Below are 235,367 nucleotides of genomic sequence, written 5' to 3' on the forward strand. Positions count from 1 at the left end.
CCACGTTGGTAACGGTCTGAAACGCAAGTGAGAAGCTCCAAATGCAAGTAGCTTTGTGGGCGGTTCTATGGCAATGTTGCTTTTTTACCGGCGGATAAATGACTCTTGCGCCCGGCGCAAATCTAAAAAGTAGCCTAATTACCCGTAGGTGTGGTTTGGTCGTAACGTGCAATAAACCAATGAGAGTGCCAGCTCCCATCCCCTTTAAGAGCCATGAGCGCATTTGAATCTGACGAGTTGATATTTTGACAGCGCGTTTGCAGTCTCCGATGAGACAGATGCATGACCACATGAATTTCAAACTTCAAATGGCTCAGTTGATGGCCAAATAATATGGCCTAATTCACACATGGAATAGCGTTTTCTTCCACAACTTCAGAAATACTGAGTCCTCAAATTAATTTCGGCAAAGAAACCTTGACACAAATATGATGAGCGGTAACTGTGGTTCTATTTAATGATATACGCAATACATTATAAACATCGTTTCTTACCAGTATTGTATGCATTATCGTTATCGACTTGTGTTCCTAATATGCATATGTCCCCCCGTTAATATACAGTGCCATGGACTGTATTATGCGTTACGTGTTTAGTTTGCGTCTGTTTAGACAGATCGACGCGCACCCGCATTCATTCATTCTTTTTAACACTCACTCGCGGTAAAACAATGTCTTCTCACGATCAAATGCTCATCAATCCTAAAAGTTATGGGTTTGTACACAATGTCTGTCAAGAAAATATGTGTTTGCTGTACGTTGTTTTCAGATGCATTGATTTAAAAGTACAACTTATTACCGCTGTATCACCTGTTCTTTCCCAAATAATTAACGAAGAATGTGTGGCTAGGTAGATGAGAGAAGCAAAGTGTATGCGCGAGGTGCACAAGCAACATTATCAATGCGCCCTTAAAATAGCATCTGAACAACGCGCCACTGACTTTAAACCAGGTATTTCCTGGTTTGTGGCGCAAGTGGTTTCTGAAACTGCAAGATAGCACCAGGGAACGTTTTCACCAGAACACGCCTCCTCCTTTCACCGAACCGCCCCTTGGGGCGCGAGATCATTCCCTAATTTACCGACGCGTGGCGGTGGAGGGAAAAGAACGCTCTGCGCCAGATGCAAACTAGCAACGACACATGCGCCAGTGTAGAAAGTCAATTGCGTTGGATGCAAGATGGGGCCCCCCGTGTCACTCACCCCTTTGTGTCCCGCCCCGCGGCCCCTCCTCTCCCTCTCCTCTCTAACCCAGGGGGAGAAGGCCGCCTCCCGCATGAAGCAGCTGAAGCGGCAGCTGGAGGAGGCGGAGGAGGAGGCCACGCGGGCCAACGCCTCCCGCAGGAAGCTGCAGCGCGAGCTGGACGACGCCGGCGAGGCCAGCGAGGGGCTGACCCGCGAGCTCAACTCCCTGAAGAACCGCATCAGGTGAGCGGGGGGGGGGGGCTCTGTGGTAGACCGGCGCTCCGTCTACCGAACCTCACTCGTCAAGAAGACCCGCCGAGTGAAGGGACTACCACGAGCTGTGCCCTGGTTGGTAGAAGGGCCAGACCTCATAATGGGTGTTAGAGGGACCCCTCTGTGATGGCGGGTCTGTTAGACACTGGAGGAGCCCAGAGCCGTTTCCATGGGGACGGTTAACCGCCGTTCACATTCTGGTGCTAGTCTCTGGAGGAAGGGCACTTTGACAAAACATTTGATCTCAGTCTGCAGGTTAGAGGAACATCCCAAAACATCTCCCCTGCGCAACCCCTCTCAACCCCTCACCCCTCTCTATGTGTGTGTGTGTGTGTGTGTGTGCGTGTGTGTGCCAGGCGTGGGGGTCCGGTCAGCAGCTTCTCCTCGGGGCGGTCCGGCCGGCGTAACCTGAACCTGGACGGGGCGTCGGTGGACCTGTCGGACGACGACGCAGACAGCCGCACCAGCGACCTCAACGACACGCAGGCCTCCAACGTCGAGTAAGACACCTCCGCCCGCTCCAAGCCACGCCCCCCAATGTGTCACCTCTCCAGGAAGACCCCACTTCTACAAGGCCCCGCCCCCTCCCCTCCACCCCATCTACCCACGACCGGAGGAGCTCCGTGGCGAGAGACGCTCTGCTTTGCGTTACTTTGTGGACACAAGCAGCTTGATGTGTGTGTGGGCCGCGGTTCGAGCAGGCCTAGCGCCGGCCTACCGGGCAGCATGCCGTGACCACCACCCCCCCCCCCCCCCCTTCCTCCCCCAACAACCCGCGGTGGGAAACAGACAGCTCTGCCTTATTCTACTTTACTCTACTCTAACGTTCTCTGTGGTGTTTTACTCTAACCTCCTCCTGCTACTTGCTGTGGCTCAGAGGGCCCTGCTCACCTGCTTCTCCCCCCTAGAATAGCCTGCTCCTCACTTCAGCCCCCTTACACACTGAGTGGTGTGATCAGCACAACCACAACTTAGGTTTAGGTACAAAGTGCTTTTATATATGTTTGTGTGTGTGTGTGTTTGAGTGTGTGTGTGTGTGTGTGTGTGTGTGTGTGTGTGTGTGTGTGTGTGTGTGTGTGTGTGTGTGTGTGTGTGTGTGTGTGTGTGTGTGTGTGTGTGTGTGTGTGAGTGTGTGATGCAGGAGGAGGTTTGGGGTGTGGTGTAGGCGGAGGTTGTGATGGTCTGTGAAGGCATGCAGAAGGTACTTAACGTATTAGTATGTACTCTCGTCTGGAAACGCAGGATAACAAGAAAAGCACTTATCAGCTAGTATGAAAGGTATTTTCTCATTGGACCCGAACGCACAACCACTCCCCCCCCCCCCACCGCCGATTGGACCACCATGCCCACTGCCTGCGCAAGTCCACTTCCAATGTACAGACTTGGTCCTAGTTGTTCATCTCATCCATCTCAACACAGCTGGAACCTTAACATCTCTACACGCATACAAAAAAACTGGAAACAAACATGTCACCTTGAAAATAGAATGTGAATCATGTTTTTGTTTTGTCATTTTGTGTTGTTAGTTCATCTCACAACAATATTACTTTTCAGGGGAACAGTGTGCAGGTTTGTTGTAGGAATCAGACGTGACTCGTGGTTAACCAATGCTTTAGCAATAGACCTTGTTTTACAAATGGGGTCACCCTAAGAGGCACCCGCTCTGCAAGGAGAATTTATGGATGCGGAAAAAAAGCTAAAAGAACTGCACATTTTCTGGGCAACTGGAATCCAGTAGAATCATATGATCCTCAACACTGCGTCCAACGTCATTTCCCCAAACCAATACATGTCTTAAGACAGTTATGACTTTACTAAGTACTGTAACATAAGGGACTCAACTCGTCGTCATTCAAGTGCTCGTCATGTTTTGAGTGTCAACCACTAATTCCAACACTAATCCCATACCAAGCGTGTGGGTTCTCTGGTCACACAGAACACTCCTGTTGACCTGGCAAGAAGGACCTCCTTCAGGAACTAGCTTTGGGATAGCAAACTCTGAGAATACAAGTGACTACGCAGCTTTGAAGCCAGGCGTGTGTTCTGGAAGGACGTTGGCATAGGTGTTGCTACTGTGTTGGTCCCACAATGTGAAATGCGAACATGTGTGCACAACAGTATTATTTGATCGTGTTCTCCCTGGTGTCTATGAAGCATTGGCACTGCAGCAACACTGGGATGACGGTGGGTAGGTGGCCTCAGGAAGTGCCTTCAGACACTGAGCGAGGGCATCAGCGAGCAGGGGAAGGGACCTGTGGTCATCACGGCCCCCAACGGGATGTACCAACGAGCTAATGAAACCTTGTATACTACTACCCTTTGGTTGCTGTTTTTATTGCGTGTTAGTGGTCGGCCATATCATAGCCAGTGCTACCTATGCTGGGCAGGGTGAGCTCTCAGAAAACTCAGTATTATATCAATGCCATTGTGGGCCTGATGCGTTCATTATCTCTATGTTGGCACTTAACACCCCTCCCCGTTAACTCACTGAGGCAGGGGGAGATAATAATTGCGTTGGGGAAATGAGCCCTGCATGTGTTGGTTTCAAGCTTTAACATCTAGTAAGTAGTTAACTTGTTTTGATTTTATTATTTTCTTTAGATTTACAATTCACTACAAATACATTTGACAGCACCCCGTACCCTATATTATTTCTTGTATTCCTGTATTTCTAGATGGCGTTTTTTAAGGAAAATAAAGCATATTCATTGTAGCCAGTGTTTTTTCTTCATTTGGTCCTAGGAATCCTTAAGGATTTTATTGGCAAAATGGTTCCATGGTCTGATTCTTACTAATCTTCAAAACATACACGCTTTGTTGTGAAGTCTTTTACGTTCATCCGCCTTGGACTGAATCCGATTCCCTACTGGCTCAGGAGAAACCTGTAGGAAGAGCATACCCTAGTCTAGAACCAAATTCATGAATTTACTTCAACTGTTCATAACTTCTGTTTTATCAAAAGATCTCTTGCCGTAGACCGTATGAGAACCGGGCACCCACATATAAATACGGCTGGTGTAACGATTCACCGATACAAATCGGTAAGCGGTTGGATTAACAAAGATGCGACTACATCAATACTGGCCGAATTGGTTGAAAGAATATATATATTTCGAGCGATCTAATTGGTTGAAAACAAAAGGTTTTTTGACCAATCAGATCCCTTGAAAAAAATTGCATGGGCTAATGTATAAATATATATTTTTTAGTGAACCGATAAGTCAAATATATTTTGAGTCATCTGGTTGGTCGAAATACATATATTTTTAGAGCGATCCGATTTTTCGAAAATTATTCGTCCTATAAAGGAGAGATGCACACCCATAATAAATATATGCCCTCATTAGACCTACAGAACAGAGGGGATTGAGTAATCAACCTTAGGATGGTATTAATCTAACATTACCGAATGTTTCTTTGGTAACCTCTGTTCAGTTTGAAGTTTGGCTAATAAACTCGCCTAGACAAGAAATGACCAAAATATGCAAATATCACTGAAGTAAATTCTTTCCAATTAAAAAACACCCGTTTTTCTTTTAATTTAATAATTGACACACAAAAAATAATCTACAAAAATACCAAATTAAGTTACTGTGAAATCCCCCCCTCCCCCCAAAACAAAGGACGTCACCCGCTGCTCCAATAAAACCGCTCATGACAACCTGACCCGACCAGACAATAACACTCATTGGCTACATTTTGACAACGTTAAATTAAGTACACACACATACAGACATACACACAGCTGACCATGACACACCCTTCATTCAAACTAGCAAGGGAACAATCTTTGGCGCCATTCTTAGTAGTTAGTCAGTCAACCACACACTTTTAATGTGGAGTGGAAAAAAGTCCCGCAGTGGAACGGAGTCAACTACTTAGGGGAGCTTTCGGGTTCACAAAGTAAAAGTCCTCCCGGTGTTTACAGTCAACTATACAGACTTCCTTATTAGAACATTAGTACAACAAACACACAAACTGTCAAGGAGAACAGGCAAACAGACTGTTTTACTTTCTGACCTCGAAATTTCCAAATTTTCCTTGAAAGAATAAAAAGGTAATCCAAAAAAACGCAGGTGTGGTAAGAAATGGACGCAGGAAGAACAGGTTAGTTAACAGAGGTATTTAGCGGTGGCGTGAGGAGTCTCGTGGGAACAGACGACTCCCAGAAACACACTGACAGTTGAGTAGAGAGGTTGAAAGCCAGGCAACAACTTGCACTTTTGCATTGAGGAGCGTTTTACAGTCCTGCATAGTATTTGAACGGTTTACCATTTGAACAAACTAAGGCGTCGTGTTACATTGACATTTGAGAAGATTAACTTGATTAGCAGAGAACAAAAAGATCATACATTACGCACCCCAACCCAACCCCCCCCCAAAAAAAAGAAAATTCAAGTACACTAAAAATACCAGCCTAATACTCGAGCCCATCTGTCCAAATCAGGGTTCTACGTTTCTATTCAAGTCTTGGTTGTGTCCAGGAAGGGTCCAGTGTGACTAACAGCACCGGGGGCGCAAGGGAGCCAGGCCCAGGCCAGACTCGCCCATAGCGAGAGGGGATACACTTTCTCACCCACTCCCATAAAAAGAAAATACATAATATTGCCTATATGTACACAAACACACAAATCTATCTCTTGTGTACACACACACACACACACGCACACACACACTTTGATCTCACTCACACACACAAACGCGCTCACATAAACACACATATTATGTCCCTGTGTAAATTACAAATAATTTATCAATAATATTAATATATAAGATCATATAACAACTTAACAGTCATTTGTAGGAGCAGAAGTGACATCCAACAGTACATTTCTACAAACTTAAACAGTTTGCTCCACATCAGGGACATGAGGGGGAAAAAAAACAACCGTCTATTTTTTCTCCATTTCATTTTTTTGTCTTTTACTGCAAGAACATAAAGAATCCCGTAATTCCACAGAAGCTTAAATACAAGTAATATTACGTAGCGTACGACTAGTCTGCCGCCTAGCTCACAATCTTATGCCACAGTGATCAAGGTCGATTCATATGTAAACATGTCGACAAAAAAAAAAAAAAAAAAAAAAAGGCTGAACAAGACCTTTTTTTCTTTTCAAATTATTAGTTTCTTTCTTGCCGCTCTACTGGATAAACATAACAAAATAAAAAAAAGGCTTAAATTAGGTCTTGTCCATCATTGTCCTTGATAGTGAGATTATACCGATGCTTGCTCCTAGGTCCAAGATGAAGGGTCAGTGTACAACTAGATAAACCAGTCCATCCCAGCGGCTGGCCGGCTCCCATTGGTGGACACCTGTGATGTCACCCAGCGGCTGGCCGGCTCCCATTGGTGGACACCTGTGATGTCACCCAGCGGAGGGCCGGCTCCCATTGGTGGACACCTGTGATGTCTACCAGCAGGGGGCTGGATCCGGTGTGGACGAGTGGTCAGTGGGACTTCCTCTTCATGTCGCTCGCCTGGTTTTGGTTCGCATCTGTTGGCAGAAAATATAACAATAGTACATTTGTAGGTAGTGGCGGAACCCACGGCCCAGCGTCCCTCGTCTCCTTGGGGCTGTTCAACCACGTGGCACGCTTCGCTGGAGGGGAGGTGAACCCTTCTCATGATACAGAACAGACACAGTGTAGCAACTGAAGCTACATAGGCACATTAGAACACACTCAATCTGATGCATCCGTAAGACAGACAGAGTCAAGTAAAAGTGAAGTTACCTGAGAAAGCAAGTTGCAAGTGTGGAGGGAGAGCAGCCTGTGAGCCGGACTGGAGAGACTTATACAGTTCTGAGAATAGGGATGGAGGGAGAGAGAAATGAGATGTAGGTTTAAATGGAGAAACGGCTTAAAAAGGGGAATTGGGGGTATGAAATAACCTGACATTTAGTCCACTATTGAACCTATTCCAAACTCTCCCCCCTTCTGTTATTAGAGGGAGGTGAACGTCTCTGCATTTAAAACACGCATAAAAAAAATAGCCTAAATTAAATTGGTACTCTGTGAAATGACGCATCACATTCACCATTTTGTGTGAGGCAACATTGCCCCTTAGAGAACAATGAAGAAAAACTAGGATTTATATGCATTCCTTATCTTACATTGCCATCATGAACACCTATTTCTACAAAGATGCTAGGATCTCTTCATGGATATGGTAGCAGAACCTAACATATCTGGGTGACTTCAATTTAACAATACCAGAACCTACTACATTATTGATTCTACATTAGCGTTGAACCTGCCATGTGTTCTTTTCTTACTTCAGCAAATTACTCCACAAAAAAAAGAAATAATCAGACCTAGAACGTTCATCAAGGACAAAAACGCTCCAAGCCACGAGTTAATCCACCCAGGGAATTTCCCTCAGGTTAATTCCTGTCCACCTTCGGCCCCCTGTAGCTCCAACTCCGGCCACTAGAGGCCGCTAATGGGAACACTCATACGGCGCGTGCTTGAACGGCCACCTCAGACTGAACGCTATTTACCCAGCAGCTCGTTCTGTGTGAGGGAGAATCCTGAGTTGGGGGCCCCGCCCAGGCCCCCGGGCACGCCGGGTGGGGCACTGAAGTTGAGCAGAGAGGGGAACTGGAAGGGCAGCGACACTGGGACCAGTCCTCCCAGCATGCCGTACCCCAGGGGCAGCGTGGGGGGGCTGCCCACCAGGCCGCCACCAGCCACCGACGACACCTGGGGGAAGGGAGAGTGGGGGAGAGGGGGAGGAACAGAGAGGGTGACTTCAGATGGTTATGACTGCAGCAGGACTATTAATATTCGTAAAAAAACCTGAATAATAATAGAAATACTAAACATGCAGACCAATAACTACATGCATATGATAATATCTAAACGGTATCACAGTCGGTTTCCCTCTGGTCATCAGTCTGGCCTTTGCAGGGCAGAAATTTACTTTTAAATATGGACGGAGCCTTAGGTTGTTCAAAAATCTTCTGCCAATTGCTGATTCTGGTTTGAGGTAAAGCTCAAACATTGTAAGCCAAGAAAAGTCTTCCGTGCAGATTTCTAATATTGAGGATTGTTTTTTCCGTCTATTTGGGAATAAAACTGATTTGATTGCTACACTTTCTCTGGGCAACTCCCATGTTTTTGAAAAGGCAAAAGGCTTTCAAATGGGTATTTTCAAGACCGATCTTCTGAATAAATAGAATTTTAACTCGCAAGATCCGTAACGTGACAATATATTTAAAATCGTACTGATTTGAACAGTTTGTTCCCAAGGAAAAATATGAAATATTCATTCAACAAATGTGTTCATTGTGATTCAATCGGCTGGATAAAAAAAAAAAAAGAAAAAAAGAAAATACGACCAGTGTAAACTTAAATCCCAGGCAAATCTATTCCCAATATGAGAACGTCTCCACTCTGCGTTCTCACCTGGGCCAAGTGGGAGGGGCTGGGTGTTCCAGAAACGACCCGTCCATTTCCTGCCTTGGAGCCCTGGCCGGCCCCGCCCCCAGTCCTCTGCCGCTGTCCGTGATTGGCCGAAACCGAAGAAGACGACGACGACGACGACGGGGAGGGGCTGTTGCCGGGGCGGATGGAGCCGGCCGTCATAGCTACCATGCTGTTATTGTTGTTGATCTTGTTGCTGGGGCTAGCGGTGGTGATGCTACCGCCGCTAACGCTGATCGCCTGGGTCTTCTGGCCCCCGGCAAAGCTGTAGCTCGCCTGGCCCAGCTTCGCCTGGACCCCCGCTGGGAGGCAGTAGGGGGGGCGGAATCCCTGAGCTTTCTGGGAGAACTGGTGCTGCTGGGCGGAGAGGATCTGCGGCTGGGAGAGGGAGAGGGAGAGGGAGGAGGAGGAGGAGGAGGAGGAAGGGGGGGGGGCCGGGCTGGGCCCCGGCGGCCGGGGGGTGAGCTTGATGATGGAGGAGGAGGTGCTGCTGTGGGAGGACTTGGTGAGCGTGGCCTGCATGGGGGTGATGAAGTTGGACTGGTGGTGCTGGGGCTGGGGGTGGGGGTGGGGGTGGGGGTGGGGCTTGGCGAGGGCAGAGTGGGAGGAGAGTGAGGGGCTGGGGGGGTGGGCGGAGGAGGCCGAGGAGACCGCGGGGCAGTAGGACTGCAGGGTGGGCCGGGGGAGGGAGAGGGGGCTGGAGCGGGGCGGGGGGAGCATGCCGCCGCCGCCCATGGAGCCCCCGTTGCTACTGCTGCTGACAGCGGGGGGTTTGGCGCCGCTTTTGGCCATGCCCTGGGCCCCGCCGAGGGGTCCTGCGGGGCCCGAGTAGCCCTTCTGGTGCGGGGGCAGGAGGGGGGACGAGGTGGGCGGGGGCCGCTGTTTAGGAGGGGAGGGGGAGGGCTGGGGGTGGAGCTTGTTGACGCCGCCCATCATCACACTGGGCCTGCTGTGCGCCGCGGTCGCCACGGTGACGAGCCTCTGGTGCTGGCCCTGGCCGGGGGCCCCCGAGGGTAGCTTCATGGCGCCGTAGGAGCCGTCGCCGGGCTTGGGCGGCAGCGAGGCCCCGCCCCCCTGCAGCCGGCCCAGAGCCGAGGCCGAGGGGGAGGAGCCAGAGGAGGAGGTAGACGAGGAGGAGGAAGGGTTGTGGGCGGCGGCGGCGGAGGAGGAGGGGCCGCCGACCGGCGCGGCCGACTCCATCTTGACCAGGGAATGTTGCGGCGCGGCGGCGGCGGCGGCGGCGGCGGAGGAGGAGAAGGGGAGGTAGGAGGAGGCGGGGAGCTGCAGGGGCCCCAGCAGGCCCTTGGAGGCGCCGCCCAGCAGGGCCAGCGCGTGGGAGATGGAGTCCAGGGTGGGCGCCGACAGGTCCTCGTCCAGGGAGTCCGACAGGCAGATGGGCTCGGCCGAGGAGGGCATGGGCGGCCGGCGGCCGGCGGGGGGGGTCAGCGAGGTGGAGGCCCCCGGGGCGGAGGTCATGGGGAAGGCGGGGTTCTGGATCCAAAGGCCCTCCTGTAAACAGGACGGAGGCACGCGGCCGCGGGGTTAGAACCACCCTCCCTCTGGTCCCCGTCTTAAGAGAGACTACAGCTGCTATGTGTGGGTCTGGACAGAGGCTACTCTAAACGTGCGCTGCTCGATGCCCTGGTTCTTGCTGTAGAGTCAACGACCCGGGGTAGTGTAGTGTTGGCTGTGCTCAGAGCAGCAGAGAGAGAGAGCTCACCTTGGCTTTGGCCCTGGGCCCTGACAGCACTCTCCTCTTCACTCTGCAAGGACAAACAAACAGTCACATGACGGCCATTTAGACATTGCACACTAGCATCGATTGTCATGTCGTCAGGCACCTGAAGACTCATCATTTACAGCGTTCACTACCACAATGAGCATTACTAAACACTTACAGGTTTCCAGTGAGGTGACTGTGCACCGTACGGCTCTCCTTCAACAGAATCCTACAAAGGGACGAAAGGAGACCGATCACTCATCATATATATATATATATATATATAGGCCACATTTTAATTGAACTTTTAAAAGGCTGATGCATTTGTCTCAAGACTCATGTTTAGACTGCACTCCAGTCCAGTTCAGGCCACATTCCATTATCGATGACGGCCACAACAGCCCCTTTACACAGAGGCGTCCTTGTAGGACAGCAATGATGATGGCCTTGTTGCTCCTACTTAGCAGGGCACGGCTAGTCATCTAGACTAGTCTACTAGCCGTGCCCGGGTTCACCCCAGGAGCGGACCCTTAATGAGCATTATGAGCGACGCCTCTGTGCGGGTGCTATGACGGCACTTCTACTAATAAGCGTTCATTGCTTCCACACACATTGTTGGGCAGAGACGCACAGACAGACAGACAGACAATGAGGAGGACATCGACGACGGGACGGACCTGGCCTGCATCCAGCCCTTAGGCCACAGTGGTTTGACCTCGTTCTCCATGAAGGCCTTGAGGTAGTCCTCTACAGAGAGCTGGGAAGGCTTCTCCAGCTCGTAGCAGCTTAGCTTCACACGCACCAGGCTGCAAAGAAGGTTCCTGCACACGCACACACACACACGTTAGCTTACGTTTTGAGGTTGCGACCCCTTCAAAATGCAGTGTTTATTGCCAGGCTTGAGAGGGTTCATGCCCTCCAATGGGGGGCTGGTACCTGAGCTTGTCTTCCCAGATGAACTTCTTGCGGGGTCCCATCACCCTCTTGCCAGGCTTCTCCTCGTCCTCGTCCTCGGATCCGTTCCTCTCCACCTCCTCAGACTGCTGCCTGGAGGTCACACACGCACACTCGAACGATTAGACTCCCACGCAAAAGACACATTCTGAAATACATGACCTTAAAAAAAAAGCCAGAACCCTGTTGTATAAACCAGTCAAGGGACAAAGCCAAGGCGACTAACCAGGAAACTTTTTTTTGGTTTGTCTTTGTTAGTGAGTCTTACTTGGCAACCTTGGCCATGCAGTCCATGTTGTATCTGGCGATCTGCTCCGGCATCACGCTGCACACGGCCAGCTTCAGCTTGAGCAGTGGCGTCCGCAGGCGGTCGTCCTGAGAGGGGAGGAGACGACCAGCCCCGTCATTAATTAATTAGGACAACAGAACTATCATCAGAATGAACACCCCACACACACACACACACACACACACACACACACACACACACACACACACACACACACACACACACACACACACACACACACACACACACACACACACACACACACACACACACACACACACACACACACACACACACACACGTTTGTTCCCCTCACGGCGCCTATGGAGAGGAGCTTCACTACTGGAGGTTAGCCACCCACTGCCACAAACACATTAATCAGCAGCACCTCTGGGAGCGAGCTCCGGAGGAACAACAATACCACCAGCCTCTGCGAACTAGAAATAGCACTGTCGAACCCACTCAACTGCCACGACACACACATACACACACACCCTATGGCTTATCCCCGAGGTGCCAGTCCTAGCACTAGTTGACAGGTTGAGCTTCACCATTCACTACTTGCATTGGCTTTAGGAACATTTGTATTCCCATGGAAAACAACAAACCCCTCATGAATTTAGAGACAAAGAAATACATGGAGCGAGAACTAAAAAGAAAGGAGGGGCGAATGACATCAAGTACGGAAGAACAACACAAAGAGAGAAAGATCACGCGTTCCCTCATCTGAACCATCACTCTAGTCTCTGCTCTAAGGGCTTGTGACAACAACAATAACAACAACGACGACGACGACATCCTTATTAATAATTAGGTAGCAGTGGCCTTTTACAACCACTGACAGCCCTAATCTAGTATCGAGCAGTATCTTTTTTGTTCAGACCTCCCTGAAAATGCACAGTTTAGACGGTACACGACTGTGTTTATGTTAAAAAATACGATAAATGTTGATTCTGAGGTAATTATGGCCCGTCTGAGATTTTCCAGCCTTCAATGCTGAGTGTATAATGCACAGTTTGCCGACTTGTACTGAGACAAGTCTCGCTGGGTTTGAATACTTATGGCACAAATCAATATTTTGAAATAAGCACTTTTCTTCCACTTTTCAGTTGAATCTTTAGTCTTCACTCTTTCTAAAACTAGCGGGTACAATTCTAAACAGCTTAAACTTCTAAAATTTTTATGTGATATCAATTGTGGACATTGAACCTACCCCTAGCAGACACGCGTGACACTGGTGATCACACCTTTAGTTCCCCAATTCACAACGGTGTTATTAAGAGCGTGATAATCTGTTCAAAATCCAACATCGATCGAAATTGAAACACTTTCAAACTACATAAACTGCTCTTGAGATGCGTGACTAGTTTAATGTTGCCCCACGGTAGCGCTGTGCTTTACACTTTACTTTCAGATTCGACGTCTGGGCATTCCTCGTTCATTATTTTAAAATCATAACGCTGGTTAACTCTGCCTACCCGCCCGCCATTATGCATGGGTGAACAAACCTATTTCAGTCTCAACTTTAATGCAACAGAAAACACTTCATTTCGCACTATTCTATTATTATCCTGTTTCAAAACCAGCCCAAAACACCCAACATACACAACATGATAAAAACTAGATACATAAGATGTCCTTCAGTAGAAAGAAGAGCATCTGTATTTTCCATGGTATCAAAGCAGACCTTCATGATCCCCAGACACCCTGGTCTGCCGCCGTACCGCGACCCCCCGGCGCCGGCTCTAACCTACTGCGGGCTCGGGAGGCTGCCGCTCCCCGTGTGCACCCAGGTGTTGACCCACCTGTATGTTGAGCGTGAGCTTCTTCAGACGCTTCAGCAGGGCCTCCTTGTTGCAGGGAACAAAGGCCTCCATGTGGGAATAGATGGCGGAGCGCACCTCGGGAGGCTGCTCCTGCACCTGGAGCTCAATGCTGGAGGAGCAGAGGGGGGGGGGGGGGGGGGGGGGGAATGATCAGAACGTCATAGGGTGGAAGATGGGGGAAATAAAGTGGGGAAGGGGTGTTGAAAAAATAACCCTTCCCTTTCTACCCCCTTGCTATGCGTCTCTGCCACTGAGGGATGTTCGGGAACACACCTGGAATGGAGCTATGATAACCCTGTGTTGGCACATGTGATTGACAGGCCAGATGGGTTCCCTGCCCTGATGGATCAGGAAGGAGCCTGGGGCGGGCTCATCTAAATGGTCTCCTAAAGAGGCAGGCGCCGGCAACCACTACAGATATTTTCAATCACTAATAGCGAACTGGTTAAGACGCCATTATTTGTAACAAGATTACACTCAAAAAATACCTCTTAAATCTTACCTACGGCAGACAACAACCGTCTAAACGATAGAAAGTCATATGTGGAAAAGACGAGGGAGCCAATGCTAGCCAGCCAGCAGAGCTAACGCTAGCCAGCAACAGAGCAAATGCCAGAGAGAGTGTGAGCGACGAAGAGATGGAGAGAGGGAGAGGGGGGAGGCAGGAGGGCAGAGGTAGTGGGAGGATAGAAGAGGAGCTGGTTGAGGTGTTGTTGACTCACTCAAGCAGGATGTTGTTCATGTCCAGCGTGAAGAACTTCTTCCTGCCCTCCTGGTCGAACTGACGAGAAGCCTGGGAGGTGGAGCACACACACAGTCAGCATGCTTCTCCCACACACACACACACTGTCCTCACAGACCCTCCCCTCATGCACATACGCACCCTCTCCCTACTCCCACACACCCTCTTCTCTCACACACACACACACATAAAAAAAACATTCTTGTCTCACAGAAACTCTCCATTCTCTCACACACACAATTAGCCCACTCACCCCTCTGAGGTCCTCGATGCGTTTGATGAGCGGCGCAGGAAGTCCTTCAGGTAGCGGGGGCGGAGAGAACACGCCCCCCCCGCCGCTCAGCCCCCGCCCCGGGCCCGCCCCCAGGCCTCCTCCCCCGGCCCCCGGAGCCTTGGAGCCGCCGACTCCAATGAGGCCGTTCTCCCTGGCCCCGGCGTGCTGCGGAGCGGCGTCCAGGAGGCCGAAGTCCAGGTCTCCCAGGAGGTCCTGCAGCTCCTTCTCATTGGCCGAGCCCAGCAGGGACATCACGGCCGGGTCGGCGGTGAGGTCCGCCAGCGAGAGGTCGCCGGGGGCTGCGTTGCCGTGGAGATGGGCGGCGTTTGCCGAGGCGGCGGCGGCCGAGGCCAGCGAGTGGTTGGGCTTGGCGGCGAGGTGGGGGTGGGGGTGGGGGTGGGCGGAGGACGGGGTGTGATGAGCAGAGGGGTTCCTCTTCCTCATCTCGTCCTTCTCGCGGTTAAAGCGGCGGATCATGGCCGCCAGGCACAGGGAGTCCTTCATCAGCTTCTTCCTCTTCTTCTTCTCGGGCCGGTGGAGGCCCAGAGCCATCACCCTGTGCAACACAAACAGAACCACACTCGGGTCAGTTTAACGGGTAGCTGTGACCGGAGAACCCTGAGCTTCAAAATAAAAGCCCTCCTGTGTGTCTATACAAATGGCGCAGATCCGACAGGTCACTGACTGATAGGACACGTGAAGATGCACATGTCGACACCCCCGTCCCGGGAGGGCGGAGCTTAATCAAAAGCCCAGTGACATTGACCTCCGCTGATGGAAGTACACTGACATGACCCTGAATAACATTCAAACAGTGCTGTTTATGCGACACACACACACACACACACACACACACACACACACACACACACACACACACACACACACACACACACACACACACACACACACACACACACACACACACACACACACACACACACACACAGTTGAGAGCCAATGCTATTTCAGGGCACTTCTTTCAGGAGCTCTGCGTGTTCGCCGGCATAAAGCGAGCGATCAGCCAATCGGAGCGCGGCTAATGGGGTCTTTATGACTGCCCTGGATGACAGATATACAAGGCCTCTGCCACCAGGCCCGGACTCACCCGGGACCACCAGGTGGTGCATCTGTCAACGACGCCAACGAGAGAACCAAGAGGGTCCTGGTCTCGGACAGAGTGTCGGCTCTCACGGTGTGCAGCAGCACACGAAGCAGGCCCAAAATACTTGTTTTTCCCATAAAACCACCTTTCACATGAGATCACGCAGGCCCTAAAAGCGTTGGTTTTTTTCCCCCCCGTGTGAATCGGGCAGAATAGAAGAGCCGGGTTTTCAAACCAATGGCAGCAGCCACCTTTGGCACCCGTTTTGATACAGCAGACGGTGTGGTGCCTCCGACAGCCGCCAATCAAATTATGAATGATCAAAGCAGATGCCTCCTACGCTTTGTCCCAGCCTAATATCCTGCTAAACTCGGAGCGAATTATAAATGCCTTTTTAGATTATCTGGGGGAAAAGGCAATGCATTACTCGGAATTCCCATGGAAAAAGGGTTTCATTATTGTCGACCGAATGGAGAATAAAGATAAAAATATGCTGTTCATTGTCAAGCTCCATGTTGTTTAACCTTTATAAGAATCCTTTGCCCTTAGGTCGGCTCAAGTACACACACACACACACACACACACACACACACACACACACACACACACACACACACACACACACACACACACACACACACACACACACACTTTTCTTAACATTTAACAAAGCAGAGTGTGTTGGAGCAGTGGTGCCTTTGACAGAACAAACAGAATCATCCCGCCCGCAATCCCAGTCTTTGCTCACAACAATAACACACTGTGGACCGTAGGCAAATAGTAAGCAGGCGCCTTCCTCACCCCTGCTTCGGCACTCTGTTCTTCCTGGGTTTACTCTCCTCGGCCACGTCTCCCGCCGTCTTCTTCCGCCGCTGGATCTCCTGCTCGGTGCCGTCGTTCAGCTTCTGAAGCAGAACCAGCGTTAACGTCAAGAAACACCACAGCGACTTGGTGTCTGCTAAGAGACCGGCTGACGTTACAGAACAGGTGTGCAACGCAGGCAAACACTGAAACACACAATAATGGCGATTATGTGTGTGAATTCCTGTGTTGGATACCTGCCTGTATGTGTCAAGTGCCACACGTGATTTAGAGAACATAAAAGCACAAAAATATTAAAAAAAAACGATATATGCTTTTCCTGGAACTAGACAGCTGCGGTTGAGGTATACTTTAGGATCCTCCTCCTAACCTGCTTTGTGGAACAGGACAGGTCCCAGGCTAATACTAATGGGCCGATAGAGAACCACATAGTGTTGGTATCATGGCAGCCACTGGAGGCTGGCCAGCCCTTGCATACATTCTGGAGAAAAATAATAATCACAGCCCCTCCCTCCAGGCCGCCCTCCAAAGCCACCAAAAACAGACTAGCTCTCTGTGTTATGTTAATCATACTGTTAATGTTAGGTTAACGCTGGTGATGTAGTTTTATCTTACTTGGCCACAATACATTTATTAACACTTGCTATAGCCTTGCTTTGTCTGGGTGTTGGTAATCACTGCAGACGTACATCACAAGCATGGACCCAACATCGACAGCATGATTTGCATTGGGATCAGGTTAATCCTGTTTATCCCTACCGCTCCCTTCGCATCTTTGGCCCCCTGGGGCCAACCAGCCTGTTGTGGGCCCAGCCCTGCCTCCCTGTTGTGTTCGAGGCCCTCACCTTGTTCCCCTCCTCCCCTTCGGACTCCGAGGCGGCTCTGAACTGCAGGGTACCCGTGTTGATGTAGAACCCGCCCAGCTTGGTGGTCAGGGAAGCTGGCACCAGCTCGTCATACTGGAACCATGGAACACACAACCACAACACGGCTCAACACGCGTCGCTTGCTAGTTTATTCTGTTGCCGCAAAAAATAAAATCAACGTTAAACAGAAGAATGACATGGACACTTCAGCTCCAGAAACACGTCAGCCCCAAGCATTCGCTTGATACATACATTCCAACCTTTGGTGCTCGCAGTAGGACATGTTTACACGGTCAGAGAGACTCTCGGATCACGTGTGTCAGTGCTGTGAGAGCGGGCCTCCCGTTCCACGCAAGAACAAAATACGTTACTCTTTACTCGTACTAAAAGGCGAAACCACAACGTGTAGCCTTCTGTGAACCAAAGAGACCTTCGGACACATGTACCCTTGGACATAAGATGAATACAAACCCTAACAACAAGAGCATATGGACCTATAGTAGCCAGAGGGAGCGTTGATAGACATAACCATGCACTGCTGATGATACCACGGGAAAACAAAGATAATAGCCCTTATTACATGTTATATACACATAAACACACCTGTATGTGTGTTTACGGTAGTATGTGCGTGCCCCAGGTATACACCCTTATGTTGCCAAGGAGGCCCTAGCCTACACTCACAGCCTCCGAGTTGTCTATGAAGGGGTCAGTCTCGTCGTAGCCAAAGCCGATGTCGATCAGGTCCTGCATCCGATCCTTCCTCTTCTTCCCAGTGTTGCCCTGGAGATCAGCCAGGAGAGGTTCACATGAGCACTGAACACACAGCCTTCTGATGAGGGCGTCACACAATCAGGGCTCTCCACACTACTTGCCCCACTATTTGCCCTTCCACCTGGGCCATTGGACAATTCTTTATTTACACAATTGGCAAACTTACTTTTTTGCAGAACCAGAATTAAACAATAACATTAGGCCGATTGAATCATTTACCTTCACCTACCATGAGTTTTCCCCGAGTTCATTAAAATACAACAATGGGGAGCAATTGAAGTTATGAAGCAACCACATTTAAACGGCATTTCCAGAAAATACATACATATTTGTTTTCAAACTTTTTGGCCATTGACTCCATCTTCAGCCGGTCCGTCTCGTCGTCATTGAAGGGGTCATTGGGGTCGATCACAGGGGTGGGGGGCTCGATGGGGGGCTTGCTCTTAACCTAGGAAACATTATTTAAAATACAATTATTGGGTGCACAAATGCTGCCAGAAAAATGTCATAAAACCCCCCCCCCCCCACCCCCCCAATCAAATAATACACAAAAAACTAAAAATCCTGTTAAAAGTAGCCTATTTTAACATTTCAAACATTCTGCCCAGAAATAAATAAAAACTTGAGCAGATATTCTGTGTTTCTAAACTTGACTTGAAATGTAAATAAACAATTATAGATAATATCCGCATATTATATACATCACAACAAGTCCATAATCTGACATCATACAATACTATGGCTGTGACATTTGCCTCATTCCCATGTTACATCCTGGTATTTCCATCCAGCTCGCCAGTCTATCACCCGCAGCCAGAGGGCCAAACTGCATGTGGCATTTTCAAGTGCTGTAATGGCTGTGTGACTAGGCTGTTGCTGGGCAAGTCGGTGGATAAGACACAGGTACCAGCACAAGATAAGCTTTATCTTGTCGTTTGAGAGAGCGCTGGTCCCCAACTAACGAGCGAACAATCTTTGGGCTGAAGTTGCGATACTTAACAGTATGCAGAGTGTAGGACCGTACGAATGACTGAACCGTGGGTCTTTTGTTTAAAATGCCATGAATGGTCATTTGAACCACGCTAGTTCATGGAAGGACAAGGTGGACTTCCCCTTAGTAAGCGATGACATGTCCTTCGCAGTTAACAAGGCAATCAAATAAACTCGCACACACATTTCGCCCCGTCTTATCGACCAGTAGCCTTACCTGGAGATTTTTAATGAGTTCCCCGTAATTAAACTCTACCGACGACTGGTCATTGGGCTCCGACAGAGACAGATCCAATCGCACTGTAATCTTTTTCGCTTCTGTCGCGTCCCTGTTGCCAGTTTTGCCGAAACGACCACTGCCACCATCTGCCCCGGTCGCTGTCGCGTCGACCTCCCCGTCTCCATCAAAGTTGATGTCGGCCGCATCCTCCAAGCGGCGTTTCCTAGAATCCGTTGCTAATCCAGCTGCGAAGGTCGAGAGGGTGACAAATTGTACTTTTCTCGGTTCGGCCATTTGGATGAGCTGCCTGCCTAAACCTCTCTCCGGACAGACAGCGCGAGCTTTTCGCGAAACTACTCCAAATTGATGACTTGAAGAATGTTTCACGACGCTGCAGCGGCTGCTTAGAGTCTGTACATGCGTAAGGAGCTCACCCGCACCATGCAATTTGAGTTAAAGGAGGTGTGATGGCCTGGGAAAAGTTGTTTTTTAGTAGCTACTTGCATCCTCAAATTGCTATGGGACCGAGGCATTCAGAGGAGCCATCTTGGATTTCGGGAGTAAATAAAATATCAGAGGGAGGTCACTGGGCCTGCGCGTACGGCCCGAGCGGAAGCAGCGTGAGAAAGTGGGGTCAGCATGTCCAATCACAGCCTGCCCCATTCCTAAACCCGCCTCTGTCACAACAGGCGTTAATAAGACAATCATAAGATGGTACTATTATTATGACCTTTATTAAAGATATGGCTGGAGGAAGGACAATTATGAAGTGCAGCGTCTACAGGACGTTCACTTAGGAACATAGCTACAATTCCCTTTCGGTCGCAAAAAAGAAGCTACGCTTTTATGAAATGCCATTCTCCCACTTTCTATTGAGGAAAAATGCTGAATTGTGGGTTTTGCCACAATAGCAGAATCAAATCCCAAGCGGAAGCAGACAGTCATGATTGGCTCTTTCGGCTCCCCACCCAAAGCCTGCAGACTATAATTAAACTAACACATAGCCCACCTGTTGATTGCGTTTTGGTTTAAGAATTGCTTATAATTCATATATAATAATGGTTAGAGCATAATAAATCTACAACGTGTCAAAAAGTAATAGAAAAGAAAATATTTATTCAGTCTTGAGATTCACATTTTCAGTAAAAATAAACTTCCATTGCAATATAAAATTGACACTTGTAAAACTGTATAACCGATAACAGATAAATAGCTCCATGCTCCTTTATTCCTGCTGCATAAAAGGATATGGCATCATGACATATTATACACAAGAGCACAATAATAACAAAAACCTATACAAGAAAAATATATCCCGGTAAATCATTGGTAACTGCAGAAGGTTGCATAATGTAGCTGTGCTTGAATGACGCCAGACCATAATATTGTATTGTGTAACTATTGTTATGAGAGAGCCACTCGGTTTTCCTTGGCCCATTTCCTCAGGGTCCGGATGATGTATTCCACCTGGGGGTTTCCTGAGCTGCGGAGCAGGGGCAGCACGTCTTTCAGCATCTCCCTGTTGGACGGACAGTGAGACAGGCGGTCAAATGGGATGGTAACATGATGCAGAGCTCTCACTGAAGATGGTAAACTTTTACTTTTAAGAGTAGGGTAGTACTAGGAAGGAGTAGGAAGACGAAGTCATTGCATATCACAGGGGTTCTCTTCAAAGCACAATGAAGAATGAATAGTATTATCTTTTGTTTTATCATTCACACATATAATAACTTTATTCTGTATGGAAATTGTATGTTGTGAGAAATCTTTGAAGGACCATGAGGTACTGCACATGCACAGAAACCTTGCTGCCTTGCTTACTCGTGTGGCAGCAGTCAGCTATCTTAATAACGCTACTCACAAATGGTAAGGCTATCTTAATAACGCTAATCACAATTGGTATCAAAGGACAATCCACACCATGCAGTCTACCACTTGATCTTAATACCCTATTCAACTTAATTTAAAACCTGAAAAGCAATGCATCTTCACTTGAATAATTTGATTCTCATAGTATTCTCAAGTATTTCATCATGAAGCCGCTTCATGTGAGCCAGTACTCTTTCCAGCCTACCTGGACTCTCTCCCAGCCAGGATGAGCTGGAAGATGCCCACGCAGGCTCCCCTCTTGCCCTCCCAGTAGTTGGAGTCGGGGTCCAGTTTCTCCAGAGCGTCAAATGCCTTGGCCGCGTAGAAGAACTGGCCCATCTGAAACACCAAGAGAGCGGCTCGATGAGCTCAAGCGGCCTCGAGAGCCCTTCAGGAGTCGCCCACATTCACAGAACCTGATTTCAGATTATTTAAACTCAAGCAAAAAGCAACTGGTTCAGGTTCGGGGCATTTATCTGAAAAGCTCTTCGTGGGGACCCTCGTTGCATTTCTGTATTGAAGAAACTTTGTGCAGTGCCGATTTCATTTCATATTCATGAATTTTGCCCGCTCAGGAGGTAGAACAGGTTGTAATGAAAATGGGGGTAGGGTTGCGGATTTCATCCTAAGCTAATGCTTAGGGGTTTATTATAGGTGTGTGGTATAACCATGGAATACAAGCCATGTGTTTGGTATCTAAGCCCTCCCAAATAGGATTATGTTTATAGTCAACAAACTAGCCTCTGAGTGACCAAAAATAACAATAATACTTAATATACCATAAGCATCAAAAAGACCTGAATGCCTCGTTCCCAGGCTATGCATAACCTGTCTTTCACTAAGCGGTGGACAGCCTGAGGCGACTTTAACGATGAGGCGGGACCGATGGAAAGCGGCCATTAAAGGGCAGTCTTGAATGAGCATTTCTCCTCTGCTTGTTTACCCAGGCGGTTGGAGTGCATAGGGCTCCCCAGGTCTGTCAGATCCATTGGACATTGGAGACAGCTCTAGTGATAGAAGGGGGGGGGGGGGGCTGTATTGAATAAGCCAGAGAGTGACACTGGGCAGCAGGAGTGATTTGCAGCATTGAGAACATTCTGCCTAGTACGGCGTGTTTCAGAGTAGGGGGTGGGGGGGGGGTGGGGGGGGGGGTTGGTAAGTGTGGGAGTGATCCGATGGGTGACTCGGCAGAAGCCAAGGGGGATGACATCACCTTGTAGCAGTCGTTAGCGATGAGCTGCAGCAGAGCGAAGGCGTCCGAGGAGGTGCCCATGTTGAGGTACAGCTCCCAGGCCAACCGGCCCTTCTGGTTCATGATGTCTGGGGGGGAGACAAGATGGACGCCATTAAGCACAAACGTGAGCAAAATGTGAAAAATCCACCAGTATGAACTAAATGTCGACCCTAGACCATTTTTTCCTATACACAGGACCTGACGCAGGACACCATATCCAGTATATGCACTATATATTTTATGTTTTAAGTACTATTATTATTCATTATTGCCAACTCAGCATTCCTGGTTTTGTCTCATTGTATTCTCAACACCTTGGTCTTGAGGAAAGGAAACATTCATGAAAAGGGGTGGATTGGAGGAACGTACAGGAGCGTGCCAGCCAGCTCAGGTAAACGTAGTCGTTCTTGATCTTCTCACTCTGAATGAGCAGGAACACCTGGAAAGCAAGGTCAGAAACCAATGGCATGTCATACAACCCTGGCTGCGTGTCAAGGGATTACAAGACATTTCTAAAGCGTTCTCCAGGAGCAGCATACCTCCTCTGCGTCCCTGTAGTTTCCCAGGGCTGCTTTGGCCTGTGCATAGTTAAAGTTGAAGGTGTCATCGTTGTAGAAGTAGCTCTGCACGGGAAGAGAGACACAAGCACCAGCTTTAATGTTTAGAGAAGAGAGCCATGAATCACACAGCAAGGCTATTTAATTCTCACACACAATCAGGCGCACACACACACACACACACAATCAGGCGCGCACACACACACACACACACACACACACACACACACACACACACACACACACACACACACACACACACACACACACACACACACACACACACACACACACACACACACACACACACACTTCGGATCTGAAGTGGTTATTTTAAACCCGTGTGTGAATGCTCTTTTATTTAGCCCCGTCGTTACTAAGCAAACACAAAAGAAGCGCATTTCTCGCCTGGGTTATGCAACACAATGTGGGAGAGCTTTTCTTTCTGCAGCGGGCCTAACCTTGACAGAGTTGAGATAAATGAGGACGTCCTCAAACTGTCTGAGGAGGAAGAAACAGGAGGCCATGCACTGCCTTCCGGGGATGGTGTCTGAGAAACAGCAGAGAGGACTTTAGCACTCACACACAAAAGGCACAGATAGACAAAACACACCGTTCATGACATAAGCTCAATGCTATCTTGATGGCGCGACCTTGCATATAAAGATGATTTGTTCCTGAGTAAAAATCTTCCTGGACATCAAAGTCGGTAATATGTAAGACTTTTAGACACAATACACCAATATGCAAGCTAGATGTGAGATAGAGAGTCGAGGAAAAAAAAGGTTTTGTTCAATCATTCAAGTAGTACAATATGGTACACCCGATTTTTTACGGCATAAATTGTAGTCTTTACGAAACAAATTGACTAAAACGTACCACATTCACTGGCCGACCCCCCAACCAATTGGAAAAATTGTTGAGCAATCTTCAGGTGGTCCCTCTGAAACACAGAGAGAGAGAGACACACACACACACACACACACACACACACACACACACACACACACACACACACACACACACACACACACACACACACACACACACACACACACACACACACACACACACACACACACACACACAGTATAACACCAGCCAATGTCTCCAGCCCAGATGTCGTTTCTCACGGTTAATTGAATAGGACTTCTAAATTAAAATCATATATTTTCAGACCTACCGAACCAATTTCCTGTCCCAGGGCAGCGTTGACCACTCCTTTCAGGATATACTCCTCGACGGGAGAAGATGAAGGTGCGTTAGTCAGGCTTGGTCTCACGTTAAGTCTCTTAACGACGGTTTGGTTCCCTAAACCTAGGACCACTGAGGTTCTGGTCCCACATATCTCAGGCTCGTATAAAGCCCGTCCAATCAGGTCATTCGCTGAAGCTAGCGAGCTCGTCACATGCTTTGGGGGAGTGGCTTTGGAGGGGGGCCTTAGAGGGGAGGGATTTTTTTGGTTGGATACTTCCAAAAATAATCAAGCTAACATTGGGTTGCCTCTCCAAATAGCCTACCCAAGCTTTAAAGGCCTTCATTGACATATTCAAATGAAACACATGACATGACAGATCCGTCCACAAACGTCATCCTTTGCAGGCTCCATTGCGTTACTCATTCTACACCGAGTGCCTCAAGCACAACTTTGTTGTGGTAGACTGCAGGGTGTGGGTTGTCCTTTGATACCAATTGTGATTAGCGTTATTAAGATAGCCTTACCATTTGTGAGTAGCATTATTAAGCTAGCTGACTGCTGCCACACGAGTAAGCAAGGCAGCAAGGTTTCTGTGCATGTGCAGTACCTCATGGTCCTTCAAAGATTTCTCAGTCATTATCAATGTTCATCGGATTGCCCTCTTTGTAGTTGTTGGAGCAAAGTACAGCTGTGGGGTTGCATGATTACCTGTGGAGTGGTGGGCACCAGGTCCTTGATTAGGTTATACGCCTCTTGGATGTCATCTGGAGGGGACAGATAAATGGACAGTAAGTTAGCAAGTTTTAAAATGGAACATCAAATTGCCTGGCTGGTAGCATTCCAAAGTGGTTGCTTTTGGCATGCCATGATAATGACTTTGTTTTGGATTTGTTGACTTTTGTTGAGTTTTTGAGTGTGACTTATTCATAGATTCCGTTTTCTAGAGGCCATCATTTTCTAGCCCGCATCCAATAGGATGGGTACCCTACTATTTCTGAGTTCCCGTTTCCAAGAAAATAAGACGTGACTTGGCACCGACCCTTCAAAGGTTACCGGGTTGATAGTTGACCAAGGCGATGGGATCACGTCTATCAGATACTCTCCATCTTCACTATAGAGTGAAGATGCCTCCTATGCTTATGCTAATATGCCCAGGAGTGGTTGTTATGGGAGGGGCGGCGCCAACACCTTGTCTGAGGTAGTAGATGACCAGGTTGAGGCGGGCCTCTGGAATCACATCGATTAGAGGAGGAAGCACCTGTAAGGCCCCTTCTCCGGCACGGAACACAACCTGCAGAGCACACACACACACACACACACACACACACACACACACACACACACACACACACACACACACACACACACACACACACACACACACACACACACACACACACACACACACACACACACACACACACACTCTTATTGATGCAAAGGTCAAAATGCTTAATCATTCCCTCTGCCTCTTATATACATACAAACAGAAAATAGAAAATGCCTTTCAGTCACTCCTGTTGTATACTCTCCGTGTTTCTAACCAAATTGTACAGGCAGTGCCATTCTCCGTCTTGACCTATATAGGCCAATAACACTCACCAGCGCTGTGTAATTATGCTTGACAACATAGGTTGTTGGGTTGTTTTGGGGTTTGCTAGGATTAAGGTCACTTGTACATTGCACATCTAACCAGTACCCACACTCATTTTACATTTGCACCGGCATTGAACAATGACACCCCGGTCAGGAATTAGGTCAGTTAAGCGGTTAAATGAAACCTTGGTAATGTTCATTGTGATTCATGGGACACACACAAACAACAAATTAGGCATTGCAACACACAAAAGTAAAGGAATAATAGGACATGCAGCCAAGCACACACTCGTGTGCAAAGCCTCACATCCCTGTAAGGAGCTTACCAGGTTGTGTCGAATAAGCTCTTTAGCAAACTCAAAGGAGCAGGAAGAGATGTCCATTAAGTTCTTCAGCTCAGCCTGGGGGAGAGAGAGAGCAAATATTACCAACAGAACCGCATCACTATAAACCCCAAAAAAGTCATTGTTGCAATCAAGCATTGAAGGCTCAAAATAGAAAAAGGGTCAATATTGAATTAAGTCTTTACCATGGCCACAGATAAATAGTTTGTTTAAATAGTTAGGGCTGGGGCTGTAGTCGTTTCTGTATTTAAGGATGTTTGTTATGATGGAGTTATAATTGGATCAATTAGCTATCATCATTAGTGGCTCTGGTTCACCTCGGCTGCCTTGCCGTTGTACAGCCTGAAGTGGTTGCAGGCCTTCAGGTTCAGGGCGATGGTGGAGTCAGGGATGCTCTGCAGGTAGACCGCCAGTACTTCCTGTGACACATCGTAGTAGTCCAGCTTGTAGTAACACAGGGCCACATACACCTTCAGGGCCAGGAAGTCTCTACAGACAAACAGGAAGCCATCAGTATAGTGGTCCAGCATGTACTAACACAGGGCCACTAAAGGGTTTGCTAAAGAGGCTAATGTAGCTAACAATAACAATGATTAGCCAATGACTAGTGTAGCAGTCATCACGAAGACAAACGAGAATAAATGCTACAAGCCAGGAAATTCCATCACAAGAGCAACTTGTGCGGTCGGTGTACAATGCATCTCGACCACACCATTACACAAGGCCACATAAACCTTCATAGTCACTTTTGCATTAAGTGTGTGTGTGTGTGTGTGTGTGTGTGTGTGTGTGTGTGTGTGTGTGTGTGTGTGTGTGTGTGTGTGTGTGTGTGTGTGTGTGTGTGTGTGTGTGTGTGTGTGTGTGTGTGTGTGTGTGTGTGTGTGCACATGCGTTTGTAGCAGACCTGTTTTGCAGTAGGATGCGTTTGTAGATGTCGATGGCTTCCTGATAGTGGGAGCGCATGTAGTGAATGGAAGCCAGGCTGAGCTGGTCCTCCGTCACGTCCTCAAGGTTCTGGTGGAAGCCCATCAGTTTCTTCTCATCGTTGAACTAACGGCCACACAACAAGAGGAACAATCAGAAGGCATGGCTCATTGCCATGGCCTTAAAAGGACAGGTCATGCAGGAATTTGGATGACAATATATTGGACGACAATACATTAAGAACGTAATATAAGAAAATTAAAATGCAAGAAAAATAAAACTAAAACAGGCGTTTAAACCTTGTGAGCCAGGTGGAAGAGGAGTCGATTCTGTAGTGGGGATGTGGGAGCTGTGTGAGAGAATACAAAACGCTGTCAGTTGTCCTTGGTCGTAGGGGCCCGTATAGCTATAATTGGAGCCCTTAACGGGTCCTTCCAGGTCTCAAAGTGGGGTTCTCACCCTTGGATGCAGCCTCCTCAGCTTCCTTGTAAAGGCCCAGCAGAAACATGGTGCAGGCAAGATAGACCCACACCTCCACTGGACACTCTGCTTTCTCGCTCAGAGTCTTGTAAACCTGTCACAACAGGACAGAGACACACTCAGAGATTGACCAGGAAAACGTGACTTGGTTTAGAAAATTGAAGCATCTTAAACAACTAATGCAAAAAATAATTGTGGTCATTTTAGACTACAGACCATTTGTGTTTTCATTTTCCACACACACACACACACACACACACACACACACACACACACACACACACACACACACACACACACACACACACACACACACACACACACACACACACACACACCTCCATTGCTCTCTTGTGATCCCCGAGGTGAAACGCACAGTAGCCCATCCAAAGGTCTGCATGTTCCTCTCTCTCCCCCACATCTCTTTGGAACTGGAAGGGGAGAACACAGCAAAAGTTCTGCATCAGCAACACTTGATGCCATCACTCAGCTGCTTGACTGGCAGTGGTCCAATGTGCGGTAAACCATTGGTGTATGATTCTCTACAGGTGTGTCTACCTCTAAAAGTGTCAAGGCCCCAAGGTAGTCCCTCTGCTGTAGATATTCTTCTAGGTCGGGGATCTTCTTCGTCCTACTTTTGTTTTTCTTCTCATTTAAGCCGATGGGTGCATCTCCCCCCACAGCTGGTTTGGTACGAGACAGTATCTGTCAGATTGTAAAGGCACAAATACACGTTATGAGGACCAGCGGCCTTTGCAACGGAAAATGGTTTTCTTCCACACGTATTTTTATAACATGAGCATGGTGTTATACAACTCCCGATCGAGGCTGTTTTCTTTCATTGAACTCACCATCACGGAGTGCGTGTTTGCTCCTGCGATATGAGGGGGCGGCTTGTTGATCTCTAACCAAGGTAACGCTGTGGACACCGAGCCTGATTCTACCGATGCACGTTCGGATGCTTAGGCGAGCTTCACGTTTACATATTCAACTAGGCCAACCGTAGCCTTTTTTTTCACTACGCAAGTATTAAATCCACGCAAACTATCCAAAACAATATCAATCATGATTGGTTCACGTTTCTAAAAATGATAATATGATCAAAGCGACGTTATGGAGATCTTCCGGACCAGGCAACCCTTCCAAGCATATGCTTCCAAGCACCCATAATACATATTACTGCTTCCGGTCATATCTTTCACAATAAAATCAGGCAATCGTTAACTTGCTTTGAATCCTTCCTAAATGTAGCCAATTTGATTTTTTTTCGATGTTGAACTGCTTAGAGAAGTGTACGGCTGCTGAAAAAATGATGTTAACATAATAACATAACCAAAAATCGAACCCCTTAACAGTTTAATTTGTCAATGCTTTATAACTGTCCGGGAGGAAATAAGCTTATATAATCAGCTTCACAGGGCATATTTGGCGGATGCATCATCAGTTGCTTAGCAACACTGTAAAGATGTCAATAAACTTTTTGTAAGGAATGAACCATAGTCCTTTTTAGAAGTCTGATATATTTAAGAAGCAACTAGTAAACTAGTAAATTACAATGCTTTTATAGACGCACGATGACAAAGTTCTATTCAATGTCGGCAGAACTGTACAGCCCCAGTGGCCTAATGGATAAGGCACTGGCCTCCTAAGCCAGGGATTGTGGGTTCGAGTCCCGTCTGGGGTGATTGATTTTAAATCCCAAATCCATTTCATGGTATGCTAGAATAGGATCCCTTTGAATTATCAGTCAAAATGCAACTCATCGTAATTGACGGTATTCCTACCACTTAACCTAGGGTTTAATACATAAAAGTATTAAAGGGATGTATCAGAGATGTTCATCACTTGTTGGTATTTGAAGTGAGATCCCAAACAAAATGAGACAGCTCGCCCCTCCCATGTTTCGTGCATCCAATAAAACTCATGAACGCAGGGCAAAACCCCACAACACCCATCCCTTGTTGATGATTGGATAACTATTTATTACGATCTTGGAGCATAGGCCGACTACAGAGACGGGCAGGCAGCTAGCGGATCGTGGGCAAAGATCAGATTAATCTAATCATTTGTTTCGGCCAAGAATCACTGACACAAGCTTTAAGCAAAATACAGGTTTTAAATAAACCCACATCCCATGCAAACATTTGATGACTCGCTGTTTAAAAGGCCAAACTAATACATTATGCAGACTCATTACATGCAAAGTGAGATATTCCGAGCCTTTATTTGTTATAATTTTGAAGATTATTGCTTACAATTTATGAAAACCCCAAATTCAAAATCTCAGAAAATTAGAATATTGAGAAAATGTTCCATATTGTAGGCTCAAAGTGTAACATTCATTCCAATCAGCTAATTAATCCAAAACACCTGAAAAGAGTTCCTGAGCCTTTAAATGGTCTCTCAGCCTGGTTCAGTGGGATTCACAAGCATGGGGAAGACTGCTGACCTGACAGTGGTGCAGAAAACCATCATTGACACCCTCCACAAGGAGGGAAAGCCTCAGAAGGTAATTGCAAAATAAGTTGGATGTTCGCAAAGTGCTGTATCAAAGCACATTAATAGAAAGTTAAGTGGAAAGTGTGGAAGAAAAATGTGCACAAGCAGCAGGGATGACCGCAGCCTGGGGAGGAGTGTGCGCAAAAGCCCTCACGCAGACAAATCTGTGAAATGGGCTTTAAATGTCGTATTCCTCGTCAAGCCGCTCCTGAACAAAAAACGTCAGAAGCGACTTACCTGGGCTAAAGAAAAAAATAACTGGTCTGTTGCTCAATGGTCCAAAGTCCTCTTTTCGGATGAGAGCAAAATGTGCATCTTATTTGGAAACCAAGGTCCCAGAGTCTGGAGAAAGATTGGAGAGGCACAGAATGCATGATGCTTGAAGTCCAGTGTGAAGTTTCCAGTGTTGGTTTGGGGAGCCATGTCATCTGCTGGTGTTGGTCCACTGTGCTTTATTAAGACCAGAGTCAACGCAGCCGTCTACCAGGACATTTTAGAGCACTTCATGCTTTCTTCAGCGGACCATCTTTATGGGGATGCTGACTTCACCTGCCCACACTACCAAAACTATAAAAACCTGGTTCAATGACCATTACTGTCCTTGATTGGCCAGCGAACTCGCCGAACCTGAACCCCATAGAGAATCTATGGGGCATTCCCTAGAGAAAGATGAAAGACATGAGACCGAACAATGCCAAAAAGCTGTAGGCCGCTATTGATGCATCCTGGTCATCCATAACACCTCAGCAGTGCCACAGGCTTATAGCATCCATGCCACACCGCGTAATTCATGCAAAAGGGGCCAAAACCAAGTACTAAGTGCATGATTATTCTTTTATAGGGCCAACATTTCTTTATTTAAAATCCTTTTGATTTCATGTAATATTCCAATTCTGAATTTTCATAAGCTGCAAGCCATAATATCCAAAATTATAACAAATAAAGGCTTGGAATATCTCATTTTGCATGTAATGAGTCTACATGATGTATAAGTATGACCTTTTAAGTTGAATTACTGAAATAAATGAACTTTTGCACGATATTTTAATTGTCTGAGTATTACCTGTAATTACCCTGACCCCTGCAACAAATCTGTCCCTCTACTTACTGTAACAGAAGACCTTTATAGGCCCTTCCCCAGCATTGGAATACTACTCAAGCTTTCTATTATTAAAGCGGAGGGTCAGCATACTGATAAAAGACGAGAAGTGTCGGAGTCTAAAATGTTTATTGCACAGATTCCTTTACAGTGTAAGCACAAGCAAGCCTTTATTGAAGAGAGTTAAGACCACTCCGAGGCGGCGCCGCCCCAGTCGGAAGCCTGGGCAGTGGGAGCAGCAGACCAGTCCTCAGTGGGAGCCTGGTTGCTCCAGTCCTCTGTTGGAGAGACGAGTGGAGAATTAGGTCATGCCATAGGATAGACACTGATGTTCTGAACGCAAAATGGAGTCCTAGCTCAACCTCTACATTAATGACTCACCGGTAAAACCTTCTGCAGCGAGCTTCGCAGGGGCAGCTAGGGGATCAATAAAAAAATAATATGTAGTCAATTCACTGGACATATCCACCATGAAATTGAGAGTTTGGCAAACCGGGTCAAAGGACATGCACCGTCAGTGAGGCTCACCTTCCACCACCCCGGGGAACTGCTGGATGGGCACAGAAGGCACCTGGACCCCCTCGGACCAGTCCGCCGCTTCGGGCTGGACCTGGTCCACTGCTGGGGCGCTCCACTCGCCCTGGAACTCCTCCTTCCCCACGGCCTTCTCCGCAGCGGCCTGCTCCTCCTTCTCAATCTGTGGGGACAACGGCACGGCTCAGGAAACGCATGACCCAAGGGAAACCCCCCCCCCCAGAGCGGCTTTAAGCACTAGACATCTGGACGAAACTGCAACAGTATGACCCTAGCAAGCCTCACCTCCTCTGGGTCACGGTAGAAGTAGAGGTCCGGCATGACGTCCCAGGTGTGCTCCCTGGAGATGGTTCCCCTCATCCGGAGCACCTCCCGGGTCAGCATCCACCACATCAGACCCACCGAGTGGTGACCCTGTAACGATCATTAGGATCAACAGGGGTACAGCAACTCTATAGAACGAAACACAGGGCCCTCCTAGACCAAGATAGTCTTAAAGAACATTCATGGAGACTGCACTAGCCCAGACGCGTCATCATAAGATGGGATGGGTGAGGTGTGGCTCGGGTCACTATCAAACGACCATTCAGCGGGCGCAGCCCTCGTGGTTGTCAGCGAAACCCGGCCTGGTTTCTGTGGCACACTTCCGACACCCAGACACTGATGAAGCAGTGCAAGGCTTTAATTGTGTGCGGTGACCCTTCAATTTTAACAGCAGAGATTATAAATGGTCTGAAGCAGTCTGAACTCAAATACTACCAAGTATTTGAATTGAACCGTCTTTCAGGTCGCTTTGCATGCACGTGTAAACTGAAAATTAATTGGCCTGCTTTTATTCAGAATCGTCACTGGAGCCCAAAACCCACCTTGTTATTGCATGGTATAGCGATGTCCACATAGCGCAGTGGAGAGTCAGTATTGCACAGGGCAATGGTCGGGATGTTGACGTAGGAGGCCTCAGTTAGAGGCTGGTGGTCGGCCCGGGGATCCGTCACGATCAGGAGGCGGGGCTCTCTGAAGGCCGCCTGGATCTGATTGGTGAAGGTACCGGGGGTGAAGCGGCCGTGGAATGTCGTTGCACCGGTAGCTGAAGCAAACTTCAGCACAGCTCTCTGCAGGGAAAAGGTTAGGAGAATATAAGACCAGGGCAATAAACATTCTATCATATTCTTTCTGATATAGAAACAGCGCATCCCAGGAATTTTCTGCTGAGGCAATGAAGAGGTGTGGCTCGGGTCACTATCAAACGACCATTCAGCGGGCGCAGCCCTCGTGGTTGTCAGCGAAACCCGGCCTGGTTTCTGTGGCACACTTCCGACACCCAAACACTGATTGATCAGTGCCGGGCTTTAATTGTGTGCGGTGATAAATAATTGAAAAAATAAGACGGCAAGCAGGATCAAATTAAGGCTTGGTTTTAAGTCCGCCATGAACAGCGGACGGCTTGGCTGGAGCCCCTTTACAGAACATCGGATAAGCCCAATCGTGCAATGAACCTACACCTACAGGGCTTGTGAGAGGTTCTTCCATCAGCAGGTGTCCGGCTGTGGTCTCAGTTAGCCCACCTGCCCCGTGTTCCGGGAGGAGATGACGCAGATGTCAGCTGGGTTCTCAATGGCCACGATGGCCCGAGCGGCCAGCAGAAGTTTCTCCCAGGTACGCCTCAGGTTGATGATGTACACTCCTGTAGGTCAAAATAACATTAAAAAGGGTCCAGCATTCAAAGTTTGGTACTGATCAAGAGGTAAACATGTTCATTTATCCGTCAAACAAGATGCATAACTCGGGCCCAGCGATAAAGGGCTGATAACGCAGAGTAAGGACAACGCAGCCGCTTCGACGCAGTCATCAACCTGTTTTAGTTCTGCGTCGGGTTTTTGTGAGAGTACCAATCACAGCCCATGCTGCTGCGACTCCTCGACGGAAGTTAAGAATTTTTGGGAGGCGCACGTCAGGCCCTTGCGATGGACGCAAGGACGTAACGGGTCCGTAACCCCCTTGCGTTGCGTGAACGTGGGACCATAATCATCCCTTAAAGTCAGAGGCAAAAAATTATATACATTATATCCCAGGAATTTCCTCTTTAGGCAATGGAAGACGTGTGGCTCGGGTCACTATCAAACGACCATTCAGCGGGCGCTGCCCTCGTGGTTGTCAGCGAAACCCGGCCTGGTTTCTGTGGCACACTTCCGACACCCAAACACTGATGAAGCAGTGCAAGGCTTTAATTGTGTGCGGCTATAAATAATTGGAAAAATAGGCCAATTAGGACCATTGATAGTCGGTTATAAATAAATGGAAAAATAGGCCAATTAGGACCATTAGTCGTTCACCAGCTTCCACAAAATACTCAACTCACCTGTTCAGAGTTCATCTAGACTCTGCATAGCCAACCATTCCAAGCCTCCCTCTATTGTATGTTGTACGCCATGGCACTTAATGTACAAACTTAATGTACTGTATGTTATTCATAATACTTAATTGTGTAGCATCTGCAATATCACTGCTGTATAAGTGGAACGGGTTAATCTAGCGATTGTTAGTACTTGCACATGGTTCTATGAACACTTTCTGTACAACACCGATATATTGTTCCACTTATGATAACTGTACTTATTGTAAGTCACTTTTTTTTTTTTTTTTTTTTCTGCATTTATATAGCGCTTCTCTAAACATTGGCCACTCAAAGCGCTTTACAATGTTGCCTCACATTCACCATTCACGCACACATTCACACACCGACGGCGGAGTCAACAATGCAAGGCGACAGCCAGCTCGTCGGGAGCTAACAGTCAGGGTTAGGTGCCTTGCTCAAGGACACCTCGACACTCAACTAGGAGGAGCCACATGATTATTATCTAGGATGATTATTATCATTGTAACGATATACATATTATCTATCTAAATGTTCATTTAGAGAGTCCTGACGACAACCTTCAGGTTACCAGCCAACCCGCTCTACCTCCTGAGCTACTGCCGCACTTTGGATTAAAGCGTCTCCTAAATGCCCAAAATTAAAATGTAAAAATTATATGTAGCCTACTAACCATCGCTTTTTCTCTTGTACACATAGTGCTCCATCTGGAAGTCCATGTTCGTTCCTCCCAGATGTGTTCCTGCAGCCAGGAACTTGAGCACATCTTCCTCCTTCATTTGAAGGACATCCAGACCTCCGGACATCGTGACGGCTTTCCCTGCGTTACGAGTTTAACGGGAAAACTACAAGGAAAAATAGGAAAGACAAAAAGCTGATCAGAAAGATTTCTTGATGGTGCATCCGCTGCAATTTGTTTTTTTAAAAAGGACGCTATGAAATAAAAAGAACGTTGACAACCGAAAGCTTGCGATCGCCCTTCCAATGATTCGGGATAACAAAGTATAATTTGTACCAGGATACGTTATTATTAATGGGATGGTTGAGATGTGGCTCGGGTCACTATCAAACGACCATTCAGCGGGACGCAGCCCTCGTGGTTGTCAGCGAAACCCAGCCTGGTTTCTGTCGCACACTTCCGACACCCAAACACTGATGAAGCAGTGCAAGGCTTTAATTGTGTGCATTTACCCTTTACCATTTTAAGAGATTACCAATGGTATATCGGCTGTAATTTGTTGGTAAAAAATAAGCTATACCTGGCCATATGATTAAATTGTCAACCGAGAGGTTGTATTAGCCCGACGCCATAAGGATATTTACGCCGCATTGCCAAGCCTACGGCGTGTGCCTCGATATCAGAGTGACTCGCTTTAAGGCAAAGTGGACATTATTATCATTGTAACGATATACATATAATCTATCTAAATGTACATTTAGAGAGTCCTGACGGCAATTTTAAGTTAGAATTTCATAAATTTGGAGCTCACCACGAGACAACGCCGTATGGAGTTCTGTACCGCAAGGTAAAAAGAGACCGGATGCGGAAACCACGTCATTGATATTGATGAGGGTGGGGGGGGGGGGGGGCTCTGCCGGATACAGTGGAGGATCCCCAGAGCCATAGAGACAGTCGAGGAAAACAGTCCAGGTTCTTGAGCTGCCCAGTGACATCCAACTTGAAGTAATTTACTTGCAATTTTATTCACATTTGAAGAACAAATTGGCCTGGGTGGGCTTGGAAACATTTTATCAGCATCTCTTACCAGGGTACCCCAAATTGACAGCACTGGCTGCAAACGTTTTGTGCATGTTTGGGAGCACTTAAACCTGTGAACAAGCTTTTTCTCTAATGAGCATGAATAAAGACACAATAAAACAAGCAAGCACTTCAATGACATTCTAAAATTGGCAATTGCTCAGGATTTGACACCTAATATTGATGCACTTGTGAATGAATGAATGAATGAATGATCTTTATTTGAAAGAAAGTACAGGTACATACAGGTAGAGTGAAGTTTGGGAGAGCTCCCCCTTGGTGCTTAAAAAAGAGAGGACAAGGAACATAGTTTGATAAAAAACAAAAACAAATAGTTAAATACACATCTAATATAAATATAACTAAAACTGAGTTAAAGTGCAGTTGAATGACTTGTAAACATGATAACCCAATATTGCACAAGTGAGTCCTTAGAAAGTGAGTGAGGCAGGTAGATAGATGGTTCACAGTAGGGAATTGCACAGTTCCCTAGTAGCTGCCACGTTATGTGCGAGTGCGTTATAGTACGAGAGGTCAGGTGTTGGCAACGTTCAACGCCTGTATGGCCCCTGGGGTAGAAGCCAAATTTTAGTCTGTTTGTCCGTGCAGCCATAGTCCTGAAACGCTTCCCTGAGTGCAGCAGCACAAGGTGTTTGTTACCCGGGCGGATTGGATCCGTGGAGATCTTGCCTTCTTGAGGCAGCGCGTGTTGTACAGTTCCTCCAGAGAGGCGAGAGGGCAGCCGATGATCTTCTGGGCCGAATTAACGACCCGCTGTAGTGCCTTCTTCTCTGCAGCTGTGCAACTGGAGAACCACACGCAGATACAGTAGGTGATGATGCTCTCCACTGAACAGCGGTAGAAGGTCAAAAGCAACTCCTCCATAAGGTGGTAGTTCCTGAGGACTCTCAGGAAATAGTCGCTGCTGTGCCTTCTTGATGATGGCTGTGGTGTTGGTCCTTCTGGATATGCACCCCCAGGAAGCAGAAGGCTGTGACCCTCTCCACGCAGCCACCGCCGATGAGCAGGGGCTGGATCACAGTCTTCTACCTCCTGAAGACGATGACCTCTCGGGTTTTGAGCTGCTTCAGCAGCAGGTTATTAGCCTTGCACTTCTTGCTCAGCTGCTCCACCTCGTCCCGGTATGCGGTCTCGTTTCCCCCCCAAGATGCGGCCTGCCACGGTGGTCTCGTCCGCACACTTTGTGATGTCATTGCTGGGATGGACGGGGATGAAGTCGCGTGTATAGAGGGAGTAGGGCAGGGGTCTCAGCACGCAGCCTTGAGGGGACCCGGTGCTGAGTCTGAGGGCTGTGGAGGTGTGGGAGCCTACCCGCACCCTCTGGGGGCGGTCAAACAGGAAGTCCTTAATCCAGGTGCAGGTGTTGAGTGGTGGTCCCAGGTTGGTCCGTTTGAACACCAGTCTGTCCGGAAGTATAGTGTTGAACGCCGAGCTGGAATCCACAAGGCTAAGAGGTGCCAGGTTTCAGGAGCAGGGTAAACAGTGGGTAGCCTTCTTCATGTACAATCCTACTTCAGAGGCGTTTCCATCCTGACCAGAATACAATCCTCTAGGAAACCAATGAATACTTGTTGTGGTCATATTTAAATAAATTGAACAATGTGCAAAAATATTGCCAGCCAACAGCTTCAGTTTAAAATAATCTGTATAAGCTTTTACCTTTTATTCAGGCACTGCCAAAACGTTTGAATTGTAAATGGTTTGCAATCATGTTTGAATCATAAAGAAGTAAAAAGCTATATTGTTGTCTAGTTCCAAATAGATCCACTGTGAACTGTGCATTGTGATGACAGTGAGTACCGGCAGTTGACTGCCTGAAAGAGGTAAACAGACAGTTTAAATCAACTTACTTTTCTGAAGACATTTCAGCCTGTTTTGTTATGAATTGGTCATTAATTGTGAATGTTTTCGATTGGACTTGTACTTCTTTACAGTAAAATAAATGGAAAAAGGAAGTTGTTGTGCAATGGTTTTACTGGCTCTGCCCATTTTAGATTGGACTGTATGTGGCCCATGAGCTAAAATTAGAAAAGTATAAATGAAAACCAACACTTTGTCACTTCATTACAAAAGGTAGACTTTTATATACTTTGCAAATAAACAGGCACAGGATCCATCTGAACAGTCAAATACAGACCAAATGCCCACAGGTACAATGACCATACACATAATCTTCAAAACAGAACATCAACATGGAGAAGGCTCTAAGACTCACAGGACATAATTCTGAAATACTGGCAATGAGTTGGTTGCAATTTATTTTGGCACAGGTCAGATAACAGGAGTTACGTGTAAAGATGGGTAAACATCACAAATGTACAGAAAGACTACACATACTTTAACAATGCAAACCCCATCCAACTTATTTGGTTAGGAGTATGTTAAGGTTTTTGCTTGTACTTAATTAGAGTTGACCAATCAAATCAGTTTTGAGGGTCAGCTAAATGTACTGTAACCCTATACATTTGTTTTAACCCTTAGTTCATCAAGGGTCTTCTTGATGAACTATTCACTCCAAATGTTTTAATCCGATCAGAATTTCTATTCCAATAGACTCCCTGATAAATGTGCTGATGTCTTTACTAAGTATAGACTTCCATAAAGTAACATTATATAGCTCACATCATATAATTATTACTCTATTTACCTTAGTATTTTTTTTACAAATCTTGGAGAAACCATTCAGGAATCCAGGAATAAAACAGATGGGCTAATCATACTTAGTACCATCCTCACGTCAGTGCTTCGTTCAAACAGTGTTTCCAGTGTACCACACAATTCCTAGTCTGAATACTGGATTCCATAATTGTATACATTTTCCTTTTATAAGCAATCCGTTTTATTCTGCCACCACCTGTTCACATTAAACTGTGAAATCAAAGTGCTTTCATGAACGTCATTCAAACTCTATTCATGTGCCATTGCAAAACCCAAAGCAAACTCTACTTTTAAACAACCCTAACAGGTATTTAGTGTGACTATAATTTGGAGTGATAGGAAGCCTATAGAGGTTAGCATAGCATAGCATTAAGTTGAATTATGTTAACTAGTACAACCTTTCATTATAACACACAATGCACAGCAGTCCAGCTCTTTGGGCGATTGTCTGAGCACGAAAACATCAAACTCTCCACCAGTTAATAAATAAATATATGCAGTCAAGAAATGCATCAAGTAAAAGCACTTTATAAATATGGCGACAGCAAGGATTGTTCTCAATCCAAAAACGATAATCTAAAAATTAAAAACAAGGTCTTCTGGGTCATTTTTGGTACGAAGTACACCAGTTTGCGGAGGGTGAATTGGTCTCCAAAACGAGTGCACACCATTTCATGTTGTCACAGGGTTGGTTGGGTTATACATTACTTCAGGGGTCCTCGATGCTGCTCAGCATCTGGACAGGGAGTTTCACACGTAGACATCGTCAGACGTAAGACAACATCAGGTGTCGGATCACAAGCTCACAAGGTTGAGGCTTTCCTTTCCAAATATTGAGACGATACAATGAAACACGCACACAGCCCCGTGCCCCCTGCACTCTCTCCTCACGCCAATCCTTCGCGCCAGCCAGCTCACCGGCGACCAAGCGGAATGCCCCGCTTCAGGACTTGAGGCCCATCCTCGCCATCAGCTGCTCATAGACGGTCCAAGCCATGGCGGCCATAAGCGTGCGTCGCAGAGACCTGGGCACAGCCCCTCTGAAGAACCCCCGTAGGCCGTTCTCCTGAGGTGGGGAGGGAGGGAATGATGGTCACTTGGCATGATCGACACTACAACTACTCAGCTCCATACAAAATGGCCGACCGCAGAGTACAGGCATAAACGCTGTTCTCCCTACTTATGAAAAAAAAAAAAGGATTCTGGTGATATAAATTCAGTGACAAATGTTTTTCCTAAATGCGGACAAAAATACTTAAAATTGTCATTCTGAAATACTACATGGCTGTTCATTCTACCTTGAGGAACAAGTCGACGTAAATACATACAATATAAAAACAAGCAATGTCTAATCCAATAGATATGGAGATTTCATGATGTTTCTTATATACTAATGCTAAATAATGCTATTAGCAATTGCGGGTGATATGTGAGTAAAAGTGAGAACAGAAGAGGGACCTACGTTGTAGATGTAATGGATAGCCTGTGACGTGCTGTAGTGCGAGGCGCTGACTTGGATGTGGGTCTTCACCACGTCGGCAGGCTGGGTGACCAGGGAGGCCAGCACGCCGGCCACCACCCCACAGCCAAAGTGCACCAGCGGGACATACGCTGTGCCGTTCCCGTCTAGTTGGGGAAAAGACATCACTTAAAACGCTTAAAGGAGAGAGAGAGATCAGGAAACCCCAGAATGAAGTTTAAGACCTTTATCTAGAACTTTAAGAAGTAATACTAAAGCAGAGCAGGTCTGCAGAACTGCTTCTCTAGCTTAGGCACACACTCTTTATTGTCCCGCTCTGTGATTCCTCCCCATGAACTCCAAGCCAAGGTTGTTATCAAACAAAGCCCATACATGGGTTCAACATCAACCACCTTCATATCTTTTGTTATGTGCATGGTATTCAAGCATGACTTGGTTTGCCACGTATTGGTGGCAAACATTTCACCCAGTTTCCCTCATCCTTTCACCTTGTCTCCCTTATCCATTCCTTTCACAACATTTTAGGCTTACAATGGAGGAAAACATTAGGTTGTCTCGACCTACATTATATTGTACAATGAATAGTTTAAATATTATATTATAAAATATGTGGCCGACGTTTCTGCCAAGCGTTGACAGAGGATAACATGGAATTCACTTCCACCTACTTCTAGTTAAAAAGTCAGCAAACATATGAAGCTGATCCATGTCTGCATTCCTTACCGGTTTCTTAAAGTTCCAGGACTTGCGACACATCCTGTGTTCTCATATCCTGGCTATTACCAGCCCAAGCCAATTGTAGATTGCACGTTGGTCTGGGGAAGCTGCTGTCATTTACTTCAGCTCAAGAGGTGTGATCAACGGGCCTAGTTCAACTGACTCTGTACGCGATTGGCTGCTTGCCGTCGCTTCCCTGTCGTCATTGTGTTAAACCAGCAAATAGCGCGCCAAGGGGAAAAGCCAGCTCTGTGTTTGGCTCCCGCAAAAACGTATCGGAAGCAGAAAGAAATGTGTTGCTCTTCTCCAGACCCTTGTGGAGGGCGAACTCAATTCGCCGGAAGAAAGGGCGGGGCTACCCAGGCTAGTGTTCTCACAACTCGGCCAACGAGCAAGGGCTACTGAGAAACGTGCTCCATGTGTGGGTGTGGCCGACGTCGCCCCCCCACTGGTCTGCCGTGTGGGCGTAGCGTTGGGGTACTCACCGGGAGGCAGGGCTCTCTTGGCCTGGCTGTAGAACATGACGTAGATGCCGGAGAAGGGCGCGTCTCTGAGCAAGGTGGCAGTCAGCCCGGAGAACAGAGCCCTGAGGCCCTCGGTCTGGTACATGCTCCTCACAGCCCCGGCCATGCTCACGTAGTTGTATCGGCCACTCTGGAGCACAACACAAACAATGGGTTGGTCAGAAACAAGAAGCAAGATATGATATGAAACCTGCTTACCGTGTGACGTACTTTGTAATATGAGCCCCGTTAGGTTCAGGGATCCCGTCTAGCGGGTCAACCACAGGTGCGAGGACGCAAAACATGGCAGAGAAAGTATTGATGAGCTACGACGTACCCCGGTTCTGCCATCATTGTTGGAGAAATGAAGGAAATATGTGCAGTGTACGGACAGTAATGTGACAGTGATGTGTAGTCCTGTGGGCTGACCGCATGTGAACAGTAATGTGTACAGTAATGTGAACAGTAATGTGTACAGTAATGTGACAGTGATGTGTAGTCCTGTGGGCTGACCTCATGTGAACAGTAATGTTTAGACCTGTGTGCTGACCTCAGGTGAACAGAAATGTGTACAGTTATGGTCAAAAGTAATGTATAGTCCTGTGGGCTGACCTCATATGAACAGTAAGAGCTGTCAAGCGATTAAAATATTTAATCGTGATTAATCGCATTAATGTCATAGTTAACTCACGATTAATCGCAAATTATTTTTCTATGCTAAATATCCCTTGATTTTTTTGTCCCATAATTCTTCTCATTTTAATTCTCTTATCAACATGGTGAAGTGCATCGGCTTGCCTTGTGCAAATGATTTTTTATTGATAACAACATTGGCATATACTGATCAAAACAGGACGATACAAAAAAAGAGCCTATAGTGCAATTAAACGACTGCTTTGAACAAATGTCATTTGAACATAGCAGTCAGGCTACTGCTTCTTTGTTTTGAGCCAAAGAAAAAAAATTGGTTTGCGCCGTTAAAATTGGTTTGCGCCGTTAAAATTGGTTTGCGTTAACGCCGTTAATAACGCTTTTAACTGACAGCTCTATGTATAGTCCTGTGGGCTGACCTCATGTGAACAGTAATGTTTAGACCTGTGTGCTGACCTCAGGTGAACAGTAATGTGTACAGTAATGTAAAAAGTAATGTTTTGTCTTGTGGGCTAGGCTCATGTGAACAGTAATGTGAACTGTAATGTTTTGTTCTGTTGGCTGACCTCAAAGCGCGTCTTGATGACAGTGACGGGCAGCATGCTGACCCCGGCCACGGTGCGGGCCCCGGCCCCCAGCAGGACAGCCTGGCCCGCGTTGGGGGCCTGGTCCTGAAAGAAGTGCTGCTTCAGGGAGTAGAAGGTGCTGAAGTAGATGCCTACCCCGGGGACACAGCGGACAAAGGACTAGCCATATGGAAGGAGGAGGAGGAAGAAGAGGAGGACATAGAGGGAGGAGAAGAAAAAAACATAATTGAGCGTAACATTTATATTGAAGGAGTTACATATTCCTTATTATAGGTTCAGGGAATTGAACTTGCCTGTCAATCAGAGGTGCATGAATGCAAAGGTGCATTTTTCTGGTTGTTTACTTTTCAAAATATTGCTCTCTCTTTCTTTACAACCGTTATCGTGAAATCATACCTAGAGCAGCTTTAACTTGAGTTACCAAAAACACACATGGCCAGCTACTCACTGGTGAGACTCCTTTCCACAGGCCAAAGACGTTTTCTGTCCTGATGACGTGAAGAAACACGCTGAACATCCCCACCTTGGAAGTCCTGTTGGAGGAACATACAATACATTAGACAAGTGCAGAGACACATTCATGCACACAGCATGACCCCTACAAGCACATATGATCACATCACAGTATCTCAACCTTATATGTTGATCATCATTGTTTTCAGAAGATATTTTGTCATTCTACTAAAAGACACACACACACACACACACACACACACACACACACACACACACACACACACACACACACACACACACACACACACACACACACACACACACACACACACACACACACACACACACACACACACACACACACACAGAGGATGTGTGCTTCCTATTGCTGGTAACAATTCCCTTCTTGTGCTGGCGGGAATTGCAGCTTAGAAGCTAGCCAGCATAATTACACAGCGCCGATGAGTCTAATTGGCCTATATCGGCCAAGAAAGAGAATAGCACTGCCTGTACGATTTGGTTAGCAACACAGAGGGTATACAACAGGAGTGACTGAATTCAGGGAATTTTGTATTTACACAGCATGTGGTTGTATGTATATAAAAGAGTGTGTCGCAATATATGCATGCCAAAATGTGTATCAGCTGAATACAAAGCTAAATCGTCATCAGATGATAGCCGATGTGTTCCAAGAATTTCGCCCTCCACACAGATAGTTTACCTGCATGCAACTGATAACCGCTTAAACAAGATTGGTCAATTAAACTCTAACAACCAATGGAAAACAAAGTACCTCCGATACCAAACCGGTGCCTACATATTCTGCATTCATAGGCAGATATCTGTTTATCGAGATTTAGCGGTGTAAGCAGGAATGTGTCTTAGTCTCGTCCTTGGCCACATGAACCCACCCTGGCTTGACATTTCCCTGCAGCGTCTGCAGACGGGTCTTCACCAGATCCAGGGGCTGGAAGAGCAGTGTTGAGCAGGTGCCACTCAGAGAGCCACACATGAAGGCTTTCAGCGCCGGGTGAGCCTGAGAGACACAAAGAGAGAGAACATTTTAAATAAAAAATAATAGGTTGACAATGTATAACCAGATATTGATTATCAGCTGGATGAATAACCTTGATGTGGACGTTTTTCTGAGGAAGAGAATATATTCATTATAATAAACATTATTTTTGAATATAATGTCTACTGGTCACTAGACATAATATCAATACAGACATACAGAGGAGACTGACAGGGAGGTACGTTGCAGATAAACTAGTTAGCCAGCTGAGATTAGGGCTGAAAGAAACAAATCACGATGAGGATTTAGAATTATTCTTGCATCCGTATCATACATTAATCTAAACAGAACATGTCAAGTATATATTTTACCGGCAAACCCTTGATTATGCAACTGTTAAAGGGATTACATAATATCCTTTATCTTTCTGCTAAGTGGTAAAAACATGTTTCCTCTGTGGTCCTTTGTCCACCATAACATGGCAGGCGTTTACAGAACAGAGAGCAAACCCCCCACAGAACCAACTGGAGTTGATGCAGATGTGCGGAGACAATCTACACACACCCACACAGTTACGCAGACACATTGACTCATCCTTGGTTGCATGCCTCATGGAGAAAACAAAGCAAAAGGCCACCAGACACAGACATGGATGGAAGTCAGACAGACAAGACCACAAACATAGCTCCTCTTTAACATGTTTGGAAAGATAAATACAGCACATCACAAGAGAAATACATAATAGGTGAACAAATGAAGAGAAAAGCATTGAACAGAAGAAAATTACGAAGCAGTTTAAAGCTGCAGTCTTAACACATTTCTATTTACATCTAAAAATCTGCTCTTCCCTGGATATTGTGTGTGTAATATTAACACAGACAACATCACGGTTTCACTGTCACACATAATGACCACTTAGACACAGGTCGTCAGAAATATTTACAAGCACACACACACATATAATACCTTTGCCAGGCTGCCTGAGTCGCGGGTTGCAGAGTCCCGACTTTCTTGCATCTCTCCTTCTTGCCCCTCTAGCCCTCGCTCTCTCTGGTGCGGCTGCCGCTACTGTGTCAACATAAGACAGGGTGAACCTCCATCGCTCTGCTCCTGCCTTCTAGCTTCCCTCACCTCACGCAATCCCCCCCCTTTCTCTAACTAGTAATGCTTCGTCCCCAGCTCTCTGCTGTTTCTCTCTGAGCTGAGCTGAAGCGGCAGATGAATCCACTTCACGTACCTTTTCGAGGGGATTCTATTGATGTGATGTGTACACACACACATGCACTGCTGCACATTTTCTTTCTAATCCAGCACAGCTACATTTCTGCTATTGTGTAGTGGTGTGATTCATGAGTATAATGTGTGTGTGTGTGTGTGGGTGTAAATGTAGGTCATGCAGAACGTTTACGTTTCAGTCATATGGATTCTTCCTAAAGATAACTTCTAAATAATCTTAACAGCCTGCGTGTTGTATTTCTGTTGTTGTACGGCCTACATCGAGCTTCATCTTAGGGTGCTGATTATACCAAATATCTCAGCAGACTGCACCATTCAAATATAAACAAGGTAATTTGAGGTAATGATCTTTACTGGCATTGGTCAGGATTATATGAGCTATAACTAACCTTAGGCAAGCATTGACACAATTTTGGTTAAACATTGATTATACACTAGCCAGATACTTGTTGGTAGGCCACATTCCTCAAGAACTGAAACCAATATGTAAACCTTTCACCTTAATATTACTAAAATAAACCACAATCACGACAAAGGACAAAATATGCAATTATATACAACCACTCCACAATTACCATTGCCAACTCCATTTTTGTGGTGGATGGGGGCCCGGCGTCCTTTGGTTTTGAGGACGTCGGATAATGAACGTCTCTTCTGTCTAGCCGTGTAGATGCAGATTGGTGTCAGCCTTTAAACCAAACACATTTGGGTTAAAGGCACTTGCTTACGTAGCTTAAACCCCGTCCTTACATTAGGAGGAGGGGAACCTGTCCTTGTGTTGATACTGATGAACTTCACAAGGACAGCGTGAATATAGGCAAGATACAACACGGCAAGTTCATTATAGTAACGTTGAACACAGAAATACAAAAAGTGTCTGGTTTAAAGTGCTGTGTAGTAAAACACCCGAGCTTCATAGTTATTAACCTTATCTTTTTACATGAACTAGCCGCTGATAGCATACCAGGAACTTTAGCCACGATGCTATGCTTTAGTGTCAACTCAAATGACCCTCTTACCCGACAAACGCCCGTTATGTTGCCCCTCTCGCTTTGAAGGATAACATCTTGTGTCCCACAAACTCATGTGAATAAAAGCGGTCGCTGTAGTTAGCATTAGCCGCCGGTAGCTGCTGTCAGTAGCGGTGTGTAGTCCGGAGCGAGAGCTAGCTAGATCGGTTAGTTCCTCTAGGAACCTTTTACAGGTGAATTGGTTACGCTGCAAGTGTTATGATTAAATAGCTATATTACTTTCTAAACCTAACACGAAGCTGTCATTTTTCATAATCTATAGTCATCATAGAGAACGGAACCTGCGTACCAGCAACTTCACCACTGGCGGCTCATCACTGCCGCGCCACTGGTCCTCAATCATGAGCTGTGGTTGGGCACCTCGGCCTGACGATGGCGCCGTTGGAACAAAACGGAGTTGGACAGAGCTACTACAGCCTGAACTTGAAATGGTCGAGATTGGTATTTGTAAAACAGAATCTCAACAAATATATCGATGGCTTGAATATAGGTCCCAAAAGCGATACTTCACGAATATCAATAACGGAGTTTAATATGCTATATTAAGGGCAGAATTATTTGACAGAAGTGCAAATGAATGAATAATAATTGAGTATACTTTAAATCGATTTATTTCCCTTAGCATTGATCAAATTGGAAATTTGCATTAAATGGCATTGGAAATGAACAGTGGATCAGTGATCGTCCTGAACATGCAAACATGTGGTATTCAACAGCAGTGAACATCATTTTGTGCCATAAGGAAATCTTGACTGCAATGCTAAAAGTTCATACAGAAGCAAAGTAAGCCATAATACATAACCCACCACCAAAGATGAGCAATTGAAACATAATGATTGACAAGCTCATCAGCCCTAAACTACTAGATGTGTTTGAGTGAAACTACACCAATTGTGATCATGTCCTAGCATCTGTGCAACTCGTTAGGTTTGACTGATTTCAACAATGTTACTAAACGTGATCTAGTATCTTACTGTGTCGAAGCACCCAGATCATTATGTGCAAAACAAAACAGTGATTAACAGTGGCTTTAACAGCATTTGACCCATCTTTATAAACTCATATGGCTTGTTAAAATAGTAGCAGGATTACTAATATACCAATACAATTTCAATCTCTTTCCATCAAGTAGAAACAAAGCAATAAAGTGTATTTTATATAAGGTGAAGCGTTGTGGAAACAATATATCTTTCATTCGGACGGTGAAGGGAAGATATTTGGCAGAGAGCTACGCATTCATAACACAAGAAAAAAGAAGAAGATAATTCAAGGCTGTAGTATTTAAAGGGATACCAATGGCTAGATAATTTCATAAAAGCAATTTTGTTAAAAATGTTGAATATGAATCCCAACGCGTAGGTTGGTCCTCAGTGTAGACCCTCAGGGTAACTGGGGCTCAGATGATTCGCTCTGCACGTCTCCCTCCTCATCGCTTTCCCCGCCGGTGCGACCGATCAGGCGGTTTAGGTTGTAGGGCAGGTCCCCACGTCTAACAAAGACACACGGACACACAATGAGTGCAGAAATCGCAAGGACATCTTAAGAAGTGACATCAGCAGTGCTGATCTATTACAGAGTCAAGGAATAAAACCACAACGGGTATATGCTGTATGACGACAAGTAGATGATGAAGGTAAATGGGGAGAAAGACCGACCGAGGTGTAGACAATACATTCTGCATTACAGAGTATAGATTCTGCAGTACATAGTACACATTCTGGCAGTACAGTGGAAGTACAAATTCTGCATGACAGAGCAGTCATTCTGTGGACCTCAGTACACGTTCTGCAGCGTGTCCTGTTTGAAGGCCTCACCTGAGCTTGCCCCTCAGGGTGCTGACCTCCCGGGTCATGGAGTCGGCCGACTCGCTGACGTCGTCCAGGTCCCTCTGCAGCTTCCTGCGGTTGGCGTTGGCTCGGGTCACCTCCTCCTCAGCCTCCTCCAGCTGGCGCTTCAGCTGCCGCATGCGAGTGTTGAGCTTGTCGGCCTGGACGAGGAGACAGGGTTCAGGGTACGGTAGAGGCACCGGCAGACCCCAGGGTCAGCGAGGGAGGGACACACACACACACACACACACACACACACACACACACACACACACACACACACACACACACACACACACACACACACACACACACACACACACACACACACACACACACACACACACACACACACACACACACACACACAGCGCGGTTGAGGAAGGCTGACCTGGTCTTTGTACTGGTCTGTGTTGCGCTTCTCGTCCTCCACCTGAAGCAGCACTTCCTTCAGCTTCTTCTCCGTCCTGCGGACCTGTCTGGAGGCCTGCTGCCGCTCCCTGACACAGCAACAGCAACACACGGTGAGGAAGAGCAACCAAAACTACCCTTCTTCCTCCTTTCAATTATTTTACTTGTTTGGTTTTATTTATCATCATTGAGACAAATCTACCACCATAGATAATTATTCGTTTTCACCATCGTCTCCATGCACATTTTAACAAATTATTAACTATTTAGAGGCTTTGGCGCATCCTCATCCACCTCCTCATCATCATCATCATCATCAACCAGCCACGGTGCGAGAGTCTGGCCGGCCTCACTCACTTTGACTCCACGTCCAGCTGCTCCTCCACCTGCAAGATCTTGGCCTCCAGAGCCGCGATGGCGGCCTTGTACTTGCTCTTGACAGTCCCCTCCATCTCCCCGAGCTTCAGCTTCAGCTCCTTGTTCTGCCGCTCCAGCTGGATGCGGACCCCCTCCAGGCGTTGGGCCGCGCTGCGCTCCGTGGACACCTCGGTCGTCAGCTGGTCGTTCTGGGACAAGACACACGGCACAGAAGAGCGAGTCAGTGTGTGCGCGCGCGTGCGCATGTGTCTGTATTCCTCCGGTACGTCAGGTATACATTGCTGTACCTATTGTCTTTTAATGTTCACATACAAGTTTTTATTTGTGAAAAAAACGTGTGCCTATCGGTTGGCTCAGGGTTAAGGGGTGGGGTTTGATTTAAGCAATATAAAAATATTTTAAGAAGCCACTGCAGCGGTTCATATACTGAATGTTTTGTTAAAATAATTTACAGCCATGTTTGATCCCGATATCCAAACTGCCGTGTTCGTTTTACATCAAACCCTTGAACAGCACGAAATAAAGCCGTTACGGATTGGTAGCAATTAATTACATTGCAAGATCTTGTTGAACAGCTATTATTCATGAAATTATTGTTCTATTTTTCACATATTTCATGGGCTATTGTCTCTTTACGGACAGGGCAGTGAAGGGACATAGGAAAATGGAGTCAAGAGGAGAGGGAATGACATGTAGCACAGGTGGGAATCTAACCCACATGCCACGACATGTAGTACTACATGGCGTTCCCTCATTTCATTCCCTAATGTCATTGTAGCGCACTAGCGGGTCGAGCCACCAAGCCGTCCTCGTTATAGTTATGAAGGGGAAGCAACTTTATCCAAGCTTATGATTTTAATCTCATTGAAACCACTGATCTTAACGTATTACACTCAATAACAACCGCGACAACTGTAAGTTACGAGACACGCTGCAGCCTCCTTGGCTCACCTGCAGCCCGGTCCTCTTCAGCCGGTCGTTGACCATCTCCGTGTTGACCTGTTCCTCCTCCAGCTCCTCCTCCAGCTGGGCGATACGAGCGTCCTGCCTCCGCTTCTCATCCGCAGCCAGAGACCTGCGGAGAAGAAGCACAGCCATGGTTCAACTTCAGTTTGAAGTATTATGATCCATATAGTTAGAGACAGTACACACACACACATGCATATGAATGCATGCCGTTTTTAATGGATCAATGCATGCAGGATGTTTTGGACGGTGTGGTGTAGCTATTGAAGTGTGTGGTATCATACAGCTTGGTGTTTAAGAGGCTCATCTCCTCCTGAAGCTCATCTCGCTCCGTCTGGGCCTGTCTCTTCGTCCTCTCTGCAGACGCCACGTCCTGAGAGCACAAGACACGAGAACGAGAGCATGAGAAACCAAAGCGCTCCCCCACATGCAACCACATTGGACAGTGGTTGCATGTGCTTTTCTGTTTGACCCTTAACTATATCAATAAAGAAACTAGCATACTCTGGATGGTTTCTCCAAATGGCCTACCCTAACTTGTCTTGCACTTGACACTTCCTACAAGATCACATACATTAAATCATCATGACAAATAGTTTTCACAAGTACAATTTAAATACAATTAAACATACTTTAAGAGTCAGAAACCACTAATACCTCATGTCCAACACATTTTTCTGTCAAGGCACGTGATGGGATGGACAGCGGCTTGTGCTGCATGTAAACAACCAATAAGAGCCCCAGTGTGAGCGCGAAGTGACGTCGGTACCTCCTGGGACTGCATGGCGTCGGCCTCCATGGTCTTCATCTTCTTCTCGTTCTCCTTGGCCTCGTTCAGGGCCTCGTCCCGGGACACGCGCAGCTCATCCGTCTCGCGCATCTGCTCCTTCATCAGCGCCTGGGGGACAGACATGCAGAGAGCATCAGCCTCCGCTCCATGTCCACCCCCTGCGGCTAATGCTAAGCTATGGGCAAGGGCGGTTGGCTCTCTGGTTGGCAGCGTAATGGCAACTTGTAGCGCAGCTAAATCCACACTCATCTCAAAGGCTTCTAAAGTAGCCCTGTTCAGCTCCGTTCATCTTTTTGTTCCCTTGTTGATATCAAGTGAATTATGTTTTTGGGCATTAAACACATGGCTGTTCTACACATCAATCATACCCATATAAATACCCAATTATTAAAGGCTTCTTAACAAGCATTGAAGCCACTGGCTCATAATGGTTCATGCCTAATATGTGACCAGTCATTAAGAAAAATATCGAATAAATAGGCTTTGTGAGATTTGGGGTTTTGCCCAAAATTTGCTTCCCACATAATTAAAGCACAGACATGGTAATAAATTAATGAGTGATTGGGTGTTACCTGGAGCTTCTTCAGGTGCCTGAGGGCCTCATCGCGGGCCTTGTTGGCAGAGTCTATCTGAGCCGCCAGCTCGGCCAGGTCCAGCTCCAGCTTCTTGCGGCCCGACATGGCCTGGGAGCGCTGCCGCCGCTCCTCCTCCAGCTCCAACTCCATCTCACGCACCTGCCGGACCCCAGGCCCACCGTCAGGACCCCCTCGTCACACACACACACACGCACGCTTCACATTTCACTGACTCACTGCTTGTTATTTTTATACTTATTTCTATTCTCCATGTTTTAGTACGTTTCCATCCCGAGCCGAGCACCTGCTGACAGCTTTCTTTAAATAACGTTCCTCTATAGTTGGCATTATAGTATAGTTAGTTACATAGTACAGTACTGTGTAGTATAGCTATACCGTCCACTCTATCCAACGTGAGTGAGTCAGTGAGTACAGTACTGAATGTTAAAGCTATGCCACCCACTCTATCCAACGTAATCGAGTGGGTGAGCACAGTACTATACAGTGAAGCTATACCATCCACTCCATCCAATGTCATTTAGTGAATCTGTACAGTACTGTATAGTGAAGCTATACCACCCACTCGATCCAATACGTGTGAGTGAATGAGTCCTCCGTCTGCCTCACCTGCTTGACCAGGGCCCTCTTCTTCTCCTCCCCCTGCTCGTCGCGGGCCAGCAGGTCGCGGTCGAACTGGGCCTTCATGGCCTGCATGTTGACCTCCAGGCGCAGCTTAGCGTCCTCCGTGGCCTGCAGCTCGTCCTCCAGCTCCTCCAGCTGCACCCGCATCTCCTCCACCTGCTGGTCCATGCCGCGCTTCGCCCGCTCCAGCTCGTGGACCTGAGGTGGAGGAGGAGGAGAAATGTGAGGGGTTTGTACTCCCTTGGTTTAACAGAGGAGATCAGGTACCAGCTTCGGATGGACTATCGATAGCGCCGTCATTTCCTGGAAACTCCCAAGAATCAACCTTTATTTAATACTTTTTAAAACGTTCATTATATCATTGTTCAATGAGGCCCTGTGTCTAACCCTAACCATATCAGGGGAACTACGAAATGCATCTATCAATCAATGTAAAAATGGTTTAGAAAAATAAATAAACGCAACTATAAAGATGAAAATGAAAATATATATACCGTAATTGAAAGAGATAACAAGGACTAAACCCTACATACAAAATATATTTTAAACCAGAGGCGACTTAGCTATGATTCTGATGGCAGTTCCAACCAAAGAAAACAAAATGGCGTGCGTGCGGCTCCTACACTCTTGCCGACGTCGTCCTTGGAGGAGACCAGGTCATCCATCTCGGCCTTGAGCGTCTTGTTGGTGCGGTCTAGCTCGTCCTTCAGGCCCGCCATGGCCTCCAGCTCGCGGGTCAGGGCCAGGGCGCGGGTCTCCTTCTCCCGGGCCTCCGCCTCTGCCCGGTCCCGCTCCTCGGCGTACTTGGTGGAGGTGGTCTTCTCCTCCGCCAGCATCTGGGAGGAGGAGGAGGAGGAGGAGGAGGAGAACGTTGAGGCTTAGTAGGGAATAATCTCATTGAGAAGTATTCAGGCGAGGAAACCAAATTTAAGTCAATGGGAAAAAAATAAAAAATTGGATGCATAATTGTACATTACTTCATTTGTGATTGGAAAATTTATTCAGCAGGAATGCTGAATAAATGCATCACGTTTTCAAACTCGTATATTTAACAGTTTGTGTTCATTCCACCCACACACCTGGTCAAACTTCTTCTGCTTCTTCTCCAGGTTGGAGACGATCTGCCGGAGGTGGTCCTGGTCCACCATGAGGTCGTCCAGCTCCTGCTGCACTCGGGTCTTGGTCTTGTCCAGCTTGTCGTAGGCAGAGCTCCTCTCCTCGAGCTGCTGCACCACCGCCTCCAGCTCCCGCTGCACCCGCTTACGGCCCTCCTCTGAGCCATCCAGGGTCAGCGCCTCCTGCTCCATCTTCTTCTTCATGTCTGCCAGCTGAGAGGAGGAGGAGGAAGAGGAGGAGGGAGAGGGAGAATATAGATTGGGAATTATGTGACTATTTGGATGGCCGGGTCGTTTCATACATCACTGAATGAGCAATGTTTAGTCTTTATAACTACGGATAAGAAAAAAGTGTGTGTGTTTTGATGTAAATGTTTAAGCATTGGCGTAGAAGCTTAAGGTACAGCTCATGAACCTTCCCGTAAGTGGAAGAAATTGTGCCACTAGCAAGTACCGTACAGGTACACACCAAATGTGTTCTGTTTTAATTTGAGGTTAGCCCCTTGAGATGGATCCTGTCCTTTTCCAAGGGGATCCAATAGGAACCGTTTAGAAGCTACACACATAGATATGAACTGACTCATTGTTGTCATGAACCTCAGTACAGGCATTGATGGGTGGAAACACGGGCCTTTCAACAAGCAACCATAGCTCCCGTTCAACTCTTCAAATAACTAACGATAAGAGAAAGAACATTTTAACTTCTTCCACAGCGGAATATTTTTGAGAGGTCTAACGGTAACCTGATCGCAAGGCTCAACCGAGGGGTGAATCAAGAAATGCACACATTTAAAAATCGGTCGATCCTCGAGTTCAACCCGTAGTTCCCGATCAGTACAGTAGTTATATGCTCCTATAACGGCTAGCCGTTGGGAGTTGCTGGACCAGCCCAATTGTCGATCCAGCGATGAAATTCATTTAGTAGTAGATTTCGAGGAGAGGGTTACTGATCCCACCTGCCTCTATGACGTCCTCACAGGACGTGAGCTAACAGTCAGGGTTAGGTGCCTTGCTCAAGGACACCTCGACACTCTGCTAGGAGGAGCCGGGGATCGAACCAACAACCTTCAGGTTACCAGCCAACCCGCTCTACCTCCTGAGCTACTGCCGCCCCAGGCACTAGAGGGTTGGAGGCGGGCTGGTGCCAGTGTATGCACCTGGGGGTGAGGGGTGTGTCTTGGACTGACCTGGGTCTGGAGGGTGGCCACCTGCTTCTCCACGCTCCTCTTGCTCTCCTCCTCCTCCTCCAGCATCTCCCGCAGGTTGTGCTGCTCATCCTCCAGCTGGCGCAGCCGTGTGTTCACCGCCAGCTTCTGCCTGGTCTCCTCTTGAAGCAGCTCCTACACACGCAGACACAGGTGGGCTGAGCAACACAACATCTGGAAGTGTGTCTGTGTTAGGCAAGCTATGTGACTGATAGCTTTTAAATATGGAATATGGAAAGATAATATGGACACCCGTCTGTACCCATGCTAAATGAACAAGAGATGGAGGAGAAAGTTAAAGTAGCCTGAGTGAGTGAGTGAGTGAGTGAGTGAGTGAGTGAGTACCTGTGTATCCGCCAGTGTGGACTCCACAAAGGAGCAGTCTTTGCTGGCCTTGATGCCGTTGCTCTCCGCCGCACTCAGCAGACTGCTGGCGTTATCCAGCTCGGACTACACACAGAGTAACAAATACACGTTGGGATTCCCGATAATGAATGAGCATTACAATGAGAAACCTAGCCTGGGGTTCAACAGGAGGAAACGACTCCACGGTCAATTAGTTCCGACCAAGTAATTTGATTGGACAAGAGGCATTCCATGAGTGCTGATATAGAGTATAACAGCACTGGGACTTTAATGTAGCTTAGATTGCAACAAAGACTAACAAGTTCTGAGACATAACATTTGAGTTGAATTATGAATGGTCTTCAGAAGAGGACGAAGGGAACGTAACGTAACTTAACGTAACGTGTAGACCTATACAAAGTAGCAACCATAATCTGTTGTCGTTTACTACTATTAACTAAAAAAATTGCTTGTAGAACTGTTGCATAAAAGCAATAACACACTCAAGGTCGTGTTGTGGTGATGAATATCAGCACGGCTGTGACTCTCTTCGGCACTCGGCCAAAGGCCTCGTAACTACGACCGAATCACAGCCATGCTGATATTCAGTACAACAGCATTCCCTCTCTTGTGTGATATTGCTTAATCATCATCATCATCATCATCATCCCCCCCCCCCTTACCAGTAACCTTAACGTATCGTCCCTACAGCAGTGAAGTACTCCAGGGTCAAAAATAAAAAAGCTTGCAAGATCAGAAGAAAACTTTTTGGCCTTCCGTCACCCAACGTCTCCCCTCTACTAGCCCAACCCCCATCAGTGATCCCAGCTCCTCCAAGGGGACACTACGACCCTCGATGGGACGCTCACCTGCATCTTGGTCATCTTCTCGGCCAGCTCGGTCCTCTGCCGCTCGCTCTCCCCGTGCTTGACCAGCAGCTCCTGCAGCTGGGACTCGGCCTTCTTCCTGCGACTCTCAGAGTCGCCCTTGCTCTGGGTCAGCGTCTTCATCTCGATCTGCAGCTCGTTCCACTCACTCTCCAGTGCCTGCTTGGTCTTCTCCACTGATGCCTTGTTCTGTAGGGTAAAGCATAAGGACATTGGTTCAACTGAAAGATACATTTTCAATGCCTAGAGCATAGTCTTCTTTTTCGTATGAATAAGAGTCTATCAATTGAAATACAAAAAACACATCCAAAAAGAAGGCATAATGATTTTCACCCTCTTGGCCTGTTCCAGCTGTTCGTTGAGCTCATCAAAGGCCTGGTTGTGTTTTTGTCTCATCTCGCCCATTTGCTGCTCGTAGACCTTCGCCTCATCGTCCAGTGTCTTCTTCAGTTGAGAGACCTCAGTCTCACGCTTAGATCTGAACATGCATCAGAAGTAATGAATGGAAGGCACAGGACAATAGCAGTCCTTTGGTGCACTCTAGTGGTCAGAAATAAATTATTGCAGCTTTCAGTAAACAAGGTAGATAGCTTTCGAGGTCAAAGTTTACAATTACAAATAATCAAAAGACGTACCATAATCATTACTATAAACATTTTAAATATTTCCTATACCTGCTTGAACCACTTAGCGTCACTAGCAATCATTGCACGTTGTCCAGAAGCCACGCCCATCCCCGTACCTGAGCTCCTGCTGGGCGGCGGTGGAGTCCAGCGTGTCCTCGAGCTCCGTCTTCAGCGCCTCCAGCTCCTCTCCCAGGTCCCGGCGGTACTTCTCCGCCTTGGCGCGGGCCTGCCTCTCCAGCTCCAGGTCCTCCTGCAGCTCAGAGATCTGCGCCTCCAGCTCTCGGATATTCTTCTGGGCCAGGTTCTTGGCTGAGGCCTCTTGCTCGATCCTAGAAGGTGACGGCCGCAGAGAAGGAAGAACCATGGGTTAGTCGTTATATATTGTTTTTGTGTCTGAAATCAGTCTTTTTCATTAATCCTTATCTCAGTAGGGTATGGTGAGGCATCTAGGAGCAAACAATATTACAATCACGGGTTACCATTCAGTTCCCTAAATCAAGGTATTCCAAGTGTGACTGGATTACTGTCGTGTCATATGAAAAATAAGTTTCTCCACAGTATAACTGTAGATAACGCTCCAACACATACAGTTACACTGTGGAGAAACATTGGTATGGTTTGGACCGGGCTCCCTAGCTAACCTGGCGATGGCAGCCAGAAGCTCCTCCTCCTTCTTGGCCAGCTGGGCTTTGAGGTCGGCGATCTGAGCCTGGAGGTCTGCGATCTGGTCGTGGAGATCGGTGGAGTCCCCCTCCAGCTTCCGACGGCCCTTCTCCAGCTCCTGCCTCGTCTTCTCCTCCTTCCTCAGGCGGTCTGAGGGACAGAGAATTCAAAACTTGTTTCGCAATAAAAAAAAAATCCTGAGCCTCCTTGTTGCAACGACGGCCACACATGTTGAGGTGTACACAAACACACACACACACACACACAATCACTTACCCTCCAGGTCGGTGATCATGGCTTCATGTTTGTTCTTGAGCTTCTGCAAGCTCTTGGACTTCTCCTCCTCCTCCGCCAGGTTGGTGGTGAACTCTGAGATCCGCTCCTCCAGATGCTTCTTCTCCTGAACACGGGAGGAGAGCGGTCAGGGTGGGACACTCATGACCGAGTCTGAATCACTGAATCACAGTAATTTAGTGTCAAATGTGTCAATCACGCATGTGCCTCATGAATCAGTTTAAAAAGATGACACATAAATGAATTAATCAATTCATGAGTGTATCGCATTTCTTTGATCCAAAAATGTTAACAGTGTAAGCAATTTCATAGTAGCGTGGTACAGAGGCCTCGATAGTGTATTCAACTATAGTCGGCATTTAAACAATGTTGGACTTTTAGAACATGAAGCACAACGTTAAACCACACATAAAAACAAGAATGATAAATCGCATGTCATATCACAATTTTACAAGAATCGCAATACGTGTCGTATCGTCGCTCAATTACCTACTGATTATCCCCCCATATCAACCATTGGACCTGGTAATTACCGAGCAGTACACACGATAAACCAAACAACTTGCATCCCGAGTTCGCAAATTAATTGAAGGAGACCAGTGATGTCATTGTGGTAGAACCTCGCGATTATAAAAGAGCCCTGGACCGACCTTGTTGAGTTTGTTGTTTTGGTCCTCGATCATCATGACCTCCTCCTCGATCTTCTTTAGCTTGGCGTCCGTAGTCAACTTCTCCAGCTGGAGCTTCTGCCTGGCGCCCTCTTCCTCATCCAGCTGCTGCTCCAGCTCCTGCAGGGACAAATGAATCAAAGTTATGGCTCATATTGCAATGGTTGCCTTTTTCTTTTTAAAAAAGTACAAAAATGCTGTAATCCTTCTTTGAACATACACTTCAATAGACATTCTGGTGAAGATCTGAACTTAAAGGGACAAGCTGGATGGGTGGGTTGGAGGGGAAAGCAATTTTGCGCATTATTTGAACATTACCCATTTTTGGGTCAAAATACTGTGAAATATGAGTAATGTTTTATATACGATTGTCAAATGTTGGAAACCAAAAAAAGAAAAAGTTAAATTTCTTCATGTCCATTTTGGCATATTGTTAATAAAAATATATTAAACAAAATAAAAAAGTACAAAAATGTAAAAAACAATGTCATACTTGTAAAATATATGTATTCTATATTCAGTAATAAATCTGTATTAAATATGAGCACTTTAAATATGATATATGAATGACAAATAATTAATGGAATCGTTTTATATGAAGGGGATCAACAGCAGATCCAACATATCTTCCACCCGTTCCCAAACGGGGCCAGACGCCCCCCCCCCCCCCCCACTGACCGTGATGTTGGTCTGCATCTTTTTCCTCTCGCTGCTCATCTGCGTGACGCGCTCCTCCTCCTCCTCGAGGCGGGACTCCAGGTCGTGCAGGATGTCCTCCAGCTCCGTCTTGCGGGCGGCGAGGCGGGAGCGCATCTCCTCCGCCTCGGCACACAGCTCGATCTCCGCCTGCAGCTGCTCCTGAAGGGCCTGCTTCTCCGAGCTCATCTGGGGGAGCGGGGGACAAACACACGTGAGGGACTGGTCCCAGGGAGTGGTCTCATACGGCTCCATGTAGGCTTGTATAGCCATGGTCCTACTATAGCCATGGTCTACTGTAGGCTTCCCCAGTCCTACTATAGCCATGGTCTACTGTAGGCTCCCCCAGCCCTACTATAGCCATGGTCTACTGTAGGCTCCCCCAGTCGTACTATAGCCATGGTCTACTGTAGGCTCCCCCAGCCGTACTATAACTTGGGTTTCATCAAACTGGTTACAGGTGGCTTCATCGTTGCTATTAAAGTGTTTTGGTGTTCATATTCTACACCGAGTCCTGCTTATTAAGTCCATGTGTGTGTGTCTGTCTTTGTATGTCTGTGTGTGTCAGTGTCAGTGTCTTCCCCTCCTGGTCTGTAACCTGCTGCAGTAAGAGTGTGTGGTCCTGGTGCTCATGGCACATACCTGCTGCTGCTTGGACTCAAAGCTCTGGAGCAGCTGCTGGGCCTCCAGCTGCCTCTGCTTCACCTGCTCCAGCTCCTCGTCCTTCGCCAGCATCTCCTCCTCCTGCCGGCTCACCTGCAGCAGGGGCTTCACCTGGGGACGGAGGAGAGGAGGTGTTGGGTGGGCACGGAGGGGACTAATGCCATCCCAGGTGGGGAAAAAGGGTTAAGGTATATGGGAGGAAAGCAAAGAGGGAGTGGGGGTATAAACAGAATCGGACTACCCAAATTAGGAGTAGGTTTGGATCCACCGTGATAAAATTGATGAAGCCAGTGAACAAACACGGGACAGTCACTCAACACACACACACACACACACACACACACACACACACACACACACACACACACACACACACACACACACACACACACACACACACACACACACACACACACACACACACACACACACACACACACACACACACACACACGGTACCTTGGTGAAGAGCCTCCACCACTGCCAGTTCCTCAGCTTCAGGTAGGCCACACAGTTCCTCTGGATGACCTTCATGGCAGTCAGCTGCTGCTGCCGCTTGGTGAACGCTCTGGAGGGAGACAAAAAAGGGGGTGAGCGATGGAACGGGACCTCTTGTAAGACCCATGTCATACAAGCTTTTTGTTTATTGGAAATGGGAGCATGTTCATGGGAGGACACGCGTCCAGACTGTAGGAAGCCTCTTCAGCGAGACAACCAATGTTCAGGAATTTTAACGTCACAATGCAGGCACAAACAGTCGACAAAAAAGGGGATCTCACTGTCGAATTGCATTGACCAATGTTGGATAGTGTTGATACAAACGCAAAACGATACGAGGCCACCTCGTTGAAGAGAGGAAGGGGGCCGTCTCTAGGTGCAAATAATAGGCTTATCAAATGATCTAGGGATAAAGCGGATTGTCCGCGACGAGTACAGGGGGTAGTCTAATGAAGCACTGGAGGTGGGCTCTGAGCGTACTTGCGAGCCACGTAGCCACGGCACCAGGCCTGGAAGTTGATGATGACGTCGGTGACCTTGATGTCCCGCTCCTCCTCCAGGTGGGCCAACACTCCGGCCCGGAAGAACACCTTGCTCTGCCCGATCCGGTACAGGTTAGGGTCCAGCTCCAGGGCTTTGATCTGTCCGGGAGAGAGAAACGGTACTCACTATACGCTCCCCGTCTTCACTCGTGATTGAACGCAAATGATGGAGTAAAAAAATAACGCAAGATAATCTGCAGATAAAAACAATACGTCATACACACCATACGATAAAATGTGATGAATGTCATTTTAGTCTTTATGCACGTTTGACAAATCTCACCATGAGAACACACGCCTGCTTCCCATCCATGAAGCCTTTGGGGATGGAGTTGGGAGTGAGGATCTCATACCTGGAAGACAAAGGACATCAAATGAGAATAAATAAAATGACGCACTGCCCCACCCGCCCGTCTCTCCCTCAGAGTCCGTGCATCCACAAAGTTGGACAGAAAGAAACCGATGCATTGCTTAGGAACTGCTACCGTCATTAGACCTTCTACTTAAATAAAACATACATTTCCGATGAAATCATTTTGTTTGCGATTGTAGCTTCTAAACGTTGGACAACCCTGGGTCCGCCCCGGGTTACCTCTGCCTGAACTCCTGGAAGACGATGCGGTTGGGGAAGCCCTGTCTGCAGATGCGGATCCCCTCCAGAACCCCGTTACACCGGAGCTGGTCCAGGACCAGGTGGGGCTCCAGCTTACCAGCCTGTTGGGGGGGCACGGACACACAGACAAAGAGACAAACAGACCGAAAAACACATTAGAACGTACGCAGCGATACCAAGAAGCTACAATGAGCAACAGTCGGTCTAGACTTAAAACCGCCAACAGGAGTTGATGTGCACCTTCTTCTCGTGGTTGGGGATGATGCAGCGGACGAAGTTGGGGTTGGTGTTCCTCAGGGTGGTCATGAGGTTGGAGAGCTGCTCCTTGTACAGCTGGCCCACCGTGCGGAACATGCCCTTGCGGGTCTTGAAGGCTCCGTGCATGGAGTCCGACATGCCCGCCACCTTGTCCAGGCCCACGATGCGGTCCACTGGGAGCAGAAACACAGGAGGTGTGATGAAGACAGACCGAGGTACAGATGGGACCGTCACAGAGGACACCACTGTGGACATACCCCAGTTAATTCACAAAAAAATAAATAGATAAGCGTAGAAATTCGTCCATGAGGCCGTCATGCGTCGGCCAAACTCACCGTCCCTCCAGAGGTCGGCGATGAATTTGTCCGTTGACTGGTTGAGCAGCGAGGCCACACACTCATTCAGAGGGTCCATGTTCTTCATCAGCCACTCGTCCGCCTTGTAGTCCACCTACCACACAAACAACATGTTCATGTGTATTCATGTGTTCTTCTGTTGAATCGGTCTCTCCTAGGGGAACTCTCGACTAAGATCTGCCATGGTCGAATTGTTTTTTAATATAGGCGGCTAAATGATGCTGAATGATATTTTGTGTTGCCGCATGCTTCATTAGCCTGAAAATAAAACATTTCCATATCGGGGTCTCCCACAGCGTTCTAATGGCGAGGCCCAGCTCCTCTCCTAAACAACAGTCCGCCTCTACAATCGGATTCACTTTTAAACATCAGGAACACAATGATGGTCTCCATGTCTCCCTCTGCATTCAATTTGACAAAAATGATATGCAACTACCTGCTTACATAATATAGGCTTACATAATATACCGTTATTAACCTACTAAAAAAGCACAAGCAAAAGTAACGTAAATAAAAAAAACGCAAGTTAAATTTGCAGAAAATGGGCGTGGTCCATACCTTCCCGGCGTAGTGGATGATGCAGAAGTCCACGTTGTCCTTCAGCTTCTTGGGCTTCTGGAACTTGGGGCTTCCGCCCTGCTCCTGGACCACCTTCTCCACGAAGCTCTTGTCCGTGGCCTTGGGGAACCAGCACTCCTCGTCCAGCAGGGCCAGCACCCCCGGGGGCCCAGTCTGCACACACACACACACACACACACACGATGATGCAAAACTATGTGCAACCATGTGACTTAAGCATCGATGCAAGCAACAATTTGTGAAACTAATAAAATAGCCGTTCTCTCGAACTAAACACCTCAACCCTGTTGAGGTGTTTAGGCCCGTTATAAGTCATACAAACGGCTCTCCGAACCTTGCTCAGCAGAGCTAAGGAAAGTCTTTCGTGAAGCACCTGACAGTTGATCACTAGAGCAGCAGCAGGTTCCCACCGCAGGCAATCGCACTTCCTGATTCTAACCGAAACTGCTGTGGTAATGCCGATCACCGATTTAGACCGTTGTCATGGCGACCAGTGATGCAAACATTTGACAGTTGACGAATGACGATAGATCGACAAGAGGTTGCTGCAGGACAACTTGATTTTAACACTACATGTGCGTGTGACTACAGTGGCAGACTCATAAGGGAGAGGAGTCTTCTCGGATCCAGCGGTCCTGACATGCCATAGCAGAACTTCTGGGGGGGAGGCGGCCTAGCTCCTGGAACGGAAGGCAACGTTCCTGTTTCGTTAAAGAGATTTTCTACCAAACTAACTAAAACTTAACAAGTTGCAAGATGGAGCTTTCAGAAGAGGATTTAAATACATATATCCCTTAAGAGGACATTTTACACACGGTTCATATCAGACCACTAAAGACACTCCGTCTTAAATCGTGGGTTTCCCCGACAGTCTTCAGACTCTTGGAAAAGTTTAATATACCAGTATAGGTCGAATTTGTATTTCGTCCATTAATACGTCGTCCTTCGGGCGAATTACGTGCTTACAGATCCATGCCAACCCGAGCAAAATGATTGGTCGAAAAACAAAACAGAAGTGACCAAAAGTTAAACAACCTCGTTCCTCCAGATTCCTCAGTTCCTCAGTGCTGCTCTCAGACCCTCAGCACGGATTAGTCTCCAATAAAACAACTTTAGAGAGTGAAGGGGAGGAGCTATCTCACCGATCTCTCGATGAGGTCGATGCAGGGCTGCAGGTCCAGGCCGAAGTCGATGAAGCTCCACTCAATGCCCTCCCGCTGGTACTCCTCCTGCTCCAGGACGAACATGGTGTGGTTGAAGAGCTGCTGCAGCTTCTCGTTGGTGTAGTTGATGCACAGCTGCTCAAAAGAGTTCAGCTGGGGGAGGAGGAGAAGGGTTATGAAATACTCTTTAAATAATAATAATAAATAATGACATTGTTCAGTTTAAATTTAACAGGTGGAAGAAGGACCTGGAAATGAAAATTAATTCTAAAGGGTCCATGGTCTAAGAGAGCCTCCTTGACTATAGGGTTGTTAATCAAAGTTCATTTTGAAATTCGCTTCATCGTTTGAGTAATTAAACAATTACTGCTGCTTAATGATGATGATTCAAATTTTAGTTTGCTTTAGCTGACTGCTTGTCAGCTAAAGCAAACACATTAAAGACATCCGTTTAGACTCTGGAAACTTGCGAGGGAATTTGCCATAATTTTAAATATTATATATATATATATATTTGATTATTGGACTGCAAATAATCTTGCGTTTAAGCAATACTTAACTATGAAAAGCAAAAGGCTGAAGGCAGTCCAAAGGGCATTGTTCTTCTGCTCCTTCTTGTTTTATTGCTATGATATGATGTGACACATCACCACTCTACGGCAGTGCCTTCCAAGCAGACACATTGGCGTTTGCATGTAGGTGTTCCATGTCATGTCCTACAACTTCTTAGTGTTTGTGCGTGGAATGTACGCTTTGGTTAGCGGTGTGCCCTGGCCTAGAACCCTCCGGCCTACGTTACAAGCGACCTCGTTGCCGTCGTCCCGTACGGTCGCGGGCCCCCGAAAACCGTACCTCGAAGATCTCAAAGCCGGCGATGTCCAGGATGCCGATGAAGGAGGCGCCCTGCCTCTTGGTCTTGTCCAGGGCCTTGTTGATCCTCATCACCAGCCAGCGGAACATCCTCTCGTAGGACGCCTTGGCCAGCGCCTCCACCGCAAACTCTGCCTGCTCCTGGGTCTGAGCCTTCTGCACGTAGTCCCGTCCCACCTGCGGTGCGGAGAGCGACAGACGGGTCGTTCCTGAGTAACGCACACCGGCCTCGAGTCCAAGAGAACTACGTCTCAAGCAATCTGAGGGGAAATGCCCCGGAGTCCATGTGCCCATTGGGTTGAGTGTACTGGTCTTTCGGTGGAGTCCCTTAAAGTGCGGGTACCTACCTTGATTCTGGGGGACAGGATGGCCCGCGTGAAGTCAGTCACGTTCATCCCCAGCAGGTGGCAGACCTTCTGGGCCGCTGCAGGGCAGAAGAGGGCGGTTCAGTTGGGTATCATGCAAGCAGAGAGCGGTGCGAGTGCCTGTGGGTAGTGCTAAATAGGTGCTTCTGCATGTCCATGGATCAGTGTGGTGCGGGTACCGGTATCATCAGGCATGGAGGCCTGGTCAGAGTGACGTTCCTTCTTGAAGCTCATGTTCCCCAGCTGAAGCACAGCAGAGATCACCTTCATCAGGCCTGGCCGACAAGAACACAAGAACGTATCGTCAAGAGACACATGAGCTGAGCGTGGACACCTTATGATACAGAGGCAGACTGTTGTCAAGGGAAAAACGTACCTGTTCGCTCCTCCTCCGGGACGCTCATGATCTCGAAGGCCTCCATGGTCTCGTTGAACAGGTCCTGGTCCTGCTGGCCTGGGATGGTTGAGTTCCCGTTGGACAGGAAGCGGTACTTGCTGTAGTCCTCCAGACATAACTCGGCTTCAAAATAAAAGCACATTTTGTTATCCCGAGTATACTAATACCTACTGTATATACGGTTTCAATTCATCAAATGCATTTCAAAAACAAAATCGAAAAACTATTTTAAATAAAATTATCCAGTGCACAATCATAAGCATTGAGCCTTTGGGAGAACCCTGGTTTTCTCTGTGACCATCGGTAAGGGCTTACTGCGCAGCTTATCCCCGGCTCCGGTCAGCATATAGTAGAAGATGTGGAAGCTCCTCTCCTCTTTAGCCTGACGGATGGCCCGAGACTTCTCCAGCAGGTCTGGCATCACGCTGGTTAAGGACGTAATCAGGCCAGACGCCGATTCAGTCAGAATTATCATTAAAAAGCAGGCGCTTAGCAAGAAGAAATTACAGGGTTGACCCTATGGCACTTCAAGGATACAAGTCTCGATGTTGGCTCCAACGATGTATCCGTTGACGTCAAAGTTGATCCGGATGAATTTCCCCTATTCCGGAACAAAAACTGCTTTGAAACATTGGCGTTGTGATGTGTTGGAGATACTGACATGAAAACACCCAAAAGTTGCTAGAGATAAGCCTCTGTATGTGTCCATTATGAATTCAGAGCACTTATTTCATTCTGACCAAGGCATCTCTTTTCTGATTGGTTCGGGAAATCAATCTAATGCGACACTTCTTAAGGGTGGTAAAATTTAGGGAGGGAGGGAGCAGATCCTAGCTACAGGAGTTTAGTGGAAGGACTTTAAGGCCACACTTACAAATCTCGAGGAGTTATCATTCTTGACCGTCTTGGCGTTGCCGAAGGCCTCCAGGATTGGGTTGGCCCTCAGCAGCTGTTTCTCCAGCTCCCCCTGAGCACGGAGCGGGAGATCACAACACAACTCAGCAATCGCAGCGTCCATTTCATTGGACGTCAAGTTCACTCTAGCAGAACTAAGTAGTGGAAGTGAAGTCAGAATTTTCGGAACTGAAATTTTTTATTTGTCGTGCTTCATATTTTTGACCTTTTTGACCTAGGTTAGTATTTCTTGTCCCAGAACAGATGTATTTAGATCTTAATGAGTTAAAGAACAAGAATCTTGTTCACACATATTTTCTTCCACTAGAAATACCAAACTTCTTTCCAAGTTCATAAATCTGAAGTACAATAAAAATATTTTTTTAACATTCTGACTCCAATTACAATACTTCCGAGGGAAAATAGAGGCTTCAATTTCCGTCACCTTTGCGTCAACGTTAAATGACTGTGAGAGCAGTGGCGTTAATCATGCTTGCAAGCACACTACGCATCATGCATGTATTACGCACAACACGCACGCTCGCACACGCATTGCGCACACACACACACACACACACACACACACACACACACATGCACGCAAGCGCTTCGATAAAACGGGTAAGGACACGCGGTTCAACCACACAGACAGACACACAACCACCCCTATTCCCCAAACCAGGTCCATGCAGGCCCATAACAAAGAGAGCATTTGATCTGTTCGATGGCGTGACTTAATAATAATTCCTCTTGAAAACACAGACCGAAAAAGCCGTTTATGATTTGGCGCATATGCAAAAAGCTGTTTATCATGCAGCGTCAGAGATGGACTCACTTGTGACAGAACTGCGCTGCCCTAGAGGTAGAAGGAGAAGAAAGGGTGGATAATTTAACACTTTGTAACAAACTCTTCCCTCAGTTTGCATGAGTACACCACTACGAACTGCAGTCAGGCTCAGTGACATAGAATAACGCAGATAAGACTTCAGTAGATTGCATATATTGTGAACTTTAGAACAAGCCATACATGACGGGATAAGTCCAGTCAGACATTCATACACCCACACAGACATCCCCAGCCCCACACACGCATTGCTCCTCGCTGGAGTCCTGGTCACTGCAGGACAGGCAAGTATGGACCTGAAAGGGGAATGTTGGCTGAGCTGCTTCCCTTATCAGAACAGACCAGAGAGTTGAAAGTGTGGCAAAAAATGAAACTGCTACATGTAAAATAATAAAGAAAACCGAACTGAAAATGGAATACAGACAACATTTTACAGAGGACACTGAACAGAGATGCACATTTAAAAAACAACCAAATGTAAGAATGTAATTGGTACAGGCCATGGCCCTGTGCTTGTTTTCCTACTGATTACCCCCTGTGGATGTCCAGGTTCAATTCAATCTTTAGGACGACACCCAGTTGGGTATAAAAAAAAGTGCCTAAGGTTCCTCAATGCTTTTCAATAAAAGACGAGAAATAAACTAAACTTGAAAACAAACCTACATTTTCCTACAATAGATTTGCATTTCTGATGGAGAATACCTGATATATGTCTGACATCTATGATGCATACTATTTTATACAACCACACCTTTAGCATAAACCTAGAGATGGTTTGACACATCAGTTGTAGCCTTTGAGCCTTAATGCGTTTGTCGTCTCTCTGATGAAAACAAAGAAGAGAGTTAACTGACAACTTCCTCAATAGAAATATTTGTCAAAAAAAAAGACCACTTCCCTTTTTTATTAAAAAAACATTCATCATGACCTAAACATTATAGGGCACAGTGGTCCTATTTATCAAAAAAATAAATAACTGATGTAGATTTCACATGTAGGCATCAACATACCGTGTGTGGACATGCCGTCAAACTAAAACACACGGTTCTGTACCCACCTGGTCTCGCTTGGACTTGAAGGACGAGGCGACGTGGGCCAGATACTGGATCACTTTCTTTGTGTTCTCCGTCTTTCCCGCGCCAGACTCCCCTCTGAGCCGAACAAGGACAACGGTACATGTGTGAACGTCGAACGGTGTAAAATCAAAGCCGGTTAATCAACGGAGCCACTACGTATACAATGGCTGAGAAACGTGCGATTAAAATGAAAATGAGTTTGATTTAGTTTCTGAAAAAACCTAATTTGGCTAGAAAGGTTGTCACAAGAGAAATCACTTACGTGCAAAGGATGGACTGATCCTCCCGATCTAGGGAAGATATACAGATAGTATCACTCAGTAGGCCAGTTCATACATAATCCTGTTTGCCCAGTTTGTAAACAGCTGGCACAGCTGTGGCAAAGAATGTAAGACAAGCAACGCAGAAAAAGAATAAGGCAATAATACATTTCTAAACCAAGATTCCTGATAAGAAAAATAAAAAAATAAAAAAAGTAATAAATCTGCCAAATTAAATCATGCGTAAATATACCGTACACATCTTATCTACTTATCGCCAATAAACATTCACCTTATTCGACAGATAAGCACTGCACTATGTACTATGCACTATGTTAGTGGATTCTTATAATCAAATCTACACAGACTAGAAATATCCCATGATGATCTAGTCAACAACCTGGGCAGATGACTAGCTTGATCACATGCCTCACCAGGGAAGCCATTGTTTGTCTTGTAAACGATTAAACTCCCTGGGGATCCATCAGAGACTTATTGAATGGTAAGTACATCTTGGTGATCTTGTATCCTACTAAACACCCTAACAACCCATTGAAGAGACTTTTGGAATAGAAAGCCTTGTCGTGAGAGACTGAGTGAGTGAGTGAGTGAGTGCATGAGTGCATGAGTGCATGAGGCAGGTGTGCATGAGTGCATGAGTGCATGAGTGCATGAGTGCATGAGTGCATGAGTGCATGAGGCAGGTGTGCGTGTGTATAGCAGCCAAGAGACCTACCCTGCATCATGCTCCTGTAGGAGGTGTCAGTGATGGCATAGATGTGGGGGGGCATCTCGTGCCTCTTCTTGCCCTTGTACATGTCCACGATGTCCTCTGTGTAGATGGGAAGGTACTTGTAGGGGTTGATGACCACGCAGAACAGACCCGAGTACGTCTGGTGTGTGGAGGGGGGGGGGGGGGGGGTGGGGAATAAGACGCGTGCCCGTCAATGTTTGACCTCTTGTTGATGGGCCTTTTAGGATGGTATAGTCAGTGTGGTTGTCGTGAACTAACTAGGCAATGTCGTCCCAGGGTAACGGGCGTGAGTGTGTGCGTGAACTCACGTAGATGAGTCCAGAGTAGTATCGCTCCTTCAGGTTGTGGAGCACTGAGGCTTCGTTGAGGCAGGTGAGCTCCGCCATGTCCTCCACCTTGCTGAACTTGGGCGGATTCATCTTCTGGATGTCGTCCTTGTTGACTTTGATCTGAGAAGTGGGGGAGAATGGAAACGTTTTGGGACTGGTGCTTGGTATATCCTGGTCCCCCGAATGTAGATTAGAGAACGTATTCAACAAGCAATGGTTAACTTCGTAAGAGAACTCATGTGGCCGAGAGTTTTAACTGTGTGTTATTGAACAGGAATTAACTACGACTATGGCTAGAGACCGGGCCTGTAGGAAAAAAATAAAAAATAAATTAAATTTGAGAAACTTACTCAAATATTTTTTGCATACCTGGTTGAGCAGGGTGCTTGCTCCCAGTCACACCTCCCTAAACCAAGCTTCTCATTTTGCGACGCCTGACGTTTATGGTAACTGGTGATGCATTGATAGGGGTTTCTTGCACACAATAGCATGCAAGCTACACTTTTTTTTTTTTTTCTCAATGGTGCGTTTTATTATCCATCCGTCTTGGAGGTCCGAGGACGTTGCCTAGCGACACGCATGAACACGCCCCTTTTCCTCGGACGGCGAACTTGCTAGCTCGGATGAACTCAGGAGGCCGAGCAAAATTCCGAGACAGAATTCAAGATGGCTGCGCCCAGTGTGACTTTAAGCATGAACTGTTTTCATTGTGCTTTGAGCGCTTTGGTGGTTCAAATGGCAATTTCAATCACTCCTATTACTGCAATACCTTACTGCGTCTGTATCTCTGCCTATGGCTTATTTTGGAGCGCCTGGTACTCTGCCAATGCTAACAGCTTTCCAGGTGGCGTCCATGTTTTCCTCCGACGACCGAGCGAAACATAATAAAACGATTGAAGGGTGGGCGTGACGTCACATCCGAGGGCCCAGTCGGTTCACAGAGAATACAAAAACGCACCATAAGTGACCACGTGTAGACATGCATTCTGCACTAAACCTCAACCAAACCCTTCAAATACACAGCAGGCTGCGGACCACGCCCATTGACGAGACCCCACCGAAGCCCTGTCGGCTCACCTTCCTGCCCGAGTCGCACAGCTCCACCACACACTCATCCCCGCTCTCCTCCTTCAGCGAGCCCGCCTCGAAGCCGCTCTTCTCCGCTGGCACCCACACCAGCTTCTTGGTGGACCAGTCGGCCTGGGCCATGGGGTCGCTGTCCGCCCCGCGCTCCCCATACAGGAACTTGTTTGCATCCGTCATGGTGGCTTCAGGACAGAGAGGAAGAGGGAGAGTTACCGCAGGAAATTCAAATCACACAGAATTTAGGAGCCCAACGTTTTACACAGTTGCCGGGTTAAACAACCCTACGTAATGTCGATCAGAGTTTGAAGTGAGATTGTCCTTTAACCGAGTTTGCATGGCCTCGGGATTTCGTGGCATAATGGTTTTAGTTTTTAGTTGTTGTTTTTTAAGGTATAAGACTTGAAACAGTTAAAAAAATTATCCTGAATGAAAATACAGCAGGGAGAGCACACTCTTAAGTGTCCGACTCGTTCTTGGGGAGTGATGCTATGCAGGGTGCTGATGGCATAGCATCAACGGCTGGATGTGGTTCTACGAGCATGCAAAAGAGAACTGCCTCCTCAAAGGTTAGGCATGTGAGAGCTACCATGAGGAAATGCAAGAACAGGGAGCCTAACGACACCACACAGGAAACATGTGATATGCCCTGAAAAACAACACTAGCCACGTTATGTGGAATAGGTTGCCCTAATGCTTACAATTGTGACGTGAAACTAGGTCAAACTTATGTTGGATAATGAAGAGGAAGTTATATTAGAAAACATGTTGGGGATTCCGTTTTTTGCAATTTGGAACTGAAAAAAAGAAAACAGTCATGGTGCTTTTACACCATGACTGTAATTTGAGTCAGGTTCAAACCTGTTGTTAAAACCGTGCGCTTAAAAACACGTTCTTGCCAGCAGACGGTACTTTTCCAACATGAAATATCACTACCAGCAAGTTTTACATGCATTGCCTGTATTGTAGCCCTGCATTCAAGAAAATAACTACTGGCATTCATTAAACTACTAGTACTGGCATTGGTAAAAATACACGCAATTTCCCATCATTTCCTCCATAGGTCAATCATTCCTCCTTGATAGCAATAATTGCATCCTACTTGAAGATAACAGACCCTTGCCATCAGAACAACAGCTTCCATAAATGAGTGTATTCGGTATCGCCGACACCCTTGACACACAAGTCGTTTTATCAAAGTATTCATTTATTTTCTGGGGTGATTAAGTCATGTCTATATGCCGCCTTCGATCGAAAATGAAGGGATTGAACAGGGACCATTTCAAACCGTGTACAGCTCTCCATTGCACACATCCCTGACTTCCTGGTAGGAACAGTCCCTGCTGCTCACCCCCTCATTAGAGTTGGGATTAGACACAGTCTCTATACCGTCTCCAAACAGCGGTAACCCTTACCTTCCTGCTGTCCTGTGGTTATCCCAATGATACATCCCAACTGTTAGTCTGACAATTCATTACGGTCACAAATCCCTCTTTGATTAAGCCATAAGATCCTTTTTTCGATTTATCATTTCAAAATCGATAGATTGAGTCATTAACACTGACGAATCCCTTTTGCAAGTTAACAGAAGAGCAATTTTGTGGCCTAAATAAGCTTGCAAATGTGTTGGGGGGGGGGGGGGGTATAAATCAGACTTTCAAATTATAGTCAACTAGCAGCAAAAGGACAATCACAGAATAAATCAATGAGGTGTTCAAACACCAGGAAAGCACACCATGTGACCTATATCCCGATACGGCTGGAGATGAGACATCTGTCCTCATACCTCAACACCCATAGCATGACAATACATCTGGCCACAGGTTACAACACAGCTAGGTTGACTGGGCGGAGGGGCTGGGGACACTGGCAGACAGAGGGGGATACGGGGTAGGAAGCAGGAGGAAGGAATGTTTAGAGCAAGTTGGGGCAAGGAGGGAGAAACCTTCTCATCCAGTGCCACGCCCAGCAGAGAATTGCTCTGCTAAAATAACCTATTTTCTTTTGATCAATACAAGCCTGATTGGTTTCATAGTCTCTACTAATTTTGACCGCTGTAACAAACAAGTGAAGACAATGTATAGAACTGTACATTATAGTTACATCATATAGAACTTTATATTAGAACAGGCGGTTCGTAAACAATACTGCATAAAAACAAAAACACAAGAAAAGCCTCAGCAAATGAATGGCCAATCTCCCAACTATGCACGTGTGTGAATGAGTTTGAGCATGTCAGATTAGTTATTTCTATCCAATAAGAAGAGGATGATTGCTGTCTCAACCGGTCGAGACAAGAGTGAGTGTGCGTTTACACAGGGAGATAAACAGATAAGTGTAAGATGTCTTCTGTGTTTCTCTCTAAGCACCTTATGTGATCAGCCCGTGTAAAGTCGGGGAGGGAGGGAGGGAGAATGGGGGGGGGGGGGGGGGGGGGGCAGACTGTTGCTTAATATCATGTGCCCTCAGGGCCAGAGAGAGAGAGAGAGAACGAGAGTGAGAGACAGATAAAGAGAGTGAGTAAGAAGGGGAGAGAGATTTGTAGCCTGAAGAGGAGGCACGGCCACCATTAAATTCCACTGAACTATGACAGGCGAAATCCGTCAGAAACGACGAGAAGCCTATGAGATGACAGACGAGAAGAACACTGTGGTCGACGGGCGGGGACCTCAAGTTGTAACAGGACATGATGAAAAACTGCAGAGGACCAAGTTCCTCAGGAAGTTGCTACGGTTTGAGCATTCAACCACACAATGCGTGCGTCTGCAAGACTACAAGCACCGCGATGAAGAAACACGTATGCATTTCTCATCCAACGCAAGCCAAACGAACGGTGGAATCTGGCAACGCACATGCAATAGCAGTGGGCAGCAACAGGTCTCTGTTGCCTCACACAGGAGGTCATACAACCATCCTCCTCCAACTGCTTTCGCTCTGGCTGGAAGCAGTAATACCACGGGAGCCTTGCCATCCTTTCATTAGGAGGCCTGACCTTTGAACCCGTGGCCCAGTCTGTAGTCTTGGTTGATGCATTGGAATATAAAAGGGAGTGTATCAAATAAAATAAAAACTATGTTAGAGGGGAACAGCTTTGTATAAATGTAGAGATGGACAACTTTAAAAGGTGACTTAATGACCCTACATTTCTGGCCTCCCTCTCAGTCCGTTCTTTCTCTGCGGCCTCCTGTTCCTGGAGCAGGTCCAATCCCTGCTTTACATGTGACACATCAGCGACCAGGAGCCTGCCAACTGCAGGTTAGGATCCACCATGGTTCAGGAGCGATGCTAAGTGAGGTTTCTCTGACTGCTTCAGGACTACTGCCTTTTTGTTAGTGTGCGAGTACGTGTGCGTGTGTAGGGAGGCTTCGGGTGGTCAACTATAGTTTTGAGAATAAAATGCATTTTGAAAGAAATAACATAGGCCTTTACACACCCACGCATGTCTTTATCACATAGTCTTGTTATATAGACAATTATATATCCTCAGGGTAGACTGGGTGCATGCAGGTTCACTACTTGCCAAACTTGCTTGCAGATACACGTCCTTCAAATAAGTCACAAACACGAGATGCAGACGGAGGAATGTCTCGATCCACACACGGCAATGAATCACATTACAGAGAGCAGAAACCATACATGTAAAACATTAGCGCGCACCTGCAGTTCCTTATAGTTTGAACAGGAAACAAATGGCTGGGTGGTAGGCCTATTTGACGATCGAGGGGTACTTTACTCGTCTTCAACAGGTAGAAAGCACTTTGTGTTGAGGATTATAGTTAGTTGGGCTAGCGAAGTTTAGAAAAAAACAACAACGTATGCATTTAGTTACCTTGTGTTCAGCGTCAAGCACTGCGAGAGAAGTCGGCCGCTCGGTTTTGCGTCAGTGTTGTTAAGAAGCCCTGCACCACCACGCTTTGAATGTCACACAACACAAGCGACTCAACGCATGGATCTCTCCGACTCGTTCTCTGTCTATCTTAAAGATTCCTCCGAGCTGCCTGTGTGTGTCCGTGTTTGTTTCATGCGGTCGAGCTGTACAGGCGTTACACTCGGCGAGGATGGTAGGCTCGACGGGCGGATCCGCCCATTTCTATGCTTCTAAGGTAGGAACCGAGTGTCGAGGCACCGCCCCCCGCCCCACAGGTGAGTCGCTGTTAACCAAACACGGGCGCGGTCCAGCGGGTGTAGATTGGGATGATGGCTATCGCAGTTCTTTAGCCTCGCATCATTGTGTTAATTTAATGAGATCACTCATTCGTTGAATACGTTTTTATTGAATGGCGTGTAAAACCTTTTAGAGTTTGTTTTGAGGTACTGGGATAACTTGTTTGGTTCGATCTTTTGAGTGAGAGGCACTGTTATATTGTGACAGGAATGTGTGTAGGAGAAGTGAATGTGAAGGAATGTAAAGCTTCGTCTGTACCTGTGGGGGGCGGGATGGAGGGGGAGGAATGGTATGAGCAAAGAAATGAAGACATGGGTGCATCGTTGACATCCATACAACTAAAGTAAAAAAAAAATGAAAGACGTAAAGACGTTGTTTATTCCGTTTTCAATGTGTTGCCATATGCATCGAGGGCCAATAATTACTCACTGTTGATATCTAAATTGATTTAATCAATTTAGTTGTCTTATTCTAAAGATGTTTTTTTAAATTAAATAATGCCTTTAAAAACGATTAAACACATAATTGAACACATTCACTTTCTTTACACAGTCTATGATTAAAACACCTATCTAATGCTTTGTGTTCCAACAGCCAATGAGCTTTTCATAATGTCCAATACCATATATGGTTTGAGAGCGCTAAAGACGGCAAAATGACAGAGAGAGAAAGAGAGGGAGAGCGAGAGCGAGTTTGTGAGTGAGAGGTCTATTGTTGTGTTGTGTTTCTTCCTCTTTGGTGTAAGGTTACCTGGTTCTGAACCTGTCTTGGAGTCTGCCTCACCAGCAGAAGCATTGTCAAACGACGGGATTTGTGCTCTAAGATGATGACGGATCAATGAATAGGTCTCCTAATCATAAATGTGTTTATGTTGCTTTCAGATCAAAACGCTGCGTTGATTACAATTTAGTTTGCTGAAATTAGAAATTAGTTTGCTATTAATGTCAGAGCTGTTTGTACAGCTGTCATACAGTCGAAGGAGCCTATTTATCACTGCAACGTCTACTCTCTATTCAATACAAACCTGAAAATATCAGCGATTTCTGACTCAGTGTATATTTGAATGTATGCTACATGCGCGCGCGCGTGTGTGTGTGTGTGTTGCAATAAAATTAATTGTAGGCCTATAAGGAAACAACATGGAACTAAAGCGCCGATCTCTGTGGGACGCGCCGCTAGAGGGTAGAGAAGGGCTGATATATCATCGCCGGACATATTCATCTCTATTTCTAGAGCAGAGGATGCATTCTGCCTGTCAACGATCTCTCTAAAATGCATACTTTGATTATGTCATTTGTTGCATTGGGACGAACGACAATATTGGCATCGTTGACTGAAAGGAAACGTAATTTCTAAAAGGTGCTGTAGTGTAAAGGCTTGCCTTTATGTGGTAACGAGAAAAATATGTTTTCGGCTTATGGAAACGTTTTGGGGGTAAACACGAATAAATAATTTATAAATACATAGAAGTATGTGGCCCAAATAAATCCAAAATCATCCGATCCTGATTCCTACCAAATGGAATGCAGCATTAAACTTCCCATTTAGTATTTTCATTGCTCATTTCATTCTACATGAGTGGAAAGGGAAAGTTTAATGTTTTATGTTTAAAAGGATCCCCATTGGCTGTCACCAAAGTGGGATGAGCTAGTCCTCCTGGGGTCCACAGAGAGTTATTTACTAAACAATTTTGTATGTGAGCAGGCAAGACTTATACTTGTAAGTTTTGACTTTTATAGTTAACAAAGCCTAAATTATCTCAACTCCAACCGGTTCATCTTACAGAACAGATATGTATGCAGACTTGTTATGTACACTCAACAAAATATAATGCATGCATGTAATCATATACCAATCCATGTATCATACTAGTATATTTAAATGAAGAAAGAAAACAGCACTGGCTTTTGAACATTTTTTTTGTTTATTTGATTTTTAAGTGTTTTATTTATTTTTTTCTCCAAAAAAATCCTGAGGTATTCACAATATAATGGCATTTCTTTTGTTTAAGAAGAACCTTGGTGAGGGAGGGGGGAAAAAATAAAATACAGAAAACAGGAGGGAGCTGTAAAGCTGTAGAGTTCGATATGACTGGATACCGGGTTCATTGTGTCATAGAAACAAGAAAATAAAGTCTACCGACATCTGGAACCGCTGTGTTTAGGCCTATCACTGACCTGCTTACCAGACGCTCATGCAATTTAGATTGGGAGTTGTGTCTGAAGACTTTAAAAAGAAACACCATTAAAAACGTAGGGTGAGTAATTGGGAAAAATCACATGGCTAGCTCGCTAGCTTTAGCAATGGGTCTGCCTAGCCTTCTGGAAGACTCGGCTCATTTTCAAAGAGTGCATGAACAGAGTGAGCATAGGTCCCCGGATAGGCCGGTGGACTGACAGGATGCAATCATTTAAATAGGACCAAATGCAATTGGACAGGCTTATTACAGGCCTCCAAAAGCCAAATATAAAGGATATGTCTTTTTTTTTAAAGAGCGTTTGATTTCTTTCGGGACGTTCAAAGGTTTTCCACAAATATGACAAAATGCTTCTTAAATAAATTGCCTACCCTAGCTTTAAGCAATCGCTCATTGTCCAAAAAAACGTAACAGTTAACTTTCACTTCTTGCTTGTTAATAAGCCAACAAGGAGTATATGAAAACATTAGAATTTTTTTTGTGCATTTGGTGTTGAAGTTAACGTCTAAAAACCAAACTTAAAGAACAACGTACACGCGTGTGTGTGTGTGTGTGTGTGTGTGTGTGTGTGTGTGTGTGTGTGTGTGTGTGTGTGTGTGTGTGTGTGTGTGTGTGTGTGTGTGTGTGTGTGTGTGTGTGTGTGTGTGTGTGTGTGTGTGTGTGTGTGTGTGTGTCCCCTAGAGAACGGCGAATATTATTTTTGGCTGTTGATTAAAGGACATTAAAATGACAATGACGAACATGATATGAAGAATATATCACTGTCATATACAAACATACTAGCGAACAATAAATAACGGAAATACATTATTGAATCATAATCTGCCCCTTTAGTCGCAGGTTGATGATTGATTAAAAACAGACTGGAAAATAAAACAAAAAACTCTTATGCCAACCCAGCAATTCTCAGTTCTGCATTTAATCTCTCGAAACTTTTAAATCAAGCCAAACCAACCTAACAATAATAATCACAAGTGCAACATGTTTCATTAAAGTTCTGCCTTAAAACAAAAACCTTTGTTTACCACAGCATGAGAGAAGCCAGAATCACCACACCGAGCCTTTACAAGGGAGGAAGAACAGTAAACCGCTATCAACTGAATGAGAGCGGGAAATAAAAACAGCATAACCATCTGCAACTCCAGAACAGGATCGAAAACAGCAATTGGTGGCGTTGTACATTTCATTTGACCAGAGGCGGAAAAACATAATAGCTGTCGTTACACGTTTGGGGTAAAAGATTGGGGATCATCTTTTAAAAAAAGCCACCAGGGGGAGCGGTAGAGTTGTCCTCCCTGGCTTGAAAAAGACACACCTTTGGAAATGAGAAAGGGACCGAGCTGGCCACCTAAACCCGCTGTTTAGCGGGTCCAAACGGGACCAGGGATCTGCTGATTACTTTGTTCAATTTGGTGTCAAATAAATTTCCCTGAATATAAAAAAATGTATATCATTATTATTAATAATAATATAATAATAAATGAATAAACATTGACAACAATAGCAACAATATATAACAAAATAAGAGCAAAATAATATCATAACAATCATTTATAAAGACTTTTGGTAGACAGGAATAAAAACAAAAATCTGGCAAAAGAAAACATCCTCCCTCACATATGTGGTTGAACATACACGGGGAAAAGGAGAGAGAGACACAATTGGTTTGTGAGGGGGGGGGGGGGGGAAGAGACTAGATATCAAGACAGGTTCTGCTGAGGGACAGCTCTCCCCCAGCAACACTCTAACTCAACGAACCACGGGTGCTCCAACACTAAACAAACATCACCAAAATACAAAATAAAATAAAAAGGCAAAAGTGTGTCTTTTTCCAAGTACACAAACAATTGACAATTCCAAAAAACTAAAATACACACAAAACAGGTACGGTATATGCTTCCAAATAAATAAAAATACACTTTTTGTTTGCATCCCCAGCCCTTAACTTAAAACCAATGGCAGTTACAGCATTAACAATAACATGCAATTGATACTTGAAAGCGCTCCCCTGCTGTCCCCACGTCCAGAACCCCGCCCACCCGGGTCCAGTACCCCGCCCACCCGGGTCCATCCCCGCTCCATAATACATTCCTCACATTGCTCCGCTCCCTCAAAACCCTCTTGCTGCGTGTCCGTCTACTCGCTCTCGTTGGCCCTCTGCGCCGTCGCTCATCACACACGGACACGCGCAGACATGCAGGGAGGAGGGATCCCCCAAGGGAACTCTCATCCACCATCCTGTACAGCCCCTAGTATCTCCATACATGTAGCTTATTTACACGGGAGGCGGCGTCGCGACGTGCTTTGAATGACTGCATAGTGAAAATGTTTTTTGGTTTACTTTACAGATGGAGAGAGACACGCAAACAGGCAAACACATACACTGTTTCTTGCCGTCTTTTTTTTTTTTTTTGTACACCGCGGGCCCTGCAATGGACACACACACACACACACACACACACACACACACACACACACACACACACACACACACACACACACACACACACACACACACACACACACACACACACACACACACACACACACAGCCTCGCAGGGTCCTATGAGAAAGTAATAACTATATACATTTGGTGCATGCGTGTTGTTTTTCCGGTTAGTAAATCAGTCTTTTTTTTTTACATAAACTCACACACACCAACAGTACAGGGGATACCTTTGCAAGATTCCCAGATAGTAGCTTGTTAGTGTCTTAGAGTGTGTCTGCATGTGTGTGGGTTAGAGAGAGTGTATGTGTCGAGGGATACTTCAACGGAACAACATTGAATATAGACTGGGAGAGACTGGGTCCATGTGATGCTCTGACCTGGATGACTGACAGTATAGTACGGATAGGTCTCACTCTGTTAAAGTGGTGCAGGAAAATAAAACACAGAATTGCAGAGACAGCGCCCCCCTACAGTCAAACACTGGCTATTGCACCTGCTCACTCTGGGCAAGGGCGTTCAGGATCTCCAGGTTATGCTGCGTCACTTTCCATACACACTATGGCAACGACGTCATAACCTGGATCTGTGCAGCCTGTGGTTTGTTGGGGTGCGGCTCTTTTAGTTCAGGAGGGATACAGCTTTTAACGGGCTGGAAACGGAGGAACTTCTTCACCGTCTCTACAGGGGATGGAAGGCCGAGCACAACAGCCAGACCCTCCCAGTTAAACCTCTCATAGCGAGGATGTCTGAGACCCACGGGAAGCGTTGGAACGTAACCGAGGTTCGAATCTAGGTTCGATACACTTTGGATCGGTTGTGTTGGATGTTGAAGGGGGCCCCCAGTCTCTTGCTGTAGATGACACACATAGCTATAGAGATTTTACATAGATATATATATTATATGTAGTCATAGTGATCAAATATAACGTCAACAACAATGCTCATCATAACCATAAACCACAGCTCTTTCGTATCTTTTCTTTTTTTTTTTTCTAGCAGAGGACACCTTTGGTGTAGACACAGACCTTGTGATACAGTTCGCTGGGGCGGCCCCCGCAGACAGACAGACATGGGTGGACTGACGGACAGACAGGCGCAAGGATTGAGGACTGTACACTTGAGATAACCCATTACATGAACGAGAACCACCTCAGAGGAAACGGAACCCCAAAAAATAAAATGTGTCCGTTTGGGTTGGACATGACCTCTCTGTGATGCTAGTGGGGTGGATAAACATGGTCTTCTGTATCTATGGTGACGCACGCTTGTGTGCGTGTTCGCAGTGTGTTAGTGGCTCTGTGTCGACAAATATCGGGTTTCTCCCGATACACCTCCTTGCGTTTCCCTTTCTCTGAATTCATCGAAAACATTTAGTTAACCTCCTCTCCCCCCTCGGATGCTTCTCAGTATTTGGTAACATGTGTTTACATTGCATTAGGTTTGACATATTTGGCTTAAAAAAAAAAAAAAAGGTATTTGTCCTTTTGGGAAAAAGATGACAGCAGTCTAAAGCAATTCAAAGTAGCAGCAGTACACTAGCAACCCAAATAAATAATATCTTTCTCAAAAGAAAAGTAAACATGATCAAACATTTAAACAGACACTGATTCTCACTCCCTAAAGCCATACACTTCAGGTCGGTGTAACACCATGAAAGCTATTTTATTTATTTTTTTAAGTATCCTGCAACACAGAATCCATCACGTTTCCACTTCCTATCTCCGTTCCCCCACCACTTGCTGTCCAACATCCTGTCCCTGCCACTCCGTCCCAGACCCTTCACTGACGTTCTGTTACTTTCCTTAACTTCTCTAATTCCCTCCAGTCCACCGATGCACCAGTTGGGATAACGCTATGCTACAGCAGCCTGATAAACCAGAACCAGTCAGCCAAGGGGCAGAAGAAAATACCCCTCAACACAAAGAGCCCCATCAAACAGGTCAGGCTCTACGAAAAGGAAGCCTACCACCTAGAATAATATTAGAGGTATGTCCATCCGGTTACGGACCCAAAGCCAGTTCTAGTATAAAAAGGATCCCGTTGCTCCTGTGCATAAGCCTATTGACTGGTGCATCCTCTGCTCTGACATCACACTGCTCCTTCCCTTCTACAATGTTAGTTTCCTCAAAGCTAGACGCATCTCTACCACTGGTCAACATGCTATGCTCTCCCTCCCCCTGAATCCTCTTACTGGTTCTTTCCTGTTCCATGGGCTCTCCCGCCCTCTCTGTGTCGAGTGGTGATTTGGTTTCCGGTTCCCGAGTCCTCCCTGGTCAACTTTGGCAGTGACTGTGCCGGAGGTTAGTAGCTCCATGGACTCCATTGGTGTAACACCAGAGAGCTCAGAGAACCGACCAGGGGCTGAACCTCACTGTGGTCACGCTGTAGGATGGCCAGAGGTTCCACCCCAACAGTACACCCAAAACATGGGTGTAGCCATGTCCCATTGGTTATCCGAACACACTATAACCTCAGATGTTACCACTCTCGGTAGAGGAGCCTTAACGTCCTCTGAACACCACTGCCAATCACTGGGTCACGGGGATGAGGCTTCCAGCCAAGGTGACCTACACTTAACGTTTAATTCCTTCATATCAGCATTATGCCTGGTGTTAATCACGGGGGCTTTTATTTTGGAATGACCCACCACAGCTTAACTGCCACTGAGCTGTCAATACTGGACTGTGTGCTCCATAGATTTGGAGCTTATAGCTTAGCTTGGCACTAGCCCAACCGGACGGTGGGCTAGCTAAACATTATCCTCTCTTCTTCTTCTACACCACACCTCCAACGCTCCCACCTCTTTAAGTTCTGTGTCGCTTTAAATAATAATAATAATAATACTTATAAAATGACCCATAAGAAACCCATACACAACTGTACCTACTACAAAGCAATGCAATTTTTTTTGTATTTTCCATAATTTCTTAAATCGTGTAACAAATTAATGGATGTTAATATTTGTCAGAAATTCAGTTTAATTATTAAGTGCAAGGTTAATATTGGCTACAAAAAAGTAATTGGTTGATCTCGTGAGTTAGTTATAGTGAGTAAAATAAAAGATGGATAAAATACATAATCTGCCTTTGAATAACACACACACACACACGATAGGACTCATAGTAACACCTTATCCTGGTCGTGTGTGTCCTCCATCACAGTGGGGGGGAAAGGTTCCTCTCCACTCTACTCTACACTGAGGCTCCGTTCCAGTGTCTGCTGACTACGCTGTTGACCGATGCGATCCGATTCTTCAATGCAATGGATCAAAGGGTGTAGTACATACTAGGGATGGGCAACGATCGTCGAATAGTCTGAGTCACGTAGAATATCGAATAATGAATGTGACTTTGGTTATTTATTACACGGCTCTTCTCAATGCTGTCAAACGCTCCGTTCACTTGACTGGGCCTTCTCAACTTCCGGTGGTGAATATCTTTTTGATAATTCACTGTTGCTAAGCATATAATGACCGCAGTCAAGGAAAGTTGTATCGTATCACTCCAGAAGTAGTCTGGTAACTCATCAACCCCAGCGTCCTCGGTTGCTAAGTGACGTGAACGTCTTTGGCAGACTATTTCTCTGCTGATCAACACTACGAATGCTGGTAACAAATAAATTGTAAAAAGACACACCGTGTGAAGTAATTTTTTCGGCCATAGTTTCCATATGCTAAAGACGTGTCTAGTTCACCGTCATGCAGGCTGTGTTCAGTAAAATAAATAGCGATGTGTTTTCGGCGCATGTAGGCCTATCTGCCTAAGCCCACGTTGAAATAATTTTGATGAATGTTGAATGTTGATGGCGCAGTTGTTGAAATAAACAGATTGATTTCATACAAATCATAGAAGCCTCCCCCTGTGTCATTGTGTGTGCGTGTATACGAGTTGTGTGCGTGCGTGCGTGGGGGGTTCTTGATCGACCGATTTTCAAATGCTTCTCAGCGAATATCAAAATAGTATTTTTGCCAGAAATGCACATCCCTAGTACATAGACGAGTACGTGTCTGCACGCGGTAAGAGAACATTTACGTGTAGAAACAAAACAGTGCAGTGAGTTATACGGATTAGTGTGAGTGTGCTGTACATTTTCTGTTAGAAAGGTGTGATGACACACCAGTCTAATCTAGCTAAGGGACCCCTCCACCCCTACCAGTTCTGCCTGTCCATTTGAACCAATCAAAACCACCAATGAAACCCTAAAATACCCTTAAGGGATCTACTACTGCACCTGTCCGTCCGTCCACCCGATCCATCCGTCCATGTATTGATCCGGAGGCCTCAACTCTCCAGTCTCCATCAGTCTCTCCTCTTTCCTCAAACACAACCCGGACCGCACGGCTCCCCCCCCCGCCCCCCACCCCTCCCCAGGGTCCAAAAGATAGGCTAAGCCCATGATAGGCTTGGCTAACACCGGTCTAGGCTAGTGTAGGCCAAGACGAAGCCTAGACTGGGCTAGGCTAGCGCTAAACACTCAAAGCCAACGCAAGGCCTGCCTAAGCTGGCCTGGCCTTAGCTAGCCCTGCCGAAGCTAACCCGGGTAGCGTTGGGCTGAGGCCGATGTTGAGCTTGTCCAGGGCCAGGCCCGACCAGGCTACCTGCTGAAGACCGAGGTCAGCTGGTGCTGGTGGCTGTAACACTGGCTGCTGCGGGGGGACTCGGTGCAATCCATGACCGCCTGGAACCAGCCGGCCACATCCACCTCCAGGACCTCGTAGTGCCGGATGAAGTTATGCTCCTGGGGGGGGGGGGGGGGGGTGGCCGGGGAGACGCGTGTAAACAAACAATTCAGCGCCATCCAGAAACGGTCCTTCGGGGGCCATTTTCTACACATGATCTTGATGAGAGAAACGTTTCATGAGGCAAACAAACACGACTCACCAGCAGTTTGTTGTATTTGGGCCGTTTTCTGTGATCCTTTGTGAGGCTGTGGAAAGAAAACGCATGAAACAACACGGATTGACAGTCGGTGCGTGAACCGAGTGCGTCTAGTTTAGAATCCTGTCTGAGGCGAATTTTTGCGGATGTGTTTTGAGTCTGTGGTTGCGCGTGTCTCACCAGTCTTTGACGAAGGACTGGAAGTCGTTGGAGAAGTCCATGCCGTGAGGCAGCACTGGAGGGTCTTCCTGGAGCACTTTGGTGAGGACTTCAAAGTCCGTCTTGCAGTTCTTGTAAGGGAACTGTCCTGTGGCTAGCTCCACCTGCAGGCCAAGAGGACACACCATTTGGATTTAATAATGGCGCGTTTCCAACGGAGGGTGCGGGTCGGTTCAGTTCGCAAAGGTGCGGCACGGGTCGCGTTTCCACCGCCAAAAGTGGGAGTGACCCGGACTGAGCCGTATTGAGCCGTACTCGTCTCGCAGTTCTCCTCCGTTGGGGTACTGAGACGCCTGAATAGGGTGCCGGAAAGTTCAAGCTACACACGCCGACCGTTGATTGGTTGACAGAATCGCACTTCCGTGCGACAGGGGGATCATAATAAACAAACACATTATCCGCAAGGTGTTTCTAGACAACGGCGAAAGCTTCGTTAATTGAAGAAAATGTCACGCAAAAGTTTGCCGTTCCTCCTTGGATGACCTACATTGTTGATCTTTGTGCGCGTTCTGCTTTTTCCTTGGATTTATTAGCAGGCTACACTCTGTCAGGCTGCTATGAGGTCACAATGCTAACGTAGCTGCCGCGGCTATCGCCATCCGGCTTCAAGCCCCCCCCACCATAAGGGTACTGTCGGCGCTGGAAACGCGAGCTGCGCCGAACCGCACCTTCACTACTCCACCAAACCTCTCCGAACCGACCCGCACCCCGGAAGGAAATGCGCCATACCCACCCAATATTTATTGGAAGCCTTAATATTAATACTGCCAAGCTCCAACATGTTACGTGCCATGTAGTGACCACTACAGTAATGCTAGCATACACCCAGTGTAAGACCAAGAGAGGTCCACGTCTTACCAGAGAGATGCCCAAGCTCCACACATCGGCCCGGATGTCGTAGTCTGGCTTGCTGGGGTCTGGAGGGTCTATTCTCTCAGGCTGCAGACACACATTATTACAGGGGGATCTGTGAGTACATAAGGACTGCAGAACATCTCTACAACCTGGGACAGACAATTCCATGTTCAGAAACTAAAAAAAGGTCCTGCCATGCGTTTCCTTTCACCCAATGCAAGTGAGCCTTCAGCCGACTCCTGGATTACACCAGCTAGCCAATCCAGAGGGTTGACTCACATGCTGGGACCAAATTAAATGTTCTGAACTTGGAAGTTTCCATCTCTGTGTTTATGTATCCATCTGGGTACTCTGTGCATGCGCCTGCATACATGTGTGCGTGTGTGAGTAAGTGTATGTATGTGTGTGTGTGTGTGTGTGTGTGTATTTGTGTGCGTGCGCCTGCGCGTGCATGAGTTTGTGCATCTTGGTCTGGTTGTGTGCGCGCGCGCGCGTGCGTGCGTGTGTGGCCATCTGGGCCCGTGTGTTGACTCACTGCCATGTACGCAGCACAGCCGGCGCTACGTGTCTTGGCCTTGGAGTCGACCAGCCGCCCGCTGATGCCAAAGTCACACAGTTTGATCTGGCCCTTGTCGTCCAGCAGGATGTTGGAGGGCTTCACGTCCCGGTGGATCACGCCGTGCTTCTCCTTCAGGTACAGCAGCGCCTTCACGATCTGGGAGGACAAAATACACGCACGTTACCCAAACTCAAGTGGTAGACCTTGACCAGAAAACATACATGAAAACCACTTCAATTTGGACCAGAAAACACACACACACACACACACACAGCTTACCGCCACAGTCATTTTTCCCAGAATGCGCTCCGGCATCGGCCCCTGGATCCTCTTTTTCAGCTTCTCAGCACACGTCCCCATCAACTCCATGGCGATGAACACATCCGTCTGCACACACACACACACACACACACACACACACACACACACACACACACACACACACACACACACAATCAGTATTCCAATCCAATTAGGCATTGAGCTCCTCCTCTGAACATTAGGGTGCATGTGTGTGTTTGTGCTTACGTTGGTAACTATGGCGCCATAGCACTGAATGATGTACGGACAGTCGTGACTCTTCAGCACTACATCCAGGTCCATCAGGATCCTCTTGTTCTCATCCTTGTTTCCAGTGCGACGCATTTGCTGGTGACACCAAAAAAAAACATACCACATTGAGTTACCAGAGAACACTGTAAATAAGAACAAGTCTACGCAAAACAAATGAACTCCGCAAAAAGCAAGAGAAACACAAGAGACTTTAAAGGATCCAAGCAGTAGTGAGTCCATGTGTGAAGTACTTGTGCTTTGCATCGGAGAGCTTGCTAATTGTTCAACAGCACGCCGACTACAATTAAGCTATCTCCCGATATAAAAAGGAAGAATGTGTGTGCTGTAATTAGGGAATCAGTGTGGGCTGAACCAATCAGGCGAATGAGAGGGAGGGAGTGAGGAAATGCACCACAGGGACACACAAAGAAGGAGAGGATAGTACAAGAGAGAGTGCAAGAAAGAAAGAGAAAGTGGACATCTGCGCCCTATTGGTCATAAATGATCGGATGCTGCTTTACGTCAGAGATAGGGGCCAGCCCTACCTTGACTGCGATGACGTGGCCCGTTTTCTTGAATCTGATCTTAAAGACCTGACCACAAGTTCCACTGCCAATCTCGCCCTCGCTGATCAGGTCTGATACCTCAGCTGGATAGCGCTGTGGGGAAACATGCATAAATAAATAGATTACTAATGCTGGTATTACCTTCAGTCAGTTACCGTAGGGGTGCTAAAGGCCCTGTCAATGTTGAGGAATCTTGTAGCTCAAATACAAAACTAACCAACATGAGATTATTCATATGTTGTGTGTGTTCAGTTCATCTCACCTGACCGTCGATCTTTAGATAGCCCGTCTGTTTCATGATCTCCTGAAGCTTCTGGTCAATCTCCGCACTGCAGAACCAAGCACACATTCCATTTCAGGGATGCTATCTCCCTCTCTGTGTCTGTGTCTGTCTGTGTTGCGGTTGGGGGGTTTCACAAGAATGAAGCCAAAAGATTGGCTAGACGTTGCTCTGTTTCAGCCACCTTAGGTATTATGCAAATCTGGAGACAAAGATGTTTTGTTGATCCATTGGGTGTAATAACTTAGGGGCCACTCACACTAGGGCCGCAGCACCGTGCCCGAGCTCATATGCATACTAAAGTCTAGAACGTTTGGCTAGTGTGACCACGACATCCGCATTCCAGCACGGAACAGCCCCTTGGCCACGGCACACTTGGGAGAGGTGTGCCGTGGCCAAAGTACAGATGCTAATGAGATGACACGCACACACGCGTGGATACGCAACGTGAGCTGGATGACGTAGTCCTTGCGCGACCCTTCTTTCTTTATAGGTCCATGCCCTACTTCCCCACAAAAATCATTTTAAATAATGGCGGCAAGCGGTTCACGAGTGGGTTTACGTTGGTGCGATAGTGAAGTCGAGTGTTTACTTGAAATTTGGGCAGACGACAGCATTCAGTCGCAACTGGACACTGCGCTTGGTGATGACGTATTTATCGTATTACGACGTGATGACGTATGTATGAAGGAGCAATCGTGCCCAGGCCACGTCCTTTTGGAGCAGTGTGACCACGGGCCAGCGGGGGGAGTGGGGAGGGGGGGAATCGTGCTGAATCTTCCTGCAGCACGGAACAGGCAAACGGCCCAAGTGTGAATGGCCCCTTAACTTATCATGTAGGTCTTGTAAAGGCATGTAAGCTTGATGAACCTGCTCCATTGTCAATCTTTCTTCCCATAATGTTCGGATGTTGTTCCCCTTCTTTGTAAAATTTGGATCAGAATAAAAGCATTTAAGTGTGTGTGCGTGTGTGCGTGCGTGCATGTGCGTGCGTGGACCTACTTTTCCAGGCTCTTCTGCAGGACGTACTGGGGCGTGGGCAGGTTGAGCATGTTGCGGGGGCGACTGGGGTGGTGCTGGGGCGAGCTCTCCGAGGACGACGACCTGCTCCCCCCGTCGTTGGTCAGGGGCAGCTGGAGCGCTGGGGGAGGGGGGAGGGGGGGGGGGGGGGGGGGCACAGGGGGTTAGAGACAGGGCTGCAGAGAGCCATACAGACAGAGGATAGGCTCGGGCTTGCCTTTAACAAAGAGGGAGCCGCATGTAATGACAACCCTGGAGCTCTTTACCCCTTCTCCCCAAAGTATTCCGCACTGTTTGACTTTCTTGCCAAACTCTTGGCGCTACACACAAGAGGAAGGTTTACTTTGTGTCTCCACATAGTTTTGTTTCACGGCTTGAGCGAGTACGAGTACAGGTCGTGGGGAGGGACACAGGAGCGAAATACAACCCAGTCTGTGTCAAGCGAGTCCTTCTACTTCTATATTCGCCTTGCTTAATTCCAATTGCCATGGACTAGCCACTGACATACTGATTGATATGTTGGTTAACTGGTTATCGCCACAGATAGGTAGGCGATAAGCCGTGTGGCCGGTCATGTACTACGTTACTGTAAGGGTAGTTTTGTTTTGTTTATTTTTCTTTAATTAACCGGGATTAAACATTGAGTCATTGTACCTACCTTATCGTTAAGAAATGTTCCTTGGACAATTTAACCGTGTAACAAATGGGTGTATATTTTCCCCCTCATTTAATAGTTAGTGATTTATAATAAATTACATTCTGTAAAAAAAAGTAAAGTGTTATTGGATTTGTACCACAGCACCCAGCTCTTCACCCAGAGAGGCCTTACCCATCTCAAAACGCAGACTGAGGAAATATTATGCACCACTAAAAACATGGACGCCGCGCAAACAAGTCCTGGGCCCCATAAAAGCGAAACACTACGTTCAAAGCCAAGTGGTGAAATGCATGAGTGAACCTGTTTGACTCTGGAAACCCTTGTAAGCCCCCAGAGGAGTTCAAAAGAGGCAACAAACAAGGAGCCAGTGGGCGGTAGTAGGGTGTTAGCAAGGAGCTGTCATGCACAGCGGGCCCGTAGTACCACACCCAGCCCAGACCAGGGGCATGGCAGGGCGCAGTGGAGGCAGCAATACACCTAAACCAGGAGCGTAAATCTCATCCACATGCTTCTACATCCTGCCCACCACTTCACCCACACATCGCCATCTTCATTAGCGTAATAGCCAGAACAGAATCAATGGCCGCAAGCATTACAATGCGTAAGCATTGCGTGGCAAAGCAATCTCTTCCCCGGGGCCATAAACCTGACTCCCGTGGATGGCCTGTACCGCACCCACAAGCCATCTTGTCGTTATCGCTTGGGTTGCTTTGCTTGCATCACAGTTGTGGATTGTGGGCTTAACCCTTGCTATAAATCCCTTTTTGTCTCACTGTTGAATACCACTGCCCTCCGATGACCCTCATATCTAAACCCATCCACCCACAACTGTTCTGTTGGTGGCTTCAAAATCTGCACAGCAAGAATCAGTTTGCATATAGATAAAACATTTGTGGCAGTTAGGTCTCTGAGGAGGTGAGTTCTGGCCCACACCCATCCACTTGCCTGGACCGTCCCGTACCTGTAGGGAGGTAATGCTTTAGCCAAGAGGTGGGGTTAGAGACACTGAGAGACTCAACGAGTAGGTCCCCCGAGTCTTTTGGCAGTTCACAACACAGCTTGATTTGGCTCCGGAACGACAGACAACTTTACAGACTGAGCGAAGACAGAGAGAGAGCGAAAACAGAACTTGACACATGTGACAAGACGTGCGCACGAAAGACGCTGACGTGTCGCTCGCATGGAGCGATCAAAGGAGGAGAGAAGAGAGAGTGTCTGCGGTGCGGACGAACAAACGGCATCTGCTGAGTAGAAGGAGAAGAGGAGGAAGGAGCAGCCACAATTGTCAAAACAGAGACTGAGTGGGGCGTCCGACGAGAGACATTTAGGGAGTCATCAAGCGGTCAAACGAGTAGGAAAAAAGACCTTGCAAGAGAGAGAGAGAGAGAGAGAGAGAGAGAGAGAGAGAGAGAGAGAGAGAGAGAGAGAGAGAGAGAGAGAGAGAGAGAGAGAGAGAGAGAGAGAGAGAGAGAGAGAGAGAGAGAGAGAGAGAGAGAGAGAGAGAGAGAGAGAGAGAGAGAGAGAGAGAGAGAGAGAGAGAGAGAGAGAGAGAGCGCGCCCAGAGCAGTCACAGCAGTTCTGAGGCCAAGCCAGTGGGGATGCTGGATTAGAGATTGTGTCAAACGAAACATACCCGGTACACATCGTGCTGTGCAGAAAAAGCCACATGCAACGTGATTCTCTGCCTCCATCAAAACAAGGGTTAATTATCTTAACCAACGCATGTACACACAACACTGCCCTGCCACAGGCACACAGGAGCACACAAACACAGAGGGGGAAAAAGAGGGCATGGAAGAGAGGGGAAGAGATTTTAGTGTTAGAGGTCAGAGTTTAAAGGGGATGGGTGGGGGAGTATTGGAACCCATCCCTGAATCTGCAATAATTAAAGCAATGAACTCCACAGGACGTGGTTTTTACAGTCACCGCTTCTTTCCCTAATAGGTATGTGAGGTGTTTTCTATACGGCAACAGACTATGTGGAAAAGCTACATCTCCTCCCTGTTGCATTAATTACTGCGGATCATGATCTATTACTCTTTTTGGAGACCTTGTGGCACTACTATGGCACTGTGCTGATCTGCATAAATGAAAAAGATGCACAAATAATACTATAAAGATTTTTAAATAATACTTGAACGGAGATTAACATGTCGTTACATTACAACGGATAGACTACACTAGGATGAGGATAAATGTGCAACATGTATTATAATTTATAAATATAAGTACTGGGTGGTACTTAAGAAGAGAGCAGGTGTTGTTTACACACACATCACACCTGTGTTTTAAAATGTGACGCTAACAGCTAGATGAGTGGGAATGGAATACAGGAGGATGGGCGAGAGAGAGAAAAAGAACAGGGGAGAGGGGTGCAGTGGCAGAGATGATTGAATGATACCTGCACGCTGGGAGGGGGCTGGAGCAGGAGAGAGCTGGATCACGATGACTGGACGGAGAGAAAATATGCACACACACACCCACACATTACTCCCCAGTCGGGCAGAACCACACCAGACACACACACTCTGCAAACCATCACACACACACCTTGTTCGCTCACTGTGTACGCCAAATGTAACCAACAACTTTGAAAGACACATTCAACACAGACATATACAGTTTACACACACACACACACACACACACACACACACACACACACACACACACACACACACACACACACACACACACACACTTGTTCATAATCCATACAGCCAATTTATCAATAAAAAAAAAATTCTTGGAATAACGCCAGAACCCCGTTCATCAAGGAATGAAAAAAAAGTAATAGCACTCAAGTTCCCCATATGAAATGAAATGGTTCCAGGTATGAACCTACCACAATGCAACATAGGTCATATTTATTGGAGAGATTGCATACTGCTCAAGTCGAATGGATAGTTAACCCGAACGTGCATTCAAAACACACTTGGTTGCCACGATCAGCAGTTTCGTTGATACTGACAGCGAGTGCAGCTCCTCATTACTTGGAGGGCCAGGGTGGTGGCTTGGCGAGTGCGCGCATAATCTCAAAACACGATCGTTATCGCGAACAGTCATCCGACCGAACGTGTTTGTCCTTTCTGCATATCTGGTGAAACTAGACGTTATATTCACAGGAGTGTACCTCTTTCTAGCCGATGTGAGCTAAAGCTATGGTTCAAGCTAGCTATTGCTACCGCGTCGCTCCTCCGGTCGATTATTGAAATATAAATCAATTCCCCTTTAAAATCTATTTTGTGTCAGCGCTACACATCTAGTGCAAATAAAACTAAACGTCATATCAATTATATGTAATTATCCAAGAAGGAATAACAACGTTCAAACCCGACATTGCGGCGGGGGCCTGCAGCCGAGACGAGCTGGTGCGGAGCCGACAACAACCTGAACACACTTCAGGGTGCCAGTCCGTTTGACATGTCACAAAACGTTTGCCATCCGTTTAATATGGTCAAATATAACCTATACACAACCATGACCATCCATTTAGGGTTTTTTGAAGATCGCCAGCCTCACAACAAAGCATCGCTGGCGTTTGTTTATGTAGCTAGCCAGTTAGCATGAAAAGGTAACACCAGCAAAACACCCCCTCTCCTCTTCGCCCTATGCTCTGCGATCTTTCCTCGTATTCTGTTACACGTCCCCATTCTCTTCCCAATGGACACTTACTTGGTCTTGGACGTGATCGCTGTGGACTCATGTCTATATTAAGGTCGATCCTCCGGCGAGCATCATTATTCTCTTGTTTTAGTTTCTCCTCGATTCTCGAGAGCCTCTGTTCCAGCGACGACATCTTGAAAAATTGAACAGCATCGAGTGATCACCGAGCTCTTGACTCCCCTCTCTGGCCAACTCACAATGATAGTCATGCAGGGGAGGCAGACTAGAGGACAGCAACAAAATCGCAGTGCAGCAGTGGGACCACCGAGCTCCCTGTCCTGTTCCCTCTGACACTGACAGTCCAGCCTAGAGTTCAACACGCGGGGATATTGCCACTTTAGAAAACACACCTTGGCTTAGATTTTTATTTTTTGGAAGCACAGTCTCACTGTTTATGGACACAAAGTGGTGAGGCTAGTGGTTTCGTAAGCCATCACTTCCAATTATAGATTGCAGTGAGACCATACTGCATAGTTATGAGAATGATGCATTATATGGGGAATCTGTCAGCTGGACACAAACGGATGAATGTTGTGTCCAGGGTCCCTCTGGCAACATTTTTCTCTTTACACTACAAGCTAGTTATATTCTTAAAATGAGCCGATAAGTAACCAGTCCAATTCTTGCACGTTACTAGTTTTGAAGACAACGTTTAGCAAGTTTATAGAGTATATCTCTAGAACTCGACTCGCATTGAGTACTCTTAATCACCTACAATTCAGAAGCAGGCCCGTGGGACCTGTTCTGTAAGCTACAGGGCATGTCCTGACCCTTACAAATTGATCCGACAAGCGGTTGCTGCAGAAACTTTCTAAGTGAGACTTTTCAGATAAATGGTTTAAAACACAATACCAATCCTAGGCCATGTCCTTCTGACCGAAAAATAACTTTATAAAATACACTTGTCATACTTTCACACAATTTTGTATTGTCGTACACAAGAGGAATCCGGTTCACATTGTTATACATACAGTTGAACAACAATTGACACAGACAAGGATTTAGGATAGCAGAGCCTGAATTCCACGGAAAACAAATGAACCAGGCCACAGACTCATGATTACGGACAATGGTTCATCAATAATCCTTAAAATGATATTTTGTTTTTAGTATCTCATGTGGTAAAGAATGGACAGCAAGAATGCAATAATCACTGAACAAATTCACACACAAAAGTTGATACAATATTGCTTATCCCACCCACCTAATAATGACTTGTCTTTGCTCCTGAAGAAACCGTTTTTCCAAGAGCACTTGCATTGAACGCCAAGATTCACATTAGTAGACTACAGAACAATGGAGATGGTATCGCCACGATGGGAAACATGACAATTAAAAGATGTGGCAAGCTGTTTCTAAGAACTTTGCCAAGACCAGTTTGTTTTCTTTTCACCTGGGTGGGATTGTCGGTAAATAGCTTACTTCCTCTACAATAGCAGTAGGCTACAGGTAACTCTACCAGTCATAATAATACACTAAAACACCATCAAGCTTTTATTTCAAGGCAGTTCTTCAGTATCGCTCGTAATGCCTTTTTATAAAGAGGGGTCAGGTAGAGGAACTCCTGCAACATGAGCTACAAATCAAATCTCAGGTTTCATCAGAGCAACAGAATTGTGCGTCTTGGGTAATCAACATTTTGACTTGAATTTTTAGGTCGGATCAATTTCCCCCAATGGCATGTGAATTAAAATGCATGCCCACATCTTTTTCCTGCTGGTTACGGCTCGTGATTTTGTGTTTATTTTAAAAGGTAGACAGAGTAGGCATGGGCCTAAGGCGCTATATTTCCCCATTAAGCAGCGATATGTATGCAACATTTTGAAGGGTTCCATAATAATAAAAATAAAAGAAGACTCATCGTCCTGCCTTTGGGGCAGAGAAACTAAAACCTCAAATAAGAAAAATAGGAAATGTGTAGAGAAGAGCAACAGTTAAACAAACGAGACCTCTTTCTCCTGACAGAGGGTCAACAACCTGGAATAGTGGTTCTTCACCCCAACACATAAGACAGCACGCTTGTGCCGGCGTTTTCAGCGGCGCCGTCGTCACGATACAAGTCTAGGTCCTTTTATGAGATATTGAGTCCAAACTCCTCCAAGATTTTGTTTGTTTTGAAATCGATTTCACTCTGCTCCATTAAGAACAACCATGTATAAACACTTATTTTCTGACATTCGCAAATCACTTATTGCATTCTTGGACAATCGCAACATTTACAAGAAAACAGAAAAAAAATATGAAGCTTTTTTGTGGGCGAGTAGAAATGTAAGGCATCGGGCTAGGAGGCCATGTCACACAGATCTGCCTTCTATAAAACGTTACAGAAAGACTGAGGGTCTCTGATTCATAGCTAGACAGACTACCCCATACAGGCAGAGGAGGATAATCACTGGTGAGTGAAGATGCATGTTTGCATGATACTGTTCTACCAACTGGTTTTATGACAGCAGCCGTTGGTGTGAATAGAAAAAAAAAGAAAATTCATTTATAGTCCTGAAGAAAACAAAAAGGATCAGATACTAATCAATCAGATACTAATAACTGTTTTTGCGTGTGATTTTGATAGTACTTCATTTTCATGGCATCCATCTTGTCTCCTGACACAACGCCGCAAGTCATCGGTGCCTGTGTCCATATCTCTTGTTGGTCCAGAGAAAGAACACACACACACACACACACACACACACACACACACACACACACACACACACACACACACACACACACACACACACACACACACACACACACACACACACACACACACACACACACACACACACACACACACCAGTTTGTCCCCATTCATTCACAGCGGGGTGGCAGGTGGAGCGAAAACTCCCACACGTCAAAGGACACCGTCCGCCCACGATGGTCGGAACCCCCCACCCCCCCCTAAAACTCTCCACAAGGATCACATAACAACCACCCCACCCCTGCCCTCAACTAAAACCCAGACCCCCCTGCCACAGCCGGTGACCTTTGACCCAACATCAGCCCCCTCCACGCGGGCTCCAACTAGCAGAGGTCGGAGACGTAGTCAAAGTCCCGGAAGCTGTCCTGGTCCTTGCGGGAGAGCGTGCGGGGCTCTCGCGGCGGCGTGAGGGACGGCGCCTCGGTGGTGAACTCCTCGTCAAAGTTGCTGACATCCTCCTTGCCCGCGATGCGCGGCACGAAGGGAGGGGTGAGCTTCCTCTGGAGCAGCGCCTCCCAGTCCATGGACTGCAGGGGGCCAGGGAGAGAGGGAGGCAGGTGGGGGAGGAGAGAGGGAGGCAGGTGGGGGGGGAGAGAGGGAGGCAGGTGGGGGAGGAGAGAGGGAGGCAGGTAGTGGTTGAGCAAAGGGGGGGCGGGGAGAAGGAAAAGAGGAAGGAAGTAAGACAGTGCAAACACACACACACACACACACACACACACACACACACAATTGAATCTTTCCCATTGTTTTGCTTTTAAGGAACTGCTGTGGGTTAGCTACTCGAGCGGCTGTCGGTCCTTACCTTGAAGAACGGCTGCTTCTTCACCTCCTCTGCATCTTTCTCCCCGGAGCCCAGCCGTCTCTCAGGGTTCCTCCTCAGCAGCTGGTCCACACACAAACACACACACACACACACATTTGCAAGTGCTGGGTTTGAACGCGAGTGTGAGATGTACTGTATATGACAACATCTTATGTATGCGTGTGTATGCAGCTACACGTATGTATGTCAGTTTGTAAAGCATTTGTGTTCGGTTTTCCGGCCTAGATAGCGTCCGTCTGTGTGTGCGTCTGTTCTTACCCTCCTCATTATGCCTATGGCCTCAGTGGAGAGGAAGCGTGGGTAGCGCACTTCATCGTTCACAATGCTGTCAAACACCTCCTCCTCATCGTCACCTGGAAACGGGGACTAAACACACACACACACGATCAACCCTGCCATTCTTATGGGAACTGCAATTTCATCGTTGGATTCTTGCATGGTGTGAGTGTGTTTCTGCGTGTTCTTCCTCACCTCGCCCACCAGCATCTCATAGATGAGGACCCCCAGCCCCCACCAGTCCACGGCGCGGGTGTACGAGGTGTCTGTCAGCACCTCCGGGGCCAAGAACTCTGGGGTCCCGCAGAATGTACTGGTCCGATCACCATAACCCATCCCTAAACACACACACACACACACACACACACACACACACACACACACACACACACACACACACACACACACACACACACACACACACACACACACACACACACACACACACACACACACACACACACACACAGAGAGAGAGAGCGAGGGAGATCAGCACAGAGACATAGTTAGAGGTAGACAGAGAGAGATGAAGAGAGACCGATATTGATGGAGAAGATATAAAGGGAGACAGATGGAGGGAGACAGAGATGGAGGGAGACAGAGATGGAGGGAGACAGAGATGGAGGGAGATGGAGGGAGACAGAGATGGAGGGAGACAGATGGAGGGAGACAGATGGAGGGAGACAGAGATGGAGGGAGACAGAGATGGAGGGAGACAGAGATGGAGGGAGACAGAGATGGAGGGAGACAGAGATGGAGGGAGACAGAGATGGAGGGAGACAGAGATGGAGGGAGACAGAGATGGAGGGAGACAGATGGAGGGAGACAGAGATGGAGGGAGACAGAGATGGAGGGAGACAGAGATGGAGGGAGACAGAGATGGAGGGAGACAGAGATGGAGGGAGACAGAGATGGAGGGAGACAGAGATGGAGGGAGACAGAGATGGAGGGAGACAGATAAAGGGAGATAAAGATGGAGGGCGTTGTAGTTGGTGAGAAAGTGCAGATGAAAGAATAAATTATGTATTTATTTATATTTAGCCAAACAAAACGATAGATTCCAACCTCAGCCAGGGCGGACATTCCAGGTCCCAGAAACTCCACCCCAGTATTTCACATCAATCATCTTCCCACAGGGGTTTACACTTTATCATTAACCAACATTAGCAAATGCACTTATAAGCATTAACTAACAATTAACTTTTGACAAATGGTCTAGTAAAAATGTACTAATGTGTTCACGTGTATCAATTGTCTTCATAATCCTGGTCATGTTAACTAAGGTATTCAATTATATATGAGTTTTTAGGGTTAGGGTAAGGGTTAAACCTTAGCCTAACTCACTAAACCTAACCTTAAAATAGTTAATTGTTAATTACATCTTAGTTAACCTATGCTAATGAATGGTTATTAAATGCACCCGTATTGTAAAGTATTACCTTGCAATGTGACATTGCAACCAAGAAAAACACCACATAATTTGCGATGAAATGCAAATTTGAAAAGAGTCATCCACACCCACCTTCTTTACAAAGGCCAAAGTCGGCGATCTTGACGTAGCCATCTTTGTCCAGCAGCAGATTGTCCAGCTTGAGGTCTCTGGAGCATAACAAGAGTAACCAAGCATGAGACTGATGTGTTAGGAAGGAACTTTGAGTAAAATGTTGAAAGATCCAGTCCTAAGTCATGTGCGCTCACCTGTACACAATCTTATGGTCATGAAGGAACTGGAGTCCAAGCACAACGCAGGCCGAGTAGAACCTACAGATGGGAGCGAACACATGCCATCAGGATGGGAACATGGCATACACATTCTAAACCTATATGATCAACTTGGAAGGTTTTGGCTTTCAGCCGACCAGCCAGCAAACCTCAAAGGTAGTCCCATGAGTGACAGCTACAGAAACCAATAGTGATGCTCCAATAGCTTGGACACGGACACATATACTTCTCACATATCCACGCATACACAGCCACATGAACACGCATGCTTGAGACACTAACTCATACGCCCCTACATACATGCCCCCTACAAACATACATACACACACGGCAAACACATATTACACACACACACATTAACATAATACACTCACATTCTCACACACGTTCAAACCCGTGCTCATACAAATTCCAATGGTTGTGTGTCGCGTTCAGCTGCTGTGATCAAGACACACACACACACACACACACACAGACGCTACTTACATGGCGCGCGGCTCTGTGAAGACGTCCGTGTGGATGTGCATCATGAGGTCTCCGCCCGCCGTGTACTCCATGACGAAGCACACGTGCTCCGGCGTCTGGAAGCACGCAAACAGGTTGACCAGGAAGGGGTGCTGGGACGAGTTGACCGCCTCGAAGATCCTCTTCTCGCACATGAGGCTGCGGTCCAGAGAGAGGGCCAAAGGATCAGTGGTGGAATAACACAGGGGTCTGGGAGCACGACCCGGTCACTTCTGTCCAAAGCGAGTCCCATGCTCATTATTTTAGGTTGCGTATTTGAGATAAACCGAGAAACAAACATTGGGTTTCACGATGGCAAAGACGGTACAATGGCCTGTGTCGTGCTCCAGGAAAGACACAGGCATCCGTCAGGGGAGACCTCCGGTTGCCAGGAAACGCCCCTGGCTCTACCTTCCTTAGAGACTACCCGACACCTGACTCCCAATCATCCCAAGCACGAGGACTGTGGATCTGTGTGCCTCTTAGAAGGTTCTCTCCCCTCGCTTACGAGTGTTTTAGGGTTAGAAGGGTTCTCGGGGGGGACTGGGGGATTTGCCCTGTGAGGCTCTTAGGGATCGGGATTAAGTGCGATACGGGCTTTAACACGGACGTGCATGTACCTGTCCACCTCGTCCCTGGATACGATGTCTCCCTTCTTCAGGGCCTTGATAGCGTACATGGTGCCGCTCTTCTTGTACTCCGACAGCAGCACCTGGAGGTCAAACAGCCAATGAGCCCGTGTCACGTCAACCAGGGTCAACCATAAGGAGGGTCAAGGGGAGGCCATCGTAATGCTTGGGTTTATCCAATGTCTTAAAGATGATTTTGTAGTATACAGTATAACTGTATGAAGTACACGTTTTATTTATTTTTACGAGAAAAACAAGGGAATCATTGAATGTTTGACAGGGTTTGAAGGAGTTGTGTGTAGGTTCCAGGTGTCCAACATTACCTTTCCAAAATGTCCCCTGCCGAGCACGGCGATCAGACGGAAGTCCTTGAGGGACAGCGGGCCCTTTCTTTGCTTACTGCAGGACAGCCAGACAGAGAGACACAGACAGAGAGGCCGACGGGCCGAGAGAGGCAGGCAGATTAACACCATAGGAACAGAGGGAGACAGAGACAGAGAAAGAGAGACAGACAAGACCATAGATGGGTGGAGAGACAGGTAGAAAGACACAGGTACAATCGTCAGCAAGTTGGCATCGATCAGACAGTGATGGCCACGCTCGGACATGTCTGTGTTGAATGTATGACACAGCTTTTCATCCTTTATCATCCAAAGGTCTAGTGGTTTGCGAGCAAAATGGTAAAAATAACAAAGGCTCTTGAGTTTCAATGAAACAGCACTTGTATCATACTTAACCTTGAACAGTGTTATAAACATTGAGTGCGCGCGTGTGTGTGTGCGTGTGGGGGCGCGCACGCAGGCGTGTGTGAGCACCTGTCAACAGGGGGGGTTTGGGCAGTACACTCTGGGTTGAGGTCATGGGTGAGGTCAGGAGTGAGGTCAGGGGGGGAGAAGGGCTCGATAGCAGGCACCCGCTCCTGAGGAACACAGACAGACGGACGGACAGAGAGAGAGCAAGACGCAGGATATTAGGAGTTGTGGGGGAGAAAAATAAAGAAAACTCTCTCACCTTCTTTTCCTTCTCCCTCTCACCTTCTTTTCGTTCCCTCTCACCTTCTTCTCGATCCCTCTCTCACCTTCTTTTCGTTCCCTCTCTCACCTTCTTTTCGTTCCCTCTCTCACCTTATTTTCGTTCCCTCTCTCACCTTCTTTTGTTCCCTTTCACCTTCTTCTCGATCCCTCTCTCACCTTCTTTTCGTTCCCTCTCTCACCTTCTTTTCGTTCCCTCTCTCACCTTCTTTTCGTTCCCTCTCTCACCTTCTTTTCATTCCCTCTCACCTTCTTTTCGTTCCCTCTCTCTCACCTGCTTTTCGTTCTCTCTCACCTTCTTTTCGTTCTCTCTCTCACCTGCTTTTCGTTCTCTCTCTCACCTGCTTTTCGTTCTCTCTCTCACCTGCTTTTCGTTCTCTCTCTCACCTGCTTTTCGTTCCCTCTCTCACCTGCTTTTCGTTCCCTGTCTCCCCTTATCTTCGTTCTCTCTCTCACCTGCTTTTCGCTCTGTCTCCCCTTATTTTCGTTCTCTCTCTCCCTTCCCATCTGTCTCCCTCTCCCTGCCTCCCTCTACCGCAACCCGTCTGTCTTTCTCACCGGCGTGTTGTTTTCCGTGTCTCTCTTGTTTTCTCCTTTGTATGGAGAGTCGCTGTCCAGACTCAGCTTCTCCATACAGATTTCCCTGGAAACACACACGCGCACACGCACACACACACACACACACACACACACACACACACACACACACACACACACACACACACACACACACACGCGGGTACGTACACAAACAGGGTGTTTAGACGACACACAGTACCGGGAAACACAGCAGGGAGAGACTGCAGGAACCATGCTGCTGGATGGACCCTCGCTTGGTGTGTGTTTTACCCGCTGGTGAGGCTGTGTGCGTGGGGGCTGTAGGTTCCTGTGTTGTTGACGGTGGGGATGGCGTTCCGCAGCAGCCTCACCCACGTCCCAATGTCCACGTTCATCTGCCGCGCACGCAAGAAGGCCTTGCCTACACACACACACACACACAGACAACCCCATTGTAAACATCAATGTAGACTTCATCTCCGTCAACCTCGCCGCGCCATTGAAACCAACCACAAGGGGGAACTGCTGAGCTCCAAGCGTACCAACGGTCTTGGTGGTGACAGTACAAAGCCATTGAATACCCAAAATCCAATTCTACTTCCTGTTCCCCAGTTTGAGGTGACCAAACTGAATAATTGAAGAGCCATCACCATGCCAACCACTGATAAGCCTGAAACTTACTATTTGTAGGGCTAGTAGCAGAAGTATATTTGCACAATGTAAGCCACAGAGCTGTATCATATGCATGCATGCAAATAGGGTGGAATGAGCATGAGCATAAACTGTGTGAAGGTTTGAAATGCTATTAAAACCCATACCATTAAAACCCATGCCAAAGAAGCAGTTTCACAAATCTGAATGCATCAAGAGCAGACAGCCTAACAGCTGAAACGACATTGCAGCACAACGGATGAGCTTGTGTTCATTGGAGGGATAACATTCGAGCCCAGTCCCGGTGAGACATGGCGAGTGGGCGGTGGTATAAAAGCCGCCCTCGACCTAATATTGAAACTCAGACAACAGTGTAGGCAGCGTCTGGGAAACCGTGTTGAGAGAGGTCCCCGTGCTGATGAAACGGACGCTCACCCTGCTGTTTGGAGAAGACCTTCTTCTGCCTCTGAAGACGAGGGACTCTCTCGATCACAGGGTTGAAAAAGGTCACCTGGTACAGACACACACGCACAAACACACACACATCCATACACCATTATTTGCTACATCATTATTTGCTGAACATATAGTATATTGTGTGTCTGCGCTATTTTGGCGAGTGTATTGGTATGTGTGCTCACACGTTTGTGTGTGCGAGATTGTGACTGCTTGCGAGATAGTATGTCTAAGTGCAAGATTGGGTGCGCCATTATGCGAGTGTGTATGAGATTGGGTGCGAGATTGTGCATGTGCGAGATTGAGCGTGCGCATGTACGTGTGTGCACGTCTGTTTGTGAGATTGTGTGCGTGCGTGCGTGTGTGAAACATTGTGTGCGTGTTTGTATGTGAGCTATTGTGTTTGTGCGTGAGGGAGACCAGGGCGTGTGAGAGATGTTTCAGAGGCGTACCTCCGCCAGCAGCAGCCCCTGTGGTTCCAGCTCCAGCTGCACTGCGTGCTTCTGGTTGTCCAGGAAGTCCTCCAGCTTCAGGTACTTTAGGGCACACAGAGACCTGTAGTCCCTCCAGTACACCGCTATCTCCATCTCCCTGGACTGTTAGACACACACACACACACGCACACAATGAAGACTTCAAACGCATCCCAGACAGGCAACACAGCTTTCACAGTCGGTGATCTCGTCATAAAAAAAATGCTCAACTTTGTGACCTTAACGTTTAGATCAGTACACGTCGATTTCGTAATGTGCACTCTTTCAACTTGTCCTTTTTTTAGCTACCGTTTTAAAAGTTTCCAGACGGATCAAAGGAAAGTTGTATGCAGATAGCAATTGGTCAAAGAAAATATCTGATGAAGTGGTTGACTCCTTATTAAATATACTAAAATCGAGTGAATGCCATAGTACTTTGTGAAGTGTAAGCGTGCAGGTGTAAATGTGCTCACCCTCTCCAGCTCCACGGTGAAGGTCTGGTCCCAGGCCTGATCTCCTACGGTCTTCCAGGCTGTCTGACCCACCACGCCGTTGTCCATCTTCAGGACCGCACTCACCTCCGCTACGCCCACACAAAGACACACACACTCACGTTAGGAATGACAAAGCCATTCGTCAGCTAGTAAAATACGCTGTGAGAATATCCAATTTGACTGCGCCTGCCTCTGTACAACACTTTCGGTAATCTATCTCGCATGTCAATCACAGGTACAATGTCACTCACTGGTTGAGGGACGTAGAGCGGCAGGGGGCAGAGAGGGTGGACGTTTGCTTTTTATCATAAATCGCCTGCCCTCTCTCGAATCCTACTCAAAACAAACAGTCTACACAGCAGAACCTTGGACTGTGGGATTAATTGAATTTTTAGCGCAATTTCGCATTCTTCAGTATTTTTGTTTTATTCATTAAATGCTTTATAGAAATTGCAAAAATAAACAGCCTAAACATTTTTGTACATTATTTTTTGATTTTTTCGATTTAAACATTTTGTGTTTTTATTTAAGGGGACTTCAAAGGTCTCCGTAACAAAGTTTTTTGGAGAGAAATGCAGCATCATGTTTTCAAACTCAAAAACAATTGTTTGAAAAATCGTGATTTCAAAATTGACCAAATTAATCGTGATTATGATTTTTTTTTCCTAATCGAGCAGCCCTAGCAGGACTAGCCCATCCACTCACAAGAGAGCTCGTCCGTCTTGCTGGGGGTCTTGCCGCTGAGCGAGCCACTGCGTCCGTAGAGCCCCTTGGTGCCCCGCATGAAGGACTTGCTGTCCCCGGGGCTGTAGCACGGCAACATGGCCGACGTGCCCTTAGAGCGGCCAGGCACCACCTCCAGCACGCCCACACAGCCCAACAGCTGCACCTGCAGGGTACCTGGGGACGGACGCACACACACACACACACACACACACACGTTAGAAATTATATAATTTGTCATGTTTTATTCAGGAAAATTACTACATAAAAATCATGTCATCAGAAATATGTAACCCACTATAAGTAAAACCCTAAAGTCCAATAGGTAGGCCTGGAGACTGATCTAACCAGCATCAATCTGGGTGGACACTGGACACCCAGATCTTTTAATATCTGGCAATAGCTATTCACTTACACCTGATAAATACGGGCCCGTATTATGTCTCAATATATTCCATTTGCCCTTTTCATATATATATATATATATATATGAAAAAATATAAGCATGTTATTAACAATGTTTTTATTAACAAGGACAGAAGTATTTGGTCCGGGTCCAACCCAAACCAGTACATGACACGTTTGCCCATCCTCACCAGTGAGCGGCGAGGGCTTGCTGAGGGTGCTGTACTGGTTGCGGAGGTAGGGGGCGCCGTGGCGGGAGCTGAAGGCTGGCGAGGCGGCCAGGACCATCTCCTCCTTGATGAGGCTGGCCTTGGGGTGGTCCGCGGGGAGCTCGGCCAGCCTCTGGTCCAGGGCGTCCCGCAGGAGGTCCAGGCGCTGGGACGCCTCGCTCAGGAGGCACTGGGCCTGGGGAGAGGGGCCGGTTCATTTCCAGGCCCACAATGCATTTCACCCGCCCACCGTCAAGCAGTCTTCACAACTCACCCTCAGCCTCACCGAGGTCTATGAACAGTCACATTTTTCACATTTGATTATTTTTTAGGGGTTCCGGAACTTTCAGACCAATTCGGATGCAAAAATTGCTTTTTACAAAACTTTGCTGCTTATCAAAATGTTGGCCTCTTTATTGACCAAATACACCCGAATGCATCCATCAAACTTAGAAATCAAACAAGGCAAAAGCTGACGGATCATCGAGTTCCGGGTCTATAGAAAGTAATGTGTTCGATTTTCTAAATGACGTGCATATTTTACTTTCTTAATTATCTGCTTTGCGTTTGAGGACCTTAAAGCCCTTTTGAGACATATTGATTCAAGCCATTCGATTTTCTACTATATATATATCTTTGCGAGTCATTGTCCACGTCTATATTTCCCAGTAAAAGGAATGAGATTGTTGCCTAAAGATCAGACTGCAGAGTTGGGAATAGGCACTGCACATCAAAATAAATGCATTGTTGGTAATAACACATCGATCCCCCAGAACCTCGCCTCTTGTGACGGTAACTTCATCAGCACGAAAAACAGGTGTGCCTCTTAACACTAACGATGCATCTGCTCCTGTCGTGTCCCAGGGCACGGCCAGTGGACCAAACCAGTGAAGACAAGTCCACTAGCTTTGCCCCGCTTTCTAGAAGCACCAGACCCCTAATTAGTTTTGACTGACACCCGTGATTGTTCTATGATGACTTCCAGTGAAAAACACCTTAATAGTGAGCTCATGGGGTTTACACTTGATATAGCTTGCGTAGGGCTGGGTCCGGGCCCCCTATTTGGGACCAATGGTGTACACTATGTAGTGGGACAGTGGACGAGGTCTGCCTTATGAGCTCATAGGGTGTACACTATGTAGTGGGACAGTGGACGAGGTCTGCCTTATGAGCTCATAGGGTGTACACCAAGTGGTGGGACAGTGGACGAGGTCTGCCTTATGAGCTCATAGGGTGTACACCAAGTAGTGGGACAGTGGAGGGGGCGGGCTGACCTCGCTCAGGGCCTTCTTGTCCTGAACCTTGCTGGCCCCCAGGAGCCGCAGGACGTTTTTGGCCCCCTCGGCCACCGCGTGCTCCACCCTGTAGTGGTGACGGAGCTCCTCGATGCGCAGCTCCACTCCGTACATGTCGTTGTTACCTACCGGAAACACACACCGACCGGTCAGGGTCACGCACATATGTCGTGGTAACGGTAACACACAGTCACGGTAACACACACACACACACACACACACACACACACACACACACACACACACACACACACACACACACACACACACACACACACACACACACACACACACACACACACACACACACACACACACACACACACACACCAAACACTTGTGCACAAATATAATGGTCACGGTAACACACAATCGCTTACACACACGTCATCGTCACTGTTACACACACACACATATCAAGGGACAGGTTAGGGTTACATAGTCTTTAACCTTCGCACACACATAAAGTTTATGTTAACAGTGACCAGGTGAGCAACCATGTTAAAATCAAATATACAACTCACAAGTTATCCAAGTATATTCCATTCAAATGATAAACCTGAATCTTATAATGCCTCATAATACTGTTTCGCTACATGTTTAGACACATGCAGAGATGGGATGGGAAAAACATTGAAGGACATATGAGGCAGAGACCCAGCTTAAACAACATAGCATGTGAGGAGATGAGAGGGAGGGGGGAGGAGAAGGGTTTAACAGAGGGATGGATTTGTGCAGAAGGAGCAAGATGGAAATGGAAAAGCCTTGGTATGGGAAAGTACCAGAAAATAGTCCCAATAGAGCGCAGTGACCCCCAATAGAATGATGAGATGGTGAGTAGAGAGAGAGCGAGAGCGAGAGCGAGGGCGAGAGCGAGAGAGAGAGCAAATGGAGGGGGGGGGGTGCATGTTGATGCCTAATAAGGTGATGTGTCTGGAGTTCACATCCTGATGAGTGACCCTGCAGGTGGTGGGCCTGGAGAATGTCTCACAAGCATGCACAAACACAAGTTGTGCAGGACCTCAGCGATACTCAGAGTGACCTTCAAACCCAACAAAACACCACTAAAATACAATGAGGCTTTGGAGCGAGAGGGCATTCGAAGAGAGATAGAACAGAGACAGGAGGAGACATGCAAGACAGAGAGAGAGAGCTAGAGACAGGAGATGGAGACAGAGAGACATAGATGGACACAGAGAGGGATAAACGGAACGCTAGCTAGAGAGAGAGAGAGACACACCGATTCAAACGGAGAACAGAGAGCAGTAGAGACTGCGAGAGATAGATGGAGAATGAGAGACCGGCAGAGAGACAAGGTGGCCTCTGCCAACATTCTGCCTCAGACCAAAATAATAACCAGAAGGTATCTGGAGCGATGGGCAAAGTGTACAAACTTATAGAAGAGCCATCCTGGAACGCGGCGTCTTCAAAAGAATTTACGGCTGCTGCCAGTAATAATCCATCTAAAACTACAAAATGTCTTTAAAACATTCCACAGAGGAGAAGCGGCCTCCTTTGAGTGGTCGGTCCAAACAGCCTCCATCTTTCCCCGCTTTTAAAACACACCATTCTTCATCATAACAGTAGTTCTCCTGGCCCCGGATGAATCCAAATCATAAAGAGCCCCACAGGAAAAACTCTATTGTTAGTCTCCATCTTTTATCGCTAATGCCCTTCCAATCTCTCCTGAGAGCTCCCTTCTCCATCCCCCTCTACTTATGCCTCTCACTCCCTCTCTCTCTCTCTCCCTCCTTCTCCCATTTGCGGTTATGCGTTTCTACAAATCACAACCCCCATCCCCTCTCTCTATCCTCTCTCTCTCTGCTGACCATTCACCTCTCTCGTCCTTCATCAAGCCCGTTTTGCTTTCCCAGCAGTGGCCATTAGGGTCCACCATGCACTCCCCCAGCCCTATAGGGAGACTCACTCACCTGCCCTGAAAACTGCATTGATCGCTCTCTCAGCACAAACGGCAGTGTAGGGCTCTGCCTGGATACGCCAGGCACGTGTTATGTCTCTGTGTGTGTCACACACGGCAGCGACCCAACTGCCATTGTGACCGTGCGTGAGGGTGACTTTGTGCGCGTGTGTCGGAAGGTGTAGGAGAAGGAGCTGGTCCTTTCATTGTGGATTCATACACTGCTTCTTGTCATTATCTCATCGTTTCCATGAAATGGGATCCGAGACGATTTTAAGAGACTGGGCGTGGTCAGGAATGGAACGGTTGTGATTTGACTCCCTAGTCCCCCCCCTAGACGGTGCTCACCGCTGTTGATATTAGAGTCAACGGTTCTGGATCCACGTCATTTCAAAAGGGACAGGGGTTCCGGCGACCGGCCTCACCTTGCGGGTCGTCGCTGTGCTCGGTGGCCTGCACGGCCTTGCGTATCTGCATGCGGATGATGTCGATCTTGGTCTTGCTGTCCTGCAGCATCTGCTGGGCTGTTTGAAGCATCTTCTTGTCCTGATTGGATGAGACATGAGGAAGCCGGTCACATGACGGACACAGAGAGCCAAACATGAAAGCGAGATGAGGCGAAACCAACTTCGATGTACTGTGTCCTACAGCGTTGTTTCACTTTACGTTGTCTCTATTTAGAATTTATTAGGAATAAATTTGCTCCTAAGGAATATTATGTGTAGGATAAAAGGGTGCCATAAGTGGGATATAAACATTCATACATATTGAATAGTGTGCATGTGTTACATGCACACACATGGTTGCATGCATTTGTCTGATCGATATCAATTATCAAATCGGAGTAATGGATTGCAAGTAACTTGTTGGAGCCGTGTGTGTGTGTGTGTGTGTGTGTGTGTGTGTGTGTGTGTGTGTGTGTGTGTGTGTGTGTGTGTGTGTGTGTGTGTGTGTGTGTGTGTGTGTGTGTGTGTGTGTGTGTGTGTGTGTGTGTACGTCTTGAACTTTATAAATCCCTTTGGAAATTCCTACAGCATAAGAATAAGGACGGCCTGTGTCTGATGGATCTCCAGTACCTTGGTGGATCCATTAGCGTAGATGGGGATCATGTTCTCGGCTCCTTGTTTGACCTTGAGCTCTATGTTGAGCTGTCTCTCCAGGGCCGAGATGCGGTCCAGCTGGACGCTGGTCCGGCTCTCAGTGCCCGGCGACTGGGGACACTCGTCTACATGGGGGGAGGAACGGATATGTAGTCAAACAATATAGATCATTTCCCCCCCCACAGCCGCAAATCTCTGACCAATCTTGGCGAATCTTGCCAAAATTGGTCGGGGAATCCCTCTTGCTTGTGAATCACACGAGGACAAAGAGTGTTGCTGCAGCTCAACGAAAGTACCTTGGGGTTAATTTTTTTTATCTGCCATTTCACTCTGCAGCACTTGATTGTTTCCAACTGCAGCTTTAATGTAGCACTTTTGCAGCCTTCAGTTCTGTGACGGTCAAAGATTAAACTTGGGAGTTCCGTTGAGCCGATCCCATTCTGGAGCCACTGCTGCCAACTTCAATATATAAACTCTGCACAGGTGACAAAATGTTGTAGGGTAGTTTGCACCCAAATATCAGGCTCCCCTCACAGTTGGTGCCAAGATTGAAGTTGACAGGCTTTCTAGGCTTGTAGTCATCTCCGGATACTTGACATCCTATTCAACACGAAGGGCTGATGTGCGTAGGAATTGGTGCACAGTGAGAGGAGATTGGAACGCAATCAAGATGATCTAGAATCAGATAGGACCACTCATGACATCAGACCGCAAGCAGGTATGGCTGGTATGGCCAGAAGACCGTCAGAAAATCAAGTCAGAATGGGATGATTTGTGCATCGGAATGGAAATACTGCAGTACGTTTCCTGGTGGTCCAGACGTACCTTTACTCTCATCTCCTCCCTTCACCACGATGTGAGCATCCAGCTCCTGCAACTGAGCGTGGAGGTCCTCCAGCCGGCGGTTGGAGCTCCTCAGCTGACTGTCCACCTGTACAGGGCAGACCAGGCGATCCGTGGTCAGTATCCCTTATGAGAGTTCTTAATAGGGACATCGTGTTGCATGGGTGTTTGTCTCTACGGAAACCAAGGGATGATGGGATGTGTAGAACATGGCGAGAAACATGAGTGAAAAGCATCTGTCGAATTCCATCTGCATAAGAAGGGACTGGAAGATTTCAAGCTCTTTGTATGAAATCCAACAAAATGTCTTAAAAGCCTATGATGCCAGGAAGCATATTTTGGGGTTTATAATCTATGTTACATAACCCCGCTTTGATGTCCGATCAACTTCCTGCCTGCCAGGATGAGGAGTAGCTCATTAGACTACTAAAGCATATACGATCTAGAAGAACCTTGAATAACTGTATATGTTTTTGTAAGCATGCTAGCCATAATAACTCATGTCATGCAATCCAAACCAGCCTTCATGAAACCAGATTATTCTCATGTTACATTTATTTGAAGAGGTTCATCTGTTAATAATGCACTATTAAGGTAAATCCTTAAAGACATGAATAAAATGGACTAAAATGCACTCTAAAAAGACAAGACTATAAAGATCTCCAGTCCTACATGACGGATTATAATAATCTAGCTGGCATTAATCTCATTCGGACAGTGTGCTTGTCATTTCATGTTATCAGAGAGACTTGGCTTATTTTGTGGATTTATAAAAGATAGACCTCATCCTCATGACATCCTTTTCTACCGATATAAAACATGCAGTTCAAAGAATATTCCTTTTACAACCCTGGTAAACATTGAGCAGGCAAAATGTTTAGCATGCTGCCTGGTTTTATTTAACATCAGCGATTACTCAACGGTTTTCATCTGAAGGCTTCGAGTGCTTTGGTTAATAGGGCAATTTAACATTACTCAATCACAAGTGGCAAGCGATTTAGACTAAATAGACGTCTTCCATTACAATAAACACCAGAGCTCAAAGCTTTGTGTCTGCGGTGGTTACACTGGAACATGATGGTGTACAAGACCACTTATGAAAAAGATGAGTTAAAAAGTTGAAAGATGGTGTGATCTACGAGAGAGACGCAGAGGAACTGTCCTTACGAGGCTTTTTTCAGGATAAAAACAAGTGTTCAGCAAATTAAGAATATGTTGGTGTTTTTGCACTTGTAAATAGTTAAATCGCATTTGTAGCCTACACTCAGATGTGAACTTATTCTTGCATGCGGGTGTTTCTTCATTCATAAAAAAAACTAAACATTCGGGAGTATGCAAATGGTCTAGACTCCGTGTGCAGCCCCGCCTTCTCCAGTGAACCAAGAAAGCCTGCGCTGTGACGAACGGGTGATTTTTGATCAAACACTGAACTTCACTATCCCCCAACGTGAACCCACCAACGTGAACCCACTCGTGAACCGCTTGCCGCCATGATTATTGTTTAATGGGAAGGAAGGGTCGCATGGACTATACGTCATGCAGCTAAGGTTGCGTCTCCGTGCGTGTGCGCATGTCGGCTCATCAGCATCTGTACCGTGGCCTGAGCACACCTCTCCGAAGTGTACTGAGGCCATCCGTTCTCTTTCTCTCGAGAACAGATGGAGTGCTCACACTAGCGAAACGATCTAGACTTTAGGGAGCAAACGTACTTGGCCACGGTACAGATGGCCTAGTGGCAGTGCGCCCTAAGAAAACGGATCTTTACATGTTGGTGTATAAGAGCATTGATCTTTGGTGAATAAGAGCACTGATCTTTACATCATGTTGGTGAATAATAGCTAGAGCTCGACTGATTTATCGTCCGATATTGGGCATTTTCCAAACTATCGGTATCGGCATTTATGGCAGATTTTTTTATTTTTTTTTGGTTGTATATTTAAACATTTTATTTATCAGAACTTTAATATATTTTGATGTTCTTTTCTGTTGTGACACTAAAACCGTAAAATAAAGGTTATCTTTTAAACTGCATTACGTTATTATTTTATTGAGGACTCATTGTTAGGGAAATCTGTAATGTTGCGCGTTTCAGGAATTTCGGCCAATATATCGGAATATCAGATTTTTCAATCACCAAATATTTGTATCGTATCGGCCTTAAATATCCTTTATCGGTTGGGCTCTAATAAGAGCATTGATCTTTACATCTTGTTGGTGTATAAGAGCATTGATCTTTACATCATGTTGGTGTATAAGAGCACTGACCTTTACATCTTGTTGGTGTATAAGAGCACTGAACTCTACATCTTTTTGGTGTGTAAGAGCACTTATCTTTACATCTTGTTGGTGTATTAGGTGATTTTTTTAGCATTTTTATAGCATTTTTTCTTTACCACAATGCTCTCAATGTGAGCAGTGTTTATTAGATAGATAGATAGATAGATAGATAGATAAATACTTTAATAATCCCAGAGGGAAACTATTTTTGTCACGAACTCCAGATATACATACACAAATAAATAAATAAATATTAAGAATAAAATATAATATAAAAAATTATAGTAAGTTTCCACTGTCTTCTAAAGTATCGTACCGTATTGCACACACTGGCTATAGCAACAGGTCAAAGCGAACCCACACCCTGCTGGGGTGAAGCAGAGCTCATGGTGATTGTGCAGATCATTGAATTGATGGATAGAGGTTTTCAATCGCGATTAACCAGACAACCACATTGACGTCATCAGCAAGCAAAACAAACCAAACTTGAATGACAGACTTGCACGACATGTATGGCTGTAAACATACATGGAAAACACGGGTACTCTTTAATTTTGCACTTGATCTGCCTGGTTTCAGCTAGCTAACAAAGACCAAGATTCAAGATTCCTTGCGTCATCCCATTTTACAGGTATAAGAGGGGGGAAAAATGGGTTTTGGCTTCTCAATAGGGCAGCAATAATCCAAAAAAATAAATAATGCAATAGCTTTTAATACACAAGTAATATGAATCATGTGTACTATATGTATGCAAATGTGCATTGTGTGCATGCTGAGGAGAGTTGGTCCGTGAACAGCTACTTCTGAAAGTGTGTGGGTGGGTGTGTGTGTGTGTGTCACAGGCCATAGTGTCCATTGTCCCTGAACCTGATGGATAAAACCTTCCCGGGAGCGGGCAAGTCCGGGAGGCTGCAATGTCGCTTGCCAGACGGCAGCAGCTGAGACAATCCATGTTCCGGATGGCTGCTCTTTGATAATCCTGCAGGTTTTACTGGCACACTGCATTGCATTTGGCTGTGTGGTTTTGTGGCTGCGTGTGTGACTGTGATCGTGTGCTTGCCTGTCTTGCATCTGCAAATAGACTGTGGTGTGGTGGCTGCCATTGTCGTCCTAGAAATAAACTGACTTACAGAAGCACCCTGTGGCTTGGCCGGCCCGGCATAATCTATTTATTTAGCTTCAGGACCTTTTATACTTTCGTACTTTAATGGAAGGTATGACTATAGTAAGTTCAAACCGAAAAAAAAACTGTAAATCTGTCAGAAACTGTTAAATGTGACCATGGGACAATCAAGAATGAAAATAAATAGTAATTCCTATTTATCTTTTTATTATAATTGATTTAAGTAATAATACTTTTTGTACAAACAGAAAGGGTAAGCGTGACTTAAAGGACAATTCCGGTTTAAAATGGATTTGGGATATGTTTAGTATGATAACGAGTTGGAACATTCGTTTGGGAGCACAAAAAACGCATATGGACGCATTCTTCAGTTGGCGGTTTTTAGCCGATTCTAACAAAACGCTATAACCTTGGAACAATAGGGGCATGTGTTATGGTTAAAACTAAATCGCTATTTTAAACCACTTAAAAGGCTAGAAGTAGCCCGACACTTCTATGGTAGTATAGTAAGGGTCTTAACACATAAAACAAGGCATTGATAACTTTGTAAGTGTACAGATTGTTTATTAAAAAGGACATTTTATACACACAATACAGTAGATCACCTGTCGACGCCATCTTGTTTTTAAGACTCGATAGGTAGATTGACGAACACAGAGATTGTGACATCCGTCAGCAACACGCAAGCTCTGTTTTCGCCAATCTACTTATCAAGTCTTAAAAACAAGATGGCGCTGACGGGAGAACTACTGATGGTATTGTGTGTATAAAATGTCCTTTTTAATAAGCAATCTGTACACTTACAAAGTTATCAATGCCTCTTTTTAAATGCTAAGACCCTTATTATACTACCAAAGAAGTGTCGGGCTACTTTTAGCCTTTTAAGTGGTTCAAAATAGCGATTTAGTTTTTACCATAACAAATGCCTCCATCGTTCCAAGTTGAAGTATATAGCGTTTTGGTAGAATCGGCTAAAAACAGCCAACTTAAGAATGCGTCTATATGCACTTTTTTGCTCCCAAACGAACATTCCAACTCATTAGCATACTAAACATATCCCAGAACCATTTTACACCGGATTTGTCCTTTAATAGAACGCAGTGGCCTTGGGAAATACAAATATCAATGGCCAAAGCAGTGAAAGCACCAAGTTCGGGTAGTGTCCAGTGTCACTGTTCACACAGACCCGTTCATGGCTCTGTTCTGCAGTGGGAACACTGCACACAGGTCCGTGTCTAGCAATTAGGGAGTGGGTACGGTGCGAACCATGCTCTGCCTTACTACGATGCAGTCGAAAAACAGCAATGCTGAGTAAGTGAGTGAATGATCTATATTGCATGACGGTGAATGAGAGGTCATGCTCTGGGTGTGCTGGAGTCAAGTGTCTTATGAACAATGTATTCGTTTCTATTTTTATATTCGGGGGGAAAGCCATCATGGAAATGAATAGCAAAGAACTGTATGTGAAATGCAGATATATATATATATGTATATATATATATCTCTATAGAAACCCCTCTTGATCAGCATTGACTACAAATATGTCCAGATTAAGTAAAGCTACCAGCATATGGTAAAGTTACATATTGCAACTTCAAATAAATAATTAAGCATGACCGTCAAGGAAAGTGTATCCAAGATCAGAGGACTTATAGAAGGTTTTTGTATTGAGCCCTTTCACTTGGCTCCATCTAGTCACCAAATCAGGAGCCGCAGCTGTCCGCCATTGTGACACAGTCAATGCATAACAAAAGGTTTCCTGGTCCGAATGGTTCCACACACACACACACACACTACCGTGTTACATCCAACATTGGACCTCAACACCAAGGGGGGGGTCTAACTCGTGGCCAGGCTCACTTGCTGTGCGTTCTTCTTGTCCGTGGTGGCCCTCCGCAGGTTCTCCGCCCCCACCTTGATCTTCAGCTCCTTGCGGATCTCGCTGCGGATCCTCTCCCGCTCCTCGTCCAGACGCTGCTGGATGCTGGACTCAGAGAAGTCTGTGCTCTGGTCCAGACCCAGCTGCTCCAGCACCGAAAGCCCGCCGGGGTCACTCTGTATCACGGACACAAGGGGAGGTGAGGGGGAAGAGAGAGAGGCGAGGAGAGAGACTGATTCGGTGGAGAGAGAGAGAGAGAGAGAGGAAGGAGGGAGGAGAGAGTAGGAGAGAGGAGAGAGGAGGAGAGAGAGGAGACCGGATAGAGAGAAGAGATGAGAGGAGAGCGAGAGAGGAGAGGGGGAGGAGGAGGCGAGCGAGAGAGAGGATCGCGGAGGGAGAGCGAGAAGAGAGAGAGAGAGAGAGAGAGAGAGAGAGAGAGAGAGAGAGAGAGAGAGAGAGAGAGAGAGAGAGAGAGAGAGAGAGAGAGAGAGAGAGGGTATAGAAAGGCAGAAGCCGTTAAAACAGAGGGTTAGAAATGTCTTTAGAAACTGATTTAGACTTTCATCCAGCTTTAACTAATGACATGGGAGAAATTAAAACACTTCAATGATTAACAGCTCGAAAGATGGTAGAGAGGGGTCCACAGTGTGAGCGTCTCACACACGCGATGAAATCAGAGCACATCTCCCGTCATCACCGCTCTGTTCTATAACGGACGATTTGCATCGCATTGACGCACAAATGCAAACCTAAAATGAATGTGGTTCAAAATGTTGTTAGTCATAATCACAGCAAATCGTCCACCATTCGTAGTTCAACTAGCATCATTTCCCCTGGTTGACAAAGCCGGATGTTCAGTCTCAAGTAATAGGCTACGTTTAGACTAGACACAGCAACCACTACTAAAGACATGTGCTTCCACGCCCTCTGCCATCCCAGGCTCAAGGGATGGTGGAGAAAGGGGGGGGGGGGGGGAGAAAAGAAGGCTGGGAAAGAGAGAGCAAAATAGGGGGGGGGGGGGCGACAGAGGAAGTGGGGGAAAACATTGGGAGAGGAGAGGAGGAGAGGAGAGAGCAAGAGAGCGAGAGAGAGATGTCAGGAAGGGCAGCCAGGAAGTGAAAAAGTTTTGGGTCCCTCAGGTTGTTGTTTATATAACCTTAAAAACCTCTATAGTGTCAGGGCTCATTACAATAGCACGTAACGTTCAACCAACCCACTCAACCGAGCAATACGCTATTCAGATATGAAGTCAAAATACAACCGAACAACGTCTAGCTGAAGGTATTTAGAGTGACGTTTATGGAGAAGTCTGGTATCAGACTTCTCCATAGTCCAACTCCACATAACTTGTTTTCCTTTCTCAAGCCTCGGATTCCACGAACAACTCCCAGTCGTGATTCATTAGGGATAGATTCTACAATTGGGTATCACAATGAGCCGTGTCTTTTCTCCCTATCATGATGATACAATACCATTCAAAGTGATTAGCGATATATCCCGTTGCTCTCCATCCCTACTTTCAGTTGACTGGGCCACACAACCCCACAAACTCAAATCAACACATTGGCAGCGCAGTAGGCGAGATGGCACTGCGTTCAGGGGTATCCGACAGGTCAGCGTGTCATACCCATGTAACCTCTCAACAAACAAACACAAACAAGTACAATAGTTCACCTCTGAGCTGCCCTCGTTATCCTCATCGCCATGCCAACACATAGTTCCAAAGTTGAGATGCCAAGTGAAAAGACTGAGGGAAAAAACGTCAAAAACCCTGAAACATACTCCAGCAATGCGTGCACTGAAATCCACCCAGACAGGAAAATGTGGCATAGGAGGGGAGGTGAAGTGGGAGACAGAGATACAGAAAGAGAGAGAGAGAGAATCAGAGTTAAGTGAGGGAACGCCTTCTGAAGAGGATATCCGTCCCAACACCAAGCAGTTCAGGCCTTTCCTGTTTCCTCTACGGGTCCACTGTCAGACGAGCGAGAAACGCGCGAGAGAGCTTTAAGGATGGAGAGTGAGAGAGCGAGCGAGAGAGCGAGCGTTCAAGAGTCAAGACTAACAAAGAAGTTGCATAAATCATGCATTAATCAAGCTGTCATCCATATTTTAACATTAACCCATGTTTTAAATCAATGTCTTCTGCTCCTGAAACTGGATTTCAACCCGTTTGTAGTCCTTTCTCCTGCTGGCTCTTTGCAGTTAGAGTCATTTTGGCAGGAAGTTATTTGTGTTAGGATTCCGCCTCTTCTTTGGAGTTTATGCATACATTTGGGTCAGGGGTATCCCTGTGGGAGGAAGCCGATCTGGAAGGATATGTTTTCTATGTACTGGAAGGAAGCCAGGGAGTAGTAGTGGGAGGGGCCTCAGCCTTCTGCTCGACCATTCACTTCCTCCAGGAACCTGCCCTCTGGGACCCCATTGGCTACCAGCCTGCCAAAGCCCACTCTTTAAAATGTACCACTGTTAAATAACGCACCCTGTTAAATAACGCATTGAACGTGTTGACAAAATTTTTTGGATCCAGGCAGCACATCTTAACATAAATGTATCCCCTTGTAAATAAATATCCCTTCCTGTTCATGAAGGGTCATCGAGACATGACTTAAAGATCAATGGAGATAAGATCTCCTCAGAATTACGTGTACAAGGTTACACCTTATCCATCTTGGAGAAGGTATGCAAAAGTACAAAAACGTGAGTCTCACTCCTCAAGAAAAGTACCCAAATGAACCATGAATTAGAATCCATGGAACAGGACATGCATACTTTCATCATATCATTTGCCACTATCTATCAAAATGGCTCAATAGTTAACCATCACTTTCGGGAGAATCCTTCACTCCAGATGACCGCATGCCCGTTTAATTCAACCGTGTATTCTCCGTGTAAATTCATGCACCGAACCGTGACGTCCGTACCGAGTCGGTTCAATACGAATACATGTATTGTGACACCCCTAGCAGAATGTAGATAGCAACACAGTTCCTCCCCTCTCCAATGCTCCGACCACTTCTCTAGTTTAATGTGTGCGTCTGCATTCTGCACAGCAACCCAGTAGCTGAATCGGGCCCAACACTGCTTGGCCAAATCGAGGCAACCAAACCCTTAAAGCGCCAGGGTTGCACTCTAGCAACTGTTGCTATTCAGGTCCCATTTCGCGGAGAATCCCAGGGCTGCCAAACAGGTTGTGGAGATTCTGAATCACTGACTGAAATCACTCGAGGGAGTGAAGCAGAGGCCTTATTCCAGTAATACAAGGCATTTGGCAGCAGAAGATAAGTAAAACAAGAGATAGAAGAGATGTAATCTGATCCTTCGGAAGGCTCCAACAGTCCTATTATTTGTATCAGTTGGAGGGCTATGCACCTCCACCACTGGATACCAACTAACAACTGTTTGTCATATCTGGTTTCTGTTTAAGAGGAAATTAGTTCAAAAGGCAGATCCATTTTCCATTTCCCTAAACCCTCTTCAACACAGACATAGCCATTGTTTTCTACAAAACCTTTTACTCTGGCCTATTATTTATTTAACGCAGAACATAATAAACCAAGGGTTCAGCCTCTCATCTGGAAAATAAGTGTAACTAGAATTGGCCCACGCCTTAACCAAGTGTTTTGTGCCACCAATAGTGGCACAAAACAAGAGCAGATAGCAGCTACAGACACAGACAAGGCAAGTCAATCCATATTTCCAGCGACACCTTAGATTATATTTGAAATCAAAATAAACCAAGTTCAATAAGATCAAACTCATGACATATTAGATGAGGGATATCTTTAAGTGTCCCCAAGACAGAACACTCTCAAAATACACCAGAGCAATGTAATAGTCTTGGTGTGCCACCACAGCCTAAGCTTGACCACTTCTGTAAAAAAGAAAAAGAAAGTTCAGCATTTTTCAAAATAGTGTTGTGTTGACCCGGCATGACTGAGCACAACTGAGGATACCAGGCCAGCCACACATTCCTACAAATCGGTCACATGATCACACACGACGTATCACAGAATTAAATCTAACCGAACTGTGCCACCAACTTCCTGTTTTCACATCACTCGCCGCTTCTCAAACTAGGCCAAGAGGTAAAGTTCAGTCTACACACTTCATCATCAACATACTTTTATACATTTGCATTAATGCAAGTATTCAAAGCATTTCAATGATGAAAGACTGACAGACAATAAATGCATGAAAGGGAAATTCTAACCGATGATGTCTACGAATTGTTTGTGTAAGGATTTTGAGGCTGGGAAAGATTTTAGCCATGATGGACGTGTTGAACAAAACCTCAACTTACGGTAGACATCGACCAAGCATTTCTCAAACCATGGGACGTAAAGCAGCAGCTACTCGGCTGAAAGACTAAACTTTGTTGACCAAAATATTGCTGTATTGAATGATTGATTGTTTTAACCTGCCCTACAAGTATGTTGATATGGGCGCCAAATACTCATCGAGAAATCAGACCATGGAATTGCAATCAAAATCACATGTCGCCTCATTCACAATCACTGATTGAAAACCCACTTTTTTTTTTTAACATTAATGTTATTTGGCAATTCAATTTCTGCATATTCCAGTTTATTTATGAAGGCTGACTGTGGAGTCCTACCGGGACCTTGCATGAAGAAGTTTTGGGAAGGCTGCTTTAAACTCGAAAAAATCTGAATATTCCATCGCAATACACAAAACGATAGCATCATCAGGGCCCTGCCGATCAGTTTCCCCAACTCAAAGTCAACTAAATATGCACACAAAGGAAATGGCATGATAAATATTTACACAATAAATCATCGATGCACGAGAGCAATGAACCAAGATTATGATCTCCAGCGCTAAAGTAAGATTGTCTGCCAATAATAATGAGAGGACTGCCAACTCAAGGCCGAACGCGTGCGTGCGTGTGTGTGTACGAGAGAGACGGACAGGACTCAAGGGAGACAAACGGAGTGAAAAAATATAAAAAAGAGGAATAACATTAAATCAAGCTTAAAATCCATACAGGAAAGAGGAAAAAATAAAAAATAAACAGGATTTTGTTGATGGTCACCAACAGGGCAGAGTGACCTTGCACCCGCCCCCAAATCACTGGAGTCGAGGCTGACCTCCCTCCTTCTTTAGGGCCCCTCCGCACTGGCCCTATGTTATTTTCTTGTCCCTTGCCTTCCTTCCCTCTTCATCTCCTTGCACCTAACTGTTAATGTACAACGAAATACAGGGTTGACATAAAATCCTAACATTAAGAGTTCGCCATTGCTGGCCTCACTGCGTGCTATGGCACAGCTCTGATGAAATAAAATGATTATAATAAATACTTTATCCATATCATGCAGCCCTACTATATTTGTAATCTAACTATACAGAAACCAACCTCCATTCTCATTTTGTAATTATTATAATGAGTGGATGCAGCAGACCAGAGAGCAGCTGGAAGATCTGCACAGCATCCACTCACACACACACGGACAGTCGGTTCTGACACCGCCGACAATCAAATAAAAAGCAGGCCTCTGGAAGAGGAGGAGGGTTCTTCATGTGATGGTGAAACGGCAGCAGAATCCTAACCCCTGCGGGTAAAATAAACACAGCTAAAAACTGTTGTTTTGCAGTGGGGTTTGGATTTTGGTGTTGGAGCTTAACAGGTTATTCTGAGATTTATTTCCATTGTTTTTGACAGTGTGTTTGACATTACTGCGGGACAAAATAGTAGAAGAAATGGAAGCTTATCCTATTGACCTCAAATACCGGCCTAATACAACATAACAGCTATGATGAGTATCGTATTTAGATTATCTGCAACATTATCTGAATTAGTGCATTTTTTAACGCGTTTTTGAAAAGATACGACTGTATATGGATTTCAAAGAGGTGAGTTCAAAACAAATGAATTCAGATGTCGTTGATTTCAAACTTTACTATTTCAATGTTATAAATTACAACTAAAAAGGTAATCATTGCTGGAAGGATTAACCAATCCTAAAAAATAATACAGATAGAAATATAAATTGGGGGAGGAGGGATTTGGATGATCAGGGAGAGACATGATCAACGAACAAACATTCTGGGGTGGGAATGTCAACAGAGGAGAGGCGGGCTGGGCTCGGCGGACTGTTTGCCTGCCACTAATAAACCAGACGTAGTTTGTCTGAACAGGTAGAGCGGAGGAGCACAGAGGACGAGGGAGAAGAACATAGGACAGCTAGAAAGACGAGACGAAAACATGAGGGAGGTAACAAAATTGATGGATTTGGCAGTTAAAAAGATTAATTTATCCAGTTTCAGAGTCCAGAAAACCTCCACAAAATACCAATTCCCTTAGGCTCTGCGGCTCTCTCACCACGTACATCAAGCCTCACACTCCTTTCACGTCAAAGTACCCAAGTTTCACCTCTGGGCCATCAGAGTTCTCTTCTATACGACACCCTACGACGACAACCTTTCCCAGAACCGCTGGGGCCAGATAACACAATCCGAGCCCGCCAACCAGGTTGGAACCGTCACTCAGTTCGGCCCGGCCTCTGGTGAAGACGAGGAGACAACCTGTGGTTTGTCTGTGGCCCCCCTGCCTGGCACAGGAGGCCCCCCACCCCCCCCCCTGCTGCAAAGCAGTCTGTCGTTCAATGCCTGTCACTACCAACACATGCCTCGTCGTCACTGTGTGGGCCCGACAGCTGCCAATCACGTCTGTTCCCTGCTCTTTAAAGAGTCTGCGAGAAGCCCGACCACCTGTCAATTAGCTCAAGGACGGTAACCCATGGCGACGGGCCCATTCCCGGTGGGCGGAGTGCGAGCGAATGTATTAAATTGTAGAAAGTGATACCGATTTTTAAAGTGGACTTTTAGAATGGAGTGGAATAGAGAAGGGATCAAAAGGTTGGGAGGCATCTTCCTGTTTACAGCTGCTAAGAAATAATACACGTCTGCCAATTGTCTTTGGTAGTAGATTCAGCAGACTTGGCTGCAAAAGTTAAGGGTGCTGGTGAGGATTGTGGATATGAAAAACATGCCTGCACAGAGAACAACAATGAGTTACACGATACATAAACATGCCTAAACATACATTCCCGAGGGTTCTGTGGGTTAATTGAATATACATGCATGTGTTTAGTGATCTGGTAGGTGGGAGGCTATAGTGCTTCAATGGTAGGGACAGTCAGCCACTGTGTGATTCAACCGGGTCTGTCCTCGCGTGCGTGATATGGTATGATTGCTATTGCAGCCCTTTTAGAGTCGCCCTATATGGGCTAAATACAGGCTACAGCAGAATGGAGCTTCATAGACTGCCTTTGGATGAAATGAAATGTGTCAAGGCACGCAAAAACACACTAAATTGACAATATAACTTTTTTTGATTAAATTATCTTGTGCCATGCTCCGACAGGCAACCACGCTGGTGGTGGACACAGGTGACATGACCTCTGCACTTATTCATAAGGGAGTAGTGGAACATGTGTAAGTAATGACTTCAAACGGTTTAGCTATTAACGTTGCGAATATTCATAGTAAGATCCTGTGGGAATACCCATATCACTGGCGAACGTTGCTAACTCTTTGGGCAGTTTGATTAGTTAGCTAGCAAGTTAGAGTTGGTGGCTGTCGTGGGAAATATGTTTTGAGTGTATGTACCTTGTTTTGGATCAGGATGCGTTACATGATTGGTTGATTGGCGGGGCTAATTTGAATATTAGCTTTCTGAAGTTCAAGGCAGTGATTAAGGCCAACCATTTTATGAAAGGTTGTCTTAATCTTAGGTAATTAAAGCTTGCGTCTTGACAGTGTTTCCCAAGTGCATAATTGGCTCCACATTACATCACTCTCTAAACGTCTTCCAAGTGAGCTCTCCCTTTTTCCTCCTGTTAACAAGGACATGCACTGCAACAGTTTCAAATATAACACATTTTAAGGAATATAAACCTGAAAGTATTTTGGGGAAATAATGGATTGCGTCTGTATCTTAGCAGGAACAGCAGCCACCCAACAGGTAATAGAAAGGGAACAGGGACTGCATGTAGAATGTCCGGGGCTAAGAATTATACAATGAATCAATAATGTACAAGAGGACAGGGTATATTGCCCTCATACCATTGTTGAATTGTTTTGCTGATAAGAGTGAACATGTTTGAATCCATTAAAGTATACTAATAATAAAACATGAAGGATGATTCCCTTTTTGTATTGAGGGATCTCCTCTAAAATAAATCCTTGCACGTCAGTTCTGTTGGTCTGTGTGTTTAGTTCTCCCCCTCTACAACTAGCTTGGCATACACACTCTATTTGTTGTGGCCCCGCTACATAACCCTAGACATATTGAGTAAGACCTTTGTAAGACAAAAGATAGACCCCTAAGGATTATGTGTCAAGTACGGTATAACGTGTGCTTCAATGAATGCACCGGGCTTGCTGAACACTGCTCATACCTTTCTTTAGTAAAGAGTAATGTGCCAAAAAGGAAGCTAACCAGGCCCCTGAAGCAGGTGCACTACCTTATGCATTAAGAAAATATGTTATATAAAATGGATTATATCCCAATTAAATGTGAGAAGGTGTGCTTTACAATAAATAAATAATTCTTCATTTGTTTGAATGTGCTTCCGTTTATCTGCTTTACTATTGTGTTAATATCCATCTGCTGTTTGATTAACAGAAGGTACTTTATGAGCCTGAGCAGCCAATTTTCCCTTTCGGTAGTTTCATTGTTAATGTCGGCTGACGCCAGCCACGTCTTTGAAGAAGGCTGCTAAGAATAGGTCTGTAGAGCTTATGCTCACTGATCCCAGGTAGGTCCAAGGTTTACAGTGGCTTGAACTGATTGCAGTGTGAGGACTCAGATCAGTAACACAGGTGGACTCCAGTGTAAACCGTCATGTTCAGCAGAGAGTGCAGGTCCACCCCATGTCTCCAACATACACACACACAAGTCTGACTCATGTTCAGAATCATCTGCAGGCATTCCTGAGATGCCTAAGTTGTGAGGAGATATGGAAGGAGAAGGGAAAGGGAGAGAAAAGAAAAGACAGAAGAGCCTAGAGAGTTCCTCGTCTGCATCGAGTCTAATCCAATCTCTTTTGGCTTTCAACTGTAGAATATCAACCAGATAAACCGGATTTTCCAACGTTCCTTCAGTCCTTAAATGGAAAACTCCTGTCTTGGGCATTTCCTGTACTAGCATAACTAATGTACAAGATGTGGAGCTGAACTGTGTTCATTCAACAATGTTTTTCATTGATACACGTTTTCATGATAAATGTTGCCTTGTATTGGATTACGTTTTCTCACAGAGGACTCACAGGGAACCCTCCATAACAATGACTAATAACTGGAAAGTCTCTGTTCAGACTGGTGGAGAAGCAGTCAAGCACTTGAGGGAGTTCCTTGTTTGACTGAAAGCACCATGTGCAGAGGATCGAATGGGAGGTGTTGTATTCTTTGAAAAAAAAAAAAAAAAATAGTGTACTGCAGAGATATCAGAGGAATGCTCCACATTAAATCAGAGCTTTAAATTTTTGCAGTTCACAGTTATGTCAGGTACAGAACTCTGCACAGAATCCTGGGAACACAAGTTGAAAGGTCCAAGTTAACTGTTATTTACCAAGGTTTAGGTCACTAAAAATGTTGGGGGGGACGGGGGGGATGGGGAACTTGTCAATTTGTTCATATGCAATGGTAACACTAGGTGAATTGAGCTCCATGAGGAGTTTGTGTGAAGATATTCTAAGTGTTATTCATCAACATCTCACCAGCACCACAACAGCCACCGAAACAACGTGTTTTGGCGTATCTCACGGCCATGATGAATGAGAGTTAAGGAAAAAATTTAGATTAACGAATATTCACAAGTGTGGATAAAACTGTTGCAAAGGCACAAGTAGTGCAGTTTGAAACATGCGTCGAGTCCGCAGGATTTATACAGGACCTGTTTGTTTTTGGATTCAACTTATGATGGTGCCAAGTGGAACATCCGGTCTGGTATTCAACCGTCCCAACAGAGAACGCCTTTGTTTAACTCATCCATTGGTGGCAATAATGGAAAGCCTTAAGCATCACAAGACCCTTGTGCTGCAAGCAGTTCACTTGGCTTCACTTATTCCCTTGTGCGCGTCTTTCTGTTGCAGCTGAAACATATAGGCCTATTTGAACGCGTTAAATGTCTCCCATCAAGCGGGCCGAACGGGCGATGAAAACTGATGCAACGTCGTGCTAGTCTTTATGGGAGTAAGCGTGTGTTTGTGCGTGTGTGTGTGTGTATGTGCGTGATGCCTTGGGTTAGTGTTGGGTAAAATTAACAATCTTATAATATGAACCATCTCTAGTCACATCCCCACAGCAACCAAAAAAAATAAAAAAAGAGTGGGCTACTAATTGATAAAAAAACATATCAATTCACAAAATATTTGAATAACGATAATTTGGAATCTATCTGAGTGCCCCAAAGCAGGGGACAAAACAGATTGGATATTTTATGCTCATTTGCAGCAAATTGACGCCAGTGGTCCGCAAATGTCATAATATATTCATTGTTTCCAAGTGACTATTGGATAATAAGGCTTATAAAGTGGTAAATTATGAAATTGTGTATTAGCTTATGGTAACACTATAACACACTACTAGTCAACCTGATCAAGCAAAGATGACGGTCCTAGATCCATCTGAAGCAAAGTGACGCAACCCACACATAATCTTATTTTCACATGTGTTGTGAAAGCCACCACAGGCTTGCGTCGTCATGTAGGGATCGTGTGAATCCATGGTGAGTCAGTAGCAACGGACTAATATCACAGGACTCAAAACACGTGGGACAATGAGTGTGTTTGTTTGTGTGCAAGTGTGTGTTTCGGTTCTTATTATAAAAGTGCGTTAATGTGTTGGAGGTTTTAGTCAATAGTCATGCAGGGGCTGGATGGGTTGGTGGGGCCATTTGAAGGATAATTTAAACTGCCAAACAAACTACTAGAACAACGTATAGACGGCAGAGGGGACTCACTTTAACCCCATAGCGTTCAACGAGGATGTGTCATAGACCTGACTGATTTCAATTTAAAGAATTCAACATGGACAACTATTTGAAACCGCTTCTTGGCTTGCATGTTGTCGACAATATTATATAATATCTTGGTAGACCACCCGACTGCACTGTGGAGCGCTGGAAAGGCTCGCCTGATAAATAAAAAGAAGAGTAGCTTGAAATATCTTAATCCGGTGCAATATGGCTATGCTGACTTTTAGGATGTTAAAAAACGATAATACAAATCTAAGCTCTGTGTATTTAGGCCAAGTGTCTGTATTCCAGATTTACATAGCCTGATGCTGGGTAAGGAGATCTGCACTTGTCCTAGTCACATGGGGGAGAGAGAGGATTGGCTTCCTGGTAAATAAAGTACTAGACGTGTGTGTGTGTGTGTGTGTGTGTGTGTGTGTGTGTGTGTGTGTGTGTGTGTGTGTGTGTGTGTGTGTGTCTTTTTGATCACATTATGCCGCTTGGTGTTTCGGGTAATGGAAAGCGGTAGGAATTGATTGAATAACAGCGGCTTAATGCAGGCTATAGTGAATTTGAGTGATAACAAATGAAAGCCTCTTAATACATTTTCTAATGACAGCCTGAATAAAAAACAATTGCTTGCTACTTCATTGCCTTCTCGGGAAACCTTGCATTAAGAGCTTACAAAAAAAGTTTGGAAGGTAGAGAGCTGTGCAATATTACATTAAAATGACAAATTAATTTAATCTATTCCTGAACCACTGATGTACCATCCTTGACTGCACAGAGTACCAAGTTCATCAACAGTAAGTCATTATTAGAAGATCATTGATCATAATCATAGAAATCATTATCACAATGTAAATGACCCCATTGAGTATATGGCCTAGGGCTACAAATCCCTCAATGAAAAGCAGAAGCTCCTCCTGTTGCAGCTGTTTCCATGGCATCCTCGCATGCAGGTTAGCCAGTCGACCCCCATGGTTGTGCCCTACATCAGGCCCACACCTCGGCAGCCTGGCCATGGAAGAGCTCTCCCGGGAACAGGTTGCCAGTCCCACAGACGGAGCGTTGCCTTTAGGCAGTAAAGGTGGCGGCAGGCACACCTTTATTAGGACACCGGCTGAAAAAATGCTGACTCAGTGACGGTCCACATGTCGATGAATAAACCAGACACCTGCCTGTCCACCTGCCGCAGCCTGCTTTGAGCTCTGGCTCGCAGGTAAAACGATGTAGGAGGCTGTGTGGGGTATCTTTATGTGAGGAAAGGGTGTCCTCGTTATGCATGTCTGTGGGCTATACATGCTTGTGATTTTCCAGGAAGAGCTGCTGGGTTGTCTTAGGGTTAAATGCTGGCTAACTTAATCTCCTGCCCTTTCTAACCAGAGTGATTGTTTGTATTGGGCCTTTAATAAGTCTTGGGTCTATTTAAAGATACCAGGAGAAACACTATCAGGATATGACGCAACACACACACACACACACACACACACACACACACACACACACACACACACACACACACACACACACACACACACACACACACACACACACACACACACACACACACACACACACACACACACGATAATCTTCAGGCAAAACATTGTTTTAAATATTTGCCTCCAGCATTTGACTTGCCAATCCAATATTTATACACACACCCAAAACATTTACCCTCCTTTATAACTTTTCTTTGTATTTAACAGGGCCCAATAATGGCTTCTAAAGGGATACACGTAAAGCACATTGGCCTATGTATTTTACCTAACACAAACTTATTGACTTTAACCTAAAAATCTTACCAACACAGTTAGATTGTCAACAAGAAAATGAAAGTTATTTGAAAATGCAGAGCATGACTGCATAAACAAATGCAATAAATGCACTTAATGCAATTCTAAAACTGCACAAGAGTGCAGCTCTTGAATGACTTATTGGGCTGAGGAAGGTTGTGCTGCACACAACATGCTTCGAAAACAGCTTCATCATCAATCCTTCTCTGCGGAGCATGCATTTTCATCACGATACAAATGCTCGTACTCTGCAAATATCGACCAGTAAATAGATACCGGTAGATGCGTTCAGCAACAGGCACACAAAACATAAAGGGCAGTCATAGCATGGAGCAAAACACAGCCACCAGACGGAGGGAGGGAGGGAGGGAGGAGGGGGATGACAGCTGTTGTGTCCGCTGGCTTGGAGGGAGGGTTAGGGTGAGAACGGTTTGGTTGGAGGGGGGGAGGGAAGGATAACAGAAGGACTAAACGGTGGATCATTTTACCCACAGACCCCGAACTGTAGCTCAGTGTTGAAGACGGTCGGAGGGGGCCAAACAGAACCTGGTTTGTCAACGGCACCATGCTGAAAGTCACATGGCTGCGGCGGCGCCATTATCAGCAATCCCCTCATCGTCGCCCGTGGGTGAGATCGATGTGGGATAATGCCATGGAGGGCATTATCTGGCTGGCCTGCTTTGAGCATGATAGAAACATATTGACGGCACGGGGATCAGTCTCCAGAGCGGCTAGTCGTGTCATGGTGGTGTGGGTAATCAATAGCAGACCCCGCTCCCACCCGTGAGAACGTGTTCACTGGTGGTGGTGGGCTGCTGGCACTAGTTGCACAGGTGGGGGGAACGTTAACATGGAAAAAGCTATGGAAAAACTGTTAAAACGATAACCAGATGGGTTCAAACGTTGATTAAAGTCCTCAGATATATACCTATGCACTCTACCCTACACATCTAATAAAAGGTTGCAAATAACATCTTTATGCATTATTATGGAGGAAGATGCATGGATAAGTAAAGTCTGTATATCTTCCCTCATTTCATGACAGATTTTAGATCATATTCGTAACCCCCTTCCCATGGGATTAAAAATATAAATCAAAAACAAACCAAAAACTGTGGCTGCAAGCAGCGGCTTCATCAGGAAAATGGAAGCTTTTAGTCATCTCCAAGCGAGAACCATTAGACATCATTACAGGTTCTGCACCAAGTTCTGCTTGTGGATAACGGCACGGCATGCTCATTACTACATGCTATGACTGTTCCACACGGATTGAGGTAGGCAGCCAATAGCCCCGATGACTGCTACAACTCTAATGTAATGCTAACCCCCCTCTTTTAAAATACATTTTGAGCACATTTCCTCCCGTACGTTGTGGGTGTGCGAGTCACTCGAGGGCCCCAGGGGGAGAGGTGTGTCTTGGGGGGCCCATTAGGGGTCCTGACCGGCTATGTAAATAGGCTCTTTACTAGCACACCACCTAGGGTGAGGAGGGAGCCACAGAGCTCTGTTCAGAGCCGTGTATTGTGGTAAAAAACAACTACAGATTTCTAGGTTGATGCTAGAGCAGACTACATTTAGGTAGGACTCTAGATATAGTCATCAGGCCTCTACTGTTTTTGTTTTCTCATGATCTTTAAAAGGCAAAATTACATGTTTTCTCTACAGCAAAAAGCGGCCATGTTGAAGGACAATCACTTTGTCCTTGTAACTGACAAACACACCGATTTTGGAAAGCTTGAATTCAAAGCAGAAGAACCACTCCATTTACTATACGAAAAAAACGTACACGGTTCATTTATGATTGTACTTTATTAAGATATAATTATACTGTACATATAACTGCACTGTAAGCATTTCATCATCGAGCTCGAGGGCTATTTTAACGTAGAAACGGATTTCCTTTAGAAAGTGCTACATCCTGTCAAGTCTAAATCTTCTTCAAACACTTGGCACTATCAGAGCTCTGTTAGCAATTTGCCGTGATGCAGGTTAAGCCTTTCCTCTCAATAACAATCTTGTTAGTTAGCCAACAAGCTAAGTGGCTGTTTAAAATAGCACAGCAGTGCAGAGCCGTGAAGCTGGGATTAGATGTTGTTGCCCTGGGGCCCGCCGGGCACTGCCCTGATGAGCCGGGGTCAAAGGTCGAGAGTGCGACGGAGAGCAGGGCTAGTGTGGCGGCGACACAGGGGCCAAGGTGCTGTGCCTGAAACCTCTTGTTTGTTGTTAAATACAGGCGTGCTTTTGGTAAACAACACGACTGTGATGGTACCAACATTCACAGGGCGTGCTCAGAGGGGAGGCTCCCTGCCTCAGGCACTCCCTGAAAGATGTGGGGGGGGGGGGGGGGGGGGGGGGGGGCAAGAGAGAATGGTAACTGTTGGTAACCGACTGGAAAAAAGCCTGTTGTGGACCAATTTAAGGGGGACTGGTAACCGTTGGTGACCAACTTCTAAGAACAGGTTCTGCACCAACTCTCACAAAGTCATGAGGAAATATTGCTAAATTCTTTATTTTTTAAGATTTCAAGTAATGCATTGCAAAAACTGACGCTCACGAGGAAAATGTGATAAAGTTGTCGTTTTGGGTTCAAGTTTTTCAAGTTTGTGTAAATAAAAAGCAAGTTAAATGGGTTCATAAACTTGCCATGTATGTCATCAGGGCATGTGATAAAGGATAGGTGATTTCATAACTCTCCCTCTCTCTTCCCTCCCCCCCCCCCCCCCCCCCCCCCCCCCCCCCCCCCCCCCCCCCCCCCCCCACAGGGGCGTATCGCTATGAGATCATAAGAATGATGGGATGTTTGCACACTGAGGAAACAAAGTAAAATTCCCAGCAGGGAACGCCAACCCTCCCTGAACTGTGGTTTGATGAAGCTGCTGGGAATGTAAACCAATGTAAAGCTGGAATAGCACAATTGAAGAGCTTTGCTGGACAGATACACTGTGACTGGAACGCAGAACAGACTTACAGCACAGGCAAACACAATCCAGACATACTACACAGACAGCCCTTCTAGTATCATGTTCAGGTTACGTCCTCTATTCACTCTACAAGGATGCTATGACAACACAGTAACATCATCTATGCCAGTGTAGCACCACCTGTACCAGAGTAGCATCAACGTAACTATAGCAACAGCACCTGTACAAGAGCAGCAACAACATCCCCATAGCAATCCCAAACGTACCAGAATAGCACCACCTTGGTACCAACTACAGCAGAACCCCTATACCAGTAACTCAATAGGGAATAAAGTAACTAACTAAATCATTACCTCACAAAACACCATCACCATAGCAACAACATCACAACAAAAAAATAATCCCCTTACAATGATAACTGTAAGCAATGTTTTTGCTGCAAATTTGGACAAGGCTGTTTAGCTCATGAATTGGATGTCTTGGCTGTGTCAATTGGTAAATCAGGGTCAAAATAGACCATGAGGGCGTGGTCTCTCTGACCACAGCAGCCATGACACTGGGGGAAATGAACACACTCTGGCGGACTGAATAGGATCAGGCCTGCTCGTACAAGACAATAAAAGCTACTGTCCCGCGTCAGGCAAATAGCATAATCATCAGTATAACGGCCTTTAGAGCCCCTTCCCCCACCCCTTCCTCTCCAACCCTCTGCTGGAGCTCTGCCGAGACCCACACAGATGGTCTCTCTAACGCGGACACATAACACCCAGCAAACAGGCCCCTAGAACTATAGGCATTCAACAGGATCAATGATCAAGAGGTTGGCTGCACAGTGCAACTACAGTTACTCAGCAAGATTCACACCAACTTCTAACTCCAATAAGTACTCAAGTACTATCCTATGGTATTGTGGGGTGAATAGAGTTCCACTCCCACTACAAATACACTAAACCCGTTGACAGCGGGACCAATCATCGCCCAGGGAGGGCTAGAAGCAGCTTTTAGCCTATGCATACAAATACTTCTTTACAGAAAGCCAGCAGTAATCTCATGTTGAATACCATCAAAAAAGTTGTACATGTATGCTGGTATAGGCATGAAAAAGCCACAGGACTTTCTCTCAAAAGAACCAGCAAATAAAATCCAACTATAGAGCCCTTCATTATTCAACCCATGTGTGAAGGCAGAGACCAAAATAATATGATGCATCATTAGATGAGACAGAACATATGATCCCTTTAATACACAGTTTGAAAGAGAAACTAAAGATACCAAGCCACCTGAAACACAAACCAATCAGCCAATAGCGACTAATGAGGAGTCCATCTTATTGTAAATTTGTCGTTTTCACTTGATTGTTTTTCGTTAATTTCCACAGAGGACTGATCAGTCTTCCTGAACTGCCTCAATCTCCCACAAACGGCTTTACGAGTAGACAGACAAATGGAAACATGCACGGTTCACGTTGAACACAAAGTGTATGGCCCAATGATGAATAGTAGGCCTATTTGGGAACCAAAACATTAGCCTTCTTTAGTCAACCATGCATTAGAGTGGCTACTAGTCTTCCATGGCCAAAGGGCGCTCTGCTGAGAGAAAGTCAGGAGATATGTGCATAACTCTCCCGTAACGTCATACTTGTCTTAATGGGAGTAACCGTGTGTGTGTGTGTGTGTGTGTGTGTGTGTGTGTGTGTGTGTGTGTGTGTGTGTGTGTGTGTTTTAAATGGAGTGATTTGGACAATTGGGTATTCTGCATGCAGAGTTACCTCATTCACATGCATGTTTATTTTAAAATGAGCCAGACATTTATTTGTAAGCTTAACATGCTTTACAAGCAACCCTCTTTCCATAAATTTCTGAAAATACAACAGTAACAGTTACTCCCTTTCTTTCCCTGCATCGTTCTTCCTGTGTTTACAACAAAAGTGAGAGGCTTGGGAGATGGCAGCATATACTCTTCCTCCATTCAACAGCTTATGTCAGAAATATATTAAAGACAAGGGTAAAACAACAATTCATCTCTGGCAGGAATGATGTGACTGCATAGGTCATATGGTCAACCGAATCACATGAAATGGCGAACATGGGTCAATCCTTTAAAAACCTGGTGGCCCAGGAAACCATGCAACAGTGACCATTCAAGCCAGTTTACTGAGGGCTTATTTCTGCCTTCTTGATCAGAGAGAGGTGGGGGGAGTCCAAGAGGCTGATGATGGCCCCAACTATCTGGCTCTTTGTTTGACTTTCACGGTGGTTTGCACTTGCCTGCTGTGGGCTGGGCCAGGGCACAACAGAAGCACACCCCTGTGTGGGGAGGATGAAATGTCAGTGGTGCTTTGCAGCTCTTCACTTTCCCTGTCTCCATTTCCTGGTGTGCTTCAGTTTGTACAGGCCTATTCAGACTGCAAATAACTTCCCTGGCAAATAGCAGGGTCTGAGAATTGTAGAGGAAGTTGTTGTAGAAATCTAAAGCTTACGGTTGAAAATGTTTGATGGAAATTGATTTTTAGCAGCCCACAGTCTACCTACTCACTTTGCCGGAATTGGGTAGAGGACGCAGGCCACTTGTTAAGACCTTATCAAATTATCCAGAAATAAGCCTTCAATTTAAAGGTCTGTGGCCAAAATGGCTGAGGAAGTACAAAGCTAACCCTAGCTACGATTATGAGCATCTGGCAGGGGGCTATTTTTTCCCAAGAGAGGGATGATGGAACAGTCTAGCTGGGCTGAAGGTTAGCTACATATGTTGAGAAACTGAACACTAGCCCAGGGACATCAAGGCACCAAAGCTAGAATTAGGCCTGGTTGAAGTGGGAAACCCGCACTGTGCAGATGCCTTTAAAGGCAGTTGGATGACATACCGCTTTTTTTACAGCCACATAATTAAACAGTGCGTTGCCTTGTTTCACGGGTTCATTACTCCCTGATGCAATACAACCAAGCATAAGAAAACGGCAGGACCATACTATAGTAATTTTCCCTATTCTTTTAAATATCCCCGAACTTCAGAGAAGTTGGTGTGCAACCTTTTTTAAAGGTTGGGTACGCGATTTGCGAAACGCCAGCAGATTTTGAAAATACACAACTCAAATGGTCCTACCCCCTCTCCTTCAACGCTGACTCTGACTCCACCCATTCCAAGTACCTGGACGCGCAATCATGCACGAGCGCGAACAGAGATGCGCGAGAGCGAGCCAGGCTAGAGTAGGTTTTCGTTTAACAACATGGCACTACATTCAGCTGTAAGTTGCACCCAGTACCACGGGAAGTAGGGGTTTTGGGGGTGCTGCAACACCCCCTGTCCGAGGCCCTGTCTTATCACAGAAAACGATCATTTCTAAAAACTCCGGCCAAAGTGGAGATTTCTGAAAACGCCGGTTATGTGTTGTCGTGTCAACGGGGAGAAACGGAATTTTAGGTTCTGAAGCGTCACATTATGCACCAGGAAATGCTTAACGTCATGTGAGCGCCCGCTGTACCGTATTGGTCCGAATATAAACACAAACCCCATTGTAAGACGACCTATATTTGGAAAAAAGATTTGAAGACCAGATCTTGTTTTTATGAATAAATAAATTGTATTCATTGAAATAATATACGAAAATAAAAAGGCATAGAATAAAACACTGCATTGCCACTAAACAGTAGTGAAAATAGGCCGTACTGATGTGTACACCAAAGACTATTCCTGACACTCCTCTGCCCCGCTGTGTTCGCTCTGGCTGTGGTCGCTCCGAACTGTTTTGGCCCGTGGCAAAGCGAGTCATCCTCGCTGCTGTCCAAGGCATTTTGAGACGCAGCATTTATTTAATGCTCATATGACCTAGTGCTGAAAAAAGGTTATATGAAAAAGTGTGAGGGTAGCGGTGGTGCGCTAAACTTGTTCTGTGAGCAGCTGGATGTGAACCATGGTGTGAAGGAAGTGAACACAACGATCGATTTTCAACTGTGCGCGCATGCACTGGTGTAATTGAGCTGCGCTGCTATATATCTTTTTTATCAATGTAACGAGTTGCGAGTCTAGTGCAGGCTGAGTTTTTTTTTTCCTGAGAATACGTTCTCGTGGCTATGGTTGCACCAGATGTTATAAACATTAAACGGTCACATAAATCATTACTATTTTTAGAAAATGTATGTTTGTTTCATATAATTGTATTGGAAGTCCTGGTTTTCACTAGGGTTGCTGCGGTGTGGACATTTTCACAACGAGTAATACACTCGTCTCAACACCGGTATTACCGAGTATAAACGGTATCAACTTTGAAACTAGGTCAACCGCCACACAAGCATCGGTTTTTAGACCCTTCTCGTCCTTCAGTGGCTGCCAACGTTCGAAAGCAGCGCCTAGGATTATTCTTGATTTCAGTTTTTCTCTTTCAGCGTTTTTATTATCAATTACTCTCTGAAAAAGAGTTTTCCTTCTCTTTGCTGGTGGTGGTGGTGGTGGTGGGGATGGTGGCGTCTTGTCTGCCATGGAAATTGTCTTCTACTGCTAGGTCCAAATGTGGATTAACTAGTTCCAGTAGCTACCGCAGGATAACAACAAACAGGAGCTTGCTCTGGGTCACGAGCTCTGGGTCACGAGTACTGCACGAAGGGGTCGCGCGCGGGGCGCGGGGGAGGGGGAGTGCAGTACGACCGTTGATTGACGTACTTACTGTCCAATGCAACGAGGTGGCAATCCAAATGATTGGCTGGAGTTTTTCGAGCCCTGCCCGTTCCACAGATGATTGACTTGTTTAATTTTCATGTCAGTACTTCTAACTCAGTGGCTGTAAGCGGGTTATGATAAGGATTTCAAGTAATTTTGCAAAAATGGCCAAAAAAGCGAATTCCGTACCCAACCTTTAAAGCAACAGTTCAAACATAGGCTTATGGTTGTTTTTAGCCGATCTCAATGGTTGTATACTGTAGTTCTGGTCGACAATGACAGGGCAATCCTCGGTCAACTTAAAGTAGACCTACTGGAAATGAAAAATGATTCACATGTTCTGATAAATTCTACTCTCGGACTACCAGAGATCATTCGAACCAGAGTTTGGGACTAGGCCTGGAAATAATCCTACACTGAATTGCGTGAGATGTACTGTGGTATGGAAAAGGAAAACACCCCTTTAGCGGTACTGTCAACATTACTAGGAAGGCATACAGGCCTACCAAACTCAACTAGTGTAAACCTGTACACCAGTTGAATTATATACATTTAAACGTTGCCATGAAAACCAGCTAGAAAAAGCCAGTTATATTTGAATGAATTAGTGTTGAATGCTTTACATTTGGTAGGCTCATTCAACATTGCTTCCTCCACACTACAGGTGTAAAAGTTGATGTAGCAGGTGTATCAGTCCTCTGAAACAAGCCACCACTATTATGCCTTTGTGCCAAAGCACTGATCCTAGACGCATTGAACGCAACACTACCAACACAACAGCTTAACTGGAAACTAAACCACACGATAATATCCGCACACCGAGGTCACACAGCGTGTCTACCAGCCAGGGCGAGTCCAGATAGGCTCCAGACCCTGCCACAAGTGGCCAATAATACATTATTTAGCATGTAACAAACTATCCTTTTTCATGTCCGGGCCTTGACATGGACCCAGCTATTCTACTGAATGAATAGTCAATAGGTAGTGAGATAAACATGCAAACATGGTGAACCCACAAGAAGCACAATAGCCGTGTTGTAGTCATTTTAACTTACTTGTATGGAGTCGTTTGCCATCTTTGCTCAGCGCTGGTCGGACACCGGTGGGGGTTATAGCTTCTGCCTGACGAACTCCAGACTTGTTAGACCGTCTCACGGCACTATATCGTCTCCTTGTTCGGCTCGACTAGCTGTCAGGACTTTTAAAACCGACAAGAAGATTTACGTCAAATTGTTATAGCAGGCGTTTCGGAAGTGTTCTATGTGCACATAGTTTTATTGACACAATGGTCCAAGGGGGTTAATCCGCATTGTTAGACGAGCCACTACCCTAAGAGCTGGACCGCCTGGGATCTAATGAAGGACAACGTGCAGCATACAACACTCAATAAGTAGCCTACGAACCGGCGACTGGAGAGTTTTAATAAAATATCTCTAGGATTGGGTACTGAAAAAAAAACTCAGCATCAGAGACATTGTTTAATATCCAGATTGTGGATCCAACAGCCCTCAGCTAGCACGAGTCAAAGAAAATCCATCCATGAACAAGACTCCCCGTTGTCTTCGGCCAAGTCGAGGCTGAACCAGCACGCATCCACCGTGGACGTTCAATGACTCGATCAACTCTAAAGCCTCCCTTCTTCCACAGTATCGGTGAACACGTCTCAGTCAGTGTCTCCCAGGGTAGAGGGAGCCTGCTGTCAATTTTGTTGATGCCTTTTTCCGCCAGAGACAATGGACAGTCAAATATCAAGAAGACAAAGGATCTCCGAAAGGTATAGCTGAACAACCATGCAGTCCAGAACGTAAAGAGAAAACGTCGTTCTTCTTTTTGTAGTTCAGAGGTTGGAGGCTACAGGGACCGCGTTTTATGAGCACACGAGCGCTGTAGCTGACGTGAGTGGACGCCGACAACAGTCCTCAGAGACGAGCCGCTCGCTCCCGCCAGTCGGGAAATATTGGAACAGTCAGTGGGGACGCGCCCAAACGGGTCACGTGACAGAGTGACGGTTACTAATTAGGAGCTCACTTTACACCGGTTACACTTAAAAACGTGTAAAGTTATACATTTCATTGGTAAGTTATAATAATAATAATAATAATACATTTAATTCTCTGACTTCATCTGTCTATAAGATATGGAGGATTGTAGGCCAAATTTGCAAGTATCATAACCTCTCTAACCTAGATAAGAGGTGATTGATTTGACTAATACTACAGAAGGGTTATTAATACTAGCATATTAAAAAATTGTCCATACGATGCTCATCATGTCTTCTTCATCAAGTTGATGAACCGGCCTTTATTGTGTGAAGCCTATGTGGGCCAATCAGCAAAACTCAAATCAGTTTAGGATAAAATTGAAATAGGTCTAAACCGACATCTATAAAAAATTAGATTAGAAATTCAGACGATTATATAATATGTCTACACTAATGCATAGGTAGCCGAGAACTCGGAAAGTGGACGGGAAACCCACAGACATTAGCAAGTAGTAAGAAGTTTCCCTGAGGTAAGGCTAGCTAAAATATTATTTACACTAACATTGATTCAACGCTTAAGATACACACAAGATTGGATGGACGTTTTCACATGATTACTCATTATAAACGAAGCCAGCCGTTTCGAAAGTCATCTCTAAAGATTAACAGGAGGTTAAGAAGGTCAACAGTAGCACAAATGCAAACTAGCTAAATAATTCAATATCACGCTTTGGGTTTTTGAACAGGTTTTCAACAAAAAGAAGAAGAAAAATCAAATAACGAAGAACTAGACAAAATGACTTCAAATTCACCACAACATCGACAACCTTCATTACGAGCTCTACTCCAGGATGACTCTATAAGCGAGGAGCAGGGCTTCTCTGCAGCAGTGGTAACGTTAGAAACCAAACAAGGTTAGACCATGGATCAATGTTCATGCACTTGACGTTTTCAAACAAGGGTTTAATTTCTGTAAATAAAAATGTTAATAGTAAAACAACCTATTTTATTTAGAGCTAAAGGAGATACTCGTGGAGAAGTGTGATGGGGCGTTAACTCCCCTTTGTGGCGAGACAAAGGATTGCAACACAGACCATGAGGCCTTCGATTTCTCATCAATCAGAGCATCGGCCGCCAATATCTTGCCCATTAGGAGCCAGCTACTCTACCTGATGGGGAGAGCCGATGATTTACAGAACCAACTTGCTCACACGTAAGAAGTCATCGCTATACATCTTGGTTAGAAGGCTAATGCATTGCTTTTAAGAGTTGACTAAATACATTTTAATGGAAGAGATTATAGATTTATTTTGCCTGCATTTATTATTGAGTTATTTAAATGTATCTATGTAGAACAGCCGCATTGCTGTTTTTCCTCTGATGAAATATTTTTTCATCGAACCCTTGACATACATGTTATTTGTTTGATCTTATGCAGGCAGGACCAACTAGAGAGGGAGCACCTCAGCACCCTGGTGTCCACACTCCTGTCCAGCTCCAGGCCACTCTTCACTTACCTGGAGTCCAGAGCCCGGAGCAGGCTGACCCAGCAGCCGGCAGGCCCACCCCCCACCACCAGCTCCTCTACAGCAAGTGTCCCCATTATCACCATAATAATAATAGTATCTTCATTATGCCTTTAAAGTTATGTTCATCACAATGTTGATTACAAGGTGTGTGTTTGCGTGGGTATGCATTCCTGAATGTGTGTGTGTGTGTGTGTGTATGTGTGTGTCATGTAGTTTCTAGACCTCTCCCAGCAGCTCTGTGAGAGGTTAGAACAGTTGGTACAGAACTATGTCAAACAGGGACTCCTCTCAGTGGATGAGAGACAGTTAGACAGGTACACACACACACACACACACACACACACACACACACACACACACACACACACACACACACACACACACACACACACACACACACACACACACACACACACACACAGAAGCTAGGGTTAGGGTTAAATATGTGGTAATTACATGGCTATGAAAAATTACTTGAGGCGGAGAGTGTTTGAGTAGTGGTGCCTCACCTTTATAGCCTGTCTCACCTGCATACCCCGTCTTGCCTCTACATACCTGACCTCTACATTGCGTTTCTCACCTCCACATACCGTCTCACCTCCTCATACCCTCTCACCTCTCCACAGCCTGTCTGACCTCTACCTCGGCCAGTGCGTGATAGACAGGCTGAAGGTGTCCTTGTTCCGCCACCATGCTCCTGCGCCCTTTATGTCCGGGGGCAGGGCCCACCCCAGCCTCTTCAAGCGCATGCGCTGGAACGTGGAGAGGCTGTCAGATGACCGGCTCCATCCCCACCACCACCTCTACCACCACCATCGGCATCATCAGCAGCAGGGGGAAGAGCCAGAGGAGAGGCAGCTGGAGACAGGCGCCGACACAGAATAGTGAGTTTGATCGAGCGAGATACAGAGAGGAGAGAGAGAGAGAGAGAGAGAGAGGCTCTTTTGTGGGTCTCAAATTCATTCAACACTCGCTTAACACAGCAGCTCACTCGGCAGGAAAAGGCTACACTAGAGTCATTCTAGAGGGCCTTCTCAAGTCCTTTGCTTCAGAGCAGTTCAACAGTAAGCAAATCATCACTCATGCTAAAAGCTTAAAACCCACTACACTTCCTACGACAGAAGCTTTTTTCTACTTTGTGTGCGTCTGCCTGCTTCGTTGAATTCATCTGAAATGACAGAACAAAATTTGACAATGCATCTAATCTCATTGCTGTGTGTGTGTGTGTGTGTGTGTGTGTGCATGTACCTCAGCTTCCTAATGTGTTATGAGGACATCCCCCAAAGGGTCAGCGGAGAGGAGGGGGAGGGGCTTCCCCTTGGTGCCTCTGCAACAAGGGGATGGTCGATTGGTCGCTGGGTTCAGACCTTCCCCGACCCTGACACAGGGGACATCTATGACTGGTAGGCTCTTGAGCGATTGGTTGCTTTATTCACGAGGGCGATGTGTTCATATAACGGTATTAAGTGGCAGCCCCCGAAATATTGATCGATAGCATTACCGTAAAAAAACAGTACAGAATCAAGTCTTACCTATCGTAGACTTCTTTTAATGTTCTAGACTCTTATGATAGTAGGAATAGGAGCTCACCCTTACCTGTACTGTTAGCTTGTCTGCAATGTGTTTTGTTATCCACACAAAGCTCACAGCAGAACCCGCACAAATGGCATCTCTTCTACGTTATTTATCGTTTGATACGTTTGTGTGTGTGTACCTTAGGATCCTTTGTGAGGTCCCTCAGACCAGATATCTAAAGCTGGTCACTCTAGGCAGTGAGGAGCCATCCGTCCGTCATGCCACAGACCTCCTGCTGGGGCTGCTGTTTCCCCAGCAGATTGGAGGAAAGGATGACTTCCCTTGTTCAGAGTCATAAGAGTAAGGTTATCGAGTACGCGTGTTTGAGAGCAAATTATTTTTAGTCGAGTCATCACCAGGACTGCAGACAAACAAACAAAAGGGTCCACAGGGATTTTAAGCAGGCCATGCGTTCATAAATAGTAGTTGTAAAAATGAGCAATGTTGACGCCCTACATTTTTTCGAAAGTGGTTCTCTGGCAGTACGTTCAGCTGATTGTCAAGCTTTCAGTTTAACAAGTGTTAGATGTTGTAAAATATGTTTTACGCACCTGTGTCAGGCTATGCACTGTACGTTTTGTAATCTAGTAAAGTATTTTTATAATCTATTATTGTTGCATACATATTTAAAACTATAAAAATAGCTAATTGCCAAAGTTGTCTGCGATTCATTTCCCTTGCAAAGTTAAACACAAAACAGGGTAGAAAAAGAATAATTTTATTATGAACATAATTCATTCATATAATTACATAAAATCACAACAAAAAATAAATCACAGATTCTTGTCCTTCAAAGAGCAAAAGAAAATATTAAATATCCTGAAAAAGCTGCCAGACTATCGCCCAAGGAGGCGTCATTCACTAAACAAGTAAAACCAGGGATTTTCAATGTCAAGTCCCAAAAATAAAAGCCAGAATTCATTTTTTCTATTTACATGTCAGAGTTCCCTCGCTATGTCTGTAACGTTGTTGGACAGTACAACTCGACTAATATTTTCCCCTACCCATATCCATATACTAGTCTAATCTTATGACCTATACCCCTTCATACTACATTTTAAACGTCTATAACTGCCTCTTGGGAGGCCCAACATACCTCTATGGTATAAAATGAAACACTTATGGTACACAAGCAGTCCCCTTCAATACAGTGAGTAGGCACATTACAGTTCTACCGGCTTGATATTGTGCTACACAAGTAACAAACCAAACCTTTTTGTATGCAAATTGAAAAAGTCCCTTTTTGTCAAACCTTGAAGACACAAGGCGAGTGAGTATATGCTACCATGGACAACCGGAATGTATCTAGATGACGCTGAGCTGGGTCACCTCCAGCTGGGTGCTCAGGCCTGACCCTTGGTTTCTGATAAGACACAGTGTGGATAGAACAGTAGGCGTTAGGTAAAGGGAACTCAATGAGCTTGGTTCAACATTTTAGGGAAACTGATAGGCTGCCTTCAGAGTCAAAGTTTGCTTATGGGCCGGGGAATAGCCGAGGCATTAGATTAAAACATAGAAATCTGAGTTTTTAATTCTGTTAAGATAAACCTATTGGCGCCGTTGAAACTGCCCTTAACATGTAGAACAGCATTTCCCAACCAGTCACAATAGGCAGCACAGTAGAAGACCAGTACGACATCATCGGACGGACAGCGGAAACTAATGTACCATAATTCACAGTCTTACCATACAAGAATCTACTCAATTTACCTGGAATATCCCCCCCCCCCCCCCCCCGATATGATAATCAACATGACCACTCACAGCAGTAACCCTCCCACCCTCCAGACATGATCAACATGACCACACTCACAGCAGTAACCGGTTTCAACCACCCACTCGATGGTCCAATATACACTTCATCAAAAATAAAAATCGGCAGGCACGCCCAAGAGTATATTGCGTCTTCCAACCTCTTCACAGGTGGCCAACATATGGTACGAACGGGAGATCTGCTACGGAGCCTTGTGCTTACGGGTTAAAGAGCTGCCGAGGGAGATAAATGAGTACCAGATGCCTTTCTAACCATGTAACTCAAACCCCTGTATCGCTGAAGAGAAACAGGGAGGAGTCTTGTATCAAACACCAGCACACCCCAAAATATGTCCAAATATGTCCTTCATAAGTACAGTTTTACAGGTTTACTTATGATCATCCAACAATTAGTATGAAAATAATTCGAAACTCTTCATCCATTCTCATCCTCAACACATTTCCACATACCGGCGGCTATATAGACATCTCAAGACGGTCACTAGTTCAGACCTAGGAGCTGAATAACTGAACGGAATTTCAAAAGTGCATTTAAAGCATCAGTTTCCAGGAAAGGAAGAGCTCTTCGAGCTTCAGTAGAGTACACCATTCATCAGTAGGAAAGCACCTCCAGTGTGAGTCTGAAATCCAAACTCGTGGCCAACAACAACACGTCTGATGTAATAAATGAGCAAGTCTCATGGCTCCAGTTCTCGCTACATACGCTGCTATGAAACCAGAGGAATAATACAGTATACCCAGGAGAATTAACTCATGTATCCCCAGCATAATAGCCATTTGGTGAGTGTGCGTGCGTCTCAGTTCCATCCAGGTCAGTCAGTAGTAAGAACATGAGATCATCAGTGTGAAACGGTGTACGAACAGTGTGCGTCAGTGTGTGAGGAGTATATGTGTACTCCATCCATGGGGTCATGTATCCGAGCAGTCCTTAGCAACGGCACCGCAACGGCTCCAGTGTTGGATTACAGAGACAGAGCCGATGCAGTCCTTGTGATGCACTCAGCGTTGGTGGTGTCATTAGCTGCGTTTCCATCTAAAAAGGTGATGCAAATCTTTAGAAAGTTCGCAAAAAAGTAATTTGAATTAGGTGCGTTTCCATCAAGTAGTTGGAGCGGAATAGGGTGATGACGTTACACGTTGATGTCGGCAGGGTTGCTATGGCCGGTCGTTATGCGGAAATCGGAAAGACTGTCAGTCCTGTGTGTTCAAAGTTCGCTACATCACAGCTGTTTCGAAAAGTGTGTTTCCATCTCCCATTTTACGAATTTACTCTTTCGCATTTCTAACAAACCACCTCAAGCGAGCGGATAAACTTTTGCGAATTAGAGGATTTTTATGCGAATTTTGGTGTTTCCATCACCGTTTACTGATTCGATACTTCAAAGTTTGCATAAAATCAGGGGGATGGAAACACACCTATTGTCTCTGTGTGTGTGTGTGTGTGTCTGTGTGAGTTATCCTGAGCATCACTACGTACTAGTTTATCTTCGTCGACGCACTTCCCTGTATAATAACTACGCTGTAGTTTATAAATTGCACATATAAAATACACCTTGTTGTATGCATGCATCAGCCCCAGTGCAGTCAGTGTGTGGCCTCTGTGTGTCTATAGGTGTGTGCGTGGATGTGTGTGTGTGAGTGGATGTGTGGTTACGCATGCGTGTCTGTATTTGCTTGACAAGATGTAGGTAGAGCGTGAGGGAACAGCCCTGGATGTGTTGCAATACTTAATACCTACTCCTAACGTGCTAAAGCAAAAGGGTATTTAAAGTGTTGGCAGCGGCTCCGCCCTCCCCCTCAGTGATGCGTCTCCAGCTCCACCACCGTCCAGTCCCCCTGGGGGGCGCTGCCGGCTGTCTCGGGGGAGAAGCTGCTGACGGAGGTGACGGTAGCGGAGGAGGGCGGGGTGAGCGGGGGCAGTAGGCGGGGCCAGAGGCTGCTCTCCAGGGGGCTGAGGGTGCCCCCGGCGCCGCCCGGCAGCAGGAAGAGCGGGGAGGAAGAGGAGGCGCAGCAGCAGCCCTCGGCCGTGAGCAGGAGGCTCTGGTTGATCAGCTGCTGCACCATGTCCACCTTCTGGCCCCAGTCGAGGGGCTGGCCGTGGTGGTGCTGGTGCCTGCTGGGTGTACGGGGGGAATCGGGCTGCGGGGGAGGAGGGGGAGGCGAGGGAGGGTTCTGGGACGAGAGCGAAGAGTCAGAGTCTTCCGACGCCACGCGCTCCAGGTGAACGTCGTTGCCCGTGAGCTGCCGTCCCTCCGTCTGCTCCTCGTCGGCCCTCAGCTCCTCGATCTCCTCCTCGCTGGTCTCCAGGGCCTCGTAGATGGTGCAGAGGCCAGAGGAGGGGGACAGGAGCAAGGAGGCCGCCGCCGCCGCCTGGGCCTGTTGGCCTTCCAGCTCCTGCTGCCACTGCATGATCTGCTGCCTCTGCTGCAGCTCCACCTGCTGCTGCTGGAGCTGCAGCTGCAGCTGATCCCTCCTCTGCCTCTCCACCTCCTCTTTCCTCCTCTCCTCCGTCTTCTCAGCTTTCCTCCTCGCCGCCTCCGTCTCCTCTGCGGCTCTCCTCGCCTCCTCCTCCTCCTCTTCCCGTATCTTTACCTCCTCCTTATCATGAAGCTCCTCTGTTCTCTCCACCTCTGCCTCCTCGGCAGGCTGGCTTTGGAGATCCCTGCGTTGCTGGAGCTCTAGGAGCTGCTTCTGGTGCTGGGCCAGCCTGTTCAACTGGGGGCTGCGGGCCTGCAGGCCGCCTGCGTTCCTGGGCGGGAGGTCGGCGCAGGTCAGCCGGGGCGTGGGGATCCCCAGGTCACCGCGGGGCATGATGACGTCACAGCGGGTCGCTGTGGACGGTTGGGGGGGCTGGCCTCTCCGTCTGCGGTGGGGCTGGGGCAGCGTGCTGAGCCCTGCGTACGGAAAAGGGGGGAGAGAGGGAAGCGGGAGAGAAGGAAGGAGGGGGGGGGGGGAGATCACGGTAGCGTGGCGTTACAGTGTGACAGGCAGCAGGGGAGCAGCGAGGCTGAAAAAAAGGCAAAATGGATGCCAACTGCATAGTAAATAACATGAAACTGTCATGCAAGGCATAAACATAAGCAACAGAACAGCAGCTAGGCTTTTGATACTTTTGAGTGACCTTGGGTTCTTAACATGCAAGCCTTGCAAGTGCCCGTATTTCAGGTTGTGCATTTAAAGATTCAACACCAGAGTATCGTGATGAGTTACCAGCTAAAGTAACGTGATGGTGGGGGATAGTTGAAGATCATATCTAAGCAGAGAGCAAAAGAAAGCATTCCTTTTTCATTATTTTTACTTTGTGAAACCCGAAAGAGAAAAAAAAAAAAAGCTGTGTGTGCAAAAACAAAGCAACATCCTGTATATGCAAATGCTACCACAATAAAGTGAGAAAGTGACAACCAGAAAGACTGTTAACCACTGCAAAAAGAAAGCCTCATGCTCGCCTGGCAAGTCATCCATGCAGTCATACACAAACGGTGACAAAGGAGCCAAGCGGCAAATAGTTTGCCTTTAGAAACAATCCTGGCTTCACTTGGACTTCAATTATAAGCCTGCTCATAAACCTACATACGGTTAGCATTAAATATATAGTTTTAGGGCTGAAAGTCCCAGAACCAAGGGTGTCTTTTGTGCAACCATGCGTACGGTGACTTCCCCAGGGGGACAGTAGGAGAGATGAATCAGCCAGAGCCAGCAAAAGCACCAGAGACAAACAGATAAAAAACAGAAAACTGGCCCGGTAATCGATTGCGTTGTCCAAGTAAATAGTCTTGTTGAAGGTCTTTGTAGTGTCTGAAGGCGGGTTCCTTCAGAACAAAAGGGCCGGGTCTGAGCCCGTCAGAAGGGTTCCTGGTCGGTCTCTGCAGACTGAGGGGTTGTGCAGGAGAGCTGCAGAGGTCAAACTATACAGAAAGCACCATTGCCCCCCTGCATGGACGGGGGACAGGGAGTCCACGTCTTCATTTAGACCCGAGAACATGCAAGCAAGTGCTTTTTGTTATGATAAATTATGGATATTTTTATAAGGGTGTGTCTGATTTAAAAAAAAATACAATTATTGCATCTATCGATTCTGAAACTATGATGCAACTACAATCCAAACTATGAAATATGTTGTTGCTTGCACCGTGCTTCCCCCTCAGGTTTCAGTGATCAAGAGCTTTTGTTTTCCATTCACACTTGAACCCCCTGCACACGTAAATAAAGCTGTCCAGGAAGAGAGCACTTAATGGTAAAAAAATGTCTAATCTTTATTTAAAGCGTTATGTTTCATTATTCCAAAATATGGACAAACAGAAATGAGGGGGAAAGGCGAAGGGTATATTCAAACTTTAAAGTGCAAGGCAAGAATAGGAGTAGTGGGGGAAGGAGTTGCAAAAATGGAAATACATTTTTCTTTGTATAGTAAAAAAGATGGGGTGAGAAATATATTAAGGGGAACACCACGATTTACTGACCGCATTGCATTTTCTTCCCCAGGGTCAACATTCTATTCCTTTTTCAATTTTAAATTGTAAACAGTCATTATATGGCAGCTGGATGTGACAGGATAATGCAGTGTTAATTACCAAAATAACACACATACAGATCTTGTAATAGTAAATAGTAGCAATTGCACATACAGGAGTTTAAGCCATATAATTTGTAAGGGGAAAGGATATACCAGAGGGAAAATGGCACTGTATTTACTTCCCTTTCTTTTTGCTCTCTGTTAAATTTTGACTCTGATCACAGCCACCCACGATACTTCAGGAGGAGACAATGACATTGATTAAAACACATTTCCTTTTTTGTTTATAGAGCCTTGCGTTGGGCAGAGTAGATACAAGCACAGCTCTTTGGGACTCCCGGCTACTATACGTTACCTGAAAAACAGTTCTCAGTCTTTTCACAGATAGCCGAGTAGTATGGAGGCTGGGGTTCTTCATCGTCGTCGTCACCTCGCGTCCGCGCTTCCGTACCGGAAGTGCGGACGCCTTCCAATCCGTACACTGCGTCTTCGTCTGCTTCCTGCTGCCCGCACTGCAGGTAGTTGTGCTCCGGGGAGCGGGGCTGGGTCAGGGGCCGTGGCGCCGGGGCCCCCGGGCAGGGGCCTTCCTCCTTGGCCTGCTCGGGCCGCTCTTCCAGGGAGAAGATCCCGGGGCTGTGGGCACCGTCCCCGGGTGTCGCAGAGTCGCTGTAAGTGGCGTTGAACGCAGACTCGGCCGGCGGGGAGAGGGCCCCGACGCCGTAGGGCAGCTCCTCCCCCTCCTCCACAGCCGAGAGGCAGCGCTGGGCCAGCCGCTGGGCCAGCAGCTGCCTGTCGAAGGAGCTGTTGACCATCCCCAGGTCCAGCAGGGCCTCCCCCTCCGTGTCGCTGGCCTCCTCCTCGGTGGAGGAGCAGGACGAGGCCTGGGGGGAAGCAGGGCTGACCGTTGGGAGCTCCGTGAAGGCGGCCGTTCCCGCATTCACCTTTCCCGGTCGCCCGTCTGGGAGGCTCTGGGGCTCCCCCGTGGCCGTGCCCTGGTCCGTCTGGGGCTTCTCTGCGTGGTTATAGTCCTTGAGCTCCTCGGGGGTGCTGATGTCGCTACCCAGTGACATGGCGGGCCCGGCACTGGTGGCGGAGGGCAGGGTCTGCATCGGCACGGACCCGGACGGATCGGTCTCGGGCTGGTCTTCTGCTCTCGGTGGATCGTCCTGGCCCGAGGACGGTGGGGAAACCTCGCGGATCTCAGGGCTGAAGGGGGCGGAGCCCAGTTCCAGCCATGCATGGGCTGGGGACTGGGTCGGGGTCTCGGCGTCCGCTTGCCAGTGGTCTGCGGTGGGGCTGTTTGGGGCCGCCTGGTCCAGGGGCTGCTGGACCTGAAGGGGCTGTGCCCAGGGGTTGGCAAGGCCGAGCGGTTGGGCCCACTGAGCGTCCGGCAGCTGAGGAGGCGGGGGAAGCGCGCGGTTCAGGTTGTCCAGTCTCTCGTCCTCAGCCAGGTCGTCTTCATCGGCGTTGCCGTAGCTTTCCAAGCCGCTCTCGGTCACCGCCTCGCTGGCCATCTCCACGTCGTCGTCGTCCTCCTCCCCACCACCACCACCACCACCACCGCCAGCACCGCCGTTGAATTCGTTGTCGTGCCGGGGTCTCAAGGGCGCCTCCGCCCGCTCCGAACCCACGTCCATGTCGTAGACGCGGTCCTCCTCCTCGTAGTCCTCCCCGTCCAGATCGTGGGCCGGTATGTCCGGGACCTTCTCCAGGTCTGGTGAGCCCACCGACGCCCCCTTGAGGCTGCCGTCGCCCAGGTCGTCCGTGCTCTCTGTGCCCTCCAGGACTCCCGGCGCGCTGAGCTCAGACGCCCCCTGCTGGCTCCCGCTGACGTCCTCCGAGTCCAGCTCCGAGAGCAGGGCCCCGCCGGCCCTCCAGGCGGCCCCTGCGCCGCCGAGGGGACCGGCCGACCCCGGGCGAGACTCCTCCGTGGCCTGGGTGGTCCCGCTCATCTCGGACACGGACACGGGCAGGCTGAACTCCCGTTCCTCCTCGTCCTCCTCGTCCTGCGCCTCCTCGTTGAGGTTGGAGGCGGCGGCGGCCTGGCGGGGGGTCTGTGCGTGCAGCTGGGCGTTGGAGGCTGACGCGGGCCCCGCCGTAACCTCCTGCCCCACGGCCGGATCCTCCGGAACGGAGACCTCCGCTGGGAGGACGGCCGCCGGGGGTTCAGGCTCTGAGGGCTCGGTACTTTCTGGGCCTGCGGAGGGAGACTTCAGGGGGGGAGCGGCACAGGCCGGGCTGCTCGGTAGAGAGGGAGCAGAAGCCATCGGTGCCGGCGGGTCTCCGGCAGAAGGCGGTGCGGGGAGGTCCTCGAGGGGGGTAGCGGTCGAGATTTGTGCCTCACCCCCTTCCTTGGGTTCCCCAACGACGGCGTCTACGGCCATCGCCGCCGCGCCGGTGGCGAGGGCGACGGGGGCATCTGGCAGCAGGGCCGCTGGACCGGCGTTGGGCTTCTCTTGGGTCTTCTTGGCAACGGCAATGGGCTGGACTGCTCGGGTGGGTTTGGGGCCACGTTTAGCCTGTGACACGGCACCGGGCGGCAGCTTGGCCGCCAGGGGTGTTCTGGGGTTGGCAGGCAGCCGAGAGCTGACCACCAACTTCTTTGTAGGCGTTGGTTTGAGAGCGGCTTCCTGGGTTTTGGGGCGCTGCGGTTTGGGATCCACGGCTTTGGGGGTAGCTGGACCCTTAGAGGGCGGGTCGGGCCTGGCTCCGGCCTTGGTCGGTTCCGCTTTCTTTGGGTTGGAAGACGTCCAGGGCGTAGGCTTCTTGGCCGTTGGCCCAGTAGCAGAGGCTGGCCTGCTGCCCACATCTGTGGCGACGACCAAAAAACATGAATTAATTTGATGCAATCCGAGCATTCAGAGTAAACGGATGCATCTTGTAGGTCTAATGCAGGTCTGTTATTTTTAAGGGAAGGAATCTGACCAGGACAACAGAGGTAGCCAATAACAGGCCATGTTTAAATGTTCAATTCCACATACCTTTCGGAAGAACCGAGGATGTCTTGGGAGGCTGTGTTGCTGTGGCTCTGACCGTAGAGGGCGCCACAGGTCTGGAGGGGGCCGGTTTAGAAGGTCTGGTGGTGGTGGTGGTCTTGGTTGGAGCGATGGTCCTGGTTGGAGCGGTGGTCCTGGTAGGAGCGGTGTTCCTGGTAGGAGCGGTGGTCTTGGTTGGAGCGGTGGTCTTGGTTGGAGCGGTGGTCTTGGTTGGAGCGGTGGTACTAACCGATCTAACCAAGGCAAAAGGAAAGACAAGAATGGCTGATCAATGTTTGGTGAACATCAAAAACAAAAGAGCCATCATTGAGATGCGCCACAGCTACCTGCACATTGAGTTCATGCGTCTTAAAAATGGTCAAGTTCCTTGGAAGAAAAGCATCTGCAACCCTAACAATAATAGAAATGCAGCAGAATCAGACCCCTCACACACACACACACCCTTTTGTAACATGACACCTGCACCATCATGTGCATTGCAATTACAAGCACACATGAAGGCTGGAATTGCATCATATTGACCCACAAATCCAATTTGCCAAAGTACAAAATACGAAGAACCACTTTAGGAACCCATCCATCTACTACCGCGCCCCAACAGCCTCCGAGTCACCAGCTCATCCTCCGAGCGAGCAGGAAGGAGTGGGCCGATGATCGAATGAGAAGAGGAAGAAAATGGTGTAGAGATTAGAACCGCGCGGTAAACAGCGAGGAAGGGAGGGAGACGAGCAGAGAGAGAAGAAGGAGGAATTTCAGGGAGAAGAAGGACAATATGAAGCAGGGCGAAGGATCAAAACCCTAACGTAGGCTGGGGGATGAAGGCCCACAAAGAGGAGAGCCACCAACAAAGCAGTTGACCCAGCAGTAGATTATGAACAATGGTCGTTATTATCATAACATCTTACTTTGTATGCAGAGTTCCATCCAAATTAGCACAATGCTGACTTATTAACCTTTTGGACCAATGCTGACTTTGACAACATTCTGAATCAGTAAAGGATAACAATACATTGCATGGGCCTGCAACTACTTGTTAAAGTAAGCATAATATATGTTTTTGGTTTTAAGTCATTATAAAATCATAGCTTTCTCCAAGGTTTTGAGGTCATCATCAATCTGCAAAAAACAAGTAAACAAGGTTGGACCACATTCAAAGTATAGAAACTACCATTTAAGGATTATGAGAACCAGTGACCTAGAATAATCTGTCCAATTTGTACACGAAAACGCCCTATTCAGCAACATCTCACAAATAGTAATAAAGCGCCTGATATATGTGCTGCAGTAGCTAGTGACCCTTCCAACAGTGTCATTGGGATAAACCTCAAGCTGCATTTTCTCCCTGGTTGAACACCCCTCACAATCTGCATCTTTGTATTCCAAATGAAAATGTATCTTTTTAACTATTTAAGTTTTGCAAGTTAAGCACAAATTAACTAAAGCTGTCAATGGCATAGAAGATCCCATCTGCATGAAACTACTTCACACCGACAAGATGCCCTGAAAAAGGGATTCAGAAAGCCTATAGTCGGTTTGTAGGACATTGCAGTCTGGTCAATGAGGAATGGGCGTCTGCTTTATGGTTATGGCTAGCATTACATTTCTGTTCTGATCATTTCTAAAAAAATGACTAATTTTACATAAATAATTATCACAAAAGGTGAGTAGAGGTAGACGTATGTAATGGTTTCCTGACTATTAAATCAGCATACATTCCCGGATCATTTTCCCTTCCCATTACGATGAGGTTACCAGGTTCAGCAGTGCAGCAGTGCTCTTCCCCTTGCCAGACAGAGGGCTGTACACTGGGACTACAACAACAACCACCGTTTAGTTCCCTGGATTATAACCACCAGGCTTAGTCATGAACTCCACGTCAAGAGCGGCTTCCTATCCATCCATCCATCTATCAATCCAATAAGAGACAAGGATCCTTCCATTTCTTCATGAGTCTTCTGTTGTAAGCTCAATAATAGGATGCAAACCCTTCAAAGAACACCACTGGCCATTGAAATACTGAGAGGCCCCTCGAATACTCCACATGAAGTGTTTTAAACAAACCTCACGTGGTCATTCCCCTTTCAGTCAAAGTCAACTATACTTCTTTCTCTCAAAAAATAGCAAATTTCCGTCACGGCAAGTATAAACAGCCGACGGAAAACGTAATCCAAGACATTCAATTTCAACGCAGAGCACTATTCTCAAAGAATACAACAACGAGCATTCAATGCTCAGTTTGGTCTGCGAACAATAGAACATACTGTTATGGCAGTGATCTGAAAGTGTGTCAGGGAAAATTGCCAGTGCAGATTTCCCAGAATATCGATCCCTGTTTCCAGTCACACATGCAGGAAAGCTTCCGGAATAGTTATAGGATAGAATGCGTCTGTGAAAGGGGCTGAACAGACAGAAGAGGGGGCAATATATGACACACAGGAAAGAGATCACCATGACAATACAATGTTGGTCTTGTAAAGCATCCAAAACCAGCAGGTCTCCCCCTGCTCTCAGAGGGCAGGGCATGTTCCCGGCGCCTGTGTTTGCTTACAGTTGGCTCCTCCATAATAAAAGTACTGCACGCCAAGTCGGCATGGTGCAGCCTAGCAACCACTACAGAAAACCCATTAAAACTCTGCTCTTCTGAAGCACTTGGCACAGTGACAGCTTATGAAGCAGCTGTCAGAAACAGAAAATAAGTGTTATTCGCATACTTAACATCTATGACGGGTTGGTTTAATTGGTGGTTTAGCCACACAGTGTCTAAGAGGACTGTTGAAAACAGACAGACAATATGACCCACAACACAACGTCCAGATGCGGAACTGGGCCCAGAGAATCACCTAAGCTGTTTAGGAACCATTAAATTTGCATCAATTTAGCCAGTTGATCCACTAAATGATATCCACTGATTTAATGCATGTTTGTTTGACTGCAAGTATTGTAATTTCATCTAGAACACACAAGACTGGCAAAACCAGGCAGCATTGTACAACCAAGAACCTTGTGGCTGGCTCTGGCAACCCTAGTAACGGGGCCCCATCATCATCGTCATAATATACGCACTATTCAAAGCCAGAAAGAATGAGAGGAGACAGGGGCCGGGCCTGGATGAATCAAGCAGCAGAGGAGGGAATGAGGCTGAGGAGGAGGGGGTAGATTAAGTCGTCTGATTATTGATTGCTGTCTGAGATGCAGCGAGGAGGGAGGGTGGGTCTACCTGAACGCCTTGCGGAGCAGGCCATGAGAAAGATGGAGAGAGCAGGAACATATGCAGGCTGGGGGAGGGGCCAGGACAAAGATGGATTATCCAGAGGGTACAAGGACACTGAGGGGACCCTCGCGGTTAGAACATTACGATTGAACCTCAGTGTGTAGTGTTGAGCCGTGATAGGCCACTTATGACGCCACTCAGGATTGATCTTGGCTGGTTATTGGCTGGTGATCCATCACACAGCTAAAAGGGTTGGTACTTTGAAGTCTTACCGTTGATCCGTCATGGGACCTGGCCGTCCCATGCTACCATGGCAACAAAGGTAGCAGTATGGGATGACACAGCAGTGAGCCTATTACCTTCAGTTATGTGATCCCTAAAAAATAGGTTTGTGGTTTTTGCAATGATTACTCATCTGGGAAAGCAGAGCTCTGTGGAACAGGTGTGTTAGGCAAATAAAGTGCTTGAACCTGCCTTTAGATCGCTAGATTATGACATTAATTTACCAAGTAGACGTTTTAACCATCTTTAGAACTCTTACATTTTTTGTCTCATCTGGTTAGTGAAAGCCCTTAAGGCCTTGTCATCTTGTTGTTCATGTCCGGAATAATTCACTTCCTGCCCCGTATTATCTGATGCGTTACCATGGTGACAGTGAAAACGAATAGAGTTCAAATTAGCACTGGTGTTGACACAAGGTGCGTCTCTCTCACACACACACACACACTTAATAAAAATGTCCCTCAGAAAATAAGTGTCCATTACATTGCGCTACTGAATTGTAACTCCGGTTAAGTCAAGTCAAATATATTGTGTTTGTACAGCCCCAAAATCTGTCAGTCAGCCACAAAAGGCTTTAAAGGACATATTTATGTTGACTTGATCATCTTTATCAATATCCATTGAGTCCTTCACCTGCAGTGTAAATGTATATCGACATTTCTCTAAACCTAATATAATTTGACAGAACTGCTTTAATACTTCCTTGGCATATGTTCCCCTGACCAGTTGGGATTTTAAAATAATGACAACCCTCTAGTATAGGCACTTAAACACGTCATAATAAAAGCGGTTACCGAGATGTTTTGACAACTGAAATTCCCTCTGCACCATTGCAAAATCTGCCATTTTGGCAAAGACACCCGAGAGAACTCAGAAAATCAGAGGAGGTCAACAGTAAACGGCACCCCCAAAACCCAAACCAAAGACGTGGCCTTTTTTCTTTCCTTCATCCCTTTTAAAATGAGTTTAACTGAAGTGCTTAGATTGGACAAAGCCCGTGTTCTTCGGCGTAGCTCTGAGCACTAAGGCCCTCCAAGTCTTTGGTTATTCCCGTCGTAGTGACTCAGTAGAGTGCAAACCCGAGCCGATAACAACCCAGACAGGCCACAATAGAGGTCCTTCTTTGTGGGTGTTTTTCTGGCAGCGATGTAAAACAAAGTCATCCCTTCATCACATAGGATCGCGGGCGGGAATGAGCGCTCTTTGAGGTTGGTTCCGGATCTCTAGGGCATAGAGATTGGCCAGTCATTGGTCAATCTCATTTGTGACCTTACCGGGGTAGATAGATGCTACTTTTTATGCAAAGACGAAAGACACGCCATTGACACGCAATCGAGTTTGGTAAAATAGCTTAACTATTAAAAACTAGAACCGAAAACCAACTGCAAAAAAATTGTAATCTGATACTGAATATGATTAGTTCTTGTCTGGCAGCAACTATGTTTGGGCAGTCAGTGTATATGCATTTCTGTTTGTGGCATATGTCGTAGTCAGACCTACTGTGACAATGTCCCCAAACAAGTATCCCTAAATTCCCTGTAATATTCAGGGTATGTAATGGATGACCGGCAAGGCATACCTGGTTGCCTTGGTAATGGCTGTCCTCTCAGGCTTGGCCCCAGTAGAGCTGCTGGGTTTGGGGACGGTGGAGGTGGCTGGTCGACTGGCAGGACCTGAGAAGAATGAAGGAAGGAAGACGGATTTAACTTCACTGCAACAAGACACTCCACAAAGACACATGCCCATCTCCGATTCAAGTCACTGATGCAGGGCTAATATAAAAGACTGATCATTTGACACCAGGTATTGAAACCAGGTATAGCATTACTCATGATGTACAGAATTGTTAACCTTCTTATAGTAAATCTTCCCATCATGATGATGCTAATAATAAACAATAAGCAATGATGGCCACGCCATGCCCTGGAGAAACCCCTCACCTGTGGTCCTGGGCCTGGCTCCGTTTACAGGCCCCGCTGGGGCCCTCTTGGGGATACTGTTGGACAGTGACCCCTCGCCACCGTTGGCCACCTTGGCAGGGGCAGAGGTGACTCTTGTATTGCCCGCGGGCTTCTTGTCCGCTACTCCCGTGTGGGTTCGGACAGAGGACGCTGCTAAGGCTGCAGGCTTCTTAGGCAGCGGCCCTGTTGTCTTAGATGCTGCTTGGGACCCGTTCACCCCTCGGCTCGGAACGGTTCCTGGGCGCCTGGATGGTGTAGAAGGGGCCTTGGTCTGGGTCTTGGTCTTTGCTCCTCCTCCGACAGCAGAGGGGACGGTGGTGGTGGGCTTCAATTTAAGCGCGTCGTTCGGCTCGACTTCGGCCTCAGCAATGGCAGGCGTGTCGTTGCCCTCCTGGCCAGCGGGGGGCGACGCTGCAGTTTCCTGGACCTCTTCATCCGGAGACGCCGCGGACCCCTTCTCTTCGGCCGGCACTGCCGCAACCTGGGAGGAGGTCAGTTCTGCGCCCACTAAGGCTTCCATGGGCTCAGTTGTTTCCATGGTCACCCCATCCGGTTTCATCCCCTCCTGAGGCCCGTGGGTTGCGAGCGTCTTGATCCAAAAGAACGCAGCGAGTTGCTCAGCTGCTCCGGATGCTCAGAGATGCCTTGGCGAAGCCCTGACTGCTCTATATAGTTTCCACACTGCAAAATACAAAAGCACAAAAGGAAACATGCATTATTGATAACCGCCACGCGATATAAAACAAATGTGTGTTACTGATGAAGTCCAATAGTACATCATTAGAGCCCTCGTTTAACCTAGGCGTCGGGCGCCACAGCGAGACTGCTGCCTCTAAATGATGCAGCAGTTTTGTCCATCATCCCTCACTAGGCCAAATCAAAACTCATTTGGGCCTCACAGGAATTTTTGAGAACAGGAATAACAGGAAGTGCAGGAAAAACATTAGTGGGACACACTACTCCAGCATAAGACCCGGGAGAGCATGAGCGACCGCCACAAAACAATTCTGGTAAAAGGCTGAAAGATCACATTATATGTTGCAGGATTCGAATAACCACAAGGCTTGACTGGAGACATTGAGTGGGAAGGGGGAGGGACGGAGTTGTGGTTTTGAGTGACGGCACAGGGGGAGTTTCACAATCTTTTGAGGAGATGACCAGCAGCCCACAGCATGAGCAGTCCGAATCCAACACGCCATCTTGTGTCCCGATTGAAGGCCTCAATGGAAGCCCTCAAACTTGAGTTATTGTGTGCCTTTATAGGTCTCCCCAATTCATCTCAGTTCCCCTCATACGCCAACCTCCTCTTCTTTAGTTTCCGTGATATCCCTCAGACACTGGTTTCGGTTGGCCCATCCCCAGCCCACTCCAACCTCATAGGGAACTCTTCCAGTAAATGGTTTGTGTGGTCGGGGATGGAGTGCCCCACACGCCCTGTGCCCCCTACAGGGCGTTTGGGGGCGTAAGGGCTTGAACCCCTGCCCCCCCCCCCATCCCCATTCTTCTCAGTGACAAATGTATGATTTAGAAACCCATGAATACTCATTATATACCCCCTGAATAAGGACTTCAGAGTCTAGACCCACAAAACTGGTTGCATATGAAACCATTTTAATGTAGCGATTGAAAACACATTCTTATGAATCTCATTGCGGATGTCCTATTGATGTAATACTCAATATGCATGTGGGGGGGGGGGGGGGGGGTAGACTGATTTTGGCACCATATCCCTTCACCGCTCGCTTTAGTTTGTTATTCCTGCAGCCTCTGTTGAAGTGTGATGGAGTACAGAGAACGCTAAGCGAAAACCATTTTGGCACGTTTCCCCTTCTGTGGAAACGTTGAGCGTTCCTGCTGACGAGCGGTTTATACGGAAATCGATACAGAGCGAGTCGGCAGGGCGGCCTGCAGACCCTGGCCCTCCATGGCTAAACATTAACTCCAACGGCCGCTCTCCTCGCTCACAAAACACCTTCTCAGAGCTGGCTCTCCCTCCTCCAGATCGTGTTACCGTGTTCTCAGGAAAACGGTATCACTCGGGCTCACCTGAAACCCATTGTTGTGGGTTGGATCGGAGAGGAGAATAAACAAACAAGTCACTTGTTTAGGAGTTGCCTGAGTGGCCCTGGTGGGAGATCGGGTTATTCATTAGTTTATAAAATTGAAATCCCACTCCCAGCCTACCCGGACGATGTTGATTCAGGGATGCGTTTAATTTTTGAGGAATAGTGACAAAACTGGTTGAAAATTGGGAGTATCAAAAGGTTTCCAAAAGCATGGGGTGAACCGGCGTCAAAGCGTCGTAAATGCTTGAATAAAGGGTAGAATAGCCTTTAGTCACGGTCCATTACAGGAGGCTTGAGTGGGGGTTGGGGGGGGAGGTAATGGGACTCGCATGACAGCTTCTTCAACCATGGAATTCTACAGGCTAGTAGTTGGTATGAAAGTCGAACCCAAGTGTTCCCTCAATTAAAAGAAAACAATAAAGAAGCCCAGACGTCCTATCCAAACCACAACACAACCAGCATGCCACACCTCATGGTAGTTTAGATAGTTTCCAGCCTCAAACGGTGGCTGAAAAGACACTTGTAATCCTTTGTACATTCAATTAGTTGGAAATGAGCACCAGAAGGGCTGCTTGGTGTGAACAAAAATATGGAGTGACGTCTTTCATCAAACAAAAAAGAGAACCTCCATTGTATCTGAATCCAAAGCATTCCACCGAGTCCTCGTTAGCATAACAAACACCGCAGCCCGAGGAAGTGTTGGTACCTTAGTCAGGGCACCTCTCCGTTGCTAGCGCCGCGCGGCTATTATGAAAATTAGCTCGGTACAGTAGAGTATAGTATGACAGAGAACCAGATCAAGCCATAATAACAAGCCGAGATAAAAGTTAGCCTGAAGACTAGACGATGTGTGCACGTAGATTTACATGAGTGGATGAAAAACATTGCCCTTATTTGCATTCCTCCCGTTGTTATGAAGACGGTCTACTAAAACCCATGACTCTCCCTCTCTCCTTGCACTTTAATTACATCAGTCTCATCCCCATCTCTTGTTCTCCCCCCGCCTTCTCCCCCTCTGAATCAGGCTCTGTCCAGACAGTGGAAGAGGTGGGAGACAAAATAGGTCAGTTTTAATACTGTGTCTACAGCACGAGGGGGGAGGGATTTGGACTGGTTGCAGGGAAAGGGAGCGAGAGAGCGAGCGAGCCGGGGTAGAACGAGGTTAGGAATGCATTGTTCCAACCGAGGAGGAGCGGGATGAGAGGTGTCCGGGTGGGGGAGCTGATCCGAGCTAGGAGGGGGGGTGACACCGATTCCTGGGTTTAATGTCAGATATCCATCTGCCTCTATAAAACCCCGACCCTGGTGCCCGCGGCCTGGATGTTAAAGGAGAACAGAGCCGGGGCCGGGCCTCGGCAGGACGCCAGCGTTGTAAAGCACAGCCGATGAAGCCACGTTGGGACTGCTCACTCCGTAGAAGACCAAGCGGGCTAGAAGACACACTCGTGCTCGTGGGAAGGTTTGCACGGTTTGAGGACGAGTAACCGTTCCCAGCCTAGTATAACATGAACGTATCAGAAATTAAAGTATACAATACCGTTAATGGCTACGGGATATTAGTATCAAGAGATATCCTGTTGGGGTTACTTTGGACACACACACACACACACACACACACACACACACACACACACACACACACACACACACACACACACACACACACACACACACACACACACACACACACACACACACACACACACACACACACACACACACACACACACACACACACACACAGTGTGCGGAAGTGAGGGAAAGGGCGAGAGTGACCCGCTTGAATGAGAGCGTGGTTGGTACGTGCGTGGCATGGGGAGAGGTTGTTAGTGACAGCATGACTTGGGAATGTTTAAGATGTGGGCAGATGGAGCAAGGGGAAAGTGGCAATACATGGTACAATGAAACAAATCCAATAAAACACTGCTAAATATGAGACAGAATCTTTAACTGTGTACTGCCCACAGACAGACACACTTCCTTCATTGAACACAAACAGCCAATAGCACTGGGTGCTGCATATTGTGATCTTCTCTCACAATCTGAATTCACAGCCCAAAATAAATAATCAATGCATATTGTTGCAGCCCCACAGAGCGCCTACAGAATACGCCCACACGCAACAAGAACAAATATTGGCCTTCACCAGGGACCCTCTCCACTCCGATATTCCCTCCACACTGATCACAGCCATGATCGAGGGTGAAATAGCCCAATAGCCTACAGGCAGCTAACAGACGACCGTGCTCAGAGAGGCTGGCACGAAGGAGACGTACATCGAGAAGACGTTCACTAATTATCTGTTGCGCACACACAAGGCACTTTCTGTCGACCAGAGGGAACAGAGCAGATCGCAGTGAAGCACTGTGAGAGAGTGAGTGAGAAATGGAAAGGAGAGGGGCCCAGACAGAGAGGGAAAAGGAAGAGGAAATAAATAAATAAAGTATTTGTGTGACATGGCATTTCCTGCAGAGAGAGAATTCAGCTTGGTTCCCATTATAGAATTGGGATCACATAAAACTCAAGTTTGAAGGGCGCCAGCTGTCACCAGATCACAAATACACCCTCTAAAAAGGGTATTTTATGTGCTCAGACGCAGTCACAAGCGTGTTTACACAGCGTTCCGGCACACGGTTTATGCACAGGCACTCAGGTGCCTGACGAGGCATGGGCCCGGTTTAAAAAAAAGACTACAGACCCTGCAAGTACGTTTTTGAACTCTTCCAAATAAATACCGGAGGAATTAAAAGGAGGTATTTGTGAAGGGAGTCCATGGCATGGGAGGAGTAATGCGTGCGTGGCTCAATCTCACCATAAATGGCCATGCTGGTGAGAACCGCACACTGGCAGGAGACAATCAGCCGAGTGCAAAGGGAGGACACTGGATCTCTGCGCTGGAGGACAGTCTCCCTTTCCCTCTACGCTCTCGTTCCACCCATTTATTAACCGCTCTACGCACGGCTCCTTTTACACCTCTTCTCTCGCCGTCATTCGTTTCTTTCCACATATCAATGTTTTGCGCCACATGCTTCCGTCTATCCGTTTTAGCGCATCTTTCTTTGGCATTTCCATTTGGGTCCATCTCTTCCTCTCCATGCATTGGCGACACACACACACACACACACACACACACACACACACACACACACACACACACACACACACACACACACACACACACACACACACACACACACACACACACACACACACACACACACACACACACACACACACGATGCTGTTGCTCATCGGCTGTGGCTGTGTGGCCACACCACCTCAGGATTACACACCAGCTGGTCCTTAACAGGTCAGGAAGTCACCAGAAGCCATGTCTCATGTGCAGTACTTCCTGTTGTATACAATATATATACATTCTATACAAAATTAGCATTTAGCCAGGACACTCGATGAATCATTTCCCCCCCCTCAATAAAATGTGACCCGACAGTGGGGTTTGATATGAATCAACCGAATGACCAATCAGCAGCGGCGTTGTCAAGAACCGTTTTGCTGGCTGAAACTCAGATAGTGCCGCCCCATATGAGCTGCGGCAAAACAGAGTGCACAGGAAATTATAGTTTACATCTCGACACTCTTCAAGCACTGGGCTTCCGCAGGGTGCAGGCAAACCACACAGATAGTGTCTGTGTTTCACGGGGAATCATTTCTCCAATTACAATGGACCAAAAACAGTCACAGACACCTTTTCAACTGTCGGCTGATGGGAGACCTGGTTCTAAACCATCTGAAGGTGGCTACTTCAAACCCAAAAGGAGCATCTTGGATCGGTTGCTTTGAATCATCTAAAGAACTACAAGATATTTGGGAGTTTCAGACAGTTGTCGCCACATCCGCTGTGAACATCCTGCGAGGAGCTTGGAGTGTGTGGATGACATAATCCTCTAATCCGAGAACACCGAGCCATTTAGAACCCCCCCCCCCCCCCCAACCTCGCCTGAGCTCAACTGGTGCATACAATATACCCTAGACTGGAGGGAGGGGGGGGGCCGTAAACTGGAGGTGTGCCAGGTCCTTGGTCTGGGGGGCCTGGGGTTCTTCTTGGGAGGAGCGTTCTTAATAGCTACGCCGCCGCTACATCATCCACACTTGAGTCAGTGCATTAAAAAAAAGAAAAAAGTGTCCATTCATCAGTGGAACTGCGCAGGTCTGGGCGATAAGCAAGCAACTCAGCTGAATCAATGCCATAGGGAACACGGAGGATGTGCTAATTGATGACGACGTCGCTCAATAAGCCCGGGAAGAGGTGTGTGTCGAGTGTGGCGACGGGTTAAGCAGACTCGCCGGTTAGCCTTTGTGTCGCTGGCGAATAATCAAAGCGTGACGGCCTAGTGGCTAAGCAGTGGCCTGAAAAGGCTGCAGGGCAGTGGGTTACAATCTGTCCCCCTCCATGGCAGGGCTTCAACCAGAGCTCAAGGGCAGCCGGGCAGCCGGCCAGCGGGGCCAAGAGATGCCACAGGGAGCTACAGTAGAACTAGAGTGTGGTGGTAGAGTTAGGGCATGACCACATCGTTTCAGTTTGCCCATCAATATTCATGACTTCCTTGTTCACATCTTGACACATATTAGCATAACGCTTATTCACGCAGTGTGTTTGAAACTCACACAAAACACATGGCTTATGTCTACCATTGGCGACATCAATTTCTCTCCCCCCCCACACACACACACACACACATGCTCCTGCAGCCAGCAGGTGAGCTTCTGTTCAAACTCTCACTCTCTCTCTCTCTCTCTGTTGGAGGCAAGCATTTGCGGTTCGTTAAACAATGAGTGCATGGACTGAAGCCATGCGTCTTAATGGCGGTAAAACAACACAATGTCACGGAGACGGTGGGGGTCTGGGATGGGCGGGGGCTGGACCCTTTTGTCTGTACAGCTCATCAAGCAACGCCCCCCCTCCCCCCCTGCCCCTGTAGGCCGTGGGCGGGGATTAGGTGGGCCCAGAGGATGGGCCAGGGGGCCAGCTGGCACTAGAAGGCCTGCCCTGAATGACTAGACCTCCGAGAGGAGGACCAGGGACACCGGATGGTCTCCGGAGCACAGCCTGGACAGGGTCTTAAGAGGTGGATCTATTATTTACGTCGGGCCATTGATGAAAAACCACGAGTGCAAGAAGCCAATTCAGGGTGAGGTAGATGGGGGGCAGTTCAGCTGTATAACATCGGACTGCATATTATTAACATGTTAAACCTCACCATTGTAGAGAGATTTATTGTCTCAAAGATCATTCGTTTAGTTTACCAGACAGAATCACAGCACAACAAGCAGCAACACCGTAGGAAACGCTGCTCTTTCAAATACCAATAATTATTTAACCGAATTGTACTTTCAATTTAGCAAGACCCTTGTATCTGGTCCAGTAGCTAGCCAGCTCCCCAGGCAGCCGGCCAGCAGATAGTCGATATGCTGCTGAGGAGCCTGAGGACTGGATCATAAAGCGCAGTCCTTGGTGAGCGCAGACCGGCTGGACACCCAGCCCACGTATCACTGACGGCACAACCCTAACAACACACACAAAAACCTGTGGGCATCTTGGCACAAACCACCTAAATACACTATCAGATGCCTAACCAAATACACACCCAGAACAACTACAACTTAGAACTTATAAGACACAGCTAACCTCAGAAAACCTTGAGACGAAGGCTAAACAAAGCAATATATGCTTGTTTTTAGCCAGACCGTTAAGCAAGTGCGAGGCTATAAGCTAAAGCCATCAAACATACCCCACGGCTCTTCAGTTGCCTAACACACGAAAAAGAGCTGACAAAATACAAAAAAGCACTGAGGTGTGGGTTTGATAATTACAGCGTCTCTGACTGTGCCATGCCAATATAAATCGGCAGGAAAAGGGTAAATGGCAAACCCATCGTGACGAGGGCAACCAGGCATTCACGGCACCGTCCCACAGCCAAGCCGCAGACCAAGACCCGGCACCCAGCCAGACCAGGGACCGGCACCCAGCCGGACCAGGACCCGGCACCCAGCCAGACCAGGGACCGGCACCCAGCCAGACCAGGGACCGGCACCCAGCCGGACCAGGACCCGGCACCCAGCCAGACCAGGGACCGGCACCCAGCCAGACCAGGGACCGGCACCCAGCCAGACCAGGACCCGGCACCCAGCCAGACCAGGGACCGGCACCCAGCCAGACCAGCCGGCGGGTGACAGAATGTGCCGCAACTCTGTGAGAACACCATTCTGGACAGATCAGGGTGCGACCTGCAGCTGAGAAGCAGCATACGAAGACCAAGTGGACACTAACCCTCCCGACAGTTAATATCTAGGGTTGGGCCGTCCGTTCCGACCCTGGAGTACAGGCAGAGGATGTTGTTTAGCATCATTGATCGTTACGACCGTTCAGCCCAGAACAAAATAAGGAATCGACCGGTCAATCAGCCTTCTTTAAATCGTTTAAATCGTTGAGGGCTAGTGTTTAAATCTTCAGTATTACCAAATAGGAAAATAGACTCCCCAGAGATTGTCCGCTCATACACAACCCCATGTGCGGACAGCACACGGGCTGTGGCACTGTGACCCGCGTTATGATTCAACACATTCTGTTGACGGGGCCAGATAAGAGGCCAGAGAGGCGGCAGAAGCCTGGAGTCACACTGTTAATCACCATGTCACAAAACACGACCAGACCGATTCACCACCTGCCACCATCGCCGCTACTTCGGAGCCGCCCTCCCACAGCTGTTACGCTGGTACTGTTAGGAAAGACCGGGGGAGGTCGCCTCCTACGGCCGTTCAAACGATCGATACAATGTCTCATTAGCAGAGAAAGGGGTGAGGCTGTGGCAGGTCCTCCGTGAGGGGATTGTGGATTAAGTCCAAACCCCCGACAGGTTGAGCAGGTTTCACCGGATTTATCTACACAGGGACTGTGCCAAGAGATAAGCAGGTCAAGCTGAAGAGGAGAGCGGAGGCATCTCAGCCATTGTCGGCAGCCAGGTGAACGACGCGACCCAGGCGGGGCGGACGCGAGTAACGCTCACACCCAGATTGGAGTGACGGCAGCTCCGCCTGGAGCAGCGTTCGTTTGAGAAGGCCTGCCGGCTGTCATGTGCTCCTCAAAAGTTACAAGGTCACCGCCTGTGTTTCCACACACAGACACGCACACAGAAACACACAGCTGCAGCGTGAATTTAAAACATCCCAATGGAAATGATCCGACCGCATTCCCAAAGCGTTTCCCCGCCCGTTCAAACCTTGAAGCATATCAACAGTACATCCAATCCTGGTTGGAGCACGCCACCCAGATCCATACGGTCAACATATCAGCCCAGCAAAGTCATGTCATCTCACAACAAGGAGGAATGTGTATATACTGGGGACATACATGCTGAACTACAGAACAGAAATACATCAGGCTGTTGCCATTTCAATTTTACTGTGCAGATTTACATGAAGAGCATGAGAGGTATGCATTGTCCAATACATTAAACTGACAAGTCAATTAAAAGGCATTTCACGCCATTTCACAGCGGGCAGCGAGGCAATTCCCATCAGCCAAATGCTCAGTGAACATCCAATCTGAACCCAATTAACACAGCCACCAAACATGTTGAGGGGGCAACAGCCTATTGATGAATGAACTCATTTTCTGGGAGCCTCGAGTCAAAGTATTTGTTTACGTGAACAGATTGCTTCTTTATGAACAGACACGAAGCATCAGTTTCAAACTATTCAGCTAGTCCATTGAGGCTCAAAATACTAAATTATTGTATTCATGTACAGGAAGATCAGGGGTTCCTGGCCATGTACATGACGCCAATTCTCCTCACAGAGAGCCATTCATGGCCAGCTAGCCCGATGCTGAACGGGTTACTCGGGCTATCTTTAGAAGTGAGAGCAGAGCATCCTCTCAGAGTGTTGGGGAGTCTACAGTTCAGGATTCCAGTGGAGGAAATGGAAACATCTGGGATTTTCTAAGATTTGCATTACAATAAAGAAAAACAATTATATTGATGGACAGTAGTATCCTTCATCATGATAATGTCCATAATGTCCCAGGCTCCCGTCCCGGCAACACTTGTTGTACCACAACAAGTCTTTGTCCCCCAGGGTCTGCTCAGTGACTACCTGACTCGTTCTGAGCTCCACTTCCCAACGAGTTGGCCAAAATAAACAAAAACAATCGGATGCCAAGGAGAGGAAATCACAACTACTCAGAACCCCCCCCCGCCCCAAATGAACATGTTATGCAAGGTTGATTTAGAGCCAAATAACACGTGACTATCCCCAATACCGCCGGATCCATGGACAGAGTCTGTACTCACAGCCATGTCCCATCCAAGTGTAGGGTATATTAGTATTACGACTCCACTATACAATAGAGCATGTTAGAAACCTATAATACAATTACGTCTTGTGGGATTATCTATTGGGTTGACGGAGGCCAGCCAATTGAAATGTAAAAACTTTTAGATTAAGATTGACCGTATATAATTAACGTATCGGAGCAGTTCTTATCCGAACCAAAAACAGGGGCATCCATTGGAAAATAAGCCTTCTGGTGGTAGTGTTCACGTGATATCCTGCTCAACAACTTCACAAGAAAAACTTCAAACTGGCTGCAGGCTATATCATTTCAAATGCGACTTGTTTTTCCCTACATGGAAGGAACGCTTTAATGACATTTATGCGGCTTCGAAAGAACAGAGCCAGCCACAATCGTATAGACACACACTAAATCATCCATGGTTTAGCAGAAGCAAAGCAACTAGAGGCCCACTTGAGGGTGACAGAACAATAGATGTCTGTGCGGTCGGTGTTGGCACGCATGACCGCAAAATATGGAAAATAAATGTAATCGACTACAAACGTGCACGCTGGCTGAGTGATACAGCGAAGCTGCGCACGACGCACCACTCGGCAACCAGCGCGAGGGGGAAACATAAAGCACACCACCGCCCAACCATTATAACCCGCCGCGAGGCTAAACGTCCATCATCTCAACCCACAACAAACTCTCGCTATTGCAAGTAGCCCGGGTGTGCAGCCTTGTAAAAAAAAAAGCTTTCATTAAATTTAAGAGATGGAAGATATTGGAGACATTCATGGGGAGCAGCTAAGGGCAATTGCTGCCCGTAACAATAAACAAAACCACGGATACACTAGTTTACGCGTTTAACAGCGTTTGAACCCGATACACGTTGATGCATAGTCAACAACGCAATTCACCCCGCCGCTACGATGTCGCTCAGATGTTATTGACGTACCTTTCAAACGTCGAGGCACGCTTCCCCCAGGTTCTGGTTTCTTGAGGGAACAAACAGTGCCCTCCTTCTCAATTCGGCGGTGACTGAAATGCACTCAAAGTGTCGAGCGACGTAAATTTCAGATGATTAACAATGAAGCCTTTGCGGTCTGAGGGCAGGCGTCCTTTCTCGAGCTCCCTTCACCCCACGTTTCACTGGCAACAAACGGCAGCGGCGGGCTCCTTCTCTCTCTTCCCTTTGACAAGGACCCAGGAGGAGGAGGAGGGGAGGGGGGAGGGACCATATAGTAGCGCGGGGAGCGATTGAAGGGGAATTTTAAAGTGAAAAATTAATCTGAATGTCTTTTAGGCCAATCAAGAGCACGCATTATGCAGGCGAGATGTCAAATATAAACACCCGTACGTCGCAGGTTGTGGCATTGCGTTGTCATTCGGCTGCTTTATCGTTTTCCAAAAGCATGCTTTGAATTAATGACAAGTGCATTGCATCAATCGAATGATCCTTCCAAGCTACTAAAATGAATATAATAATCCATAAATCATTGATAATCCAATACATAGAGTATCAGAAATGTGATTGGCAAGGCCCTGGGAACGAGTGTCTAGTTTGCTATGGTACAAGTCCACAATAGCAGTGTCCTTGCGGGTCTGTGAGAATGCAGCTGCAGAATTCACAATAGGCAATGATGAAAAGAAAGGGAGGGATATACAAAGAACGCTGGGATTGACTGAGCGCGTTCAGATGTGTGACCTCAACTGGTCTGTCTTAAGCCAACTATAATGAAACCGGGAAGACGATAATAAGTATAAGGAAAAAATCTAGTGAAATTGTTATGTGGGGAAAATGGCAAATAGGGGATTACCAAAAATACATGTTTCAGGGTTTCCTCATCTACTTTTCTTAATGTTTCAGAAGTGTTGTGTGAAAGGGCTAAATGCATGAGTCATTCAACCCATTTCACTACCTTCAGTCTTGAGTTCCTGAGGACCATATTCCTCCCCGACAGTATCGTGCGTAGGAGTGAATGATTATATTTATAAATTATGTCAAGTAATTACGATTTAGGATAACCTTGATGTTAACACCACGGTTATTTAGATTCAGTGAACTTTTCAGTTAGAAATATTAACACCACCCTATACTATTTGCACTTTGGACCTTGGCAAGACTTTTAGACTCCATTGTTGTGGACAATGTTTGGCAAGTAGGCCTCCCAACAATGGGCTCTATGGCTCTTTTATGATAACCCTAAAGTAATGACAAAGTAACCGCATGAGAGTACAGAATCTTCTTTAAAACAATTAAATAAAGATTTAATCACAATTAGGCCTTTACAAATAACAACACATGACCATTTGGTAGGCTACTTTCTGTTTAGGTCCTACTGCTAATGTTTAGACAAGGCGCCCAATGGGATGCCATTTTAAGGTCCAAAGCTCAGTCTGTGTTTCCAACATGTAGGCCAATATTCCTTCATTGGAATCTGAAAATCATTGCAAGAATCAAGTTTCATACATTTGTTTTTACATCCCATGAACAGGCACTTCTCCACCCATTAACCAGACGCTGTGCGGCCACTTGTGTCATCATGATAAGAAGTTTCACTAACGAAACCACAAGTCACATTCCACATAGTGTTCAGCGATTGCCGTCCACAGAACAACACACAAGTCCATCTCCAGGCTCTCTTTAGCACTGCCCAAGATAAAGTTGCGACATATAAACAGTGCAACCAGGGCCTACTTTCAGGTACGGCTTCTGTCTTCTGCACTTGAACAGAACCAGACACTAATGGCATCCATTATGACATCACTCTGCAACCAAAGCTTTTATAAATCCCGTGCCTGCGTTTTAGTGTGCACAGTGCACACTAATACTGTGGTTACACAGCGAGGGCGTGTCTGCCTGGCACAAGCCTCCATCTCTAGAAGACCTTACTGGACGGCAGAGAACGGATAGCTCACAATGCTAGGGTGGTCTGTGACTGAGCTGAACGCTGGCTCGGTGTCCTTTTGGATCTGTGATGAGGGGAAGGGTGGTATTCCCCCGAAAAAAATCGTAAATCCTGAAAAGCCCCACCTCTCACACTTGTTGTAACGTTGACAGCTGCACACACAACCAAGGGCCTCAGTACTCACAGAGCTGGGACACACTCACACAAACACACACACACACACACACACACACACACACACACACACACACACACACCAACAAAAACTAGGGAAGAAAACAGAGGTAGGAATGCAGACAAAAAGCAATATCCCTAAAGTGCCAGCCTGGCTTCGTATTCTACAGCTACAGCATGGGAATAATGATAGGAAACGCCCTTCCTCCACGATCATTTAGGCAGGCCTCTAGTCCAACACAAGATTTAGTCGAAATGCTGCTATTATGGACCACACCATTGTCCATTGTAGCTACTGATGCTCTATGAACAGCTAGGCATTATAATGATGACCTTGAGTTTGGACACACACAAAGATAAAAAAGGGTTACAGTAGAATGAATACAAATGCTAATTAAAAATTATTTTTTATTTGTTTTTACAGTGTGTCACATACGTACAACATAAAAAAGAACCACAAAAAGGTAAACAGAACCTCTCTGGTTGCTATGAAATCGCACAATAAGATGAAAAGGCACAGATGGGGAACGAGCAAATGTTAAACAATAATAACCATAATGCCAAATGTGTTCACTGATATTGAGTCAGGAGAGGGTCTGTGTGGGCCTCAAGGGTGGAAACATATTTATAGAATATCAAGACTATCATGTCAATAGATCTGAGATAGCCATTATAACAACTAGTTGAAATGAAGAACAAAATAATTCCCAACGTTTTATTCCAAACTGATTGTTATAAATACTTCAAATTCATATCATTATAGACGAAGACGTCCTTATTCCCAAATCTTTGTTGTTCGCAATTCAAAGTAATTGGGATATATATATATATAATATATATATATTAATGCTTTTTTATATTAACCTATACTATCCTAGGCCTATAGCTCTAGCCTACATTTCAAGCAAGACATCATTATGAGAATGAACAAGAGATTCCGAGCGGTTGTGAATGACCAAGGACAAAGCATGAGGGAGCCAGGAGACAGCAGGGGAGTAATTCTGCATCCTTCTCACTCTCTACGCTCCTGTCCTCAAACTCAGCCGTCTGAGAGTCAATCCATGCTCGGACAAATCACATCTCCCTCAGGTTCCCATGGGTACCGTTCCGAGGCAGTAAAAAGCCAGTCATCTAAGAATGCATCCAGACATAAAACAGCCTACTACAACCAACTTTGATCATAAAAGTAGGTTATGCAAGTAAGAGACAAGATGACAGCTGATGCTATACACAGGTAAGGTTTTGTTTGTAAAAATAATGCAACACAACTATAAATAGATTCATTAAACCTATTGGATCCAGTAGAAAACAAAATACATTGATTAAATAAAAACCTTGTTATGTTCCATCACTAATCTAAGAGCTTTGCTCACAAGACAAAGCAGCGTTAAAGACACTGATAAACAGTGCTGTTCTGTGTGGAGACTCCAACACATTTTTGCTGACCGTTTGTGCCATTATTCTGATTGTCAATCCGCAATTTGAGGTTCACCACATCCCTATCCTTTTCTATACGTTTGAGTTTTGGGCTCCTATTATCTGCAATGATCTGTACTATATTTGGCAGTTAAGTTGCTGTGTTAAGGATCTAGTGGAATCTTGCGGAGAGCATGCTGAGGCTGAAACCAACTGAATACCCAGCCCCCCACACCTCACACTTCATCAGTAAGTAGGAGAGGCCACAGTGGCCGGTACTGGCCTGTCAAGAGCCAGGAGCTACTTCCAAAATGATGACATCATCCACGACATCACATAGCCAAGCCATTTCTTGATCGATTTGTTATTTGTATTTAGTTATTTAGTCTGTAAATCTACAGATCATAGCTTACATGTAAGATGTATGATTAAAACTTTAAAAACATGGCTTTGTCCTTTCTGGGCTACTGTAGAAACATGGAGGTGCAACGTGTCTAGCTCAGTGGAAGAGGACCCACATCCCATGTATATATGATAGGGCACATTATAAAGGGAAGCAAAAACACAACGATTCATATTTTCATTAGAGCATACACTAATTAAAACATACATTTGGATGTTATAAACCATTTCTTCCATGTATGTTCCATAGGATGCCACTCAATTCTACACACCTCCCCTTTAAATATGGATATTGAAGTGCATGACTGCTAAAAGATAAAACACAGGACAGAGTAAAGTAGAGCAGAGTAGAGCAGAGAGCATATGGTGTCTGGTAGGCTACTGCTTTGTCATCTGGTCCGACTGAATGCATGAACCAATAAAGTGAGATAGTGAACATCTAAATCGACTATAGAAATTAGTATGGCACCATATACTACTTTAACCTTCTCAAGTAGAGTCTCTTGTTTCTTAAAACAAACCTGCTAAAAGTATTTTTGTGCGATGGTAGCGCTGTGCAGTACTACAAATAAAAACATGGAAAAGTAACACTACAAAGTACACAAGAAAAAAACATGGACCGTGTGAATAAAAAGTGTGCACGTGTTCCTCTGGGGCCACCATACTATAGTATATAGGATGTCCTAGAAGCAGAATTTCCACTCCAAAGTCAAAGGCCTCATTAAAAAATCTGGATCCATATTCACACAGAATGCGAATCATTATGGTCTGGAGTTCACTTCCAAGAGCACATTCCTCCTCAATGGTAACCCGGGTCCTTTTTTGACATCACTGACGTTAACCGATTCAGGTGAGTGGAGGTGATGGTTTTACAGCAACCAGCCCGGGAAGATGTAAGAGGACAGTTTGGGCTAGAAGTAGTGCTGTGTGCAGTTCGGTACGGTGGCCAGCAGGGTGCACCAGTGAGGCACTAGTGAGGCTGCAACGGTCCTCTTCAGTTGACCAGGAGGACGTCGTCATAGGTCGTCGCTCTGTGGAAACAACGTTCGGAGAAGTCGTTTTGGTTATAACTATAATAAAAAACGCAATTTAAAACTATTCTTCTAAAACTGGAGTTTAAAAGAGACACTATAAACCTGAACTTGACCAATCTGATAAACATCACTCTGAAGTATCTTTGGATACGAATATAAAACATTTACTTAAAAAAACATCCACTAAGCAATAAAACATCAATCTCTGCAGGCTATTGCTTGTCGACTTGGCTGTATATCTATAAACACACATTTAAATTTCTACAATCAAATGTCTACAGTAACTGCCACCTTTATGAACAGGGTACAATAAGAAAACCAAAGACCCCTCAGGCGTCTGCACTGAAACAAACCAGACCACCCTATTCTGGCCTCATGTGATCTTGAGTTACGGTAGTGCTCTACTGAGCTGGTGGCTCGGTTCGTTCGTCGTGTGTTCACCTGTCGCAGCAGCAGAAGATTGAGCAGGGCGAGGTCTCCACACCACGGAACTTGCCGGAGTTGGGCATGTCGGTGCACTCGGCGATGAAGGCCTGGAGGTCCGTGATGTGCATGGGCTCCTGGACTTGATGCTGCCAGAGACGTGGGAGGAATAGGGTTATTCTAAACACTTAGGGTTATTCTAAACAGAGGCGCACAGAAAAAAACCTTTGAACAGACCCTTCTCACAGAGGCTTTGTCATAGGATGAACACATGTGGTATGCTCATCTAAAATAGTTTAGTCTGCTAGCCTTGCCCTCGTACATGAAAGGAGCTGAACCATCATTAGTTTAAAGCTTAAAATAACTTGGACTCATATGTGGTCAACGCTGGTCAATAGTGATTTCAATAATGTTATCAATAACAATCACATCCTATAACTGAAATGTTCTGCAAATAAAAAATGCTTTTTAGCCCGTACCTCTCTTTATTTACAATAAGTTTGCTATGGACACTCCCTCAACCCCTCCAACTCAGGCCTCCCAGCCGGCCGAGCTACGCTAGTTCACATCCCATAGTGGCCCAGCCACTTAAAGTGGACAGAACACTTTTATTACAGGCTTACACATTGTGACTTTGTTTATGCTACGACGCATCATGAATAGAAAAGGGAATAAGGTGTTTTTAACACCCAATATAATCGACATCTTTTGCTTTTTCAATGTCCCGTATGGTGGTACCTTGATGGTCTCGTACGCCCCGGTGATAAGGGCGATGAAGAGCGACAGCACCATGTAGATGAAGAGGGAGATGAAGGTGTAGAGGTAGACCTGGCTGAAGACCCACACCAGCGTGCTGCTGCCCTCCAGGCCGGAGAAGGTCACGAACATGTCGTCGCCGTTGATGAGCGAGAACAGACACTCGGACACACTGGACAGAGTCCGGAACTACGGAGCCAAAGCAAAACACAAAACTTGTGTTTATGGCGTGGCCCAGTAGTGCTACACCCTCAGACTCTGGGGTCCTCTGAGGCTGGGGGCCGCACGGAACAGCATTATCAAAAACAATACACCCATTGTTTCCTTATCATACCTCAGCCTGTGCTGAGATCCTTTCTTTCAATGCGTCTGCTGCACATTTCCAGAAAAGGAAGTAATTAAAAATATCTTCAACTTTGAGTGCTGCTGGCCGCTTGTCAACGAAAGGCGATGACATAATAAAATGTCCAACACGGTGGACAGGCTAGAACTCAGGTAAAAACACAGAGTGACGGTGGGCCCCTGACCTTCACGTGGTAGGGTCCCAAGACGATCCAGCCGCAGAAGCAGTAGCCAAGGTAGATCACTGCCACGCAGCAACAGAACCGGATCACGTTGGGGAACGCCACCCGCAGCGTCAATATCAGGATCTGGAGCGGCACACACGCATACACACAGTTTACCGTGAGTGAGTGAGTGAGTGAGTGAGAGAGTCAAATCTGGGAACGTTAAAAGGCCATGCACCTGTGCTGCTGCTACTTACATTGTACTTCTGGAAGAAGGTGAGATAGCGGATGACTCCGACCCACACAAGGAGCGTAGAGGTCCCCAGTAGGATGCCACACAAGTCATAGGAGGAAATGTTCTGTCAGGACAGACACAGGACACACTAATGAGGACATGTTCTGTCAGGACGGACACAGGACACACTAATGAGGACATGTTCTGTCAGGACAGACACAGGACACACTCATGAGGACATGTTCTGTCAGGACAGACACAGGACACACTAATGAGGACATGTTCTGTCAGGACGGACACGGGACACACTCATGAGGACATGATCTGTCAGGACAGACACAGGACACACTCATGAGGACATGATCTGTCAGGACAGACACAGGACACACTCATGAGGACATGTTCTGTCAGGACGGACACAGGACACACTAATGAGGACATGTTCTGTCAGGACGGACACGGGACACACTCATGAGGACATGTTCTGTCAGGACAGACACAGGACACACTCATGAGGACATGTTCTGTCAAGACATGGGACACACATGGGGAAGAATACAAGCGATAAAAATGGTCATAGCCCCCAAATTGAACTACCTTCTAAGTATGTTGCCTCTTGGGGTTCCAGGAACCACATTCCAGATTATAGATAAAATGTTTAGTCCATTTATTTGGGCCGGGAAAAGGCCTAGAATGAAGCTAACAAGATGACTAAAACAGAATGTGGGGGACAGCGACACCCTAATATGAGACTTCACCAAGAAGATTTCACAGGGGCTCAGATAGCCTCCCTTTTCTCAAGTAAGGAGGACGGACCCTTGTGGGTAGACTTGGAGGAAGAATTAAATACCCCATTTAGTGCGGCAGACTACTTGAGTCAATGTCCAAAAAATAATGTTCAGAACCCAATAACCTCCCACTCTAGGGATATCTGGCTTCAGATGCATAGAAGGAGGGTTTGTCCCCCTTCCTAGTAGCATCTGCCTTAATATGGAATAATCCGAAACAGAAAATAGGAGGGAGTTGTTATTTTGGAGAGACTGGTACATTAAAGGTGTTAAACATATTGGATGTCTCTATCACACCAATACTTTCCGAACTTTCAATGAACTGAGAGAAATTTACAATTTGCAGAGGAGGGATTTCTGGAAATTTCTCCAGCTTAGAGATAGTTTTCCTTAATTGTGCTCAACGGGCAGGAAGTTATCTATTCAATCTCCCATAGGGTCTAAATTGAAATTGCTCAGTGAACTTCCACACCTGTCGGGTCAAATTTTCAAGTACCTCATTGATGGTTTTAAGGGCACTACCTCGGGTCTAAAAGCTGTGAAGGGAGAAAGATTTAGGGGTACTGTTTGAAGATGATGAATGGAATAGATTACTGAAGGGGATGTTGAACCCAATGAGAGACGCAAGGTCTAAACTAATTCAATTTAAAATACTAAACAGACTCTACTGGACGCCGGTGAGAAAGCGTAGGGCGGGTTTGAGTCTTTCAGATCTCTGTTGGCGATGCCAGGCTGAACGAGGTGATGTTGTCCACATGTTTTTGCATTGCCCCAGCCTTGCCACCTATTGGCAGAGGGTTATGCAAAAGATCACTGACAGTCTAGGTGTGAATGTGGACCTCACTCCTGCTCCGTGCCTCCTGAACAGTCTAAAAGGACACAAGAGAATTGGCCTGAAAAAGGCCCAGTGGCTAAAGGTCGCGATTACTACAGCTAAAAGGGTGATATTGAGGCACTGGGCCGGGGGTAACAACCCTACTTTCTCTGAATGGTTCACGGCCCCATCTGAAATGCCTCTTACGAGCGACTAATATATAAAATAAATGGGAAAATTGACATATATACATAAGTCCGGGAACCATTTCTATCACAGGTCCGGGAAATTTGAGTGATGAGAAGCCTGATGTTCGACTGGCGGGGTGGGCAGGACGGGGAGGGAATTATAGTGGGGGAGAAAATAGTTTCCTTCTAGGTCAAGTGTTTACCTTGTATGATATATGTATGTTGTCAGCGTGTTTGCGTTTGACTGTGCATGCATGTATGAATACATGCAATGGAATATATGTATATGTGCAATGTACCGATATCGCTCTGATTATTGGCTCTCTCATTTGCACCTAATTGAAGGTGGACCTTTTTGTTTTGTTTCATCAACACATGATGGTGTTGTGTTTTTAGGCTGAGGTTTTCGTTCTTGGGTAAATAAAAGGTAAAACACTGCTGATTAATACCCGATTGCCTGTGAAGGAAACAATATAAAAAATCAATTGAAAAAAGACATGGGACACACTTATGAAGACAAAAAAAAAAAAACATAAACACACCAACAGCAGTATCTCCACCCTGGTGAAACTGCAGGTACACAAACTTGATAAAAACGTTATATTATTGAAATATACTGCCATACTATTTGGTAGAGACGTACAATGAAAGCAGTGAAAATAAGGTATGGTTGGATAACATGTGCTTAGGAAATCCTGTTTTATATGCAGCTATAGATTTCCCACCATGGGAACTTTGCGACCACACACCCACTAAGGCTGACCTTTGATTCGATGCCTATCTTGATGAAGCTGCCTATGATGGTGAAAAAGTCGCTGACGATGAGGAGGATGTACCAGCCGTTGATGAACTCCATGCGGTCGGCCCAGCACACCTTGCGGCTGAGATTGTTCTTGAAGAACGCCACGAACTCCTGAAACACGTGGTCCAAAACAAGAAACACACAGATAAGGACAAGGGGGAGTGAGGGAGGCTGGCGCGGATTAGATTCCTTTATTCTGATACATGCTATGCTGAGGATCGTTTTCTCTGGGTAGACCATGCCTCAGGCCCAATCACAGGGAATATAGAAATCAAGAGCGGCCTTATTATTTTAAGATTGAAGAGTTCACTCGTGATTCGAGGCTGACAGAGAAGCCTAACTGACATTTAGAAACTATGTTGGGAATTGAACCATTATGAATTCCTCCCATCTACTAGAATTTTTTAGAAAATGGAGCACCACCTCGATATCCTAAAAGTTGGTGGGCTCTCCTGCTGGATTTGTCCTTGTTTGCTTGAGAGGGGTCAAGTCCCTGATATGCTAGAAGCCAAATCAAATCGGTTCTCGATTAAAGATGCTGGTCGAGTGTATGAGTCATGCCTAGAGGAAAATTGGCTCAATCATTAGCGAGACGTGGTTGTCCAATTGCTTCCGTGATCGAAGCCCAATTGCTGATTTAGTTGCACACCTGCCATTATGTCACTAGGAACAAGGAAGAACATCAGCCTTTAGTATTGAGGTGAAGAGGGGGGGTTCTCCTTACATTTTGCAGCACGATCCCCCGCAGTATGGATCTTCCACACAGCACCAGGGACAGCAAGCACACCAGCACCACGGACACGTCGAAGGACAGGCGGGCATAGTTCTCCACTGGAGGTAAGAGACAAGGTGGCGCCAACGTTAGACCCATGGATAGCAGTAGATCCTATTGGTCCTTATGTGAAATCAGTTCAATGGAAGCTCTGTGTGATTAGTCTAATAGATCCTACTTCTACTTTGTAAGCTCTGTGTGATCAGTCTAATGGATCCTATTTGTGTTATGTTTGCACTGTGAAATCAGTCCAATGGATGCCATTTGTATTAGGTTGGTGCTGTGACATCGGCCCACTGGGTCCTGTTTGTGTTATGTTTATGTGAAATCCTCTTTGTATTATGGTAGCTCTGTGATTGAGAATCTCTCTGACCCAGGTACAATATGAGGCCACACTTTTCCGGTCTCCATGTTTAATTGGAGATTTGATAATATCCGTAGAGACACTGACGAATCGTCAGAGGTATTTTTATATTTTAATTGAATCATGTTTCCCTCCTCACAGAAGAGATGCTAAAAAGGTTGTTTTTAAGGGAACATTTGTGAATACTTCCTGCAAATTGGGCAATATAAACAAAGATGATGCGAACCAATCCTGTATTGTCACATCTGACCTGACTGCTTCTGATCCCTCAACACTTCTGCATCTATAAATGTTTCAACAACCAGGCATGTATTGCGGGTATTGCTACATACAACCATACAGTGGCCGGTGAAGGAAGGCCTTGTAATAACCGGTAAGGCATCGAACTGTACTTGTTGATTAAACAGATAATATGCTAGGGAGCGGCTTGCTGCATATCAACCAAGCTAACTGTAGTCTTCCCTTGAGTTTATTACGTGACCTCAATCCATTATAAAACGTGCGTTTGTTCAGGCTCTCCTTACTTCCCTCCCTAGCAACTCACCCTGTCCCGAGACGCTTGGGAATTTGCACTCCTTGATGACTGCCCGGTTTTCCAGCCTGATCTGGACCTTGCCGCTGTGGGCCTTGTTGTCCAGGACTATCTGGAGGACGGGGAACACCAACCAATCAAACACAAGCAATCTGGGATCCTTAATGACCAACTAATCAAAATCCAGCTCTATGAGTGATTCAATGCTGTTGAATGGGTGTGATTTGGGCAAATTAAAAGATTGTCAAGATAGTCAAATGTAATTATTAAATTAGGAAGGGGTGACAGAGAAGTCTGATCAAATGTAATTAACGGCTCCTAGAAATAGGTCAGAAAGGAGAATTCAAACACTGCTCTGTTTTTCCACCAAGTCTGTGTGTACAGGAAACACTTACGGTTATGTAAAACGTGTAACAGTCAGGTATCTCATTGTTGATGATGGTCTGTATATTGATGGCCTTTAGCTGAAACTCTATGGTCACATTAATGAGCCTAGAGAATGAGAGGGTGAGGGAGAGGGTGAGAGAAAGGGGCATCGTGTCAAAACATGTAAGCTCATTCTATTTAACGACCAGGATACAACCCACCAATAAATAGGCCCATTAGGATTAGATCACAGTCAATAAAACGGGAAGAATTCAGTGAGTGAACGAAAGAGAGAGGCATTTTGTTCTTTATGTAATCTCATTATATTTAACGACAAGGACAGAACCTACAATAAGCAGGCCTAATAGGTTAACGCCACAGTCAATAACACTGTAACTTAAAGCTTCTACTATTGACATTTGTTGAAGTGGGAGACTTGGCGATGCAAGACATGTGAACGCTAAAATCCGCCTTACTTGTGAAACTTGAGAATGAAGTTCTTGTAGTCGTTTTTCAAAGAACCAGGACCAATGGGGGCAGACATTGGATTCACCCCAACACAGTCTTTCAGGGACAGGGGGAGGAAGAGGGAGCGATTAAAGGAGACATATTATACCACCAGGTGTGAGTGTGATTAGCCTTACAAGCCGTTTCAAAAATCTGCCCCATATGACATCACTAGTGGGCGTGTCCACCTAGATCTTTGCTGGATAGATCAGTCTACTAGCCTACCCAGTTGACTGAAGTAAACATTGCTCATCTATACAGAGATAATCTTTATTATAAAGAAGAAACCATTTTAAGTTAAGCTCAAAACTCTACTTTGGTTTCTCTCATGTGGTCCGGTTCCTCTGAATAAAGACCTGTTTATTTAACCTGTTTAACCTGTTATTAAAGGTCAGGTGGGCGTTGGGCATTTTGCTCATGAATGCGTTACGTAGTTAGTATGCATTATGCAAAATGATTTGTGAACAAATTCATATTTATTGGGAGAGTGGTAGATTGTACAAGATAAAGTCCTTTAAAAAATCTAATTAGAGCCTGTTGCTACAATTTATAATAAGACTATTTCGTAAACAGCGACTGTTGGGAGGTGTGGTCTTTGGAAACCAGAAGCGGATGTGCTCTGTAAAGCCAAATGTACGTCTACCATAAAACACAATTTTTTGATGTGGTGGAAATTCCAACCGATTGTCAATACTGATTGTCAATTGTCTGTTTTACGGAAAAGCTTACTAACACAACATTTGACTCATGACTCACTTCTATGTTCATGGTAAAGTCTAAATAACCCAGAAGTTATGCCCACAAGGAGGAAGCACAGACAAAAAGGGAAACCATTTGTTGCAAAATTCAAAGGGAATAAACAGCTTGCCAGCACTGCTGCAAACATTGTTAGGCAGCCTCAGAGTTCGTATCATTAATCTTCAGAATCTAAAAAGGCTCAACCGATAAGGAAATGCGCACATTTTCCCTATGTGCCGACTGCAGGACAGCTCGGCGACGTGTCACACAGTTGCCATGGGTCGTTACCATAGGGATAAATCCTCCCTCCCATGAACACTCACCCAAAATACTTTCTTTTTTTTTGGATTTAGTTTAAAGGTTACATATTATACCATCAAATGAGAGTGTGATTAGCCATTAAAAGCCATGTCGACCTAGATGTGTGCTGTCTACCAGCCTACCCAGTGGATTGTAGCAAACGTTGCTCATCTATAAAACACATATCTAGGTGGACACGCCCACTTATGATGTCAGAAGAGGCCGATTTTCAAAACTGCTTGTAATGGCTTATCACACTCACACCTGGTGGTATAATGTGTCACCTTGAAGGTTTTTGGGATTTAGTTTAATGTGGAACTGAACATGGAATCCAGTCACCCTTTAAACCAAACCCTATTGGAGTTGTCCGCTCAGTCTCCCGTACCTGTGATGACGTGGGGGTCGATGGTGAAGGTGTCGTTGGCCGGGTCGATGCTGCCCTTCTTGTAGTACTGCTGGCAGAGGGACAGGGCGCTGTCGTTCACCCCCACGCCGTACACGTAGGCGTAGCGCCCCACCGTGGTGTTGGCCAGGTCCAGGTACTGGGGCCGGGAGGGAACACGGGCGACCTGTTAATGTATGCCTTTCTGGGACGTAAACAGTGACGGCCGGCCAGCATAGGACGCGCTCTGCGCTCTGACCAGCGATCACGTGTAGCCAGGCCTCGGGTAAACAAGCATAGCGAGTTGCGAGTTTTGGTAGTGTTCTGAATGACACGCAACATTGTTTACTTGTCCACAGTTTCCAAAGCTCTCTTAATATATATTACATGAAGCGCATCAAAAAACAAACCCACACTTATTCTATGAACCATATCTCTCAGACGAAGAGTAAGAACCGCAAGGCGTTAGTCTCACCTTTTCGATGGTGTAGGAGATGTGGTCGTAGAGGTCGCCCTGGGTGTAGACGGCCAAGTCGCTGGAGCCTTCGTCGTATTCCTTGAGGAAGAGCTCCTTGAAGGTCATGGTGTTCTCCTCCTTGAAGCTCACCACCACCTGGTTACTCAAGCCAAACAGCACCAGCTAGAAAGAGGGAGACAGAGGCAGAGAGACAGACAGAAAAACAGACGAGGGACAGAGTAGCAGCGAGAGGGAGACAGACAGTGAGACTGAACAGCAAGATAATTTATCACTCAATGATTAAATATACAACTGTGCGATTATAAATTGATTCAATTGATTGATTGATATACACATCTGGAAATGGGTCTGATTTTAACTGTAACAGTTATTAATCAAAGCAAATATTTTATGAAAGAGAGAGGGAAAGAGAAAGAGAGAGACTTGGCAGCCAGTAAGTGATTGCAGACAGCAACGCCTCATCTCATAAGCATACAGCCACTTGTAATACCCTCACAAAGACAGCGTGCGATGCCTCCATCCGCCCGCCGGCCCACAGCGTACCTGCACGGTGACGATGATGATCTTGAGCAGCTGGAGCCCTAACTTGATGGGCTTGCGGCCCTTGGCGTGGTACTTGTCACACGGGCTCATGAAGAAGTACTTGAGGTCCCTGCGCAGGGCTTCCTCTTCTGGGTCCGCCGCCACCCAGTGTCCCACCGGGTCCCCGAGTAACCCGTGGAGGCCATGGCTGTTCCCGTGGTGACAGTGGTCGCCGATGGCGTCGCCCCCGTACTGAGGGGTGGAGGGCGACCCTCCATTCCTCTCTGAGGGAGGGAGACGAAGGGCGGGAGGGAGGAGACAAAGAGAAAGAGAAAGAGAAAGAGAAAGAGAAAGAGAGAGAGAGAGAGAGAGAGAGAGAATTAGTTTTGAGAAACCCAAGCAGTGGTAGCCAAATCTCTACATGCTGGGACTTCTTGAGCCATTTTACCTCTTTAAATCCAAATCACCATTTCAACAATGAGCTCATGCTGTTTTCGATTAAGTAACTCAGAGTCCTTTTAGTTGATTTATTTGAACGTCTGCATCGCTCCATGACGATTTGCTTTGTTTTGGTTATTTAGCAGTCCGCCTATCTGGATTGAGAACACATGTAGGAGTCACAAAGTATATTTAGTCATGTTGCAGGGTCAGACGATTCAAACAGTTTTTGTGCGTCACAAAAAAAAAACATCAACAGTGGAAGAAATTAAACTACAAGACTGCATATTGATGTGCCACACATCCATCGCTCCATCTGTGTGTTGATCGACGAGGCCCTCACACCCTGTAATCTCGAGAACTTTTTGAATGTCTAATGGCTAAATGATACTTATGCATGGCGTTGAAACTATTGTTTACAGTAAATAAAGTCACGGCAAACGGCTGTGACGACTGAACATCATGAACATGGCAACCGTGATCGCCGTCATGTGACCGCCCACAAGACCGGTGTTCAAAATGAATCAGAAACATTGTCGTTTCTGATTGTTCAGGTCTCTCTTGAAAGTGAGTGATTGACCTGGTTAAATCAGTTTGATAAATAAATACTGCTCAGAAATATTTCAAGACGGATGCCAGATGAGATGGTTTATAATCTATAATTTGTCAATTTGCAAACGATCACGTTAGCGACTTAGAGTTGAGGACTCGTCGTCGTCGTCACTTATCATGTCAAAATCAAATCGAATGATTGCGCTCGTCTCATAATATCATGGTGCAATCGGCTTGCGCTGGTGTTTGTTCCCTGTCCCCCACCTGGTAACCCGGGTGAGCTCTCAGACTGGGGAGGCGAGGGCGGGACGGAGACAACTCTCTCCAATACTGCGAATTTGGACTGCATTACCATTTTTAAAAGCTCATTGCCAATTTTACCTATTGTACCTGTAAACACACTGTATACTTCTGTTCTCTGTTAGACATTCAGAACATTGTTGTTCACCCCTTCAATCTCTGCAGCTAACTCAATGTGTTGAGTCCTTTACACAAACTGTGTGAACGGCTCTGGGTGAACTTTGAGTGTTTATGTGGAATGACTCGACCACACATGTGGCATAACAAAGCCTGTTTTTAAACACTCATAATCAACGTCTGTGACAACACTTAAACCGTGACGACTGTCTGCCAACGCGATAACCGCGACGACTGTCTGTGTTGACGTGGTAAACATGACAACCGATCCGGGCAACATGATGATGAGTTGATAATAATGATGATCCTGGCCACCTGTGGTTCTTTGTCATCCCCTGCTGATTCAATTGCATTTTCGAGCATTTTGTGCATGTGAACATGGATATGGGCCACTACATTAATGGAAAAAAAAGACATTGACCAACTAGTAACTATAATATCAGGTCTAAACTGGCAGCAATAGGTTCATAATGGTTGCTGGATACGCCCACTGCAATCAACCACCGGCATCTTGTCATCGCAGAACGTTCCAGCACCTTAGAAGCATGCTTATCTCTGAGAGAATAGTGAATACCTTTCTGCATTGCAGTCTAGCAGAGGCTGTCAAAGACCTGTCAATGTTGTTAGTTTTTAGGCTTCTGGCACCAAACGTCAAGCTTAGATTCTGTTCCTTCAACGTTTCGTGCAATCAAACAAGCCATTGGTCACCTTTCCAGTCTCGCTCGCCTCCGAGAAGAGAGGTTGGCCTACAGAAGAAAAATAGAGTCTGAGCTGAATCTTAACAAACCTGTCAAACAGCAAAGAATTCGATTATAAATTGTGGTGGCTGTCACAAACCTGGTCATCAAATTTTAATCATAAAGAGAGGCAGTACATTTTTCCTGGCTGTGCTATTATGAATTACCCTCATGAGATCATCCAGAAATAAAAGTTAGCATTTAGCATGAATAGCATTCGGGTCTTGGCTAGGCAGTAATTGATTTCCACATATGGGTGCAGCTTCACATTGTTTAAGAAACTCTTAGTCTGCGTTCCACAACGCATTCTTTTTACTTGCAGTACGTACTGCAGCTACCCTTACAAAGTATGCACAGTTGAACACAGTAAGCATACCATTGGAAAATACTAAAGGTTGCTTCACTGATAAGTACACCTGTAGGGCCACTCATCTACTTTGGCGGGCTCAGTCAATGTGACATATCTTATGCTGCGCAGATTTGTGGGGCAGAATAGCCAAAAAAGCATGCTGAATGGCACACGGCGAAATGCGACCGTATGTAGTACAACACCCTTCTATTTGTGGCGCAGTGCCTTCCTTATTGGGACATACTAAATCATTTCAGGCATACTAAATAATATGGTGGTGTCCGTATTGGTACACAGAGTTACTCTCTCTTCGCTCTGGCCGTAAAGCAAAGCAAAAGAAACGTAAAAGCTTTCTGTGCAGATTTCTGTTTCTGTGGGGGCCGCAATTGTTGTTGTTTTTTTTCTGCAGGCAAAGGCTCTCTTTGCTTTTCATGAACTGAAATTCCCTCCCCCTAGCACCGATTGGTCCTATGCGATACGATTGGTTCTAGATCAGGATCGTCACACTATCTCCCAAACGCACCTTTGAACAAAAACCTCCTCACAAAACTCAACCAAGGTTTAAGATTATATGGGGAAAAATCATAGCTTAGAATATAAACTAAGACAAAGAAAAAAAATTCTGTCGCAAATATAGGAGAAACCAAACGAGAAAGACGGGACAAAATACTGTGTGGCGACTACACGTTGGGTGGTTTAACTTCCTTGAGCCTGAATGTCTCTTCCTTGAGCAAGACTGCCTCTTACTCAAGGACACCTTAACAACAATTGCCAGGATTAAGAGGAGGGGTCCAAACCAGCCACTCTCCAGTTGTTGGTTTGATGACTTTTTATTCTAGGGCTGAGGCAAGCCCATCATCTGATATTCACAGCAATCAAGCTATAAATAAAGCCATAAAATCACTTGCACCAACGGTAAGTATTGTCCATGCAAGTAAGAAATAAATCATATGAACAGTAGGTAAGATATGAGTCATAGTAACCCAATCAAATCCCTCGTAGGCAAGATAGTAAGCAACACAGTCAAGGAAGGAGAAAGTTAGAAAGCAAAACTGAAACACACTTCTAAACCAATGGCCTTCCTTAAAACACACTTCCCAGCTAGATCTAGACAGCTTTACAGCCCATGTGGCCTTTGTTCCACAGTCTCCACACAATCTCCGTATTCGCCAACACTCCTAAGCCAGTGAGGAGAGCATGCATGTTTAAGACGACGACGAGACAGAATTGGTCTAAACTCCCAAGTCAGTAAAAGGGCAGACGAATGAGGAAGGATTAGTGCTTTGTTAGATTAATAGCCAAGGTGCTAGCATCCGGAAGTTACACACTATATTCTGTATATAGCTCATTCTGTATACAAGTACTGGGGCATCATCCACAAATTATTTGGGGGTTGGTCATTTGTATTTTCTCACTATTGGGGGGAACCTGATCCCCAGGGAGAATGCATGGTGATGCCCCGGCTTAAACACATGAGTCTGGAGATAAAAGGTCCTCATGATTAGTTGGTCTTTTACATATTTGAGCCGTGTTTCACATCATGGGGTTAGCATAACCCGAAACCACAATTGAAGAGGATTGCTTCCTAAAACTAACCAGCTGTGATGAACCACTTCTCACCCGACAAAGCTTGTAAATGAATAACGCCCCCTAGATCTAGGATTTCTATGTTTAGGGTTGTTTATTCACAGAGTCGTTTCTGTGTTAAAAACATTGATTAGCAGATGTTAAAATAAGAAGAAGTTGTTGATGTGTGCTTCATCTATAACAGCACATACAAAGTATGTTCGGATCACCTGATGATATTCTGCGCCAACTACTAGTCCTACTCATAAATAACATGTTGATCTACAATGTCCAAATTGAATCGACCGATTCAAATCCAGACAATTTGTTGACCTCTTTAGTAACTTAAGAAGATCAGTTCAGAGCAAACACAAACTAAATAGAGCTGTATGTAGTGAGGCTCAGTGTAGATAACCATGGGCAGTGGCGACAGTGCAGGCTTTACTGAGAGGAGTCTCCAAACTTCTATGTCACATAGAGGTCTATGTCCTGACCCCAACCATGGTTGCGTGTCTCATTGTTTGTTGGAAAAAAAAAGCTGTGCAAGACAACAATAAAATATAAGAATGAATCACAGCCAAAAGAATGTATCCACTTAACAAGTCAATATGGCGAGGGTGAAATGCTGAACAGATCGTTGATGGCAGATAGCAGTCAAATCAGGGGCCAGATCAGGGCCAGCAACAGAGGGCATGGGTGATTTTGCGGGTGTAGGACGATCAGGCGAGATACAGTCAATCAAACGATTACAAAACAATTCTACTTAAATCATATGGCCACCGCTACCAAGGTTGTATTGTGCAGCGCCGGACGACTCACTGAAAAGGGTCTAGGCAGCGAGGTTGTGCCTGTCAGTTCCATGCCACGACTGTTACTGAAAATGAGTCCACAAAGTACTTAGGCTGCTAACTGGTTCTCAGTTGGCCGATTCCTGTAGAAAGCCCACCCACTAACAGCTCCATGAAGTATAACAGAGTAGGTATTACCAGTGCTTACAATGGGAAGACTATATAACATACTTTAGAAGGAGCACACTTAATCAATTTGGTGCTGAACAATTGGACAAAAAAAGAAAAACTGCTGACGAACAATTCAAAGTCATCATTTTTTTTTTAAACTATGGAATTTATCATGTGTGAAACGTGGAACTATTTCTGAGTTAGTTGATTATACCAGACAGAGCTGCTGTAGGAAGATATTGGACGGGGTTTGGGGGGATGTAACTGTAGCGACGTTATAACAATAGGCTTATTTAGAAGAACTAAGCAGCCTCAGTAAATGAGGTCAAGAACTCAGTGTCATGGTAATCGAAGTAGGATATCAGTGTTACTTTGTAAAACTTATAAACTTTGTTGACACAAAGCAAGTTTATATTTCCTGAGGGAACCAATGTTGCTCTTTAAATACAATTTCACGATAGATTAACAAATGGCATACTTCTGCAAATAATTAATACAGCTGTCACAGGTTATACAACGGCAGACTGTCATGTATTGTTCCTATCCATGGGACCGGGATTCATGTTTGCGTCGATGCCTACAAATAACGATCGCTATTTGAACAGTGGGATATTCATCAATACTCTGCAGCAACAATGAAGAACATTTGGACCTAATTACCTGAATCATCGTGGTTCCCACTTGCAGCCATGACTTTAGACGTGTTCAGAAGAAGTTTAACAGCGCCAAAATAACTACACTGGCCCGTATTTTGGCCCCGTATTTCCCGTCAGTGAACCGTTGACGACTACCACTTGGTTCGGTCATTGATGTATAACCTGAAGGGACGTATAATATATAATAAATAGGTGACAGTTTTCGGGAATATACATGAGGCAGCGGGAGTAGCTCGGCAGTGTTGTTGCCGCTGGCCGAAGCGCTTCCCTCAAGATCATGTGACGTAAACCACATGACACACCAAAAGAGGGGGGGGAGACAATAGAGTGGCGAAGTCACGCCTCCCAGTTGTTATATGCCCCGGATTACACATATGTTGTTTGTGGATTTAAATGATAGATTTTTATGCCAAGAGTTTGCCCGTTTATTGTGCAATTGTTCAGTTAAAGGCTGTAGAGAAAACACAATGAGAAAGACTACACGTCCCCTATTTGATGTCACGCTCCCTGCGACTGGCGTGGACAAGACCGACAATCTCCCCATCGGAATAACTGAAACTCTCCACATGCCCCAACTTAAAATGGTTTTCACCTCTTTTGATGCTTTTATCCTCCCCTTGGAAAAAAAAACTAACATTATCAAACTCCTTCACGAAAATGTTTAGTTTCTTTGCATTAAAAAATTATCATTTAAATCCAAACAACATATGTGTAATCCGGGGCATATAAAGACTGGGTCCAGGAAATAATTACTTTCTCTCCATTGAAACCCATTCATATTTTTCGATCTCATAGGTCCCACGGGCTCTACCGGAAGGGGCGTGACTTCGCCACTCCATAAAAGCGTAGTGACTGATGCGTATTAACGAGTGGGAATGCAGATTTCCCTTTTCCTCGGTTTTAATAAAGATAAATGTATCAAATACACATTAAAGTATTCATTTGGTGTATATTCTAAGCAGTTTCTGTATTTAAATGCTTTACATTTTTTTGATTTTTTTTCTTTTGTCACCGCAGACTAAAACTACATTTACAACTTGCCAACTTAACATAGAACTCAAATCAAAACAATGTTTTCAGAATAGTTTATTAGTATATTTCTTTGAACTTTAACAGAAAACAAAAACACCATGAACACTATCGTAAGAGTGTGCTGCAACGAAATAACCTTCACATACAATTTGGATCCATTTTGTTACGTTTCTAAAATGAACCATGTTGTTCACACGACAGTATGCCCTGTTAACCCTAGTGGAGTTTACATGTTAGCCTTTGTGCCACTGTCACCATTGTGGCAGCCATCATTAAATAAGTTGTACATACATTTATTTAATCTGGCACGTCACTGATGCTCTGGTTTTGGGCCTATGGCACCATCCAGAGAGACCCCTAAAATACTACCTCATTGTTTAAAAACCTCTGAGAATGTTTAGTTAAAAGTCTTGGGACAGTTCGATGGAGCTAAAAGCAGCCGCTTGTATACCTCTCCTCCCCTTCCTTCCCTCTCACTCACACACCTCTATCTGCCCTCCAGGGCCTTGTCTCTGGCTATCACCGCCTCGTCGAACTTGATCATGAGGGTGGTGCCCTTGTGCCAGTGGACGGTGACCTTGGCGGGGAAGCCACTGTGGGTGAGGATGGCCTCCACCACCCCGCCTGTGAATGCGGCGCAGTTCAAGCTGCTGTTATCCTTGGGTACTGAGATGTACAGGTTGACCAGGGGCTCCTTCTCTATGATGTAGTAGGTCTTGTCGTCGTCGTTGGCTTGCTCCAGCTTGTCAGCCTCTTTGCCGAAAAGGGACTTCCACACGGATACCTGTAGACAAATGCCCTTTTAATATGTCATTCCCACATAAGTACGTGCGTGCATGCATGCACGAGGACGGACCAACAGACACACTCCTTTACCTTGATGAAAAGAAGTATGTTCAAGACTTTGGTTTCCCTCTTTCCGTTCTTCTCCCTCAGAACCAGGACGTCCAGCAGGCTGACCCCTACGCCCTGGCCCATCTCTGCCAGCCGAGCCTGGAGTTCGGACACGGAGTAGACTCTACTCTGACAATACTGCACCATCTCGGAGAACAGCAGAGCGAACGCGCTGACGCTCACTTCTGTTTTGGGCCGAGTAAGTGGTCGCTCAAGAATAGCGGACTTCCCTTTGGTGAACCGAGTCTCCATCTTCTATTAGGATAAACATAAGAATAAAGGGAATAGAGAGGGTTGAGGCGGAGCATCAGCAAATACTAAATGTGCAAATTTGTCAACCGGGGGAATCATGCATTTTTAAAGGTTTCGCGCAAATACAACAAGGGGTCAAATAAGCTAGCCACAGTTGCAAATATCGGCTGTAATGCAATTGTTAGATTGTACAAGAGTATAATCCACATTAATACACAATACATTATACAAACAAAGATACGTTTCATCCATGAATGTATGTAGACCTACCAATGTTATCGTCTTGGTAGAAATGCTTCCTCTTCCGGGTGTTAACGTCATGTCGTCACATGTCACGTTCAAAAAGCCACGTGACGAAAATAACTGCACCGTTATGAAACCTTTACGCAACAGAATAATCCAAAAATAAATTCTTAAATTACTACAATGAGAATGCATTCATATTTGTAACCAAATGTTGGATCCTACTTAGACTCACATTTTAGTATTTACCTAATATACAATTATGAAAAACGTTCAATGCCACATTGTGGCATAGAACATAGCTTGGGTCTCACGTGTAACTACTGTTAATTATTATAGAAGCATGCCAAGCATAAACCACAGGTCTATGATGCCTAATGATGTGCATGGGTAGGTAGCTATTGAGTTAATTAACATTTCACTATGCTAGCATGTGTAACCTAGAAACAAGCTGTACCAGACTTTGTTTTCAGAATGACACAAGTCAACTTTGGCTTAATCAATATTTGTAAGCATCAGTGTACACAAACCCTCCCCTCGTGGGGGAACACAAGACCAAAATCACATACACAACTCACCAACTATTTGTGTGGAGAGTTGAACGTTACAGAAAACACGTCCAGGACGAACTCAAATCACCGGGGATGTCTAATCATTAAGAGATTATTGTAGCTAGGCCTAAGTTTAAAAAAAAGATCCCACCAAACTGTAATGGTGAGTGTTTTTTCGGAACATCAATTTTTTTAAACATCAATGTTTCGGGAACCTAAGAGATTCTTGACAGGTACGGGTAAATCAAGGACAGCATGGCCTCGTTTGGGACATTCTGGCTGCTTCTGGCGGTCTCATTTCAAGGCGCCCATAGCCTTCCTGCAGGTACATGTCATTCATTTTAATAATTAATAAAAAAAACTTTCCCCCCCTTATTCCAAATAGGCCTATTAAATTAGCCACTGCTTCTCTATAGTAATTACTTGAAGTCTTATGACAGTATTTTATTGAGATAGTTGTGTTAACATATGGATAGGATTAATTTAATATCTAATTCAGTTAGACGGAGACCTAACAGTTTAATTATTTCTCCATTGACAGGTTGTTTATTTTTTATTGTTTAATGGAAATCTTAGGTTTCAAACTCCCACCTGCATATTGCTTGATGTCAAGGAACATTAATGACCTATAGGCAAGCCTTCCCTTTTGTAAATGATTACACAGTCGATTATACACTCTCACTTTTCTCCAATAGTACTTTTTTCTGGTCAGATTAGGACCATATTTGCGAATGCTTGGTACTGGTTGTCTTTCTTAAAAAATGAGGATGTGTAAAGTTTTTTCTAACAAATATATATATTCACCAGGGAGTACACCTGGGCTTATGTACATTCCCCTAATTCTAATTTGCATAAGGTGCCCTCAGGTTTTTAATTCCAACTCTTATAAAACACAAAAGCAGCACCTTTTTACAAAGTGAGGAACCTCTAACCACAGAGGCCAGTTTCAACCGCCCACTTTATTATTTATTGAATGCTTCAGTGTGAACCGCCTACCTGCTTATTGTTCATTGGTTCATTCCAATGTCAACTGCCCACCTTCTTATGTTTATTGGTTCGCTCCAGTGTCAAACACCAACCTGCTTATTGTTCATTGGTTAGCTCCAGTGTCAACTCCCCACCTGCGCAGCATGGAGAGCTTCATCAGCGCCGTGGAGCAGGTGGAACAGTCCAACCCCTCCCTGACCCCGCTGGCCCTGGTCAGAGCCTTACGGAGGATCGCAGGCCACGACGACCCACTCACCGTGCACTACCTCGGTGCCTCCAACCGCCTCCCCGTCCTCTCGGCCACCCTGGACCAGGCCATCCTGAACGCCTCCTCCTTCAGCTTCTTCGACAAGGCCGTGCACCACATTGTGACGGACCAGGGGGAGGAGCGGGGGGTGGTGCTGGCCCCGGACGGCACCACGGTGGCCCTGGCTCCCCTGCTGCTGGGCATCGAGGCGGGGCTGAGGGCCCGGGAGGCGGAGGTGGGGGCGGAGACAGAGCAGGAGGGCGGAGCGTCCGGCGTGGCGGCCTTTGGGGTCTTCCCCCTCACCCTGGGAAGGTCTCTGGGCCTGTCCTTCCTCAGCCTGCAGGACTTCTCGGCCGACCTGCGTCTCGGGCCCGGCGGCTGCTGGGACAGCGTGGAGCAGCCCAGGGTGTTCCGGCTGTCCCGGACGCCCACCCTGGCCACCGACGCCCTGATCAACGGGGGTATGGACGGGGCCATCCTGGGCACCGCCCTCGGCAACCTGTCGCGGGCCGCCCCGCCGCCGCCGCCGACCAGGCTCAGCGCCACGCTGAGGGGGTACTACGGCTACGTGCTGAACGAGGGCCGCGGCCTGGAGGAGCTGAGGGGCCATGCCAGCGCCAAGCGGCGGCAGAGCTCCAGGAGCCTGCTGGAGCCGCTGGACCCCGAGAGGCAGGTGATGGAGACGCTGGTGATGGTGTGGAAGCTGGAGAAGACGGAGTGGATCGCCCTGGACGACGGCGTTGAGGTGTCGGTGAAGGAGGGGCTGAAGGCCTTCACTCACATGTACTGGGGTAAGAGCTGCCCCTGCGATCCACCCCCGAGGTAAACAGTGGGGAATAACTACGGCAAGCATGCAGGAGTGTTGTATATAAATGGTAAATATATATAGAAAAAAAATGATACCCATACACCACTCCTTAGTGTATATATATATATATATATATATATATATATACCTGTACATTTAAAAAATAAATTTATATAAAATAGGAATTGCCAATATGCCCACAATATAAAAAAAAAGAAACAAGAAATAAATGTTATACCTACAGTGAGACAGGGTTTACCAACTAATCAATTATGGAGGTTTTGTTAAGATATCAAGTAAAAATGATTTTCTTTGTCAATAACGTTATAACGTAATACTTTTGGGGCTCTCTTCCACAAATGAATATCAACCCCTGGTTCTTAGTCAAAGGTCTTGCCCTGTCTTTTGGCCAATGCATCGGGCCACCAGATTCCACTGTCACACCTGTCCTTTGTGTTAGTGCTAATCAACCTCTCCAAATAGTTGAGTCCCCCTACACAGGGGGGGGAGTCACACTTTTACCTCCCAGTGCCCGGACCACTCACCCTCCGTCTTGGGTCTTCCCTGTGCGCAGACTGCCCTCCCATTATCTCTCGGTGCCAGTGGGGAGCGGAGGTCATCCGAGGCACTCACTCGCCTCTGTCCCCCCCGCTGCCCTACCTCTACATCCATCACACCTACCAGCCCTCGACGCCCTGCCTGTCCTTCCCAGCCTGCTCCAGAGACATGAGGGCCATGCAGCGCTTCCATCAGGACGAGCGGGGCTGGAAAGACATCGGATACAGGTACAACCCTCCTTCATCGTTGATAGAATGCACGTCTGGAACCGCTTGGTGAACATTGAGTGAATTGAGAGCCGTCCTATCACGGCACTTGATTTGGGTATTGAACGAAAGGGCCACTGTTTGCATGAATTATAAAATACATAACCCAACAGCAACATGTTAATAGTTTCCTATAGTTCAACACAACTATACTACATCTATGCCTTGTGAAGAACATAATTTATGTATTTTTTTGTTATCCCCCTCCAAGCTTTGTGGTGGGCTCTGATGGCTATGTTTACGAGGGCAGAGGATGGCATAACCGCGGGGCGCACACTAGGGATCGCAATTCCGTCGGCTACGGCGTGGCGATCATCGGCAACTACATATCCACTCTGCCTTCGCGCTACTCCATGGACCTGCTGCGCCACCGTCTGGTACAGTGTGCGGTCGACGGGGGGAGACTGGCTGTAAACTATACCCTACTGGGACACCGTCAAGTGGTGAATACCTCCTGCCCTGGCGACGCCTTCTATTCGGAAATCAGTACCTGGGATCGCTTCGGGAAATGATAGGATCCAAAAGCAAAACCATTCACAAACATAATGTCCCTTATGTTACCTTACCATTGAAAACCATATGGTAATTTATATGATTGATTAAATGTCATCTCTGAAGTCTCCAAGTGGTTATCTTTTATATCCATGGTCATGGACTATGTTTTCCATTCAATTGCTAGCATTTTGTGTCTTCGTTTTAAGCTTCTTTTTAATGGTCAAAAATAATTTACGTTAGGGTAGTCGATCAGGGAGAATTGATGCGGAAAAGAGGAAGGCTGACACTATAAAGCATGCGGAGAGGTTTGAAAACTTGAAGTGCATAAATGGCAGACGAAGGTAATAATTTGTATTTCATAGGAAAAGTCTGGTTCACTTGAACCATAATGTCTTTATGAATTTAACGAATGACACGTCTAGGGAAATTGAGGCCTAGATTATTACCGGTAGTAACGAGGCATGACGGTGGAAACACCGCGCCACGATGATGAGATCTGGGAAATATACGACTCCGGTGATACTTTGGATCATAGCAGATATTAATAGCCTACCGTCGATTTACTCAAGCTCCTCAATCATGAGTGATGGCAATAGATCTGGTCCATTTGGGAGGCAAAACGTTGTAGGCTACTTCTAAGTTGTTTCAGTGTAACAGTGCCACCCCATGGCCAATATTTCCTCACTACAATATTTTGTTACTCGTTTTTAATACAACCCCGGATAGAACTCTAACCCTAATACCCAGTGGCGAACTTAGCCCTTTGGGTGCTCCAGGCAAACAGTCATTTGGGGGCCCCTGCATCTACCGGTCTCAGTACCTTATATCGCATAATGAGATACTCCATACAAGGGATGAACAAAAGTCACTATCCTTCTTTCATGCAAATGTTAATTATCTATTTACAAATTGAAAATAACATACAAAACAATAAGATTAGTTATGTTGACACATTACACTGACTGTTAACCTTAAGTCCTCATTTACCTGAGGGTTTCCAGAAACCACTACTGGAAACCCACTGATAGCTGCTTCCAGCTATCACTATATTTCCTGTGCTCTTCAGACCTTTCATGGTTGATTAGATGCATTGCGAGGTTATTCTAGCCTTTAAATCCTTCCTCACTCAGTTTTTTTTGTTTTCCAGAAAGGCAACAACAAAAGCAAAAAACACGGTCTGCACGGTCTCTCACTGTAGACTAACCAAGACCTGTTCACCCTCTCACCATTTTTCATTACTATGTAATAGTATGCTTTTGTGAATCTGCGGCCCTTGGGCCAGAGTGCTTGGTCATCCACAAGAATATGTGTGCACCTGCCCAAGACACAGCAGCTTGGGCCAGAGTGCTGGGTCATCCACAAGAATATGTGTCTCGCAGTCATTGTTATCGTTATTGTCATCAATTTCAATAACCAAAGTGGAAGAAGGAGAGTGAGAAATATTCACTACCAGTTGTGCATCATCTCCGTCAGTTTGTTGACACACGTCATTAGCATCGCTGCTGGCTGAGCCAGAGCCACTTGGAATGAAAGGAGCAGTAACGTGACAGCAAACGACGTTGACGGCTGCTCTTGATCCGCCGACGGTCCCGCTGCCACTGCGGTGGCTGTAAAACAGCTGGATAGCTTTGGCAGCTTTGAAAGAAAGTCCTGCCTTTGGTCTTTCTTCTTCTTTTTATTTGATCCCGCTTTCGTACGATCGCTTCATGTTTCACTCGATTTATGTCTCACTCGATTTCTCTCTCTCTCTCTCTTTCCGCTTACTGTTTTGAATTTGACATAATTTCCGCATACGCGTGATGAGCGTGATGCGCGTAACATGGAATACCCATGTAGTGCAGACTGAAGGGGGGTGCACACGGAAAGATCGTCAAAACATGAGTAATTAGACATCCCGATGCTACTATTGTGAAGAGATTTTTATAAAAATAATAAATATGGGGACAAAATATATGCATTGGGGCCCTCTTGACCAGATCAATATTGTAAATAAGAAACTGTTCTTAATGTTTTATCTGGAAAAATAAAGGTAAAAAAAAAAAAAAATTGGGGGCCCCAAAAACCTTCTATGGGGCCCGGGGCTCCAGGCAAATGCCTGGTTTGCCTAATAGTACGGCCCGCCACTGCTAATACCCACTAGATGTTTATATAGGGAAGACTTACAAAGTGCGGGTTTAAGTTAACATTAGACCATGTTTTAGGAAAACATAGTATGAAATTTTCTCGCCGATGAGGTTTCTGAGAGAATAAGAAAAGATCAGATCGATCAGTCGATCTACCACCGGACAGTGGTAGAAACACACCCTTAGGAAATGGGACAGCAAGAGTCCCCTCACCTGGACCAAGCCACTCAAATCTTGGTTGGTTAATCCGAAATTTGCAGAAACATTTATCTCACTTGACTTAAGAACAGCAGCTTAAGGGTTTGTTATGAAGCTTATACATTATAACTTTAACAGTGGCTACTGGATAGGATTACCTACAGTCTTTTTTTTTTTTTAAGTCTAAAACTACCCTGTCCATTTAAATAGGGTAAGTCGTTTGTGATTTGTGTATGACTCTGCAGGAGACATCGCAGCCAAAAAGCCGGAGTAGCTGAAGGTTCGCACCTACAATAAAGTGGACGAAAATACCCCGGGAAAAGACTGTTCCAGCGTTGTTGTCCCAAGAGCACAGTGGTGAAACAGCTGACCAGTTAATAATTATAGATAATATATATTGTAAACTGAAGAAGGTCCTTTTTCACAAACGTCAGTGGACGGTATAGCTTTAGTCATTGCAAGTAGTATGAGAATGATTCTTAAGCGACCTCAATTTAATGAACAAATATGAAAGAGTCACTTTCTCAATCATATACATATCAAGGCATCTATACATGTCAAATATGTAAGCAGTAGTTAGATATAATGGAAATAATGTTTTGTTTCCCGCACATAGACAGAATAATGTTTTTCATTTCTTGTTGGCCTCAATCGTTTTCATTTGATGAATTCTGGGCTTCAGAACAAAGAATGAAAGGCATTTCAACCCCGGATCATAAAAAAAATCAGTAACAATCATCATCCACATTTAAAAGGTAATGTGTTAAACACCAAAAAACTAAAGTTTCGAAAAAATAAATATTGTTATGTTAGTAACTTATACAGTCCATGCGTCACAAATTGCTTGTAGATGAAAATATGTGTAACCTGGGCTTATGAACCTCATGAGTCTAACTAACTCCTACATTGACTAGTGCGAGCGGAGCGCAATCGTACCATAACCTCCAAGGCCCAACATTCGATCCTATCAACAATAATTACGTGCTTAAAAGATATGCCCTGCATATTTCATTGGCCTGCTGCAGCCTACTATCGTGGTATGGCTTCAGTTGGCCTTTGGAGCAAGATCCCCTTGACTTCTAATACAATTCATAGCATGCTAATCCCCCTTCCTGCCTGACCGACCTTCCCTCCTGCGAGTTAGTCAGTCAGTTAGTCTTCCCTTGTAGCGAAGGGAGCAGCAGTGCTGTCTCAGCGCTAGCTTGGTCTGGAAGCCAAAGGTACAGCACGGGCAATGGTAGGGCCACTCCCAGTTGTGTTTGCGACAGTGCGTGATGAGGTTGGAACTCTGGCTAAACGCCTTGCCACACACACGGCATACATGCGGCTTCTCACCTGCAAAGGGAGAAAAAACGTTGGTTTTTGAATTTAACCTTCACTCTACCAGATGAGTCAGATACTTTCCGAGCACGACCTGGGCAAGAAAGCAGCGTTAAAATCGTATTTATTAATGGTAATACTCATTGCGGTTTAAAGGTGGGCTGTTGGTCAATGAGTCATTTCAATATCGGAACCAGCAGAAATTCTGGGGGAAGATGGTAGAGAACCGCGACCGGAAACCAAAAACTGCAAAGTCTGAGTTACGCCTTTTTTCAGGGTTCATTGCAGAGATTTCTACCAAAAAGAAACTCATTTGCGCCAGTGCATAACGCTTTCAGAGCGGGATTCGAATACGATTTTTCTACAGTTACAGTTTTCACAGTGTTGATTTTAATCCTTTTTAAAGTTGACTAGTACTGGTCGAGTTTGTGCTTGCCAATTACGCACCTACAGATCCCGGCTTCCACTAACAGGATTGTTCGAAACAAATCAAAGCGAAAGAAAGTGTAAACCTGCTACTGCCAAAATCGGAGCTAGTCCACCATCGCCCTTTATAGACAAATCTAAACTTTAGATATGGATTTAAAGTCCGGATTCTGACGTCACGTGATCGCGTCAAATGACGTAGCAGGGTTCTTGAAACATAATACAGATAACGGATCGCTAGATAACACTTGTTTTTACTTTATATTTGCATTGTATTGAATTGTTTAATCGAATTTAGCTAGTAAACTGAGTGTTTTAAGCAGGTTTCATAGTCTAGAATGTTCAAGAACCTTCCTACGTGATTTGACGCGTCATTTGACACGATCGCCCGTTTTGCGGGCACATTTTTTTATTGTTTCAATTAAACAATTAAATACAATACAAATATAAAGTAAAAACAAGTGTTATCGCTATCTATCATAATACAGATAGAGATCCGCTATCTGTATTATGTTATTTCGTCGTTTGGAAACATGTTTTCTGCATCGCGTCGTCTGTTGCCGGGCAGGTTGTCAGGTTGTCAGGATGTAAACAAACGATGACGTAGGCCGGTACAATTTTCGCCCCCGGTACAATTTTAACGTGACACCCTCTGTCACACTAAATTTGTACCGGCTGCCAAATTTGTACCGGGCGCGTCATCCATACGTAATCCACTCCAAATCTGCCTGGCAACAGATGATCGCTTCGTCCGTTGCCTGGCAACGGACGATCGCGTCGAATGACGTGAACATTCGCGAACCTTCTATCTAGCCCGTTATCTGTATTGTGCTATTTCGTCCTTGACCTGCTTTAAACACTCAGTTTACTTGCTAAATTTGATTAAACAATTAAATACAATACAAATATAAAGTAAAAACAAGTGTTATCTGTAATGATATCAACATCAGTTATTAGACCGTCACACGGAGCATGCGCAGTTGGATTGGCGCGCTGCATGTTGATGTCTGTTCCAAGATACATCGTGTGTTTATTAAGGAACCCAACAAAACATTACATTATCTAGCGATCCGTTAACTGTATTATGTTATTTCGTCTTTGGCAACATGAGCGCGAATGTTTTTTGAAACCTGCCCGGCAACGGACGACGCGATCATCTGCTGACAGGCAGGTTTGGAATGGATTACGTATGGATGACGCACCCGGTACAAATTTGGCAGCCGGTACAAATTTAGTGTGACACCTCCTACGACCATTCATGACCCTAGACTCACCAGTGTGGACGAAGGTGTGCTTCTTCATGTCCGACTTCTGGTGGAAGCGCTTCCCACAGTACTGGCAGGGGTAGGGCCTGACGTCGGAGTGGATGAGCAGATGCGTGGACAGAGTGGAGGAACGCTTGAAGACCTTTCCGCACACTGTACAACTAAAGGTTTTCCCCTACAATACAAACGTGATGGATTAGGCGCATCTTATGTGACTTAAAAAAAGTTTTCTTTGTCATCCATGTGCAAGGTATATATATATACACTCAGAACGAGGTAGGGGTGGATGAAACAATTCTACAGATTATTTTGAAGATTCATGAAATATAAATTATTTGTAAATTGAGTAGCACATAAGAAAATCAGTTTAAAGTATGAAATATGTATCTTGATTCTTGTCTGTCCCTTCACTATTTTCTATGCTGTAGTAAAACACCTTTTACAATGGATCTCTTACCCAATTCTCACATAAGTTAGTTCCCGGAGTGGAGGCTCCACCCCAGTGAACTAACTGAGTTGTGTGGATCTCCACTGTGGAACTCAAGTGTACTCCACTGTGGAGTTGTTTAGTTCCTCCGATAAGCAATTATTATTGATTTTATTGGCATTTCCCTTTCCACCTGTTTGACCTGAATATACAATCAAGTAAAGCTAAAAACATATTTTTCATTGAAACCTTTAAATCGAGTGTGTACATTAATTTCATTGGGACATACCATTGGCGAGGTCGGGGCTAATCTGTTACTCCCATCAGAAGTTGAATCATATCTACTGTCAGAACTGCAGGTGTCAGTATCTACACAATTTGAAACAAAGAAAATGTGAATTTCACAAGATATGGGCCATTAGAAACAATATATATGACATTATATTTTATGAAAAGTGCTGCAGGGTGCAGCTTTTTATAATTGTAAAGGCCGAAGCCAATACCCTTCAAACTGGTCTTACTCCGGTTGTCTCGTTACTAAAAAGTATAAGTTTGAATAACCACTGTGTCTGATACTGTGCTATACGAATACATTTTACTTTGACTTTTGACTGTGACTTACAAACACACGATTTAGCTAACTAATAAATAAATGACAAATCAATCAGCTGATTAACTAATCAATACACAATGTCTTTCAATTGAATCCAAAACAAACCATGCAAAAGTATCTCTCTTACTGGATGTCTTGGAGCCGAGTGGCTGTAACGCAGTGTGGGGCTTTGGCAGCAAGGAGGAGCAGATCCCAGTGTGATCTCTGTGTATTATTGTTGAGGAGCTTTCCAAGGCGCTGTCCCAGGGCCGCCTAGGTTGTCGCAACTCGCACAGTGTCATGACAGCACTGCTCTGGCCAGAGCTTCTCAAAGTGGCCCGCTGGTGGTTAGGGTCCCTTCGCTTCACCAGGAAAGAACGAGGCATTCTTCGAGCCTTACAGCTATCAACCTGCGGATGTTGTGCTGTAGAAAGAGATAGTGACCTTAAATCGTAATTTTTATAATAATTTCCAAAATAAGATGTTTGGCGTAATACCAATTCAATAGCAAAATATTAAATAAAAACATAAAAAATTGCACTTGTGAGAATGTAAATCAGTCTATATTTGTATTAAGTATTTAAATAGATTAATAATAAGCATACACTTACCAAACTATAATTTCTTCAAGCCTATGGAAAAAAAATCCATCAGCAAACGAATTTCACCATATTTTTTCTGAAGTTGAATTGCAGCACATCACTCAGAAGAGAACCGTAAGGTGAATAGTTAAAACAACAACTAAATCAATCACATCACCACTACGAGGCTGGTATAATGTTGAGTTGAGCTCTGCATGTAGACCATGATGTAGACCCCAATAATGATGAGAACGAGGAAGTGTAAAGCTTAGCTCTTGGACCACAGTGCTTCCTCAATGCAAGTAGCCTACCGCAGAACACAACCGAGTCCCTAAAAAAGTAACGACGAGTAACGACGCGGCTCAAAGACATAACAAAATGGCACGTATCTGTTATGAATAAATCGATAGAGCAGCCTTGGTGGGGAAGCATTACTGGGTGGGTCATTGTGGCGTGTCAGGTGTGTGCGTGTGCGTATACTTGTGTGCGTCGTATGCTTGTGTGCGTGTGCGTGCGTGCGTGCGTGCGTGCGTGCGTGCGTGTGTGTGTGCGTGTGTTTGTTTGCAATGTAGCTCGTGTTGACAGAGTGTGAACACATTTTTGGATTACCAAAGAGTTAAAAAGTAAAAAAAATCAACAGAAAAAGAAAGACCAACACGCCTCTACTTATTTTCTATGTTTTTATTCATTCAACAGGTACAACGAAATACAATGACCATAGGGACACATTTTTACATTTTTGTCCCCCCTCCCCCTCTAAATATCCAACTCTTCCTTATTAACCTAGTAGTCAAGGCAATGATTAAACAATGGAGCATGTAAAACGACTGCACTCTCAATGATGGAAATGTATATATAGGCCTATGTATTGATATGAAATGACAGGTTGTGCATAAACGGTGAGTGCCTAATTTGTCCTGCAGTGTCTTTCATTCAACAATGTTATTAATCATAGGGTCCTAAATAGATATATTGTTGTACTCGATTTTCTCCTGGTAACAACATCATGAGGTCTTTGAGCCATAGAGAAGCGTATGAGTAAAGGGTGACCTCCACTCCGACAATATTCTCCTACGTTGCTCATGAGGATGCAAAGGCATTCCTGTCTCTTGATTTCTTCAAATCATTTGATGACCTTGTCCTGGTGATCTCGAACCAATCAAAAAATGCCTATTTCCTTACCTATTTCATACACCTCTATTTCTACATCTGAATGATACCGAAGTCTGATGAGTCCCCTTCCATACAGAGCAGCCATGTTTATATTGAACCGTCTGTATGGTGCAACCATGACTTTTTATCGCCATTCAGGGCGCTAGAAGTCACCTCAGACTGCTTGGGGCTGACCCCTTTTGACGAGGATGAGTCAACGTTGTTGAAACAGAGAAATGGGGGTGATAGGAGACCTTCTCCATGGTATCTTCTCAGACCGGTTCACTTTGACTCTAGATTAATCATAGCTCTGATTAAGGGTTGGCTGACTTTCTCTGACCTTTACCATTAGATCACGATAGGAACCCGATGCCGTCCCCGTTCTGCAGTGATCGGGAGAAGGGGGTGTGGCTGACATATCGGTGTACGAGGGGTGGGTGGGTTCTTTCGGGCTGAGGGCAGACGCAGGTGGTACACAACCCTGCTTGGCTGGGAAAGGGGCGACAGGGTTTGTTAGGATATTTTTTACTGTGAGGAAAATGTAGGGTGGCCCTTAGATCCCCCAAGATGGCCTCAAAAAGAATTCAACACAACACTTCGATGCATCGCCTCTGCAATTGTGCAGTGTCAAAGTTTATTTTTGTATCATGAAGGGGATACAGAACACTGAAAGTTTATTCCACTCCTTCATTTGTTATTTATATCGCTTTCACTGCCAGTTATATTTACTGGTCAACAACATCTGCAGATCTGTAAGCGAGCGGAAACATGGTGGGTGTCGAATGTCTGTATCATGTAGAGTACATCACTGTACCGATCAGACTGTCTTTGTTTTGACTGTTTTAAACCTACAACCCGTTATAAATGCATGGACATGACATAGTCTTAAGCATGTTGTTATTTTGGTTTCGGTGAAACAAATTGCTGGCTGGACTAATACTGTTAATGCTTTTATAATCCTCATAGTTCCTTTTTGAGTCTCTACAAAGACGGATGTGTTGTTTTGCGCCATTCCCCCACTGATGAACAATAGAAAAGGTGCAAAGTAACCAAATTAATTTCACTTTCTCATAGTCTAAAGAAAAATAAGGAATACTTAATGGTCCACAATAGTCCTCTACATCCTGTTCCTGCAATACTTGGTGTAACCATTGCAATGGCGTCAAGATTGTAGATTTAGACTCAACATAACTTTCAGAGAACAGTATCACCAGTAGTTAACATTTCAGTTTACAGAAGACTATATGAAAACCTTTTTGTACATCGTCAAAAAGGTGTGCCTCAAATATCCCAGTACAACTCTGGCCCATGGATGGCACTGGTAATGATGTCAAACCTTTGAGAGTACATAGAGGTAAAGGGTGAGCAACTGAATGTGTACACTAAGAGCTGCGTTCTGGAGCAAAAGCTGCAGTGTTTGTCCACAAGCTGATCTGTGTGTATTCAGGAGGAAAGACATAGTCCCTTTCATTAGACAAACACTGTTATGAGAAATAAACAAAATAGTGTTCACTCATCATTAACAAATGTCAATTAGCTTGATCACAGTTTATCCAGGTGTTGTGTTTTGCTTCTTGTAAAGAGCACCATGACTGTACGGCGGTAGAACACGTGTCTACATAAGGGCTGATCTCAGCCTTGCGGATAAATAATAGATTGAGTTGAAACTTTAAAGGATTAAACTCAATCTTTGATCAAAAGTCAACATGAATCGTAATTTCATTTTCACGAATTCTGAACACCTTGGTCCAGATTCAATGACGCTTACGTTTACGCAGAGAGTACAGACAAACAACAGACCTTTGACTATAATCAACTACCATTCAGCCACTGTATTGAGATCAATAAATATAGGTAATAAAATGTAGGTTTCTATCTGATAATTAAACCCAGGAGGATTTTCGTTAATATTGCATTGACTAGTGGGGGTGACCAAAAGGTAGTGGTTATGTGTAATCCTAAAAGCCAACATCCTCTTTAGGGTAGTGGTTGGTTTAACTGGAATAGTAGTTTCCTTATTTCCCTAGAATATTGTGTACTTCTCTGAACCGCAACCAGAGTCAGTTACAAACCTGTTGTTCAATGGTGGGTGCAGATTCATTTCATAATTGTTGCCTGTTGTTATCATTAATCCTGATAACGTTCCCTTTTTAACATGATCATCCGAGATTTAACAGACTTGTTGACAAACCATCTCCACAAATTGCATCTTCAATAAACCTTAAACAACCCTGGATTGACAGTGATAGGTATATATTCATTGATATTATTTTTTCCTGCCACCCCCTAACAATATGTATGTTCTCTGTTATCTATGCGTTCATATGCATTACATCCTACTCTATAAAGATTATGTTGATGCATGATATGTTGACATATTGTAACGCACACACTCAACACCCATGACAAGTCAGAATAGACTAATCCTTAGATAAGGGGTCTCCATCTTTTTAGTTCTGTAGTTGGTTCCGGGGGAACATATCTGCCTCAAACTGAGAGACCACAAAAAAGTACAAATCATAGCAGCACACTATCTGTTACCATAACATGGGTTTCCATGGTTACCCTGCAAACAGCAGTCTCTTGTGGACCAATTGGCACAAAGGACAGAGGGGGGTGAACCAATGCGTTGCCCCCCCTGCCATCGTAGGTATATAATATTTCATACAGATTTATAGATATAAAAAATAAAACATATCAAAATAAATTACAACATATAAATACCTGAAAAAAAGAAAACAAAATAAATCAAAACATTTGGCAACATTAACTTCTTCTTTGTTGTTATTGTAATATGTGTCATATTGGATATTTTTGACATGCATCATTGTAGTAATTTGCTTGCCTTTCTTTTCCATTTGCCAGGCATGGACACAGACAACACTTTAAGCATGGTAAAGTATAAATTACTTCTTTATAAATGCCATCTAATGACATCTCTACGATATCAAGTATGCCCTCCCTCATTCTCTCCATCTCTCTGACTCAGGTTCAGTCGGCTTGGTAAAAGGAAAGAACAAAAGAGAGAAATAGCAAAAGAGAGAGATAGGGAAAGAGAGAGAGAGAAAGAGAAAAAGAGACAGTAAAAGAGAGAGAGCGAGAGTGAGAGAGAGAGCGAGAGAGAGAGAGAGCGATTTGAGACTATTAACAAATGGCATGTTCAAAATACTTCCGTCGTACATATAATCAAGTCCATTTATCCACATCATCCTCATGATCCGATCCGACAGTAACAGCTTCATCGGTCCATCTGGTGGGTTGAACCAATCAACACACAACGCCTGATGAGTGCGTTTGTGTACGAGTTTGTATCCCCATGGTCTCATGGCGGGCCGTGTGTTCGTCTTTCGGTGTGGACAAAGCACCGGAATAGAGACAAAGTCAGGTCCTTTCCCTAGTTCAGCTGTACACAGTGTATGAGAGAGAATGTGAGTGTGTGTGTGTGTGTGTATGTGCGCATGTGTGTGCGTGTGTGTGTGTGTGTGTGTGTGTGTGTGTGTGTGTGCGCGCGCGCGCGCGCGTGTGTGTGTGTGTGTGTGTGTGTGAGTGTGAGTGTGTTTAGGAGAGCAGGACCAGAAGACGGAGCTGAAGTGACGGAGGGTGTTGCATGAGTGGGACGGCAATGCTACGTCCACCTCTCTGGGCGGTAGAAGCTTCTCTAGGAGGAGTTGGAGGAGCAGGAGGAGGAAGAGGACGACTAGGAGGAAGGGGAGGTGGAGGAAGGGGGGGGGTTAAGGGCAGGGAAGACAAGCCCTTGACCTCTGTTATTGGGGTATGCCCCCCCCCGCTCCCCGCATCATAAACTTGACGGTCCATTGTCGTCAGAAAGCCCGTCCAACACTTTTCCGCGCCACTCAATGGGGGCGAGGGAACCGTAGACTGCGGACAGCGCCATATCCCAGCATGCATCGCTGCTTGATCACCTGATAAGAACCCCCCCCCCTTCCATCAGTAAATGACCGGTCGTGTGTGTGTGTGTGTGTGTGTGTGTGTGTATGTGTGTGTCAGAGTCAAAACCAAAGTGGATGAAGGTTGAGGAAAACGCCAACCACACATTCCACAGTCAATGGAGACTCAAGCTGGCCTGCTGCCATTCTCTCTTCTTTCTCAATCCATGCCAGAAGTACTCCTGCCCCCCCCCGCCCCCCCGGGCCCTCTCTCAGTTGTCCAGGGCCTCCGCGGCGCACATCATGTTGCCGTACAGATGCTGCTGGGGGTCCGTGGCGGTGGTCCCGATCCGCAAACACCGCTCCTCCACCTCGCTGTCGGTGCTGCCCTCGCTGTCCAGGGGGTGGGGGTCATGGGCGGAGGGCAGCGGGGGGAACAGGGCGTTGGGCGGGACGGGGCTGGCCAGCAGCTCGTCGTCCGAGCTCAGGAAGTCCCCCTCGGCCGAGGCCGGGCTGGCCAGGCCCACCAGGTCCGGGTGGTGGTGGTGGAGGTGGTGGTGGTGGTGGTGGTAGTTGGTGCCTCCAACGCCGCCACCACAGGGGGCCTTGAGTCCACGCAGCTGCCTGACCTGTGGTTGGGGGCAGGTTGGGTGAAAGGTCATAGGTCAGGAATGAGTTTGGTTTATTGGGGGTATTTTCCTTCATGAATCTGGATCGAAGGAGCTGTTGTAGGGATGTATGTTTCTGCAGTGGGGCTTGGGCTGTTGTAGGAGGGTAATGTACTGCAGTGGGGCTGTTGTAGGAGGGTAATGTACTGCAGTGGGGCTGTTGTAGGAGGGTAATGTACTGCAGTGGGGCTGTTGTAGGAGGGTAATGTACTGCAGTGGGGCTGTTGTAGGAGGGTAATGTACTGCAGTGGGGCTGTTGTAGGAGGGTAATGTACTGCAGTGGGGCTGTTGTAGGAGGGTAATGTACTACAGTGGGGCTGTTGTAGGAGGGTAATGTACTGCAGTGGGGCTGTTGTAGGAGGGTAATGTACTGCAGTGGGGCTGTTGTAGGAGGGTAATGTACTGCAGTGGGGCTGTTGTATTAGGGTAATGTACTGCAGTGGGGCTGTTGTAGGAGGGTAATGTACTGCAGTGGGGCTGTTGTAGGAGGGTAATGTACTGCAGTGGGGCTGTTGTATTAGGGTAATGTACTGCAGTGGGGCTGTTGTAGGAGGGTAATGTACTGCAGTGGGGCTGTTGTAGGAGGGTAATGTACTGCAGTGGGGCTGTTGTAGGAGGGTAATGTACTGCAGTGGGGCTGTTGTAGGAGGGTAATGTACTGCAGTGGGGCTGTTGTAGGAGGGTAATGTACTGCAGTGGGGCTGTTGTAGGAGGGTAATGTACTGCAGTGGGGCTGTTGTAGGAGGGTAATGTACTGCAGTGGGGCTGTTGTAGGAGGGTAATGTACTGCAGTGGGGCTGTTGTAGGAGGGTAATGTACTGCAGTGGGGCTGTTGTAGGAGGGTAATGTACTGCAGTGGGGCTGTTGTAGGAGGGTAATGTACTGCAGTGGGGCTGTTGTAGGAGGGTAATGTACTGCAGTGGGGCTGTTGTAGGAGGGTAATGTACTGCAGTGGGGCTGTTGTAGGAGGGTAATGTACTGCAGTGGGGCTGTTGCATTAGGGTAATGTACTACAGTGGGGCTGTTGTATTAGGGTAATGTACTACAGTGGGGCTGTTGTATTAGGGTAATATAATGCAGTGGGGCAGGGGCAGTTGGATTACGGTATTGCACTGCAGTGGGGCAGGGGCAGTGGGATTAGGGTAAGTATTGCAGTGGGGCAGAGGTTGAGGTAAAAGTGGGATGTTTGGGTGGGTATGGACTTGGTGCATGGTGCTTTGGTACCAGGCCCCTGTAGTATGGTCTGGCCGGTACAGGTTGGGTATTATAGTTATTTAGTTTGGAAAAATAAAGATAAATGCACAGAGGCCACCAAAGTATACATGAAATACCGATATGTTTTTGTTAAACGGCCACATAGATACAAATATATTGAGACTTATATAAAATAACGTTATAAATATGCAAAGGGTGACTTCCCTTTTCCAAATGATAAATTCCAGACTTTCTTTCTGTATTTTTTTGTATTGTCTAGGGATTTTTGTGTGATCGCGTTCCCTGCATCAGAGCTTCATCAGTTATTTGGAGCATGAATATATGTGGAACACCCAGTGCCTTTACAACTTGATTGTAAAGGCACAACTTGATTGATAAAAAATTACGAACAATAAAGCGAGGATCGAGTACCAGTTAATATCCGGTATGAAACCATTTTATGACCTCACTAGAGAGAGAAAGCAGACATTCAGGAAGGTATCTTAACAGCGCACATTTGGACAATTTCCAGGTTTCGATAACAAGGCCCACACGCCTTTAGTTTCTTTTCAATTCATTACATATTTAGCACATTGTCCACTTTTTTATGTCTTCTGAGCTTTCCAGACTTTTTCAAGACATTGACCCAAATATCCATACCCTTCCAGGTCTGGTAAACGGAAAGGAATTATTTCCCTACTTTTCCAGTCTCTCAAGTCCTAGGATCTTGTATACAGCTTCACGTAGAGCAGCCTTAAGTGAGCTGTAGTTGCAGTTGAGTAATAGTTCTGACGTGTATGCAAACATCTCTCTCCACTTTAGCGGTTTATCTGTTTCACCATCAGCTCAACAGACGTACACAGACGGTAAGAAGCAAAAGGGTACTGCCTGACAAAACCACTATGGCCTTTCTCCCCTCACACGAATGGCTGTGTGTGTGTGTGTGTGTGTGTGTGTGTGTGTGTGTGTGTGTGTGTGTGTGTGTGTGTGTGTGTGTGTGTGTGTGTGTGTGTGTGTGTGTGTGTGTGTGTGTGTGTGTTGTTCTACTTAAATGCACCACACATAGTGATGTCAGAATCTCAGTGGGCAAGTGCCCCCCCCCCCCGATAAAGAGAGAGAGAGAGAATGAGCCAGCGAGAGCCAGCGAGAGCACGAGAGAGAGCACGAGAGAGAGAGAGAGAGAGAGAGAGAGAGAGAGAGAGAGAGAGAGAGAGAGAGAGAGCGAGAGAGAGAGAGAGAGAGAGAATGAATACAAGAGAGAGAGAGAGAAAATGAGTGAAAGACAGAATGAGAAAGAGATAGAAAGATTGCGTGTGTTTGTGGGGAGGCTAGTGTGGGAAACCCATTTAGATGTTGTATCCAAATCACACACAGCAGCACAGGGCTCGATTACTCTCTGTCTACCAACCCAGACAGCGTGCGGGACTACACCCACTGCGACCTTCGCCTGCGTTCACCTCAGTCTGTGGGGGGTTGTGATTTAAAAGCAGAGTTGGGTTGAAGATAAAGAAGAGGAGGAAGAGGAGGAGGAAATACCCTGTATGAAGAGCAGACACAACTGTCATCCCGCCCGCTCGCATCCAGTCTCACCGCATCACCACGCGTCTCTCCCTCGCTCTCTCTCTCTCTTTCTCTCTCTCTCTCTGAATGAGCCAATCTCCCAGGTTGTATTGGTGTTAGCATGCTAGGCTAACGTTTGGCTTCAGGTGATGAGCCTGAGGATCGGGGGGGGATGCGAATGTGTCAGAAAAGCGTTTGTCACTATGGTTACATGAAAATGTGTTCTCACACCTGGAAGGGGGGGGGGGGGGCACTGGAAGTGGTGTGTGTTGAAACCCAGTATGTGGCTGGGTCACTCACAGCTACTGCTGCTGTGGTTAAGAAGGCTGTTTGCCTCTGTATGTGTAGATATGTTAGTCTCAGTGGTCTTAGTGGACTGATCCCTGCACGTATGCTCTGTGTCTGTTTGTGCGTGTATGTGCTTGGGCCTGAGTTGTCTGAATGGTCAAAGCAATCCTTGTCTAGCACATTTAACCAAAATATAAATTGTATTTTTAGTGGTTTATAGAGTGTAAGAAAAACTGAGGTAGCTCGAGAACTTCCAGGTCACAAGCATTGAATACTGTTATGTTGTATGAGTATTGGTTTATTTTCCATCTTAATTTATTGATCATTATTATTATGTATATTGTTTTTTTATAGAAAAAAACCTTTTAAGGCATTTTTCTATGACAGCAATTAACTGTGTTTGCTTGTCTGGGTCGGAACGTGTGAAACAAATTTGTATGAGTGAAAGTGAAATTGAAAGTGAGTGAGTGAGTGAGTGAGTGAGTGAGTGAGTGAGTGAGTGAGTGAGTGAGTGAGTGAGTGAGTGAGTGAGTGAGTGAGTGAGTGAGTGAGTGAGTGAGTGAGTGAGTGAGTGGGTGAGTGAGTGTACCTCATTCTTGAGCTCTGTGATTTGGTCTCTCAGCTGACTGATGTACTGCCTGGAGTCTGAGTTGTTCAGCTGGCCCTGGATAAGCCCCTCCTCCTTCTACAACACACACACACACACACACACACACACACACACACACACACACACACACACACACACACACACACACACACACACATTTTGCATGAAATATTCTTGACTGTATTCAGAATTCACTGTGTGATTAGTGGTATGCTCTACACACACACACACACACACACACACACACACACACACACACACACACACACACACACACACACCTGTATTTCTAAGTCAGAGATCCTCTGTCGGAGCTCGGCTACGGCGGCCATGCTGTCGGCCTCTCTGAACCGTACCGCCATCACCTCCTCTTTGTTCTGCATCGTCGGGAGAGAACAAAGCTACATCAGAGGGCGAACGTGAAACACTAAAGGAATAAAACAGCCTAAAGCATTATCGTGTACAACGCAGCCAGTGTCCTTTTCTACAGTTTTGTGTAGCATTTAACTTAGAACAGAGCAGATCCACCTGGTTAACAGTGACTCCGAGGCCGTCTCTTCTGGGCTGCGCTAAAGCTAGCGTTGCCAGGCTAGCTCTACTGGCTGAGGTGCCAGCTCTCTAACCTCGCGGCCATTGTCACAAAGGGATGGTTGAAATGTGATCATCTGTGTGGCGTATCGTACTGGAAAGTATACATTTAATTATTTTATTCAATTTATACATTTATAGTATGTTTTCGTCCTTGATGTTGGGAGGGAGACAGTGAAAGTCATTCTGGGAAACGTAGGAAAAAAGCCAACTGGACAGCAAATACAGATGCAGTACAATGTTACACACATCAGAAATGGTAGCAGCCCTCTTCTCGTTTATGCAAAGGCTCAAAGATATCGGTGAACTTTAAATGAAGAAGCTGGATGATTCCTGTTTTACCGTGTGTCTGAAACGTTAGTGACATGCAAATAATCAGTTTGATGTAATACACACTGTCCTCCCATTGTTAACTAATTTTTAACTCTTCATTCAGTCCTCACCTTGCAGTCGGCCTCGCTCTGCTTCCTCTTCATCTCACTCATCTGGGTCTGGAGCCCCTTGTTCTGATTGGCCAGCATATGGAGCCTGTCCTGGAGGGCGGAGCGTTCCTGCTCATTGCGGCCAATCAGCTTGCTATGAATCTGGTTCTAGAACATAGCAAAGTAAAAATGTTCCGGTCTTAAGGGGTCAGTGAATGCCAAAAAGTTGTAGTTTTAAAAATGTGTTACCACATGTTAAATGATCCTCAACATATGGAATTTCTCACTGTAACTAAGATCATAGCGCAGTGCAATCTGAATTATGTGTATGTCTGCCTCAGCTGTCTGTCTCCCCTCTCTGTGCTGTCCAGTGTGTTTGTCTTACTTCTCTGTCTCCCCTGTCTGCCCTCTCCTTTGTGTGGCATCCTGTCTGTGTCTCACCTCTCCTTCTCTGCTCTACTGTCCGTCTTGTCCTGTGTGTGTGTGTGTGTGTGTGTGTGTGTGTGTGTGTGTGTGTGTGTGTGTGTGTGTGTGTGTGTGTGTGTGTGTGTGTGTGTGTGTGTGTGTGTGTGTGTGTGTGTGTGTGTGTGTGTGTGCGTCTCACCTGGCTGTCCAGCTGCAGGGCTTTGAGCTTGACCTCCCTGAGCTCCGCCTGGGCCTGGGCCTCCCGCAGGCGCACCGTCATCAGCTTGTCCTGCAGCTCGTTCAGGGCGTTCTTCTTGGGGGACTCCTTCCAGTTCCCCCCCCCACCCCCGCCCCCGTTGCCCCGGGACATGTGGCTCTGCGGACACACAGACAGCCCCCTGGTGAGAATCACATGTGTGTGTGTGTGTGTAGCGGTGTGTGATGAGCTTGAGTTGCATCAAAGAGAGTGAGAGTGAGAGTGAGAGTGAGTGAGAGAGTGAGTGAGTGAGTGAGTGAGTGAGTGAGTGAGTGAGTGAGTGAGTGAGTGAGTGAGTGAGTGAGTGAGTGAGTGAGTGAGTGAGTGAGTGAGTGAGAGAGAGAGTGAGTGAGTGAGTGAGTGAGAGAGAGAGACAGATACAGATACAGAGAGAGAAGGAGAGAGGGAGAGAGAGAATGAACATGGCTTTGTGTTTAGATGAGTGTGTGTGTGAGTGTGTGTGTTACCTGCCAGCGCTGGTTGAGGTCGGTCACAGTGTCCTGCAGCTCTCTGAAGGTCCTCAGAGTCTCCAGCTCCCTGAGCTTTGCCTGCCTCAGCTCCTCCTGCACCGCAGCCATGTTGTTCTCATCTGGGAGACAGTTGTTCCTCTGCACACGAACATACATATACACATACACACAGACGCACACACACACACACAAAACACTCACGCACACGCACACGCGCACACACGCACGCACACACACACACACACACACACACACACACACACACACACACGCACACAGACACACACAGACACACACAAGCAAACAGACACACACACATACACACACACACACATACTCCGACACACACACACACACACACACACACACACACACACACACACACACACACACACACACACACACACACACACACACACACACACACACACACACACACACACACACACACACACACACACACAGTTAATGATTGTCTTATAAAGTAAGGGAAGCCACACTGAACTGAGATAAGTTAAGGTTAGCCGAAGAGACCTTCTCCAGGTCCAAAACTTTGTCCTGCATCTCCTTCAGAGCTCCCAGCAGCTCGGCCTCCTGTAGTCTGGACTGCTCCAGCTGGGTCTGCACACCGGTCACAAACTCCTCCGTGTACTGCAACAGACAGAGAGGTCCACCGCCGTCAGACCCTGGTTCACCGGTCCATAGAGTCAGCGGTGCACAGCGTTCAGCTCACCAGGCTACTGCCGTCCAACTGCGTGCATTAGTACCCCACACACGTGAGAACTTTTCAACAGCCTGACAACCTCAAGAATCGCACCCCCAAGTTATAACACCTCACTTTACCGAAAATGTGTTTCTTTCATTTTCGGTGAAGCCCAATCTAGTTCTGCCTGTACATGTCTTCTTTTCATTTGTGTTTGTGTGACTTTAGCTATGAGTTAAGGCAAGGGTTTGAGAAGTAACCAAAGAGTATGGGTTAAACGGCCAGCATGCACTTCAGAAGGCATCGAGTTAAAGCAGTTAAAAGTTAAAGCACATTTAACCTACTCAGCAGTTTTGCTTAATAGAGATAATATAGAAGATCATCATAATAATATAGAATCCCATTCCTTAGATTTCTTTGCTCTTCTTTGCCTCGTCCCTTAAATCCTATCATTTATGGTTTGCAAAACCAAACTCCTGATGCACTGGAGAGGTGTCAGTATGACATATTTTACAAAAACAATGGAAGTCGCTAAATATTCCTACTGTATTTTACTGGGAAACAACATGAGAACACAACAATCGCTGAGTGACATAAGACACCAGCAGATGTCAGTGTGTGAGAAACAATACCGAGCGGAAAATCAGGTCAGGGTGTGCGTGAGTGGTGGCTTCTCGGTCTGCATGGATGCCATTTTAGATGATGAGTAACTGTGGAGGTTCTGACTGCTTCTGTGGTGTCATCTGCTGTTTAGATCTTTTATCTGCGTCTAGTGTCTACAGATCGACCTCAGCAGAAACCAAAACCAAGTCCCTTCTGAAGCATTGTTTGACTGGAGTCAAGCGTTGTTCTAGCAGAAAGGTCAGAGTTTACTTTCACATACTTACATTTATGCATAAATATTGGTGAGATATTTTGACTTATACTACATTGAAGTCATTTTATTGGAGCTTATTCATTATTGATCAAAATTAAATGTTAATAAGTATGTGGTTTTATAATTGTCTTTTTTATATTTACTAAATAAAAAGGATAATAATTAGTCATTTACTTTATAATTATTTTTCATAGTTAAATATATATATATATATGTATATATATATATGTATATATATATTCTACACACGTTTTTCTATTGCTTCATGCCGAATGGGTTTCTTGTGTTAACCGATGACTCTGGATGACTAAAAGGAGAGTCGATTACACCCGACACCCCCCTCTGTCGACAAACTACCAGATTGCACAGCACATGCAAACTCACACACACACGCATACACACAGCCCGGTGGTGAACCCCAGCAGCAGGCTGAGCCTGCGTGCGTTTTTACCTTCTGCTGCTGCAGCTCTCTGATGGTGTCCTGCGCTTTCTCCAGGCTGTCGCTGGCCACGCTGCACTGCTGCCGCACCACAGCCAGCTCCCGCTTGATCACATAGTTCTCCTCCGCCTCCTGCGCCCGCGTCACCTGACCCTGGAAGGTGACATCAGGGCAGGACGGGTGTCAGTCCGCGGCGGCCTACGTCACGGTGGCCACCCTTGGTCGAGGCGCCGGTTAGGATATGATTATGAGTAACATGGAGGCGGTGTCCCGGTGCAAAGGGAAGTAGTCACACTAAGCCCCCCCCCCCCCCCCTGACGATTAAGAGATTGGTTTCGCACGGCGTGGTTCTAAATGGGTAACAGATTGAGATAATCGACCATGGAGAAGAAGAACGATTTTTTTATTTTATGACATCTGCAGCAGGACTTGATTTAAAAGCCAAATGTGTATTTTAGAGAACTGCACTGAAACAATGTTATGTTGGGGGGCTCTGGGGGAGGAGGCCTTGGGGGGACAACCCAGAGCTTCTGCAGGCCACATGCAAAAGGGGGCCGGACCCCCGACAAACTGCTGTTCATGCAGGGAGGGGGGAACGATGTTAACACGATGGCTGGTTCGTGACGAGACTCTCATGCTGATGGTGGGGCACTCAGAACCGGAAGGGGGAATGGGCAGGAGTGGGACGGAGGGAGTGAGACGGGAGTGAGACAGAGTGATGCGGGAAACAGGAAGGAGCAAAGGTATTGGTCAGCGAGGAATAACCAGCGTCCCCGCCATACTCTACCTGTATGAGTCTGTCTGCCAGAGCAGCACTCTCCTGGAACACAGAGAGACGCGGAGGAGCGGAGAAACGACAACGAGAAGAAGAGAGAAAACACAGAGAAACCACACAAAGGGGGGAGAGGAAAGAGAGATCATTCAGCGTGGCTGAAGCAAACTATACAGAGAGAGGATATTTGGTAAGATAGGGGGAAAGAAAGAAAGGTTGTGGCTGAAGGGATTGTAGAGAAGTTACGTCTGAGATCATTAAAGAGAGAGCAGACATATTTGCAGGAAACGGAAAATAAGAGAGAGTAAATGGCAGAGAGAAAGTCTGGCAACCCACGCAAACCCCCACACACACACACACACTGGCACACATGCACACAAACAAGCACAAATAATAGCTGCTCTCGTTAGCTAAATGTGCTTATGAATGTGTAAATCTGCTAAAAAGGCGTAAAAAACATATTTTTCGGTTTCTGATTTGGACCGTAGGCTCTGCTTTGCATGAATCCCCGTATCTGGGTCAGGTTAGCCTTAGCCGTAGCAGTAGAGAGCGCTCTCCTACCTTCTCCAGGGTCTCGATCCTCTGCTTCAGGAGTCGGTTCTCTGTGCGTAACCTCTGATTGGAGGGAGGGAGACACAGCACAGGTCATTTCACCAAGCCTATCGGACACATTGGCATGTTCAGCAGGTCCGCACCGTGCACGGACACAGGCTCGCACACCGACACACACAACATCACAAACACGTACTAACACAAGCACACACACATACTCACACACGCACACACACAACCACACAAACAGATACAAACGTATGTACGCACACACACAAACACATACTAACACACACACACACACATGCATATTCTCACACACGCACACACAACCACACAAACACATACAAACGCACGCATCACACACACCTTGATCTCAATCTGTTCTTCCATCTCCTTGTTTTTGATCGCGGTGTACTCCTTCTCAAGTCTAAGAGAAAACAGCAGAGCAGAAATGTCATTGTTCAGAAAAAGAAAAGAAAAGCACCTTAAATAATATCAGCAATAGCTAGAGAACTACAAATCCCAGTGAGCAGAGTGGAAGCTAACATCACAGTGTAATAATGAGGGCTCTTACTTTTTCATCCTCTTGGGATTGTATTTGACCTGATAGGCCCGCAGGATTAGTTTATCTGGACAGCTGTCAAACTGGTGGGGAATCACCTTCTGGAAGTGCTGTTACCGAAAGAGACAGAAACACACACACACACACACACACACACACACACACACACACACACACACACACACACACACACACACACACACACACACACACACACACACACACACACACACACACACCCCAACCAGCCCACCCACACACAGGCACACCAACAGGCGCACCACCGCACACAGGCACACCAACAGGCGCACCACCGCACACGCGCACACACACACACACACACACACACACACACACACACACACACACACACACACCCCAACATGTGCACACAGGCACGCACGCACACACAGTCCTGATTAGTGAGGAGAGACAGCCCCCCTCAACGCATGTTTTATGCAGCAGCCAGCTCTGCTGGGATGCCTGCTGGCTGCAGACGCTCCCAAACTGTCACTGTGGGAGTCTCTCCTCCGCGTTGGTTGAACATGTGATTGATAGAGAGGCAGGCAATGTGTCTACCCATCTGTCAAGAGTTTAATATTAGCTATGTGTGAAAATATTACAACATGAATATCAATCAGGAGTCATAATGATTTAACCTTATCCAAACCTGAACCTTTAATCACGGCTAGATGAACATTAGGAATTTTCAATTCATGACCGAACGCCGGAAAATAGTTCTTGTCCCCATGAGCTTTCGGTTTGCCGTTACCTTTATCTGTCTCATATCCACATTATGTGTTATTCCCCTTGTTCAATCCCACCTCTTAATCGTATTCAAAGTGGGACTCACAGCTTAGGGCGGTTTTTCTGAACCCGTTCCGTCTCCCCTTTTCATCCCTTTGTATTGCTGTTTTGCACAAAAAGTGCTGTATCAATAAAGTTTGCTGTGATGTGTGTGTGTGTGTGTGGGGGGGGGGGGGGGGTCTCCACCTGGGACATGCCCTCCATGTCCAGCTGGATCAAGTCGGTCTGGTTGTACTGGAGGATGGCCATCCCCACGCGGAAGATGATCTCCAGGCCCTGGGCGAGGAAACACACAGGCTCTGTCACCCAATACGCTCCACACTACCAGCTCAACAACCAATCACAGCTCAGGATCGACGTCAGAGGCCCTGTCCACTGAAGCGTCATCGTACGGTGAACACAGGTGTACTTCATCTAACACTACCGACGGCTCTGCTCTGTTTGAGTACCAGGCCACGGCTAGAAGACTCAACTAGTGGAGACCAGTTGTGTTACGAGCATAACCGGTGTTTGTTCTATGATGTCGCCTCTGTAAAAAGATTATATTCCTTTTTTATTGCTCAGGATGCGCACAGCAAGGTTCACTGGGGCAAGGCATCCAAATTTTCCCAACCTGTTCCCCATGATTTTTTTTTTCAACCAAAGTGATGCAACCTAATATGGTTGTTGAAACGCTCTATAAAACCTATTAGCTTGGGAATGGTACTTGGACACTTAATAATAATAATATGTTTATTTTATATAGTGCCTTTCTCACATTCAAGGTGGCTTTACAGATTCATGAGCACACACGGAGCAAGACAGCACAGCAAGAAGTACAACAACAACTTAATGTCAGGTGGTTGAGTTAGTTCACGTGCTGCCGCGCTGCGGCGGCCGCGCGGCGCGCTACGTACCTCGTACATGAAGATGTCAAAGATGCGCGTGGCGATGGGCAGGGGGAGGAAGGTGAGGAAGAGGGTGAGGAACCAGGAGGAGGCGTACATGGAGGTGTGGAAACTCTGGGAGCGGAAGTGGACGTTGAGCTCCGGAAGCTGCTCCTGTTGGGGCGGAGGAAGAGGAGGAGCCGGAGGAGGGGGAGGAGTAGAAGGAGAAGGAGGGAGGAGTGTAGCAAGGAGGAGGAGGAGGGAGTGGTCAGGGAGGAGGAGGAGGAAGTGGTGTAGAAAGTGGTGGAGGGAGCAGTGTGCAAGGAGGAGGTGGAGGAAGGGGAGGTGGTATGGGAGGAGGAGGAGGGAGTGGTAAGGGAGGAGGAAGAAAAGGAGGAGGAGGGGGAGAGGGAGGCTCAGTGAATGCCAGAGAGCCAACAGTAAGCTATAACCGTGAGTCAGCGGAAAAGGGCTGGTGAACTTTTTAACTGCATGTGATTCAACATGAGGTAAAATGGAACAAAGTAGAGTCTGTTGTACATCGATACTAGCAGAGATGAAGGACACTTTGCACCTCAGCATGTTTACAGTTTTAGTCAAAGAAAGATTTAAATTGGAAAAATGATTAATTATTTGATTATTCATATCGCTAAATTGTTATACACCAATTATATATCATAAACATGTCCATGACTAAATTGTCTGACTTCATAGTCAGCCGCACACATTTGAAAATTAAGCAAAAATCAGTGCAGTGCAAAGTTACACGGTGGAGCTTTAACGCATTTAATAAATAATCTCATCTTCGGTTTCCCATACAGCTTGCCAGATGCACCAAGATGAGTTCAACCGAGTTCACCAGTGTATCGAGACCCTCTGCTGCCCCCTGGTGGAGAACCTATTCACCGCAAGACTCGCACAAATTATCTCAATCGGGCGGCAACGTTTTACCTGCAGCAGATACTCAAACTGGTAGATGCAGAGACCCAGCTCGGCCATGCTGGGTTTGAACAGCTCCCTGAGGCGATACTCCTGCATCAGACGCACAAACACACAGAACGCCTCTTCCTCTGGCATCTGGAAGATGGAGAACGCGAGAATGAACTTCTCTACTATAAACCTTGGCCATGAATCTTTCATATTTGTTTCTGTGTTAAGAATACTACATAGTAGCAAGTAACACAACACATGAGTATTATCTTCATAGAGACATCTTTGTATTCCCTTTGCATGAGAACTTTATACTTAAATAAACATGTGAATCAAGTGTTCAAGGTAGTTGGCCGCTACCTGCATGAGCAGCAGGCCCACGATGAACGCACTCCCCTGGCAGTATCCCACTTCTCGGTCCACCAGGGAGTAGGCCTGAAACACAGACACGCACACCCACGAGTACACGCACAAGCACACGCACAAGGACACATACACCACACAGCTTTTAATTTCACTGCCCTTAAATGCCTAACAATTAGGCAACGCTGATGCCATGGACTTGTAAAGAATTACCCTCCATTTAACCAGGATACACACAAACGGCAATATGGGTACAGTAGTTCCTAGTCTGGCCTCTGATTGGTTGTGTGCTGCTAGCACACAACCAGCGAATCAGCATAGTGCTGCAGTTTGATTCCTGGCTCCTCCTAATTAAGCGTTGAGGGTTGGGGCACAGGTTATAAAAGCATCTGTGCTCCATTTACTAGTTCGGATTTTGGCAGCGTGGGTCTTTTCTTTGCTATGTAGACCTCATTTTATTTTACAATAACAATCACATGTTCTCTCATGTAAATCCGACAGAATATTTAGAAATACAAATGTATGTACAACTGTAGATCATTGAGGGCAGAGTAGTTTATGAGACTGACCTTCATGACGTTGAACAAGACCTCCTGGCCCAGGCTGTCCTGGCCCTTGAAGAACTCGTGCTCTGGGTAGGTGCGGGCGATGTCCCGGCGGATCAGCTTCTCGCACGGCGACGACATCTTTAGCAGCTCCGAGTACTGGTTCTTCACGGGCATGTCAGTGGCGTTGCCTAGCAACTGCCAGACAATGGCCCTGAAATGATGGGGAATGCCCTTTCTGATCAGCTCCTGGTGGACAGAGAGAGAGAGGGAGAGAGGGAGAGGGGGAGAGAGATAGAGAGACAGAGGAGAGGAAAAGAGAGGAAAAGAGAGATTCAATCATTTGATATCCACAAATGACAACTCTAATGCTAGCCATTGACGAGACGAGATTGGAAATAATTAGCAATCAACATTCCAAACCAGTGCAATATTGTGACCTGCCAAGAATTATTTTGTTATTCACTGCCAACAACAACAACAGACACAAAGAAGCTAAATTTAAAATTCTCATTCGTCAGCCATTTTGTTGACAAAGGCGCAATGTCACTTTGGTATACTTTTTATGGTCCCCTCAGGGTTGTTTTTGTCTCTGTCCTCCTCACACAACTCCCTCTCTCTCCATATCCCTCTCTTTCTTTCTCTCTCTCACTCTCTCTCTCGATCTCTCTTTCCCTTTCACGCTCTCTCTCTTTCTCTGTAAGTCACTCTTTCTCTCCCTCTCTCACTGTCTATCTCTCTCTCACTCTCTCTCTCTCTGTCAGTCACTCTTTCTCTCCCTCTTTCTCCATATCCCTCTCTTTTCTCACTCTCTCATTCATCCATCTCCGACTAACCTCTCCTCTGTCCTTGGCCCTCCCCTGCCGAACGGGCTTTAATCCACCGTAACACAAACACATTCTTCCAAACTACTCATAATCTGTCCACCAAAATTCACAAAAGCTAGTACACATATTTGTACAAATGTGTATTCAAGCCTTCACAATGGATTATTTAAGTGAGAAGTATTCGTCTGTGTGTCCAAAAACGTATGCTTGATTTGTGAAGTTATTCTGATTTCATACTAATCCACAGCTGTCTCAGTGTGTGAGCAAATCCGACAACTGAGCGTCTGGGACAGGATGTTCCTTGGTGTTAGAGTTCTTCTCAATAGTTTAAACACGTTTTCTGAAACTAGAGCTCAATTTCTCAAAACTCTAAACACATACCTGAGAAGAGTTAATCATTTTGATAAAAAAATAAACAAATTCTTCTCAAAACTGATTTCTTCAACCCAAAAGTAAACACTGCTATCAAATGAATATATCTTAGAGAGCATACATCTAACACTGGTGTGATCAATTCAAAACACTTCCATCAAAATACTATTTACATATGTTTTGGCTTTATGAGGCCATGTTACGTATTCCAATGTATAAAATTGTTTACAGTTGAAATAGCTTTCCTTTTTAAAGTTGCAATTAGGTGGCACATATAGTAAAGACTGTTGCCATATTGTAATACAATACTGTGAATATATAATATAAATATTGCATGAGTTACATGGGTTTTGCGGTGAGAGAGTGGGAGGGACTTCCGAAAGAGGGATGTCTATTGCTTACTTCTATTACTCTATTCCTAAAAACTCCATATGTATTCCCCTAGTCTTCATTACTGTTCTTCTTGTTGTTTTCAGGTTCTTATTCTCAGGGGACAGTTAGCTGGTGCACACATCTCATTGGAAGTGAGAGAACGGGGACCCTTAACTGGCGTACACAGCTCAAAGGAAGTTAGAGACAGGGGCTGTAAACTTCTGCACACAGCTCACAGGAAGTAAGAGACAGGGACAGTTAACTGGTGTTTTTTTTTTCCTTTTCCTGTGTTCTAGTGATGACAAGTGGGAGTGTTCACCTAGACATATGCTGGTTAGATCAGTCTACCAGCCTAGCCACTGGACTGTGAGAAAAGATATACATCTCGTTGGACACTCCCATTTGTCATGTCACTAAAACACAGGAAAGGCCAGGTTTTCAAACGGATGGTAAGGGCTAATGACCCTCACAATGAATATCACCCCTTTAACGGGTGATCTAATCCCCTTTAACAGAAACTGCGTGGCTGCAGGGATACGGGATAGCAGTACAGTCGGAGAGCGTCTCTCAGCCTACCTTGAGTAGCTTGTCCTTCTTGCGTCTCCACTCCTCCCACTCGTTGACGATGCGTCCCCAGAGAATCCAGGTGTCCTCCTCCAGGTGGGACAGGTTGGAGGAGGCCGAGGAGCTGGACACCAGCGAGGAGCCGCTGTTCCTCCGCGAGCCGCTCATGGAGCGCATGGACTTGGAGTCGGCCTCCAGCAGCCTGAGGGGAGGAACCACAGCAATCTTTTCTTTACTGGAGGCTTACATTGATAATGTAATCTGATCACACACACACACACACACACACACACACACACACACACACACACACACACACACACACACACACACACACACACACACACACACACACACACACACACACACACACACACACACACACAGAGAGAGAGACAGAGACAGAGAGAGAGAGAGAGAGAGAGAGAGAGAGAGAGAGAGAGAGAGAGATGTGGTGAAACGAGATGTCATCTCTTGTGGTTGTCTTCAGCAGTCTCGGTGAGTCCAACAAATTAAAATTAACCTAGAGAGGGAGACGGCTCATGCATCCATTGATTGGTCGAATTTAGTCCACCTTCCCATCATTAACCCGAAATCTGTGAGGCCTAAATAATCAGGAGCAGATGAAGACCAGTGGAGCACTTTGGTAATATACAAGCCACCATCTGTTGAAAATCTGGTTCAATAAAGAATATTAGTCTGTGTTAATACTTCCAGCAGCGCAGCAGACTAGCTAGGGTGCTTGAATACTACTCTGAATACATGCCCTCCTACACAATTATAGATTTCTTTAGCAAATTAATGTTGATATAGTGTGCTAACGGTATACAATCGTTTGGATTAAGTGGTGATGATTAAATGACGTATGAACTTTTTACCAGAATATATCCAAAGAGAGAGCGCAGAAAAGAGCAGAAGAGAGCATTTGACAAACTAAACAATCTGCTACCACTCTGCTCCTCTCACACTACATGTCTCCGCCATTGTAAATAGTTCCAACCAATCAGGGAAGAGATACCCTGACATGTCAGAAATGACTCAGGGGTGATCTAGAATCAAAACGGTCTTATACAATGGCAGGGGCTCAGTCAACCGAAACGCATTTCCCTCTATGATAGCTGATGGATGGCTATGCCCTTTCTAACAGATTACACCTCAAATAACAGCTCTTAAATCCTACCTACAGTACCTTTAAGGCTCAACGCGGGCCCTGTCCTACCGTGTCTCTCCCCGGAGAGGCACAGGCCCCATGCTGCTGTGTCTGAATCCAGCCCGTAATCACATCTAGAAGGTCAATGTCAGTGGTTGTCATGACTCCCAGAATGCTTCCCATTTGTCTTCTTCTGTTTTCAATTTAGTTCACCGTGTTGGCGGTTTAGCCTTTTTTTTTCGTCTTCTCCCCAGTGCAGAGCAGAACCCGGTAGCTATAGAGACTAGGGATGCAAACAATTAATCGATTATCGATTAATTGTCGATAAGAGATTACTCGATTAAAATAAATTACTTGCAATTAATCGCATTTTAACCCGTAATTCCCCAACCGTCCACGTGAGGGCGCACTTGACGCCAGACGTACTTGACGCACACGCGGGAACACAAGCGGGAACACAAGCAAAGCAGGGCCGTGTTCCAATACCCGTACTTCCATGAATATACTTAAAGGAAGTATACTATCCGCACTGGCTACTACGTACATTTTTCAGATGCGAGTGCTGTTCCAAATCGAGTACTCCGTGGTGCACTAACCGGAAATTACGATCATGACTGCCGCCGTGGCTCCTCCCCCGCAATAAACATCCCGCTTTGAACGGTGAACTCTTTACGCCTAGCAGCTATAAAAAGCTATAAAAACTATAAAAACTACAAAATGATTATATTAATGCAGGCTATGTGGAAAATGCGCCGACTTTGGCTCAGCCTGGCTCCGCCTCTTCTGCTACGTATCTAAGAAGGCTGCCGTTGAGTACGGGGAGTGTCCTTCGATCCACACTTCACGATTAGCCCGTTTTGAGTACGGCATCCGGGTCCTTGAAGTATACTTCTTTTCGCCGGATCTGAATTGGAGTACTGCGTACTCAAATTTTGGCTAGTAAGTACGGACAGTACGGGTATTGGAACACGGCAGGACGGAGTGCAGTATGGAGCCACTTTAAGTTGGTTAATGACGACAAAGACGCCAAATGCACAATATGTGGAAGTATTCTAAAGTACAACAACTAAACGACTTTGTTGAATTACCACCTAAATGTGTCACATTCAGAAGGAAATTCAGCTTCTCAGAAGAATTGCCGCTTATCAATTAATCGATCATCGATCGATAAGATGAAACAACTATCGATTAATGAATTACTCGATAATTTGCATCCCTAATAGAGACCTGTGTGGGACATTAAGATCGCCGGCTCAGATGTAATGGCAGGGCGATAAGGCAGCAAGCTTCTGTGCTGAGGAAAGTTCAAGTGGTGTTTTTTTGTGTTGTGGTGTTAAACCTGCACACACTGAGGAGGTAATGCTTTTAGTCTACTGGCGTAAAATAGAAATAGATTAAATGACATGATGTGTTGGTGTATTGTCTATGAATAATTTCATTCATCTTCAATTTAATCATTTCACTGTATAAACTTTGGATACTAAAATAATTTTAGTGAGTTTTAAATGTCTTATTTTAAAAAAAAGATAATACTTTATTGATCGAGAAGTACAGGGAGTTCGTAGAAGCAATATCCATGATAGCTTTTGTTGTATCATTTCCATAATATTCAGTCATTTAGCTGATGCTTTAATGCAGTCAGATCCATGTCATTAAGGAGCAGATAGGGGATAGGATCTTTGTCAAGGATACGGACTGCAGGATCAAACCAGGGACCTTTTGGCCGGGAAAGAACCACAGATAACGGATCCAGGGATTGTTGATCTAAACCAACCTGTGATGCTCCTTCAGCCTCCCACCCAGAGCTTAGGTTCCATATTCATCCTCATAGGAAGACGATAGTTATTACAGTCTGTATGTTTATATGTACCCAACTGTTCCTAGGGCACCCTAGGCAGTGGGTGCACCCTACCCCTCCCTAGGGCGGCCGCTTCCCCACCCTAGGGTGCAGCCTACACCATACCATCTCCCTAGGAAGAAGACAGTCCTTACAGAGTCTATATGTTAATACGTATCCCACTTGTTCCTAAGGCACCTTAGGGTGCTGGGTGCACCCTAGGGAGCTGGGTGCACCCTACCCCTCCGTAGGAAGAGGGTGCTCATCCCCCCACCTGTTCTGCTCCTCCAGCTTGGCCAGCAGCTCCAGCTCGTCGGGACTCAGGCTCTCCGAGTCGGCGGGGGACACGGCGGGCGCCGACAGCGCTGCATCATGGGAGGAGGAGTCCGGGCTGAGCAGGGGGCTCCCCGTGGAGGGCGGGTCGGGGTCCAGACCGGCGGGGGAGGAGGGGCGGTCTCTCTCCGGGCTGCCACTGGGCGTCGACATGGTGGCAGAGGGGGCGGAGCCTTTGGAGGAGCTAGGGGTGCGGACGGGGAGGGTCCTTACCGGCCGGCGAGCGGGCCTCACAGTCAACAGGATCCCGGGAGCGTTACACCTGGAAGAGAAGGGAGGAGCATGGGAGGGATAGTGGTCGAATGTACGGGACGTCTTTATCTGGTCCTGTGACATTTCTATTATCGGGGAGAATTTATTGGTTTCGCTCAAGTGTGAAACGCTCAAGTAGCAAAGCAGTCGAGGGCGATGAAGAGGTACGACTGCGTGAAATGTACTCATATGTTCACACAAAGCCGTTAAAACTGCTCTGAAGGAGTGGCACCGTATCAACATAGTGAGAGCAGACCACGAAAGAGACCGCTAACCCATTACAGCGTTTACTATTATTATTCATCATTTTGTGCAGTTATTTTGGGGGGAAAAACTGCAACATTATAATAATAATAATAATAATACATTTAATTTAGAGGCTCCTTTCAAGACACCCAAGGTCACCTTACAGAGCATATAGTCATAATAAATCGTTAAAAAAATATATATATATATATGGAAAAAATAAATAAATAAATAAACATAATAAATAAAAAATGGATTATGATTATGAACATGTTCCCTGCTCATTGGGGCTCAAAGCTCAAACAGCTAATTGGCATCGCACGGACCACACAGGGGTCCAAGATGAGGATCCACGTGTGCTCATAACGGAAACGATCGGACACAGACATGAAACTACGAGCTAATCATAAAAACAACTCAATATCATTGATCCCCATCAGAAACCCTGCTGGTGGACTTTAGGCATGACGTCCATCCCTAGACAGAGAAACAAGACATCTGCATGCATTTATGTTCATTAACAATGGTTGTGAAACATGAATGTATGGATTCTGAAGGGCTTGGTTTGGAGCCAGGAGGTTTCATTGATTCTCCATCACAAGTTCTGACGCCCATGCATACACAGAGGAGGAAGAAGCCAAACCAGAAGTCAGAAGTGTCAAAACACTGTTGTGCGTTGTTTGGTTGTAAGCTTGGAAGGATTAAAGAAGCTAAGGCAAGGGAGGAAGGAAGCAGGGAAGTATAGACCTTCAGAAGGAAACAAGGCCGTCTATATGTTTGTTCAAGTCACAATGGACGTCTATTCTGTCACATCAGGCATCAATAATTCACTGATTCATGATAAAGATCAGCGGACAAACACCATTACAGACATCTCCAGCCAACTCTGCTCATTCCGTGTTGGCGTGTTGCCCCTAGAGGTTCAGAATTCGACAGCCTCGTGCCAATGACAAATAGCTTCCCCTGTTTGCTTCTACTTCCCTCATCACATTGCACTCAAACGCTCACGTTACACATGCACAGACATGCAAAAAGCAAACGATGGACGCAGATTGGATGTCATGTTGTTTGTGTAGGGTGGTAATCTGAGCTCGGGTCTACTGCAGTGGCACAACACTGTTTGTTTTAGGAGATTGAGCGTGCCATACAGACTACAACGTTGCTTCCTCTTTTGGCTAAATGGTCTGTTTCAGCCTCCAATTTCCACAAGTCTGTCCATAAGCCAGGCTGGCAAAACACTCTCCGCTGCACTTATAACAGTGGCCAACACACAGCTCTTAAACAGGCCTTTGAAAGGCCACTTGTCAGTGTTCTGTTACTTGTGGAGCCAATCATAAATTAATAATGCATGTGCTTTAAAGTTGAAAACAATAATTCACCCTTTAAAAATAGAACACAACTGATTTGAAGTATGTTTCCTGTTGTTGATTCTGATTGGTTGGATGAGTGGTTGCTGTTTACTGGAGGCCTTGCAGATGAACTTGAACACCTGGTTAATATGACCACCACTCACACACACGCATACACAAGCACTCACACACACACAAACACAGACACACACACACGAAAAGCAATAAGATAGATAGGATCCTTACACCACTCTCCTTCTCTCTCCTCTCTCTCAGTCGGTCTCTTCCTGACTCTCCCTCTTGCATTTCTCTCTCCTTGTGTTCTTTCTGCTCTCTAGTATTATGTGGGGAAAAAGCTGAGCTGTGCAGAAGCCTGCCTTGACTTTAGCCCTCTGCATTAAATATGGACGCTCTGTTACTGGGAGCCACACGCGCACACACACACACACACACACACACACACACACACACACACACACACACACACACACACACACACACACACACACACACACACACACACACACACACACACACACACACACACACACACACACACACACACACACAGGTTACCCCCAGCTGAAGGAAACTCCTCGACTGCAGTAAAGTGAATCTGAAGTGAAGTGAATGTGTGCTTGTACAGAAAGAAGGAATATTCAAATGGGCTAAATGAGGAGACTACAGCTAAGGGAGAGGGTAAAAGAAGAGTAAGATCGAAGATAAGAACGAGGCCAAAAGGTAAACAAGTTCCTAGTCATGCGGTACACCCAGCCGTGGGGTATAACAGCACACTGTTCTAGTCATAAATACGGTATCAATACCAACCGGTTAGTGTCATGAAGTAGCATGAAGGAAACTGATACACCAGACTCGGAGCAGCCTGAAAACATAGTGGAGTGTCAGATCGAGCATAACGACCTCAAACAAAGTCTCCCGCTGCTGCAGTAAAACCCCCTCCTGCCTGAGAGCAGGAGGAGAGGGGGGGGGGGGAGAGGAGGAGGACGAGGAGGCGGGAGGAGGAGAGAGGAGGAAAGGAAAGAAGAGGGTCTAGTAGTTTAGGTGCAGGATAAGAGATTAGAGAAGCAAAGAGAACAGAACAGATCAGAACGGAGGCAGAGAGCGTTGCAAACAGGGAGACGAGAAAAATGCAAGGGAATAGGAGAGACGTAGGGAAATACATCAAAGAGCGGGGGGGGGGGGGGGGGGGGGAGAGAGGAGAGGGGTGGAGAGGAGTCATGCGTCAGGGGAGGCGAGAGGAGAGAGATGACAGACGAAAGAAAGAAAGAAAAGAGTTTGACGGTGAGACTGGCAGATGAACTAACTGAGGAGAAGAGAGAAGGCAGGAATACAGAGGAGGTGGTTACAGGGGGATGGAGATAGAGCAGAGCTCCCAACACGCTGGAGGAAGATAGCCCGGCGAGAGCAAGAGGGACAAGGACTGCATTCATGCGGCGCGGCCCCCATCCAATCAAAGGCTCCACACACACACACACACACACACACACACACACACACACACACACACACACACACACACACACACACACACACACACACACACACACACACACACACACACACACACAGCAACAACAGAGAGAGCCGTTTAAAGAGATATATATCATGAACGCGTCGTGTAAGTGTCGATACTGCGGTGAAGTGCTGATACTGGTCAAAGGTTGTTTCCTTTTATGTGAATTCAGCTGGTATTTTAAATTCACATTCAAAACATACAATCACTCAAGTTTTGTGCCACCATGTTATTTAAACGATTGCTAGTCTATTCAAGTATTTTTTGGATCTTAAAGTGTACCCCAGATAGAAATACTTAGGAGCTCCATCATTAGAAAACAAATGGAAAACCACTGTGCTGTCTTTTAGAGGCGCTGACGTCGCTGGGAAAAGGGCGATGTCATTGAAAGCAGGCTGGCTTCCAGACCCAGTGAGTCACACACAGGACTATATGACAGAGTGGTTGATGGTGTCATTCAAAGACGCACGCAAGGACGCACATGCACACACAAACACAAGCTTATGGAGATAGTGGAGGAGACAGCAGGACCGTGTTAGGGTAGAGGTCATGGAAGAGAAGAGAAGTTTGCAGAGTTTGGCAGCCTGTCTCCTGTGTGTGTGTGTATGTGTGTATGTGTGTATGTATGTATGTATGTATGTATGTATGTATGTATGTATGTATGTATGTATGTATGTATGTATGTATGTATGTATGTATGTATGTATGTAGAGAGAGAGAGAGAGAGACGAGAGGAGAAGAGAGAGAGCTGAGAGAGAGAGAGAGAGAGAGAGAGAGAGAGAGAGAGAGAGAGAAAAGGGAGGGGCTGTTGGAGAGATGATAAATAGATGATATAAAAGAGAAAGAAATAAGGATGAGAGTGTGTGCAGTGCATGTGTGAGAGAGAGAGAGAGAGAGAGAGAACCAGTGGGAGAGTTAGATGTGAGCTGACACACTCCTGCCTCATCATCTTCATCATCGCCCTCATTGTGTATTCGCTGGGAACCACTTGAATAAGTGAGTGGGATTCTGTGAGTGTGTATTGTGTCTGTGTGTGCGTGTGTGTGTGCATGTGTGCGTGCGTGCGTGCATGCATGCATGTGTGTGCATGTGTGTGCACGTGTGTGTGTATAAAGGTTGAATGTTGCAGCGTTACAGTGTGTTTTGATGGAGCTGACTGAGTGCGATATAGCTCTGCTAACCTCAGTGCGTGTCCACATGCACAGATGGTGACCATGTGCACGGCCATTTTTTGATCCGCAGATCCTTGCTCTGTGCGTGTGAGTGTGAGTGTGTGCGTGTGTATGTTTGCTTGTGTGTAAGTCTCCCCATTGCACGGTTGCGGGTTGTAAACAATTATGTTATTGTGTGCCGGCCGGCTACGCCTGAACGCTTCCGTCTGTCCACACACAAAAATGCAAGCATGCATGTCGCACACACACACACACACATACACATGCAAACACACACCGACAGAGGTAGCATGCATTCACGCGCGCACCAACTGAGACACAAACACACACACACAGGCCTCTCTGATACCACGATATGCACCCACAGACACAAATGAAGACACGCACACACACACACACACACACACACACACACACACACACACACACACACACACACACACCACACACACACACACACACACACACACACACACACACACACACACACACACACACACACACCACCTCTCGGATACCACCATAAGTACAAGTCATTTCCCTCAACAATCTCCCTAAACAACGCAAGGACCATTACCCCAATGCTACTACTAGACGTGAACACTAAAAGGTTAACAACCGAGGCATAACCAGTGGACACATGAGTGCTCGCTTCGGAGCAGCTAGACTCATCCGCCCCCGGCCTCCAGCCGACCCCATCGCTGACAGCAAGAACCCCCGCTCTGGTGTTATTCCTGCTGCGCTGCGTGTCCGTTTAGCCTACCCTGTTGACAACACATGCAACGGCCTTGTGACTCGTCTGTCGAGGCCAGGTCTGTGCACGGACGCAACACATGACGTGTCGGCGCGTTGTTTCCTCAATGCGTTCGATTGTGAACAAGGTGGAACCAATGTTCTGCTGCTTGTTTCTTTGAGCCGTGACGTCGCAGCGCCCCGAGCCCTTTGATATGGCTTCTGTGAAAGTGATTGTGACTTGCGATGTCTCTGTTTCGGTACGATGACTGGATGAGAAGTTACTAAGGCAGACCTAGATGCTATGTATGTTACTGTTTTTCAATAATGTCTGAACGATAACATGGAATATTGTCTTGGACCCCAGACTAGCTGGTCGTCTAGGCGTCAGCTAATGGAGATTCTTGCAGCAAACAAATCCACTCAGGAAGACAGACAAATGGATGCAGAAAAATATGAAGTCATCATTTACATTATGACAAATAAATCTAATGCTAGGGGCGCAATTTGGAGCAACCAGCAATAGCAAGCTCCATTTTGGAAATGTCACATCGTAACAATCACACCCCTTCCTTCAGGCATCCCTTTTAAAGCCCCTCCCCCATAACACATAACAACTAGCTGGCTTGGTTTACATGGTTAGACTGGTAGACACAGACAAATAGATGAGGACAGGTAGGCTTATTACAGGTGTGTTACAGCCGTAGTAACAGATTTATTTTAACCTTTAATGATCTTAACCAACCTCAACTAATATGTCTGTGTTCATCACACATGTTACATCACTGAATTTAAATGTATTTCTTCAATTTTATTCAGAGGAAACCCCTTGAAATGAACCATGTCGTTTTCGACTGGACCTCACTGATCTACTGATGCTCTCTAGCAAAAACACAAAGTGTGTAATAGACAGTTAAGAAATACGTAATTATTGATATTATTTATATAAATTAAGATAGTATTATTGATATTATTGATATAAATTAAGATAGTATTAATATTATTTTGTTGTTGTTATTTGGGATTTGATTGTTTTGTTGTCTTTTATAAAAATGAAATATTACAATGTTAGGCTAGTGTAAATATTTTATTATTATTATCACTGTTATTAATATAACAGTGTGCTGCTAACGCGATGCCTGAGCTCTATTAGGGTCCTCTTTCCTTCCATGCCCTAATTAACTCAATTATGATTCCTGTGTTTTGAAAACAACCCTTCTCTCCCGAGCCGAGAGCATGTAAACATTGCACACAGATGCATTCTGGGTCGGCTGGCTGAGTACTGATTCAAACATTAAGCCTGGATGACCAGGAGAAGAATCCAGGGCAATCGCACTGACTTGACAGCAGACAAATGAGGGCATTTGGGTTCGTCCTCGTAATGTAGTCTCTGTAACTGTATTTACCGTATGTGACTAACGTCTTCCTTTAGCAAATGCAGTTATGGCCATCCTGGGATCATTTGTTTTCCACTCGTTGTCCTTTCCGAACAGGACCACAAATAGACATTCACCCGCAAAAGCCATCATTTACCATATTTACGGAAAAAGGGTTTCAGCAGCTCTCATCCTGCACCGGGTTCATCACTGACACAAGCAGCACATGATCTAAGAGAGCAACGCTGTTTCCTGAGGATATGGACATTGATACCCGCTAATCACTCGCTAATCTCACAACTGGATTACATCAGCGAGCCCGTTGAGAGACAGTTCAGCAGAAGGTGATTGGCTACAATGCCCCAGATTTGAGTGAGGTCAGAGCGGTGACATTGCTATATCAGACACACACACACACACACACACACACACACACACACACACACACACACACACACACACACACACACAAACACACACACACACACACACCCACACACACACACACACACACACACACACACACACACGAGTAGAATGCATGCCTCTGCATGAAACTATCCACAGACTCTTTAACTCTAGGAACAACATAGCGACCAGTGTTTGCCAAATTAAAGAGGCTGCTGAAATACTAGTGACATTGCTGTATGGCTGTATATTGATGGAGGCTTCTGTATACTTTTTTCCTGACTTGTTTTATAACTATCACTGACATTAATGAAACAAATACAAATGTGAGGCCAGCTAAGTGATCTCAAGTAGTGTCTGGTTGAAAGCCTGCATTACATTTTAGAAACATACATTAATAGTGCAAAGCTGGTTTGTTTTCTAAAATGTTGGGTTCCAGCCTCTTTTGTTACTTGGAAAAAAGCATTTGTAATACATACTATTACTAACTATACTGCAACTTTATTGCAACTACTTTAGGACTGCCATAAGTAATACAGTAGTACGTACTACTAGGAATACTACTACTACTACTACTATAGCGCTAATGCTAGTGAAAGCCAGTCTGTTTAAATGATGACATCTAAATAGGCTGTGTGTGTATCTGAATGTCCACGAATGAAAATCGGTGGACAGATGATAGATCTAGAACAGCCAGATCATTGCAGCTGGAATTCATTTGTCGATAAATCCTTCAGTACATTAGTAATTTAGTACACACCATTGCTTCCACTGTTTGAAACCTTGTTACTTTGAAATACAACTGCATTATGCCCGACGATGACTTGGCAATAAAATCATTATACATGCTTTTATAAATGTTTTTATATGTTTAAATGTATAATAGGTAATGTGTGCATACAATCTCTTGGGTGACCAGATACAAGCAGTTTTATAAATACTTTTATAAATGTTTATACATGTTTAAACTTTAAATGTATAATAGGTAATGTGTGCATACAATCTCTTGGGTGACCAGATACAAGCACTTCAGTATGCAGCTTCTTGCCGCTTCATTACATGCATACTAATAAAAAACTGAACCGATCGTTTTGGAGCTAGTTCTCACACAGCACACAGGTGTTTCCTCACAGATGTCTGCCTTTTTTCCGCCAACCAACAGCATCACATGCAGGGTAATAGTCATACTCAAATGGTTAACTGCAGTAAATTATTCCCTCAGGGTCATGTTTCAACCAGTCAAAATCCACTCTTCTCTTGTAGCTAAGAATGAGCAAAGTCCAACATCATTTCTCATGTTGTTTCCATCTATCCAGCATCGTAGGCACATTCTCCAGCTCATTAAAGCAGCCCTATTCCACTGCAAAAAAAGACTTAGAACAACCCATCATAAATTGCCAACTACAGACATTTCTCCCTTCTCCCCTTACTTTCCAAACCACCTGGATGGGCTGTCCATCTCCTGCTACAACAGAGCCACCTGTAGGATCGTAACCAGTCTAACCCTATCACTCCAATGAGGATTCCTGCTGTGGAGGCTCATCATGGAGGGAGACTATATGATATCAGTTCTCATGATGATTTGTTGAAACGTCAGACAGTCCTGTCAACTCTCTGATCTTGATTTTGATTTGTTCTCCTCTGGTTGGTCCTTAAGGGTTTTGTAGATGGGTGTGGTGTGCCACAGGGGTCAGTTCTCAGGAGTCAGTTCTCATGCCTCTGCTCCTCTCATTGTGCCCATGCTTACTAGGATATATCATTGAGGTGCAGGATTTGGTGTCTCGTACCACTTTTAGGCCGATGATACTCCGCTCTGCCTTGATCTGTCCCCAAAGGAAAACATTCTCTGTGTTTATTTCAGAATGCCTTGCAGACATTTATGTCTGGATGAAGGATGGACAACTTTAACTGAACTTATCCAAGACAGCTTCTCGTCATCCCGAACAAATGTTTAGCTTGCCTTGTGTTGTTAGTAGTGCTTGGGGTTATCCTTCACAGCTAACTTTGTGTGACATTGCAATATTGCATCCCGTGCCGATTAATTCTGTATGCCACATCAGGGGATCAGGGGCCGGTCTTGGTCAAGGACCTGGGCCTTTCTCATCATCTTCTCATCAAAGACATACATGGGATATATGCACTAACTCCTATTATGCAAACATTGAATTTTAATCTTTAAACCGTAGTAATGTATTTGATCTATCTATCCATCCATCCATCTATCTATCTTTCTATCTTTCTATCCATCCACCTGCAGAAAAGTATATAGCAGCCATAGTGGTGTTGTTATGCAGTAAAGCAGAACAGTAGACTGGTCAGAATGGGCGAGCGAAGAGTATCCACAGTTGTAGAGAGTTAGCTGTGGGTCGCCAGGTCGGCAGCTTGCCTGCTGTTTCACGTAGTCAGCAGTGGACAAGTGCAGTGCTCCATATCTGTTGTTGGTGTTGATAGCGTATACAGGCCACCTGCCAACCGAGCAGACCAGTACAATGATACTGATTCCATCTATCTTTAACTTTTAGTCATTTTCATGAAGCAAAATGTGTCTGCTCAGTGGAGCCAACAGATGGTTTAGGATGGCTCAATCCGTGCCAATTATCTGCTGCGTAGGTTTGATCTTGGCTGTAGCCTTGATAAGAGTAGCCTACTACTGTTTTCAAAGTACTCACTCAAAAACGACAGCAACTGAAAATCTAAAAGTAGGATACACATTGCCTCCTTTCAGATGATATTTCCCTATCATGCCTGCTATTGTAAGGACAGGATATAACAAGATCACATTCCCTGGATTTAATCCAATCCTTGAACATGACCCCCTATCGTGTTAAGTAATTGTACATTATTCACCATTGAATACTGGGCAGCACCCAGTTGGTGCTCAGGTTTCCCTGATATACCAGGGGTGCTAGGATCACCTGGTTCCCTACCCCTGGGTAAATAAAGGTTAGATGAAGGATTCAATATTGTCTCACATATGGAACAAGTAGTTATGGCGTCTGCTGTGCGTGATCAAGTCATTAAGGCTGTTCAGGGTAAAGCCTCCACCCCACAACCGACCGAGACCAACAGCTATCCCGCAGACAAGCAAAACCAGATGTCAGGCCAGGCAATGGACACCACCTGTTGTCAGTGCAGACACATCCAGCAGTCACAATACAGATGGTCATGTCAGTAAACATCAAGCCAGGGATGAATGCGTTCACATTCAGCTTAAGCACAGCCTCTGCTTTTGTCAATTAATTTCAATTGAATCAATAGTTGTTTAAGGTTTTGTACAAATATATTTGTTTTGATCTTGGTGGCTGTTAAACCAATCATAGTTTTGTTTTAGACCCAGAATGTCAAAATGGCTGCTGATTTGCTTCAATGAAACTTGTTGCCGATGATCAATCTACATTAGACGGTCACCGCTTTCTGACTCTGTTCTGAAAGGAAGGCGTGAACTCTCGAGTGAATACATTTGTGATGTGAAAGCTAACATTGTCCAAACACAAAGACATTCACTCACGCTTGCAGCCGCACACACACACACACACACACACACACACACACACACACACACCACACACACACACCCACACCCACACACACACACACACACACACACACACACACACACACACACACACACACAAAGCCTGTGATTGTACTGACTGGCGACCTATGGTGAAAGCTTAAAGCAGAACCATGGACCAACAGGTTCACAGCAGTAGGTGGATAATTTGTGTGTGTGTGTGTGTGTGTGTGTGTGTGTGTGTGTGTGTGTGTTTACATGTGTGTGCACGATGTTGATGTGCCTGTCGTGAGAATGTGTGTTTGTGTGAGTGAGTGTGTGTTGGCGTGCGTGCATGTCTGTGTGTGCGTGTGCATGAGAAGAGATGAAGACACAGATTAGCTCTATGAGATAGGTAACTGCTAAGAAACAAGGTCACGAGGATGTGAGCATCAGATGGTTGCTTTACTTGACAGAGGAAGACTTGTCAGTCGATCATTCCGCCACCTCTTTTATATTTTACTCGAACGATTCGATCAAGGGATGATTAGCTATACCTAATTAATAATATCCCGAATGATGACAAAAAGATCACCAGTCACATCATGAGACTATATCAAATACAATAGCCTAAGCTACTTGATTCGCCGAAGTTGAATATATGCCTACACACTGTACCTAGGCTACTTTTAAGCCTGAAACATGTCAGCTGATAATACGAAAATCGAATATTAAAGAAGGTGACTCATAGTGCTATCATAGTTTGCGATGGCACGGCCGCATATACAAAGCAGAGCGCCGCTAGTATCGGCTTCTATAGTGACTAGGCTGCTTGGAGCCTATATTTAGTAATGGCACACTGAACAGTCGGACTGAGTCAAGCCGATGACCGGGCTCGGGGAATTACGGGCCTTAAGAAACCGCAGTCGACCGTCGGTTTGGGTTTTACATCATTCGCAAACATAACATTGTGTTTAGCAGCGTGTAATGCCATCGATTTTAAAACAACATCATCATTGTGTGCCCGCATAAAAAAATAGACCACTGTTATAAACAGCCAATCGGAATGGTTGATGATTCAAACCTAAAGGAATAAGCTCTTCCTACGTGCTGTCTCTTCATAGGCATGTTGTACAGCGGAATTTTACAAGGCAGCTAATGAAAGATGAGGCTGCTGAGACATAACTATGGTTTAAACGACCATGTCTCCCAATTCTTTAACAACGACTCATTTGTTATCACGCCATATGATAGATTTGCCTCGGATACGATACGGAATATAATATTAATAAAAACCGCGATGATCTTATCAACGCTTCAAATAAAGCCTATATTAAAAAAAAGACGCCTACCTTCATTGTCTTTCTGCACTCGGATTTGGAGGGACCCGTGTCTCCAGAGTCAGCCGGCTGCCAAATAGCTAATCGCCCTGATAGATTATTGGATAGGAAATAGCTTAGAAGCCTCCCCGGTCCGCGTACAGA

General features: G+C 46.1%; 15 protein-coding genes, 1 long non-coding RNA gene and 1 other non-coding gene across 26 annotated transcripts in view; 5 read left to right on the forward strand and 12 right to left on the reverse strand.

Moving 5' to 3' along the window:
* Positions 1 to 2,195, forward strand: part of myh10 (myosin, heavy chain 10, non-muscle) — a 55,148-nt gene extending 52,953 nt beyond the window's left edge. For both annotated transcript variants that reach the window (XM_056586066.1, XM_056586067.1), the window contains 2 exons: positions 1,253 to 1,425; positions 1,812 to 2,195. In XM_056586066.1, coding sequence (XP_056442041.1) covers positions 1,253 to 1,425; positions 1,812 to 1,959 — 321 coding nt within the window. In that variant the 3' untranslated portion in view covers positions 1,960 to 2,195. The remainder of the gene's footprint in view (positions 1 to 1,252; positions 1,426 to 1,811) is intronic.
* Positions 2,196 to 3,602: 1,407 nt separating this feature from the next.
* Positions 3,603 to 20,014, reverse strand: ubn2a (ubinuclein 2a). The gene is made up of 17 exons (XM_056586070.1): positions 19,460 to 20,014; positions 18,578 to 18,700; positions 18,163 to 18,261; positions 17,458 to 17,571; positions 16,592 to 16,692; positions 14,665 to 15,241; positions 14,392 to 14,462; positions 13,649 to 13,778; positions 11,823 to 11,929; positions 11,537 to 11,647; positions 11,278 to 11,421; positions 10,779 to 10,829; positions 10,601 to 10,643; positions 8,863 to 10,389; positions 7,956 to 8,157; positions 7,189 to 7,257; positions 3,603 to 6,950 (listed from the first exon to the last, which is right to left on the reverse strand). The coding sequence occupies exons 1-17, from the start codon at positions 19,754 to 19,756 to the stop codon at positions 6,904 to 6,906; spliced, it is 3,813 nt and encodes a 1,270-aa protein (XP_056442045.1). The 5' UTR covers positions 19,757 to 20,014; the 3' UTR covers positions 3,603 to 6,903.
* A 166-nt stretch (positions 20,015 to 20,180) lies between these two features.
* ift56 (intraflagellar transport 56) lies at positions 20,181 to 28,863 on the reverse strand. Of its 2 annotated transcripts, none has more exons than XM_056586087.1 (18): positions 28,516 to 28,863; positions 28,223 to 28,369; positions 28,003 to 28,095; positions 27,644 to 27,758; positions 27,484 to 27,533; positions 27,165 to 27,310; positions 26,578 to 26,749; positions 26,243 to 26,317; positions 25,509 to 25,611; positions 25,029 to 25,084; positions 24,306 to 24,359; positions 24,002 to 24,065; positions 23,584 to 23,672; positions 23,105 to 23,188; positions 22,935 to 23,004; positions 22,545 to 22,651; positions 21,537 to 21,670; positions 20,181 to 20,981 (listed from the first exon to the last, which is right to left on the reverse strand). In XM_056586087.1, the coding sequence occupies exons 1-18, from the start codon at positions 28,516 to 28,518 to the stop codon at positions 20,867 to 20,869; spliced, it is 1,677 nt and encodes a 558-aa protein (XP_056442062.1). In that variant the 5' UTR covers positions 28,519 to 28,863; the 3' UTR covers positions 20,181 to 20,866. The 2 variants fall into 2 exon arrangements, with proteins under 2 accessions (XP_056442062.1, XP_056442063.1); XM_056586088.1 differs by having other exon boundaries at positions 24,306 to 24,356; positions 28,516 to 28,847.
* Positions 28,864 to 29,275: 412 nt separating this feature from the next.
* trnar-ccu (transfer RNA arginine (anticodon CCU)) lies at positions 29,276 to 29,348 on the forward strand. Its single transcript has one exon. It is a non-coding gene; the product is annotated as a tRNA-Arg (tRNA).
* A 1,999-nt stretch (positions 29,349 to 31,347) lies between these two features.
* On the reverse strand, positions 31,348 to 35,749 carry LOC130379333 (40S ribosomal protein SA-like). Of its 2 annotated transcripts, none has more exons than XM_056586100.1 (8): positions 35,661 to 35,749; positions 34,844 to 35,015; positions 33,362 to 33,480; positions 32,663 to 32,908; positions 32,082 to 32,210; positions 31,791 to 31,959; positions 31,644 to 31,679; positions 31,348 to 31,540 (listed from the first exon to the last, which is right to left on the reverse strand). In XM_056586100.1, exons 2-8 carry the CDS (start codon positions 34,974 to 34,976, stop codon positions 31,446 to 31,448), a joined length of 927 nt encoding a protein of 308 aa, XP_056442075.1. In that variant the 5' UTR covers positions 34,977 to 35,015; positions 35,661 to 35,749; the 3' UTR covers positions 31,348 to 31,445. The 2 variants fall into 2 exon arrangements, with proteins under 2 accessions (XP_056442075.1, XP_056442074.1); XM_056586099.1 differs by having other exon boundaries at positions 31,644 to 31,688.
* A 2,093-nt stretch (positions 35,750 to 37,842) lies between these two features.
* slc25a38b (solute carrier family 25 member 38b) lies at positions 37,843 to 46,783 on the reverse strand. 5 transcript variants are annotated; one of them, XM_056586102.1, is made up of 10 exons: positions 46,273 to 46,783; positions 45,829 to 45,941; positions 44,984 to 45,085; positions 43,914 to 44,038; positions 42,995 to 43,079; positions 42,526 to 42,705; positions 41,291 to 41,459; positions 40,071 to 40,234; positions 39,527 to 39,674; positions 37,843 to 39,344 (listed from the first exon to the last, which is right to left on the reverse strand). In XM_056586102.1, exons 3-9 carry the CDS (start codon positions 45,032 to 45,034, stop codon positions 39,552 to 39,554), a joined length of 897 nt encoding a protein of 298 aa, XP_056442077.1. In that variant the 5' UTR covers positions 45,035 to 45,085; positions 45,829 to 45,941; positions 46,273 to 46,783; the 3' UTR covers positions 37,843 to 39,344; positions 39,527 to 39,551. The 5 variants fall into 5 exon arrangements, with proteins under 5 accessions (XP_056442077.1, XP_056442080.1, XP_056442076.1 ...); XM_056586105.1 differs by lacking the exon at positions 44,984 to 45,085 and having other exon boundaries at positions 46,574 to 46,783; XM_056586101.1 differs by having other exon boundaries at positions 37,844 to 39,674.
* Positions 46,784 to 46,877: 94 nt separating this feature from the next.
* myh9a (myosin, heavy chain 9a, non-muscle) lies at positions 46,878 to 73,993 on the reverse strand. Its single transcript, XM_056586068.1, has 43 exons — positions 73,745 to 73,993; positions 69,910 to 70,100; positions 68,812 to 68,952; positions 68,486 to 68,642; positions 67,752 to 67,779; positions 67,471 to 67,564; positions 66,405 to 66,425; positions 65,550 to 65,642; positions 65,213 to 65,276; positions 64,991 to 65,089; positions 64,655 to 64,798; positions 64,458 to 64,553; positions 64,261 to 64,337; positions 63,896 to 64,090; positions 63,023 to 63,196; positions 61,860 to 62,033; positions 61,281 to 61,395; positions 60,928 to 61,118; positions 60,667 to 60,788; positions 60,358 to 60,427; positions 60,013 to 60,173; positions 59,494 to 59,602; positions 59,014 to 59,145; positions 58,354 to 58,560; positions 57,658 to 57,795; positions 56,990 to 57,113; positions 56,692 to 56,863; positions 56,167 to 56,379; positions 55,758 to 55,902; positions 55,407 to 55,613; positions 54,538 to 54,642; positions 54,175 to 54,327; positions 52,952 to 53,200; positions 52,496 to 52,708; positions 51,858 to 52,070; positions 51,228 to 51,389; positions 50,635 to 50,763; positions 50,150 to 50,238; positions 49,851 to 49,974; positions 48,879 to 49,087; positions 48,502 to 48,610; positions 48,099 to 48,271; positions 46,878 to 47,773 (listed from the first exon to the last, which is right to left on the reverse strand). The coding sequence occupies exons 2-43, from the start codon at positions 70,093 to 70,095 to the stop codon at positions 47,665 to 47,667; spliced, it is 5,886 nt and encodes a 1,961-aa protein (XP_056442043.1). The 5' UTR covers positions 70,096 to 70,100; positions 73,745 to 73,993; the 3' UTR covers positions 46,878 to 47,664.
* Positions 73,994 to 78,347: 4,354 nt separating this feature from the next.
* On the reverse strand, positions 78,348 to 92,202 carry map2k7 (mitogen-activated protein kinase kinase 7). 2 transcript variants are annotated; one of them, XM_056586089.1, is made up of 12 exons: positions 91,989 to 92,202; positions 90,715 to 90,762; positions 87,638 to 87,776; positions 86,618 to 86,684; positions 86,335 to 86,448; positions 85,766 to 85,885; positions 85,517 to 85,624; positions 85,214 to 85,393; positions 84,682 to 84,762; positions 83,785 to 83,927; positions 83,608 to 83,653; positions 78,348 to 83,464 (listed from the first exon to the last, which is right to left on the reverse strand). In XM_056586089.1, exons 1-12 carry the CDS (start codon positions 92,110 to 92,112, stop codon positions 83,321 to 83,323), a joined length of 1,314 nt encoding a protein of 437 aa, XP_056442064.1. In that variant the 5' UTR covers positions 92,113 to 92,202; the 3' UTR covers positions 78,348 to 83,320. The 2 variants fall into 2 exon arrangements, with proteins under 2 accessions (XP_056442064.1, XP_056442065.1); XM_056586090.1 differs by lacking the exon at positions 90,715 to 90,762.
* A 584-nt stretch (positions 92,203 to 92,786) lies between these two features.
* Positions 92,787 to 136,377, reverse strand: pkn1a (protein kinase N1a). 2 transcript variants are annotated; one of them, XM_056586074.1, is made up of 23 exons: positions 135,473 to 136,377; positions 114,048 to 114,242; positions 108,770 to 108,875; positions 107,921 to 108,069; positions 107,270 to 107,390; positions 104,906 to 105,051; positions 103,614 to 103,827; positions 103,000 to 103,194; positions 102,274 to 102,383; positions 101,780 to 101,923; positions 101,307 to 101,382; positions 100,512 to 100,641; positions 100,221 to 100,305; positions 99,447 to 99,550; positions 98,955 to 99,030; positions 98,623 to 98,714; positions 97,985 to 98,161; positions 97,475 to 97,537; positions 97,299 to 97,375; positions 95,972 to 96,114; positions 95,759 to 95,866; positions 95,480 to 95,560; positions 92,787 to 95,204 (listed from the first exon to the last, which is right to left on the reverse strand). In XM_056586074.1, the coding sequence occupies exons 1-23, from the start codon at positions 135,491 to 135,493 to the stop codon at positions 95,001 to 95,003; spliced, it is 2,817 nt and encodes a 938-aa protein (XP_056442049.1). In that variant the 5' UTR covers positions 135,494 to 136,377; the 3' UTR covers positions 92,787 to 95,000. The 2 variants fall into 2 exon arrangements, with proteins under 2 accessions (XP_056442049.1, XP_056442047.1); XM_056586072.1 differs by lacking the exon at positions 135,473 to 136,377 and adding an exon at positions 115,741 to 119,833 and having other exon boundaries at positions 94,941 to 95,204.
* Positions 136,378 to 136,412: 35 nt separating this feature from the next.
* On the forward strand, positions 136,413 to 137,981 carry LOC130379353 (uncharacterized). Its single transcript, XR_008895109.1, has 5 exons — positions 136,413 to 136,492; positions 136,860 to 136,928; positions 137,145 to 137,312; positions 137,413 to 137,611; positions 137,837 to 137,981. It is a non-coding gene; the product is annotated as an uncharacterized LOC130379353 (long non-coding RNA).
* Positions 137,982 to 138,057: 76 nt separating this feature from the next.
* On the forward strand, positions 138,058 to 140,150 carry c3h19orf67 (chromosome 3 C19orf67 homolog). The gene is made up of 5 exons (XM_056587230.1): positions 138,058 to 138,087; positions 138,141 to 138,241; positions 138,554 to 138,811; positions 139,181 to 139,330; positions 139,647 to 140,150. The coding sequence occupies exons 1-5, from the start codon at positions 138,058 to 138,060 to the stop codon at positions 139,798 to 139,800; spliced, it is 693 nt and encodes a 230-aa protein (XP_056443205.1). The 3' UTR covers positions 139,801 to 140,150.
* Positions 140,151 to 141,286: 1,136 nt separating this feature from the next.
* Positions 141,287 to 165,797, reverse strand: prr36a (proline rich 36a). Its single transcript, XM_056586069.1, has 6 exons — positions 165,556 to 165,797; positions 154,218 to 154,919; positions 153,857 to 153,950; positions 148,770 to 149,017; positions 146,144 to 148,597; positions 141,287 to 144,169 (listed from the first exon to the last, which is right to left on the reverse strand). The coding sequence occupies exons 2-6, from the start codon at positions 154,795 to 154,797 to the stop codon at positions 143,073 to 143,075; spliced, it is 4,473 nt and encodes a 1,490-aa protein (XP_056442044.1). The 5' UTR covers positions 154,798 to 154,919; positions 165,556 to 165,797; the 3' UTR covers positions 141,287 to 143,072.
* A 2,258-nt stretch (positions 165,798 to 168,055) lies between these two features.
* Positions 168,056 to 185,980, reverse strand: mcoln1a (mucolipin TRP cation channel 1a). Its single transcript, XM_056586127.1, has 14 exons — positions 185,687 to 185,980; positions 180,030 to 180,292; positions 179,484 to 179,648; positions 179,012 to 179,168; positions 177,558 to 177,645; positions 177,111 to 177,207; positions 176,728 to 176,827; positions 175,772 to 175,878; positions 175,009 to 175,158; positions 172,478 to 172,579; positions 172,242 to 172,364; positions 171,697 to 171,903; positions 170,977 to 171,107; positions 168,056 to 170,532 (listed from the first exon to the last, which is right to left on the reverse strand). The coding sequence occupies exons 1-14, from the start codon at positions 185,715 to 185,717 to the stop codon at positions 170,496 to 170,498; spliced, it is 1,758 nt and encodes a 585-aa protein (XP_056442102.1). The 5' UTR covers positions 185,718 to 185,980; the 3' UTR covers positions 168,056 to 170,495.
* Positions 185,981 to 186,755: 775 nt separating this feature from the next.
* On the reverse strand, positions 186,756 to 188,904 carry trappc5 (trafficking protein particle complex subunit 5). The gene is made up of 4 exons (XM_056586131.1): positions 188,682 to 188,904; positions 188,131 to 188,240; positions 187,591 to 187,863; positions 186,756 to 187,498 (listed from the first exon to the last, which is right to left on the reverse strand). Exons 2-4 carry the CDS (start codon positions 188,179 to 188,181, stop codon positions 187,202 to 187,204), a joined length of 621 nt encoding a protein of 206 aa, XP_056442106.1. The 5' UTR covers positions 188,182 to 188,240; positions 188,682 to 188,904; the 3' UTR covers positions 186,756 to 187,201.
* Positions 188,665 to 192,576, forward strand: pglyrp2 (peptidoglycan recognition protein 2). Its single transcript, XM_056586128.1, has 4 exons — positions 188,665 to 188,979; positions 189,756 to 190,679; positions 191,271 to 191,481; positions 191,732 to 192,576. The coding sequence occupies exons 1-4, from the start codon at positions 188,910 to 188,912 to the stop codon at positions 192,030 to 192,032; spliced, it is 1,506 nt and encodes a 501-aa protein (XP_056442103.1). The 5' UTR covers positions 188,665 to 188,909; the 3' UTR covers positions 192,033 to 192,576.
* Positions 192,161 to 199,344, reverse strand: LOC130379358 (zinc finger protein sens-like). The gene is made up of 5 exons (XM_056586130.1): positions 198,978 to 199,344; positions 198,515 to 198,790; positions 198,064 to 198,143; positions 197,357 to 197,522; positions 192,161 to 195,671 (listed from the first exon to the last, which is right to left on the reverse strand). The coding sequence occupies exons 2-5, from the start codon at positions 198,750 to 198,752 to the stop codon at positions 195,481 to 195,483; spliced, it is 675 nt and encodes a 224-aa protein (XP_056442105.1). The 5' UTR covers positions 198,753 to 198,790; positions 198,978 to 199,344; the 3' UTR covers positions 192,161 to 195,480.
* Positions 199,345 to 204,258: 4,914 nt separating this feature from the next.
* On the reverse strand, positions 204,259 to 235,340 carry evi5l (ecotropic viral integration site 5 like). The gene is made up of 20 exons (XM_056586126.1): positions 235,236 to 235,340; positions 223,263 to 223,583; positions 220,014 to 220,203; positions 217,891 to 218,115; positions 217,319 to 217,393; positions 216,980 to 217,105; positions 216,059 to 216,202; positions 215,349 to 215,438; positions 214,368 to 214,465; positions 214,160 to 214,220; positions 213,800 to 213,853; positions 213,254 to 213,286; positions 212,479 to 212,619; positions 210,982 to 211,098; positions 210,445 to 210,585; positions 209,921 to 210,097; positions 209,338 to 209,484; positions 208,588 to 208,683; positions 208,286 to 208,381; positions 204,259 to 204,615 (listed from the first exon to the last, which is right to left on the reverse strand). The coding sequence occupies exons 2-20, from the start codon at positions 223,472 to 223,474 to the stop codon at positions 204,259 to 204,261; spliced, it is 2,580 nt and encodes an 859-aa protein (XP_056442101.1). The 5' UTR covers positions 223,475 to 223,583; positions 235,236 to 235,340.
* Positions 235,341 to 235,367: the final 27 nt, after the last annotated feature.

Source organism: Gadus chalcogrammus, chromosome 3 (assembly GCF_026213295.1).
Source record: "Gadus chalcogrammus isolate NIFS_2021 chromosome 3, NIFS_Gcha_1.0, whole genome shotgun sequence".
NCBI lineage: Eukaryota > Metazoa > Chordata > Actinopteri > Gadiformes > Gadidae > Gadus > Gadus chalcogrammus.

Excerpts from the sequence above, each read along its gene's own strand:
- ubn2a (XM_056586070.1), bottom strand. The coding sequence starts at position 19,756 with ATGGCCGAACCGAGAAAAGTACAATTTGTCACCCTCTCGACCTTCGCA. Across the intron at positions 15,242-16,591 it reads AACAGAGTGCCGAAGCAGGG|GGTGATGGCTCTGGGCCTCC; the intron begins GTGAGGAAGGCG and ends TGTGTTGCACAG. Across the intron at positions 7,258-7,955 it reads CACACAGAACGAGCTGCTGG|AACTGTATAAGTCTCTCCAG; the intron begins GTAAATAGCGTT and ends CCCTATTCTCAG.
- ift56 (XM_056586087.1), bottom strand. Across the intron at positions 26,750-27,164 it reads CGCATCCTACTGCAAAACAG|AGACTTCCTGGCCCTGAAGG; the intron begins GTCTGCTACAAA and ends GTTTGTCTGTAG. Across the intron at positions 26,318-26,577 it reads ACAACGGCAAGGCAGCCGAG|GCTGAGCTGAAGAACTTAAT; the intron begins GTGAACCAGAGC and ends TCTCTCCCCCAG.
- LOC130379333 (XM_056586099.1), bottom strand. The coding sequence starts at position 34,976 with ATGTCCGGAGGTCTGGATGTCCTTCAAATGAAGGAGGAAGATGTGCTC. Across the intron at positions 32,211-32,662 it reads CTATACCATGCAATAACAAG|GGTCACCACTCGGTGGGTCT; the intron begins GTGGGTTTTGGG and ends TGATCGTTACAG. Across the intron at positions 31,960-32,081 it reads TCTACCGTGACCCAGAGGAG|ATTGAGAAGGAGGAGCAGGC; the intron begins GTGAGGCTTGCT and ends TTGTCCCCACAG.
- slc25a38b (XM_056586102.1), bottom strand. The coding sequence starts at position 45,034 with ATGCAAGAAAGTCGGGACTCTGCAACCCGCGACTCAGGCAGCCTGGCA. Across the intron at positions 44,039-44,983 it reads ACTCAGGCAGCCTGGCAAAG|GCTCACCCGGCGCTGAAAGC; the intron begins GTATTATATGTG and ends TGTGTCTCTCAG. Across the intron at positions 39,675-40,070 it reads CTATCCATTACATCTACAAC|GAGAACGGCCTACGGGGGTT; the intron begins GTAGGTCCCTCT and ends TCCCCACCTCAG.
- myh9a (XM_056586068.1), bottom strand. The coding sequence starts at position 70,095 with ATGACGGATGCAAACAAGTTCCTGTATGGGGAGCGCGGGGCGGACAGC. Across the intron at positions 52,071-52,495 it reads AGGACGACGTCGGCAAGAGT|GTCCACGAGCTGGAGCGGGC; the intron begins GTAGGAGCCGCA and ends CCTCCACCTCAG. Across the intron at positions 51,390-51,857 it reads AGAGGGCCCTGGTCAAGCAG|GTGCGTGAGATGGAGTTGGA; the intron begins GTGAGGCAGACG and ends GGGGTCCGGCAG.
- map2k7 (XM_056586089.1), bottom strand. The coding sequence starts at position 92,112 with ATGTCGTCGCTGGAACAGAGGCTCTCGAGAATCGAGGAGAAACTAAAA. Across the intron at positions 90,763-91,988 it reads GCGATCACGTCCAAGACCAA|TCATCGTGATCCAGCTCTCT; the intron begins GTAAGTGTCCAT and ends CTCTCCGTCCAG. Across the intron at positions 85,886-86,334 it reads GCCACGTCATCGCAGTCAAG|CAAATGCGTCGCACTGGAAA; the intron begins GTAGGGCTGGCC and ends TGGTGTCACCAG.
- pkn1a (XM_056586072.1), bottom strand. The coding sequence starts at position 115,896 with ATGCCACATTTTCCTGTCTGGGTGGATTTCAGTGCACGCATTGCTGGA. Across the intron at positions 114,243-115,740 it reads ATAACGAGGGCAGCTCAGAG|AGTGACCCCGGCGGGCTTTC; the intron begins GTGAACTATTGT and ends TCCGTGATACAG. Across the intron at positions 108,070-108,769 it reads GGGAGGAGATGAGAGTAAAG|ACGAGTGTCCCCAGTCGCCG; the intron begins GTACGTCTGGAC and ends CCCCCCATGTAG.
- c3h19orf67 (XM_056587230.1), top strand. The coding sequence starts at position 138,058 with ATGTTGATTACAAGGTGTGTGTTTGCGTGG. Across the intron at positions 138,088-138,140 it reads CAAGGTGTGTGTTTGCGTGG|TTTCTAGACCTCTCCCAGCA; the intron begins GTATGCATTCCT and ends TGTGTCATGTAG. Across the intron at positions 138,812-139,180 it reads ACAGGCGCCGACACAGAATA|CTTCCTAATGTGTTATGAGG; the intron begins GTGAGTTTGATC and ends CATGTACCTCAG.
- prr36a (XM_056586069.1), bottom strand. The coding sequence starts at position 154,797 with ATGAAACCGGATGGGGTGACCATGGAAACAACTGAGCCCATGGAAGCC. Across the intron at positions 148,598-148,769 it reads ATCCTCGGTTCTTCCGAAAG|ATGTGGGCAGCAGGCCAGCC; the intron begins GTATGTGGAATT and ends TCGTCGCCACAG. Across the intron at positions 144,170-146,143 it reads GACTGAGAACTGTTTTTCAG|GGCTCAGCACGCTGCCCCAG; the intron begins GTAACGTATAGT and ends TTCCGTACGCAG.
- mcoln1a (XM_056586127.1), bottom strand. The coding sequence starts at position 185,717 with ATGGCTGCAAGTGGGAACCACGATGATTCAG. Across the intron at positions 179,169-179,483 it reads TCTCCTACACCATCGAAAAG|TACCTGGACCTGGCCAACAC; the intron begins GTGAGACTAACG and ends TCCCGGCCCCAG. Across the intron at positions 175,879-176,727 it reads CCCAAGCGTCTCGGGACAGG|TGGAGAACTATGCCCGCCTG; the intron begins GTGAGTTGCTAG and ends TCTTACCTCCAG.
- trappc5 (XM_056586131.1), bottom strand. The coding sequence starts at position 188,181 with ATGACGTTAACACCCGGAAGAGGAAGCATTTCTACCAAGACGATAACA. Across the intron at positions 187,864-188,130 it reads CTACCAAGACGATAACATTG|AAGATGGAGACTCGGTTCAC; the intron begins GTAGGTCTACAT and ends TTATCCTAATAG. Across the intron at positions 187,499-187,590 it reads ACATACTTCTTTTCATCAAG|GTATCCGTGTGGAAGTCCCT; the intron begins GTAAAGGAGTGT and ends ATTTGTCTACAG.
- pglyrp2 (XM_056586128.1), top strand. The coding sequence starts at position 188,910 with ATGGCCTCGTTTGGGACATTCTGGCTGCTTCTGGCGGTCTCATTTCAA. Across the intron at positions 190,680-191,270 it reads CTTCACTCACATGTACTGGG|ACTGCCCTCCCATTATCTCT; the intron begins GTAAGAGCTGCC and ends CCCTGTGCGCAG. Across the intron at positions 191,482-191,731 it reads TGGAAAGACATCGGATACAG|CTTTGTGGTGGGCTCTGATG; the intron begins GTACAACCCTCC and ends TCCCCCTCCAAG.
- LOC130379358 (XM_056586130.1), bottom strand. The coding sequence starts at position 198,752 with ATGCCTCGTTCTTTCCTGGTGAAGCGAAGGGACCCTAACCACCAGCGG. Across the intron at positions 198,144-198,514 it reads ACTCGGCTCCAAGACATCCA|ATACTGACACCTGCAGTTCT; the intron begins GTAAGAGAGATA and ends CAAATTGTGTAG. Across the intron at positions 195,672-197,356 it reads GCACACCTTCGTCCACACTG|GTGAGAAGCCGCATGTATGC; the intron begins GTGAGTCTAGGG and ends CTCCCTTTGCAG.
- evi5l (XM_056586126.1), bottom strand. The coding sequence starts at position 223,474 with ATGTCGACGCCCAGTGGCAGCCCGGAGAGAGACCGCCCCTCCTCCCCC. Across the intron at positions 213,854-214,159 it reads AAGAACAGATTGAGATCAAG|AGGTTACGCACAGAGAACCG; the intron begins GTGTGTGTGATG and ends CCCTCCAATCAG. Across the intron at positions 213,287-213,799 it reads GGATCGAGACCCTGGAGAAG|GAGAGTGCTGCTCTGGCAGA; the intron begins GTAGGAGAGCGC and ends TCTGTGTTCCAG.